Below are 285471 nucleotides of genomic sequence, written 5' to 3' on the forward strand. Positions count from 1 at the left end.
AACCAACTAACCAAAAAAAAAAAAACACAAGAAACACCTTTCACAAGCAAAACTCTAGGTCTAGATTATAAAATATTCCAGACAATAGAGGGAGGAAGGAAGGAAAGGTTCAGATTCCAGATTAGACTGAGCACAAATCTAATATAGATTTTACTCACACTGAATACAGTACAAAGATGATTCTATTCCACACAGGACCTCTGAAGCCATCTTTCCACTATACTACCCAATAAATTGAACCTAGAGAAGAATAGGGGAAAAAAGCACAACACATTAAATATTTTTAATGCAGTGAAGAAACTGAGGTTATCTAAAGTGAAGAGGAAAATGCTAATAGGTGACAATTACCACCTTCAGTGTATGAGAAAGTCCACAGAAGGCTAAATTTAAAAAGTGGATTTAAAGTGAAAATTATTTTAACTAAACATGAAGAAAACTTTTATTATATAGTAAAGTAAAATATCAGGAAATCAACCAATCAATAAAAAACAATTACTGCATGTCATTGATTAGAGATATTAATAAGCAACAGAACTAGCTTCTGGAGGTTGTGGAGTCTTTGTCCTTGGAAACTTCTCAGAAACAAACATTAAGCCATTTGTCCTGGATAGACTTTAGACATTCTCCTGCCAGGGGTCAAGGACCATCCATGTTTCTTCCGTAATTTTAATCTGCTAAAGTAAATGAGAGAAGGCATGGTGAAGTCAATATGAGTGTGCTCCGGGGGGTTCCTGAGACGAGTGGTGGAGAAATAGTAAACACACCAGGGATGGTGTAGGGTTCCAAGAAGCAGAGCAATAAATGCACCTAAAGGGCCTGGGACATATTAGGTGCTTGGTAAATAATCATTGTTGTCACTAATAATTCATTTCCAATAGTTTTGGTAAAAGAAAGTTGGCTATTCTGTCAAAAAAAAAAAAACCTTACTCAAAAATATCTTAATCGACTGAGGATTCAGTACTCCCAGCTGGCTTGCTTTTTAACATTCTTTCCTAGCTGGGTAGGGGTTGAGGGAAATGAGCTGGGCAACTCTCAGGAGAGTCACAAGCTTGAACTCAGAGCCCTTTAGCCCCTGGACATTCAGAGGCCTCTAGATCCAAACGCCCTCACATTCAACGTGTGGGTGAATCTTGATTATGATTTTGATAGCTTTGGTTGTCTGCTCAAGCAAAGCATCCTTGGAAATCTAGGGTTTCTATGCCAGTGGTTCTCAACGTGTGGCTGGTCAGCAGTATCACCTGGGAACTGGTTAGAGATGTAAATTCTGGGGCCCACCCCATCCTACTGGATCATAAACTCTGGGACGGGCTCAGCATTCTGTGTTGTAGTGGACCTCCACGCAGTTCTAATGCATGCTGGGGTTTGAGAATCACTGCCTTAGGAGAAGCCAGTCTTAGGTACAAAGGAGGGTTTAGCAAGTATTCCTCTTTCATGAGGGCTTCTCCTGAGCCCTGTGGCCAAAGGAAGGATTCTCCTTTATAGCCACAGGAAGAACTATCGGCTCAAACTCCAGGGAGCCTTCTTCAGGAATTGTTCCTACATGATCAAGAGCTCTTAAATTTGGATTCAAAAAAGTATAAAAAATTGGTTCACTGTTCAAGAAATTCTCCTGCTTCAGAGTGAGGGTGGAGAAGTAGCTGAAACAGAGAAATTTTTCCCAGAACACTGATCTATCGTTTCTTGGTGGTAACCACTGAGTTCTTTCAGTGGAACTAATGACCAGGAAGGCTATGGTTATGTCTAATGTGTTAGAGGAGAAAGAAGTACAAAGATAAAGACAAAAAAAATAACAACAGGAGAGCGGGAGTGTAAGGAAGGGAGATAGAAACAGCAACCATCAGTAAGAGGTAGCGAGAGGTGGGAAAGGAATAGAACATGCAGGGGGAGAGAAGCAGGTGCCCCCCAGTAGGAAACGTACCTTTTGCTACCATGCACATGTGGCTTTCATAGGAAAGCATAAGATTTCTAAAAAGCAAACAAGATAAAAATGAATCCATCCAATTTAGCAATTTGTACTAAATATTAATCGATCAGGTCTGATCTCTCTGTCTTCCTTCTGCTTTATTTCATTCATACGTCTCAAATTCTACGTCCTGCCTTGTCTAAGTCTTCAGAAACACACAATTCAAACTTTCTCAACTGTTTAAATCATTTCAACTTCTTTCCTTGCCCTTCTGCCCATAACAGATGCCCTGCAGCATTAGATTACCTTTTAGTGCCTTTTTAAAAAAAAACTTGAAAAATAAGACTTTACTTTTTAAAAGTGATTTACAGAATAATTGGGAGATAGTACATAGAGCTCCACCCACCCACCCCACTGCCCGCTCCTCACTCTCCCCCATCCCCATTTCCCCTATTACTAACACCTTGGATTACTGTGATCCATTTGTTATAATGAATGAATACTGATACGCTATTAGGAACTACAGTCCCTAGTCTAAGGGTCACTCTTTGTATTGTACAGTTCCATGGCTTTTGACACATGTATAGTGACATGTATCCACCATTAAGTACAGAACAGTCTCACCACCCTAAAAATCATGAGCATCAGATTAGCTCATAATGGCTTTTTAAAATATTAACAATTGTAAGAATAACTTGAATTTTTACAATGAAAAATGTTCCGCAGGAACTAAGTTTTGTTACTCTCACTATTATGATCACTATTAGAAATAATGGAAAAACGAACTCCTATATAAATAGCAAAAATCACAAAATTTTAAAGATAAAAAGTATCTTGAAGATCAGCAAATCCAACATTCTTCAAGACCCTACCTTCCTCCAGTGTCTCAGCTTTCTGTCATTTATCTGCTGACTCCACTAAGGAGAAAGAAAGAAATAGATAAAGAAAAACAAAGCAAAAAACAAATTTTGGTTGTAAGTAGTGCTCTGAAGCCCAATTTAATCAAGCATGGATTCTTTCATTGCCTATTTGCATCAGGAACATAATCACTAGCTAGAGCCTAACTTGAGAATGTTCATTATGAAAGAAAGATGTCATAACTAAGAACAGAATGGAATTCACTGGTGCTTTATTCCTGGGACAGTTGTAGGATTAAGTCAGGACACACTGTGAGCGTGACAAACAAGTTCTATATGTTTTTCTTCTCCAAGACTATGGACTTCAGCAACAATTTATAACCATGTACTTTGGAACAATGAAAAACAATTAAACAATTACCTTGAATATTTTGCCCTCAGATTCATTAGTCTTTAAAATATAAATTGTGCAATTTAGATGAGTGAAAGACTATGGAGGCTTCTAGAATGTCACTTTAGGTCCTCTGGAAGTGAAGAATTGAGTTTATAAAGCATTTATATTCCTTCTCATTCCTTGACAATAGTGCTACTGTGACTGTTTTAAAGAGGATAACAGCAGGCTTCAATTTGCACCTACTTTTTTAAAGTACACTTACTTCATATTTCCCAGTCTCTTGAAAACTTTTATCATTAAGCTCAACCTTCATTTAAACCACCAGACCTGTTCAGTGAAGGAGACATGAACAGTTACTTGCAAATTCCTCAGAAAATTACTAATTTAACCTTTACTTTGGAAGATGCATTGTAGAACTCAAACTGGATGCATTCGTGAGGCCCCTTCAAATGGCTCTTAATTATGTCTTTGTAAATGTATCTGGAAAGACATTATCCAAGGGTAATTATTTTCCCGAAACGCTTTTATCTCAAACAGCAATACTTCCAAAATTTTTATTGAAAACGTGGCCAAGAAACAAAGATTTGGTGAGAAACAAGTGACTGAAGTTTACGTTTTAGAATGCCAATGAGGTTAAGAAAATAAATATTTTAATTGTTGTTGATTTTAAAAATCAGAAATGAAGAAAAACTTTTGTCCAAAGACATTTCTGTAAGTTAAATCGTCTGAAAAACTGTCAGCTAGCCTCCTGTTTTAACCACCAAGCCGTAAGAAATGTAATAACGTGGGCAAACGCTTGAGTGTTGTCACCTGCAGGAGGCCCCACATCGTGGGGAAGGGGCCGGAGGAGGGGAGACAGCTGCGCCCTCAGTGTCCTTCTTTCCTGTCTAGTCTTTTCGGGAAGCAGAGAATTCTTCTGGGGACACCACATATCGAGTGTCAAGGATGTCATAGTCTTTTAAGAACAAATGTTAGACGCTGTGATGTGCTCCTCAGGACAGGAGTGGCTCAAGGGAAAGCAGATTTTCTCCAGGAGCTGAGGGTCCTCCGGGGAGAGCAAAGTCAAGGGCTGCAGAGCGTCAGGCCGCCCCCGCTCCCGTCTCAGGGACACTCGCTCCCTGCTGCACCGCAGAGCCCCGCGTCCCCGTCGTGCACCGGAGGCCGCGAGCGCGCAGGCCCGGCGCTGGGAGCTGCGGAGGGACCGCTGAGCGGGGGTCCCGGGCGCGCGCGGGCTCGAGGCGGAGTCCCGGCCGCTAAGGTGTGCGAGGGGGGACTGAAAGTGTCCGGCGTCTCTCTCGGGTCCTGTAAGCGCCGCCGGTGAGCGCTCCTCTCCGCAGCGGGAGGGGCGCCGGGCAGGAGGCGGGCTCGGCGCGAGGGCGGGGAGTCGCGGGTCCTCTGCGCCCGCCCTGGAGCTCGCGACCCCGGGCGTCCCCTCCAGGCCGGGTCCGGACAGCGCCAGGCCAGCGTTTTCCAGAAGATGACCGTGGTCAGCGCTCCTGTGTCTGACTCCGCTCCTGCGTTCTCTAAACAAACGGTTCCGCCCTCCCGGGACCGCTTTTAAAGAAAAGCCTAATCCCATTAATGGTTTCTGATAATTTAGTCTAAATTTGCAAGGCGAACTTGGAAGCTTGTGAATTGTAAACTGCACTTAATGAAAAGAGCTTTAAACACTCTTTGGTGCAAATTATGCAACTTCCTAATAAGACTCACCTTCTCTTTAGTTGATTGACACACAGTAATGTGTACGGAATTTAGGTTTCAGTCGAAAGGTTTTTCTTGGCAGTTGGCGCTAAAATTAAAATCAGATAACTAGGAGGATTTTAGAAGTAGTATGTAGAGTGTGTTTTGTCTCCGTACTCATTTAGAATCGTTAAGAATTTAGGTTTGGAAAGCCCGTAGAACAAGAATTTTGGAATTTTGATTTTACTGATAAGGTGAAAGGTGTTAATATTTCTGATTAAAAAAATGTTTTAATGATAACATCCTAAATATGCTTTCGGATTATACCAGAAGTTAACCTATAAGATTCTGCAGTAGGAACAAATGACATGTTGGTTATTGGTGTTTTTGAAGTATAAGTATGGTGGTAGTGAAGTTTTTAAATAAGCTTTTTTGGATTATGAACTACTGATTTTTTTTTCTGTTTTTTCTCCCCAAATCCCCCACTACATAGTTGCATATTCTAGTTGTGTGTCCCTCTAGTTGTAGCATGTGGGACAGCGCCTCAACATGGCCTGATGAGCGGTGCCATGTCTGTGCCCGGCATCAGAACCGGTGAAACCCTAGGCCACAAAAGCAGAGGACGAACTTAACCATGGGGCCACCGGCGGGCCCCTGATCCCTGTGCACATGGCATAATACAAGTTTTAAAAGGCTCTTTAAACTATTGTAGCAGGCTGAAGCTATTAAGTTATAATGTGAGATCTTTATAGATGAAACAGGCAAAAATATGAAAAGCAATTCATCATTTTATCTTTGTGAAAAAAAATCAAGTAAATCTTACCATATACGTGAATGACTTTTGGATAGACAGACCTGAACTTGACAAGTAAAGATGGACTCATTAGTAAGATGAACTTGTTTTGGAATGTTAAAATGGGAGAGCATATGTAAGTTTTACCTGAGGGTGGCCCAAGTCAACACAGTGGGTTTAGCTGTTTATACACTCTTTCTGAGCTATGATCCGTATTAAAAACCTCATCACAGACATACGAAGAAATTTCGGCTATTTTATGTATCAATATATTAAGATGTCCTGTTTCTCTGATAGTTTCTGATTTCAGGGTGTCTGGGAAAAACAGTCTCTCAACATAGGTACTTTGGAATATAATTTTTGATTATGGAGTTATTGAATCATAGAATTGAGTTGGAAATAATCTTAGCAATTGTAGGGCCTAAGCTCTTCATCTTGCAGGAAATGGAAAGTGAGGTTTCTAGAGTTAAGTTGCCCATAGTCTGACTGCTAGTCAGTGGCAGAGCTGGAACTACATACTGAGATGCTTGTCTCCAGATTCCTACCACAGTGCTCTCTGTGCTGTGTACTGTTGTTAAGCAGACAAGTCAATAAGTTACCTTGTCAGTCATATGTGTAGCCAGCAGGGTTGATTCTTTCCCTTGTGCATTTTCTTCCTTTTTTTTTTTTTTTTTTATTAAGGTTATGAAAGTTAACATCCTTGTGAAATTACAGTTGTACATCATTATTAGTCATGTTGTAGGTACACCACTTCACCCCTAGTGCTCTCCCCCCACCCCCCTTTCCCCTGGCAACCACCGATCAGTTCTCTTTGTCCATATGGTAACTACCACCTATGAGTGGAGTCATACAGAGTTCGTCTTTCTCTGTCTGGCTTATTTCACTCAACATAATACCCTCAAGGTCTATCCATGTTGTTGTGAATGGGACGACTTTGTCCTTTTTTATGGCTGAGTAGTATTCCATTGTATATATATACCACATCTTCTTTATCCAATCATCAGTTGCTGGGCACTTAGGTTGGTTCCATGACTTGGCTATTGTGAATAATGCTGCGATGAACATAGGGGTGCATGGAACTTTTGGAATTGCTGATTTCAGGTTCTCAGGATAGATACCCAGTAGTGGGATGGCTGGGTCATAAGGTATTTCTATTCTTAACTTTTTGAGAAATCTCCATACTGTTTTCCATAGTGGCTGCACCAGTTTGCATTCCCACCAACAGTGTATGAGGGTTCCCTTTTCTCCACAGCCTCTCCAACATTTGTCACTCTTGGTTTTGGATATTTTTGCCATTCTGACAGGTGTAAGGTGATATCTTGGTGTAGTTTTGATTTGCATTTCCCTGATGATTAATGATGATGAGCATCTTTTCATGTGTCTATTGGCCACCCGTATATCTTCTTTGGAGAAATGTCTGTTCATGTCCCCTGCCCATTTTTTGATTGGGTTGTTTGATTTTTTGTTGTTGAGCTGTGTGAGTTCTTTATATATTATGGAGATTAACCTTTTGTCAGATAAATAACTTGTGAATATTTTTTCCCAATTAGTGGTCTATTTTTTTGTTTCAATCCTGTTTTCCCTTGCCTTGAAGAAGCTCTTTAGTCTGATGAAGTCCCATTTGTTTATTCTTTCTATTGTTCCCCTCGTCTGAGGGGTTATGGTGTCCAAAAAGATTCTTTTGAAACTGATGTCAAAGAGTGTACTTCCTATATTCTCTTCTAGAAGACTTATTGTTTCAGGCCTAATCTTTAGGTCTTTGATCCATTTTGAGTTTATTTTTGTGAATGGTGAAAAAGAATGGTCAATTTTCATTCCTTTACATGTGGCTGTCCAGTTTTCTCAGCACCATTTGTTGAAGAGACTTTCTTTTCTCCATTGTAGGCCCTCAGCTCCTTTGTCGAAGATAAGCTGTCCATAGATGTGTGGTTTTATTTCTGGGCTTTCAATTCTGTTCCATTGATCTGTGCATCTGTTTGTGTACCAGTACCATGCTGTTTTGATTACTGTAGTGTTGTAGTATGTTTTGGAGTCAGGGATTGTGATGCCTCCAGCTTTGTTCTTCTTTCTCAGGATTGCTTTAGCAATTCGGGGTCTTTTGTTGTCCCATATGAATTTTAGGATTCTTTGTTCAATTTCTGTAAAGAATGTCATTGGGATTCTGATTGGGATAGCGTTGAATCTGTAGATTGCTTTAGGTAGTATGGACATTTTAACTATGTTTATTCTTCCAATCCATGTGCATGGAATGTCTTTCCATCTCTTTATGTCATCATCGATTTCTTTCAAGAAAGTCTTGTAGTTTTTGTTGCATAGATCTTTCACTTACTTGGTTAAATTTATCCCAAGGTATTTTATTCTTTTCGTTGTGATCATGAATGGAATTGAGTTCTTGAGATCTTTTTCTGTTAGTTCATTGTTAGTGTATAGAAATGCTACTGATTTATGTATGTTGATTTTATACCCTGCAACTTTGCAGTAGCTGTTGATTGTTTCTAATAGTTTTCCTATGGATTCTTTGGGGTTTTCTTATATAAGATCATGTCGTCTGCAAACAGTGAGAGTTTTACTTCTTCGTTGCCTATTTGGATTCCTTTTATTTCTTTTTCCTGCCAAATTGCTCTGGCCAACACCTCCAGTACTATGTTGAATAAGAGTGGTGAGAGTGGGCATCCTTGTCTCGTTCCTGTTCTCAGGGGGATGGTGCTCAGTTTTTGCCCATTGAGTATGATGTTGGCTGTGGGTTTGTCATATATGGCCTTTATTATGTTGAGGTAATTTCCTTCTATCCCCATTTTGTTAAGAGTTCTTATCATAAATGGCTGTTGGATCTTGTCAAATGCTTTCTCTGCATCTATTGATATGATCATGTGGTTTTTATTCCTCAATTTGTTGATGTGGTGTATCACATTGATTGACTTGCAGATGTTGAACCATCCCTGTGTCTCTGGAATGAATCCCACTTGATCATGATGTATGATCCTTTTGATCTATGCTGAATTCAGGTTGCCAAAATTTTGTTGAGGATTTTTGCATCTATGTTCATCAACGATATTGGCCTGTAATTTTCCTTTTTTGTGCTGTCCTTGTCAGGCTTTGGTATCAGAGTGATGTTGGCCTTGTAGAATGTGTTAGGAAGTGTTTCATCTTCCCTAATTTTTTGGAATAGCTTGAGAAGGATAGGTATTAAATCCTCTCTGAATGTTTGGTAGAATTTCCCAAGGAAGCCATCTGGTCCTGGGGTTTTATTCTTTGGGATGCTTTTGATTGCAGTTTCAATCTCTTTCCTTGTGATTGGTCTATTGAGATTGTCTGTTTCTTCTTGACTCAGCTTTGGGAGGTTGTAAGAGTCTAAGAATTTATCCATTTCCTCTAGGTTATCCATTTTCGTGGCATATAGTCTTTTATAGTATTCTCTTAAAATCCATTGTATTTCTGTGGAGTCTGTTATTTCTCCTCTTTCATTTCTGATTTTGTTTATCTGAGCTTTCTCTTTTTTCCTTTGTGAGTCTGGCTAGGGGTTTGTCAATTTTATTTATCTTCTCAAAGAACCAGCTCTTTGTTTCATTGATCCTTTCTACTGCCTTTTTTGTTTCAATAGCATTTATTTCTGCTCTGATTTTTATTATTTCTCTCCTTCTGCTGACTTTGGGCTTTGTTTGTTCTTCTTTTATAATTCACTTAGGTGTAATTTGATATTGCTTATTTGGGATTTTTCTTGTTTGTTAAGGTGTGCCTGTATTGTAATGAACTTCCCTCTTTTTTTTTTTTTTCCGAGGAAGACTAGCCCTGGGCTAACATCTGCCAATCCTCCTCTTTTTGCTGAGGAAGACTGGCCCTGAGCTAACATCTGTGCCCATCTTCCTCTATTTTATATGTGGGACACCTACGACAGCATGGCTTGTCAAGCGTGCCATGTCCACACCCAGGATTCACACTGGCACACCCTGGGCCACCAAAGCAGAACTTGTGCACTTAACCACTGCGCCACCAGGCCAGTCCCTGAATTTCCCTCTTAATACAGCTTTTGCTGCATCCCATATGAGTTGGTATGGCAGGTTATAATTTTTATTTGTCTCCAGATATTTTTTTATTTCTCCTTTAATTTCATCAATGATCCCTTGCTTCTTCAATAGCATGTTGTTTAGTCTCCACATCTTTGTCCCTTCCTCACCTTTTTTCTTGTAATTAATTCCTAGCTTTATAGCATTATGATCAGAAAAGATGCTTGTTATTATTTCAATTTTATTAAATTTATTGAGGCTTGCCTTGTTTCCCAACATATGGTCTCTCCTTGAGAATGTTCCATGCGCATTTGAGAATAATGTGTATTCTGCTGTTTTTGGATGGTGTGTTCTACATATGTCTGTTAGTCCAACTGGTCTAGCTTTTCATTTAATTCCACTGTTTCCTTGTTGATTTTCTGTCTGGATGACCTATCCATTGATGTGAGTGGAGTGTTGAGGTCCTCTACTATTATTGTGTTATTTTTAATATCTTCTTTAGGTTTGTTAATAGTTGCTTTATGAACTTTGGTGCTCCTGTGTTGGGTGCATAGATATTTATAAGCATTATTTCTTCTTGGTGGAGTGTCCCTTTGATCATTATATACAGCCCCTCTTTGTCTCTCTTTACCTGACCTTATCTTGAAGACTACTTTGTCTGATATAAGTATTGTCACACCTGTTTTCTTTTGTTTGCCATTAGCTTGGAGTATCTTCCACCCCTTCATTGTGAGCCTGTGTTTGTCATTGGAGCTGAGATGTGTTTCCTGGAGGCAGCATATTGTTGGATCTTGTTCTTTAATCCATCTCACCACTCTGCATCTTTTCATTGGAGAATTCAATTCATTTATATTTAGTGTGATTATTGATGTATGAGGGCTTACTGTCATTCTGTCACTCGTTGTCCCATTTTCCTGCATTTCCTTTGTTTCTAGGTCAAGTCACCTGTGGCTCCCTGAGTGCCACTCGTTGGCCTGGAAAGCCCTTCTTTCACCCCATCCACTGTGTGAACTCCTCCTTATCCTTCAAGACTTGACTCCAGTGGCACCTCCTCAGGATGCCCTCCCTGACTGTCCATCTTCCCACTCCTCCTCTGGGCCACCACTCTGCCTCCTGCCCATGCCCATCACTGCCTGGAACTCTTTCCTGCACTTGTCTCTTCATGACTCTTCCCCCTTACACAGTCTGTTTCTGGAGGGTGTGGCAGGGTCTATTCTGTGGGTGTCCCTAGAGCCCCACATTGGCCTGGCACGAACAGGGCAGGCGTCAGTGTTGGTTGCATGACTGAACAAGTGAGAAAGGGATGGCTAGGTCCTCCTGTCTGGTCTCCAGGTCCAGCCCAGCCCCTCAGGAGGAGAGGAAATGCTTAGGCTCAGGGCAGTGGAGCCAATTCCTGGACTGTGGGGACACTGCCCATCCCAGGAGAGGTCATTCTTTGGGCCACTTCCATCTTTGGCCCAGTGTAGCTCAGGAGGAGCCAGGAGGCAGGTAGGCAGGCTCTGGGCTGAGCAGGTCATAGGATGGGCCTCAGGAAAGGGCATGGGGGCCACATACATGCTGGGAACAAAACTCCAAGTCCACAATAGACTTGCTAAGGTCAGCAGGGGCCAAAGGCAGCTGCGCAGACAGCAGGAGGTGCTGGTGAGCTTTGCATCTGCCCAGAGAGTCCCAGGGCTGCACAGAAGGAACTCAGAAGGTCCATAGGAGGCAGAGGTCACTTCGAGGGCATGAAAGCAGAAGCTGCGGCTCCCACAGAATGTGGATTCTGAAAAGGTGACCTTCCAGTGCATCACAGCTCTAATGTGTCTGAGTTGGAAGTCAGTCCCTGAGCCACAGAGAGCCTCTAGCTGCCCCTCTCACAGGGCTGTGCCACTCAAACGCTGCTCCCAAGGTGAGCGGAGGCTGAGGGTGGAGGAAACCTTCTCCTGGTGAGAACACTGTGATCATGGCCTCCCACAACAGGCCAAGGATGATGAGCAAGGGACAGAGGGACTGACCCCAACCGACTTCCCCTCGGACACTGAAAATGCTTGTGATTCATGGGGCCAATCAGTGTCTGTCCTCACCCTCCACCCAACTTTCTCCCAAAAGGATATGTCAATGTTTACTATGACTTATAAGAAACACACCAAGGGCATCTGCAAAGGATCATGTTTACATTAGAGAGAAACCAGTAACATCTGCATCCATGTATGTAGATTCCGACACCTACATCTCGCCATCACATTCCTCCAGCAGCCCCAGAATACTCCACAATCACACTGGCAGCCCAACCAACTGGTGGTGTCCCTGAGTGCCACCACTGCTGGGGCCTACCTTGAGGTTGGGAGGAGGATGGGTGCCAAACCCGGTCTCACAAAAGTCTGGCTGGTGTCCAGGAGATCTCACAGCCTTCGACAATCATGTGCCTTTGCTTTCCCAGGTGTTCTCTGTCTCCTCTACGTCATTGTGCATTATCCTGTAGGGAGATAAATCAGACAGGCTCCTGCCTCTCAAGGAGGAGGGAATGCTGGCCTCTGGCCAGACCCAGGAAGAAAGGCTGTGCCCAGAACTCTCAGGTGAGCCTGTGGTCACAAGCTGGAGAGAACACACATACTGAATGCCCACTGTGTGCCAGGCACTCTGTGGGGGTGACTTCATGTCACCCTTCTGACAGCCCAAGGAGGCAGGTGTTCCTATTTCAAAGAGAAGGAAATGGAGGTTAACAGCTAGAAAGCAGGTCTGATTTAAAAGTCTAAACCACACGGAACAGAGATGGCAAAATTGGGAGGAGGATGGGAGGACAGGAAACAAGTTTTCTTCATTACTCTGCCCCCCACACAATTACTGGCCTTATCTCCATCCATAGAACTCCACCCATCCATCTTGCCTTAGGGCCTTTGCACTTGCTATCTCCACCCCCCACCCCCAATGCACTTTATATAGTTGTTTTCTTAATGTTTGGGCCCTGGAATGGCTTAGTTTTGGAGCGCCTGGCAATCCAGCTGGCTCACGGAAAGACTGACTTCAGTTTACTTCTGCAGGCTCCAGCACGTCTCATGGGGAGCAGGACACAGCTTGCCCTTGAATCTGAGAATAAGGACAACTCTCCTGTTTGTCCCTGTCCTGACTGCCACAACACCCTCCTCTCCAGGAGGTGGCGCCATTTAACTGCTTTTTTAAAGTAGCATTGGTGGGAAAAAGGGGATATGAGTCGCCCACTTTGCTAAGAGCCTTGCTGAGTTTTCAGGAGTCTTATGAAGTTAGTAATTTTGGCGGGAGGAGCATCTGGAAAAAGTACCCCACCTACTCCAAGAAAACACAAAACCTCTTATTTGTCTGCTGATGCCTCAAATTCTACAATTAAGACCAGACCACCAAGAGGGCTGGTTACAAAGTTACGTGTAGCTTACAAAGTTCTCTCATAGACATTGTACAATTTAAACCTCACAACAGCGAGAGATGACACTGGTCGAGCTGGATCCGTGATTAACGAAATCAGCTTGATGTTGAGCAAGTTATTCAACCCCTCTGAGCCTCAGTTCCTCATTGTAGAATGTCTGAGCACGGATGAAAGACAATGTAGTTCACATGCCGACCTCGTGCCCAGCACATGACAGGTGCTTGAATAAAGGGTAGTGATCGCTGTTGCTATTATCACTGGTCGCAAAGGTGTTATCATAAAAATATTGTCCGTGGGAGATCCAAGATGGTGCCATGAGTAGTCCTCTTTGTCTCTCCCCCTTCGAGTCTACAATTATTTGGACACTTATCACTTGACAAAGGATATCCAGACAGCATCTCAGGACGTCTGAGAGACCCACGCGACTATACATCGGAAGGCGGATGGACTTTCCTCCGGGAGGATGTGGAAATAGGTGAAAACTCTCCGACCCCGACGAGCAGCCTAGTACCCGCAAGCGGCTTTCTTCCAACGGATGCCCCCAGAGGATCTACACACATCTAGGGCAGGAGCGAGCACACAACAGAGGAGTGACGGTGGAAACAGGTGACCAGAACCCTACCTAAACCCCCTGCAATTACTCCTAAACGCAGAGGGAAACTTTGGAGTTGCACACCTGAGCCCGCGGGGAGAGTCTCTCCCCGCCATTGGCGGGGAGACACCGACTGGTGTTCGCGGCACCCAGAGGGTCCCAGAGAGAGTCGCTGAGGGTACGGAGATCTCCCAGCTGCCGTTGCCCGCCCCGTGGGACTAGGGATTGCCGGAGATCTCGGAGAGGACCAGGGCTGGGGGAAGTTTCAAAGGCCGGCTCTGCGACCTGGACAGGAAGCGCCAAAGTTCCGCCCGGGCAGCAGACAAAACTCTCTGTCTGCCATTAGCAGAGGGGCCACGCCGAGCATTCATGGCTCCGGGAGAGGCCCGGAGAGAATCCCAGAGGGCGGGGCGACCCCCAGCTGCCGTTGCCCGCCCCGTGGGTCTAGGGATAGCCGGAGATCTCGGAGAGGACTGGGGCTGGGGGCAGTTCCAGAGACCCAGCTTCGTAGCCTAGGGGGAAACCCTACAGGCTCACAGCAGCCTTAGGGAAAGCCTCTGCACAGCACCAGTAGAAGGCACCCAGCAACCAGCCACAAGGCTGGAAGACCCCAGGGCAAAAGCAGCATAGCTAGGTGAACTAACCACAGACTGTAGAAGATGCCAATAGCTCTCCTACGACCCATAGAGGACAAGTGAGATTTTGTGGGTGCCGACAGCAACGGAGCGACAAATATAAGTGATCCCACCCCTGGCTGCTGGAAAAGCCCATAACACCGTTGCAGACCCCAAGGAGAGAGCACATCTAGGTGGGCTGCAACAGTAGGCACCAGCAGCCTGAAGCCCCCCGGTGACGGCCCCCACAGCAGAGGAGGGAATCCAAAGGGCCACTGTGGCTACGAGGAGGGGCCCAGGCCCAGTTAGCAACTGCGGACAGGGTTCCTGGTTGGTGCAGTATAAACAGCTGCTCCCCCACCACAGCAGCTGAAACAAGTGAAAGGAGCAACTAAACTCTATCTCCATGCGGAGGCACAAATCAACAACATCAAGCAATATGAAAAAATACATTAAATCTCCAGAACAGAAAGAAAGTAACAAATACACAGAAAACAATCCCAAAGAAAATGAGATATATAACCTAAATGATGATGACTTCAAAACAGCCATCATTAAAATTCTCAATGAGTTAAGAGAGAGTTCTGACCATCAACTCAACGAGTTCAGGAGCTATGTCACAAAAGAGTTTGATACAATAAAGAAGAACCAAACAGAAATATTGGAAATGAAGAACACAATAGAGGAGATTAAGAAAAATCTAGATGCTCTGAACAGTAGGGCCGATAATATGGAGGAAAGAATTACCAATTTGGAAGATGGCAATATAGAATTGCTGCAGGCAGAGGAGGAGAGAGAAGCAAGACTAAAAAGAAATGAAGAAACTCTCCGAGAATTATCAGACACAATTAGGAGATGCAACGTAAGGATTATAGGTATACCAGAGGGAGAAGAGAAGGAGAAAGGGGCAGAAAGCCTATTCAAAGAAATAATGGCTGAGAACTTCCCAAATCTGGTGAGGGAGATGGATCTTCAGGTGACAGAAGCCAATAGATCTCCAAACTTTATCAATGCAAGAAGACCAACTCCACGCCATATAGTAGTGAAGCTAGCAAAAGTCAATGACAAGGAGAAAATACTAAGGACAGCCAGGCAAAAGAAACTAACCTACAAAGGAACCCCCATCAGGCTATCAGCAGATTTCTCAGCAGAAACTTTACAGGCTAGAAGAGAGTGGAATGATATATTCAAAAATCTGAAGGACAAAAATCTACAGCCGAGAATTCTCTACCCAGCGAAAATATCCTTCAAATACGATGGAGAAATAAAAACTTTCGCAGATAGATAAAAATTAAGGGAGTTCATTGCCACAAAACCTCCTCTTCAGGAAATCCTCAGGAAAACCCTCATTCCTGAAAAATCCAAAAAAGGAAAGGGGCTACAAAACCAAGAGCAGAGGAGATAAGTAGAAGGACAACAACAGAGAGTAGCAGCTCTACATCAGAACAGATTAAACCATGGGACGAGAAACAAAGGAAACTGAAGAAAACCGGAAAACAAGACACAAAATGGCAGTGGTAGGCCCCCACGTCTCAATAATCACTCTAAATGTAAATGGATTGAACTCCCCAATCAAAAGACACAGAGTGGCAGGATGGATCAAAGAACAAGATCCAACAATATGCTGCCTCCAGGAAACACACCTCAGCCCCAAAGACAAACACAGACTCAGAGTGAAGGGATGGAGAACAATACTCCAAGCTAATAATGAACAAAAGAAAGCAGGTGTCGCTATACTAATATCAGACAAGGTAGATTTCAAAGCAAAACAGATAAAGAAAGATAAAGAGGGACAGTATATAATGATAAAAGGGACTCTCCAACAAGAAGACATAACACTTATAAATATATACGCACCCAACACAGGAGCACCAAAATTTGTAAAGCAACTCTTAATAGAACTAAAAGAAGACATCAACAACAATACAATAATAGTAGGGGACCTCAACACACCATTAACACCAATGGACAGAACATCCAGACAGAAAATCAACAAGGAAATAATAGAATTAAATGAAAAATTAGACCAGATGGACTTAATAGATATATATAGAACACTTCATCCAAAAACAGCAGGTTACACATTCTTCTCAAGTGCACATGGAACATTCTCAAGGATTGACCATATTTTGGGAACCAAAGCAAACATCAATAAATACAAGAGAGTTGAAATAATATCAAGCATCTTTTCTGATCATCATGCTATTAAACTAGAAATCAACTACAAGAAAAAAGCAGAGAAAGGTGCAAAAATGTGGAGACTAAACAACACGGTTCTCAACAAACAATGGATCATTGAAGAAATTAAAGAAGAAATCAAATTTTATCTGGAGACTAATGAAAATGAGAACACGACATACCAAAACATTTGGGATGCAGCAAAAGCAGTCCTAAGAGGGAAATTCATCGCAATACAGGCCCACCTCACTAAACAAGAAAAAGCTCACATAAGCAACCTCAAATGACACCTAACAGAACTAGAAAAAGAAGAACAAACAAAGCCCAGAGTCAGTAGAAGGAGGGAAATAATAAAAATAAGAGCAGAAATAAACGATATTGAAACAAAAAAGACAACAGAAAGGATCAATGAAACAAAGAGTTGGTTCTTCAAAAGAATTAACAAAATTGACAAACCCCTAGCCAGACTCACCAAGAAAAGAAGAGAGAAATCGCAAATTAATAACATTAGGAATGACAGAGGAGAAATCACAACAGATACCAATGAAATACAAGAGATCATAAGAGAATACTATGAAAAACTATATGCCAACAAATTGAACAACCTGGAAGAAATGGACAAATTCCTAGACTCCTACAATCTCCCCAAACTGAATCAGGAAGAAATGGAGAATCTGAATAGGCCAATCACAAGTAAGGAAATAGAAATGGTAATCAAAAACCTCCCCAAAAATAAGAGTCCAGGACCAGACGGCGTCTCTGGAGAATTCTACCAAACAGTCAAAGAAGACTTAATACCTATTCTCCTCAAACTGTTCCAGAAAATTGAGAAAGATGGAGAACTCCCTAACACATTCTATGAAGCCAACATCACCCTGATCCCCAAACCTGACAAGGACAACACAAAGAAGGAGAACTACAGGCCGATATCACTGATGAACATAGATGCAAAAATCCTCAACAAAATTTTGGCAAACCGATTACAGCAATACATCAAAAAGATTATACACCATGATCAAGTGGGATTTATACCAGGGACACAGGGATGGTTCAACATCCGCAAGTCAATCAACGTGATACACTACATCAACAAAATGAAAAACAAAAACCACATGATCATCTCAATAGATGCAGAGAAAGCATTCGACAAGATCCAACACCCATTTATGATAAAAACCCTCAGTAAAATGGGTATAGAAGGAAAGTACCTCAACATAATAAAGGCCATATATGATAGACCCACAGCCAACATCATACTCAATGGACAAAAACTGAAAGCCATCCCTCTGAGGACAGGAACAAGACAAGGGTGCCCACTTTCACCACTCCTATTCAACATAGTACTGGAGGTGCTGGCCAGAGCAATTTGGCAGGAAAAAGAAATAAAAGGAATCCAAATAGGTAACGAAGAAGTAAAACTCTCGTTGTTTGCAGACAACATGATCTTATATATAGAAAACCCCAAAGAATCCACAGAAAAACTATTAGAAATAATCAACAACTACAGCAAAGTAGCAGGGTATAAAATTAACGTGCATAAATCAGTAGCATTTCTATACACTAACAATGAACTAACAGAAAAAGAACTCAAGAACTCTATCCCATTCACAATCACAACGAAAAGAATAAAATACCTTGGGATAAACTTAACCAAGGAAGTGAAGGATCTATACAATGAAAACTACAAGACTTTCTTGAAAGAAATTGACGATGACATAAAGAGATGGAAAGACATTCCTTCCACATGGATTGGAAGAATAAACATAGTTAAAATGTCCATACTACCTAAAGCAATATACAGATTCAATGCTATCCCAATCAGAATCCCAAGAACATTCTTCACAGATATTGAACAAACAATCCTAAAATTCATATGGGGCAACAAAAGACCGCGAATTGCTAAAGCAATCCTGAGCAAGAAAAACAAAGCCGGCGGAATCACAATCCCCGATTTCAAAACATACTACAAAGCTACAGTGATCAAAACAGCATGGTACTGGTACAAAAACAGGTCCACAGATCAATGGAACAGAATTGAAAGCCCAGAGATAAAACCACACATCTATGGACAGCTAATCTTCGACAAAGGAGCAGAGGGCCTACAATGGAGAAAAGAAAGTCTCTTCAACAAATGGTGCTGGGAAAACTGGACAGCCACATGCAAAAGATTGAAAATTGACCAGTCTTTTTCACCACACACCAAAATAAACTCAAAATGGATCAAAGACCTAAAGATTAGGCCTGAGACAATAAGTCTTTTGGAAGAGAATATAGGCAGTACACTCTTTGACATCAGTTTCAAAAGAATCTTTTCGGACACTGTTAACTCCTCAGTTGAGGGAAACAATAGAAAGAATAAACAAATGGGACTTCATCAGACTAAAGAGCTTCTTCAAGGCAAGGGAAAACAGGATTGAAACAAAAAAAGAGACCACTAATTGGGAAAAAATATTCACAAGCCACTTATCCGACAAAGGGTTAATCTCCATAATATACAAAGAACTCACACGGCTTAACAGCAAAAAAACAAACAACCCGATCAAAAAATGGGCAGAGGACATGAACAGACATTTCTCAAAAGAAGATATGAATATGGCCAATAGACACATGAAAAGATGTTCATCATCGCTAATCATCAGGGAAATGCAAATCAAAACTACACTGAGATATCACCTTACACCCGTTAGATTGGCAAAAACATCCAAAACCAAGAGTGACAAATGTTGGAGAGGTTGTGGAGAAAAAGGAACCCTCATACACTGTTGGTGGGAATGCAAACTGGTACAACCACTATGGAAAACAGTATGGAGATTTCTCAAAAAGTTAAAAATAGAAATACCCTATGACCCAGCCATCCCATTACTGGGTATCTATCCTAAGAACCTGATATCAGAAATCTCAAGAGTCCGTTGCACCCCTATGTTCATCGCAGCATTATTTACAATAGCCAAGACATGGAACCAGCCTACATGCCCAGAAACTGATGATTGGATAAAGAAGATGTGGTATATATACACAATGGAATACTACTCAGCCATAAAAAAAGACAAAATTGGCCCATTCACAACAACGTGGATGGACCTCGAGGGTATTATGTTAAGCGAAATAAGCCAGTCAGACAAAGACGAACTCTATATGACTCCACTCATAGGTGGAATTTAGTATATTGATATGGAGATCTGATCGGTGGTTACCAGGGAAAAGGGGGGGTGGGGGGAGGGCACAGAGGGGGAAGTGGTGTACCCACAACATGACTAACAAAAATGTACAACTGAAATCTCACAAGGTTGTAATCTATCATAACATTAATTTAAAAAAAAAATATATTGTCCGTTATTTTTTCTGGTTATCAGACTGGGGCATTGAGTGGGGTCTCTTCCTTAGGAGCCTCAGTCCCCCCTCCCAGCAATGCTCTTCTCAGAAGCCCAGGCCCTAGCGTTCTTCTGGAAGGAACATGGGACAGGGAGGCACCTTTGAAGGATATGCTAGTTCCCTGGGTAGGGATTCATTCTGGGAAGGAAGCAAAAGTAAGCAGAAGCATTTCCTTTGGTGAGGGTGGGGATTTTGCTGAGGAGGACTGTATGTGCTAAAAATCAAAGGGGAGATTCCACAGTAGCAAAACCAGTTTCGCTGTTAGACACGTGTAAACTGCAGCTGCTCAGGATGAGTGCCAGCCCCAGGCTGGGGTTCGTGTCGATGGACCCACATGCACATGCAGCTGGGGAGGCTCCGGGAAGGCAGCAGGGGTTTCCAGGGCCACAGGCTCCTGGGGGAACTGGAAGCGATGACCTGGGTTATCAGTGAACCCAGGAGATAAGGTTCAGGAGAAAAAGCGGGACAAAGGCCAGAGGTAGGAGAGAGCCAGCCCAGGGGAGGAGCGTTTCTGAGCACAGCCAGGGAAGGTTGGTTACCTGATGGCTTCCTGCTGGGCTGGGAGCTTTCCTCAGTCCCCATGGGAGGGAGAGAGGAGATGAAAGGGCTGTTGTCATGGCAATAGGAAATCCTCTTCTGTGCCACTAGGGCTGGGTTCAGGCCAGGTACAGGTGGTCAGGTGGGACAAACACTGGGGGAAAGCAGTTTGGGGTCTTATGCCAAATACTTTGGCACCCATGTGCCTTCCTCACCCCTGCCTGCACCGGGGCAGGGCATCCCAGTGATGAGGAGCCTCACTGGAGCCCCCAGTCTTCTCCTTGGGGAAATGCACAGGATTTGGCTCCTTGGGGCATGAGAGGCTGGAGTCTCCACCCTGCAATGATTTTTGTTAGTCTGCAATGACACTCTGACTATATCCTCTCTCTGAATGGACCTCTACTCTAGGCCTGTGTCCTGCCCTGGTCCAGCCTGGTCCTCCCTCTGCCCAGCTGGGAGCCGTGGCCTCAATGGCTGCTCTCACTGGACTTGGGAAGCCATTTAGGGCACTGAGTGGTTGGCAGGTCTGGGGACATGACACCACGTGCTGTAGAACGACCCTCCTTTGCAGCTTCTGGCAGCCCATCTCTGAGTACAAGGCTGCTTGTCATCTCTTGGCCTCCATATGGTGGAGGCCCCAGGGCTCAGCTCTTGGTTCGTATCTCGTTCCTGCCTAAACTCACTCCCCTGGTGATCTCACCAGGCTTGTGACTTTAAATACCATCTCCCAGCTGATGACTTGAATGTCTGGCTCCCTTAAACTCCAGACTCAAACACCCTACTCCCTACTTGTCATCTCCACCACTGTTGTCCATCTCAGGTTCCACATCCCCCAGTAAAGCTCCAATGCAGCAAGAAAGACTTCTGCCCCTCCTGCAGGTTTCTCCATCTCGGTTAGCAGCAACTCCAACCTTCTGGTTGCTCAGCCAAAAGCTCTGGAATCACCCTTGACTCCAATCTTCTCCCTCCCCACATCTAATGCATCAGAAACTCCTGTCGGTTCCATCTGCAAAACACATCCAGAATCTGACCCTCCTCCTCGCCTCCACTGCCACCACCTGGTGCAGGCCACTGTCAGCTGCTGCCTGAACTGTTGTCGGCGCCTCCTCCCTGGTCCCTCTGCTTCTGCCCAGCACAGGAAGGTCCCCCTAGGCTTCAGGGACTGAAAAAGGGGCAGCTGAGGGGCCTCAACTAGAGGTCTGGGGCCTCCGACACTGGACAAGCCACAGGCTTGTCCACCCATGACACTGCCTGCTGTTGACTGGAGCCTTGGGCACATGAAGGCCCGTCACCCAGGACCCCCTGTGGGGCTCCTATACCACAGGTTTTGACACCTTGACACTGGAGAACAAAGGATTTGGCAGAGAGTATCTGTGAGTCCTGGGGCAGATCCCTGTCCTGGCAGATGGGCCCACGTGAGTGCCAAGGGTCCTTCCTTGAACCCCCTCTGTGCCAGGGACAGCACACCACCCACCACACCCCACCAGGTGCCCACTTGGGCTTGAGCTGTAAACTCCTCAGACTGCTCCAGGTGGGGTAGGCTGGGGGTCCCCCAACCCTCACCCCTTAGAATCCTAGCCTGAACAGGAGCTTTTACCATCTGGGGCTCAGCAAACTCCCACTGAGGAGCATCCTAAGCCCTGGCCTGTGCACTGGTGGGGGCGCAGGGCCGGGCTCACCCGCGCAGCTCCTACAGCTTAGCCTCGGCATCATTCAGGCTGTCGGCTCAATGTGCTCATGAAAAGTGGGCCAGGAGCTCATGCAGTGTCAGGATGTGCCTGGGATCTGCGGCAGGGAAAGGTAGGGGGACAGAGGCAAGAATGGGGAAGGATAGAGGGACAGGGAGACAGAGGCAAGGAGAGACAGTGATGATACAAGAAAGAGACAGAGCAGCGATGTAGAGGCATAGAGAGAGAGAAAAAGGGGGAAGAGACTGGTTCTCTCAGCTCCCAGCACTCCTAGAGCAGGGCTGAGGACGGATACCCACAGCACTTCTGATCCCAGACTCTAACTTGGAGGATCCTCAGGGTCTTGTCTGGGACAGGAGCCCAGAGCTTGAGGCTCTACCCCGGCAGGAGACAGGGCCTGGAGGTGAGCTCAGGACCAGGAGCTCCCCTCATCTTCCCACACTGCCTGCTCTGTGGAGCTGGACAGCCCTGCGGTCAGCCGGGTCAGGGGCTGGCTCCAACCACATTCTCCAGGCAGCCCAGGGCTGGGGGCTGTTAGGGCTGTGGCTTCCTCCCAGTTGCGGCCTTCATTGCCATGGGCCCCCAGCAGGCTCCCCAGGCATGCACCCTCAAGAACAGCGCTGGGCACCACCTGGAACATGGGGTCAGTGAGGAAGGTCTCCAGCATCCTCTCCTCACAGTTGGTTTGGCCTCCTGGTGCTTCAGCAGATTGTCACAGTCGCTGTTCACTTGTAGTGGGCCAGGATCTTCAGGCTGTACTGGTGGCTGGGGAGCAACTCCTGATAGATGTTGAGCATGGGCAGCAGGATATGGAACAAGTCTGCTGGAAGAAGGGGAGGTGAGAGGGCAGCCAGGGGCACCCTCGGGGAGACAGAAGCCCCACAGGCCCTTGGCTCACCCAGCCCCACCCAGGGAGGTCAGGCCCAGGTTCAGACCTCCCGCCCCAGAGACACCCAGGCCTTTGGGGACAACTCTGGCACCACTGCCCTCTCCAGGGTCAGCTAGGTGGCCCCAGGCATTGGGACCACATCAGAATCATAGACTTTTAGAGATGAGGCCCTCTCTAGTATGACACCTGTGTATTGGAGGGTCAGAGAGAGCTGTCATGGGCGCTGCGGTGTGCCCCACCACCTGAAGGGTCTGAAGGGCCACCCCAGCTCCAGAGCTTTGGTGGGGTCGGCTGAGGTCCCTGTGGTAACTGCATGGCAGCTCCACATTCCCTTTGGCCCTGGCTTCCCCAAGAGGCCTCCCACCCAGAGTGTCCTGCCTGTGACAGAAGTGACCCATCCAAGGTCATGAGGTGAGTCATTAGCTGGCCTAAGTCCCCCATTCCAGGGCTTCCCCCCAACATGACATGTCTTCCTGAGTCACTGTCCCTTCATCTGTATGTCCCTTTGTCCACACATCCCTATCCTTCCAGCCTCCCCAGGTCCAGCAAGGTGGGTCTTCTGTTGGCCTGCTCTATCTCAACCTCCTGCCTTCCAGCCCCCAAAAGCCCAACCAATCTCCCCAAACCTACCCTGCGATACTTGATTGGCAGGGATGGACCCACTGAACCCTCTGCTTATAAACCCCATTAAAAAAGAAAACACTAAACTCTAAGTGGGAGCTCTTACACAGGGCATTCAACTAACCGATGGACAGCACCATCAACCATGCAACTACAGAGAGCGCAGACCTCGCCTCTCTAGGGCTGCTTCTTATTGTGACCTTGGAGAAAAGCAGGGCTCCTTGACTTCAAGAAAACAAAACAAGTGTCCAGCTCACCCTAGAAGCCTCCGTGGCTGGAGGGCAGGGGAGCTCTGGAGAGTCCGTGTCTGGCCTCAGTCGTCCCTTCACCTCCCTGAGCCTGTTGCCTCATCTCTATAGTGGAGGTGACACTAACATCCACCTTTACCTCCTGAATTAAGAAAGTGAAAAACAAAAAGGTAAACTCAGTGTGAGAGAGGTGTGATGCAGGAGGTCCTGCCATGCATCCCTGGGGCAGTCAGGGTGGTGCAGCCAGCTGAGAGCAATGACGCAAGGTGTACGGAGTGGGAGCCTTGACCGTGTTTATACCCTTTGTGTCAGTCATTTTGCTTTTGGAAACCTGTCCCAAGGAGACGCACTCTCATATGGAGAACACTTCACATGCAGAGATGAGTGTTTCTAGTAACAAAAAGCTGGAACAAACAGCTTTAAGAGCCAATGATGGGAGATGGCTGTGTGGATGATGGCATGTTCACAGGTACTGGAGCATTATACAGCCATCAAAAAGCACAATTTCAGCATAAGAAAACACTTGTGCTATAATGTTAAGTTAAAAAAAAAACCCACAGCAAGATTCAAATTCTATAAGCAGTATGTTTGCCATTATGTAAATAAAATGGTAAGGAAAAACCCAAGATCTATGCATAGAAAAAAATTGGAATAAAACACACCAAAGTGTTTACAGTGGTTATCTTTGGGAAGCAGAACTATGGTTGATATAGTTTTTAGCATTTTGTACATTTCTGGATTGTCAAATTTTCTCAAATTGGTACATATATATGATTTTTAAAAGGGAAAAGTAGGAGCTGACCCAGTGGCATAGCAGTTAAGTTTCCGTGCTCAGCTTTGGCAGCCCAGGGTTCGCAGGTTCAGATCAAGGGCACGGACATACACACTGCTCATCAAGCCATGTGGTGGCAGTGTCCCACATACAAAATAGAGGAAGAGTGGCACAGACATTAGCTCAGGGGCCAATCTTCCTTCCCAACAAAAAAGGGAGGGGAGTAGATAAGAAACTAAAAATATATTGCTTCCTCCTAGAAATACAACTTTTGCCAACTTGTCTTTCCTCTTCTGCTCCCTCTAAGGGATTCTGTGGGTTTGTACGGAGCCACTCTATTATACTCTGGGAGCATGAAAGCGCTGCCCGCCTGGAGGAGGGACTTCTCAGGTTGCAGGGCAGGGACAGTGGGCAGGAGGGGCTGGCTGCTCACCCAGGCCCAGCATGGGCCAGCAGGAGACAGGGCCTTCGGTCCTTGGTACAGATCTGGTGCAAATGCATGATGGGCTCACCGACAGGGAAGGCACAGGGCAGGCTCCAGCCATGGAGTTCCTGCCCCTCCAAGGGGCCCTCACCTCCAAGTCCAGCAGAGCTGAGGGGCCCAGGGAGAGGGCAGGGGCTGCCACTGCCTGTGGGACTCTAGCAGGAAACCCCTTTCTCAAGTGAGACCTTATGTGAAAACCCCATCAGCAGGATGGACTATGTAATCTGTGGGGCCCAGTGCAGAACAAATATGCAAGACCCCTTGTTAAAAAATGACAAAATTTCAAGATGGTGATGGCAGAGCATTAAACCAAACACAGGCTTTTCTAAACACGGGAGTCGCACGCCCAGGAAGCTAGCAGAGGATAGGAACTGCTCTGGCTGCCAGCCTTCCTTGCACCCCCAGTTCCCACCTGCTGGGAGTGCCCCAGGGCTGGCCTTGAACCACATAGAGGAAGCTAGAAGGACTCTGGGGGTCACCCATTTATGGACAGGAAAACTGAGGCCCAGAGAGGAAGGGTGATTCCTCCCAGGAGTCAGGGGCAGCCCCAGCCTGGCAGCCTGTCTCCCCTCTCCCTGGATGGTCTGTCTCTCAGCCACACCAGAGGCCCCTCTCTGGTTACATTCTCCAGGGGTGCTCTCTGCTCCCTCCCTCTGTGATGACCCAGCACTTTGTCTGTTGGAGGCCCCCCGACCCCCCGGTGTTTTCCACCTAGGGGGGCTGTCATGGGGCCCTCCCCTCTCCCAGCAGTTTGTGCCCTGAAAGCAAACCCCTACCCTGGGGGCTCAGTCTCTCAGTACAACGAGAGCAGGGAGTGGAAGGTGCTGAGTGGGCACAGAGACACCCCTGAGCTGTTTGGACACACGTCTAAAGAGAGCAGCTCAGGAAATCACAAGCATGCCACAGAGCCAACTCCGCTCCCTGCTCCCTTTTCAGAGCAAGTGGATTTGTCCCCTCAAGGCCACTTGCTGAACCACAGAATGAACAGCTCTGACAATGGAGCGAATGGAGCACTTTGAAAGCAAAATGGGACCATTACCCACTCTCCACTTCCAGTTTGCTAAAATTACCCCGGGCTTGTGCTTGAAGAGCGGCTGGAAATATCTAACGAACAAATATTCAGTGTTAATACAGGCTTTTTTTTTTTTATTCTGAGAACCTTTGCACACTGAAATAAAAGCTGATTCTTTGATCTGAACTCCAAAGGGCAAAGGGAAAAATAAACACACGCACACACACACACACACGCAGGCTTGCAGGCTCCGGGAGAGCTCAGAGACACAAGGATGCCAGGTCAGCATCCTCACTGCCCTGATGTTACCACCTCCATGCCAGTCTGCTTCCTCTGCCAGTTCTGGGATTTGCGTGTGGTATCCTTTTCTCTTTAGGATGGCGATGTGTGTGTGTATAAGTAGTCTGTATGTAAAACCGGTGGCACTCTTCTCAGAGAGAGGCATTCCGGGACATCTACTGACAAGGGACCAGGCAAAAAACAGGTACAGTCAAGTCAGGTGCTCTGCTCCGTGCACAAGCAACACCGCCAGTCCTGGAGTCTTTATTTAAGGATTAGGCCGGGTGGACAAAGCTCTGGAGAGCTGTGAGCCTGGGGACCCCACAGAAGTTGGGCCATGGTCCATCCCTACTACAAGCCAGCATCAGGACGGCGGCAGGAGCCCCAGCCCCCGTGAGCTTGCAGAGGCAGCCTTTCTCCAATGCTGCAGGTCCCTTCTGGGGATGCACTTGCTTTGGATCCTGGCTGGCTTAGCTGATGCCCAGGGCCTGCTCAGTTGATCCTTGTCAGTGATGGACATCGAAAGTTGGCACTTTGGCTCACACCCCCACTTGCCAGCTAAAGTCTGGATCTGGCTGCCCACCCAGCTCAATGCCTGGCATCTCAGCTGGGCCCTGCCCACTCGCCACCCCAGTCACTTTCTTGGCCCATCAGAGGCAAACCCTTGTTTGCCACACCCCTTAGGGGCACCACTCATTGGCTTCTGCCCAACCCCACTCCCCTCTCTGGAGATAGTGTCTTTAATCCAGAATGTGTTTAGTCAGTGCAGTAATTGATGGAGGAATTAATCCAGGTTTTGTTCTTTTTTGTCAGCAGCCAGATTTTGTTAAAGATCTCTGTATTTCTTACTTTTCAAACAGCTGCCACATAGCTCAGTTCTCTCCCCTTCCTTCTTGATTTCCTCTGACCTCTTCCAAGCCCGACAGGTGCCCATCTCTATCTTCCCTTGCACCAACCCTGATGACGTCCTGATGGGGCCTCTGTGGTGGGCACCCCGCTGGGCACAGGTGAGACACAGCTGGAGGTGGGTAAGTCAGCACCTTTCCCTGGAGGAGCTTCCAGCCTCTGAAGGGGTCAGATACCCCACAGGTAACTTACACTCCAACGAGGCAAGGCCAGAACAGAGGTGTGCACCTACTGCAGTGGGAGGGTCTCACCATGGAAGCAACAAGGGCTACCCAGAAGTAGTTTCAAAGGATAGGAGTCCAACGGGTGGGCTACGGGATGGAGGGAATTGGCGCAGAGGGGATGGTGTGAACAAAGGCACAGGGTAGGACAGGGTGTTGAGTGCAGGGCAGCAGGGGTGGGTGTGGCAGGAGGAGACATGGGAAGCAGGACTCAAGGCGTCGAGGCTGGGCCATGAGGAGGCGCTGCATGGGGAGGGGTCAAGGCTGCCCTCTCCTACTTCCCCCAGAGCAGTCTCCTCGCTGACCTATTCTATAGAGTGGGGTTCCATGTCAAAGCTGGTTTGCAAAGCTGATTCCATGGCTAGTTTTACTTTACACCCTGAACTAAAGATCTCTGCAGGTTCTTGCAGTCAGCCTTCCAGGGTTCTGAGTGCTCCCAGCCAGTGAAACCTCTCGACCACTTCTAAACTCCTACCCCGCCCTTTAGGGCTGCCTGAGCTCTCCCAACTCACTTCCAGTCATAAATGGGAGAAAAATGGCTACTGAAACATTCAAATGGTGCCAAACTGATCATTCTACAAGAGGCGAGGCGTATTCTCAGAGGTAGATGCTCCCTTTAGATGGTCCTTGGAGCTTTTTGGTTATGAAAGATGAGGTCAGATAGGGTTGTTAAGATGGGAAAGAAGAGACTAAGGCAGAGCTGGATAGTATTGCTTAATAAATTCTGTGCAGACTTTTGTTTGGGTGTGACCTCCCATTATTTCTAGGGAGAGATGGCTGGAGATGAGGGCTCCAGGGGTAGAGTACAGAGGGAGTAGAGACAGGGCTGGCGTCCTGGATATGCGACATGTGCACAGCCCCACGCTTAGCAGGGCCTAATGCTTGGTTTAAAGCTCTGCTGTTGCTGCCTTGAAATTCTTAAGGGCCCTGCCTTTTCATTTTTCACGGGGCCCAGCAAAGTATGTTGCTGGTCCTAAAAAAAAGGTGTAGACAACAGTATATTGGTAAAGGATAAACGACCAGCTCTCTCAAAGAAAAACTCTGACTGGTAGCACTGGCCCATTTCCATAGTGTAAACTTTCCTACCATAGCCCATTTTAAGCTGCCAAACGGTGAATAACGAGCTTGCAAAATTCTTGAAAATTTAACTGGCTCTTGCAATCTGGTATGAGCTGGCCCCACCACATCACTGGGTGCAGGGCAAGGGTCTTGGTAGACAGAGATTATGAATGACACTACCACCACCAAGATGGCACTAGGGAGTGTGCAGAGAGACGTCAGTGTGAGGAGAGGAGGTCAGTGAGAAATCCTTGTGGCAGGAAAGGCTGAGCGACCTGAGAGCAGGGATGTCTTCTATTCATTGTTAAGCTGTTTTCTGTTTCAGTAGTGGAAACCTCCTCTATTATATCCAAACCTTTCGGAAAGCCTGGTCCATCCAACAGCCTATGTCGGGGGCTTGGGGACTGGAGGAGCCACAGCTGGGTGTCATTAGGGCTTTCTCAGATACTCTGGTTCTCCTCCTCCTGGGACATGGCAGGGCTGTACTTATCAGTCCCCTGAAGTCAGGTGTGGCCATGTGACTTGCTTTGTCCAAAGAAATGTGAGTAGAGGTGTCACACATCATTCGCCACATTCCCTCCCCTGCCATGGGACTGGAAAATTTCCTGATGGTGGGAGCCCTGTCAGCCTGTGCGTCCCTGACTCTGCATGAGAACGCTGTGGAGCAGAACCCAGAAGGGACACACCGTGTAAGTGAGAAAGCAATCTTTGTTGTTTTAAGTCACTAAGACTTGGGGGCTGTTTTTAACTGCAGCATAATCTAGCTCGTCCTGACAGATACATGCAGTGACCACCAGGGGGAAAAGTGCAGTAAAGACTGAGTAAAGGGGCCAGCCTGGTGGGGCAGCAGTTAAGTTTGCACTTTCACTTCTCGGTGGCCCAGGGTTCACTGGTTCGGATCCTGGCTGTGGACATGGCACCGCTTGGCAAAAGCCATGCTGTGGTAGGCGTCCCACATATAAAGTAGAGGAAGATGGGCATGGATGTTAGCTCAGGGCCAGTCTTCCTCAGCAAAAAGAGGAGGATTGGCAGTAGTTAGCTCAGGGCTAATCTTCCTCAAAAAAAAAAAAGACTGAGTAAAGACAGCTGCTGTGGGAAGCAATACAGGAAGTCAGGAGAGCAGAATTTGGAAGCCAGAGGTGGCCAGGAGAATGTAAGACCCTGGAAATCCTCAGGAATATGGGGGACGGGGCCTGAGGGCTATCGGAGGAAAGATGGACCATGAGAGCTTCAGGCCATCCAGGCAATGCAGTGGTTCCCTAACATGCCCCTTTTATCAGGCCCATCTCCTCGGCAGGAAGGAGTAAGTTGTAGGGCAGGCACAGGCCCAGGATCTGGAGCCAGGAGATCCCTGGTTAAGCCTGGACCCTAGTGCTGGAAGTAACCTTGGATCAGTCCCTTCCTCGTCTATGGACCTCAGTCTTCAGATCCCTCCCAGCTCTGATGATCTAAGACGCTCTGTCTTTGTCATGGGGGTCACTCATCACTTACTCCGCTCCTCAGTGCCTCCTGCCTACTGGATGACCTACTTTCTGGGAAACAGGCTCTGTTTCACCTTCCTGGAGCCCACCCAGAGCAAACAGGTGCCTTCTACCCTGCAGGATATGTAGGTGTGAGAGACAGAAAGGGACTGCAGCCAGAAAGCCTCACCAAGCTGATTTTCTTTCAAAGTCTTCTTTAAAGAAGTCTTTTTTTTTTTTTTTTTTGAGGAAGATTAGCCCTGAGCTAACATCCGCTGCCAATCCTCCTCTTTTCGCTGAGGAAGGCTGGCCCTGAGCTAACATCCGTGCCCATCTTCCTCTACTTTATATGTGGGATGCCTGCCACAGCATGGCTTGCCAAGTGGTGCCATGTCCGCACCTGGGATCCAAACCAGCAAACCCTGTGCTGCCAAAGTGGAACATGCACACTTAACCGCTGCACCACCAGGCTGGCCCCTCAAAGTCTTCTTTAAAAAAAAATTGTTTGCCCTGGAGAGTAATGCACTCAATTGGAACCACTGCTCCAAATTCCTACCAAACTGGCCTCTGCTGCCACTCTTTCTCTCTCTCTCACACACACACACTTTCACTCACAAGTGACCAGTTTTGTGCTCCCCAGCACTAACGGGGCTCTGCCCTTTGCACCCACCCCTTCTCTGGCCTACCAACCCCTGAAACCTTTTAAGGCCACATGCAACATGAACCCACACCTTCTCTGGCCGAAAATGACTCATTTTCTACCTGGGTTCACACCACAAGCTATTATAGCACCGATCAATCGCACTCTACCACAATCTGACCCTAAGGGTGGAAAGGTCCGTGACTTTACTGCCTACCAGAGCCTGATGTCCATTCATTCATGAAGCCCTACTGAGTACCCACCATGTGCAAGGCAGAAGGGACAGAGTGATAAAGGACAGTGCTGCCTTGAAGGAGTCCCCAACAGGCTTGGTGGGGCAACAGACACCCATGGAGCAGGCTCTGATGTGGCATGCCGAGGGTGGGAAAGCCGTGGGAGCAGGGGGCAGGGAGCACACTCTGGGCTGAGAGTCCCTGAGAGCAGGCATTTGCGCTCGGTAGGATTCCAGCAGGCAAAGAAGTGTAGGGGTGACAGGAGCATTCCAAACAGGAGCACCAGCATGTGCAAGGGCCAAGAAGTGCACAGTTCATGGCCATGGGGCACTGGCTGGAGTCCCAAGTGATGGGAGAAGAGGAGCCTGGAGGAGAGGATGAGGCAGTGGTCAGCTGATCTCACGCAGTGAGTGAACAAGTGAGTGAATGAATGAATGACACCTGGACACCCTTGATCATGAAGCCACTAACCTGGAACTGGGGCCAGGCCTCTTCCCTGGTCTCTAACAGGGGCTCAGCTTGGTTTCAGGGATGTGTGCAGGGCTAGGATAGATCCCAGAATGAACCAGATAGTTTAGACACTGGAAAAGCCCCCATCCCGGGAGCCACATGGGAAGAGGCTACAAGTAGAGTGGAAGGACTGGCAAGCAGACAAGCAGACCTGGGTTCCAGTCCTGGCTCTGTTGCCTCCCAGCTGGATGAGCAGGGGAGGTGACTTGAGCTCTCTGAGCCTGCTTTCTCATTCAATCCTATGAGGATGGTTATGAAGACTAAGGAATCAATCCTGAAGGCACCTGGTGAGGGGTTAGAGGAGGTGTGTGGAATCCGAAATTTTTTTGAACTTCAAGTTCCAAGTTGATGTGACTGTTACCTCAGAGCTTCAGCGGCATGACAAGGTAGAAGTGGCAACTTCAGATCTTTGAACATTCCAGGCAGAGCTGGCTTCATGGGCGTGCGATAGGGTCCTATGCTCAGAAAGCCCCGTGCTTGGGGCTTCAAGTTCTGCAGTTGCCATCTTGAAATTCTTCATCATTTTCTCTTTGAATTTGTGTTTCCTAAGTGATATCTGATAGGACAATGGAGTATACCCCAGGGGCTTGGAACCCCAGCTCATGCCTGTTCCTGCCTCCTACTGCCTCCCTGGATGGGTTCTCAGCTGCTCACTCCCCACACCCTGGGACCCTCGATCTTTGCTACCCTCTGTCTGAGCAGAAATTGAGTTGAGTCAGCCAGAAAGACTTTCATCCCACCATAACCCTCCACCCCCTGCAGGGTCCTTGGTGTAGGTGCAGAGAGGGTAGGTCCAGTGCGCACCCCATACTGTCTCAGGGCAGGGTGAGGAGGCAGTGCCTAAAAATTAGGTGGGTGACACAGCAGGGCCTTGTGCCCACCCCTAATCTAGGCACTGAGTGCATCATGGCACAGAGGTTAGGGGAGACTGGAGGTTGAAGTTGGGGGACTCCTGTCTGCCATAGGTTGGGGTCGTGGGCTGTGGAAAGGGGAGATTGACTTCCCCACTCCAGCCAGGGCCTTGCATTTTCCCCTTGCATCAGGCCCTACAAATTATGTAGCCAACCCTGACTGCAGGAATCTGTGTTCCCATTTTCTCCTCCTCAGATCAGAGTCCATGGTCCTTGTGTGATGTGGCTAGATGGTTCTAAGCACACTGGTGAGGTGAGGGGGTGAAAGGCAATCAGATCATTCGGTAGTGGGGTGGACAGCTGCTGAAGGGCATCTAAAGGACTGATAGCCAGTGCCTCCCAAGCTTTAACGTAAATGGAATCACCTGGGATATTGTGAAAATGCAGATTCTGATTCCGGAGGTCTGGGTGGGGCCTGAGATCCTGCATTTATAGTGAGCTGCTGCTTCATGGACCACACTTTGAGTACTGAAGTTCCAGAAGGCTCAACCTAGCAACAGCGTGGCCTCCAGATCACTGCCTGGTGAGCCTCTGTAGGAGCTCTTACGACAGGCAGGAGGAGGGGACTGCTTGGAGCTGAGCCAGAAGCCCACACTCTAATGACCTACCAGGGACCCTGTGTCCCCAGAGTCTTGGGCTGATACCGTGGGAAGGCTCAGTCAATGTTATCTTAAGCAGAGTAAATAGGTACTTGCCCATAAATAACGTGACTGAATCCTCACAATCTTGTCAGGCAAGTATAAAAAGGCTGTTTTATAGATGAAGGAATGGAGGCACAGAGAAGTTGGGGGGACTTGCTCCAGGTTGCAACTGTTAAGTTGCAGAGAAAGGATCTGAACCCATCTGACTCAGGACCTTCCCATTCTGCCAGCATCACTGAATTTAAGTTTGGAGGCTGGCACACCTGTGGCTGGGAGCTGGTCCTCCCTGCCCATCATGTGCCTCCCTGATCCCGCAGGAGCCCAGGGTGTGAGGTATTGATCCTGGGCCCAGGGTCCCCCGACCAACTTCCTCTGCACCCCTTGCCAGCAGTCACCTCTGCCTTCAGCCACTGGATATCGATCTCCCCATCCTTGACCTGCTGCCGTAGCTGCTTGGCCACTATCTTCTCCACCTCCACCATCTGTAGCAGGTGCAGGTACTTCTGCACCAGCCCTTCACGCTCCATGGCCAGGGTCTGGTAGCTGTGGATAGATGAACATGGTGGGTAAGACACTGCCTGCTTGCCCCCGAGAGATCCAACCAGAAGTGGGGTCCCCCACTGACTGCACTTAGGAGAAGGTCCTGACTCCCAGACACAGTGCATGGAGCCTTGACTTGGCTGCTGTACTGATGCTGATTGCTCTGGCCCCTGGAACCAACTCCTGTCTCACACTCCAACCTCTGCTTCCTCTAACTGGTCATGTTCTCCAACGCGCGCCTCCCTCCTCCCCCGGCCAACTGCAACAGGCTTTATACAGACTTACTCTCTTAATTATGGGGCTCATGCAGCTGACGACTTTAAATTAAGTCAATGCTCATTTACCATTCTGAAAATCCTAGGGCCCTTAAGAATTATGCTAAATCTACTCCACCTGTGCTCTATAAATGACAAAACAAAGCCTGGATGGCAGCACATCTGTTTCCAACATGGCTTACTGAGTATTTTAAGCCCACTGTTGAGACTTACTGCTCAGAAAGATTTCTTTCAAAATATTACTGCTCACTAATAAGTGGTGGGGTTCCCCTGTTGAGAATGATGCTGTTGTCCCCTCCCTGCCCCACCCCCCCACCACCACACACACACTCACACAGAATAGGAAAAGTCTTATGGCTCACAATGCCAGAGCAGGGAGCCTCAGGACTTTCTCCTCAGCGGGTACAGGTGTGGGCACGAGGGAACAAAGAGGAGGGAGGCGCAAGCTGTCAGCACACATCAAAAAGCGCGGAGTCTGCTCCTTACAAGGACAAACGGGGGTAAGAAAAACATGCATTCACAATGGCTTGCCTTTATATAAAAAAAAAACACCAACAGGAAGCTCAGGAATGATGAAAACTGTACTGGGGGTGGCTGGAGTAACGGCGCTGGAGGGGACCCAGAAATGTCCGCAGTGAGTCTTTTCCGACTTTTCTTACAGATTTAAGATAAACAGAGAAATTTATATACATCATATTTTACTATTTGATAGTCTTTAATTTTAACTTTTGTACACAGGAAAGCATTCTAAGATGTTAATTCCTTTAAACCACTAACAGTTACAGAAGAGTAAGCCGTACAAAATGAAAATTTCAAATCTCCTGCTAACTGAAAGGACAAGCAGCATCCTAGTTTTTCCTTCCACTCTCTCTCACACGGGGGTATTTTCAGGAATGAGGAGCAAATTATAATGCAATAGGGGTTTGGGCTCACCTCCTTAAGTGTAATAGGATTTTCAAAGATTTACATAAGCTTTGATTAGTCTTCCTCACATCAATTAAAACAGGAATTCTTTTGTTTATCCTTTAAATTTCAATGTTCTCTAGAGACACGCACATACACTGACGTAAAAATGAAAAATGTGCCTGAAGACTTAGTCATCTCACATCTTGAGATTCTCTTGCCCAAAAGGAACAAAAATTCCATTTAGATCCACAACTTTCTTGCCTTACTGACATTATCTCTTTCAATCAATTTACATTTTTAAGCCCCAGAAACTCAAAATGCTATTTCTCACACAGGGAATAAAATGACAAGTGCTAAGGGAAACCGGAGCCGCAGGGCTGCCCTGTTCAGTCGATACACGAATCCAACAGAAAGAAACACAAACACTGAGTCGGCAGACGCGCCGCCTGCCGCCCCCGGGACCTCAGGGCGGGCACACTCCGAGTCGGACACACCCCGGGCTCTCGCGGTGGGACGGAAGCCTGGAGCGACGCAGTCCCCGGCGCAGGAGGGCTGGGGGCAGCTGGCAGCCTCAGGAAGGAACTCGGGGCGCTCCCACCGCGTCCCCTGCCCGGGGAGGAAGAGCGGGGCTCCCCCTCACCAGTGAGGAAGCTCTCAGCAGGAGGCAGGTTAAGGCTGTGACCCAAATGAACCCCAAATGCATAAACCTTAACCCAGACCCAGAAGTGGCCTTCGCCGACCTCCTCACGGCGGACGAATTACGCTCCGAGGGCCCTGAGATGCGCCCGCCTGCAGAGGGCGCCCCGGAGGGCTTCCAGCGGAGGGCTTCCCGCGGAGGTTCCACACGGCGCACCGCGGCCGCGTCCTTGCGGGCCTCTCGCGGAAAACGGCCACAGACAAACGTAAACCTTTGAAAAAGCCGTCCCTGACTGCGGACAACGGCGAACCAGAGAAACGCGGGGCGTCCGCCGCCCGCAGGACGCACGGCTGATGGCGGCGGGGCCGTGGGTTTGAGACCCTGCTCCCGAAACCCCTGGACACTCAAGAGGGCCGGGCGCCCCAGCCAACGGCCCTGCCCGCACGCCCGCGGTCGCCGGCGAGAGGACGGGCCGCGCGGCCACAAACGGACGCCGTCCTCGGCCCCACCCCACGCTGCGGCCGACGACAGACGCGCACACTCCCGCCCCGCCGCCGGCGTCCGGCAGGCATGCTTGCCTGAGGCGCGCACGCCGGCTGCGGAGTGCCGCCCCGCCCACCTGCCCACGCTGCGGCCCTGATCTGACAGAGCGGTGCCCCGTTTCCTGAGCGACAGCGGGGCAGGTCACATGGCTGAGCAAAGCGAGCTTCCGCTGGGAGCGGGAACCTGTCCCCGTTGGGGACGTTTGCTTTTTATTTTTTCTTTCTACTTCTTCGTGTGTTTTTGGTGTGGAAGGCTGTCGCTGAGCTAACGTCCGTGCCCATCTTCCTCTGTTTTGTAGGTGGGTCTCCGCCACAGCGTGGCTCAGTGAGCGGCGCTAGCTCCGCTGACCGGAACCGCGAACCGGCCGAGGTAAAGTGCGCGGACTTCGCCACTCGGCCGCCGCCCGGAGGACCCTCCTTTTTATTTTTTAACTTTTTAAAAATGTATTTGTGCAGGAAGATCGCCCTGAGCTCAGAGCCGTGCGAGGGCCCCTCTGGGCCGGGGCCTCTGGGCCGGGGCCGCCGGGCGAGGCCGCTGCTCTCGCGAGGCTGGCTCGTGGCGGCGCCTAGAGCGGGAGCGCCGGGCCCGCGGGTCGCTTGCCGTCAGGTTGTGGAGGGCGGGGCGCCCGGATCAGGCCGACCGCGGCGAGCGGGTCTGCGGCCTGCCCTGCGGGCTGGGCCGGCGCCCTTGTTTGCAGACGCGCGAGCGGCGACCTGGCCGCCGGCGACAGAGCCCAGCTCCGGTGTGATCCTGGGCGGCGGCGCGGAGGCTCCCGCCTCGTCCCCTCGGCCGCTGCGGCGCTGCGCCGGGGCACCTGCCGGGGCACCTGCCGGGACAGACCGGACGGCGGCCCCTCGCCCCGCCCCGAGCTGGGAGCCGCGCTCGGGAAGACTCCCAGGGAGACGTGCTGCGCCAGAAGGAGCTTTATTCTAGGTAGCCTTCTCGTGTGTGCCCAGAGATTTTGACATGTAAACGACTGTGATAGCCCTAAGGCAATTGGATTCCTATTTTCATCAATATAAGAAAAAACAAGAAAACGTTTTGGAAATGTGGAATATATCTGAAAACGCTTAATATGCTTAACACATTGGTTCAAAATTCCTAGTGCATTTACTTATTTGAATAGCTTTATTAATATAATGCACGCCAGGCAATGCATCCTTTTAATGTGTACAATTCTGTAGTTTTCAGTATGTTCACAGATATATACAATTGGCGCCACAATTTTTGCACATTTTTGCCACCTCAAAAGGAAACTCCTGCACCCTTTAGATATCACTTCCCCATCTTCCCGTCCTCCTCCCAGACACGCTCTTGGGCGACCTCTGCTCTTCCGGTCTCTATTTCCCTACTCTGGATTTACATATGAATGAAATCATATAATACGTTGTCTTTGTAGTTGACTTCAGTCGGTTAGCATAGTTTTTTCCAGGAACACCCATGTTGTAGTATGTATGAATACTTCATTTCTTTCTATGTCCAAAAAATATTCCATTGTATGGATAACACATGTGTTGTTTAGCTCTTCATCCTTTAATGGACATTTGGTTTGTTTCTACCTTTTGGCTGTTATGAATAACTTTGCAGTAAACTTTTGTGTCTAAGTTTTTATTTGAACATATTGACAAATAGAAATGGCAAGCAATAGGATATATTGGAGTATATGAGGAAGCCATTTGGTGTAAACCTAATTCGGCCTGACTTTGTTTTTTCCAAAAGGGGCTGACATGGCAATCAACCATGCATTGTATATCTGCTTTAAACATTTCCTATGGCAAGAGGAAATGGCCTTAAGATAAAGGTGCAACTTCTCCCCACATTGGCATTTCCTTAAGGATTAAGCAGCTTTCCTTAGGCTAGGAACTGATTGCTGTGCTCACCTTTGACCACCCAGCTCACCTGTGACCACCCAGCTGGAGAGAACAGACCTGCCACCCTTCTGTGTTCACCGAGACAGCAGACCTACCTGCTGTTTCCATCAATCGCTGTGCCAACAGAGCAGTCTCTCGACTATTGTAAAAGGGACATTTCAATCATATGTGAAACATCCTCTCTGGGGGTATATAACCACTCTGTGCACCCCACTTCTTCGGTGCCCTTTCTTCCTTCAGGAAGAAAGGCCCCAGGCCATGGTCCTCAGATTTTAGCTCAGAATAAACTCTCCTAAATTTTCATTTATAGATTTGTTATGGATTATTTTCGTTGACAATATGTTTTCATTTCTCTTGGGCATATACCCAGGAATGAGTTGATGGGCCCCACAGTAATTCTAGGTTTAATTCTTGAGGAACTGACAGACTGTGTTCCAAAGTAGCTACAGCATTTTGTATTCCTACCAGCAGTGAATGAGGGTTACAATTTCTCTGTATCCTCCACAAAGGTTATCTCAGTTTTTGATTCTAGCCATCCTAGTGGTTGTGAAGTGGTATCTCATTGAGGTTTTAATTTGAATTTCCTTGATTACTAATGATGTCTAGCATCTTTTCATGTGCTTTTGCCCCATTTGTACATCTTCTTTGGAAAAAATGTCTATTTACATCCTTTGACGTTTTAAAATTGGGTTATTTGACTTTTTTTATTATTGAGTTGTAAGGTTTTTTTATGTATTTTTGATACAAATCCCTTCTCAGATATATGAGTTGCAAAATTTTCTTCCATTCTGTGGTTTTATTGTCCCTCTCTTGCTTTAGAATTTTCGCTTTTAATTGTGGTAGTATGCACATGCTATAAAATTTACATCTTAAGTGTACAGTTCAATAGTGAGAAGTACATTGACATTGGGAAACCAATCTCAGAACTGTTTGCATCTTTCAGAATTGAAAATCTATACACATTAAACATCATCTCCCCATTCCCCCACCCGTGGCCCCGGCAGCCAGTGTGACTAGGAACAAGACAAGGGAATGGTTACTGAGAATCTGATCAATAAGTAACATTGTCAAATGTTTTCCAGACAAGGAGAAATTAAATGTGCTGTTTTTCAGAAGTTGACGGTCGTTTTTGCAGATGTTGCCATCCTGCAGTGAAACTTAGACAGCTGCAGCAAGACCCCCGCACATTGCTCCAGCTCCAAGTGTCCGCAAGTTACCGTGGAGCTCTTGTGCAATGCCACGTTCCTTGAACTCCTTATGTAATGGCCTGACCGTGTGCCCTGATTGAGTCCCGTTTTTACACAGTTGTAACATACCCTCTGCACTCTGGTGCATAAAGTCTCTATGAGCACTAAGCTCGGTGGGGGAAACACTGCTTTGGGAGCTATCCCCGGTGCTCTCCATGGCTTGTGCAATCCTTTCTTCACCTACTTCAGCCTGGATTGTGCTCTGTGGCTCTGCACTTACCAAGAGACAAACCCACTGATTTTGGTTACACCACCATTCTACTTTCTGTCTCTATGAGTTTCACTATTCTAGGTACTTCATACAAGTGGATTCATATGGTTGTCCTTTTCTGACGGGCTTATTTCATTTAGCATAATGTCCTCAAGGTTCACCCATGTTGCAGCATATGTCACAATTTCCTTTCTTTCTAAATCTGAATAATATTTTATTGTATGTATATACTAAATTTTGTTATCCATTCATTCTCTGATGGACTCGTGGGTTGCTACCACCTTTTGGCTCTCACGAATAATGCTCCTATAAACATGGGCATAGAAATATCTGTTTGACTCCCTGCATTGATTTCTTTTGGTTGTATACCCAGAAGTAGTATTGCTGGATCACATGCTAACTCTGTATTTAATTTCTGAGGAACTACCATACTGTTTTCTATATTGGCTGTATCATTTTACATTCCCACAACAGTACACCTGGGTCCCAATGTGTGTTTTCACTGTTTTAATGGTATTCTTTTTTTTTGCCAAATCCGAGGGCAGGAATATTTTCCCTTACTTTTTTTCTGAGAGCATTAAAGTTTTACCTGTAATGTTTAGGTCTTTGATCCATTTTAGTAAATTATTCTATGCGGTGCGATATAAATGTTCAACTTCATTTTTTTGAATGTGACTGTCCACCCATCTCAGGACCAACTTTTGAAACAAATATTTTTTCCCCATTCTTGGCACCGTTTTCAGAAATCAGTTGACCACAGAAGTATGGATTTATTTATGAAATCTCAATTCTATACCAATGATCTATATGTCTATCCTTGTGTCAGTACCACACTACTTTCATTACCATTGTTCGTAGAAAGTTTTGAAATAAGGAAATATATGTCCCCTTACTTACTTTGTTCTTAAGATTGTTTTAGCTATTCTGGATGACTTGCAATTCTATATGAATTTTTGAAACAGCTTGCCAATTTCTATACAGAAGTCAGCTGGGATTCTGATAAGGATAGCGTGGAATCTGTAGATATTTTGGGGAGTACTGTCATCTCAAAAATATTGTCTTCTGGTCTATGTACATGGGAGGTTATGCCATGTATTTAGACCTTTATTCATTTTACTCAACAATGTTTTGTAGGTTTTAGAGTTTCTGTTTGGTTTCCCTTTTCTCAGATTTATTCCTAACTATTTTATTCTTTTGATGCTGTTGTACATAGATTTATCTTGTTAATTTCATTTTTAGATTGGTTGTTGCAAGTGTATAGAAATACAGTTGATCTTTTTTTCTTTTGAGGAAGATTAGCCCTGAGATTACTGCTGCCAATCCTCCTCTTTTTGCTGAGGAAGACTGGCCCTGAGCTAACATCCGTGCCCATCTTCCTCCACTTTATGTGTCGGACGCCTACCACAGCATGGTGTGCCGAGCGGTGCCATGTCCACACCCAGGATCCAAACCGGCGAACCCCAGGCTGCCGAAGCGGAATGTGTGCACATAACCACTGAGCCCCCGGGCCGCCCCGAAATACAGTTGATTTTTATGTATTGATCTTGTATCCTACAACCTCGCCAAACTCAATGATCAGTTCTAAGGTGTTTTTTTTAGCGAATTCCTTAGAGTTGTCTATATACAAGATATGCAATCTACAGATAGAGATAGCCTTACTTTTTCCTATCCAATCTGGATTCATTTTATTTCCTTTTATTGTGTAATTGTTCTAGCTAAAACTTCTAGGATATTGTCAAATAAAAGTGGTAAAAGCAGACATCTTTGTTTTCTTCCTGATATCCAGGGGAAAGCATTCAGTCTTTCACCATTGAATATAATATCAGCTGTGATTTTTTTCACAGATGCTCATTTTCATGTTAAGGACATTTCCATCAATACCTGGTTTGTGGAGGGTTTTTATCATGAAAGGGTGTTGGGTTTTGTCTTATACTTTCTATGAGTCTACTGAGATGATTATGCCATTTTTGTGTATTACTCTACTAATGCTTTGTATTGCATTAATTGATTTTGAGACATTAACTCGACCTACTATCCCTGGAATAAATCCAACTAAGTCATGTCGTATATTTGTTTTCAGAGGTTGCTGGATTAGGTTTTCTAGTACTGTTTTTTTTTTTTTTTTTTTTTTTATCCATTTTCACAACAGAAATTGGTCTCCTGATTTTCTGTGATGCTTTTGTCTGGCTTTGGAATCAGAGTAATACGTGTCCCAAAGAATGAGTTTGAAGTGTTGTGTTGATTCTGTTTTAGGGGAGGGTTTGTGAAGAGTCATGTTAAATTTTTGAATGTTGTAGAATTCCATGATGAAGCCATCTGGGCCTGGGCTTTTCTTTTGGGGTAGGTTTTTGGTTAGTAATTCAACCGTGTCACTTGTTCTAGTCAGATTTTCTGTTTTGTCTTGACTTAAATTGGGTAGTTTGTGTATTTCTAGAGATTTGTCCATTTTGTCTAAGTATCTAATTTGTTGGCATACTGTTGTTCGTTGAATTCCTATATTATCCACTTTATTGCTGAAAGGTTCATGGTAATAGTCCCTCTTTCCGTTTGATTTTAGGAATTTGAGTCTTCCCTCTTTTTCTCTAGGTCAATCTAGCTAAAGATTTGTCAATTTTGTTGATCTTTTCATAGAACCCACTTGATTTCATTGATTTTCTGTATGATGTTTGTATTCTCTCATTAATTTCTGCTCTCATCTTTATCATTTCCTTCATTTCGTTGTTTAGGTTTGGTTGCTCATCCTTTCACATGTGTTAAGGTGGAAGATTAGGTTATTGATTTGAGATCTCTCTTCTTTGTTAGTATAGGCAGTTATAGCTATAAATGTTTCTCTAAGTACTATTTCAGAAGCAGCCCATAAACTTTTGTGTATTGTGCTTATTTCCGTTCAACACAAACTATTATTCTCATTTTGGTATTGATTTCTTCTTTGACACATTGGTTGTTTAGGAGTATGTTGTTTAATTTCCTCATGTTTCTGAATTTCTCCAATTTTTTCTAAGTTGATGTCCAACTTCATTCCATTGTTGTCACAAACCATGTTGTATTTATTCGTAGTGTTTTAAATTTAATGAAGTTTGTTTTATGTCCTAGCATTTGTTCTACCCTGAAGAAAGTTCCATGAGCATTTGCGAAGAACATATATTTTGTTGTTGGGTAGTATTCTGTAGCTATCTTAGGTATACTTGGTTTATAGTGTTTTACAAGTCTTTTATTTCCTTGTTGATCTTTTGCCTAGTTGTTGTGTATAATATTCAAAGTGGGATATTGGAGTCTCTGATTGTTATTATTATTTGTTTTCCCTTCATTTCTGTCACTTTTGCTTCATTTATTTTGGTACTCTGTTATTAGGTGCATATATGTTTATAATTATTATAGCTTCCTGATGAATTACCCTTTTTCGTGATATATCCCTGTTTCTCAGGTAATGTTTTTTGTTTTAAAGTCTGTTTTTTTCCTGATGTTAAGATAGTGCCTCCAGTTTTCTGGTAGGTAGTGTTTACATATGTATCTTTTCCCCATCCTTTTATTTTCAGTCTTTTGCATCTTTGAGTCTAAAAGCATTTCCTGTAGGGGGCATATAGTGGGATCTTTTTGTTGTTGTTAAATCTATGGTGATAATCTCCAACTCTTGATTGGATTATGTGACCTATCACATTGGGTATTTTAGATATAATTCCAATTACATCCACATTTTCCTTTTTGTTTTCAACAGCTCTCATGTCTTTTTAAGTCCTACTTCTTCTTTATTGATTTCTTTTCCATTAAGTTGAAGGTTTTCTAATGTAACATTTTACCTTTTTAAGTGAATTTTTCCTAAACAGACAATAGGGCAGGGTTAGTGTAGTTCTTGGGCCTTAGACTGGTGAGTGGGGTCTTCCCCCTGTGTGTCCCTTAGATAAGACCCTGGTGAAACTCACCAGAATAAACCAATCCAACCTTAGCTCAGGAACACAAAAGCACTCCACTGTGAACCCAAATAAAGGCATGTGTCCCAGAGAATGCTGCTGTCTGCCTACACCCTGGCTTGAGCTTCCTGTGTGGCTCCTGAAGGGGTGTTGTGTACCTCCTCCAGGACCTGTGGGTAATAAACTTCATCATTTCAATTTCCTTGTGGTCCTTTGTTGAACTGTGGCTCACCATCCGAAACCCCAGGGCTCTACTCAATAAATGTTAATTTAACAAAGACACAACAGTGCTATAAGTTTCTCCCTAAGCACTGCCTTTGCTGCATTCCACAAATTTGATAAGCTATGTTATCATTTTCATTTAGTTAGTTCCAAATATTTTTAAATTCCTCTTGAGGTTTCTTTTTTGACCCATGGTTATTTAGAAGTATGTTGTTTAATCTCAGTATATTTTGCATTTTTCCAGTTCTTTGTATTATTGATTTCTAGTTTAATTCTGTGGTGATCTGAGAGCAGACATTGTATGATTTCTATACTTTTAAATTTGTTCAGGTGTGTTTTATGTCCCAGAATGTGGTCTATCTTGTGAATGTTCCATATGAGCTTAAGAAGCATGTGTATTCTGCTGGTTTTGGATGAAATAGACTATAGATTTCTTTTGTTTTTTTTTTTTTAGGAAGATTAGCCCTGAGCTAACATCTGCTGCCAATCCTCCTCTTTTTGCTGAGGAAGACTGGCCCTGAGCTAACATCCATGCCCATCTTCCTCTACTTTATATGTGGGACACCTGCCATAGCATGACTCGCCAAGTGGTGCCATGTCTGCACCAGGGATCTGAAGCAGCGAACCTCAGGCTGCCAAAGTGGAACATGCGAACTTAACCACGGTGCCACCAGGCTAGCCCCAATACAGATTTCTATTACATCCAGTTGATTGATGCTGTTGTTGAGTTCAACTATGTCATTATATAACCATATTTTACTACAACAAAAATTCTCCACTAATGTGAAATGTTAGGTCAAGTTTCTGTACAAAAGTGAGTGTGGTAGGCAGAATTCTACAACAGCCCCTTGATCTCTGCTTGCTTTTGTTACACCCTTCATCATCCTCTCCCCTTGACATTGGCCAGATTGTGACTTGTTCTAGACAATTGAATATGGTAAAGGTGATGCGATGGCACTCCAGTGATGAGATTTCCTTATATAAGAAATGAATTAAATATATCTTTTCTCTTTTCTTGTATTTCCTTTTGCAAGGAAGTGGTTTAGAATATCCGACCATTCATATGAAATTTTCCCCACCAACCTATAGGCCAAGAGTCTATGGCCTATTATCCATCATCAAATATAATCATTTATTGTTGTTTTGTGTCTCCAGGTGAAATATTATACTTAAAATGCTATAATATTTTATGTGAAATCTTCAGTGGTTGTAGAAACCTAGCATTTTGAGCATAAAATATTCTATATTTGCTTATTATGGTATTAAGAAATTATTTGTATTTTATTACATATGATAATGGTATTTTCATTATTTTTTCTGTTCATCTGTTAGATATAGGTAGTAAAACTTCTACTAACTTAATTATATAATATCTTATCTTTAATTTAAAATACCACAAGAGGATATTTGGAGTTGATAATGATATCAAACCTGAAGTGAGTTTGCTCACCCCTTGCACAGCAAGCCAATCTCTGACACTGGGTGTAGTGGAAGAAAGTGGGAATTTTATTATTGTACAGCACTGAGCGAGGAGAGAGGGCAGGTAACGCTGAAATCCTAAACTCCTCGAGAAGCTGAAAGGAAGGGTTTTTATTTGGGGGTTTACTTAGGGGAGGAGGAGCACATGGCCTTGCTGGTCTTGGCTTTCCCACCAGCCTGTCTTTGGCCTTGAGACACTTGCAGAGAGGAGAGAGCCTGTGACCTTGCTGGTCAGCAGCTTTCCCACCAGCCTGTATCTCTTTGCGAGGAGGAGATAATGAATCCAGGTGCTTGTCCTTGGTGGTGTCTGTCTCCGTGGAGGATGGTGGATTCTGGAGCCAGGAAGCCAGGGAGTAAGCAGGGAATTAGTGTTTTGGTTTTAACCCCATATATGCTGGATTTAATGTAGGGAAACTGGTATCAGGGTCAGTATCAATGTCATCTGCAATAAAATACAGATCTGCTTCTTCTTTTCCAGTTTGGAGGATTTTCTTTGTTTTTCTTGTGTGATTTCTGTAGCTAATACCTCCAGTACAATGTTGAATAGAGTGGTACAACTGGAAATTCTTGTCTTGTTCCCAAACTTACAGGTAAGGTATCCTGTCTTTCACTATTAAGTATAATGTTGACTGTAAGGTTTTCAAAGATGTCTTTTAGCAGGTCTCAGAAGTTTCCTTCTATCAGTACTTTTTAGGTGGTTTATCGTGAATGGGTTTTGGATCAGTCAAATGTTTTTCTGTGTCTACTAAATTGATAATTTCTTATACTTTATTCAAATAATACTGTGTATTACCTTGATTGGTTTTTGGCTATTAAGCCAAAATTGCTTTTGTGAGAAAAACCCACTTGGTCATGTATGTAATCATTTTTATATGTTGCTGTATTCAATCAGCTAGTATTTTATGACAAGTTCTGTGCCTATATTAATATGGGATATTGGTTCATAATCTTCTTTATTTTCATGCTTTTGTCTTGCTTTGCTCTCATGTTAAAACTGGCCTCGCAGAATGAATTGGGAAGTGTTAACTCTTCTTCTATTTTTGGAAGATTTTGTGAAGAATTGGTATTAAATCTTCATTAAATGTTGGTAGAATTTACCATTTAAGCTATTGAGTGTGGGCTTTCTTTTGTGTAACTATTTCTAGTTAACATTTCATCTTTACATGTTATATGACTATTCATATATTCTATTTCTTTAGAATATATACACAGGTATACCTTGGAGATATTGCAGGTTTGGTTCCAGACCACCACAATAAAGCAAATATCACAATAAAAGTGAGTCGCATGAATTTTTTGGTTTCCCAGTGCATATAAAAGTTATGTTTACACTATATTATAGTCTATTCAGTCTGCAATAGCATATGTCTAAAAAAACAATGTACACATGTTACTTAACAATACTTTGTTGTTAAAAAATGCTAACCATCATCTGAGCCTTCAGCAAGTCATAATCTTTTTGCTGGTGGAAGGTCTTATAAAAAATGCAGTATCTTCAAGGCACAATAAAGCAAAGCACAATAAAAATGAGATATACTTGTGTATATAAATTCTGTTTCTTGAGTTTACTTTTAATTTGTGACTATCAATATATTTATGTGTAATTTGTAGTAGTCTCTGGTAATATATTTTCTAGGCAATTTACGTGGAATAATCTAGAATAATAATATAGAACGAAGCTTTAGCCCAATGAATGAATGAACCACAGGTTCCTCTGTTGCAGGATTGAGAATATGACTATAACTATTTTAATGAATACTCATATTTATTGTGTGAAACAAATGAGTTACTGAATATAAGAGAAATTAGTGAACCTGCCATTTGACTTTGGATTTTATGAAGAAGGCACACTGAGACTACCTCCTACTTTTATTAGTTTTTATATAATACAGGAAATAATTTTTAATAAGAATAAATACAAAATATTATAATTGGAACATGGGATGGACAAAAGAAAATTTGATTAATCAGAGTGGCTAGTACTTAGCACATACAATGTGTTAGGCACTATTCTAAGCCATTACTCATTTATGGACATAATATCTAAGAGTTTAACAATGAATAACCCAAAGATCATGGGAAATGACAAATTGGCACATTATCAATCATATTAGGTACATTGAAGCCATGATAGAAATCAACTGTTTTTGTATACAACAAATACATGAACATACATAAAGAATATTAAATAACTTAAAATTATAGTTTCACTAATTAGTCATAGACATAAATAGGCAGAATTTTGAAGAGCAAAGAGAGGATGCACATTATTTTCAAATACCAAACAAAAGTATTTTAAAACTAAGTTCTTTGTCCTTCAATAATGAGTTAATTATGTTCTATTTAAGGTAGATAAAAGTAAACCCACCAATAATTAAAAGTGGTTACCCAGGGGAAGTAGGGCTTAGATGGGGTGAGAGGATTTTACATTTAGTTTCATAGTTGCCTATGTTCTTGTGGTTCACCACTGCACACTTGTGTTATTCTTTCAACATTCATTATATCCTCTTTTTATGCAAGGAGCTAGACACACGGATTCATCAGCTCTACAAAGATACATCAGGGCTAGTCTCCAACTTTCAGAAACTCTGCTACTTTGGGAGATGGGTGTGAACCCCAGAGCCCATGACTCTCACTGGGATCCACAGGCTCTGGTACAGACATCATAGCCTGGTCATGTCTCTGGGTGGCCTGGAGAGAATCCCACCCTCCTCTTCCTTAGGGAACTGCTCACACCCCACTGTCTCTCATCCACTCACCCTCTCACAACCAACGGTTCCTCTGTTTTGACTTGTCCTTGTTTTCCTCCTTCTTCTTTTAAAAATAGAGCCTCCAGCTGGATAACTCCATGAGGCCTGAACTAAATGAAATCACCTGTGAGATGTGGTAGAAGCTGGTGCTTTTGCAGAAAGCAAGGCCAAGAAGAGAAGGACTGTGATTGGGGAGGATGCTGTTCCTTCACGCTGTATCCATTCAAGAGTGTCGCAAAGGGAAGAGGTCCCTAACAACTGCCATGTCTGTAAAGAGCTTCTTGACTGTATTAGTTATCTATTGCTGTTGTTAAGAAGAAACAACAGGTCCAAGATGGAGTCACTTGTCCTAAGCCCCATCAAGACTTAATACCTAACCTAACCACAGTTTCAGGCTCTCCCAGGAGTGGAGTTTGAAAGCAATCAGTCTGGAATTTCTTGGCCAGCACTAGTGAGGGAATCTGCCTGATAGGACCCCCTGCCTCCTCCTAAGGGAAGATGGCCTTGCCTGAAATAATCCACTCTTTTAACTTCCTTGTCCCACCTTCTTTCTGCCTATAAAAACCTTCCATTTTGTACACTCCTTGGTGCTCCCTTCTGTTTGCTACATGGGATGCTGCGTGACTCATGAATCACTTAATAAAGCCAATTAGATCTTCAAATTTATTCAGTTGAATTTTTGTTCTTCAACACCGTGTAACAAATTACCCTAAAACTTAGTGGCTCAAAACAAGGGTTTATTATCTCCTAGTTTCTGAGGGTCAGAAATCTAGGATCCATTCAGCTAGGTGGTTCTCCATCAAGGTCTTTCATGAGGTTATAGTCAAGCAGTCAGCTGGGCTGCATCTTCCAAAGCCTTGCCTGGGGCTGGAGGGTTTGCTCCCAAGATGGTGCACTCACATGGCTGGCAGTTGGTGCTGACTGCCTCAGTTCTCCTGCACATGGCCTCTGATTCTTTAGGTCCTCTCCAGCAGGTTAGTCTAAATTTCTTTCTATGGTTACTAGGCAGAGAGAGAGCGTGCGCGAGCCATTGAACAGAAAGTACTATAAAGACAGAAGCTGCAGACTTTTCAGAATCTAATTTTGAAGGTGACTGCTGCCATATTCTATTAGTCACTCAAGGGGAAGGGGTTAAACAAAGCCATGAAGATGGGAGATAATGTTGGAGGCCATCTTAGAGGTACCTACTACTGACCTAGGAGCAGGTCAAGGTTTTGTGTTCCATTCCTGCTTGGGAAATGCGGAGCCCCATCCCTGCTGGGATTCCATGTGGTACTGAGGAGGAAGCACTCTATCAGAGGTCCTGCTCATTTTGTCTTCTGGTTTGTCTCATTTGATCATCTCTCCTGTTTTGTCTCTTAATGCTTTTATATTTTGGCTTTCTATGTGGTAAACTAAGTGGTCCCAAACCCCCAGTAGGCCCACCCTGGGGGTCAGGCTTCCTGGGGTTTAGTTAACCTGGTTTTCTTCTTGGCTGAGCTATGGGAGGCTCCAGTGGGTGTGGACTCTTCTCCACCCTCATCATGAGCAGCCAGGAGAGGCTGGTTAGGGTTGGGTTTACTGTAAGAACCCTGCACCTAGGGCCATTCTGACCTCCAAAACCCTTTGACCACTAGTCTCAATTCCCTTCTCTTCCCTCCTTCTCTGGGGTTCTCAGTAAACTGTTCTCAGGATGCAGGAAGAGTGCTCTGCATGGGACTGTCCTCTCCTTCTTAAACTTTCCAAAGGGGAAATTTGACAAGCTGAGATGGGAATAAGGATGAGATGCACCTATGCCTTCAGGGCTTCCAAGTCTCTCCCCCCAGACTCTTCCTCATTCCACTGCATGGACAATTTGACCAAGACACTCACTTTTGGGTAGCATTGCCTTTCCAGATGACTTCATGTTGTTCCTTCTTAGCCATGAAGAGCAGTGATGATAATATTTACAGAATTACATGCTGGACCCTATTCTAGGTGCTTTATGTGCTTTAACACATTGAATCCGCACAACACTACCTGGATCTGGGTGGACATCCTATGTAGGATGTAATATTATTATCCCCATTTTACCTATTGAGAAACTGAGACACTGGGAGGTTAACTGACTTGCCCAAGGTCATATGGCAAGGCATGTTGGAGCCAGGATTTAACCTTAGGATTCTTAACCTCTCCACTAGGTCTCTTTCGGTTCACCTCCATTCAATATTAACTTCACTCTCTATCTCAGTGAATGTTTATAATAACCTCTGATAAACGCTCCCCTAGGAGCAGAAGCCTGAAGATGGGCCAAAACTTCTACACCTTGGTCTAGTTGAGATACAGCTACCAAGTTCAGACTGCACTGTTTACCTGGGTGAAATCTCCCCAGGTAAATGGGGCGAAGGAAGGGGATGATGCAGGGCAGGAGGGCTGGTACTGTGAGGACCGAAGCCTTCCCACAGCGGTGAGAGCCACGTTGTGATACTTCCAGTTGTGGAGAGTGGGATTTCAAATTTTACTTGAAAAAAATCTGTCATAAAAAACAATTTTTATGCTACATGTATCTAACAATGAGAAAATCTAGATCTATGGCCTGAAATGGTGTCTGATTAGGAGACTTTGCATGGTGTCTATACAGGCTGGGTTAACTATATACCAGTGAGGTCATAGACAGTGAGTTAGTTTCCTCAATGCTGAAAATTGAATTAAATTTCCTATGACAAACATAAGAAATAACTTTAGCAGATAATATAACGTAGGTGAACAAACACTTTAAGTGAATTTTAAACACACCTTTCTAGAGCAAACATAATCTAACAGGTACTGCTGCTTCCTATAAGTGTGATTAATATACCTGAAGATTACAGGTATTAATTTGAGTGATAGCTTGGAAGGAAACATCTTTCCAAGATAAACTGAAAGCAGAGCTCTGCTCACCTCCTGCCGCACCCTCCCCTTGGTTGATAATCCTTAGTCCACTGTGTTCTTGCAGCCAGCATAAGTATTTCCTAATTTAATCTTCATTGCCTCATTAATTAATCTTTCTTTATTACCTGCGCTTTGAATTCTTAAAGTACTTGTGGCAGCAATGTTGATTCAGTCTGCCATGTTTTTCTCAACATGTACCATTTGACTTGTAATCTCTCTGTCGTTATTAACCAATGTAAGTCCACGAGGAAACTCCAATAAGCATTCTCCCTAACCTGCAGTACCTCTGGCAAGGTTGTCCTTTTAAATTTCTTACCAAATGTAGAGGCGGAGATGCTGCCATTTGGCTTGTGTCCTGTCCTCCCCATTGCAGGCAGAGGGTGCGCCTAGGAAATATTTATCCAGAGCTTATGCTGTGCTGGGTGCTGGGGATATACTGATGAGCAAGGGGGAAGAGTCGGAGCAAGGACTAAGTAGCATAAATAGTCTGACATCCTTGAGGATGCTGCAAATGGTTTGCTATTGCTGGAAATAATAGCATGACACCAGGAGTGGTGGGAGATGACGATGAGGGTGGGTAGTGTCAGGGACTGGAATTGGCCACCCCAAGATAGGTGTCTTTGGCATGAGGATTATTTTGGGCTAGTTACTTGTAAAAACTACAGACATGAGAGAAACTCTGAGAAGTAGAAGTTACACTTTGTAAGAGACATTTACATTTGTAAGAGAAATCTCCATCTGTAAAGGTGTCTCCCTCTCTGTACCAGGAAGAAGGGGGGATGACCTTATCTCTAGAAACTCTTATCAATGCGGAAGGCAAGGACTTAAATCTGCATAATAACCGTATTCATGTTTACTGTACTTTTCTGGTTATTTCCCATAACTGACTCCCCCACCCCCAACATCCTCCTTTGTCTTTAGCTATTTAAGGTGAGAGCTTCAACCGTTTGGTGAGTTATTCAGTTTTTCTGGGTCTCTCCCATGTGTACATGTTATAAAGCTTTGTTTAATTTTCTCCTGTTATTCTGTCTCATGTGAATTTAGTTTGTAGTCCAGCCAGAAGGACCCAGAGTGGGTAGAGGAAATGTCTTCCTCTCCTACACAGCCATGCAAGAAAGTGAGAGCATGAGTCTCAAATCCACTTCCCTGAAAATAGGGACTCAGGGATATTTATGGGGCAGGGGGCAAGGTGGTCTGAAATGTGGAGATAGGTGATTGGAGGTGAGGAGAGGTGAGGTAGTTGATGATCTGCACAAGCGTAGTCAGACCCCATGGCTCTTCATAGGACCCATGTTCACAAAATGGTGGCATGGGCATGATCTGAGGGTAGAGTTTTTAGCCTCTTGACATCAAAATGTTGCCTATCAGACATCTGCATGGGCCCAGTTGATGAGTTGGTGGTCTCAATCAGCCTGGAATGGACAAAGGGGTCCTAATTCCTGAAAAACAGTTCAAACACCCATTACCATAGTGACCCAGGCTCCAGGGAGATGTTATCTGTGGGAGCCTAGTGGGAGTCAGATAGCATGTTGCCTAAACAGCACAGTTAACAATGGGGGGCGGGGGGGGGGGGGGGCGGTTAAACAGCCAAAAGCTATAATCAGTAATTGCAAAAAGGAAAAAAACCTTTAGCTCCTAGCTACTTAATCAGCAACAGCTAACTCTTTGCTGGTTTCACCATCAAATCTCTAGTCTCGAGGACACCTCTGGCTATCCCAGAATAGAGTACTCCAATACCAAGCTATGCTGCTAGGTTCCCCTCATATTTCTTTAAAACCCTGTCATACCTTAAACCCAGCTACCCTGCTCCCTGATTCCAATGGGCCTATTTCCCATGCTTGCCCAGCAGTGATTGATCAGGTTTACTCTAGCCCCAGAGATCTCCAGAGTGAACCATCACCTAATGCAGAGGAAGTGTGGCTTGTAGATGGGAGCACCTTCATGAGTAACAGACAAGGAAGAGCAGGTTATGCAGTAGTGTCTCTGCATGAGACCACAGAAGCCAAGGGGCTGACGCCAGGCACCTCGTCCCAAAAGGCAGAAATAATTGCATCAACCAGAGCTTTAGAATTGGGAAAAAAGTAATAATAATAACAACAATATACACAGACTCTAAACATACTTTCTCTGTAATTCACGCTCATCGAGCCATTTGGAAAGAAAGAGGACTTCCTTTTTTTCCTCCCTCCCTCGCAAGCCCCCCAGTACATAGCTATATATTCTAGTCGTGGGTCCTTCTAGCTCTGCTATGTGGACGCCACCTCAGCATGGCTTGATGAGCGGTGCTAAGTCCACGTGAGGATTTCAACCGGCAAAAGCCCGGACCACCAAAGAGGAGCGCACAAACTTAACCACTCAGCCACAGGGCCAGCCCCAAAAGAGGGCCTCTTCAGAGCAGCAGTAAAGAAATCAAACATGGGCCAGAGACCCTTAAACTGCTAGAAGTGGTACAGAGCCCCAGGGAAGCAGCTGGGGTCCATTGTAAAGGCCACCACAGTGGGGGAATCAGAGGCCACAAAAGGAAATAACTTGGCAGCTGGAGAGCTTCTCCAGTTACGATTAATTCCCACTCTACCCTTCTAAGAATTTACACCAGTCTATCCCCCGGATGAAGTAAGGGAAGCCACTACACAAGGTTACCAGTGGTCCCCGATAGTCAAGGGCTGGATGATAAATCCACAAGGAAAGATCTGGGTCCCCAAACAAACAGCTTGAAGTCTCCTTAAGAGTGTTCATGCTGTCTTAAAACTTGGAAAAGCACTGTGTTCCAAGAACAGCTAAATCCTATTTGCGTAGGGCCTCATTTGGTGTCACTAACCACACACTCTTCCCTAAAATTAGAAGGATTCACTCCTTGGATCCACCACGCAAGGGCGAAAAAGGTGCCCATGCCTGAAAATAAGAGAGATCATCACAGGTTCCCAGGTAGGGCTTGACACCCAAAGACTGAATCCTGGGCCCCTGGAATCAGACGGGACTGAGAGGAGGAGGGGCCCAGAGCTGGTCTTCTCAGGGGCTCTCCCGCTGTTTCTCAAGCACACAACCTCCCTGCTCTTCCTTGCCCGTGTAGCAGGGGAGAGGGCACAGGGGGAACTATCCTGGCTGCCCCGTGCTCTGGCCCCATCCCGAGAAGAGGCATCCAGCACTCTACATCTTCAACTCCAAAGGGTTGAGGGAGGAGGCAGGAAGAAGAGAAAGCCCCTTGATAGCAACACGTCAGGCAACAGGCCAAGCTAGAGGTCTCCCCAAAAGTCACTGATGATCAGAACACCCTGCTCCTGAGCTCCCCAAGTTTGTGTGCTGCCCGAGGCTGGCCTGGCCTGCATTCCAGCCTCCGCACTTATAGCCTCTCACTCTCAGCATCAGTGTACAGGCCAGCCCTGCCCCAGTGAAAAGACCAAAGTGCAGGGGGATCTTAATTTCAAGGTTTAAATCACAAGTGATATGTACTAAAAATTAAATATATGCATCCCTCTGACCCAGCAACTCCACTCCTAAATCTTATGCCCAAGAAAGAAATGCATACTTACGTTCACCAAACAACAAATTCAAGTATTCAAAGCACTGTTCATAATAGCCCAAAACTGGGAACAAGCCAAATGCCCATCAACAGAAGAACAGACAAATAAACTTGCTCTACTTACACAACAGAATATTGACACCAAATTGGAATGAGCAATCTATTACTATATACAATGGCATGGAGGAATCTCCTGGACATGAAGTGAAATGAAAAGAGCCCAGCATAAAAGTGCGCACTGTATGGTATGAAGCATCCATTTCTGTGAAGTTCAGGAAGAGAAAAAACAAATCCATGGTTAAAGAAGGCGGGAGAGAGAGTCCCTGGGGGTGGGGAACACATGGAAGTGTATCTGGGGTTTCTGGGGGTGCTCTTGTTTTGAATGTCCACTTTGAAAATTTATTGGAGCTGTAAATTTATGATTTGTCCTTTCTGTGTACATGTTACATTTGAAGAGGAGCAGAGAGACAGAACCACCAATATTCCCAGAGTCTGTAACAGTAAGACCAGCCGCAAACCCACAACTAGACCCGAGGCAGGACTGCCAGAGGGTGAGGGAGAACCTGAGTCCCACACCCAGAAGGAAGGAGCAAGCCAGAAGCGCAGCATCAGAAGGCACTCTGGATGCCTGCGCTCCGGCCTCTCAGCCCCGGGGTCAGCAAACTGCTTCTGTAAAGTGCCAGGTAGTAAATGCTTTAGACTTTTCTGGCCACATACAGGCTCTGTCCACATATTCATCTTTGTTTTCTTTTTTGACAACCCTTTTAAAATTTCAAAACCATTCTTGCTCTTGGGCCTTACTAAAGAAACTGAGGGCCAGGGGCTGGCCTGGTGGCACAGTGGTTAAGTTTGCACGTTCCGCTTCAGAGGCCTGTGGTTCCCCGGTTGAGATCCTGGTGCCGACATGGCACAGCTTGGCAAGCCATGCTGTGGTAGGCAGGCATCCCACATATAAAGTAGAGGAAGATGGGCATGGATGTTAGCTCCGGGCCAGTCTTCCTCAGCAAAAAGAGGAGGATTGGCAGCAGATGTTAGCTCAGGGCTAATCTTCCTCAAAAAAAAAAACAAAGAAAAGAAAAGAAAAGAAACTGAGGGCCAGATGTGCCAACCCCTGTGCAACTCAGCCCATGCTAGACCACTTTTCTGGTAACTCTGACAGGTGGTCCCCAGCGTCTCTGTGACAAGGGCTTGCCTCCTCTCCATGAACTGGAAGTTAATCACTTGCAGTTGAACTCTAGTGCTGCGTTGAGGACAACCGTGGGTCACCCGCGTAGCTCGGAGGCGGACCTGTGGGCGCTGCCCTGCTCCTAGGCGCCCAGCTAACGCTTCCCCTGTTGGCAGCGCATTAAGATAGCCGGCTGGACCACCCCCCACAACCTGGTGCAGACCCTTCAGGAGGAGGCGGTGTGCGCCATCTGCCTGGAGTACTTCACGGACCCCATGTCCATCGGCTGTGAGCACAACTTCTGCCGAGGGTGTGTGACCCAGCTGTGGGGAGGGGAGGATGAGGAGGACAGGGACAAGGAAGAAGATGAATGGGAGCAGGAGGAGGAGAATGACGAGGCGGAGGGGGCCGTCGGTGGATCGGACAACTCCACTGGAGAGGTTTTGTACCAGGGGAATGTTGACAAGGAGTTGTTCCAGAAGCAAGAGGATGATGAAGTCTGGGTCGGTGGTGGTGGCATAAGGAATTGGGGCAACATGGATTATGTGTGGGACCAGGAGGAAGAAGAGGAGGAGGAAGATCGGAACTATTACCTGGGAGGCCTGAGACAGGACCTGAGAATTGATGTCTACCCGGAAGAAGAGGAGGAGATACTGGAAGAATACGATGAGTACGATGAAGAGCTGTATCCTGACACCCACCTGCCTCCTCCCCCGGCCCCTCCACGGCAGTTCACCTGCCCCCAGTGCCGAAAGAGTTTTCACGTCACTGCTTTCGTCCCAACCTGCAGCTGGCCAGCATGGTCCAGGTGATTCACCAATGTGCTCCACTCCTTATCGAGGGAGCCAGGGGACCCAGCAGGGCATTTGCCCCAAACACCAGGAAGCCCTGAAGCTCTTCTGCGAGGTGGATGAAGAGGCCATCTGTGTGGTGTGCCGAGAATCCAGGAGCCACAAACAGCACAGCGTGGTGCCTCTGGAGGAGGTGGTGCAGGAGTACAAGGTGAGAGGCAGAAGGAGGGAGTACGGGGGTTGGAAGCGGGTGGAGAGGAAACGGGGAGCTGGGAGAGGTGGTACTTACTAGTTGAATGTCTTTTTTGTAAAGGATGGGGGACATGGTGGAGAGCAATGGGCATATGTAGACAGAGGAGACATCGGCTGAGGCCAGTGTCCTTCCCCAGAGGAAGCTGAGCAAAGACATATGACAGTCACCAGAAGCTGACCACTGTTGTTATTCCCTTTCAGTCTACCTAAGTTTGACGGGTATAGGTGACAGATCCCTAGTATTTAATTACCGTCTAATGTGAGTCCTGAGTCTATACCGGACCAAGACTCCAAGACCTCAGATAATAGACATTTGGGACCTCAGAGCACAAGGAGTGTCCAACAGATCGCTGGTATCAGCAGACTGAAACTCCAAGTGAGCCCTGGACTAATAAGAGCAACCGGGCACGCCTCCCTCCCAGAGTCTGGAGTTGCTTCCCGACTTCAGTAAGGTCCATTTTGCCTGTAGAGAAAGGCAGAAGACATGCACTTTTGATGGATTAGAATAAACCTCATGTCCTGATCACTTTCCTGTCCTGGTATTTTATCTTAGTGGAGAGTGAGGGATTTAGGATCAGATGCCCTGGCTCTGCCACTGTCTAATCTTGGGCAGGTCTCAACCTCTTAGACTTGTTCAGATTAAAAGGGATCATGTATGTGAAAGTATTTTATAAACCATAAAGCACTACACAGATGTTTGGTTTTTCATTTGACTTTCATCTAATTTGTCTTCCCTTCCTTGGGAATTGATTTGGTTAATGCCTTGCTTTCTAGTCCTAACCTGAGCATTAGAGAATTGTCTCAATGATAGTCAGCGTGAATACTGTCTTCCTCACCAAAAGCCTAGGTGGGTGTGCTGCTAGCAGTACCCAAAGAAGGTTTTCTTTAGGCCCACAAAAGTCTTAACCTGGATATTCAGGGGCAGCTGCTCACATCTCAGTAGTGCTTTACAGTTTATAAAATGTTTTTCCTCATGTTCTCCTACAGAAAACTATGGTTTTCAAACTATGGATTTTGACCAATTAATGTGTCTTAAAATACATGGGTCATCCCTAGCATTATTTTAAAATGAAACAGAAGAGAAAATATCAGAGTGCAAGGAGCGTAGTAAGGGTAATTAGTGTTTTATGAAACTTTTAACTTATGTGTGCGTGTGTATATTTTGTCTCAACGTAAAATGTACTCCTTACTCTGGGTTGCAGTCAAAATACAGACAGAACACTGTCCTACAGGCATCATATATTAGATATTATCGTCACCCCTCGCCCCCCATTTTACAGTAACTATTGGTAAATGCATAAGGCAAGTCTTAACTTAAATCACTGCTAATTCCATCATACTAATCTGACTTTAAGGACAAACTCTAGCAGTGTGCTTTCCTCCAAGGTGGTAATTCAGTTTGCCTACAGAAGAAACTGTCCTATGTTTCTGGTTTTTAGTACACTAAAGCTGAGGAAAGGAGGTAACTTTTCGTTCTTCTGCTAGAATTTTCTGGAAAGGACTTTGAAACCAAAATTTTAATTGAAAGGCAATTTAGACAAGAGAAAAGAGATGGTCTCTTCAATTGGGGAGGCCAGATAACACTCACTTAAAACCTGAGAGATTACTTATAAAGCCCATCAGTGTAAAGGGCAAAACCAAGTTAAACAAATTGGGGATAATCCCTTTCTGAAATACAGAATGTTTAAAAGAAATTAAAACTTGTTTTCAAGCATACCAGAACTTAGGTAGATGCTATTGTCAAGTACAGTGAAGGGAAAATGGAGGCGCTGTGGACAATTAGATTGGAGCAGTTTCCGGGCAGAAGTGACTCAGCATGTCGGCTGCAGGCAGCGCATGCACTGAACCTTGTATATAAACATACCTTATGTAACCTATATACTGGCTCTGTGTCACTTCTGTGTGGAAGTCATATAAAAGCGGCCAAAGAAGAAGCCACGGGGCTCCCTCCCCCTGTTGGCTGAAGAGAATAAAGCATGTCTACACTGCCATCAGCTCCGCGCATCTTTTCTTAGGTCCCCGAGCCCCGTGGTCCAGTCCTCAGCCGTTCCCCTCCTGAATATACTTGGTGTAGTCTGCAGGATTCTGAGGCGCGTGGACCTACAGCTCCTGAGGCTGACGGGACAGACACTAGTGGCCACCCACTAGTATGTGGTTCCCGGTGGCGGAAGTCCTGTTGAATTGGGCCCCTGCGGAAGGGTGGGAGTCCGTGGATGGTATCCCTGTCAGCATCAAGACGGCTCTGTGTAGCCTGGGGGAACAGGTGCCAGAGAAGGCCCAGCCCACCATGGGGCGGGCAGGTTGGCTTTTTTTGACAGCCCTGCACTGCAACATGGATTCTGCCATGTGGGATGCAGCCCGCATACAAGAACTGCAAGCCAAGGAGGATGCCCTGGAGGTGTGGGTGCCGCAGTTGGAACAGGAGTTGGAATGGTGCCTTGCAGCAAGACTTTGGAGGACGCTGAGGATCAGGACCTGAAGGAAGCTCGCCCTCTCCATGGGTGGCCAGTAATCCAGCACAAGGTAGAGCATGAGCAGCCTTTGGGCCCAGGAGGTGTCGCACAAGGAGCCCCGGTGGTGACAAAGTTCACAGCACTTACACCAACAGAACTGCGGGACCTGTGTAAGCAGTGCAGGCACTGGCCAGGTGAGCCCATACTGGCCTGGCTCCTGCGGCTATGGAATGAGGGGGCAGATAGTATAATCTGTACCCCTGACGAGATGGAGAAGCTGGCCTCCATCACGTTGCATCCTTCCCTTTCGGCAGCAGCTACAGAATAGTTGCCAGCTGGGCCAAGACCAGGGGAATCACTCCATGATTGAGTGGGTGACAGCTGCCACCCGGACAGTGTGGGGTAATGTCGGGGAGCTTCCGGAGACTGTAAGCCGGTGGCAGACCTATGTGGAACTGATCCAAGTTATCCATGAATTGGGAACGCAACAAGCCATTTTTAACCTTCATCCCCAGGGGCCCAATGATGAGTGCTTTACGTCCAGGATGAAGGACCTGGTTCTTAACACAGCCCCGTCTAATTCTTTTGGGCCCTTGGCCATTTTGGCACCCTATGTGGGCACCAGATACGTGAGGTAACTACTGCCATGGCCACTTTGGGGGACGTAGAAGGCCGAGGAGGGAGAGAACCATGCGTGTCACACGGCAGGTGGTGCCCAAGCCTAGAACAGGCTCCGCGGAGAAAGGGCCCAAGCGAGTCACCCGCATGCAGATGTGAATAGACGTGCTAGCTACAGGCATTGATCAGGCAAAAATAGACCAGCAACTGGGGCTGGCCCCGTGGCCGAGTGGTTAAGTTCGCGCGCTCCGCTGCAGGCGGCCCAGTGTTTCGTTGGTTCGAATCCTGGGCGCGGACATGGCACTGCTCGTCAGACCATGCTGAGGCAGCGTCCCACATGCCACAACTAGAAGAACCCACAACGAAGAATACACAACTATGTACCGGGGGGCTTTGGGGAGAAAAAGGAAAAAATAAAAATTAAAAAAAAAAAAATAGACCAGCAACTGAACGCTGTCTTGGTGGCACTGTGGCACCAGTTGAAGCCTGAGCAACAGTTCCAAAAGACAGCAGGAGCAGGGAAGAACCCTGGTAAGAGCCGACAGCCTTACCTGAAGAAGAGCCTGAAGGTAAGCCTTCAGGACTTCGTGCAGCCCTCAGGAGGAGAGCCCGCGTACCTCTTTGACTAGGCAGAAGGCTGAGGTGCCCAGCTTGGGGGATCCCCGGAGGACCGGAGGCCACATGTGGAACTTGTGATTTACTGATCCCCAAACAATGTGCAGCGTGTGCTGGCATTGGTAGATACTGGAGCCGATTGCAGTTTGATTTGCAGCAACCTGGATAAGTTTCCAGGGAAGCCGGCATATGTTGATGGATATGGGGGCCATACGGTGAAGGTGAAACCGGTGTCCCTGTCTCTTGGTGTTGGTTGCTTGCTGTCCCGGGTGTATGCAGTTTATGTGTCCCCTATCCCAGAGTATGTTCTAGGGGTGGACGTTTTGCAAGGATTGCGCTTACAGACCACCATAGGCAAATTCTGCCTATGGGTGCACGTGGTTAGACTGTCATCTGGGGGCATACGCACCACCCGCCGCAGGTGTTGCAGATGCCGCGGCATGTGGTGGCCACCCAACAGTATTGCCTTCCAGGTGGACATTAGGAGATCACACAGACCATTGCAAAACTAGAAGAGGCTGGGATCATGTGACCCACCCACAGTCCCTATAACTCCCCGGTTTGGCCCGTGAGGAACCCTGACGGCATGTGACGTATGACTGTGGACTACCAGGAACTGAACAAAGTGATTCTTCCATTGCATGCTTCTGTGCCCTCGGTACATGATATAATGGATCAACTGACAGTCCAGCTGGGACAGTACCACTATGTTGTGGACCTTGCTAATGCCTGCTTTTCATCGACATTGCCACCCAGAGCCAAGACCAGTTTGCTGTCACCTGGGATGGCAGACAATGGACTTTTTGCGTGTTGCCGCAAGGATACCTGCACAGCCCCACAATTTGTCATGGGCTTATTGCTTAGGACTTGGCCGCCTGGGCTCACAGTGATGCAGTGCTTGTATTTCACTACATCGATGATATGTTAACCTCTGACTCTCTTGCAGATCAAGAGCAGGCTGCTGACTCCCTGCAGAGACATCTGGCAACATGTGGTTGGGCCGTCAATGACACCAAAGTCCAGGGACCTGGCTTATCTGTCAAATTCTTGGGGATTATTTGGTCGGGTAAGACAAGGGTGACACCTGAAGCGATCATTGACAAAATACAGGCATATCCCCGCCAACGCCTGTAACCCAACTGCAAATGTTACTGGGCCGGCTGGGGTATTGTCAGGTGTTTGTCTCTCATTTAGTCCAGGTGGCGAGCCCCTTGGGACTGGACAGATGCTGCGGATCAAGCATTTAAGACCGCCAAGCGTGCTGTGCAGCAGGCACAAGCCTTACAGGTGGCTGACCCAGGACGACCACATGAATTGGACGTCCATGTTACCCAAGAGGGTTTTGGCTGGGGCCTATGGCAGCAGCATGACAGGGTACCAACCCCTGTCGGGTTCTGGTCCCAACTCTGGAAAGGGCCAGAAATACAATGTTCTCTACTGGAGAAACAGTTGGCACCTGCCCTAATAGTGTGTGATGCCATCACACGAACGGCTCCTGTTCAGCTTAGAACCCTATTCAGGGATGGCTTTGGTCATGGTCTACCCGTCCATGGTCTGGTACAGCCCAGACCCCTACCTTGTCAAAGTAGGGGGCCTATCTGGAACAAAGGAGCTTGGTGAGCTCCAGCCCCCTGAGTATGGAGTTGCAGCAAGTATTAGGGCCAGTTGAGTTCCTTGCTGTCGGGGAAAAGGCCCGGATGGCTCCTCTAGAGATAGAGCCCACGCCCTGTACTGAGGGGAAGGCCCCTATCCCAGAGAATGTTTGGTATACTGATGGTTCTAATAGAGGGCCAGCTGCTACATGGACAGCCATAGGTGTGCAGCCAAGCGCTGATACTGTTTAGTTTGATACTGGCACCAGCCAAAGCAGCCAGTGGGCAGAATTACAGGCTGTCTGGATGGTTATCGCCTGTGAACCAGGGCCCTTAGCTGTTTGTACAGACAGCTAGGTGGTGTACCGGGGATTGACCCTGTGGTTATCCGTGTGGTGGCCTCAGCATTGGTTGGCCAGAAACCACCCCATGTAGGGGCAGGCCATGTGGCAGGAACTGTGGGCTTTGGGCCACAGAAACGAGGTGACAGTGTATCACGTTCCCGGTCATACACCTCTCACTGCTCCTGGGAATGATGAGGCTGATGCTCTGGTCCGTGTGAGACGGCTAGAAAGGGCCCTGTCTGCAGATGTGGCACATTGGCTACATTGACGCCTAAATCATGCAGGGAGCAAGACCATGAGAAGGGTGAGTAAGCACTGGGGGCTACCCCTCACATGGCAACAAATAATGACAGCATGTCAAGAATGTGCAGTATGTGCCCAGGCTTTCCCTAATACAAGGAAACTGGTGTTCACACAGCAGCAAATAACTAGGGAGCATGTGTCCCTGGTCCAGTGGCAAGTGGACTATATTGGGCCTTTACCGAAGACCAAGGGTACTGTACATGCCTTCACGGCTGTTGAGACGGCCACGGGTTTGCTCTTTGTATGGCCCTGTGCAGCCGTGGATCAGAGGCGGATGGTTCAAGCCCTGCAGGTTCTCTGTGCCTTTTATGGCTCACCCTTGGTCGTAGAAAGTGACAAGGGGACACATTTTACAGGACAAGAAGTCCAACAGTAGACCAGCACCATGGGCATCCAATGGACCTTCCATACTCCCTACAACCCAGCTGCTGCAGGGATGATAGAGAGGTATGATGGACTTTTGAAGCAGGGCTTATGCACAGCCGTACGGCCCCCCTTGTTGCGAGGATGGGCAACCTGGTTGTGGCAGGTGCTGATGGTGTTAAAGGAAAGGCCTCGAAAGGGAGGGTCAGCCCCCACAGAGGCTTTGCTACACTGCAGTGTGGCTCCCATACAGCTGCAAGTAGTAACCATGGATGAGTTACTAAAGCTTGGTTATGGCCAAAATGGAAACATTCTTTTGCTGGCCCCAACATGCCTCAACATGGGAAAGGTACGAGAATGGGAATGGCCTGGGAAAATAAAAGCCCCCCACTGTAGATGGTTGGCACTTTTAGTGCCATGGGGACTTGGGGAGCAATGGGACTTACATGTCACCCCATGGGTGACTAGCACTTGGGCCCTTGGGTAACTGTCAGGCTGCCACGGACCGATGTTGGTTCTGTCCTAAAGGAATGTATGTGACTTCTTTGTGGCCGATAATGAGTTCCCCTATACTGCTGCATGTGGAGCCAGCGCTTGCAGCACCCCCACAGGCAGAAAGGGTATGGTATCAATGGCCAGGAAGGCCCCCGTTGGCAGCCACGCTCCTGTCCCAAGATAAGCGACTAGCCTGCATTTTCCCTGAAGGACGTGATTTACCTCTCCTTCCTCTCACTGCTTTATCCTTTCACCCATGGATGGAGTGTGGCGAACAGTGTTGTGGACTGGCACACACCTGTGCTGAGCTGGCTAACTGCTGGGTGTGCACGGAGCTACCCACCAGTGCAGCAAAAGGCTTGCCGTGGTATATCCACCCTGCTTCGGAAGGGAACTGGACCTGGCTGTATTCCTGGGGACCATCTGATGCTCGGTGGAGCTGAATGAGGCACCAGGCGGATCAACAAATGCACCAACAACATGGGCATAAACTGCCCTGGGCAACCCCGAGCCTTTGGGACGGCTATGGATGGGTACCTGGGGAAGCTGTTGTGCTCTGCACACCTGTTCCCCTGTGCATACAGCAACAGAAGGGGGGTATAACAGCAGGGTGGGTACCCAAGGGGCTATGTCAGAAGATTACACGAATGAGCTGGTCCAAATATGGGTGGAACGGCTGCCCCTATATGGGGATGGCCTCCATGAACATAGGACTCGCAGACAGCCTCTGGGTCTGTTGACAGGAGACCCCGTGCAGGAATGGTGGTCTAACCTGTCATCCCCATGGCAGTGGGTTCTCGCCACATTCAGGGGTGTAGCCTGTCTCTTGGTGGCTGTTTGCTATTCTCTGTATTGTTGTTGTGGTATGTGGGTCCAAGGCTTGCACCATGTGCATGTGCTTCCTGCAAGCCCCCTGCTACTGCAGTCTAATGGGGGTGGAGTGAAGGGAAAATAGAGGCATTATGGACAATTGGACTGGAGCAGTTTCCGGGCAGATGTGACTCAGCATGTCTGCTGCAGGCAGCACATGCACCGAACCTTGTATGTAAACATATCTCAGGTAACATGCACTGGCTGTGTGCCACTTTTATGTGGAAGTCATATGAAAGCGGCCAAAGGAGAAGCTACTGGGGCTCCCTACCCCTGTTAGCCAAAGAGAATAAAGCATGTCTACACTGCCATTGGCTCCACGCATCTTTTCTCAGCTCCCCAAGCCCCATGGTCCAGTCCTCGGCCATTCTCCTCCTGAATACATACAGGAATTACATTGATGAGGTAAAAACTTTTATGTAAGTTATGTGTAAATTGATTGTAATTGACATATATTCTCTTTCACTCTATGTAGTTCATAGTTTTGTCGCTTTCATTGGTAAATATGCACATTACAGTAGCATGATTTAGAATTTTAATGAACAAAACTCTCATAATAGTTAACATTATAAGGGACTATTTTTGTATAATGATTTAATATGTTGTACACTATCCATCACACAGTTCTAGTTACAGCGAATACTCTCGTCAGCTACTAATTCAACACATTTCTTATCTACTTTGGAGATGATCAAACTTTTTAGTTTTAGGGGCTCTGAGTAGGGAGTTGTTACTCCTAGACTCAAGGAATAGGTCAGTGATTTTCAGGAATAAAAGAGAAATGCATTCTCTCCCCCTCCCTCTACAAATTATATCAGCATTTCAGGGTATATAGGAGTTATAGTTTATAAATTCATGTTTAGTGTTGTAACATTAAAAAGCAAAAATACATAATTGTTCATAATATAAGAAATAAAGTTGGAAAGAACTCCTTGGCTGGTGGGAATATGAAGATAGAACAAGAAGCATTCAGAGTAAGGCCTATAATTAATGAGGTGTATACAGGCTGGGTAGCCACAGGAGGTGTTCACTGTGGATCTGATGCCATTTACACTGCTATTTCTGTCATATATCCAGAACAGTTATATTGTTTTGAGGTCAATCTTCTTTTAAAGTTTAATTTTGTATAAGAAGAGGCTTTTTAGCTCTGAAAAGCTTACTTATTTATTACGGCTTCTATTTTGTCCATCCCATGAGTTAGAGTTTGCCTTGACTCTTCAAGCTAGAATCAGGGGATTATGAAAGTAAAATCATTTAGATTTGGCCAAGGGCACCATTAAATGATGTCAGGTTTTATGTGGCAGATGGAAGTATGAAAAGAAAATGAACAAAGATTTCACTTACTGAGGCTCAGGCATAACTGGATGCCTGTATTGCCCTACTACCCAGCTGCCACCAATAAAATCATTCATCGCTCTGCAAGAAGGACCAGATGCTTCCATCATCAGTACTCCTTGTTTTTCTGTTTTCTCTGAGGTAGCTAAAGATGGCAGCCAAAATATTTTTGAGGCTTTTATGAAGTATATATTCACGTTATGATGCAGAAGATAGGGTTAACTTCTTCAGTTGTTATCTGTAAGTGTTGGGCATGCCATACACTGTTAAATTTATGCCAGTAAAAACAGTGGAGTATTCTGCAAAGCACAAGTGGAATATTCTCTGCAGCTTTAAGATTGTACAGTGTTGGAATATTAACCATAATCTTTGAAGGCCATGAAAGCTTAATATTAAATAGCCATTTTAATTGCAAAGGAGAAAAAACTGGAGAAACTTGTGAAAACTTGCATTCCAAGTGCTGCCAAAACTTTGAGAGGAAACTGAGGAATTCCAGAATTTCTTCATTATCTTCTGCAGTCTTAACTCTGAATTGATGATTGAACATATCAAACTTCAGGTTTTAAAAAATATCAGCTTAGGGAGTGACATCAGCGTAATGGCAGAGTGAGCTTACCCAGGACTCTCTCCCCTCCCACATACAACAAAAAGGAGCAACCATATTCCAACAAAAACTATCCTAATAGCACAGGAATCCTCGGAGACGCAAAGCAGCCAAACGACAGAGGGCGGAGAGGCTGGAGATCCTCTCGGAGGAGCTGTAACAGGGTAAGAGAGAACTTCGCTCCCTCCCCTGGAGACTGGGATCACTGCCACAGGAGGCTCCGGGAGGGAGGGAGAGGGGGAGGGGCCATGCATCAGCAGGATCACCTAGGACTCCCATGGCCCTGCAGCCCACACGGCAGCCCTCTAATGCGGGAAAGCTTTCGTGGGGTGACTTCATCAAGCCAAGACCCCAGGAGAGCAGATGGTGAGAGCTGATCAGGAAACCCAGGTCTGCAGGCAAGAGAAAGTGCCCTCCCTGCCCCAACCCGTGCTCTGCCGGCCATCTGGGCTGAAGGTAGAGGGCTCAGAATACCCAGCTCTTGACCCCCATCTAGTGGCGACAGGCTATAACTGCAACCAAATAATATCACAATGGGGAAGACCCGTCCATCTTCCAGCATCCATCCATCTTCCAGCATCTGTCAATTCATCAAATCTCCAGACCAGAGGGGAAGCAAACACCCAGAATTATGTCCTGAGGACTCAGAAATAAGTAAACTAAGTGAAAATGAATTCAGAATAGCTATCATCAAAAAACTCAATGGGGTAAAGGAAAATATAGAGAAACAAGTCAACGAGTTCTGAAGTTACTTCACAAAAGAGATTGAAACTATAAAGAAGACTCAATCAGAAATACTAGGGATGAAAACTACAATGGATCAGATAAAACAGAATACGGATTCCCTGAATGCCCATGTGGACGCCATAGAGGAGCAAATCAGCACAATTGGAGATAGACAGGTTGAATGGCTCCAGACAGAGGAAGAGAGAGAACTAAGACTAAAAAGGAATGAAGAAAATCTCTGAGAAATAGCTGACTCAATGAGGAAATGCAACATAAGAATAATTGGTATCCCCGAGGGTGAAGAAAAGGAGAATGGAGCAGAAAGCGTGCTCAAAGAAACAATAGCAGAGAACTTCCCAAATCTAGGGAATGAGAGAGAAATATGTGTGGAGGAAGCTTTCAGGTCTCCTAGATTTGTCAATGTAAAAAGACCTACTGCAAGGCATATAGTAGTAAAACTGGCAAAAGTGAATGACAAAGAAAGAATACTCAGGGAAGCAAGGCAGAAGAAAATAACCTACAAAGGAACCCCTATCAGACTTTCAGCAGATTTGTCTGCAGAAACCTTACCAGCTAGGAGAGATTGGAATGACATATTCAAAACTTTAAAAGATGACAATCTTCAGCCAAGAATACTCTATCCAGCAAAAATATCCTTCAGATATGAGGGAGAAATTAAATCTTTTCCAGACAAACAAAAGCTAAGGAACATCGTAGCCACAAGACCTCCCCTACAAGAAATCCTCAAGAAGGCCCTTATACCTGAAGAAAGAAAAAAAGGGAGTGGGGCCGGCGCCGTGGCCAAGTGGTTAGGTTTGCATGCTCTGCTGCAGCGGCCCAGTGTTTTGTTGGTTTGAATCCTGGACGCAGACACCCCACCGCTCATCAAGCCATGCTGAGGCAGCGTCCCACATGCCACAACTAGAAGGACCCACAACGAAGAATATACAACTATGTACCGGGGGGCTTTGGGGAGAAAAAGGAAAAAAAAAAAACACATCAACTTATTCTTCTTTGCTATTAGTTGAATCTAGTGATGAAGAAAATTGTGCTTTGCTTATGTTCAAAATAAGGCTTTAAAAACTGAATGTCCTATTTTCATGAACCTAGTACTTGACCACTAAGACTATGTTTTTGAAGCTGTATCAAATGAACTAAATTGGGGGAAAAATTACAGGAGTATATGTTGGTGGTGCTACAGCAATGGCATGTTTTAGATCTGGGTTTTTGGCAAAAACTCAAGAAAACTGGCACTCAAGATGTACTGCAGCAGTCACCACCAAGCATTGGCTTCCACCTATCTGCTAGAAATCTACTGGAAATCTTCAGCCCTGCTGTCAGCATAGACCACTGTGAAAAACAGTACATTTGATTCCAGTTTGCCTTGGCTTTTGAAGATCTGAATGCCATTCAGAGAGTTTTTTGTTACATACTGAGGTTCCTTAGTTGTCAAAGAACTGTACTCAGCTGAATTTATGGACAGAACAACTCTGATTTTGGAACACCAACGAAAAAGAAACTACTTTAAAATTTCAAATATTAAAACTTTCAGCAGACTTTAATACATTGAAGCTTAAAATACATGGACTCTGAAATGTGAAAGGGCAAACACTAACATCACTGCTCATTATGAAATACTTTAAGCAAAACTTGCCCAAAATCCAGCTACAGATAGCAAACTCATGCCAAAAATGTCTAATTTTCTTGGCTAGTCTTTCAAGGACCAGATTCATGGATGTTATTTCAAGAAAAAAAGTGACATATCCAGAACCATTTGGGGGTGATATGTTCTTGACTTTGTTCTTAAAACGAGCTGTGGTAGCTTTGGGGAAGAGTGTGTTTCACGCTGATGTTCTGTCCTCACTGGAAGAACTTTGAGAGGAGTTTATGGAACTCAAAGTCTGATTGTTTTTATTAGAAACTTCCAGATAAATACTCTACAGAAATTTGGATATAAAACGTCTATACAGATGAGAAGGCTTTTCATTTGTTATTCCCTTTTCTTCTTACATCTTAACTAATTTATTTTTCGTTGTTTGTATATCTAGCTGTGGGGAGAAAACAGTGGGAGAGTGTTGTTAAAGCTGCCTGTGTTCTGTTGCTTCTTCTATACTACCCAGAAAACAAAAGTTAAAGCTTAATAATGACATGGTTATCACATCACCTGAATAAATTTTTGCCTTCCAAAATTACCATTGCTTTGATTAATTTTGGTCATGATACTTAATTTTGAAATTTTAAATAACACTAAAAGAGAGAGAACATAAGATTTTTAGCTATATGAAAAGAAGAGGTGTGGGTTACAAAAACGTTGAAAAAAACTGGTATATCCATACCCTCCAGATGCTCATGTTTATTGAATGTCTTTCCTACTAGGTTCAGCTATTGACTGCTGTATCACAAGTCAGACTGTTTAAACTTGCTCCTCTCTCCTCCTATGGCTATACCCTGGACCTCATCTTCACACAGACTTGCTACACATCTGATGTCCTCAACTGCAACTGCACTAGGACCTAAGCACTTAGCCTTCTAGTGCAGTTAAACACACTCCAGTTATACCTGTCCTTCAGCTTTGTGGAGACCACTGTTCCATTGACTCCTAATTTTTTTTGCTTCCCAATTCATCAGATACTTGCTAGCCTTACTTACTATCCTACTAAGCCTGGACCTCAAGATTAGTCTTGGCATGAAGAACTGATCCATACTGTGGTCTAGACCAGGCTTTCTCCACCTCAGCACTATTGACATTTTGAGTGGGATAATTCTTTGTTGGGGGCGGGTGTCCTGTTCATCGTAGGATGCCTAGCAGCATCCAGGGACTGTACCCACTAGATGTAAGTAGCACCCCTCCACCAGTTGTGACAACTACAAATGTCTCCACTCTTTGCCAAATGTCAGGAGAGGGAGGGGTGCAAAATCATCCCAGGTTGAGAACCGCTAAGCTAGACTCAGGAAAAATGGTCATATACACAAACATGCCATTACCAGCCTCACTTAAGCTGTAGCCAGTGGCATACATGTTGAGTGGAAGAATAGCCTCACTTAGCTGGAACTTTATTAAATGTAGCCTTAGCATCAGTAGATTAATTGACATGACCCCCCCCCACCCCCCCAGTGTGCAGGTGGCAGGGTCAGCAAGCCTTTTTTAAACAGTAGAGCTGCCTACATCACTGCCATTTGGCCAAACAAGGACTATGACAGACAAAGCAGTATATGAAATCAAGATGCAGAAACGATGAGTAATAAAAGGCATTCATTTCAGTTACTCCTCAGTTTCAGCAGGGCCATAGGGCAGTTGTTTTTTGTTTTGTTTTTTAAGTATTATGCAGAACTTATACATAAGACCAGAGCCTGTCTGCTCCTGTCAGAATGGGGGTGGCCCTGGGCTGATACATGTAACATCAGCTCCTAAAGCACTTCCTTAAAACCTAAGGCGCCTCTGCCATGCTTCCTGAAACCTTCATAGGACCTATAGATTCTATGCTATTTCCCACCTTCAGCCCCTGACCCCCTCTGAGTTATCTTATAACTGAAGTTATTACAAATATTTATTGACTGTTAAAATGGAATTACAAAAAGGGGGAGACAGGGACACTAATCTTCTAGACCAGGCCTGAAAGGACTTTGTGAAACAACGGAAGTGTTCTAAGTCTGTGCTGTCCAATACGGTAGGTGCCACTAGCTACATCTGACTTTTGAGCTCTTGAGATGTGGCTAGCGCAACTCAGAAACCAAATTTTTAATTGTATTTAATTTTCATTCATTTAAAATAGTCATATATGGCTAGTGGTTAGCAAATCATACTGAACCATACAGTTCTATACAAAGAAGGCAGGTTGCATTCTGGTCTTCCCTAGGAGCCTCAGTCCAAAGCTAGTCCAAAGGGAAGATGACAAAGGAGAAGTTAGATAACTTTCTTTTCCCAATCAGGAGAGGTAGGCCGTGAGGTGATATTTTTAGGCATAAAAGGAGAAAATATTTAAAAGGCTTTCTTGTATTTTTAAAAATCTGACTAAAATGGCCTTGAGCCAGTTTCACTTGTGATCCGCGAGGATCACAGGTGGGAGATGTGACAGGGGAGAACTCTAATGGAAAGTACCTGAAAGCAAATTGTATTATACCCTTTCCAAAAAGAACTAGGGCTGGGGCCTCAAAATACGAGAGAGATAAGTATAAATAAGGTTTTATTTGGCACTTGACTTTTTTTTTTTTAGGAAGATTAGCCCTGAGCTAACATCTACTGCCAATCCTCATCCTTTTGCTGAGGAAGACTGGCCCTGAGCTGACATCTGTGCCCATCTTCCTCTTGGGACACCTGCCACAGCATGGCTTGATGAGCAGTGCCATGTCTGCACCCAGGATCCAAACCGGTGAACCCTGGGCCGCCGAAGGGGAACATGCACGCTTAACCGCTGCGCCACTGGGCCAGCCCCAGCACTTGACTTTGAAAATGGGATGTGGGGCAAAAGCTACTATTAAAGCAGGTAAGTGGGTTCTTCCCTTTCTCCTTTCACACTAAATCCTGACAGGGAGGTAAAGAGGCCTTGGAGTCCTAGAAGGGAAAGCAGTTTGTGCTGTCAGTGTTAATAAGAGAAGAGGAAGAGAGAAGTTCTAGAAATAACAGGGCTGAAGAGGAGATTGTGAGAGCTAAAGGTAATAAATTTAACTTTTAATTATAGTCTCTGTCCACAAACCAGAATCGTCAGGGGTACAGCATGAGAACCCTGGGCTTGGAGAAATAGCTCATCTCTGCTTGTGAGAAGTGTAGGGGGAGAGGCAGCAAGACTCCTGTTATCAGGAGACTGCAAAGAACGAAGGAAACGGTCCTCCGACTTACTGCTTTTCTGTCCCCCTCTCCCTGTCCCAAAGAAAGGCAGAAATGGATACCTCAGGGCTTTGAATTAGAACTAGCCTTAAAGAACAGGAAGGCTCGCTCCTCCATAGCTAGCCCACCTACTGAGGTTCACGCTTAAGCCTTTCTAGCCTTTTCCCCCATCCTAAAGGACTCAGATCCAGAGTTGGTCAGAGCCTGGTTGACAAAATTCCACTTGACACCAAGCAGGACCCCACCAAAGAAAAAAGGGGATCCAGGTGGCCTGGAAGAGGATCCCTGGAAGTCACACTCCCTCTTTTGTCTGCCATTTCCTAGGCACATAGAATCCCCTCTTTCCCCCTACAGCAAAGGATAGAATTTCTCAGCAGACTCTGGCTATTTAACGCCAAGTGTGAGCGGGGAGGACTGCCCTCTCTTCAGCCCTCGTATCTTGTGGTGAGTTAGCCAACCTCACGTTTCCATTTCAACATATTCTCCCAACCCTAGTTCGTATGAAATTCTCTTCCCAGTATAAAGCTGGGAAAAGGCACCCTGAGTCACCTTTTGTTTCTCCCTACCACCTAATGCTGCTTTAAATTTTTTAACAAGAGTGCCAGAAGCTCGCCTTCTCCCGGCACTTCTTACAGGCCTTCCTGGACCTTGCGCATTTCCACAGCCTCTGCACATCTGCCGAAGCACCCAGGGCCTGGGGAATCCCACAGTCAGCCAAGGAAGACCTGACAGAATGCCTCAGCAGCTTTCTGGGGAACTGTTAGACTTCAGATTTCTGCCTAAGATGGACACTGAATCTTTATCAAGAGATTAAAACAAAAAGGCATGTGATTTCTTTGTAGGATCTGTTCCCAGCATTGATTGAATGCCACACACCCACCTGTCACTAGGAAGAATGGAACAGAACCTACAAGTATACTCCCACGTTTCCAACTTTTTTTAGCATAATTCTTTAGGCCTCAATCATTAGAGAGCTTCTATACACAGAGCTCAATTCTAGACCCTGGAGTGAAGAAGGTGGGAGTAGCGGTCAGCGAGATGGGTTGGAATGTGTTCAACCCCTCACTCAAGGACATTGGTAAGTCCTCAGTCCCTCTCTTCACAGCACTTTCATGACCCTCCTAGAGAACCTCCTGTCCAGCTTCTGCTTTTCCTGTTTCTAGTCTTACTCCTCCAACCTAGCTTCCACTCTGACAATAAATGCCTTTTGGCAAAATCAAGTGTAGGCAGGAGAGGGATGAGATAATCCTAAAGAGACCGCCCTAGGCTTCAGGACAAAATCCAGATTCCTTAGCAGTCAACTCCTTCCGACTAGGCCTCCCTGCCCACCTTGGGTTTCATTCTTACCTTCCTTCTTGAAACCATCCCTCCCAAACCTGTGCATGCACACCATTTGTACGCCTCCTCCCATGCTGACCCCTGCCTGGAATGCCCTCCCTTACTACTTGCCCTTAACTACCTAGCCTGTGAGGCTGGCCACCAAGATTAGAATCTTCAACATGCCAAACCCTCTACCAGGTGCTGGGAATGCAACCTGTGAGCAGAAACAGACTAGTTCTTGTCCTTAGGGCACTCAGAGGAGAGCCCTGAGGGGACCAGTTGTGCTAGGAGAGCTTGAGAGCTTGAAACGAAGGAGCGTGGCCTACCCCTGAGGGTCACAGAGGGCTTCCCCATCTTGGCAACCTGAGCTGAGACCTGAAGGAAGCTTAGATTTAACTAAGAAAAGGAAGACAGGATGTGGTGGGCCTTCCAAGCAGAACAACAATGTGTGTGTTCTGTATGGGAGAGAACTGATGAATTGGAGGAGCAGGGGAGGGCCTGTGTAGCCGCAAAACACAGTACGGAGCACGCCAGAACCAACCACACTGAATCTGAATCAGGACAGTAAAACGAAGGGAAGTCACCCACCCCTGAGCTGGCAGTCAGCAGGCCCTCTGGTCCAGGCCACACACCTTTCCCTCAGCCCCTCCACTACCACCTACAATAGCCCTCACCCCTCCAGTCAAGGGAAGATCTGTCTCACCTCCTAAATGCTGGCAACAAGGGATGGAGCTTCTGCTCCTGGAGAAGAAGAGGTCATGAGGCTCTGGCAGGGAAACCCGAGGGGATCTTTCCAGCTGGGTGGGTCCTTGTGGGCTCCCTCCAGAAAGGGAATGGTGAGACAAACTTCCTTAGAAGAGCCTCTCCAATTTCTTCCTTGGGATTCTTACCTTGTGTGGAATGAGGGGGTGAGGGGAAAGGGGGCAGCTCAGGGGCTCAGAGGAAAAGTGGGTCAGACCCAGTTGAACTCTGGGTCAGGAGCGGAGGTCCCAGACCAGGGCGGGTTCTGCCTACAGGGTGCGAGAGGGCGGGAAGTTCGCTGGAAGAGCCTCTGCGGGGGCTGGCCCCGTGGCCGAGTGGTTAAGTTCGTGCGCTGGCTGCAGGCGGCCCAGCGTTTGGTTTGTTCCAATCCTGGGTGCTGACATGGCACTGCTCATCAAACCACGCTGAGGCAGCGTCCCACATGCCACAAGTAGAAGGACCCACAACGAAGAATATACAACTATGTACGGGGGTGGGGGGGGCGCCCCTTTGGGGAGAAAAAGAAGGGAAAAACAAAGTCTTTAAAGATTTTATTTTCCTTTTTTTCTCCCCAAAGCCCCCTGGTACATAGTTGTACATTCTTCGTTGTGGGTCCTTCTAGTTGTGGCATGTGGGATGCCGCCTCAGCGTGGTCTGATGAGCAGTGCCATGTCCGTGCCCAGGATTCGAACCAACGAAACACTGGGCCGCCTACAGCGGAGCGCGCGAACCCAACCACTCGGCCATGGGGCCAGCCCAGAAAAACAAAGTCTTTAAAAAAAAAAAAAAAAAGAAGAGGCTCTGCGGAGAGTCTCACCCTAAGGCTGGGTGGGGGCCGAGAGCAGGCTTCCACCTCTGTGAGGTCGGACGAGACCCCCTGGGTGAGAAGGAAGAGGCCAGAAGGCCCGACCCAGCCAGCACAGGTAGATTTCGTTGTGGGAGGCGCGCGGCTGACTCTCAGACGCATTCCACAGCTTAGGGATGTCACGCCGCTAGAAGGGGTCGGGCTCCCTTTGCTGACGGAGAGTCCTCCCCAGGAGGAGTGAGGAGTCCAGCTGGGACCCTGACCCGGGCCAGGTGGAGACCTGTATGCCTAGACGGAGCCGCCGGGGCCCTGAGGGAAGCAGGTGTGCATGGGGCTCAACGACAGCTGGGGCTGAGCGGGAAAGGCGGCCCCTTTCGGGGATGCATGCCCGTCCCAGCCCCTCTCTACACCCGAAGTGGTCCTCAGTGTCGGGGCGGCACCTCCCTCTGCTCAAGATTGTCCTTCAGTGGCATTGTGGCCCATCGGCATCACCTCCAGGACAGGGGAGACCGGGGGTGGTTGGAGGAAAACTGAGAAGTGGAAAGCCTGAATCCGGCAGGGTCTGGTGGCCGGGGCAGTCCACTGCATTCCATGTCTCCCTCCCCTCCGCTGGCATCGCCGTCGCGGTCCTGGTGGGCTCCAGAGCAAAACTCGAATTCTCACCCCAGAGGAGGGGGCACTGCTAGAACCGTCTTACAGAGTAAGAGACGGTCGCGGGGAAGGGCACCTTCCGCGGCCTCGGCCTCGGGAGGCGGGGCGGCCAGGGGCGTGGCTACCCGGGAACGCCAGCCTCTGGAACGGGCCGGCGGTCCAGAAGGTCCCATCCGGAGGGAGCCGGAGGCCCTACCTCACGGATGCTGATTCCACAGGGGCTCCCTGGGCAATGTTCAAGAAACAGAGCCGGGCGAGGTTTCCCGAGGGGGGGAAATGTAATAATGTGACTGAATGTCGATGTCTTTGGGGAGAGGACGTAGGGGGTGGAGGAAGGAGAGCTCTTAAGGGTAGAGAAGTGCTCTGCGCACCCAGGGCCAGCCAGGAAAGCCCTGGCGCGGCCGCTCCAGTCCACATCCTGACGCACGGAGTCGCTCAGCTTTCCATTTGTGCCAAGAGCCCAGGGGGGCGCAGGCACGACCAGAGTCGTGGGCAGCGAGCTTGATGCTGGGGTGGGTGAAGGTAGGGGTCCCCAAGACCACAGGAGAAACAAGACACGTGGGTCGAGTCGACTTCAGTGTTGGAAAAGCTAAAGGACAGCCAGTTGGTGTTGCCAAAGAGGCAAGCGGCGTCCACTGCTGGGACCCCTGAAGGAGGCGTCAGGCTGGGGAGGAGAGCCAGGACAGCGCCCTGAGGAGCCGAGGTCCTTCCCCGAGCCTACGAGGCCATCTGCCAACCGCCCCCACTTCCTTCTCACTGTCCGTCCTCAGCGCCTCCAACGCTCTAGCTCGGGACCTCTGCACTGCCTCCTCTCCGAGTGAAATCCCCCATCCCTGCCCTCTGACTAAAACATTCTCCATACCCACGGGGCGCTCTCCCGCATCTCTTTCGAGTCCTTGCTCCCCCCGCCAGCGAATGTACACTCCAAAAACGCAGGTGCCGACTGTCCTGTTCGCAGCAGGTGCTCCCGCAGCCGCGCGCGTTTACTGCCCGGCATTGCTCCGGGGCGCGCCCGAACTTCCCCGTAACTCGCTCAGTCTCCGCAGCGCCACGCGCGAAGGCGTCGTTCCACAGACGAGAGCCTAGGGCCAACACGGCCTGCAAGCGGAGGACTGAGCGGTACGAGGGCTCGCCCTTTATTCCGCGCGGCCGCCAACGGCGCCTGTCACCCTGATCTGGCCGCTCCCTCTCAGACACCCGCGGGCGCTGCCGGCCCAGCCTCTCGGGCGGGGAGCTCGCGCGCTCCCGGCCTCCCGGCCCGGGGCCCCGCACGCGGAGGCACGTCCTCCCGGGCCGCTCCGTCCCTGAGGGCGCTCCGCGCAGCCCACAGGCCGCCTTCTCTCCCGTCCCCCGCCGGCCTTCCGCTCCGGCACTCAGGCGCCTCCGTCCGGCCCGGCGAAGCCCCTCCGGGCACGGCGTGCCTCGGCCGGTGTCAGGCAGAAGCCTCGGGAGGGACGGCAGCGCTGCGCGGCGTCGGTCCTGGCTGAGGACTTCACCCGGGCGCTGTGTACTGGAAAAGCCGCAGGCCGTCTTTCCCGCCGCGGACCCAGCCACTCGCGGCTGCGGCTCGGAGCCACGCTCGCCCTCAGTGGCCGGAGCTCCGGCGGAAGGCGGGCGCGCGCTGCGCCGCGTAGGGCCGCGGCAGCCGGCCGAGCCTATGGGAGCGCGCCGGCACGGCCCCGCCTCCGCTTCGTGGACGTCGCGCTGCAATCAACGTTTGAGGGGCCGTTTCGAGCCCTCGGGCGTGTTGATTTCGGAATGTATTTGTACAGCGCTGCCCAGTTCTGTTGCGTGGCGGAGGGGACCCTGTGGTCGTGTTATTTCGCCTCGTCCTAGGCAAGACACGGCAGCGCCATCTTGAGCGGGAGTGACCCATAGGGGTCGCCATTTTGCTCGAGCGGGCGGCTATATCCGGTTCCGGTTGGAGGCGGTCTCTCTTTTTCTCGGCGGGGCCGCGGCGGCAGCGGCCGTGGTGCTGGTGTCTGACTATCCGGTTCCATCCTCGTCGCTGCGGCGACACCCGCACTCGCCGCCGCCATGACCGAACAGATGACCCTTCGTGGCACCCTCAAGGGCCACAACGGCTGGGTAACCCAGATCGCTACCACCCCGCAGTTCCCAGACATGATACTGTCGGCCTCGCGAGGTAGGGCTGAGGTGTGGGGCGGAGGATCGGGGAAGAAGGGAGTTGCGCGCGCCGCGGGCTGGGCTAGTGGCGCGCGAGTTGGCGACCCGGAAAACTCCGTCCGGGGCTGAGTGGGGCACGCGCACCCTTGCCTATCCCACAGCCCAGGCGAGCCCGTGGCTGCCGGGAGGGTGGCGGCGTGGGCCCCTTTGCTCTCTGCCCGTCTGCGTGCAGGTGGGGCTCGGCGTGGGCCAGAAGCCGGGCGGGCGCGGCGGTGATGCACCCAACATGCCATCTGAGCGCCCGTGCTGAGACCCAGAGGCTGTTTCTGAGCCGCCGCCCGCCGTCACGGCGGGGCCGTGGGGGCGCCGGTCTGCCTCAGCCCTCCTGCCCCGCTCTTCCTTCTCGGGCTGGTGCACCGACTGCGTCTGCGCCACAGCGTTCGGTGGCCAGAGGCTGGGATCGCCTGGGACTTAAGAGCTTGCTGAGTGGTGCACGTGTCAGTGACGGCGTCCGAGTGCGGCGTGTGGAGCGACTTTCTAAACTGAGCGCTCTGGCGGCCCTCGGCACTGGTCGCCACAGCTGCTGCTTGTGCAGCAGACCTCAGATGAGTCTCGAAATAGATGTCGAATTGGTCAGGATGTCAGAAAGGGGCATCCAAGAGCTTGGGTGAAGTTCTGTTCACCTTAAATTCTCATGGTACCGCTTAGGTCTACTCGCCTGTTTGTTCTTTTTTTTGTTTTTGTTTTGAGGAAGATTAGCCCTGAGCTAACATCCATGCCCATCTCACTCTACTTTGTATGTGGGATGCTGCCACAGCATGGCTTGAGCGGTGGGTAGGTCTACACCCAGGATCTGAACCTGCGAAGCAGAGTGTGCACCTTAACCGCTGGGCCATCTGGTCAGCCCTGCCTCTTATTCCTGAGCAGTGAGTCACGTGGCCTTGGCTAGTTACTGCTCACAAAGCCTGCATTTCCCCTTCCCACCTAAGTGTCCTTAACTTGTCTTGTAAATCCACTGGTGACTTGGAGGCATCCTGGATTAGCCCGTAGGTGAGCAAGTGGGCTGCAAGGTTCCTCACTGGCTTTCCTTTTCTGTTTTACCTTTCCTTAGACAAGACCATCATCATGTGGAAGCTGACCAGGGATGAGACCAACTACGGCATCCCACAGCGTGCTCTTCGAGGTCACTCCCACTTTGTTAGTGACGTGGTGATCTCTTCAGATGGCCAGTTTGCCCTCTCAGGCTCCTGGGATGGAACGCTTCGCCTCTGGGATCTCACAACGCAAGTAGCTGCTCACTTAGCTCTAGGGCCTTGGGGAAAACCGGGGCAGAAATGAGGTAGCTGTTGGGAAGTGGTTTTCTAGCGGTGACCAGGTCCGCTGAGGGCACTGTAAGGTGCAGAATACCTGGAGAAGTGGTTGGCGTGGTTTGGCCTCCCTCCTTGTTGCTCTTGAGGAGTGATGTAGCATTCTTGAGCAGTGGTCTGGTGAGCAGTTTTGTCAGATAACTGCACTTGGGAACAGGTGACAGTTTGAACCTTTTTTATCTTGGGAGTTCAGTCTTCGGATGATCGGGTATAATGGAGGATCCTGGTGATGATAGACCACATTGTCAGCCAATCCCCACGTGGGAATGAGGACATGTCCTGCAATTCTGAAGGGATTCTCTGTCATTGTTCTCAGCCAAACCCCTACTGTGATCAGAGCCATGACTAGGGTTTCGTGAGTAATGCAGCTCTGCTGGGACAGGAAAAAGGCCAGGGAAACAGTCTGACTGGAAGAATGTTTGCAAACTCTGGAGAGTGACCAAGTCCTCCTCCTCAGGGGCACCACCACACGCCGATTTGTGGGCCATACCAAGGATGTGCTGAGTGTGGCATTCTCCTCTGACAACCGGCAGATTGTCTCTGGCTCCCGAGATAAAACCATCAAGCTATGGAATACTCTGGGTGTATGCAAATACACTGTCCAGGTAAAGTGAAGGCACATGCAGAGAGCACGTTGAAGGTTCTCTTCCACTTTCCTTAACCTTGGCCTTATGTGGTGATTTCAAGCCTCATCTGGAATCTAAAGGGGTTGTGTTGATCTTCAAGGTTTGGGTTCTAGGGATATGAATGCAAGGCTGTCAACATGTATCCCATGTAACTTAGGGGAGGGGTGGGGGTCTAGAGTTTTATGAGACAAGACAGTTTTGCCTTGTGTCCTTTCTGTTCTCTGTAGGATGAGAGCCACTCGGAGTGGGTGTCTTGTGTCCGCTTCTCACCCAACAGTAGCAATCCCATCATTGTCTCCTGTGGCTGGGACAAGCTAGTCAAGGTGAGTTTGGAGCAGGGGTGTGGGCCTTTACCAGCCGGAATATGTTCCTGCTGCCTCCCAGGTGGTCAGAGGCCAGAGGCTCCAACTTTGAAAGCTTTGTCCCTCAGTTGACATTTTTCCTCTTGCTGTTTTCTCAATACAGGCCATTAGTGTTTGACATTTTGTTTGAAGTAGCTAATTGATGAACCCAGAGTCCCTTGTAAGGCAAAACACATAGCATTTGTTACCTGTTTTATTTCTAACGACTTTCAAGTGGCCAAGACAAATTCTTTAACCTTTTTGTTACTGATAGAATAAAAAAATGGCTACCCTATCCAGGAATGCTTTTAAAAAGTGTGCCATGCCTTTTCCATTAAGCTTGAGCTCTCCTGACCCTGGCTGATCCATTAGCTGGGTTCTTTACCTATGACCCCCTAAATTTAGGTGTGGAATTTGGCAAACTGCAAGCTGAAGACCAATCACATCGGCCACACAGGCTACCTGAACACTGTCACTGTCTCTCCGGATGGATCCCTCTGTGCTTCTGGAGGCAAGGTATTCAGAGGCCAGGAGCCTCCTGCTCAATGGGGGACAGTGTCTTAGAAAGGATACTTAACACAATAGCATTCCAATAAGTGTTTCTAAAGATCACTTTCTGAAAATGACGTAGATGAGGCATAGTGTTTCAGGGACAGGAGTTTCTTCTGTAAAGCTTGTTTCTTGAAGCTGGCGAGCTTATGATCCTGTTTTTTCAGAACTCAGTGGTATATTTAGAAGTTGTCAGAGACTTTTGGTGGGGTTGGTGAGGTCATGTATTGAAGGAAAGGTTAACAGAGATAAGTATTGGTACTTGAGTTGTCAGCTTTTGGCAAGTTCAGCATACGAGAGGGAAGTTAACAACTAAGACAGAATCTTGACACAGGTGGGGTTCACATCTGGAAGAGATCGCGTCACCCTGACCCACCTTCCCTGTTTGCTCAGGATGGCCAGGCCATGCTTTGGGATTTAAATGAAGGCAAGCACCTTTACACACTAGATGGTGGGGACATCATCAACGCCTTGTGCTTCAGTCCCAATCGCTACTGGCTCTGTGCTGCCACAGGCCCCAGCATCAAGATCTGGGTGAGTGTGGGCTACAGTTGGAACCAAGTACCTAGCTGCACTCTGCCAGACGTGGCATTGTGATTTCCCAAGTGTGTCATCTGACTCACTGCTGGGATTTGAGCTTCCTGAACAACTGCTAGCTGTCAGACTGTCCTTGGAGACTCAGGAGAAGCGGGTTAAAAGTTGCTGAGATTGGAATTTGCAATGATGGGAAAGCTTTGCCTTCTTGAAAGGGATGACCGATTGTAACAACTTAACCCACACTCGGCAAAATTGACATTTTGGTCTGGATAATTCTTTGTGGGGGTGAGGGGTGGGTAGGTGTATTTTAGAATGGATAGGAGCATCCCTGGCCTCTGCTCCCCACTAGATTCCTGTAGCAAACTCCCTTTCCCTTAGTGACAACCAAAAATGCCTCTAGGCATTGCCAGATGTCCTTGAGGGGATGAAAAATCGTTCTCTGTTGAGAATCACCGAGTGCAAAGCGGCTTTTGAAAGGGGAGATGCTTGTCTTGAGGTTTAAGTGTCAGTGGCATTAAAGTGTAAAGTGTTGCGTGTCCTTACTCACGTTTTGTCTTTCCCAGGACTTGGAGGGCAAGATCATTGTAGATGAACTGAAGCAAGAAGTTATCAGTACCAGCAGCAAGGCAGAGCCACCCCAGTGCACTTCTCTTGCCTGGTCTGCTGATGGCCAGGTAAGAGTGTCTGTCTTTGGGTGCCTCAGCTTCTACCTTCTGTCTCTCCTTTCTGTTCTTAGTGTGTCTTGTGTGCCAATGACAAGATGAGCCAAGTTGATTTGGGAGGACCTAGTTAGCTGTGCCAGTGAACATATAATATGTCTTCTTGCATCGGAAGGAAGATTGATCTGGAGGGCAGTGGTTATCTGTCTTCGATTAACACCCTGCCTGATTTGACCAGTTTATAAATGTATGAATCCTTACTACCAACTGTTGCTAGCATAATCGCCCACAATTGGGTAGAGCGAGGATCTTAAAAGTATCTTTGTTACATCAGTGGGACTGTAGAGTTTCATGGCTCTGACCTGACTTACGCTGTCGTTTGTCCCTTGCAGACTCTGTTTGCTGGCTACACGGACAACCTGGTGAGAGTGTGGCAGGTGACCATCGGCACCCGCTAGAAATACATGGCAAGCTTTAGAAATAAAAAACTGTGTTTTAACTTTGAGAAAGTGTCTTTCTGTGATGAGCCAAAAAAGCTACTTCCTGTGCTGTGCTGCTTATAGGTTAAAAAGTCTCTTCAGTTAAGATACTGACAAACTGGAAGCAAGGTGGTGAAAAAAATGGGCAGGTAAACAAGACTTAGGGGAGAAGAGATGTCATAGACTCCCTGTAGGGTTTGGGTGGCATCAGATGTGACATGGAACTTATACAGGGTAGGTTCCCCAACTTGCTTCATCACAATGTCCTATATTTCAGATACAGATTCTTAGGGCTTCCCTTAAATTGTTCTTGAGTGAATTCTTCCAGTTTTTGAGTGATTATTCCAAAGTGGTTGCAGTTGGTTTAGGTTCTTGGGTCCAACTCTTAACACAGAAGAAAGAACTGAAAAAACATGCATTTTGTAATGCCTTGAAAGGTAAGATTATAATTCAGACAACATTCTGAAACTCGCCAGGTTAGCATTGTCTACATCAAATTGGGGCTTTGGTTAAAAATGGAGAATTTTTTTTAAAACCCTTTAGGGCAAGGGAACTCTCACCAGAAGAATTGCTGCTTAATAACAGCAACTTTTGACTCCTTCCATAATGGGAAATTAAAAACTGTAGAATAGTCTGCAGGCATTCATAAATAGGATCACAGCTGGCTTTTTCTCACGGAGTGGCTAAATGACCAGCACAGTGTATTGGAGTGGCCTATACGTACCCTCCTTTTTCTCCTCCAACTCAACAGTGGTATTGAGGCCTCTCCCTGGCTTCAGCTTCAACTTTGTGGGACTTGAACTAGATAGAATCACACATAAAAAAGACTTTGGAAATGTAGTGTTCCTAGGTCCTGGACTTGAGAGCCATGAGTGTAGTGATTGTTGGGAAAACTGTCCTAAATCCTCACAGCAGTGATAGAAAGGAAGTGGAAAATGATTTTAAGTAGATTCTGAAGGGCATGGCAATAAAGAAAGTTGGTAGGATAGTCAAATAAGGGGAGAAGGGTAGGATTTGTACCTCAATCTGTTGAAACAGGATCATGCCTGCTAAGTGCTCACCAAGTGTGTGACAGGTACCAAGGACACATATTCGGGAAAGGTGCAATTAGCCAGTTTTCTGGCATCTCATTTACTGAAGGGACTGGCTTAGTGCAGAAGAAATCAGACGCCTTCTAAGTTACATCCTCAAGCAGGTTCTGCTCATCTAAAGGAATGGACTCCACAAAAGCAGCAAATAAACTTTTTATTTCCACAACACAGTCCGTCTTCCTTGTCCCTCTCCCTCAGGAACGTAAAACGACCTCAGCCATCAAAGCAGAGGACAAAAGCTGATAAGTGACAGAAGGCAAGGAGTTACTAGAAAAATAGATTATACCCAAGGCTGTCCTGGGGCATCCAAACCCCTGTGCCCAGGCCCCCAGTCAAGGCTTGCCACATGGAGGGAACTAAAACACATGGAGAGAAACTGAGAAACTCCACTGAGCATAAGGGCAAGGAGCTGGACAGTGAAAACACCTGGAGAGAGAGGATGGGTGAGCTTTGCTTCCGGATTGAGCATTGGAAAAAGGAAGGGGGAGAAAATAATTTATTGGGTGATGTAATGGTATGTAGTTTCAATGATGTCCACTGTTCTAGACCTCTCAACTGAGGCTAAATTCTGGCCAGTCTATGGAGGTAGAAATTGGGGATGGAAGGAAAGTTTAGAATCCCTTCTACTTCCCCCCGAGAGTAAGACATTTCCCAGCTGTACCCTTTGCCCAGCCTGCCTCCCCAAAAAAGCTTCCAAATCCCTTGGCTAAAATTTGCACCAGAAAATGGAACTGCAGTGGGGGCTGTCATGAGTATTGCTCAAATCCTCCAGTCTCAGAACTGATGTGAAGGTTGAGGAGCAGGGGTGGGGGAAGGGAAGTTAGTAATGAAACTACAGTCTCCCCTCAGCCCCTACTCAAACTCAGACCCCTAGGCCCACAGGAAGGGATGACCAGGCAGCTGTTCTCTTCAGGGACCCATGCAGACCTGTTTGACACATAGTACGTAAGAGAAGGCCAAGCTGGCGGCCAGGAAGGTTCTTTAGGCTCCTAGAGATGCAGGGTCCTGGGGTCAAAAGAGGGGGCAGGAAGCAATGCAGTAACAGTGGGAGGAGCCTTTGAGCCCGCAAGCTTATGGGCCACCTTGAACCACCACCTGCCCCCACCCCCCCAGTGCTGACTAGAGAGGCTCCTGCGGGTGGCAGGCTGATCAAGGGCAGAGCTTGATGCGGGTGCCCTTGGAGAGCACGCGGAAGAAAGGGAAGACACGCTCGCCCAGGAAAGCAGCAGAGAAGGTGTGCACGTGGGCCAGAGTCTCGGCGTTGTAGAAGCCCAGGCGCCCAGCCTCATAGTCCAGGTACACGCCAAAGCGTCTTGGTTTCTCACTTGGGCTCAGCAGTGTCTGCTCCGTTGAGCTCTGTGCCTGGTAGCGTTTACCGTTGGTGCCCACACACCACACTTCCCGCTGGAGCAGGGGCTGCTGGGGCAGGTGGAGCCGGCGGCGGCGATGATGATGGCGTGAGGAGGAGCTAGCATCCCCGCTGCCCACAGAGGACCCCCCAGAGCCCACCTTCTCCTTATGATGGGTCGATTCACGGGCAGCGCCCACCGCCCAGCCCCGCCGCCCGCCCACCTCTACCTCCCAGTAGTGCCGGCCAGAGCGGAAGCCCTGGGCCCCCAGTACACAGCAGTCGCCCGAGAAGCGCTTGGAATGGTCAGCAACCTCCTGCCGCCGCTCTGCCAGGCGGACCCCTCGGCAGTCAGGGGACAGCATCAGGGCCGGGTGAGCCGTGTCAGGGTCCAGTGTCAGGTCCACTTGGGAGAGGAGAGAACAGATATGCGAGGGCTGGAACGACTTAATTGATCAGCAGCGAATTCCAAGGTTCAGCCATTCCTGCTACCCTCCCTTTCACCTCCTTCCGCCCATCCAACCGTTCTCAGCTCCCTACCCCCTCCTAAAGGCCAGGCTCAAGTTCTTAACGGGCTCCACCTCTTTCTCCACTCTTGTTTCCAGGACACCAGACAGGTCTTCCCTCGGCCCTGGCTATTCTGGTCACCTCCCCACCCCCAGCACCTACCTGGGCTAGGACAAAAGCTACTCTTGCCTTGAAGCCCCAGGTGGCCTGCCTTTATCCTGCTCCATCTCAGCACCCACTTTTCCCCCAGGGGCAAATTCCCTCACAACCCAATCTCAGTTCTGTGAAGGGAAAGGCAAAGGAAGGTCTTACAGGTGACCTCCCTACCTCGGGCAGCCTGACAGAACATCCGGCTCATTTTCCTTACGATGGCGTCTGTCAGGAAGTCATGGCTATGAGGTTGACACGGGTCAGGGGACCAGATCTCGGGGGGCTGCAGCTGTACCTCTTCACACCTGGAGGAAGGGGACCGGGCAGGGGGTGGGACCATGATATTCCCAGAGGGCAGAGCAGAAACTGAGGGGAAGGAGAGGAGGATCCAGGAGGCAGAAACTTGGGTCCTGGGGAAGGAAGGAGAGGAGCGGGGTATCCAAGAGAGGCAGGGATGGGGAACCAAATGCCACTGGGTCACAACAGATAAAGGGTAGGAACACACCTATTGAAAGTCTCCTTGATGTCCTGGGAATAACAGAAACAAAAAAAGGGAGAGGGAAAAAGAGACAAAGAGAGAGTCAGCTGCACTGGGATGGCTCCTTTCTCCCAATCTGATTCCAGCCAGAGAAAGGAAGGACTGAACTTGAACAGGGAGGGAGAAAAAGCACCCTCAAGGGCTTCAACAAACGCGCATCCGTCTCAATCATTCCTATGCCTCAGCACGCCTAACTCCTCTCATCCTGTGAGCCCAGTAACAGAATTTTCAACCTCAGTGAAAGAATTTTCACAAGGGACTTGGTCATCTTTCGGGATGTCATTGTCAAAAATTCTTTCCTCAATTCTCATTTAAAACTTTCCTTCTCCAACTCAATCTTGTTTTTCTTCACTAGGTATAATCATTGCACACACACCACATTCTGTCTCCAGCCTCAAAAAACCTTTTGGTCTTCAGGTTAAGTCATTGTGGGTTCCTCCCAAGGAGAAGAGAGGCAGCTCTGGACAGGTGTCTGGTAAGCAGTGCCTGACAGAGCAAGCACAGGGTGCTGGGGGGCAAACAGACAAGGAGGTACTGCTCACCTGGAGCAGCCGCAGGCCCCCTTGCTGGCTCCGTTCCTGGGCCTCAGCCAGCAGGCGGCTCAGCTGGGTAGCCTGCTCCGCGAGTCGGTTGGCTGCTGCTCCTGCTCGCCCCAGCTGGGCTTCGTGCATCTCTCGGAGGCGCCGCTCCAGCCCTGCTTGTTCTTCAGCCAGAAACCGTGTCAGCCGCCCAAACTCTGAGGCCACAGCTGCCAGCTCTGACTTCATCTGGCTCTGGGATGATGCAAAGGGGATGGTGGATACCACCTCAACACACAGAAACATAAACCTCTAGTTTTGCAACTGCTGCCCCTCAATCCAAGGCAAAGAAGCCCTATATCCCAAATGGAAAGAGGCTCCTGTTCCCTTCTCCACCTCTCAGCTTTACCAGGTACCACTCCCACACTCCTGGCACGATGGTCCTAAACTCTGCCTGTAACACTCATCTCCACCTGGGCTACTTAAGTTGACTACCTGACTCATTCTTCAGGTCTAAGCTTAAATATTTCCTGAGAGAAGCCTGGCCTCCCTCTCCAGATCTAAATCAGGACTACTTGATCCTGATTTCATTGTACAAATAACACTGCATCTCCTCAAGGCAGCTATCTCAATCTGAAATGGTATGTTTATATTGGAGTACCTTTTAACCTTTCCCCCACTGCACCCTAAGCTATTTGCCAGAGGATCCTCCGACCCTGGCACAGCACCACCCAGAGTAGGTGATTGGTAAGAATTTTTTGAAACCAATGAATAAAAAATTCAGGAATCAAGATAGGAAGTTAGGGTCCTGACTACACCACTAGTAACCTTGGGAAAGTCAGTGAATCCTTTTAGATCAGGAGTTGGCAAACTTTTTCTATAAGGGCCAGATAATATTTCACACTTTAAGGGCCAAGAGGCAAAATCAAGGATATTATGTTGGTACTTCTGTATATAATGAGAGAGAACTTCTGCCCACTCCCACCCCATTTGCCTGGGCTGAGCAATCCTGGATGGTAGGCACAATTTTCACCCAGATATCAGCTAGAGACATTCTTGGGACAAAGTAACAGGCCAGAGTCTGGAGGGAAGTCCAGCTGGCCAAGAAGGTGAAGGAAACAGTCAGTTTTAGTCTCTGTCCCAGTAACACTCAGATCCTGACAACCTCTCTGCACACCAGAAGTGCAAAAGTCTCAACTTGGGCAGCTGGCTGGCAGCAAGATAACTCCCCAACTCCCAGACTCAGATTCTACCACTCAGTCCTGGCAGGTGCCAGCAGCAGAGTCCCTAAGGGGTAGGTGGCAATGAATGAGTACGGGCCCTAGGAAGTGGCAAGCCCCAGCCACTGCCCAGGGCAGGAGGCATGGGAGGGACAGCAGAAGAAGTTGGACAGGAGGGATGTCCTGGTCTCTGAAGCTCAGTGCCAGGCCATTCCAGTGCCTGCTGGCCTTACATAAACAGGCAGAGGGTGACGGATGGGAATTAGGGAAAAAATATCTAAAAATACTCCTTGGAGAGGGTTAAGCAATAATGAAAAAAGGCTGAGAAACACTAGAAGATATATGAAGTAGAAGATATTAGGCCTTTGCTATGCTAACATTTACTAATTGCTCCCCTCCACTAAACACCCTGGCTCCCTCTCTTGCCTAGGACTGCTCTGCCCACCACCAGCCATCTATTCTGGAACCTGGGGCTTCTCTGAGGGTTGCCATGTGGATCCTTCTTTGCCCATTTCTTCCCTCTGTGCTGTCTCGTGTGGTGGGCACAGCAGTGTGGGGCACCAGCTCTGGGGTTAGGTGTCCAGGGTGGTAAGCCTGCCTCTACAGCCTCGGGCCAAGCACCCAACCTCTCCAAGTCAGGCCTGTTTTCACTCCATTGTGAACAAAATAAACATACATACCCCCTGACCCACTAAGGTCCCTTTCTCTTCAAAACCCTAGGAAAGTAATGTCTCTCCCAGGCCTTGGCTGCCCCTCTCCCTTGGATTTAGTCACCATTTGCACAAGTGGGCAGCCCATCTTCCCTGCCCTGACCACAGAGCCAGTCAGCCCCTGCCAAGGACATTCACCCACCTTCAGCTCTGTCACCCGCCTCTCCTCCTTGGCCTTCATCTTCTGCACAGCCTCCAGGTGCTTCCTCAGTGGTTCTACATGTCCCTGCAGTTTGGCCTAAGGGAATGAAAAAAGGAAGGTTGGAGGCCTGGGCTGAGAGAGGGCCTTGCCCTCAGAGCTCCCTCCCCCATCCTCCCTGCAGTGGGTCAGGGCTCAAAGCCTGAGCCCCATCACAGGTATTAAATGAACATCACACTCCCTTCTTCCCCTTTCTTCTCTTCAGATGATGAGAAAGGCCTCCAACCCTCCACCTGCACTCAGGTACAGAAGCTCTGGGTGTGTTCTCTAAAGGTAGGAGCCTGATGACTACGGAGCCCCACACTTAGAGTTGGGGTGGACCTTGCTTGAGCCACTTACTACACAAAGTCCTTCCATATGGATATTCCTGCCTATGGTCCCTTCCCCCTCATAAACATTCTTCCTCATAACTTTCATCTCTAAATACTCTTTTGATGATTTTGTGCCTCTGCTAAAAATTCTTCAGTAGTTCTCCACCACCTACAAAATAGGAGGTTCTCATTGACCCTATATTTCGAGCCTCCTCTCCTACACCTACCCCTTCTACACAGACTTAGTTTTAGCCACATAAAATTACTTGTCTTTTCCTGAGTATAATTCCATACCTTTATCCACACTGTTCCTTCTGCCTGAAATAGCCCTTTTCCTGGCGCAAGGCATTTTTCCTTCAAAACCCAGCTACCTGACCATAGCCCTGATCCTTCCCATCCCCAACTTATTCTGTAATCCCAAGAAACATGAATACAACCTTTACAATACTTCCCAGGCACTGTAATAATTTTCAAGCGTGCCTCCTCCAAGACACAGGGGCTCCTGGGGGCAGGGGCCCCACTTTACTTTTTTTAATTTCTATGCCTCTCTCTGCCCATCTGCTTTCTCTCTCACTCAATTACTTGCTAAATGGAAAACAAAAACTGTCTCCTCCTAAGGTTTTAACCTTCACAGCAAATAAGCACTTGGCTGTGTGTTCCAATCATCTGTAGCAGAATATTTTTCTTTGAAGGGCAGAGAGACCAGTAAGGGTGAGGTAAGCCCGACCTATCTGCTCTTTCTCTTTTTATCTCCTCTACCACTTCTGCCCTCTCCTTCCTTTTCCTTGAGTGGTAACACAGTGCAGAAGAGCTGAAACCTGCACTCCGACCTGAACCTAAACAGAGACCTGAAGCAAGCCATGCTTCCAGTTTCCTATCTTAAAATGCGAATTGGGAATAAGAGAATCTACCTCATGGACAGTATGCATAGCACAGTGTCCAGCATGTAGCAAAAGATCAGCAAATGTAACCTAGTATTCCCTACTTAGGCCTAGGCTGTCAATGACAGCCTGATAATAACCCTTGACCTAAATAGGTTATTGACCCAAAGTACAAAAGGCAGTTGTTGCACAGGTAAGTGGCTGTAGAAAAAACTTACAGTAATAATAAGATTACAATCAACCCATAAGATGAAAATAGCAAAAACTAATTTTGCCTTTTGATATTACTTCCTACTTTTCTCCAGTAGTGTCAATAATTTCAACTCTATTAATTCAGAATTTATGATGCTTAAATTTCCCACTTAGTATTTTTCCTAAATTGTTGACACAAAGTTCATTAAGCACATATCCAAATAGAGTACTATTTAAAAGAAATTTTCAAAGACCTTCAACTTTTTAGGAGCTTCATTTATAGATCATTCGTGGGTTATTACCTATTCAATAAACAAATATTTCTACAAAACAACACTGTGCCAAGCTAGTGCTAGTTAGTGTACATACTTGAAAGGAATAAATTACCTGCCTGTAAAGTAGCCTATAAGTTGGAAAGGGAATCACTTACATTAGTTCTACATAATAAAATTTATGTATTTACATTTGCTGATCAGTTAATGTCAGATGATTTGTGTCCATACGGCCTCCCCAAATTGCAGAGCTCTACTGGGGTGGCATGCAATAGATGTGGCTAACATAAATTAAAATCCAACTTCAGAAGCCATTCGGAAGAGTCCTGCAGGGGAGGGTGGAGGAGTAGTAGAATGCCCACAAATAGTCCACCCAAGGATCCAGCTAACAAACTGACCGCACACTGATGTTAACTAGGAACTAAGTTAATTAGGAACTGGTGGAGATAAAAGGGGAGGACTAAAGGAGCTCACCACCTCTCCTAATAATGTAGGGCCTAAAAGACAGGCGATGTTACCAATGCAGTGATTCCCATGCGAGGCCAGGCTTTCTAAAGATACTCTCCCTGCCTCTGATTCAGAATCTCTAGTGTACTTTTGAAAACCTCCCCTAATTATTGGGATAATCAGCCAGTTTTGGCAGTCACTGTGTAGAAGAAATAGTTACTTGTTATGAGGGGATGTAGGTTTGTCTTAGCTGTAGCACTCATAGATCCAGACATGGTACTCTAAAATTTAGGTACTGATAATACCTAAATGAGGTTACCGTAGTAATCAAGAGAAGGTGTGGAAATACAAGTCATAAAACAAAAAAAGCTCTGTGCAGACCACATAGAAGAAGCTATCCTCTCCTCTTCCTGATCCCACTGCTTCAAACCCACCTGGGCCATCACTAAATTTTGTGCTGGCTGGTTATTTATGCTGGCTGTCTCACAGACAAATCTCCTTTACTTATGTCCAAAAAGAGTCAGGATCAGACGTAGGGCACAAGATATTAACCAAACTAGAATCAGACTCCAAGAAGAAAAGTCACATGTCAGAAAAGTCAAACTAACAACAGATATTCAAATGGTGGGGACACTGTTAACAGTATGGGCCAAAGGAGAAGGGGTCATAACCAAGTCCATCACTTACTAGTAGCTGTGTGGCCCTAAGTATATTACTTAAATCTTTCTGACTCTGTTTCCCAATCAGTAAAACGGGAACAGATACCATATCAAACTCACAGGGTTGTTTTGAGTTTTAAACGAGATAGTCCATAAAAAGTGCTTAGTAAAGTGCCTGGTGTACATAGTAAGTGTTTAGTAAATATTAACTTTTAATCCTGTAGAAATTAAAGTTCAAAGACTCTCAGAGACTTGCCTGAGTGAATTCAGAGCCAGGTGTTCTGACTTAAAAGCCTCTCCCATTTTTCTGAATTCCCAGGAAGAGTAAAAGTTCTGGTCATTATATCAGACAGATGCAGATCCAACAAAAATCCTTGGGGAGAACCAAGCCATATCTTGGGGTGGGTGGGAAACCCATTAGAAGGCAAGTGCAGAGCATTTGGGTCTGACGCTAGTAGTCATTTCTATGCTCTGGATACTCTAAGCCCTTTCTTGTTCTTTGAGGTCCCAAGTTCTCCCCATCTCCAGGGGTCTCAGTCAAGGACAGACTTAAGACTAACCCACTGGAAAATGAGACTGGTAGTAAAGCCCCAGGGGCATGTCACCTGCACGCCTCCACTTAGGGACAGTGGAAGTGTGAAACAGCAGTGGCTTTTCCCCAAAGATATGGCATCACCAGCTTTGCCCAATTTCCTTTGGGGAAGCCAGTCTTCCCTGGTCTTCTTCACTGTGTGTTTTGTCTGTGTACAGGATCCTTCTCACTCTAACCCACCTTAGTGCCAGCAAGTCCTTAGATAAGAAAAATCAGCTCATCAGTACACGAGGTTCTTTGGGAGGAAGACGTTTCCTTTCCCAGCTCCTCTTACTTCCTCTCCACCCCGACTCAACTCCCTTCTACTTCTCTCACCTTGTACTCCTGCACCACCTCCTCCAGAGGCACCACGCTGTGCTGTTTGTGGCTCCTGGATTCTCGGCACACCACACAGATGGCTTCTTCATCCACCTCGCAGAAGAGCTTCAGGGCTTCCTGGTGTTTGGGGCAAATGCCCTGCTCGGTCCCCCGGCTCCCTCGACCAGGAGTTGGGTGCATCTGGCGAATCACCTGGACCATGTTGGCCAGCTGCAGGTTGGGGCGGAAGCTCCGCCTCGGAAAGCTCTTCCGGCACTGGGGGCAGGTGAAGCACCTCCGAGGGACCGGAGGCGGGGGCAGTGGGGTGACGGGGTCTAGGTCGTCTTCCTCCTCCTCCTCCAGCACGTCCTCCTCGTCCTCCTCATCCTCCCCCCTCAGGTCCTCCTCCATGTCCCCCAAGTAGTAGTCCAGGTCTTCCTCCTCGTCCTCCTCCTCCCACACGTAGTCCATGTTGTCCCAGTTGGACCCGCCCATGCCACTGGTCCAGAACACACCCTCCTCTTCCTCCTCGCCGTCCTCCTCCATGTCACCCTCATAGTCTTCATCCCGCATAGGGGTGTCCCACCCCCCACCGGCCCCCACAGCCTCCACTTCCTCCTCCTCGCCGTCCTCCTCCTCCTCCTCCTCCCGGTCTAACTCATCCCTGTCCTCCTCATCCTCCCCTCCCCACAGCTGGGTCACACACACTCGGCAGAAGTTGTGCCCGCAGCCGATGGACACGGGGTCCGTGAAGTAATCCAGGCAGATGGCGCACACCGCCTCCTCCTGAAGGGTCTGCACGGGGTTGGGTGCCATGGCAACGGCAGCCATCTTAGTGTCCAGTCAGCCAGTGTAGATGGGCGGCGGGGGCGGGGGCGGGGGTCTCCCCCTCAGACGCCCTGACGACCCCGCCCCACCCCCAGCCCTGACTCTCCGCGCCTTGCCTCAAGCGCAGCCAGAGAGAGATCCTCTCGACAACCCACCCCTCCACACACAGTTCCCTACTCCCAGACGATAACCGTGCCTCTGCGAGGGGAGGGGAAAAGCAGAGTGCTACTGCCAAGTCCCTCAGGTGGCCCTGAGTGCAAATCTGCCTCAACGCTCCCTTGGCCTCCTCATAAACCCCCGCCCCTCCCCACTTCCTGGCTCCGCCCCCTCACTTCCGGCCTCCCTCCCAACACTTCCGGCGCTTGCAAGCCACCAAGGCTCGCGGGTTCCCTCCGCGGTCGCGCTACGCCCCCTTTTCCCCCTCTGCCCCCACCGGGACCGTGGGCGACAGGAAGCGGCGAGGAGACGCTCTAGCAGGCACTCGGGAACAGGGCCGGAGGGCTAGAACGATGGAGGCCCACGTCTCTGTGATGCGGGGGAGCGGGGAACGCAGGCGAAACAGAAGGACCGGCCTCCCCCATCCCCTGCCACTGGGGACAAACTTCGGGAGACGGTGGAAGCGCTTGGCGGCCGTCCGCTCTCGGTGCTATGACCGCATCGGCCCCGCGCCATCCTACCGACCGGACACGGAGACCTGCAACAGCGACTCCCCGCAGCCCATGCCGGAAGCGGAGGGGCGGGTCCCCGTGAGCTCCCTGAAGTACTTCCGGCCCTTCCAGGGGAGGACTTTGTTGTTCGAGGACTCAGAGCGTCCCCCGGAGACGGGTCAGGGGGCGGGGCCGAGAAACTTCCCTCCTTCCCGCTCTAGTGGGCGTTTCCACGCTCGTTTTAGAAACTGCGGTCCGGTGGTTGTTGCATCGTTTAGATGAACTTTCCCAAGTGCCCATCAGTAGAGGAAGGGTGGCAGATCGTTACATGCACATTCACACATGGAGCACTCGAGCTGTACAGAGGGACTCCTCTTCAAGATATGTTCTTAAGCGAAAAAGCAAGGTGCTGAACAGTGTGTAGAGGATACAACCATCTGTGGAAAAAGGGGAGGATGTTAAATGTATTTGATATGTCAACAATCCTGTTTTTACTCATGTAGAGTAAGGGTAATAGTTCCTGTCCAGAGGGTTTTGTGAAATTAGAGTTAATATCATGCAAAGCTATATAAGGTTTAGCGACTCTTTAATATTATCGTCATCTGTGTGGAAGAATACTAGTAGCCGAGTTTCTCTGGGAAGGCTGAGGGTGCGGGGTAGGAAGGACGCTTTTTCGTATATGTCGTTTTGTACCTTTTGAATTTTGAACCAAGTCAATGTATTATCTTAAAAAAAAAAACCCAAACTCTTTTTCCAAGTGTCATCGATTCATTCGACACTTTCTGAGGTGCGCACCACGCGTGCTCTGCGCGCATAACCTGGAGTTCTGTCTTCGTGGACTCCCATCTAACAGCAGGGGCTCAAGTTGGATTTGTGGGGTTGATTTTCCTTGAGAGACTCTTACTCGGGATGTAGAACCCTATTAGGAAAGGTGCCGCTGTGGTATCCAGAGCATCTCTGCGACATAGATTATTTGTGCGATAGAAGTAATACTCGATGCTTTAAAAACGTGACTCGTTTAATTTAAAAAAAAAAAAAATGCGGGGGAAGTTACAGGACCGTGATTCATGTGCAGAACCCCCAGCGAGTGCCGGATGCTGCGCGATGGCGGGACTGGCTCGGGAACTCGGCCTGCTGCGGGGGGAAACTCCGAGTGGGCGCGTGCTCCTGAGGGGCTGGTCTGAACGCGCCAAGTCACGAGTGCTCATGGGTGGACAGCTGCACTAGGCCGTGCCAGGAGCTGTGGGCCGTGCTGTGTCGGAGAAGTGTGGCCCCAGGTCCTGACCACAGCTCAGCCGCCGTTGAGGGGGCGCCCCCGGGCCCCGGGAACCGCGGCTCTACTCAACCCCGCCATTCCTGGCCGGGTGTGACTTCAGGTGGGAATCAGTAAGGCCCACTGTCGCGGTGGTTTCCGTAGTGTAGTGGTTATCACGTTCGCCTCACACGCGAAAGGTCCCCGGTTCGAAACCGGGCGGGAACAGCACTTTTCTCTTTTTTTTGGTCTGGCTTCAGTTTCTGTAGTCACCTGTTCACCTCGCGTCGCGGGGAGAGGGGCTATCACCTGAAGAGAAGGACAGGTGCATTTCTGTCTGTATTTCTATTTCCTGGGGGCCGGCAGTGGAGCGGGACCGCGAATGAGCGGCACCCACAGCATGCCCGCTGCAAGTGCTTGACTGTAAATTCAGGTCCCGCACGTGAGCTGATGTCCTGCTCTCCTCGGAAGGCCGCACGGTCACCTCTCCCACGTCGGAGGGCAGTCTTCGGATGCCCGGCTCTCGTCTCTAGGACAGAGCCAGGAGTACGGTAGGCACTCCATAATACTTGTACAGTTGCTTCCCTGCACGTGGCTCCTGGTCTCCTGCGACACAACACAGAAGATCGAGGAGGTGGTCAGGCTAGTTTAGCCTGTAGACCTTGAGACCCTTAATCTCAAATTTGTGAGCTCGACCCCCACGTTGCGTGGGACCCTTTTTGGAAATGAAGATGGCTAAGACCACAAGGTGCTCTACAGACCGAGACCCAGTGGACCTCCGCATGCGCAGCTGGGGGCGCCAGGAGCTGAGCCGGAGCCCTCGAATCGGAATGCGTCCGGCCCTGCGCCTTCCCCGGCCCGAGGGCGTGAGCGAGGGGCAGGCGCCGGCGGGGAGATTCCTGCGGGCCTGCTCCTCAGGCCACCCTTCCGCTTGCTGACGTCTGCCTACCCACGTTCAACGCATGTTAGGCCGTTCTGTTTGCCAAACGACAGGGTGTCCGGGCGACACCGGGGCAGCCCGATTTCGCGACGACCTTACTCGGTGATTTAGAGTTTAGGATTCCCCGCTCTCCCCGCCGCCGCCCGGTTTCGACTTCTGGTCGAGGAGGAGGCGCTCTGGTAATCTGCGACCCTCGTCTTCAATATAGTCTCTTTATTTCTCCATTTTAAGAGTCGATCTTTAGTAAAATGGTGCCCCACACAATCCAGCATCCACATTCCCCCCACACATAAAGGAATGTAGAAATGTCCTTTATTGTGGGACATCCTAACGTGAACATCCTCAGTTTACCCGTCTCCTCACGAAATTCTTCCTTAACTTCAATTGAAGTTCATTCCTTTTTGTTGACTGTTTCCTTAGTCCTGCAAATTCAGCGTGTTTTCTGTTTCCCGTCTGTGGAAGTCTCCCCCACATACACACCAGACCACAGGAGAAGGCTGTTGATCGTTTAGCTGGCTTATGAAACTCGCTAAGCAAAGGATAGCAAAGCCTCAGTCACGGAAGTGTATTGAGGGGCGGAATGAGGGAGAGTTTGGGTGACACCCTGTGAGGGCAGTGTGGCAGGAATCGGTCAGTTTGTCAAGCAGGCAGCGTCGCTAGTAGTCCAGTCCTGGCCGCTCAGGCCTCCCTGGGGAGTTACTGCTACTACCGTCTTATCTTGGAAATTGTGGAGTCTAAATAAGCTGGCGTTCCAAGAGTTTCGACTTTGACATTTCGTCTTGCACAAATGCTTGCGGATTCGTTTGCAGATTATGGCTTCAAGGTTGTTTTTTTACACCTTCACTGGGCCTGGAAAACATTCCTAAAGGATTCTGGCTGTCCACTAAGGGGAAGCGAAATGGCCCGGCTTCTCTTTCCCGTCTGCCAACAAGCCGAGGAACGCCGCCCGAGCCTTCTGCTACCGTTCTTGCTTTTCTCTCCTTCCCACCCCCTCCACCGTCCCTCCGGCCAGGCCGGGTTTGGAATCCCCCTCCGGGTGAGTGACCCACGCTACTCGTGGCACAAAGGAGTCAAGCGTTCATCAGTTCAGCAAACACATGGGACCCTGGTAGGATCTTTGGTCTTCTTCCTTCTTGGTGGTGGAGAGGCGGATGGTAGAGGCAGAAAGACTCGCTCAGGTTTACACTTTAGAGGGACTCCTTCTGGAATAATGAGCAGGAGGTGTGAGGAGAGTGAGACCGCGTCAGGGAGAGGGGCTGGAAGGACACAGCCATGGTCCAGACGCCAGGCGGATGGCGGGGCAGCAGCCAGACGGAGAAGCGGATGAAGGAGCTAGACACATGGTATCTCCCCAGGCAGGAGAGGGGGTTTGCGAGTTTCTGCTTTAAATGGTTTAATAACCAAGAGCAGAGACTGAGGATTGAGGGTGAGGGGTTGAGAGAGGAGCGAGAAGTAATGAGTTCTGTCTTGAACAGGTTGGGAGACGTCCAAAAGGACGTGGCCAAGACGTGTGAATCTGAAGCTCGGGGGGAGCGGTCCTTGCTGGAGCCATAGGTGCGGGGGGAGAGGGTGGGCCACGCTGACCTTGGGAAGATGGACTCCGTAGATGGAGAAGTCGGAATAGAAGGAAAGCCAGCAGCGAAGCTGCCACCGAGGCCAAAGGAGCCGAGATGTGCAAAAAGAGGGGAAAATCGGTAAAGTCAAATTATGGTCTAGCAAGGGAAAGTGGTAAAGCGTCCATGGATTCGGCCACCTGCAGGCTCCTGGTGACCTTGAACTAGACTGGACAAGAGGGCTTCCCTCCCTGCGCTCTGGCAGAGAGGCCTTTCGGGCCACAGACACGTCCAGGATCCCTACGCAATAGGACAGCCTCTGTCCCAATTCCTGGCTGCCCAGGGCTTCGGAAATCAGAGTCAGCGACGGGAAAACATTTTGCAATATTAAACCATCGAGCCTACTCTTAAATTTACGTATATGTACATCTACATATAACATTCGTTAAGCCTCATCCCAATTCTGGACATTAAATGCTAGGATTGATAAGTTTTATTTTTATAAAATGCTTAAAAGATTTCATTACCTTTTCAAAATTTAATAAAATTTTCAGTTTTATTTAAATAACATTAACTTAAATTTTGATATTAATTAATTTCTATTTCCCTTTTATTTTTAATAGATAATTTCCCATAATTTAGAACAAGTGTATAATTATTTTGAAAGCGTATGTAAAATTAATTTCATTTTTGCCTTATATATATATTTACGTTAATTTACATTTTGACGAAAATATACTTAAATCTCGTATACTTTGGGTAAACTTTGCATTTCTTTAATCTTTTAGATTTTTACTGTCAATAGAGCACAAATCATGTGAAAATTTAAGCCCTCCAGCTGTCTCCCTAGAAGAACGGCAAATAATGGAGAAGGATATCCAGTCGCAACCCTCCGAAGCCACATTTAGCTTCGCTCCTGCGAGGCCTATTGCTTTCATTCACCCCTTTTTTTTTCTTTAATTGCTGGAGGTGAACCATTTCATGACTCACTAACGGGTCGCGCTCCGTAGTTGGACAAACACCCAGGGACCAGTGTTCCAGGAGGAAATAGTTCCAAGCGCTGTGACCCGGCAGGCGGGGTGGGGAGACCTGGGCGGGGACCACGATCATAAGTCTTATAAAGGCTATGGAGGACAGCTTCCCCCGTGGGTTTCCGTAGTGTAGTGGTTATCACGTTCGCCTAACACGCGAAAGGTCCCCGGTTCGAAACCGGGCGGAAACAAGTGCCTCCTCGTTTTCCTTAAATGAAAGAGTTTCTTCTGATTAGTGAATTTGTCTCATTCTGTCATTTGTCATCGGAAAGTAGGAGCCTATACCCGTACTTTTATAGTTTTATCCCTACTCCTGCCTTTTCCAATCCATTACCAGTTCATTGCAACCAGTTTGTTCCAGATCTAGTCTAGGTCTATGGTACAAGGAAGGTGGTCTATGTCATTAGAGCCTGCCTTCAAAGAACTTGCAATCCTGGCCGATTAAAAGGCAACAAAAGGCGGAAATGCCACGCAACGACATATGAAATATTTAAAAATGCAAGAGGGAATGAGTTGAAATTCAGCCAGGAAAGCGGCGCTGGTTCTGCCCGCGCGCTGTTGGTGACCGCTGGGCGGAAAGCCAGCCGCTCCCTCAGGGCGCCGATGACAACCTCCTCGCTGCGAGCACCACCGCCAGCGAGTCCGAGCTTTTCCAGCCTGACAGGTTCCACTCCCAGCCCGCACCTCCCCCATCCGCCTGTCCTCAGTGGGGTCACCTCGGCTCCCCGCGTGCCCCTCAGTGCAGACCCACCCGGCGTCTACCCTGTGGCCCTCCCACCGCCCAGTATATCCTCAGTGGCGGTGCAGAGCAGTAAAAAGGACCATCAGTCTCGCCAAAGGTGTCTCGGCCAGCTACCCTCTTCACCTATCCTCATTTGCAGCCCATTGGCCTCGGGCCAGAGAGACGCGACAGGTGTGTTGGGAGACAGGCTCCAGAGGTCAAGGGGAAAAGGCAGCGAAAGCTCCAGAGAAGCTGGCCAGCAGCGCTCCGGGCACCTGATCCTGAGCTTTTGGGGGAGAGAGGCCAGTAGGACTGCACACGGCGCGGCCCCCTGCAGCACAGTCTGCTCCCACGCCTGGAAAAGGGGCTTCACGCTTTCGCACAACTGACGGGGCCGACTTGCACACGTGACAAACAACTTCTTTCCTGGCACTTCTGCCAAACTTGAAAGTCAAATAAAACATCAAAGTGGTAAATGAAATTCTCTTTATGGTTTCATACATCTTAAATGCAGGCAAAGCATAACCAAAAATAGCCCAGTGATGGCAAAACTCATTAGACCGCCTGCATCTGCATAATATACACAAAGTATATCAATATCGTGCCCATTTCTTTGTTCTCGCTCTTTCTTACCTTTCCAGAATTTACAGATGTGCTCACCCACGAGGAGGGCCAGGGCCCAGCATGGAACTCAGAGCCCCACCGCAGTGAAGCACTTGGGAGAATTCTCCCAGACTTCCCCTGCTGACCCAATTTCTTCTTTCCCCTCATGTTTTACTGCCTGATTTAAGGTGATTCCATAATGTGCCCTTCATCCCAGGCTCTGGACTGCCAGAGTGTTTCTGCACCTCCTCCAAGCTGACCTCCTCGATGGCCCCAGGACTTTGGGAGACCAGGAGTATCATTCAGTCCTGTCACTCTTCTCTGGGTTGATTTTGGTCTGTGCCTTAGCTGACCTGAGAGTTCTCACCCATCCTCCTTGTGGAGACAGAACACAAATCTAAAGCAACACAAGTAACAGCAAGGAACTGGCGGGGCTGGGCAACAAGCTCCACAGGAAGACGTCTCCTGTGAGTCATACTTCTTTTGGGTTACATTTAATGCTAACTTGTCATTATGGCTACACAGCTTTCCTACACTCAGCTTGTTTCAATTAACACTATTATTCTCTTCTTGATGCTTAAATTGTAGCTGCTTGTCAGTGGGAGCCCCTTTACACTGGCCCTTTGTCCTTTCAGCTTTGCCCTGACAATTTGAAAGCATCCTTGTTTCCTGGCAGCAATTCACACTTCAGGCCTATCTGTAATTTTTCCCACCCTATAGGGGGGATGCAGGGGAATGTTCAGGGAGCTAGAAACTTTTCCAGTGAAGAGTAAAAGAAAAGAGCCAAATCTGGGTGCCAGGGCAGTGCATGGGACTGAGGATCCCTGGCTCCCCTACTTCCAAGTTACCTTAGGGAAATTGTTTAAAGGACATGAGTTCACACTGAGGGTTCTATTTAATTGTAGCTTTGCTACATCTTGACATTTTTTTCAACTAAATCTCAACATTATTACTCTACACAATTATCTACCTAAATGTCTAACCTCTCACTCAAAGTAATTATATTCCCTTTTGCTTTATTTTTTAAACTTTTTATTTGGAAATTTAAGGTAGAGAGAATGGTATTATGAAACCCCAGTACCCATCAGCCTGCTTCCCCAATTCTCTCTCTCCCATCATTCCTGTTTAATCTCTACCTTCACCTCTTCCCACTACACTTGCTCTTTTCTTCACAATCCTCATAGATCTCATATATCTTCCTTCTATAATCACTTTATTGGCCATCTCCCCTTGACTCTGGTTGGTCTCTGTAAAACTTCAGGGTTTAGGAAACAATATTAATAGCTACAAATCCCATGAATTACTGTGGACTAGGCACTGTTCTAGGTGCTGGGCATACACTAGCTAATTGCATCCTTGCAACAAACCTATGGTGTACCACTATTAAAAGGAAACTTCATTTATTCATTCATTTTTCATTGCAGTGCAAAAGACAGGCCAGGTCCCTGCCCTCCTGCAGGTTAGCTTCTGATAGGCAATTAAAATAGCAAACAAGTAAACAGAGAAATAATCTCAGAGACTGATAAGGACAGTGAAAAAAATTAATACAGGCGGTCTAATAGAGTGGCAGGCGGAGGACAGCATTAGAGAGAGGGACCAGGAAACATGCATTAGAAGAGGTGACAATGGGCTGAGTCAGGAAGGCAAGAAAGAGCCAGCCTTCCAAAGATCTTGGGGAAGAGACCTTCTCGAGAGGGAGCAGAGGGTTCAAAGACCCTGAAGTAGGAGCTTGCTTGGTGGGTTCAAGGACGAAAGGAAGACCAGGGGCCGGAGAGTAAGAAGCCACTGCTGGACCTCCGTGGCTCTGCATTCTGATGATTCCATCCATACCGTTTGCTGTTTTTGTTTGCCAGTGGATAGAAAAATGAGTGGAAGACACTGGATCTGCAGTCCTAGAAGACCCCTAGGCTAATGAGGGACACAGTAGGACCTGAATGCAGAGTTTTTAAGGACAGACAAATGAACACATGGGTTCATTCAGAAGATTGCAATTAAACAATACATCAGAGGTTTCTGAGTGCTGTGGATTGGTGGTGAAAGCAGGGCGTCTCCAGCAGCACCAAGGTTCAGATACTAGCTCTGCGCTCCAGCTGTGCGCCCTACGCAGTGATTGCCTCCCTCCTCCTCATTGAAGGTTCAGATAGGTGTCTGTAAACATCATTTGAAATGTCTAAGAGAATATCACCAATGGCTTACATGTTCAGTATGACAGCTTTTGGTAACTGTAATTGATGAAGTGAAAGGGATTGTTCTTGTTTCAAAAATGTCTAGCTTCATAAGAAAAACAACTATATTTGTAAGTTGAATTTAAAAGCTTGAAAAGAACTAGATTTTACCATTTACAACTATGATAAATTGAATATTAATCACAAAACAAGTATGTAATCTTTTCCATATTCAAAAACCTTCTCCTTGCCCTTAGAGACTAAACATCTCAAGTGACAGCAGAGAGGGTTTCCCAAAATATCCAGTGATTTTAATCCAGTTGGTCCTGACACAGAATAGAGGAGCAGGTCATGCCCGGTCATCCTTTTGGCTGCTCTTCCTCTTGCAGGCAGTCCTCCAGAATTGGCTTGCTCTGGTTGACATTTGGTCATCCTACTTACCCAAAATTTACATTCCTCAAGACACAAGCATGTGACTGAGACTTTTATTTGGGAGACTCGCACACTTAAACCAATGTCATACGATTATAAAAGGGGTGAACCATCTCCCCTGATGCTACACAGACCTGGGAGAATGACTTTGTCAAGTCTAGTAAAGGGAAACCTGTGACTGTTAAAGAAATAAATGATACTGTAGTATTTTTAGATTAATTAGAAAATATCCATAAATATGTTAAACCTGGAGATAATTTTCTGTTTCAAATAAGGTGTTTAAATGAAAATATTCAAGTGGATGGTTGATTAATAATTTATGTATAAATTATATATAATCATTGTAGACTACAAACTATCCGTATGGTTTATATATGCCCCATATGACACCAAGACCAAATAAAAAAATCATACAAATTTAATTTCTTATATCTGGTTGGATTCTTCCTGTCTGAGGGAGAAAATTGGCAGAGTAACTGAGTAGGCCTTTCCAATGAGGCCATGGCTTTGTAAGTAATGAAAACATGGTAGTTCTACAGAAACAGGTCTGAAAAGAGAAAAAATAATGTCCTGTGGAATTGAAATGGAAACCATAAATGAGAGTGACATTGTCATCTTCAGATTCCTTTCTCTGAGTATGCTCCTGAGAGGGGGCCCTGTAGGCCCTGCAGTGGGTATTATCTTGTAGGACAGCTTAAGGGGGAAGAGAGGTCAGGTGTTTAGATGTATTGCTAAAGCAGCCCATTGCCACCAAAGTGGTGGAGAAGCATGAAATCTCATTTATGGCTGGTGGGAGGAAACAGCCTTTAAGATCCACAACCAATGATTTGCCTTGACCCAGCCATCTCACATCTAGGATTTTGCCCTGCAGATATGAGTGCAAAAGTCCAAAATGACAATGCTACATGCTTATTAACTGCAGCGTTGGTTGTAATAACAAGAGATTGGAAACAATATAAATATCCCTCAGTAGGTGAATAAATAAACTATGTTAAATAAACTATGATTCATCTACAGTGGAATATTGTGCAGCTGCAAAAGAAGATCGAGGAAATTTTCTGTCTTGGGGTAGAAAGATCTTCAAAATATAACAGAGCTGTAATTATCTTTTTGTGTAAAATAGAAGAAATAAAAATACATTTGCATCAAAAAACTCTGGAATAATATGTACGCAGACACAAACAATGTTACCTAAGGAAGGAGGATGAACGCTAGATGCTTTTCACTGAATATTTTTCTAGATTATTCAATTTTTGAACCGTACAGTATATTATTTACTCAAAATATTTTAAAAATTCATTTTGTGTTGCAACCTCTGTGGAAAATGGCATGGCGATTCTTCAAAAAATTAAACATAGAAATATGACACACTCAGCAATTCCACTTCTGGATATATACCCAAAAGAAGTGAAAGCAGGAACTCAAATAGACATTTGTACACCCATGTTTGTAGCAGCATTATTCACAATAGCCAAAAGGTGGAAGGAACTCAAGTGTCTATTGACAGATGACTAGATTAACAGAATGTGGTATATACATACAATGCAATATTATTCACTCTTAAAATCAAGGGAACTTTGACACATGCCACAACACGCGTGAACCTTGAAGACGATATTGTAAGTGAAATACACCAGTCACAAAATGACAGATACTGTATGATTCGTCTTATATGAAGTACCTAGAGTAGCCAAATTCAGAGACAGAAAGTAGAAGGGCTATTACCAGGGCCTGGGACGAGGAGAGACAGGGGAGTTAACGTTTATAGGTACAGAGTTTCAGTTGGGGAAGAGAAAAAAGTTCTGGAGATGGATTACGGTTATGACTGCACAACCATGTGAATGTGTTTAAAACCTCAGAACTGTACACTTAAAAATGGTTAAAATGGTAAATTTTATTGCGCATATTTTACACAATTAAGAAAAACTCATTGTTAGCCGATGAAGGATAGATCAATCAATGAAAGAGGGCATAGTCACGAAAAGCCCAAACTAACAACTATCGCACATAGGAAATTTCCAGCATAGAGTTTCTTCATTTTTCCAAGAGCGGGCGAAGCCGTGTCTTGCTTGATGCGGTTAATTTTCGTTCTTTTAGGAGCAAAAATATGTCAGCCGCCCAACGTGGGGCTCGAACCCACGACCCTGAGATTAAGAGTCTCATGCTCTACCGACTGAGCTAGCCGGGCACCTGCCCCAGCCGTTTGAACAATTCTAACTTCAAGGGGAGGTTCGGGCTGCATCCGGCTCCACGCGCGACGTTGCATTCAGTTGGAGTACGACGGGACGCGGTGGAGCTTTTGGCCGCCCGGAAAATTCAAACCCTGGCGCTCGTGCCTCACGGTCCCTCCTAACTGCCGTCCGCCTTCTGTTTGCTCTGTTCTGCCAGCAGACCCTGGCTTTTTCCAACCCCGGGAACCTGGCGCTGAGGGAAAACACGAGCATCTTGATGCCACTGTCGCGCTCATCCTTGATTTTTAAACCGGAGCTTAAAGGCAGCGCCAGGGGCTCGGAGTGCATGGGGGCCGCCGCCGACTCCTTTAACCCGCGCAAACTTCAAGATCTGGGGGTTCCCCAGGGCTCTGCAAATACGCAGCGTTCGAAACTTGGAAGAAGAGAAAAATGAAGAAAAAAACGGGCACCCGCGCTTTCGCTGGAGATGCCGGGGATCGAACCCGGGGCCTCATACATGCAAAGCATGCGCTCTACCACTGAGCTACATCCCCCGCGGCCTCATCAGCTCTCATATACTTCCTTATCCAATTTCTGGGACCGGGCATTGGTAGGCGGCTGGCATCTATCGGGCGCGACAACCCAGAGGCTGTAAAGCCTGATGGGCAGCGTCCCGAGCTATTCCAGGGTCCTCTACTGATTCCATGAGAGGGGACCTCGACCAAGGGAGAAACAGGAGAAACACTTGCAGGCAGCAGTGGAAAAAGAAGGGGAAGTCATTGGGCACGATCCCCAAAATGAATTGTATGCAAGATGCTAGGTTTGTTAAAAAGAGGGAAGATTGTAGTAAAATACATAATATTTGTATAAAATAATTCAGAATTGCAAAGTTGATTGCTTGGGATTAGGAAGGGACTGGGGAGTAGGCGATAGGTAGACTTTTCACTGTGAACTACTCTATATCTGAATTTTGAACCAGGTTTAAATGAACTTAATCCAAGAAAAGTTGACCGATCGCCTAGTATGTACCAAGAACTGCTCTAGAAAGCTGGGAGTCCGGCAGTGAACAAAACTGACAGTCCATCCCTGCTAAAAGCTTGCATCCCAGAGGAGTTAGAGTGCTAGAAAGGAAATGGAGCCATCGTTGAGGGACAAAGTGTGGTAAGGTGTGATTTTAAACAGTGTAGTCGGGGCAGGCTTCACTGAGAAAGGCCACATTTGAAATAAGACGTCAAGGAGGTGGGAGGTTAGCCATGCAGGTATCTGGGAAAACAGAGGTCCGAATAAAGGAAACAGCCAGTTCAAAGGCCTGGAGGTAGGATCTCTCAGCCATGTTGCAGGAATAGCAAGAAGGTCCACGTGGCGGGAGAGGAGTCAACAGGGGAGAGTGATAGGAGATGTGGGTAGAGAGCCAGGGTGCAGGGAATGGGGAGCAAGAATGGGGTAGGTAAGGCCTTTAGACCCTTGCAAAGACTTTTTTACTCCGAGAGGGGTGGGAGCTACTGGAGGGTCTTGAGCAGAGGAGGGCCATGATCTGACAACATTTTAAAAGGATTGTTCTTGGTGGAGAACATAGGGCAGGGAAACAGGGCAGAAGGGGAGAGGACTGTTGGGAACATTGGAGATGCCACAGTGAAGGAGGCTAGAGAGTAAGGAGATGCTGAGGACAGGTGGTGTGGAGTGTGAGCAAGTTTTTCCTTTTGGAGTCACAGAGGACTCCCTGGTTTTGGCCTGAGTACCCCAGGGATGGAGTTACTGTTAAATGAGGAGGCCGTGGGGAAGGCTGTGGGAGTAGCTGATGGAGAGGCAGATCAGAAGTACACTTGTGGACACAGTAAGCGGGTGACGCCCTTAAAAAACGCAGGTGGAGATGCTGCGCAGGATTCGGATGTGGGAGCAAAGCATCCTAGGGGTTCTAGGCTGGGGATATGTATTGTGGCGTCAGCAGGGAGACGGTCTTTTCAACCAAGTGGAAGAGACCACAAGAGAGTGAGTATAGGCAGAGGTCCAAAGGCTGAGCAGGGGTAGGGAGAGGAGGAGGAAACTACAACGGAGCCCACGGAGGTGGGAGGCGAGCCGGGAAAGCCCTGAGAAGGGGTGTTAGGAAGGAAGAAGCACCAGAAGAGAGGGCAGGGGAAGTAAGGCCTCAGAAGGGGCCTTTGCGTTTGGGTTAGGATAGCTGTCACTGGTGACCTTCACAAGAGCGGTTCCTGAGGAGGGTGGGGGCAAGAGCCTGACCGAAGTGGCCTCCAGAGGGAATGAAGAGAGAGAGGGTGGAAGCAAACAACACTGGCAGCTCTGGAGTGGGGCTGTGGCGAGGAAATGGAGGGACAATACAAGGTTGGATTTTGGGGGGGCCGAGGGGAATAACACCGGGTAAAGCGGGAAATTTTAGTGTAAAAAACAGAAGTTAAAGAATAAACGAGGGAGGACAATCGCGGGAAAGGTAGCTACAGAAGTGGATACAAGGCCACTCTTGGGGGGGTGGGGGCGGGGGCCGGCAAGAGCCGCGTTCCAGACGCTAAATTTAGCGCAGCACGGCGCCAGGACAAACCTGCACGCCGGGAACCTGACACTGCGGCCCGGGCGCCGGGCTCTTGCCGCAGGCGTGCTGGTCGGCCTCGGCGGCGACAGGGAGTGGCGGGTCGGGCTGGGGTGGCCTAGAGAGGCTCGCGGCGGGGCCGGGCGAGGGAGACGACGGAGAGAAGGCCCGCGGGACCGAGAAGGCCAAGGCAGGGGACTGAGGGGCCCAGAGCGGGGGCGCAGGGCGCTGGCCCGCACTGCGATCCCCTCGCGCTGGGCCGCCCGGCCCGCCATCGCGCGCGCCCGGGCCTCGCCTCCTCCGGCCGCCGCGCGCTTAGCTCCGGGCCCGCCGCGCGGCGTCGGCCCCGCCCTTCCTCTCTCTGCCGGCGCCCCGAGCCGCCCACTGTCGGGTCCCGGAGCCTCCCCGGCGCCGCCCGACTTGGGTGCGCTGAGGGCGCACATGGCGGCGGTGGGGCCGCGGACCGGGCCGGGCGCCGGGGCCGAAGCGCTGGCGCTGGCGGCAGAGCTGCAGGGCGAGGCGACGTGCTCCATCTGCCTGGAGCTCTTCCGCGAGCCCGTGTCTGTCGAGTGCGGTCACAGCTTCTGCCGCGCCTGCATCGCGCGCTGCTGGGAGCGCCCCGGCGCGGGGGCCACCGCCGCACCCCGCGCGCTGCCCGGCCCGCTGCCTTGCCCGCAGTGCCGGGAGCCTGCACGCCCCGGGCAGCTGCGGCCCAACCGGCAGCTGGCCGCCGTCGCCGCGCTGCTGCGGCGCTTCAGCCTGCCCGCGGCGGCGGCCGGGGAGCGCAGGCCCCAGGAGGCGGCGGCTGCTGGGTGCGCGCAGCACGGCGAGCCGCTCAAGCTCTACTGCCAGGACGACGGACGCGCCATCTGCGTGGTCTGCGACCGCGCCCGCGAGCACCGCGCGCACGCCGTGTTGCCGCTCGACGAGGCGGTGCAGGAAGCCAAGGTGAGCGCCGGCCCCACCCTGCTGGTCCCCGGAAGCCCCCGTCCGTCCTGCCTTTCCGCACACGCAGTGCAGACGACAGGCAGGCGGGCAGGCAGGAGGCCCAGGTGAGCCCCTGCCTCTTTTCTTCTATCCCAGGCTGCCCAGCACTGACGCCAAGGCTGAGCGGGGCTCTCCCTCTGTCACCCCTACACCAAAAGCACTATCCTCTCCCACCCACTTCCGGTTTCCCTCTGGGCCCCCGCTGGTCCAGCTGTGCGATGCCCCACAGACAAGGCGATTTTCAGTCTGTCAGTCCCTGGTCTCTAGCTGCGTCTCGGTCACGCCCACACGTCCACTGCCCCCACTCTCAGCCCTTTCCCTGGGCGTGGCTTTCTTGACGTTCCCACCTTGGGGGGTTGAGTGGGACGACCTTCGCAAAAGGTCGGGGTAAGGGGGTGGCTCCTGGGTCGAGTGGAGAGCCCACAGCCATCTGGGTTGTGTCAAAGCTGTGGGTTCTGGGCGCCCCCTTTCCTGCCTCCTGGGGTGTGCGCGGAGGCCTCGGGGACACAGCCCCTGGTCGTTCTTTCCTCCTTACTCGGCTCCACCCCTCCACCCAGAGGGCTTTCTGATGACCAGGAGGAGAGCAGAGGAGAGGAGAAGGCAGGTTGGGCTGCTGGGGGCTTGCGTTTCATCTTGGATTGTGCACAGACGGTCTGGGGGAAGTGAGACCCTGAGGACTTTGGAGTCACACTGCAGTTTCCCTGTACCCCTCTGTGCAGTCTGCGCCGGCTGTATCCATCCCGACGTCCAGAGATGGCTTGAACTCAACCTCTTCCTCAACCTGCTCCGATGAGCAGGGCCTTCCCTTTCTTCTGGACGGCTCCCGGAAGGCACATGTGAGGGTTTCCAGAGCCCTCTCCTGGCAATGCCTCGCTTCTTATCCTCCTGCAGGAGCTGCTGGAGTCCAGGCTGAAGGTCTTGAAGAAGGATCTGGAGGACTATGAGGCCTTTAGTTCCAATGAAGAGAAGGAGAGCAAGGAGCTCCTGGTGAGCTGAGCAACCCCCAGGTGGACCCTCTGGGTGACCACAGAGGGCCACCCACCCCTGGCTCTGTGAGTGTGCTGTTGGAGTGTGTGCCTGTGGGACAGCAGAGGTGGATTTGAGAAAGATAATAGGATGCACATTGTATTTTATTATATAACCAGAGCTTTGAGAGTGAAAGGGAGTGCTAAAATAACCATTCTGGAACAGCTGGCTTAAACGGGAAATGTCCTAATGAATCTAGATGTATAGTCACCCTAATGTTACATAACACCCCAATTAGAGCCTATGGAACATCTCTTAATTGAATGTATTAATGTTTCTTCAGAGAAACATTTGAATATTCCTACTGAGTGGCAGCATAAATACAGTAAATAGCCTCGTGTCAGTACAGGGCATGTTTATCCACCAAAGGGTTATGAAAAAACTTTTTTTTCATTTTTAGACTTTTTTAGATTTTGAAATTGGGGCTAAGGGAGAAGGGGCTCAAGAGGTGTCAGAGCTGCTGCCCACCTGCTAGAGGGCAAGGAGGTACTGAGAACTTGGTTTCCAGCAGCCCATGCTGCACAGCGGAGTATGCCTGGAGCCTGCTGGCCGGTTGGAATGGTACTGTGTCTTTCTCACAGTGACAGGAAAGTGAAATGGGGCTCCTTTTGGTTAAGGTGGGCAAACGAGACCCTTAACTGCACCTGGCACACCTGCATCCGATGCGCATGTCAGGCCTTCCCATTGGATCGTTCACTTCCCTCCACAAGGGGGAGCTCACCCCTGGCTCCTCGGGACTCCATCCTTCTCTGCTAGAGAGAGGAGTCAGCCTGCGGCTCTTCAGCTGCTGTACATCCATGCCCCAGAGGGCCTTCTGCAGCAGGAGCAGCTTCCTGGTCTCAGACTGCATGCCCCATGACACTGCTTAGCACCTTCCACTCTGTCCTCACCCATCACCACCCCCGACCTGGCCCACATACTCTTTGTAATTACAAAACACCTGCTTAATAAAACAGCAGAGGCAGATGACAGCTATTGCTACATGTCAACAGGGAGATGAATCCCTTTATCTAGAAATGCTCTTACCAGTTAGAAGAGTGCTTCTCACCTGGGGGCCATTTTGGCCCCCAGCAGACTTTGGCAATATCTGGAGATATTTTTGGTTGTTAACACGGGGCAGGTAGATTGCTGCTGGCGCATCCTACAAGCACAGGACAGCCCACAACAAAGAATCACCTCGCCCCAAATGTCAATAGTGCCGAGGCTGGGAAACCCTTACTTAGAATATTTTGGCACATGTTCCACTTGTATTATTTCCTTGGGAGGTCATATGATATAGCTGCAAGAAGTTCAGACTCTGGGGTCAGACTCCTTGGGTTAGAACCTGTCCTCCCACTTACTGGTGACATGCCTCTCTGTCTCCTCATTTGTAAAATGGAATGAGAGTGTACCCATGTCATTGGGTTGTCAGCGTTGATGGAGTTAACACCTGTGAAGTGCCCCATGCTGCTGCAGTTGCTTGCCTGACATCCGGTGCTGAAGGTCCCAGGGAGCTGTGGCCTGAACCCAGGTCTCCTTACTTCAAGACCCACTCACAGTCTCCTCCTCCAGCCATCCCTTTCTCCCCTAGAGTTTTCAGGGAAGAGGAACTTTGACAGTCGAGCTTGTCCTGGAGGGACACAATCCTTCTCACTTGTCACTGGCCTTGAGAGGCTTCGCTCCTTATATCACATGGAGGCCCTCCCGCGTGTTCACGTAATGTGAAGAGGATCAGGAACGCCAGTCTGTGTCTGAAAACAGGGGTGAAGCTCTGTGGATAGTGGTGATGGAAAGAATAGAATATGAAGCTTGCACACAGAATATTCTCACCCAGGTTGTGCTGTTACCTCTGGTCACTGGCATTGATTTTCTTTTCTTCTTTCTACTTTTCTACATTTCCTAGATTTTGTATTATGAGCATGTGTTACCTTTATAATTGCTAAACGGAAAAGGTGCTCTTTAAAAAGAAGTAAAGTGAAGAGTGAAAGTTGGAGGGGTGAGGAATGTTAAAAAACAAAATTCAACTGAGTAAATTTTAAAGACCTTACTGGTTTTTTCCATTAATGAACCAGGCAGCATCCCAGCTAGCAGAGAGAAAGGAGCCCGGAAGAGCTGTACAAGACCAGAGAGTTCCTAGGCAGAAGGGAGCAGGAACAAGGAAGTTATACTGGGCAAAAAAGCGGATTGGCTGTTGCAAGGTTCCTTTCCCTGTAGGCGATGGCAGGGTTTATCTGGCAGATTACCTCACTAATGCTGAGCAGGCGATTCCTAACTGGCTGGTTTAAGATTCTATTTCTGCGGGAGTCGAAACTGTAATTCTCAAGGGTTGATGATGTAGGGGTTAGCATGAGTGACTCCATTTTGGGCCTGTTGTCTTGTTTTTACTGCGAAATAAATGTGTTTGAGGAAGAAAAGTGAGCTCAGTTTAATCCTTACAGTGGCCACAGGAGGCGCTGACTTACCCCTCCCACTTTTCCAGTGGAGGAAATGCAGCCCCAGCTGGTTCTGGGGTGCGTTGGAAGTTGCTTTAGGTTCGAGGGAGAGCCCAGGTCCACAGAGACACACGGGCTCATCTGTGACAGGGGAGGCGAGAGCACATGTTGAGGCTGCTTTGTGCTCAGAATCGGGATATTTAAATCAGAGCATATGCATGGCAGGCACATGTGGGTGACCCTCTGACCCCTGAGCAGTGAAGGGAATGGGACCCTGCCCCATGGGACAGCTCAGAGCCTCCTGTCCAAATGCTACATCTCAATGCCCACATCCCTTCACCTCTTCAACTTCTCCTTTCCTGGGACAGAAGCAGATGGCAGCTGAGCGAGAGAAGGTGGGAGCAGAGTTTCAGGCGCTGAGGGCCTTCTTGGTGGAGCAGGAGGGCCATCTCCTGGGCCGCCTGGAGGAGCTGTCCCGGGAGGTGACACAGAAGCAGAATGAGAACCTGGCCCTCCTCGGGGGTGAGATCGCCCAGCTCTCCAAGCTCAGCAGCCAGATCCAGGAGACAGCTCGCAGGCCTGACCTTGACTTTCTCCAAGTGAGTCTGGCTCAGCCAGGTGTTTGAGTCATTTATCCTATGGCACTGTGAATGGCAGTGCGAACACAGTCAGATCCTGTGAATTTAGTAGAATCACACCATCTGGGGCAAAGGGGACTGAACAGAGGTGCCCTGATTCTCCTGGGGTTAGAGGTCGAAAGGGGATGTGATTTTTAAAACTTGACCATGAGCCACTATAATCTACCTTACATTGTGTTCCACTGTATGCTCACTTGAGACAAAAGTCTCAGAAAATAACACTTACCTTTACTACATGTGATGCACTTTGACGTTTTCCATTCCATTTTATTTCCTTTTAAAATAGTCACAGTCTAGTAAATAAACTTCACAAGTCACAAATGGATCAAGAACAGCCATTGAAAAGACACTCGTCTGAGTGACCAGTCGTTGCATAACGGCTGTGACTTGTCTTGAGTGGTGTCAAGAGCAGAGGCATTGGTGGGTCCCAGCGTATGGCTCCAGTGACAATTCTGTAATGAAGAGAGCATTTGCAGGGTTGAGAGGTCCAACACGTTGATGAGACACCCAGTGGCCAGCCACAGCGGGAAGCCACTGCCCCCTGGGACCCATGTGGGAGGTGGGGGTGGTCCCCCTGCTATTGCTTATTCCTCTGGAAGCAGGGCAAGGGCCAGATTTTTTTTCTCAAAGGTGAATGGAGCTTTCCTGATGCTGATTCGGTTTCTTTCATCTTTCTTTCCAGGAATTCAAAAACACACTAAGCAGGTGAGTAGACCTAACAGTTCCCTGGGCCTCTCTAAGCTGGCTCTTCTCCTTTTCCACCAAGCTCTCTCTCTCCATTCCCCACCCCGACTCTCACCTCCCAAGCCCCCCGCTGCCTTACCTGGGTACCTTCTGAGGCAAACATCTGCCTGCTTTGTCATGGGTATTCCAGCAGGAGGTCACCCTCTCCTTTTTCCACTTCTCTCCACCAAAAGGACCTCACCATCCTATCTGTCACAGCCTGGTGGGAGTGGGACAGTGTGGGCTTTCCTCAGGGCCCTTGTTCTGCAGGTGTAGCAACGTGCCTGGCCCCAAGCCAACCACAGTCTCGTCTGAGATGAAGAATAAAGTCTGGAATGTTTCCCTGAAGACCTTTGTCTTAAAGGGCCTGCTCAAGAAGTTCAAAGGTGTGTGGGGGCTGGGCCAGGCGGTGCAGGTGGCGGGGGTATGTTTCTGGTATTTGAGGGTCTGGAAAGGATGTGCCTTTCTAGAAACTGTGTGAGAAGACAGGAGCTGGTGTGCATCAAGGCCAGACCGGTGTGGAGAGGGGGCAAATCTCTCCAGGCCCCCTCAGGGCATGAAACTTCCCCCAGGAGCAGGAGGGGTAGAGGGATGTTGGGGACAGAAAGAGGGATGAGGAGGGAGAGCTCAGCTCAGCCCAGCTCCAGGCAAAGAGGGGGAACTGGGAGAGGTAGAGCTGGAATACTGCCCCCTCTCTGCCCCAACGCTTGACCCAGGTCTGCACATCATCTCAGTGTCTGGGGAGTGAGGGGCCAGTGGGGCTATAGATGTCAGAGGAGGTGGTGTCACTGTCATTGCCAGATAGATGATCTCCTGTGTCATTCATGAACATCCTGCTTTGTTTTCCTCCTCAGAGGATCTTCGGGGAGAGCTGGAGAAAGAGGAGAGAGGTACGATGGTTGTTGTGATCATGAGTACCCATTATCTGGCCACTTGGAGAATCTACTCCCTGCCGGTGACTGTCTGGCTTTGTGCATGGTTGCTTCCTTCTGCCTGCCTGCCTCAGCAACTCTCTGTCTGCTCTCATTTCCTTGTCATCCTTATCTCCCAGTTCTGGCTCCCGCAGGCCTCAGGGGGGCTGGAGGCCTATAAACTGTGGGTCAGTCACCTGGATGAGCCTCTTTCCCCTGTCCCTCCTCCCAAACAGACTGAGCCCTGTCCTGGGCATGGGATGTGTGCAGGGGTCAGGGGAAGCAAGAGGAGAGAGACTGAAGATGGGGAGGGAGGTGGCTCTTATTCCTGCAGAGCTCTGGGGTGAGTGGGCCCCAACCCCAGGAAGTGGAGGTGGGGCACATATTCTTGATGCTGATGCCAACCCAACTAAGTCAGAGTTTACCTGAGTCAGACCATGCCTCTCCTCTGCTCAGACAAGACAGCCCCTCTCACTCAGTAAAGTCCTCACTGTGGCCTGCCAGGCCCCATGGGATCTGGCCTCACTGCACACTCTCTCCCTGGCTCACTCTGTGAAGCCACACACCCTCCTTGCTGCTCCTGGAATGCACCAAGCACACACCTACCTCAGGGCCTTGGCATTGCACAGTCTGTGCCTTGGCCTGGAATCCAGCTTCCCCAGACAGCCGCATATCTTGCTTCCTCACCTCCTTTATGTCTGCTCAAATGCAACTTTTCAGTGAGTTATTCCCTCGATACTCTAGTTGGAACTACAGCCTGTTTCCCTGGCCGCTCTTATCTTCCATCTTTATCATTTATTGTCTCTCCTCCCCCACCCCCCAGAAAGGAGGCTACAGAAGGGCAGGGACACTGGACTGTGTGACTCCCAGGGCCTCGAGCAGGCCTAGAGCACAGCCGTACTTAGAAGACACATGCATATTCTAACGTTTTATTACAGAAAATTTAAAAATACACTAGAGAGAAGAGCATAACAAATACGATGTTCTCATCATATACCATCAGCAGTTATTGACTTGTGACTCAGATTTTTCATAAACAACCCTACCCACTTCTTCCCACTGGATTATTTTGAAGCAAATCACAAATAAGTATTGTTTCCATAAATATCTCCGTATGTTATCTCTACAGAGGTAGACTTCTTAAAAAAGATAACCACAAAAGCATCACCATAACTAGAAAAATTAACAATTCTTTCCAACCTCTAGTGTTAGAAATTCCCCAATTGTCTTTTAAATTGAATTTGTCAATCTGTTTGAATTGGGATCCAAATCAGGTCCACACATTGAATTTGTTTGATTTCCATACCTACTTGTTGAGCGGGCGGTGGGGCATAAGTACAGGGCGCAAGCTGTGCAAGGCGCTTGCCTGGGACATCTCCGCTTGTCTCGGCCCGCAGTGGAGCTGACCCTGGACCCCGACACGGCCAACCCCCGCCTCATCCTCTCTCTGGATCTTAAGAGCGTGCGCCTGGGACAGCGGACCCAAGACCTGCCCAGCCACCCGCGCCGCTTCGACACCAACACGCGAGTCCTGGCGTCCTGCGGCTTCTCCTCGGGTCGGCACCACTGGGAGGTGGAGGTGGGCTCCAAGGACGGCTGGGCCTTCGGCGTGGCCCGCGAGAGCGTGCGCCGCAAGGGCCTCACCCCCTTCACCCCCGAGGAGGGCGTCTGGGCCTTGCAGCTCAACGGTGGGCAGTACTGGGCGGTGACCAGCCCCGACCGCACGCCCCTCAGCTGTGGGCACCTGTCCCGCGTGCGGGTGGCCCTGGACCTGGAGGTGGGGGCCGTGTCCTTCTACGCTGCGGAGGACATGCGCCACCTCTACACCTTCCGCGTCAACTTCCACGAGCGCGTGTTCCCCCTTTTCTCTGTCTGCTCCACTGGCACGTATTTGCGAATCTGGCCTTGAGGGGCCTCGCCGGGCCTCCCAGAGGCCATGAGTAAGTCAAGGGTGAACTCCACCATGTCCTGGCTGCTCATGGGAAGGGATGTTGCTCTCCACGGGAGCCTCTTGGTCACTTTGGGTCTGCCTTCCACTCTCCTGCCCCAGGAGGGGCTTATGCAGACCACAATATCCGAAGCTTGAAATTGGGCAACTAGGGAAGAGGGCTCAGGGATCAGCTGAGCAGAAGAGATGCCTTGGACCCTTGGGGCCTGTCCTCTGCCTGTTGTCCAGCGATATGTGCATTTGGCTAGAGCTGTGAGGAGCTGGAGGCACATGAGGACAGGAGCCCAGCTCCTGACAGGTGCTTCCTATCCCTGGGGCTTGCTGCCCAGACTCAGCAGGGCCTCCTCTGCACAACACTACCCCAGGTCCTGTGCTGTCCTCATTTGCAAGGGGGCAGGTTCAGGAACGGCCAGCCAGGTTCACTTCTGCTTTGCCTTCTTGTCAGCTGCCAGCTCTGCCTTCAGAGACCTGACTCCAGCTGGCCTGACGAAGTCATCTACTCAGGGAGGAGCACTGCACTCCCATCTCAGAGGACAGTCTGGGACAGAACTGGAAGGAGACCCTTGAGGGAAAAGTCCAGGACAACAGCATGTAGGCGTTGTTGCCCTCCAACACTCCTTAACCTGACAATGCAGAGGGCGGTGTGCATCCTCAGCCACAGTGACAGCCAACAGGCATTCTCACAGATGCCTGAACCCCTCTCAGGTGCCAAAGTACAGTCTCCCTTGGGTAAGGAGACCAGAAGCTCTGGAATTTTGAAACACAAGAGAGCACTTATAATTTTATAGATGCAGCTACCACCAGAATGGAAATGCACAGAGCACAAACATGCCCCTCACAGACTCTTTCTGGAACTCGCCAAATGTATGCCAAGAGCAGAGGACTCTGGTGCCAAGGCCTGCTCAGCCTGTGCCCTGGAGGGTGTGATCCCTTTGGCTAATTGTTCCCCACCTTCAGTGTGGCTGGGCTTCTGGGGGGTGAGGTCGGGCTGTCTCTTGCTTAGTGCTCCCCAGGGAGGAGGGGGTGGGGAGATGGAAATACAGACTGTTAAGTTCATTTCTAGGGTGGTTTGGCTCATTCTCCACTCCCCCAGTCTGAATGCAAGAGCACAGGTATGGGCAAGGGTTTCTTGGAGAGGGTGTTTATGAGCACATGCATAGGGTTTAGGTGTGGCAAACAGACTGGTTTCCTCCCCTACTACCTGGCTAGATGAAAGCCAGTCTCAGACATAATTCTGTCCTACACAGGTGATTTAGATAGATGTGTTGGCTTGCAGGAACAGTGACAGTCCAGTAGTCTGCAAGTGTCATGGAGCTTCCATGCTGTCCCTGGAGAAGCATCTTTGCATACACTTTTCATACAAGGTCCTTGTAGGACAGACAGGACACTGTTCTAGAGGCAGACCCAATGCACATAGCACTAGGCAATCAGAATCCAGTGTCCAACAGGTTGGGGACAGACCATTTAAGAGTCCAGCCTACAACAGAATCCAGGGGTCAGTCCTGTCTGTTCATATGGAGAGTAGCTCTAGAACATCATAGCCAATCCATGTATTTGAATGCCACTGATTCCCACAAGGAAAACCCATTTGCTAAGTAAATTGCCTAGTGTTATCATTAAACCCTGATGTTATCTGGGCTCATGCGGCTTCGGATTGAGTATCACAGCTACCCCTCAGATCATTTAGCAACTGTGAAGTACTGCAACACATATTACAGGTCACAGAAGGTAGGGTGTCTTGTGGAGGTGCCTGGAGGGCTAGCACTGGGGACTGCAGGGGTGGCGGTGTGCATATTTTCAACTGTTGTGTTTGTGAATGTGGCTGTGTGTCCATCAGAGAATGTGTGTTTGCAGAGTAACTACATAGCTATCTGTATATCCGAAGAGATATAATAACAGCTACAGTAACAGCCATGCGTGGAGGGTAAAAGATGTTCTCTTGGCCATCAGGGCAGTGTGGTGACTCTGGATGTCACAATGTTGGTGTGAGAGTATGCATGTGTGTGCGTTTTCCTCTCCCATTCTTTGGGCATCATAAGGCTCTGAGAGCAATGACTGGCCTAACTTGGGCCCTTCTGACCCCACCCATTAGTCCCAGATCCTTGTGAACTGCGGATCCTTCCACTAGCCCTGCACACGGCTCCTCAGCATCCAGGCTGGATGGCATCCATGGCCTGCTTCTGGCCTGCCACCCAGCGACCTAAGTCCCCTGGCCTCGCAGGAATCACAGGGCAAACTGGGCCACCAGGCCAAAGTCATCATCTACAGCCACCACTTTCTGATCATCACCGGGCTAGGGCGCCTGTCCCTCACCTGGGCACTCACCCTCCGTGTCTGACGTCTACTCGGTAGGCCCTTTTGGGGGCCCTGACTGAAGGAGGTCCCTAAAAGTGCAAGTCGGATCCTAATGGTTGCCTTTTCGTAATTTGCCTAAAGGAGCGGTAGGGGCTGGGGGTCCCCAGCGCTGACACAATCCTTCTCCGCCCGGCACCTCCTCACACGCCGACCGCCTGATTTCCCCACCGCTCTCTCTCTGTCAGCCTCTCCCTCCTGACCCCCCACTGCTTCCTTGCTGTCCTGCCGACTTCACCAGCCCAGACCCAGATTCCCCTCCCGACAGGTCTCGTGACACCCTTCCCTAACTCCTCCCTCCAACCCTAGGCTCAACTCCCATCCATTCATCAATGTGCCGTAGATCGGCCTCCCCACCAGGTCCTCGCCCCCCCCCCGCCCCCAGGACCCCGGCCCTCCTCGCACCCCGCCCACCCGAGGCCCCGCCCCGCCCGCGGCGCGCCCGCCCTCGCCCCCTCCCTCCCGGCGCCTTCCAGCGCGCTCTCCGCTGCACTCACTCCCGCAATTCCAGGCTCGGCCCATGTCACCGACGCTTATTGGTGCCGTCCGGGGGTTCTCACGGGCCGAGAGACGCCGGCTCACCTCTTGTCATTTAGCTTCTCCGCGCGGTTGTCTGCGGCTGCGCGGTCACAATGGCGGAATCAATTACTGAAGCGCAGGAAAAAAGCTCGCGGCTGGCTCCATAGCTCAGGGGTTAGAGCACTGGTCTTGTAAACCAGGGGTCGCGAGTTCAAATCTCGCTGGGGCCTGTGTCACATTTTACCACTTTTTCCAGTTTTCTGAAAGGTGGAAAAGCGGAAGATGCGCAGGCCAACACGAATTTCCACGATCCTGGGAGGCCAGACCCTGGCAGAGCTTCCTGTTCCTTGCCCGTCAGGTGCCCGTCAGGTGCCCGCCGCCCAACGGCCCCTCCCCCCCGTTGCCTTATTTCTCAAAGAGCCAGACCCTCCGCGTCCTCGGCCTTGCGGGCACAGGCTCCGGCTGCCCCTCTGCGCCTTCTCTCCGGTGATCCCTTGCTCACTTCTGCGCGCTCTCTAGGCAAGTTAGTGGAGGTTCTGTCCGTTCGCCTCCTGTCTCCCGACTTGGGCCAGGGGTTCGCCCTCCTCTCGTTCTTTCTTCTTCGTTGCGTGGGGACTACTTGTGCACCCCCTCCCCCCAAGCACCCTGCGAATCTACCGTTTTAGGCGGGACGGGGCTATGTTTAAGTCCCCGCGTACTCGCCGTTGATGCCACAATCTGGCCTTGCGGGAGGGCCGGCACAGAGGTCCACGAGCTCCTGGCCGACGGGGACGAGCGCGCTCCGGTCGGTCTTGATACGAAGTCCTGGCTCTTTGGACGGGAGCAGGCCTGTGCGAGGGAGGGCAGCGGTTCCCCTCCGCCGCGCTCCCCACCCACGCCGTTCTCCCCTTCGCCGGCGCCTCCGCAGGTGCCCAGAGCGCGTGTCTCCCCTCGCTCTATTTTCGAGCCCCGAGCGGGGCTGGAGCACTGCCAGCAGTCAGCGCGTCCCCACTTGGCGCGGCGACGGGCTCGGGCTTCTCCGAGGAGAGGCTGGAGAGAGGGCTCCTGCGGTCTGGCAGGGTCCGGGGGGCACCGGCAGCCTCTGCCGCGGCCGCAGCCACCCGGGCCGGTCGTGCCTGCCAAGGCTGCGGCCGGAGGGCGCCCCGAGACCCTCGCGGGGCAGCGCCTCCATTGTTCGTGAGCATTTAGGCTCCTTTGGTCCACTTGCCTTCCGTTAGCAGCAAAATAAATCAAAGTCAGAAGGTCGGCATAATTTTTTTTTTAAAGAAAAACTAAATGGTTGTTAAAAAAAAAGACTGGAAGAGAATGTGACAAAGTTACAGTCTTTAGGCCAGAGTCACAGACGTGGACGTCTGTCTGTATTTTTCTCTATATAATTCCATAGAGAAGCGATAGTGACGGGAGCCGAGGACACACGGGCGCCGAGCGCAGAGGAGAGCCCACCTAAAGCTCAGCGCGCGCGCAGCGAGCCCGGACAACGCTGGCGGGCGGCGGGCGCGCCGGCACCGTGGTCTCCGAGGAAGAGCCGAGAGGAGGAGCCGCCAGTGGAGCGGTCGGCGCAGAGAGCTGAGCAAGCGAGCGGAGGCCGGCAGTGGGCAATCAGCACTTTTCCCTCGGACTAGGTTAACCACCACCCGTCTCTCACGCTGTTTTGTAACGGCCATCCGGGTAGGGAATTTCTCTGCTGGTGGCACAAAAACAAACCTTCAGGCCAGCTCTGAGTGGATCTTCCTGCATTTTACAGCAAGGAATCAGAATCACTGTTTTACTTTTAAATGACCCAGTGCAACTAAAGCCCTTCGGGAGACGGCAGGTCCGAGACGAGGCGGGAGGAGAGCGCTCGCACAGCCCGGGCCTCCGGGGCGCCGGCTGCGGGGCCGCTCGGGGCAGGCCCGGGAGCGCGCGGCGCGGGCGGAGAGCCGGGCACGGGCTGGGCGCGCGCACTGCTGCCAACCTGGGGGCTGCGTACCCGCCGCCGCGGCCGTCACTCTCGAGGGAGCGGGGTTCCTGGTCATCTCATTTCCGCCTTTCATTTCCCTACATTTTCTGAACATTTCCAAATAAGTATATGTTGTTTTCAGTATTTTCATAAAACAATAAAGAAAAGTCCCCACCCCTCACCAGAGGCCCCACATGAAGGGATTCCCTGGGGTTCGTCTCGCCTGTCGCGGTTCACGACCCAGTCCGTCCCACGTCCCCTCCAAGCCCGGCGTCCGGCGTCTCCAGGAGCCCTCCGGTTCTCCGGGACTCTGCCCCCCCTGCCCCTGGATCTCCAGGCTTACATCTTATTTGGACTTCTTTGGGAGGGGGTTCCCGGTCCCCAAAGAGGAAGGATGCCCCTGCCTGCTGCCCCAGTAGCCCCAGCAATGAGGCCCTCATTCGCACGCCAGATCGCAGAGGGGCCAAGGGATGCGGAGCGTTTACGCTGAGAGTTCACCGCAGACGTGGAGATGGGTAGGGCGAGCTGGGAGGCTTGTGGTCCCAGCATACCAGAAAGCAGGATGACTTTCTCGATGATGAAACGACGCCATATAGAATCAGATCACGGAGTAAACGAGGCTGGGATTTAGCAGCTGGCTCGTTGGTCTAGGGGTATGATTCTCGCTTTGGGTGCGAGAGGTCCCGGGTTCAAATCCCGGACGAGCCCGTCTTCTTCCTTTACCGTGGAACAAAGTTTTGTTTCATGGACAGTTTTGGTCCTGGGCAGGCAGTGGACACCACCAAGAGTCCCAGGAGGGCAGGGGATCGCGAAGAAAAGCAGGTGGGAAAGTGAGTGAGCCGCCAGGAACCAAGGGTCACGGGTGAGATGTCGGGCGCAGAGCCTCCGCGGGCTCTGCTCCGATAGGGCCGTCCTCGTCCGCTGTGACACTGCGCGTCCGTGCGGGCGGCGGCTTCCTCGACGGCCAGCAGCGCGCGTCGCGCGCGCGATCGGTGGGCAGCGGGGCGCGCGTTCGCCTCGCGAGCGGAAGGGTCCCTGGCGGAGACCGGCGCGGCTTCCTTTGTTTCTTACAGTTTGAAATTTATTACGTTGGGGTAAATCTGGAACTCCATGAGACAAACTCGGTCCCAGTCCAGGTTACAGAGACGCGCTGACTCCAGGGAGGAGAGAACGGCGTCTACACCGCTGGTTTCTCCGCCTCAGCCACGGGCACCGGTGAAGACCTGAGACCACCCCCCTGCCCTCAAGGACACAGGCGAAAGGAGGCCACACACCTCGGGGCCGCCGCCAAACTGCGTCCCATTCCCCCTGGTTTACGGGGTGAAAAAAACGCAGAGCGCGCCAACAGGTTGGCAGCGGTGGGATTCGAACCCACGCCCCCGAAGAGACTGGAGCCTTAATCCAGCGCCTTAGACCGCTCGGCCACGCTACCCACGTACTGCGCAATTTCAGATATCGCCTTTCAGTTAGATAGTGTCCCCAAAGTTCTCAGGAAAACCAAGTGTTGGGGCGAGTCTATAGGTCGTGCAGAACCGCACCCCGGCCCCCAAGGTCAGCTGAGCCAGAGCCGCGCGCGTGGAAGCTGGGCTCCACCAGCGCCCTGGCAGGAGGATTTGCGAAGCGCAGACCCCATGCCCTGGTTTTCAGAAGGAGACTCAAGAAGTCACTTCGCCGTTCGCCTTTGGGGAGTGCGCGTGGACGCAGGGGAAGCCTTCTACACTCTCACTTTTTTTTTTTTTTAAACTGTGAGCGTGTATTGTTTTCACAAATTAAAAAAGGAGGGGGAAACCCTGCACTCTTTCCCAATTCTTTTCTTTTAAACCCATAATATTTTCTTGGCAATAATACCGACACATTCAGAAGTGGTTCTTTACTGAGCCGGTTGGCCGCGGTCTCAGAGGCCTGCGTCCGTGCAGCTTCGCTGCCTGAGCTTCCATCCTTTAAACAAGTGTTCTAACCAGGTGTATGGGGTCTTGACAAAACATGCTTGATTGCACCCTATACAGAGAAGCCCCCCCCCATTATAAAAATCCATTAAAAAAATAGGAAAATCCAGGAAAAAACATTATATCGAAAAAAAATTCATCCTGGAGCCCCAAACTCCGAGGTAACCATCAACGTTTGGTGAACTAATCTCCAGTTTGTTTTTCTTCTGATTTTCCCTTGCACCAGTATGTCTATATTTTTAGTTGGGATCTTGCTGTGGATACAGATTTGAATCATGCTTTTTAAACTTAGATTTTATGTCATTAAATCTTCCCAAACCTCATTTGAATGTCTGGCTCAAATTCTAGGAGAGAAAGTAGCCTGATTTTTGTTCCTGAGGCCCTGACTCTGAACGGGAGATTCCAAGAGGGGAAGGTAACCAGGCTGGACTAGAACACGCTGGGATCACAGCTGTCTCCTGGGAGATTCAGGCAGGTGCTTGGTTTCTTCTGTAAAGACTGCCGCGTGGTTCTTATAACTGTATGTAGCCGTCTCTTTTTAAGACAATGTGTGTGTCTTTCAGGCCTCATGGGCCTGCAGAGATGGCCTCAGCTGAGTGCTTGTTTTAATAATGTCACCTTCCACTCAATCGTTTTAATAACAGGAACTTCCACTCAGTTATCTCTGCCCCACGGTGAGGTCCTTAGTGTGGATTGGCATATGTGTGTGTAAAACCACAAGGAAGCATGAACTGACCGCAGCTCCTGCAGTTGGCAGAGCTCTTACAGTCTACACATCTCGCCAACTTAGAACATTAACTTCTCACAAGAGAATGCTGATTTAGAATCTGAGATCTTAAAAAAAAACAAAACAATATTTTGAAATAAGTATAGATTCACAGAGTTTCAAAGAAATGTACAGAAAGGTCTCATGCACCCTTCACCCACCCTCCCCAATGAAGGCATCTTGCATGACTATATGTAGTACAGTGACAAAACTGGAAACCGACACTGGTACAACCCACAGAGTTTATTCAGATTTCTCCACTTCTCCAGAAAGCTATTTTATCACCTGCCCAGCTTCCCGTAACGGTCACCACAATTAAGATACAGAACTGTGCCATTACCACATGCCTCCCTTGGGCTACTCTTTTATAGCCATACCATCCCTCTAATTTCCCCTGTCCCCGTCGCCAACCCCTGGCAACCACGAATCTGTTGTCTGTCCCGAGTCTTGTTACTTCAAGAACGCTATATAAATGGAATAATACAGTACGCAGCCTCTAGAGATTGGCTTTTTTACTCAGCATAATTCCTTTAGGATCCATTCCACCTGTATCAAAAGTTATTTCTTTTTATTGCTGAGTAATATTGCATGGTACAAATGAACCAAGGTTTGTTTAACCATTCACGTGTTTCCTTTTATTCCTACTTTGTAGAGTGTTTTTATCATGAAAAGGTATTAAATTTTGACAAATCCTTTTTCTGCAGCAATTGAGATGATTATGTGGTCCCCCCCCCCGCACTTTATGCTGTTAGTATTGAGGATTTTTTAAATGTTGAATTTCTGTAGTTCTTTATATGCTCCAGCTACAAGTCTTTTGTTGAATATGTGGTTTTCAAATATTTTCTCCCCAATTAATTTTTGACAAGGGTGCAATAGCAATTCAGTTCCTCTGAATTGAAAGGATAGCCTTTTCAACAGTTGTTGCTGGAGCATCCATAGACAAAAGAATGAACCTCAACCAAAATCTCCCAGTTTATACAAAAGTTAATTCAAAAGAGATCACAGACTTAAATGTAAAATTAAAACTATAAAACTTGTAGAAAAAATAGGAGAACTTTTTAGTTCCTAGAGCTGGGTGAAGAGTTCTTAGACTTGATGCCAAAAAGGAAAAATGGATAAATTGGACCTCAGCACAATTGAAAACTTCTCTTCTGTGAAAGACTCTGTTAAGAGAATGAAAAGATTTTAAGGTAAAAACAAAAGACCTAGATAATCAAGGACAGTCTTGCAAAAACAACAATCTTCGACCTGGCCTTCCTGATGCCTGAAAGAACCACCCATTTATCTGTGTGTCAGAGCTTAGAATCTACTGAAGAATGCGTCTCAAACTGCCTCTCTCCCTGTCATTTGCACCCTCAACACTCATGTTTATACAAGGGTTTATATAAGAGTTTATGTTAGGAGTGCCAAATCTTAGACTTACTGAAAGTACATCCCACCCTGGGACAGAGCGATTTCATCCATACAAGTGCAGCCATGACAAGACTTATGTGCAGAAATGTTTCTAGCAGCTTTACTTGTAACTCAGATCTGGAAAAAGTCCAAATTTCCACCATCTTTATACTGGATAAATAAAACTTTTTTTTTTAAGATTGGCGCCTGAGCTAACATCTGTTGCTGATCTTCTTTTTTATGTTTCTTCTTCTCCTCAAAGTCCACAGTACATAGTTGTGTATTCTAGCTGTGGGTCCTTCTGCTCTGCTGTGTGGGACACCGCCTCAGCATGGCTTGACGAGCGGGGGCTAGGTCTGCCCACGATCCAAACCGGCGAAGCCCAGGGCCACTGAAGTGGAGTGGGTAAACTTAACCCCTCACTATGGGGCCAGCCCCTATACTGGATAAATAAAATCTCATATAGTCATATATGGAATAGTTACAATAATGATAATTGTATGGTCTGAATTTTTGTGTCCCCTCCAAAATTCCCATTTTGGAATCCTAACACCCAATGTGATGGTCATGAATGGGATTAGTGCCCTTTGAAAGAGGTCCAAGAAAGCTCCCTTGCCCCTTCCACCACATGAGGACATAGAGAGAAGTTGGCAGTCCGCAACCTGAAAGAGGGCCCTCACCAGAACCTGGCTACACAGGCACCCTGATCTCAGACTTCCAGCCTCCAGGACTGTGAGAAATAAATTTCTGTTGTTTATAAACCAACCAGTCTGCGGTACTTTGTTACAGCAGCCAGAACAGACTAAGATAAGCTTACTGCTACAAGCAACAAATGGACGGATTTCATTGACACTTACATGAAAAGAAGCCAGACATAAAAGAGTCTGTATTCTGCTGGTTTCATACATGTGATATTCAAGCATGAGCAAAACTAATCTGTTACCTGGGGAAGGAAGTGCAGACACTGACTGCAAAGGGACGTGAGAAAACTCTTCTGGGTGCTGGAAATATTCCATCTTGATCTGGGTGACGGGCACATACACTTGTGTGTGTGTACTTAGTTGTGTGCTTAAGATCTTTGCACATATAAACATCACTACACAATAAAGATATCTTTGCAAAATAAAATTTAAAAAATGAGTTCATTAATTGGAAAGGCTGTGTATTCGTTTTTATTGCTGCATAACAAATTAGCATAAATTTACTGGTTTAAAACAACACACATTTATTATTGTACAGTTTTTGTGGTTCAGGAGTCTGGGGACAGGTTAGCAAGGTCCTCCCCCCATGTCTCACCAGGTGAAATCGCAGTGTTGGTCATTGCTGCTGTGTCATCTGAGGCTCAGGATTCTCTCCTAACCTCATCAGCTGTGGGCAGAATCCTGTTCCTTGTGGTTGTAGGGCTGAAATACCCATTTTCTGGCTGGCTATTGGCTGGAGGCTGCTCTCAGAGCCCCTTGCTGGCTCATCAGCCCTCTCTCAACAGGCCAGTTCACTTCTCCTGTGAGGCCAGCAGTATAGCCTCTCTCTGGCACTTCACCTTCTTCTAGAGGGACCACCTGATTAAGTCAGGCCCACCCAGGATGATTTCCCTTTTGATTAACTCAAAGTCAACTGACCAGTGACCTTAACTATATCTGCAAAATTGCCTTTTCCATAACATGTAACATGTCCATGGGAATGCTATCCCACCATATTCACTCAAGGGGAGGTGATTATAGAGGGCATGTACACCAGATGGGGTGCATCTTTGAATTCTGCCTACCACAATTATAGACAAGAGAAACAGAAACGGGAGTGTCTTCCAGCAGAACAGCCTTTCCAAGTTCCTTAAACCTTTTTGTTTTTGTAACTTGTTAAAAACAAGATCCTGAATGAGGTGAGAGGGAGTCCCGGCTTTCCTGCCCTCCTGTGTGGCAACCCTAGCTTTCTGTCTTCACTTGGTAACACCAGACTAAGCGGGCACCAGGATGGGTGGGAAATAGCAGCAACCTCTGCCGAAGCACACCTTGGTTTTCTCCCTGCTGTGCACGTGTGTGCTGCACACACATGCGTGTGTGTGCTGTGTGCATGTGCACCTGTGTGCTGTGCGCATGTGTGCATGTGCACGTGTGTGCTGTGCGTGTATGTGTGTGTGTGCTGTGTGTGCGTGTGCTGTGTACGTAGTCTGCTTTCTCCAGCCTGCTCTTTCAGTTCCTTAGGACTTCCACTTTGTATTTTTAGACACTTAAAAATTATTCCATTAATATATGCTCACTACAGGAAAATTAGACAGGCATAAGAAGAAAAATTAGCACAAATAAGCATACAGAAAATGAAAATTGCCCTTGGCCATGCTACACCTATTGTTTGTGTTTTGTTCTAGAGCTTTTCAGATTCTTCTCATGCAAACTTGCACATAGGTATGGTTTTAACAAAAATGCTTTGCATTGTGTTTGTTTTGTAAAAATATCAACAATACAATTATTATAATTTCATGCCAATAAGTTCCTTCTTCATAATTTTTCCCTTCTTTTTTGGAATTTTAAACAAAAAGCAATAGGCCATGGGGGTGGGCAGGAGAAGCCTTTAAATAACTAAACCAAAGAAGCTTGTTTAAACACATTTTTTGGGAGCTGTCTACAGCTCCTAAGAAACTTCGGACAGCTTTACAAGAGCCTTTTACCCGTGGACGGCCAGTCTAAGGAATTGCTGCAGCCATTTAAAGTGAGGGGCTTCGTCAAGAGTCAGGGAAGGGCTCCCAGACTGACTTGTGGAGATTATTGAGATTCACACGTACGTGAGCATGACAGACTGGCTGATTTTCCTGAGTAAAAGCAAATGCAGGATTTATAAATGGAAAAGAAGAGGAAGGAGAGAAATTTCACAGCCAGTCTCGAAACAATGAGTCTTTTTTCTCACGGGTAAGCTGTTGGCTGGAGGCTGTCACAAGGGTAAGGCTGGCATCTGCCCTGGGTGGGCTAGCTGAGCTCATCAGGAAATGATTCTGTTATTTCTGGTTTCTACCAAAAGATGCTGAACACCCAGCTGAGGCATATCATGACTCTGTAATGCCTGCAAAATGCAGGTTGTGACCGCACTGTTTTCCTCATAATAATTCTTCAGAAATTACACGTAACTTTTTGTTTTTCATTCAAGTCTACAGCCAAAGCAACAGAACAGAATTCAAGTTTCTTTTATTTCTTAAAAACAAAGCTATTTCCAATTGTTCATGGTTAGTATATAGAAATACAATTTATTTTAGCATATTGATCTTGTATCTTACAACCTTGCTAAACTCACTTATCAGTTCTAGTAGGGTTTTTTTTTTGTTTTTGGTACATTCCATTGCATTTTCCTCACAGAAATCATGTCATTGTAAATAATGAAAGTTTTACTTCTTCCTTTCCAGTACAGATGTGTTTAATTATTTTCCTCACCTTGCTGCGCTGGCTAGAAACTCTAATACAATGTTGAATAGAAGTAGTGAGAATGGACGTCCTTGTTCCTCATCTTTTGGGGAAAGCTTTCAGTTTCTCAACATTGAGTGTGATGTTACCCTTTCTAGGGTGTAGAGATTCACACTGAGAGTTTTATTAAGAATTAGACAAAAGAAAAAGAGTAAAAAAAGTTTTTGTAACTATATGTGATGACGGATGTTAACTAGATTTACTGAGGTGATCATTTTGCAACACATATGAATATATATGTCAATTATACTTCAATAAAAAGTTACAAATCCAGGAAATGTTTTGTATAATCTTTATATCTTGCTGTTTAACTATAAACATTATGTAAATTTCTATTGGGGAATAAATAAAACCTGTTATTAGCTGTCCCGAAAAAAAAGAATGGATATTAGATTTTGTCAAATGATTCTTCTGCATCTACTGGAACGATCGATGCTTTTTCTTTTTTAGTTTGTTATTACACAAATTACGTTGATTGACTTTTCAAATGCTGACCTGGCCTTGATCAGTAGCTGAAATCGTCTGGGTCACTTATTTGTTTCCTTTTTTATTGTGTGGCTCTCCCCTGGGTGTAAGCTCCTGTGTCCCCAGACCCTGCAGAGGACGCTGCTCTGTCACCCAGGTTTTCCCCCGGCTTTACTGAGGAACGGTTTACAAATAAAAATGGTACATGCTCAAGGTTTATCACACGATGTTTTGATATACATATATACTGTGAAATAATCACCACAATCAAGCTAATTAACACCTTCGTCACCTCACACAATTACCTTTTCGTTGTTGCTGTGGTGAGAGCACTTAAGATCTACTCTCAGCAAATTTCAAGTATACAATACGTTATTATTAACTATAATCACCAGGCTGTACATAGGTCTCAGGAACTTATTTGTCTTATAACTGAAAGTTTGTACCCTTTGATCCACAGATTCTGTTTCCCCACCGCCCAGCCCCTGGTAACCACCATTCTGCTTTGTCTCTATGAGTTTAACGTTTTTAGATTCCACATGTAAGTAAGATCATACATTACTTGTCTTTCTGTGTCTGGCTTATTTCATTTAGCACAATTTCCTCCAGGTTCATCCATGTTTTCACAAATGGCAGAATTTCCTTATTTATTTTTTAAGGCTGAATAATATTCCATTATAAATATGTCAATCACATTTTTTTTACCCATTCATCCATCAATAGACACTTAGGTTATTTCCATGTCTTGGCTATTGTGCCTAATGCTGCAATGAACTTAGGGGTGCAGATATCTCTCAAGATACTTATTATATTTCCTTTGGATATATACCGGGACATGGGAGTGCTGAATCGTACAGTAACCTAGCTTCAGGCAATGTGGAAGAAGCAGCATCCCGTTGGATGGTGAGTAATCACCCAACACAGCTCTCACTGTGGTTACCAGCAACCTCCTGCTGTGGCTAAAGCCTTGAGAACTTTTCAGCCCCATCTTTCTCAGTTCTCTGAAGCATCAACACACTGGATTTGAAATATGATGCCACATCCAGTCTCTTCCCACCTCCTGAGCCTCAGGGTCTGACTCTCCTTCTCTTCCTCCACCTGCTGTAAATGTTTCTGAAGGACCTGAACCAGAGGCCCTTCTCATGCCCACTCTCTTCATCCACTGCCGTGGTTGCCAATATGATCAACACCTCTTGGTTTTGTCTCTAGCCCACATCTCTCACCTAGTTTTCTCTTTCATTTTCTTTTTAGGAAGATCAGCCCTGAGCTAACATCTGCTGCCAATCCTCCTCTTTTTGCTGAGGAAGACTGGCCCTTAGTATCCATGCCCATCTTCCGCTACTTTATATGTGGGACACGTGCCACAGCATGGCTTGCCAAGCGGTGCCATGTCCGCACCGGGACCTGAACCGGTGATTCTAACTGGCAAACCCCGGGCCTACGAAGCAGAATGTGCGCACTTAACTGCTGTGCCACTGGGCCGGCCCCACCTCTTTCATTCCAAGTCTTTCTAGGCACACAAGCTCCAGCTCCACCCCCCCCAAACGAACCGATGCCCTCCCTATTCCCCAACCAGCTACTCCTGTGTGTCCCCCTCTCTCAGGAAATGGTGCCTGCGTGCTCCTGGCACATGCCCACATGCCCACTGAGCAGTTCCAGACAACTCCACTGCTGCCATCACCTCTCTCCAGGATTGCTGCCACACCCTCTAGTCACACCTCCTTCCGCCAGTACATCAGAAAGGTGTCCATTTCTTATGTGCTCACTTCATTAACCAAGCTCAAAGGGATGCATGAACAAAGCCCAGATTTGCAGTGAGATATAAGCCAGAATAGACATTTGTGCTAGGCAACAAGGGGAAACCAGAAGGAAATAGGTGAGCAGGGACCAGGCACTTAGCACCCTCTTACCTGGACAGAGCCTGGGGCAGGTGGGTGGACAGACTAAACCTTCCAAACCCTGTGGATAATTTCCTATCTCAATGCACATCTTTTGTAAAATACAACCATTCATTTAGATAAAAGCATTCTTAGTTGTATTTGTGACCTTAAACAAATAGACATCCAGTTATTTCTCCAGCAAAAACGGGCTTATTGGGGATTAGTGAAGAATTGCTATTTGGGGTCTGCAACCCTGGTGAGCCACGTGTGAGTCCCCAAGCACCAAGGGAAGTGAAACTCTTATAGAAGGGAAGAGGAAGTTGGGAGGGCTCTTGTAAACAAAGAGTCCCCTGGAGGAGACTGGGAGCCCCAGGTGTGGTGGCTTTTCGTTGGCTGAGCTGTGACAGTCTCTCAGTGGTTGGGCTTCCTGGCAGTCAAGAAGAGGAAGCATTTCTCCTCCTGTTGGGCTCTGCTGTTGACGTAGGGCTTGAAAGTTACTCCTTTTGGCCTTCCAACTCCAATGTAATGAGCTTTCTGTTTATTAATTTCCACATTTCCCCTTTTGATCAAGATCTTTATCTGAAGGCATTGCTGATCAAGAGCCAGGTTTTTCCAATTTCATCAGCCTTTTGCCCCTCAACGTGAGGAAGGACCTTTCCTGGGTGTCGTGTCCCAGGTCAGAGTGAAAGTGCACAGATTGGAAACCTACTGAGGTCACATTTGAGTAACAAGGAGAGGTAGGAGGGAGAACTCTCAGGCATTTCTCTTTTCTAAAGTCCACATGTTGTCAAGATCGTAAGCATCAGAGGTCATCTGAAGCATTATGTCATCATCAAAAGTTTGCAGACAAACCTCCAACAGGCCTGGTCTGGACATCTTGGGGAAGCTGTCTCATCAGAAGTCCTCTGCTTCAATTCTGGGAAATCTTTGGTTTTAAGTTACCAGACGGTGTGCAGGTCCACTCAGGGATTGGTGCTTTCTGTAGGTGTGTCACGTGAATTAAGAGTCTGGTCCTTGGAGTTTTGTTGCACATGAATTAGTTAATAGTACCTGATAGAGGTCTTTCCAGTGAGGTTGAAGAAGGTCCCTCCTAATTAAATTTCCACCCTTGTTTTTCCTTTTCTCAGGCCAGTTGTTGGGCTTCTCCAGCCAGTTTTTCTAAGTCATCATTTGGGGAAATATCCCTTTGGACATGCAGAGGTTTGGCTGTTGTTGGTTCTCTTAAGGGCTGCATTCCTTGCGGAAATGTCAGCAAGGTGATTTCCTTTAGTTTCCAGAGAGTCAAGTTTAGAATGTCCCTAGATCTTAATAATAGCTAAAGCAGCAGGTAAGTGTGTACCATCCAATAATTCGTGAATATAGGGATCATTTTTAATTTTATTTTGCTGGAAGTAAGGAAGCCATGTTTTTTCCACAACCTTCAGAAATCATGAGCTACTCTGAAAGTGTATCTCCATCAGTATAAATGTTGGTGGTTCTGCCCTTGGCTGAAGTATAAGCACCTGTAAGAGCATATAATTCATCCCATTAGGCTGAAGTAGCCATAGGTAAAGGTGCTGCCTCAAAGATATCAAAAGTAGTGGCAATAGCACACCCAGCAAACACTTGCCATTGTCACCCTTACATAAGAGCCATCAGTGAGCCATGAGAAGTCAGCGTTACCCAAAGAAGCTTCCTGCAGATTATCAGGAGGAGTCAGGTGATCAGTAAGCATTAAGCAGTCATGAGGGGCTTTGTTGGAAATGGAGGGGAGAAGAGTAGTAGGATTAAGGTTAGTACAACATTACGAAGTTATGTGAGGAGCAGTTAACACAAGGATTTCATAGGAGGTGAGGGGACTGACTGACTGGCTGAAAAATGTTGAGTGTGATGAAAATTCAGGAGGGCTTCTACTGCATGAGGTACAAAAATGGTTAAGAGTATCCCATAATGATTTTCTTGGTGGCCTTAACCAAAGGGTGGTGGCAGTAATGGCTCTGATGTCGGCCCCGATATCAGTTCCCCTACGTTAAACCCAGCATATGTGGGGTTAAAACCAAAGCACTCTTTCCCTGCTTACTCCCTGGCTCCAGAATCCGCTGTCCTCCATGGAGACAGACACAGCCAAGGACAGCCACCTGGATTCCTTATCCGCTTGTTTTCCTCCCAAGGCCGACCGCAGGCTGGTGGGAAAGCTCCAACCACCGAGGCCACTGACTCCCCCACCTCTCTACAAGCAGCCACGTTCCTCAAAAACCTTTAAAACCCCTCGCCTCCCCTCTTTCGGGGAGACGAGATGAAACAAGACAAATTTGAGGGCTCACTCTCATCTCCTGGCTGACGTCATCCTAAATAAAAGCCCTTTCCTTGCCATTAGCCTGGTGTCCCAGTTTTTATTTGGCCCTTCTTGTGTGGTGGGTAAAGAACCTATGTTTGTAGACACTAACAGATCGAAGGCAAGGGGGGACATTCCTGTGCCACAGGGGCCACTTGCTGGCTGTAATACTCTATAGGTCCACTGTGGTTCCCATGTTTTTGGGTGAGTATTCCAAGGGCGTTCCCTTCCTTTTCATATACAATAAGAAAAACGGGAATCTGGTAACTGGGATGTCCAAGGGCAGGTGGGTTCATCAAACTCTCCTTTAAGGCCTTAAAGGTATGTTGTCCTGTTCCACCCAGAAAACTGTGTTGAGGTTGTAGTTCTTTCTAAATAAACATAAGAGAGTTTGGCCATAAGAGAGAAATTTGGAATCCAATTTTGGCAATAACCGAGTAGCCCAAGAAAAATCTCCCATTGGCACTTAGTTTTGGGTTTGGGGAAACTTAGGACCCCATGAAGCCTATCTGGATCTTGTGTAGCCCTTGTTCTATCAGATGCACTAAATATCGAACCTGGGTTTGGGCAAACTGAAACTTCTCCTTGGTGACCATTTGTCCCTTTAAGGCTAAAAGCTTTAGCAGGTGGAGGCTGTCTTCCTGGGTGAAGGCTTGGGAATAAGAGCAAAGAAGAGAGTGGTCCACATATTGCAACGAAGGAGAACCTCTAGGCAGCTTTATATCATCCAGATCAGCCTTCAGGGCTTGTGAGAAATGAGAAGGGCTCTCAGTAAAACCCAGAGGCATTGCTGTCCAGGTGAATTGTCTTCCTTTCCAAGTAAAGGCAAAAAGGTACTGACTAGCTGCATCAACTGGAATACTAACGGATGCACGGCATAAATCAGTTGCCATAAAGGATTTGCTTCCAGTGGGAATGGATGTTGGCAGCCTATGAGGGTTAGGAACAAGAAGGTGTCAAGGGATAGCAATGTTGTTTATTGCTCTGAGGTCCTGGACAAACCTCCACACTCAGCGCTTGGTTTTTCTCATGGGTAGAAAAGGAGTGTTCCAAGGGCTAGGACAAGGGACAATGAGCCCTTGAGCCTCGTAATCTTCTATTATGGCCTTTATACCTTAAAGAGCTTCTTTACTTATAGGATATTGATTAATTCTGGGGAGAGGTTTTGAGGGATCTATTTGAATCTTCATGGGAGGTGTGCTGTGAATTTTACCCATATCAATTGGAGATGTTGCCCATAAGGAGGATGGTAGCTGATTCAGTAGCGACAAAGGATCAGAGTTTCCAGAATAAGCTCTAGTACCACCAGAGATGGAGCAAATAAAGGATGTCAAAGGGCCATTTAATTCATCTGGTTGGCTGTTTTGATGACTACTGTCACAGTCTAGAATTATTTCCCCCTTTTGGGAGAAGGAAAATCCAGTGTGATACTTTTCCAAGAAGTCTTAGCATAATAAATGAATAGGGGTGGAGGAACTAAGGAGAAAAAGTGGACAGGGAACGAGGCAAAGACAGGGTAACTGAGGATCTGGTTAAACAACTAACATCATCTGTCAAGTGTTTTTCAGACAAAAAGAAACTATGTGTTCTGTTTTGCAGAGGTTGCTGTCCCTGTTTTGCAGATGTTGCTGTTTTGCAGAGAAATCACACATTTGCAGAAAGATCCCTGCAAATTGTTCCAGCATCTGATGTCCTAAAGTTACCTTAACTCATTAGCATCTTAAATTCTCCTCCTTTGGGAGTGTCTGAACAGCCATTTTTAGATCATTTGATGTATGTAATAACATGTATATGTGCTATGCATGCGCCTAAAAGAGCAGTTGTTACACTGTGAATACAGTGTTACATCGTGAAAATAGTGAACAGGTTCATCAGTTGTTAAAATAAACCCCAAACTTCTGCTCTGTCTGTATGTCTGTACAGGGCACTGAGCTCAGGGAGGCACTGCTTTGGGAGTTCTCTCTGGTGTTCTCCATTGCTTGTGCAAGCCATATGCCTTTCTTCACCTTTATCTGCTGTGGTTGTGCTTTTCAGCTCTGCATTCACCAAGAGGCAAACCCATTGAGTTCAGTTACGAAAACGGTGTGTGTCTCTCAATGGACCTAAACAAAAGGGAGTAGGTTCAGAGACAGAAATCTGTTGAGGTTTATTAGACATCTCCACTCTCTGAACTGGTTTAGTCCTCTGAGGCGGGGCTGCTTTATCGTAGCGGGGTTAAGCACCAAGAGTGTTGCTCCGGTGTCAATTAGGACGGCAAGAGCTTCAGCTCTAATTTGGAGACATGTTTCTCCAAGTAGATTAAGAGGGAAGATTGCGAAGAGCCCCTGAAGTCCCTCAGAGACTTGTCATTGGTAATTTGGAGGACATTGCAAAGGCTGGTTAAAGGGCTGAGGGTGTCTGACACCCTTAAATTTGTAGCAGTCTCTTTTTCAATGTCCTGGCTGTTTGCAATAATAATTTAAACTAGGAGAATTTTGGTTTCATTTAGGGACCTTCATTTGCTGGACTTGAAGACTCAGAATTGTAGTGGTCTTTCTTTTGGGTGACTCATCAAGGGTGCTGGTTTGCTAGATTAGATTAGATTAGGCTAAATCTGGAATGGATATAGTTCTCCATTTTATCCTGGTCCTTTTTACTAAAATGAAAATGTCCCAGTTCAGCCCATTAGTAAACATAGAGGTAAAAGCTACCCAGTCAACTCAACGTCAAGGAAGACTAAAATTTTCTTTAAAAACAATCTCAAGTCAGTCGTAATAGCCATGAACAGGTTCATCAGGTTTTTGTGCGCAAGCTTGCACTTTGTTCTAAGCAACAGGCTTTAATTGCCTGATGACATCATCTAGCGATTGCCGGAGCCTGGACAGCAGGTCAGCGGGTTGGTCTCCTGGTTGTAATTCTAGAGATCTTTCAGGATTTTCCCAATTAGCAGTTTTCATCCAAAGCTGAGCCTGGTCTTCACTGACGTGCATATGAATTAGCTGATATAAGTGAGAGAAACCAAGCTGCTAAGTTTGAATGACTATATTAAGTTCCTCAGCAAATCTGTGAGGATCTTCGGTTACTGTGGGAAAATCTTTAAGTGAGTGGAAGGTCAGGTCCAGCCAATTCTGGCTCACAGTTCAGCTTTAGTCCAGGGAATATAAGAAATTAAGGGTTTACTTTTGGTTCCTCAGAAGGATATGAAGGGACAGGTTCTGATGGGTTCAGAGGAAGAGGGAGTGGGGAGAGGATCAGGGAAAGGGGGAAGTTCAGCTAGAGAGGTGGCGTGAGTGACTACCCCCGATTCAGTACAGGAGGGAAGGAGGAGGATGGTGCTGGAGGCGGCGATACCAAGAAGCCAGGGAGGAGCACCATGAAGCTTCAGAAGCCATTTTATCTCTCTTTAGTCGTCTGTTTGCCTCAGTTAATCTTAAAATTTATTTTACAAAGAGGCAATTTTAGGCTCCTGATAATGTTTGGAAGCCTCCAAATACCAAGTGAAGTAGTTGTTCCACTCAGTTTCGGAAATTTCAGAGTTATGGCTGTCCAATGTGGTTTTGAGAAAAGTATGTTTGGGGAGTTCAAAAGTTCCCCATAATGGCCATTGATATTCTAAATTACTTTTGGTTAATTTGGTTTATTTAGTTAGAAATAAAGGATTTTTTCCATTAGGAAGGATTGAGGTTTTTAAACATAAAATCGGCCAGGTCCCTGTGGTGGGGGTTCTCAAAATATTTAGATAACTGGGATCCCATTTATTAGAGGTTTTTCTCTAGAACAAAGGAATTATTCTCAAACAGCTCAAACAGCCTGCAGGCTTAATACCAACAAGTCCCAATAGAAAGTCTGATTTTATTAAGGTGGACTTGAAACCGGCTCAACACAAGACTGATATAAGGGAAGCCATATTGTAGAAAAGAGACCATGTCTTAATTTTGAATGACCTCTGACTAACTAGCCGGGTTGGATTTGCACCCTCCAGGAGATCGACCTGCTCTGTAGACAAGACGTTTGCGATAAGACAATGATTTCATTTTTTGAGTTCTTTAGGAATGTGATGACCCCCAAACAGAGAGTCTGTGCTGACAACCATCATCAATGACAACTGAAAGAGCTGGTGTGGTGACTCCCGGGTCAACATTCCTAACCCCTTCCCTGTAACCCACTGGCCTATGTAAGTGCTTCCAGATTCTGTGCCCCCTTAAGATGGCTCTTTTGGACATTAGTTGGCCATCTTCCCTCTTGCTAGCAAGCTGTAATAAAATGCCCTTTCTCTGCCACCATCTTGCCTCTTGACGACAGGCTTTTGTCTCCCAGCGAGCGGTCGAATCAACGCAGTTCCAAAGAACAGTTTGGTTGCAAATGAAATCAGACTGAGGTTGATCAATACAGTCCCAAGGAACAGTCTGCTCCCAAGGGATCAGATCGAAGCTGGACCAGCACAGGTCCAATGAACGGTCTGAATGTTAGACTGAAGCCTAGCACAGTTTCAGGAGAAATGGTCTAGCTCCGAAAGGAATCAGACGAAAGGCTAGAGCAGTTCGAAGCAACTACCTGATTCAGAATCAGGCTGAAGTGCCACCTGAGTACTCACAGACAAATTAGACCTTAACCAGAAAAGGAGGAAGCCTTAAAATAGACCTTGAATGAAGCCCGGAGGGCCTGAAATGCAAAGAGGGTGGAAGCTCAGGTCCTGGAGACAGACTCACCCTCCAACTCCAGGGTCGTGAGAAAAGCAGCGTGCTCAATGGGCTCCATTGTGGGGCCACACCTGTTTGCTCGCCAGCCTCAGAGGCATCAGGGGTATTCTCTGGATCCCTAAATGGACCACCAAAATGTAGACCTTAAACAAATGGAAAGCCAGTTGTTTTCCACCAAAAATAGGTTTAATTGGGATCAGGAAAGAATTGCAATTCAGAGTCTGCAACCATGGCATACCACATGCAAATCCTGGAGCAGCAAAAGGAGGAGAACCTCTTTCATAGAGGAGAAGAGGAAGTTGGGAGGGCTATTGCGAACAAAGAGTTTGTTGAACAAGGTGCAGTGGCTTTTCATTGGCTGAGTTTCTTGCCGGTCAAGAAGAGGAAGTCTTTCTGCTTCCTGTTGGGTTCTGCTTTGCTATGATGTGGAGCACCAGAGTTCCCCTTTCTGGCCTCCTGACTCTGTTTAATGAGGTTTCTGTTTATTAATTGTCACAGGTGTATCCAGGTGTCCATCCAGATATGGCCTGATTTAAGGGGGCAGTTTGCCTTTCTGAGGCCCTCCAGGTCCAGGGAGACACCTTAGGCCCTGATAAAGGCCACCCTTTACCGAGGACTCAATAGGCCCACCTGATTTCCTCACATTTTTTTTTAAGATCCGCCCTGAGCTAACATCTATTGCCAGTCTTCCTCTTCTTTTCTTTTTCTTTTTTTTCCTTTCCCCCAAAGACCCCGTACATAGTTGTATATCCCAGTTGTAAGTTGTTCTAGCTCTGCTACGTGTGATGCCACCTCTGTGTGGCCTGATGAGCGGTGTGCAGGTCCTCGCCCAGGATCTGAACCTGTGAACCCTTGGCCACTGAAGTGGAGCATGTGAACTTAACCACTCGGCCACGGGGCCAGCCCCCTCCTCACACTTCTTTACCATCTCCATTTACTTGGGTCATCCCACTTACCCCTCACCAGTCTTAGAAAGTAAATCCTATTATTAGCTCCAGTTTACAGATGAGGAAACTGGGACAGGAAAGGGCTAAAGTCAAGTAGGAAGTGGTGAGAGGATCTGACCCATGTGCACTCTGGATGGTGCAGTCAACTGTTTCACACAGCAATCAGGACTGCTGGTCAACAGGCATCAACTGCTGGGATCGTCAGTCATTGCTGGCGAGCTTCTGTTCTGTTTCACTGTGAAGATACAGAGGCTTACAACAGTCGAGAGACTCTGCTCAGGCCGCAGGTGTGTTGGGGCCAACCTGGGACTCAGGCCTGGCTCTACCTCTGCCACAGCGGCTACTAGAGATGGCCTCATGCAGACGTGGCACCCCATGCCACCCCTGGCATGTGCCTGATGGAAATCTACACTTGACTTTTCGGTTGGGCTCCCAGCAAATAGACCATGATGTAGAGATTTGTGGCAGGAAGTTGACTGAGGACTGCTCCTGGGATCAACACTCACAAGGGAGGCAGGCAGGATTGGGCAGAGGGAGAAACTGAGCTGTGAGGCAGTTACTCCTGAGGCCTCAGCAGTTCCATGGAGAGCTGTGGAGCTGAGAGGTAGCTGCAGAAATGTCCAAGTTGAGGTGAGGCTGGAGTGGAGGGGTTGGGTCTTTCTGCCCCAGCGTCTGGCGTGGGATTCCCGAGAACTGTGGGTGAGGCAGCTCCTTTCCCCCAGGGCAGTCCCTGCAGAAGTCCTCAGCGGCAGGCTGTCTACAGAGAAGAATATTGTCTGTTCAGTGGCTTGATCGTGTCGTCTGCTCAACCCCCTTCCCACATGCAGTCCTTTCTAGCCTTCTTTACTTCTCCGCATGAGAGGAACTTCCTTCTGCCTCATCTTTGAGACACAGATCTCACAGTCTCACTCTTCCTCTACTGCAGTATCCACCTCCCCTTATTACGATGGTCCTTTTGAAGAAAACCTCTCCTTATCTAAAACAGAATTTGTTTTTTATTTGACAGTAAATTTATACAATGCAGTATGACACAACATTGAGAATGAAAAACTTCTGCAAACTACACGCAAGGACATAGATAGGACTCACGGGCATAATGTTGAGGGAGAGGCATCAGACACACGAAAACACCATGTATTGCCTGAGTCCATTCACCTAGAGCTCAAAAACAGGTGAAACTCATCCGCAGTGTGAGAAGTGAGGCTTAGGGTTGCATTTGGGAGATGTAGCCTGCGGCAGCTGCCCTGTTCCAGCCCCTTCCTCTCCAGTGGATCCTGGCCAGACTCCTTCCTGAGTCTGGTTCTCGGGGTCCCTACAATGGTGACCTGCCTCTGGGCCCGCCTGCGTTTCCCACTACCCTCCAAAGTGCCCTTCCACCTAGTCCTCCGAGGCCTGTCCTTGTAGTGTGCCTTTGCTGAGATTAATAACAAGAAGCTATAAAATATAACAGACTGTAACTATAGTTTAGATATAAGAACTGAGACCTTATCTTGCCACAGGCCCAGCCTGTGCTTGCCTTCAAGACTACTCGTTCACAGCCACAGCAGCCTTCTGGAGTGGGTACTACTATCCTTGTCTTACAGATGAGGGCATCGAGGAACAGAGGGGCCAGGACGCTTGTCAAAGGCAGCAGATAGGAAGGAGGGAAGAGTCTGGATTCCTTTCTCCTCTCTGTCCCAGCAAACATTAGTCCTGCCTTCCAGGCCCAGCTCAAATGGCTGTGAAACCTTCCCTGGCTAGTTCAGACCCGTGTGATACCACTTGTAGCATTTTAATAATAACAGTTTAAAAAAAATCCACAACTCTATTACTTGTGTCTAATATTTCCTTCACCTTTTAAAGGAAAAGGCCCATGCCTTGCATTTCTTCAGGAAAAAAACAAAAACAAACACACAGAGTCCATCCCTTATGGGGGACATCCCGGTGTGGTCAGGCTCTTGACACTCTCTGCTGCCCTCCTGTGGCTGTTTGTTTTCCTGGGCAGGGGAGGGTGATCTCTGATGTCACCTCATGCACAATGGCAGCTGCTGGCTTTAGGAGGGTCACACTACAGGACACTGAATACAACAGATACGGTCCCACTGTTTAACAAACTACACAAACACATACACAGTTTTTGCAGCTGCAAGTGTAAAGCCATTTTTCTTATTCATTAAAAAAGATTGACCTACTGGATTACAATGGAGATTTGCCACATGCACAAAAATCCCGAATGAACTTAACTGAAAATTTGGCAGGAAAGGATTTAGTAATGTATTCAGCCAAACCCAGTGGCTTGTGGGCATTTTTAGTTGTTTATTATGGAAAATTTCAAGCATACACAAAAGTTAAACAAGTATCGCCAACTCCCATTGTTACCGAACCTGAAGTGAGTTCACTTACCCGTTGCGCAGCAAGCCAATCTCTGACACCGGGGGTGGTGGAAGAAAGTAGGAATTTTATTTTTGCACAGCCCTGAGCAAGTAGAGAGGGCAGCTAATGCTGAAATTCCAAACTCCCCGAAAAGCTAAAAGGAAGGGTTTTTATTTGGGGTTTTAGGTAGGGGAGGGGGAGCATATGGCCTTGCTGGTCGGAGCTTTCCCACCAGCCTGTCTTCGGCCTTGAGACACTTGGAGAGAGGAGGGAGCTCATGACCTTGCTGGTCAGCAGCTTTCCCACCAGCCCTTATCTCTTTGCGGGAGGAGATAGTTCAGGTGCTTGTCCTTGACGGTGTCTGTCTCCATGGAGGATAGTGGATTCTGGAGCCAGGAAGCCAGAGAGTAAGCAGGGAATGAGTGCTTTGGTTTTAACCCCATATATGCTGGGTTTAATGTGGGGAAACTGATATCAGGGTCGGTATCACCATGTCTGTCCTCCTTGGCCAGACTCCTGTTTCTTCTATTGCCCTCCTCTCTCATGCACATTCTCTCTCTCCCTCGTTTCCTTATTTTAGTAAATTTCTAAGTTTGGAGCTGTGCACAGTGAGACTAGGTATGAGATGATTACAACTCTTGTTTCACAAAGAGGATCGTGTGCCTGGACATGAGGGCAACACTGTGGGGATCTTTTGTGACCCAGCACCCACCACATTTCTGGGTACTAGTAGGTGTTCAGTAGATATTTGTCAATTGAAAACCTGGTCCTTGTCCAAGGAAATGCATTAAGGACACAAAGTCTATGCCAAAAAAATGCAAATGAAATGAAATAGGAATTCCCCAGTCACTAGGCTAATGAAGGCAAAGACTGGTAAAATGTGTTTGGGTGATTGTAGCACAACTCCTGCCTCCCTGGATTTGGCTGGATTAAGTTTCCTCTGAATTTTCTTCCAGTCCAGCAATTCAGTGGTTATAGATAAAGAGTTCTGGTTGAAGCACTCAAGATATTTATGGGTTGAGGGGAGTAAAATCCTGGAGAGATCTGAGTGGGCAAGGATTTAATCACAGAATGCTTCCTGGAAGAGGCGAATTTGGACCAAACTGAAATTTGGACAAGGCAAAAAGAGGGGGTAAGAATGAGAATAGAGGCCGGCCAGTGGCGTAGTGGTTAAGTTCCCATACTCTGCCCCAGTGACCCAGGGTCCACGGTTCAAATCCTGAGCGTGGACTTTCAACACGGCTCATCAAGTCATGTGGCGGCATCCCACATGGAAGAAGTAGAAATCCTTACAACTAGGATATACAACTACATATTGGGGCTTTGGGGAGACAAAAAAAGGAGGAAGATTGACAACGGATGTTAGCTTAGGGCCAATCTTCCTCACCAAAAAAAAAGCATACCTTTAAAAAATATAGTTTGAAATTATTTAAAAAAATGAAAATAACCAGAAAGAGATTTAATATTTTGGAGCTTAAAATTAATTTGGTAGATTGGGCAATATGTAAAGTGACTATTGGGGGGATCAGTGAAATAGACTGCGGTCTATCCACACAATGGAGAATACTGCAGCCTTTGAAAGGATGAGGGAAATTCGTAATAAGGGTTGCTTTGAACTCGAACTAGGTGGCAAGAAGAGGAGGTGACAAGGAGACATACTTTTCACTATGTATCCCTTTCTATGTTTTGCGTTTATTACCTTTTAAACTTTTGCATTAATAGTTAATTTGGAGAAAAGTCGGCAAAGAATGGTGGGTTTCATAGACAAAGCAAAGACTCTTCTGTCTCCGAAACTGTCCTCTAGGTGGTTGTCAAAGACGAGTTGCCCAGACAGTTAAGGAGATGGTTTCATTCAGGCTTTTGTAGCAGGAAGAACATTGGGTAATGAGGAAAGTTTCAAAGAAGAGGAGGAAAGTAGGGGATTTATAAAGTAAGGGAATCATTGAGCAAGGGCAGAGGCAGGTCTCAGACCGTGTGAGAGCAGGGTGGTCTTTCTTGGTTCTCCTGTTGGCCCTTTCTGGGAACACAAAAGGGTGGGGAGATTTCTTAACCATTCCTGTTTCCAGGCAACTCGAGGCTCATACGCTGTCTCATCCAGTCTCAGGGCTTTAAATTTCAACTGGACACTGAGTTAAGAAAAGTTGTCCAAAATTTGGAAATAAAGCTGAAGGATGAATGCATATCCTTTCCATGTCGTTGTTTTGCAGGCTCATCCAAAGATCATAAATGCTCCAGGATAACACACCTGTGTTTGACTCTGCTGTTTACTGTTTGATTAGAGCTCAGAGGCTGAGATTACACCATTAACTTGTAAATTTCTGTCCGATGGAAAAAATAATCCCACATATTTAATGTATTATCCTGTAGGTCATTAACCAGCTTTGTACCAAACCTAGACTTTTATCCTATCATTCCTTATTAGATTGCCTCTGAACCCTCATTCTTCAAGTGCTCTTTGAACTGGTTTAACCATCTTACTGGTTGCTTCATTAATTACTATAAATTGAATAAGATCTTTGACACGTTTATTTTATATTTATATGAATATCAGTTTTTTACCTTTCAGAAAATTATATTTTGATGGCTTTGGATGTCCTTCCCAGTTGCTTGGGTGGACTCGCCTGAGGGAGCAAGTCGACCTTGCTGAAGAAGCGTACATCATGGCTGCTCAAAACCAAGCTCATGTTCTCCTGGCCCCCAGAATGATTCTCAAAGGGCCAAGAACTTCATTTCATCGAGTCTTCATTTTGTTTTTTGGTGTTCTGAGCTTGTGCCTTTGTTTGTGTTCCTAGTTCTTGGCCAAGTATGGTTCTGGCTCTGTGCTGTGCTCAGCAGAGAATTAATCCCCGTTGGTGGCAGCAGCGATTGAGAACCATGGTCTGACTGTTTAATGATGCTTGTCAGCTGGATAGTGGGGAAAAGTTATCCTTTATGTTTGAGTTTGCAATTTACTGTTTGGTTTGAGCCCAGGCACTGCGAAGTTCCATGTCCACCTGCGGATTTCTGTCCAGTAGAACACATGACTTTTGTATCATAGAAATCTTATTCTAACATTGTTTGATTTCTAAAATAAATTTTCTGGAGCTGGCCCTGATGCCCTAGTGGTTAACTTTTGGTGTTCTCACCACTTTGGTGGCCTGGGTTAGTTTCCCAGTCGTGGAACCACACCATCTGTCTGTCAGTAGTCATGCTGTGGTGGCAGCTCACATAGAAGAACTAGGACTTCAGCTAAGATATACATCCATGCAGTGGAGCTTTAGGGAGGAAAAAAAATAGGAAGATTGGCAACAGATGTTAGCTCTGGGTGAATCTCCCCTGGAAAACAAAAAAGATAAAAATTAATTTTCTGATGGCCTATATAAAAACTATCACTCTAAGAACTAGCTTTACTGTCTGATTTCTTCATCAATGAATGAGCCATATTGAATGAGAGCTTTTTTTTATGAGAAGAAGATTCGCCCTGAGCTAACATCTGCTGCCAATCCTCCTGTTTTTGCTGAGGAAGACTGGCCCTGAGCTAACATCCGTGCCCGTCTTCCTCTACTTTATATGTAGGATGCCTACCACAGCATGGCTTGCCAAGTGGTGCCATGTCTGCACCTGGGATCTGAAGCAGGGAACCCCGGGCCACCTAAGTGGAACGTGCGCACTTTACTGCTACACAACGGGGCGGACACCGTCCTCTCTTTTTTGTGTGTGGGATGCCTCCACAGCATGGCTGACGAGTGGAATAGGTCTGCACCGGAATCCGAACCTGCAAACCTGGACAGCCAAAGCAACACTTGTGGAACTTTAAGCACTCGGCCATGGGGCTGCCCTAAGAGTTGTGTTTTCAACAGTAAAAAATGAAACTTTGACAAGCTTATACAGAAAAGTGATGTATGATCACTCCGTCCTGTTATTTACCAGTTTTTCATGATAATGAATTATGAATAAAGATTTTTAAATGTCTGATGACAGAGATGGTAAATGATCATATTCAGAAAGGAAGAATGTTAACAGAAACATCCTAATCAATGACACCAGGAAGGGCTGGAAAGTCAGAGGGCGCATCCCAAACTGGAGCCACGTGTCCTTGGTGAACAGACTCCACCTTCTGGGGAGGGCTGCTCTGATCAGGCAGTGGGGTCAGCAGTGGGGTCTCTCTCAGTGCAGGGAAGCCAGTGCACCTTCATCTCCTTGAAGGAAATGGGCCTGAAACGGGAGCAGGAAGGACCTCGGAAAGGTAGGGAAGAGAAAGAAAGGCTTGTGTGGTCAGAACTATTCTAGAATCTCCTCCTATCCTGTGAAAACAGGAGTTGACTGAGGTGCTTGGGGCATCCCCATCCACAGGCAGGGGGTGCCCAGTGCTTTCCACAAGGGCTGTGGGAAAGTTTTCAAGAACTGCATGAGAATATGTTAAAATGGAAAGAAAATGTGATCTGAAGGAAAAAGCAAAGAAAGACCTGGAAGAGAAAGCTTTATGTTAAAAGCCTGGCAAAATCTTAGAGGTTTAGGAAAAGCCTTCCAGAAATGGTAATTATGGCACAGGGAGACCATACATCTCTCCTCAAAAAAGAAGGCAAGGTGGGGGTGCGGGTGGGCTAGCCCAGGAGGGGAGGGGCTTCTTGCTGGGCTCCAGCACAGGGCCTTTTTCCCATGGAAGAGACCCCTCGCTGGGCCAGGGCTAGTGCTCTTTGCTGACAGGTTTTATTCTCTGCCACTCCTCACCGCCACCCCCTGCTCTCCCCTCTGATAGGGAAGCAACTAGGGAAAGTTGCTTCTGTTTTCACAAACCCTTGGAGAGCCCTCCTCTGCCACACCTCTGTCCCCAGTCTCTGGTAATTAGACCTCCCAGGAAAGAAAGCCTCCTGCAAAGTTCTCTGCTCATCTCAGCTGCACCAACAAACAAACTCTCTCCTAGGGGGAATGAAGAGGGAAACTAAGGAAGGTTTCTTTGGGCCAATCTGGGAAGAATGGCTCTCCCTCCAATCCAAAACAGAAGGGGAAATGTTGGCTTTTGTGTTATGTTGTGGTCTGCCTTGGAAATGGGCACTAAATAATGTATGTAGGCAAAGCTAACAGGGCACCTTCCAGAGTCTTCCAGACCATTACCCCCCTCTGCATTCTTCTGCCACCTCCCACTACCCGAGCTAAATGCAGAGGCTCCTATCCGAGATCACACGGACTTTTCTGACCTCAGAACTCAGTTCAAACTGGAAGTGAATGCAGTCCCCAAGAGGTCAAGGATTCAACAAACACTACATGCTATGACCATCAGGTAATCTGTCCTTGACACTGACCACCTCTTGCCCACTCTCCTATCAGTTCTCACCTAGTTAAGTTACTCTCTAAGAAATTTACAAAAATAAATGTGGCATAGCACAGACACTCGGCCTTGAAGTCAGACAGAGCTGTGTGGGAATCTTGTTTAGACTTGACCTTGGGCAGGGACAAATCTGAACCCCAGGGTCCTCATCTGTAAAATGGAATAATGATGTTCACTAAAAAATATTTGTTGTGAGAATTAAATTGAATAGACAACCTAAAGTCATCTCCATGTTATAAGTTCTATGAATTGTAGTTACTAGTGTCACTGCCCTCCATTCTCTCTAAGAAGAAAAGCAAAAACAAAAATACAGACTTTACAAAAATAGTTTATAAAACTCACTAAACGAATAACTAAAGCCTATGGAGAGCAACTAAAACAAAGGCCAACGAGGGGGAAGAATCTCATTTACAGAGTTACCACGTTATAATATTCAAAATGTCCAATTTTCAATGAAAAATTACAATGCACAAAAATATAAGAAAGTATGATCCACTTACAGGAGAAACGAATAGAAACTGTCTCTGAGAAAGTACAGACATTAGACTTACTAGACAAAGACTAGAAGTCAACTGACTTAAATATTCTCAAAGAGCAGAAAGAAAACACAGACAAAGAGCTAGAGGAAACTAGAAGAACAATGTATGAATAAATAGAGAATATCAATAAATAGATAAAATTATAAAAAGGGACCAAACAGAAATTCAGGAGCTGAAAAGTACGATAACTGAAATGATAAACTCAGTAGAGGGTTTCAAGAGCAGATGTAAGAAGGCAGAGGGAAAATCTGCAAACTTGATGACAGATCAATTCACATGATCAGTTCTAAGGAGCAGAAAGAAAAAAGAGTGAAAAATAATAAACAGAGCCTAGGAGACCTGTGGGATATCATCAAGCACAGCAACATAGGCATTTGGAAATCCAAGAAAGAGAGGAGAAAAAGGTACAGTAATATTATTTAGAGAAATAATTGTTGAAAGCTGTTCAATTTGATAAAAGACAGAAAACAACACATTTAAGAAGTTCAATGAACTCCAAGGAGCAAAGAGAGTCATAGAGAGACACATTATAACCAAGCTGTTGGAAGCCAAGAACAAAGAGAGAATCTTGAAAGCAGCAAGAAAGAAACAAGTCATCATGTACATGGGCTCAATAAAATGAAGGGCATATTTTTCATTAGAAATCATGGAGATCAGAAGGGAGTGGGCTGACAATTTAAATCACTGAAAGAAAAAAAACCCATCAACTAAGAACTCTCTATCTGGCAAAACTATCCTTCAAAGTGAAGGTGAAAGTAAGACATTCCTAGCCACACAAAAGCTGGGGGAGTTCATTGCTGGTGGACTTTTGCTACGAGAAATGCTAAAGGGAGTCATTCAGGCTGAAATGAAAGAACACTAGACAGTAACTTGAAGCCATATGAAGAAAGAAAGAACTCTGGTAAAAGTAATATAAGTAAGTATAAAAGCCAGTATTATGTATTTTTTATTTGTATCTTTTTATTTCCTACATGATTTAAAGATAAATGCATTAAACAACATTTATAAAACTATATTAATTGGTACACAATGTATAAAGATGTAATATTTGTGACAGCAACAAATAAAGAAGGATAGAGCTATGTAGGAGCAGAGTTTTTGTATGCTATAGAATCTGTCTGTATTAATTCAAACGAGGTTGTTATGCATTTAGAATATGAATTGTAATCCCTATGACAAACAGCAAGAAAGTATCTTTAAAATATACACAAAGGAAATGAGAAGGAAATCAAAACAGTACGCTACCAAAAATAAAACCAGTTATACACAAAAGAAGGCAGTAATGGAAGAAATGAGAAACTAAAAAGGTGTAAGACACATAGAAAATAAATATAAAAATGGCAGAAGTCTGTCCTCGTCAGTAATTACTTAAATGTCAATGGATTAAACTCTCCAATTAAAAGGCAAAGATCGGAAGAATACAGTTTTAAAAATATGATTCAACTATACGTGTCCACAGAGATTTACTTTGATCCAAAGACACACAAAGGCTGAAAATATAAAGATGGAAAAAGGATGCTCCATGCAAATATAGCCAAAAAAGAGCTGAAGTAGCGATACTAATATCAGAAAAAATATAGTTTAAGAAAAGACTGTTACAAGAAACAAAGTTCACGATATATTGATAAAAGGGTGAATTCATTAAGATGATACAACAATTATACGTGCCTGAAATGAGCCCAAACATATATATGTGAAGCAAACTTTGACAGAATTGAAGATAAAACAGAGAGTTCTATCATAGTCGTGGGAGACTTAATACACCACTGTCATTAATGGGTAGAATGTCTAGACAGAAGAGCAATGAGGAAACAGAGGCTATGAACATCATTGTAATCCATTTAGACCCACCAGACATATACACAATATTCTACCCATCAAAAGCAGAATACACGTTCTTTTCAAGTACACATAGAACATTCTCCAGGATAGACCATATGTTAGGCCACAGAACAAGTCTCAATAAATTTAAAATATTGAAAAGAATACAGTGTCTTCTTTGACACAATGGAATAAAACTAGAAATCAATTATAGGAGGAAAGCTGGAAAATTCAAAAATATGTGGAAATTAAACAGCGCACTCTCAAACAATCAATGGGTCAAAGAAGAAATTACAAGGGAAATTAGAAAATATCTCAAGACAAATAAAAATGAAAGCACAATGTAACAAAATGTGGGATGCAGGAAAAGCAATGCTCAAAGGTAAATTTATAGCTATAAATTTATAGCCTCCATGAGAAAAGAAGAGAGAACTCAAAACAATAACCTAACTTTACACCTTAAGGAACTAGAAAAAGAGCAAACTAACTCAAAGCTATCAGAAGGAAGGAAGGAAAGATTATAGCGGAGATACATTCTATAGAGACTAGAAAAACACTAGAGAAAACTGACTAAACCAAAAGTTGTTTCTCTGAAGATCAACAAAATTGACAGAACTTTAGCTAGACTGACAAACAAAAACAGAGAGAAGATACAAATAACTAAAATCAGAAATGAAAGTAGACACATTACTATTGACCATACAGAAATAAAAAGGATTATAAGAGCACGAACCGTTTTACACCAAAAGTGGAAATAACTGAGAGGAAACAAACGAATTTCCAGAAACACACAAACTACCAAAACTGACTCAAGAAGAAATAAAAAATATGAACTGACATATAAAGAGAAGGAGAGTTGGTCAGAGGGCACAAAGTTTCAGTTAGGCAAGATGAATAAGTTCTGGAGATCTAATGTACAGCAATGGTGACTACAGTTAATAACAGTGTTGTAGATCTTATGTGATCTCACATAAGACATATCCAAAACATTAATTATGTGAGGCGATGGACATATTAATTGGTTTGATTGTGATGATCACTTCACAATGTATACATACATCAAAACATTAAGTTGTGCAGCTTAATTGTATACAGTTGTTGTCAATTATACCTCAATAAAGCTTAAAAGAAAAGAGAGAGAAATGAAATCAATAATGTTTTTTAAACCTCCCAACAAAGAAAAGTCCAGGTCCAGATGGCTTGACTGGTAAATTCTACCCAATATTTAAAGACTAATTAACATCAAGTCATCTGAAACTTTTTAGACGAGGAGAGAATACTTCCTAACTAATTCCGTGATGCCAGTATTATGCTGATAGCAAAACCAGACAAACACGCCACAAGAAAAGAGAGCTACAGACCAATATCCCTGATGAATGTAGACACAAAGGTCCTCAATAAAATATTAGCAAGCCAAATCTAACAGCACATTAGAAAGGTTATACACTTTGACCAACCGGAATTTATTTCAGAAATGCAAGTGTGGTTCATCATATTAACATGCCACATTAATAGAACAAAGGGGTAAAAAACCACATGATCATCTCAATGATGCAGGAAAAGTATTTGACAAAATCCAACACAATTTCATAATAAAAACCCTCAGCAAACTAGAAATAGAAGGGAATTTCCTCAAGTAATAAAGATCATCTAGAAAACACTCGCAGCTGATGTCATAATCAATGGTGAAAGACTGAAGGCTTTCTCTCTAAGATCAGAAACAAGACAAGGAAGGATCCCCACTTTCAACACTGTACTGAAAGTTCTAGCCAAAGAAATTAAGCAAGAACAATAAATAAAAAGCATCCAAATTGGAAGGGAAGAAGTAAAACTATTTGTATTTACAGATTTCATGATGGTATATAAAGAAAATCCCAAAGGATCCACAAAAAATTTCTCGAGCTAATGAACAAACTCATCAGAATTGCAGGGTGTAAGTTCAACACGCAAAAATTAGTTGTCTTCTGTTCATCAGCAGTGAACAATCAGAAAAAGATATTAAGAAAATTCCATTTACAAAATACATCCAAAAGAATAAAATACCTAAGAATAGATTTTAAAATGAGGTAAAAGACTTCCACACTGAAAGTTACACAACACTGCTGAAAGATTAAGGACCCCAAAAAATAGAAAGATATCCCATGTTCACGGATTGGGAGATTTAATATTGTTAAGATGTTTGCCATCTTAACGCTACACAAAGTGATGCACAGATTCAATGTAATTGCTATCAAAATTCCAGTTCCAGGTACACAGGTGAAAAAGCCAAACCTCAAATTCATGTGAATTTGGACCTGAATAGCCAAAATAATATTGAAAAAGAAAAACAAAATGGGAAGACTCACATTTCCCAATTTCAAAACTTAACACAAAGGTACAGTAATCAAAACAGTGTGGTACTAGCATAACAAGAGAGATACAGACCTATGGAATAGAATTTAGAGTCCAGAAATAAACCTACGTCAGTGGCCAGTTGATTTATGACAAGTGTACTAAAATCATTCAATGGAGGATGGACAATCTGTTCAACAAAAGATGCTAAGACAACAGGTTATCTATATGCAAAAGAATGAAGTTGAACTCCAACCTCACACCATATATAACAATTAATTCAACATGGGTCAATGACCTGAATATAAGAGTTAAAACCACAAAACTCTTAGAAGAAAACATAGGGGTCAATCTTTATGGCCTTGGATTTGACAGTGGATTCTTATTTATGACACCAAAAGCACAAGCAACAACAGAAAAAAACTGATAAATTGTGAAACTCAAAATCTTTTGTGCATCAAAGAACACTATCCAAAAATGTAAAAATATAACTCACAGAACGAGAAAGTGTTTGGATAAGGGCATAGAATCCAGAATATATAAAGAACTCGTAGAACTCATGAAGAAGACAAAAATCCAACTTAAAAAAATCGGCATAGAAATTGAATAGACATTTCTCCAAAAAAGATGCACATATGACCAACAAGCACATGAAAAGATGCTCAACATCATTAGTCACTAGGGAAATTCAAATCAAAACCACAATGAGATATCACTCCACACCCATTAGGATGGCTATAACCAAAAATGGAAACCAATAAGTGTTGGCAAAGATGTGGACAAGTTGGAACCCTCATACATTGCTGATGAGAATGCAAAATGGTGCTGCCACCATGGAAAAAGCTTGGCGGTTTTTCAAAAGTTAAACGTAGAATTATCATATGATCCAGCAATTCCACGTTCAAAAGAATTGAAAACAGGCAATGAAACAAATTTTTGTACATGAATGTTCATAGCAGCATTACTTACAACCACCAAAAGGTGAAAACAATCCAAATATCTATCAACAGATAAATGGAGAAACAAATTGTGCTATGTACATACAATGGGATATTATTCAGCCATCATAGCAATGAAGTACTGATACATGCTACTTTGTGGGTGAATCTTGAAAATGTTATGGTAGGAGAAAGAAGCCAGGCACTAAAGGTCACATATCGTATGATTCCATTTATACAAAATATGTAAAATAGGTAAATTCATAGGGACAGGAAGCAGGTTGTAGTTGCCATATGCTGAAGGGATTAGGGAATGGGAAGTCACTGCTTAATAGTTATGGGGTTTCCTTTTGGGGTCATAGAGATGTTTTGTGAGACCATAGAGGTGGTAGTTGCACATCATTGTGAATGCACCAAATGCCCTTGAATTATTCACTTTAATATACTTAATTTTACATTTATGAATTTCACCTCAGTGAGAAAGTAAGCGGCAAGACACCAGGGCAGAATTTATATGATGGATACAGGAAAGAATTGAAACTTTTGAGAAGACCCTGTAATGAGCTGATCTAGATCATTGTCCTTGCAAGCAGATGCCTATTCTTCTCCAGATCCACCCAAATCACTCCTTTGTTGCCTCTGGACTCTTAACTACTATTGAGTCTCAATGTGCTCCTAGGGAACAAGTCCAAAGTCTGGCCCAGGAGAAACAGTTTATACTTCAAAAGAATCATAAGATTTTGATAATTTATCCTTCAAAAAAAGGGAAATACCAGAAGTTCTGAACAGACATTTATTTTCAAAGAAGACATACAGATGGTCAAGTGGTACATGAAAAAGACGTTCAACATCACTAATCATCAGGAAAAGGCAAATCAAAGCCACAATGAGATATCATTTCACACCTCTTAGAATAGCTATTATCAAAAAGACAATCAATTACAAGCAAGGATGTGGAGTAAAGGGAACCCCTGCACACTGTTGGTGGGAATGTAAATTGGTGCAGCCAATTTAGAAAGCTGTATGAAAGTTCCCCAAAAAATTAAAAATAGAACTACCATATGATCTATCAATTTCATATCAGGGTATTTATCCAAAGAAAATGAAAACACTAACTTGAAATAATATCTGCACCCCGTGTTCATTGCCCCATTATATACAATAGCCAAGACACGGAAGCAACCTAAGTGTCCACCAGTGGATGAATGGATAAAGAAAATGTGGTATAGATGTACAATGGAATATTTTTCAGCCATGCAAAAAGGAAATCTTGCCATTTGCAACAACATGGATGGATCCTGTGAGCATAATGCTAAGTGCAATAAGACAGAGAAAGACAAATACCATACAATCTCACTTACATATAGAATCTAAAAAAAAAAAAAAAAAAACCAAACTCATGGATACAGAGAGTAGATTGGTGGTTGCCCGAGGCAGGGGGTTGCAGGATGGGCAAAATCAACATAACCCCTGACACCTGGTATGGAGCTTATTAACCTGAAAAATTCTTTTTTCTCTGTAACAAGTCAAAAGAAGTACTAAAAGCAGGTTGCTTACCTTCCAGGGCCAGCGGTAGGCCTTAACAATCTTGTCTCAGGGCCACATCAATTCCCTTGCTCCACAATATAGTCTACAAAGACCTCGATCATCTGAACATTCCGTAGAACATCACGTTATGTGCATAACCACTCTTGTGCCTGTTCATTGGGCTAGGTACAAAGTGGCTATGGTGGTAGGGACGGGGTTATGTGTCGGCTTACCAACATGGATTTAGTCTCTCCAAGCTGACCTGGTTACTACTACCACTGAGTGCCTAAACTTCCATCCACAGAAATGAATTCTGAGCCCCAAGATGGCACTTTTCCTTTGTGGAATCTGGCAGCCACCTAGTAGCAGCTCGATTATATTGGATCATCACGGACAGGGTAGCAAATTGACTTCACTAAATGGAAATCAATTCTAGGAAAGATTTTTCTTTCCTTGCCCGTAATGCTGTGACAGCACAACCACCTGTGTACTTACAGAATATCTCAGATTTTACTAAGGTATTCTTGTCACCCATGGCTTCTGATCAAGGAACTTGGTTCACAGCAGAAGAGGAGGACAATGGACTGTGTCCATGGAACCAACTGGTCTTACATATAATCCATCACCCAGAAGCAGTGGGCCTCAGTTATAATACCAACTCCTTTACAGTGTCAGTTCACAGGAAAGACCCTGAAAAGATGGGGATCTATCTGACAGAATGCAATATAGACTTAGATTCAGTGATCAGCATTTGGTGCTGTTTCTCCCATAGTCGGACAATGATGTTCTTGTCCAATTATAAGTTGACACTTCATCTGGTCATTTTGGATGACTCCTGCCAGTGAACCGATAGGCCAACAAGACAGCAGCTCTACTAGCATGGGGTGGGATGATTGATGTTGATTACAGAGTCACTACTGCATGTCCAACAGTAAAAGATAATGGAAAAGTAGAGAAACCAAAGGCAGTACCATTGAGGACTCAGACCCTTTGGCAGTGAAGATGTAGAATACACCACCAATTAAACTGTTCCAAACAGATGGGGTTCTAGCTGAGGACAAAGGAAATAGAGAATGAGAAATGAAAGACGAAAGTTACAAATACCAATTATGGCTTCATGATCAATTAGTGTGTTGGTATGTGTGCGTGTGCATGTATATATGCTCATTTGTTCTTCTCTCTCTCTCACCTCATTCTTCTTCTTATTTATAAGCCAGTTGGTGGTGGTGGCTGATGTTCAGATGTGATTGTGACCGAATATGAGCTATAAATAACCTTGCTCCCAGATGGATACTGTGACTGCTGAAGGATACTATATGTATAAAACATAGTTAAACACTGTTTAGGTCAAAAGCAAAATGCTGTTGTTGCCGTTTAATGGAAATTCAAATGCGGGAAAAATGGTCTGGATGCTGAGTAGCCTCAGGGATGGTCTGCCAGTTGTCAAGCTATTGCCTCGACTCCAAACCCACACTGTACACTTTGATTTGTGACGCTGGGGCTGCTTTGTCATCAAGGTTCACATCAGGATCCGCCAGTAGGGGCGCTAGAAGGAGACTGTAGGCCAGGCAGAGGGGAGAAGAAACACAGTCCTTCAGGATTTCCTGTCAAGATTATCCCAGCAATGTCACTTCCTCCTGGCAGTTGGCTCCACTTTGCTGATTTTATTTTCACATGCAGAACCAGTCACATCTTGCCCGTCAGAGGAACAAGCACCAGCTGACCAGCACTTTTCCTCAGCAGCCTGGGGCCAGAGATGACCCTGTGAACTCCTGGGATACCAGGACCCACCACACAGCACCCGCTTGTCGGAAGTCTGGGTCCCAGCTCAACAAGCCCCTCTTCTTGCTCTGGGCTCTGAGGAACTACCATAAGTCAGGGCAGAGCAGCCTTCCCAGAGGTCTGCGACACCTCCACAGGGCCCCTTCTGAGGTATAAGCACCACATGGTCCGTGCCCGCTCCTCAGATGCTTGGGTTCCAAGACTCCAGGCCTTAGTAACCCTAACTCTCCCTTTGCATCCCCAGGCTTAGGAACAGCAGCTTCTTTCTGTCAGTTTTTCCCCTGGCAATACCTAGCATTCTTGTTTTGCCATTTCAGTTCTCAAGTATCTGGTTAGCAACTGTTTCCATTTTCTCTGTTAAAATAACTAACGGGGATTTATTCCTGACTGGACCCTGACTGATATATAAGTTTTAAAATAATGGCTCAGAATCTGTCTTTCTTTCTTTCTTTTTTTTAAAGATTGGCACCTGAGCTGAAAACTGTTGTCAATCTTCTTCTTTTTTTTCTTTTTTCTTCTCCCCAAAGCCCCCCAGTACATCGCTGTATATTCTAGTTGTGAATGCTTCTGGTGGTGCTATGTGGGAGGCCACCTCAGCATGGCCTGATGAGTGGTGCCATGTCTGTGCCGGGGATCTGACCCGGCGAAACCCCAGGCCACCAAAGCAGAGCACGCAAACTTAACCACTCGGCCACGGGGTGGCCCCCCAGGTGCTCTTAATACACAAATAAAGAGGACATCACCCCTGCAAAGATAACTCCAAACAGCAAGGATACATTTTTCCTTCTTAAAGGCCGCTTTATAAAGCCTCTAAAGGAACATGGAGAAGACTAGGATGTACCCAGGAAGAATTGTAGAGGCTCTGCTTGTGCCATTAGAAAGTTTTCATGGAAATATCCATATTTATTAAGCTGAGTCATCAATTAAGTAACTTACAGAATATGTGAAGGCAACAGGACAATGCCCAACATTTAGTAAGCACTTCATAAAACACAGCTATAACAAAGAAGAATTAAGAAATAGAGTGAATTTACTTCCAGGACTTAATAAATGATCAATAATGACAATAATAGCAGTGCATTGCTTCTTTACACATAGCAATCCCTGTGAGCTAAGGCAGGTGTCATGATTCTCATTTATTGATGAGGAAACAGACACTCACAAAGAGTGAGTGACTTACCGACATTATGAAACCAGGAGGCGGCAGAGCCAAACACCAGATCCCCTGGTGTTTCAGGGTTGGCTGCCAAACCTACAATTTTCCAGCCTCTTCCTCAGGGCCCCCATCACATCCCGATTCCTCAAACTATAAATGAGGGGGTTAAGCATAGGAGTAAGGACCGTGTAGAAGATAGAGACCATCTTGTCATGGCTAGGGGTCCGGTAGCGCCTAGGCCTCAGGTAGATGAACATGGCTGCCCCGTAGAAAAGGGAAACAGCCATCAGGTGGGAGGAACAGGTGGCCAGAGCCTTTTTACGAGCCTGAGCAGAGCGCATCTGGAACACCACCCCCAAGAGACGAGCATAGGAGACCACAACAATAGAGAAGGGAAGGAACAGCATGAGGACACAGCAAGCAAAGAGCAGAGTGTCGAAAAGGGATGTGTCTGCACAGGCCAGTTTCAGTAAAGCCGACACCTCACAGAAGAAATGATCCACATTCCTGGAGCCACAGTAGGGTAAGCTCATGGCTGCCACCATCTGGATCATTCCATCTAGAATCCCAAAGGCCCAGGAACTTCCAGCAATCTGCAGACAGACCCTCTGACTCATGAGGATGGGATAGTGAAGTGGGTGGCTAATGGCCACATAACGATCATAAGCCATGAGTCCCAGCAAAAGCCCCTCTGACCCTACCAGGGAGACAAAAAAGCCAATTTGTATGCCACAACCCACAAAGGAAATGTACTTCCTGCCAGACAGGAAATTGACTGCCATCTTGGGCACAATGGTACACACCAGCATAAGATCCATGAGGGAGAGCTGCTTGAGGAAGAAGTACATGGGTGTACGAAGTTGAGGGTCTGTGCAGACGAGGAAGATGAGGAGAACATTCCCACAGAGAGCCACTGTGAAGACCACCGTAACCACAGAGAAGAGGACAAGGTCAGTCTGGCTACAGGAAAAGATGCCCAAGAGGATGAAGCCATCTATAGATGATCGGTTCGACAATATGCCCATGGCTCAGTTGTTCACAGTCACCTGAGAACATAAACAGAGAAATTCTGAGATTGAGTGATGTGTCTTTACTCATCTCTGAATTCTTCTTCATCAGAGCTTAACAACATATGCTTAGGGACATGCAAGAGGATGCTCGTTCATATTCCCACGACCAGGATGATCAGATCTTTGCTAGCTCATAGAAGAGGACCACATATCTACGTTTGTATGTATGCATGCCAAGGAAAATTGAAACTGAAGTATTTTTATGTGCTGCAGGACTATTGGAAAATTCTAATTCAGCAGACAGAATATTGACTTTCCCATACAACACTGACTCTTTTTAGTTTGGATTACACAGACTCGGTAAACTATCTCTGATGGGACCATTTCGTACTCAAGAGATAATTTATATGTGTTACAGTAAGGGAGAGCAATGGAGACTTGAAATGTTCTTTCTTTTGCTCAGGCCAAATATCTTGGAATCATTTTTAATTCCTCTTTTTCTTGCATTCCCTAGATCCAAACCATCAGGAGAAGCTCTTGGCTCTGCATTCAGAATGTCTCAGAATCCAGTTAATTCTCATCATCCCCACTGCAACGGCCCTGCTCCAAGCCACCCTCCTCCCTCGTACGGATTATTATACGTATCTACCCAGTTTCCTGGCTTCTGTCCTTGAACCCCTTGAGTCTATTCTCATTGTAGTTCAAATGATTCTGCTAAAATGTGAGTCATGTGATGTAACTCTCTTACTGAAAGTATTTCAATGACTTCACTAATTACTCCAGATAAAGCCCAAATCCTTGCAGTGGCACCACTTGATACAGACACACACACACACACACACACACATACATACATACACGCACAGACCCCGGTACCTCTGACCTCATCTCCTATCATGACCTCTTTGCTCACTGTGCTTCCTTGAATTTCCTCAGACAAACTGGACACACTCCCACCTTTGAGGCTTTGCATTTTCTTCTCTTTGGAATGCTTTTTCTTCAGAAATCTGAAGATCTTTGCTCAAATGCCAGCCTCTTTAGAGATGCCTTCTGTGGAAGTCATGGTAAAACTATAAATGTCTTGCACTCTCAAGGTCTTCCCTGCTCTTGTTTTCCCCGCAGCACTTACAGCGTTTAACAAACACACGCTTACATTTTTTCACTTTTGTTGTCCATCTGTCCCAGTGGAACAGGAGGACGATTTATTGTTCACCATGACATGGGGCAGACCCTAGAATGGTTGCCTGGCTCATAGTACAACCTCAATACTCATGTGTTGACTAAATAAAATAGTCATGAATAAGTAAGATAAGGCTGCAACTTCCATTTTCTGAGAGCAGAAAGTCCGCCCCGCTGTAATTGCAGGAGCCCTTTTTCTTGACCTGAATGTTCTAGTTCACTGCTGGATTCCTTTGTCTGGGGAACAGTGAGTGATATAGTAGTAAATATCTTCAGGTATTTTCAAAAGATAAAGATTTCTGCGCAATTAGATGATAGTGGCATCTAGGAAACGTTTGTGTGGGGAGTTTCATTTCTATCTTACCTCCCTGCAAAGAGGAAATGAAGTGACCCCACAGGACATGCTGTCTTTGTGAAGACACAGGGTACTTTTCTAAATTAGGATGAGCCTGTCCAGATCCAAGCCAGGGAGGTAGGTTGCATCAGCTGTTTCCCTAGAGGTAGGGGCATGTCTGAATCATGCACAAGACAACATGCCCAGGTGTCCTTGCCACCAATAACACCAAGGTGCGAGGTTGGAGAGATTTTCCACAGGAGCAAATCGCTGTTCCCACAGACTTCAAACCATCCAGGCCATATCGAGAGGCAACCAGCCAACTGAACAAGGCAGGTTCCCCCAGAACTCACAGCAGAAATTCCTTCCCCTGTGCTGAGGATGCTCAGCCCTCCCTACTGTGTGCAGAGGCATTCGTCTGTACGCATCTTCAAGGAGATGCACTCCATACCCCATCTCTCCCCGGCATCTTATTCTGCAAAACTATGTGATCTTTTAATGACATTTCTGTCCCTATTCTGGACGGTTCCCTTGAATGCTGATTCTTATCCCTTCTGTCTCCTCCACATCACCAACTGGATGCCCAATGGGCTTCTCCTGCCTAAGTGGCTGGACAGAGCCCTTGGTCTCTCCTGGAGAAACGCCTGTTCTCCTCTCTTCTCGGCTCAGTCAATGGCAGGTCTGTCCAGCTGTCCAAGACACCACACTGATATCCTTGACTCCTCTCCTCTCACACATCCCAACATCAGAAACCCCTGCTGACTCTTCCTCCAAAATAAATCCACCCCTGACCACTTCTACTCCCACCTGGCCACACCGTCATGACTATTCCCAGATGATAACAAGGGTCCCTCACTGGACTTACCTCCCCACTCTACCCTTGCCCCCAACACAGTCTGTTTGCACATAGCACTGAAGTGAACCCATCTCAGTAAGAATAAGAGACAAAATGCTTCAAGAATAAAGCCAGACTTCCATCTGACCAGCCCTCCATTATGACTCAGACCTCCTTTCCTTCTGCTCTCCCAGGAATTCCCTCAACTCGAGTCTCATCGGCCTCCAGCATTTCCTCCACACAGCAGGCAGGCAGACACAGCCCCCGGGGCCTTGGTGCTCGTCCTAATCTCCTCACAGAAGGCTCTTCCAGATACGCTTCCCCTTGTCCCCTCACCTGCTCCTCACCTTCTCAGCCAGGCCTTCTCTCAACACCTATCTGGAGCTGCAATCCTTCTTCCCTCCCCATTCCTTCCCTCCTGATGTTTCTCATAGCCCTCAGCACCATCAGGCATGCTACGTTTAATCTGTATGGATTTTTTGTTTCTGCTTTCCCAACTGAACCTATGTTCCCCCCGATGCCGCTTTTACTCATGCGGGGATCCCCAACTCCTAGAATAGTGTTGGCATATACTATGTTCTTAGTAACTACTGCCAGATGATTAATTGTAATATGCAAACAACTCAAGAACCCATTCTAGCATCTCACATGCTCATTTCCTGCTCTCTAAACTCATTCCTTTCTGCTGGATGTTCAGTGGCTTTCTTTCTCTTCCTAGAAACCACAGCATAAGAGAAGCTACCTTGTCACTACAATATGCTTTCTGAGGCAAAGTGACTCCATGTGCCCTGTCAGCCCCCTCCTTCCTGCTGCTTCACCTTCCCCTCTCCCCACTCGTCCTTTATCTTCCTGCTGGAGACCACTCTTCAACCCAGGAACCCATAGCTGAGCACCCCAATCCAGACAGAGGAAAAACAGAAAGGAAAAGGTTAATGAGACATTAAGGAAAGAAAAAGGGAGGAGGGGATCAAAGGAAGAGACTAGAAGAAAGAGAGAGGAGACACATAACACGAGAAGGTGTGTGCTCCAACCCCCACTGCCAAAAAACAAAGAAAAGAAAAATAAATCTTGATAGAGGCAGACAATAGGAAGAAGAGGAAGTGCTGGTGAACAAATAGAAATGAAGTCATGAACCAGCAGTCAGTAACAGGAGCGGCAAGGAAGGGGGAAGAGGATGACAGGAAAAAGACCCTCACTCGCCTTTGGGTGGGTTCTCTGGAGGAGAACAAATTCAGCGGATACCCTGTGGAGGAGTTTCCAGCGTCAAAATCCTTTCATCCTCCTTCTCCTGAGTTTGCCCTTGACGTGTCAGAGGGCACAAGGAGGAGCTCCCCAGCTCTGCCTTCTTTCCTCAGCCCACATCACCCGCAGCCTCCTGGTGACTCTCCCACTCAGACAGCGGGGTTTAGACAGAAAGCAGCCTCCTCTCAGCGAAAGGAGAGAGGGAGAAAAGGGGCTCAGTCAAGGAGATGGTGGTGGGAAGATGGGGGCAGAGCCGGGACCTGTGCATCCAAGCCCACTCGCTGATGCCCGTCCACCTTCCACGGGCTGCCTCTCAGCCTGGTTGCAGCTGACTCCCACTGTCCATGCAGGTCCTTAACACAGACTTGAAGGAGGAAGGTGAAGCTGTCGACTCCCAGGGGAGCCCACAAACTCCAGCCCTGGAACAGGAGCTCCCAAGATTACAATTAAAGAGATCCAAACAGGGAATCTGGGGACAGGACTGGGAGCAGGGCCAGTGGAGACAGTGTGAGGAAACCTGGTCAGGGGAGGGGCACAGGGAAGCCAGGGTACAGAAATGAGGGACAAGTTTCTTGGTGTTCTACCCAACCCCCCACTACGGACACATTCCATCACTTCCCTATGACCTGAGGGCCTTCATGAGGTCTCTACCCACGGCTACCCCAGTTGGCTCTCCTTGCACCCCGCAATCCTCACCTGTTTGCCTGCCGTGTGCAGTCAGCCTGCATGGACTGAGGGCCCATGACATGCAGAGCACTGGGTGAGATGTTGAGCTTGAATCAAAGGTGGAAACTGAACACAATTCCGACCCCAAGGAGTCTCCTACCTAGAGGGAGGGAAAGAAGAGCACCAATATTCATGGGAGTCAGATGGCGTCAGGGAGCTGGGTGTCATCCTAATCTTTGTCATCATTTCTGTAGATCAGTACCCTTCACAGTGGTATGTGGACACTCCCGTGGTCTAGTCATTTTGCCTACCTTGTCAGTGTAATAGTTAGAACTCACTCTCACTCTCAAGAGTGTCTCAGGTTGGATGATAAACTTTATGGTCATTCTATTTTTGGCTTTATGTTTCATAGAATTAAGTCAATTTTCTCACTGGGCAATATGGATGCGATACAGTTGTCAAATGGCCTAATCACCAAGCTTATTTGGTTCTTCTAAATCTTTTGTTTTTTTTAGATATCTTTGTGACAGCATCTTTTGGTGTGTACCCCTTTCTGGGCTCCTGCTTCCAGCTACCGCAGCTAGAGGCAAGGAACACACCTATGGGAATTCTGAGAGGGAGAGGCAGGAAGACCAGGGAGCAGAGAGAGGAAGTGAATGGCCACCTGGCATACTGATTTTAGGCATATAAGCTTTTGAGGACTTGACCACTTTTCTCCGTTTTCAGTCTTCTCCTCTTCTCTTCTCTATATACCTGATATTTCCCCATGTCCACACTTTCGCTCAAGTCATTTTTCCCCATTGAAAATTATTCCGCTTCCTCTGTTCTTCTTCAGTCATTACTAATTCTCCAAGATCCAGCTCTAGCCCATCTTCTCCTTTCAACGTGATACCGACCCTGATATCAGTTACATTAAACCCAGCATATATGGGGTTAAAACAAAAGCACTCATTCCCTGCTTACTCCCTGGCTTCCTTGCTCCAGAATCCACTACACTCCATGGAGACAGACACCGCCAAGGACAAGCACCTGGATTCATTATCTCCTCCTCACAAAGAGATACAGGCTGGTGGGAAAGCCGCTGACCAGCAAGGTCACAGGCTCCCTCCTCTCTGCAAGTCGTCTCAAGGCCAAAGACAGGCTTGTGGGAAAGGCCCAAGCAGTAAGGCCATATGCTCGCCCTCCCCTACCTAAAACCCCAAATAAAAACTCTTCTTTTTAGCTTTTCGGGGAGTTTGGGATTTCAGCGTTAGCTGCTCTCTCTCCTTGCTCAACGCTGTGCAATAATAAAGTTCCTACTCTCTTCCACTGCCCCTGGTATCAGAGACTGGCTTGCTGCGCAACGGGTGAGCGAACTCACTTCACGTTCGGTGTCAAAAGTTCCCCAAAACTCAATCTACAGTGACTTCAGCCTCCTGTGCAGGTTTTCTTTTTTCTTATACTGTGTTACCCCATGATATCTCCTATATTACCATTCATTGTACTGGACAGGCTGAAGTTGGTCATGTACACACAAGGAGACACCTCTATTTTTGCATAACCACTGCTTTTAAATATGGCATCTCAATTTTTTATTCCCCATCTTTTCATGACATCTCATGCAGATTCAAGAGTTGAGTGATAAGACTAAGGCCCATTTAGGTATTCCAAAGTCCAGTCCATTAAAAATAAAATCTTGAATCTCACATTCAATTCAATGTTTCTCTCCTTGACCCAGCCTAAATCAAGACTAGCTTGGGTCTTGGAGACCCCCAGTAGGGAAGGGAGAAGAATGTGTTAACAGCAATTATTGCTTATCTTTAAGATTCTAGAGGCTGCAGAGGTATCCTTCGAAATGTGTGTTTTTCCCAAATAAATAAGACTAGGAAGTCTGAACTGATAATATCTTTTTTATTTTGAAAACTATCTTGTATAATTAGAGGCATTCTCTTTAATGTTTAACTGTAAGTTTTTAAAAATAATTTTTTGAGTGGCTAAGGCACTCAAATTACTCCCCCAAATTTTAACACTGTAATGAAAGAAGTAACTGTCACATAAGTGTCCATGAGATGTCAATATTAATGTTTCTCTGTTATAAATTCTTTTTTGATGTTCATCTTCTTATTATTTTTTATCCCTTATAGAGAAACACATTAACGCATCTACTGGTGAAGTTATATGATCCCTGAAATTTGTATCTAAATAATCCAGGGATGAGGGGTTCAGGGAGAAGTGGACGGAAAAGTAGATGAAACAATATTGGCCGTGAGTTGCTAATTGTCAGAGCTAGGTGATGGGTGCATGAAGGTTTACTATACTGTTCTCTCTGATTTGTTATACGTCTCAAATTTTTTCATAATACCCAAAATCTAAAAGTTCACTCTAGACCATTTGAGAAAACTGTACTATATCCACGTAATGAAGTACTATACAACTGTAAGAAGTGCTTCTACCTGTTATACTGGAGTGATCTTCAACAGATAATGTTAAGGATATAAAGGTGAATGCAAAATAGTGTACATAGAATGCTCTCTTTTGTAAGAAAGGAAGATAAATATATACATAGTTGCTTATATTTTCAAAATCAAACCATGAATGGATAAACAAAAACTAATAAATATGTTACATATAGGAAGAGGAAAGAAACGTGGAGAGGGGACAGAGATAGAAACTAGGTGTTTTTTAATGTATTTTCTTTTATAGTTTGGACTTTGGCAAATGTTTCACACAATTAAAAATCAAAATTAAATAAAAAACAAAAACTTTATAGCCATCGTGGTCTAGTTTGTATCTGAACAACTTTCACAATGAGAGCAATTGTAGAAGTTGGATAAAATACAAGAGAACAAAATTTTTGAAGCCGTCATAACATTACCAAAACAGCCATGACTCAATGGGCTGAGATTCCAGAGAGAAAGGAAGTGTGTTGAGATGAGGTGGACGTTCTGTGGTGCTTTTCCTTTCAAGAAATTTGCTGATTTATAAATGGCACAGGGCCTAATAGCTAAAAATCTGAGCAGAGCTTTGGTAATTTCATAGATCTGGGAGACGAAAATTGGAGTTCAGAGCCCTCAAAAACACCCCAGATTTCCAGCTAAGACCTCAGAAAGACTACACCCTAGGAATAATGATTAATTGGAAATAGACAAATTCTTACAAAGACTGAACCCAGCTTCACACAGTTCAGTCACAGGCTGGGTTAATGTAATCTGCTGCCAATTTAGCTGCACAACATAAGGAAAAGTAAATCATTTCTGGAGGAAAAGAGTACCACCCAGAATTTCAGATTATCTCTATAATTTGTAATTCACAGTGTCTTCCATTCAAGAAAAAAAATCAACAGACATTCCAGGGACAAAATAAAATGACCAAAAATCAAGAGAGAAGAAAATGAAGCAAACTCAAAGGAGATTCAGATGCTGGCATTACCATTCACGGACTTAAAATAACTGTTATCACTGTGTTCAAGAGAAGAGAAAACAGGATGGGTAATTTCACCAAGCAGCTGTAATCTATGAAAGAAACCAAATGAAACTCCAGAATTGAAAAAAATCAACAACTAAATTAAGAACTTAATAGATGACTTTAGCAGTAGCTTAGACAAAGGTGAAGAGAAGATTAGCAAACTGAGTAATAGATCACTAGAAAAAAGTCAAGGCTGAAATACAGAGAAAAAAACAATGTAAAATACGGAAAAGAGAATAAGAAACATATGGACACAGTGAGATCTAACCTAAATGTAAATAGAGTCCAAAAAGCAGATGAGAGAAAGAGAATAGGGCAGAAACAACATTTGAAAAACATAGTGGTGGAGAAATTTTCAAAAGTGGTGAAAGATGTCATCACAGAAGTCCTATTAACTATAAGCAAGATGAATAAAAAGAAATTCACAGTGTAGTAAAGCTGCTAACAATGAAAACAACAAAAAATTTTAACAGCATCCAGAAAACGACAGATTACGTAAGAAGTGTGATAAGAAGACTAAGAGTTGCCTTTTCAAAAAAAGGATGGAAGCTAAAGGACAGTAAAATGACATCTTTGAAGTCCTGGAATAAAACTTCTGCCCACTTAGAATTATATTTCCAACAGAAATACCCTTTAAAAATGAAGGCAAAATAAAGATGATTTCATGCAAACAAAAACTGAGAGAATTTTCTGTCAGAAGACCTGTACCCAAACCAAAACCAAAACAAATCTTAAAAGGCATTCTACAAGTAGAAGGAGGAAAATGATCCCACATGGAAGCAAGGGAATGCAAAGAGGACTACAGAGCAATAGAAAGGGAACATGTGTCAATAAATCTAACTGAATATGGACTGTATGAAATAGTGTTAATTAAATTGTGTCGGGTTTAAAATATATGTATAATTTAACTATATGAAAACAATGAAAAAGAAGGCAAAAGTGTGGGGTTAATGGAAATAAAGTGTTCTAAGGTCCTCATATTAGGCAGGAAGTAGCAAAAATACCTAATTTATGTTAGGCACTAGTAAGTCAAGTATGCAGGTTGTAAGTTCTATGTTACCATTCAAAGAAGAATAAAAATAAAGTATAACTAACACAGTATTAGAGAAAAGGAAAAGAATGATGTGTTACCTAATTAGTAAAAAAAGGCAGAGAGAGAGAAGCACAAGTGGGACAAGTAAAAACCAAATCATAAGACTATGTGTTTAATCCTAAATATATCAAACATTGTTATAGGCTGAATGGTATCCCTCAATATTCAGACATTGAAGCCCTAACCCCCAGGACCTCAGAATATGACAGCAATTAGAGATAGCACATAATAGAGGTGATTAAGCTAAAATGAAGCTGTTAGGGTGGGCCCTAATCCAATTTGACTGGTGTCCTTACAGGACGAGGAAATTTGGACACACCAAAGAGACATAGGGGCATAAGTGCACAGAGGAAAGAACATAGTGAGAAGACCGGCATCTGCGGGCCAAGGAGAGAGGCCTCAGGAGAAACCAGACCTGCTGATATCTTGATCTTGGACTTCTACTTCCCAGAACTGTGAGAAAATAAATTTCTGTTGTTTAAGCTCCCAGACTGCGGTCCTCTGTTACAGCAGCCCCAGCAAACTCACGCAGACATTAAATGCAAGTGGGCTAAATATATCAAATAAAAGATGAAGATTGTCAGGCCCAATTTTTCAAACAGCATAGGCTGCATATGAAAAAATGTTCTTAAAATTAAGGATACTAGTGGGTGTAAAAAAAGTGTGTACAAGTACATGCCATGGCAACAATAATAAAAAACGATGATGAAGCTATGGTGCTATCAGACACTAAGGTAACAGGCAAAACTAGAGACAAAGAGGGATATTTCATAAAAGGGTCAATCCACCAAGAAGATATCATAATTTAAAACTTATATGTACTTAATAATGTGGCCTCAAATACATAAAAGAAAACTTGATAGAACTAAAAGTAGAAATAGGCAAATTCACAACACAATGTAAGATTTTGGCACACATCTTTTAGTAACTTTAGAAGAAGGTGACAAAAATATCAGTAAGGATAGAGGATTTGAACAACTAGAGGGGCAACTTGTGGGGGGGGGCACGTGTAGAAAATTCACCCAACTGCTTCAAAACACACATTCTCTTCAAGTGCACAAACAACAGTTGTCAAAATCAGTCACACGCTGGCTCACAAAGCAGCTCTCCATGTATTTCAGAGCACTGAAATCAGGCAGAGCATCTGGCCATGTTATAATTCAGCTAGAATTAGTTTTAAAAAAAACTAGAAAAAAACATGTACATACACACTTATATGGAAATTAAAGTGTGAACTTATAGATAACCCATGAGTTAAATAAGAAATCACAATGGAAGTTTTAAAATATTTTGAAAAGAGAGATAAGATCTAACGTCAAAACTCATGGAATACAGCTAAAGCCATGCTTTGAGGGAAATTTATAGACTATATTCAGTTTTGAACATATGTTCCAAAATGAAAAAGGCAGAAAATCAATTGTTTAATTTCCATCTCAGGGAATTAACAAAAGACCAGTACATATATAAACCTCTTGTATGCATTGGTATATCTTTCAAAATTAAATACTAAAAAGTATGTGTAGGATCATGTTTGTAGTGTATTAACTTTGATGTAAACATGGAAGAGGAATTTGTGTACATATTGGTTTTTAAATGAACAAAATATCCCTAGAAAGACACATCAGATACTTGTAATAATAACTGCCTCTGAGCAGGAAACCTGGGTGTCTGGGCATTAGATATAAGGGAGAGAATTTCACTGTATACCCCTTTTTAACCTAGGAATTTTGAAACACACGACTGCGTTATTCATTCAAAACAAATTAAAAATAAAAGAAAATAAATACGGATGCAGCTGGGCATTAAATGGCATTCTTTCTGCCTCAGAATTTTACCTGAAGCAAAAAAGTTGAGGACAAAGAGTGATACGTTTCTGACAACCAAACGTGAAGTATTGGGCTCTAGGTGCAGGACTTGCCCAGGGTGTGATTTCAAACTGGTCCCATCACATCTAACAAATTAGGAATAGCTCCTTCAGCCTGTATCTCACAGGGGCTAACTGATCAGGTGGAAAGATTGGATCATGGAAAGTTCCTGAATTGACGCATCAGGGAGAGCTGCAACCCCACAACCTCAGGTCTGTGTAGGGGCTTCAGGAATTAGGAGGGTCACAGGAACTGTTCCCTGACTCTTGCCCAGTGGAGTCTGAGTATGAGAGAGTGACCAGAGCTCCTTGTGATGGAGGAGCGAAGAAAGAACCTGTGAAGGGAAGTGGGTAATGTTTCCTGAGAGTTAACTGGTACGCCAGATGTGGGCTGGACTTGAGTCTTCTTCAAAGGGAGCCTGGCCCTAACATTTATTATAGCTGCAGAATTTATAATCCAGAAAATAATTTAGCGCGTGGTGAAACTGGCTTTTAAATTTTACAATTAATCATAGAATTTCTTGGTATATGATACAGGTATAATTGGTCAACTCTTTGGGAGTGGAGGCCCAAAAGTCCATGCTGGCCAGCCAGCAGTAGCCATCATAAAACTGGAAGGCCTTCACCTCCTGGGGATGGTGGATGGGAAGGGGCCAATGGTGGGGTGCTCAGGAGAGCTCACACACAGCCCTTGGGAGAGAGAGCCAGCATTTGGTTGAGCAACTCAGAAGATACTAGGGGTGCCAGTTCCATAACGCTTGGTCATTTCTCTCTACTCATTCTCCTCCCCGCTGTGCCAGACCTGAAGGGCTCTGAAACAGCAGCAGGGAGTAGGCAGGAGTCCATGGATGACCAATCCCCTCTTTCCCTAGACATATCTAAACTGTCACGTCTTCTCTTGCCATTGATCTCTCTCTCTGGGATGACTCCAGGTGCAGCTGTCCTCAGACCCACTGGGTGTTGATACTAACGCTTCACTCTTGGGGGTATTCTTATTTTACAGTTCTCCAGAGGTACCTATTACATTAACTACCTTGTCTTATCTTGTTCATTGCACTTGCCAGTATCTGAAACTTTCTATTCTCTTTCAACTATGTTAATCACTAGCTCTCGAAAGTCAGACCATCTGGATTTGAGTCATGGCTCCACCACTTACTTTCTGTGTGACTCTACGCAAGTTCCTTTAACTTACTTCTTTGTGCCTTCGTCCCACATCTGTGAAATGAGAATAGTAATAGCACCACCAAGATTGTCCTGAGGAGTAAATGGCATGGTGCTCAAAAAACTGTTGTCTAGAGTCATTATTATTTGTAACTTATTTGTGCTCACTCTAGATTTGCGTCTGGACTCTCTCCTCTATTCTATCAGTCTATTTCCTATCTTTGTGCCAATATCAACTGTCTTCATTACTATATATTTAAAAATAAATCTTAATCTCTGGTCACTTTTATTTTCTTCAAGATTGTCTTGACCGTACCTGGTTATTTACACTTTCACGTAATTTTTAGAATCAGCTTTCAATTTCCATACAATTTTGTGGAGATTTTGATGGAGATTGCATTGACTCTATGGACCACTTTAGTGAGAACTGACATCCTTACAATACGGGGCCTTCGAATCTATGAATATGGTATATCCCTCCATTTAGCTTTTTAAATTTTTCTTAGCATGTTTTGCAGCATAGACTCTTTGCACATCTTATATTAGGCTTATTCCTAGACATAGGATATATTTTAAACATTTTTAAGGGGAATTTCAAACATACATAAAAGTAAAAACAATAGTAAATAGAAGTTTCTTACTATCTCTAGCTTGCTATGAGTGATCATTAATGGGTATTGAATTTCATTAAATGACATTTCTGCACATCTTGAGATGATCATATTTCTCCCTTAATACTGTTTCTATTTTTATTTACCATATTAACCATGCCCCTTACTTTTTGTATTTCTGATGGACAAGATGCCCTAGAGCCCACTGAAATTATTCATACTAGCCAGTCCTAAACCTGCTTACTCTGCCTTGCCCATTCCTTCCTGCAAAAGCCACAATTAAAGCTCTTGTCCACGCTTCTCTCTCTGCCTCCTGACTGACTACAATGCTTCCCTTTCTAAATTTACAAATACCTGTGTACTGTTTCTCGGAGTATCCTTATTGTATTTTTAATGTTCTTAGTATCCGTTGCTTTTCAGAGTATCCTTATTATATTTTTAATGTTCTTAGTATCCATAGTGATATCCCATTTTTCATTCTAGATATTTATGAATTGTATCCTTTTCTTTGTTTCTTGATTGGTCTTGCCATGTATTTATGAATTTCATTAATATTCCCAAAGAACAAAGTGTTGGTTTGTTGACTTTTCTCTCTTATATGTTTGTTTTGTGTTCCACAAATTAATGCTTCCCCCCAGATTTATTGAAATATAATTGACAGGTAACATTATGTAAGTTCAAGGTGTACAGCATGATGATCTGATACATGTGTATATTGCTAAATGATTACCACAATAGGGTTATTAATGCCTCCATGATCTCACAAAATTACCATTTTTTCATGGTAAGAACACTTAAGGTCTACTCTTAAGCAACTTTCAAGTATATAATACAATATTCTTATCTATTGTCACCATGATGTACATTAGATCACTGGAAATCATTTTATCTTTGAACTGGAATTTTGTACCCTTTGACTAACATCTTCCCATTTCTCGCATCTCCAAGCCCCTTGGTAGCTACCATTCTACTCTCTGTTTCTATGAGTTTGTCTCTTTTAGATTCCACATGTAAGTACTATCATACAGTACTTGTCTTCTTCTGCCTGGCTTGTTTCACTTAGCATAATGCCCTCAAATTCCATCCATGTTGTTGCAAAAGGCAGGATTTCCTTTTTTCTCATGGCTGAATAATCTTTCATTACATCTATCTATTTATCTATCTATCTATCTATCTATCTAATTGATAGATATCAATAGATATAACTTATAGATAGATGTAATTTATATATATATAAATACACCTATCTATCTATATCTAATCTATATCTATCACATCTTCTTTATCCTCTAGTCCATTGAAGGATATTTATGTTATTTCCATATCTTAGCTACTGTGAATAATGCTGCATGAACATGGGAATGCAGATATCTCTTAGATATCCTGTTTTCATTTCCTTTGGATATATACCCAGAACTGTGAATGCTGAATCATCTGGTAGCTCTATTTTTAACTTTTTGAGGAACCTCTATACTGTTTTCCATAGTGTCTGCACCAATTTATATTTCCATCAACAGTGTACAAAGTTTCCCTTTTCTTCACGTGCTCACCAACACTCTTATCCCCCTTTTCTTAGGCATTCTAACAGGTGTGAGGTGATATTTCATTGTGGTTTTGATTTGCATTTTCCTGATGATTAATGATCTTGAGCATGTTTTCATGTATCTGTTGGTCATTTGGATGTCTTCTTCTGGAAAAATGTCTATTTAGTTCATCCGCCCATATTTTAAATGAATTGTTTGTTTGCGTTGTATGATTCCTCATATATTTTAGATATTAACCCCTTAGAAGATATACGGTTTGCAAATATTTTCTCCCATTCTATAAGCTGCTTTTTCATTTTGTTGATTGTTTCTTTTACTGTGCAGAAGCTTTTTAGTTGATGTGGTTTCAGTTGTTTATTTATGCTTTTGTTGCTTGTGCTTTGGTGTCATATCAAAAAAATCATTGCCAAGAATAACGTCAAGAAGTTTGCCACCTATATTTTCCTTTAGGAGTTTTACAGTTTCAGGACTTATGTTTAAGTCCTTAATCAAATTCAAGTTAATTTTGTGAGTAGTGTAAGATAGGAGTCCAATTTCATTCTTCTGCCTGAGATTATCCAGTTTTCCTAACACAATTTATTGAAGAGAACATTCTTTCCTTGTTGAGTATTCTTGGCTCCCATGTCAAACATTAGTTGACTGTACCTGCGAGGGTTTATTTATGGGGTCTTAATTCTGTTCCATTTGTCCATGTATCTGTTTTCATGCCAGTACTATACTATTTTGATTACTATAGCTTTGTAATATAGTTTGAAATCAGGAAGTGTGATGCCTTCAGCTTTGTTCTTCTTTCTCAAGATTGCTTTGGCTATTTGGCTTTGTGGTTTAGTACAAATTTTGGGATTGACTTTTTTTCACATCTGTGAGAAATGCCATTGGAATTTTGATAGGGATTGTGATGAATCTACAGATGACTTTAGGTAGTATGGATATTTTAACAGTATTAATTCTTCTGACCCATGAACACAGGATATCTGCCCATTTGTTTGCATCTTCTTCAATTTCTTTCATCAAAATACTGTAGTTTTTATTGTACAGAATTTTCACCTCCTTGACTAAATTTATTCCTAAGTATTTTTGGTTTTGATGCTATTATAAATGAAATTTTCTTTATTTCTTTTTCATATGTTTTTGTTAGCGTATATAAATGCTACTGATTTCTGTATGTTGATTTCGTATCTTGCACCTTAGTGAGTTCATTTGTTAATCCTAACAGGTTTTTTTGGTGGGATCTTTAGCATTTTCTTTATATATAAGATCATTTTATCTGCAGAGACAATTTTACTTCTTCCTTTCTGATTTGGATGCCTTTTGCTTCTTGCATAATTTCTCTGCCTAAGACTTCCAGTACTATTTTAAATAGGAGTGTTGAGAGTGGACACCCTTGTCTTGTTTCTGATCTTAGAGGAAAAGCTTTCAATGTTTCACCATTGGGTATGATGTTAGCTGTGGGCTTGTCAAATATGGCCTTTATTATGTTGAGGTACCTTCCTTCTATACCCAATTTGTTGAGAGTTTTTGTCATGAAAGGATGTAATATTTTGTCAAATACTTCTTCGGCATCTATTGAGATGACCACATTATTTCTATATTTTATCCTATTAATGTGTACCACACTTATGATTTTCATGTATTGAATCACCCTTGAATTCCAGGGATAAGTCCTACTTGATCATAGTGTATGATCTTTTCAATGTGCTGTTGAATTCTGTTTGGTAATATTTTGTTGAGGATTTTTGCACCTATGTTATCAGGGATATTGGCCTGTAGTTTTCTTTTCTTGTAGTGTTCTTATCTGGCTTTGGTGTGACGATAAACCTGACCTCATAAAATGAGTTTTGGAGTGTTCCTTCCTCTTCAGTTTATTGGAACAGTTTGAGAAGGACTGGCACTAATTCCTCTTTAAATGTTTGGTAGAATTCACCATGAAACCACCTGGTCCTGGGTTTCTCTTTGTTGGAAGGTTTTGATTACTGATTCAATCTCCCTACTCATTATTGTTCTTTTCAGATTTTCTATTTCTTCCCGAATCAGTCATGGTAGGTTGTATATTTTAGAAATTTATCCATTTCTTTTAGGATATTCAATTTTTTGGCATATAATTGTTCATAGTATTCTCTTATGATCATTTGCATTTCTGTGGTATTGGTTTGTAATTTCTCCTCTTTCATTTCTGATTCTATTCATTTGAGTGCTCTCTCTTGTTCTTGGTTAGTTTAGCTAAATGTTTGTCAGTTTTGTTTATCTTTTCAAAAAACCAATTGCTAGTTTCATTGGTCTTTTCTGTTGGTTTTCTACTTTCTATTTCATATATTTCTGCTCTAATATTTATTGTTTTATTCCTTCTGCTAACTTTGGGCTTAACTTTTTCTTCCTTTTCTAGTTCCTTGTGGTATAGAGTTATATTGTTTGAGATTTTAAAAATTAATGTAGGCATTTATTGCTATAAACTTTCCTCTTAGAACTGACTTGCTGCATCCCATAAATTTTGCTGTGGTGTGTTTTCATTTTTATTTATCTCAAGATATTTTTTGATTTCCCCTTTGACCTATGGTTGTGTTGAATAGTGTTTAATTTCCATATATTCGTGAATTTTCCAATATTCTTTTTGTTATTGATTTCTAGTTTCTTATGATTTTGGTTGGAAAAGATACTAGATGTTAATTCAGCCTTCTTGAATTTGCTAAGATTTGTTTTTAGCAAAACACATGATCTATCCCAGAGTATGTTCTGCATGTGCTTGAGAAGAGCGCGCACCCTGCTGCTGTTGGATGGATGTGACATATGTGTGTAGTGTTATGTGTGTGTGTGTGTCAAGGATGCTGATTCCTTACTGATTTTCTGTCTGGTTGATCTATCCATTGTTGAGAGTGAGATATTAAAGTTCCCAACTATTATTGCATTTCTGTTTATTTCTCTTTTCATTCTTGTTAATATTTGCTTTATGTATTTAGATACTCTAATGTTGAAGGCATAAACATTTACAATTGTTTTATCTTCTCAGTGAATTGACCATTGTATTATTATATAATGACCTTTGTCTCTTTTGACAGTTTTTGACTGAAAGTCTATTTTGTCTGATCTGAGAATAACCATCCCGCTCACTTTTGGTTACCATTTGCATGGAATAGGAGTTGGGCCTGGGAAGCTTCGTTTCTTGATATTCTCTGTACCTTAGTTTCTCTGTGAAAGAACTTCAAGGTCCTGTGATTAGCCACAACTTTAGTGGGAGCCCAGCATGAGGTCATATGGACTTTAACAGCTTGTAACTTCTATTTGGTTGTAAATCTCAGGGAGTCAGAAGTTAAAAAAACAACCATTTACATGTGAGTGTAACTAAAGACCCAGGGAACTGGGAATGTGTGAAAAGTTACAGCGAGCCTTTTGTAAGCAGCATATAGTTGGGTCCTGTTGTTGTTTTTGTTTTTTATTCCTTCAGCCACTCTCTGTCTTTTGATAAAATTTAATCTATTTATGTAAGAGTTTACTACGGCCATTTGTTAATTATTTTCTGACTATTTTGTAGTTCCTTTGCGTCTTTCTTCTTTTCTTGCTGTCTTTTAAAATAATTTGATGACTTTCGTGGTGACATGCTTTGATTCCTTTCTCTTTCTCTTTTATTTATTATAGGTTTTATCTTTGTGATTACTATATTGTTACTGGCTCTTAGTTAATATCAGCCCTGATATTCGGTGCCCTACAGTGAACCCAACATACATGAGGTTAAAACCAAAATCACGCATTCCCAGTTCCCTGGGTCTTTAGTTACACTCACATGTAAATGGTTGTTTTTTTAACTTCTGACTTTTTTGTACATGTATTGTTTTTCTAATTTTGTTTAATTATCTGTGCTTTCTTGTATTTCACTGAACTTCTTTAGGAGGATTATTCTGAATTCTTTGTCAGTCAGTAAATAGAGTTCTTTAGGGTTGGTTATTGGAGTTTTATCAGTTTCCTTTAGTGTTGTCATGTTTCCTTAGTTCTTTGCAATCTTTGTATCCTTGCATGGTTGTCTACACATTTGAAGAAGTGGTCACCTCTTTTAGACTTTACAGGTACACTTCAGCAGGGAAAGTCTTTCATAAGTCAGCCCATCCTGGGGTTCTGGATGAGCCACCTAGTGGTGTCCATGCATGGACAGCGCTTGTTGCTGAGTTTTCTCTTTGGACATGGCCAATGCCTTTGCTTTGAGGTTGAGTGCAGTTACTGGATGGGTTCTGTATCTGGGTGTGGTCGTTGGGTGAGATCCTTGGCTTGGCAGTGTTCTGTCTGGATCTTACAGTCAGATAGGCAGCAGCACTGGCTACATGATCAGGTGGGGATGTTGGCTTGACTCTGGGGTTGGTTGGGGTTTCAGGCTGTACCTCACAGTGACCTCCGGTTGGTTGGGATCCCAGGCTGTATACTCTGACCAGGTGGAGTTGCTGGCAGAGATCCATGTTCAGGTAGGGCCACAAGTTGGTCTCTGTGATCAGACAGGCCCACAGGCCGTGCTCTGCAGTTGGGCAGAGTAGCAGGGTGGGGTCTGTGATTGGGTGGGGCTGCAGGCTGTGCTCTTCAGTTGGGTGAGGTCATTGGTAGAGTTCCCCACCTGGGTGGGGCCACTGGCTGTGCTCTGCGGTAGGGCGGGGTCACTGACTATGCTCTGTGATCAGGCAGAGTTGCAGGCTGAGCTCTGTGGCTAGACCAGATCACTGACTGGAATCTCACCATGCAGAACTGCTGACTATGCTCTTTGGCCAAATAGAGCCAATGATTTGGCCTCACAGGTGGGTGGAGCTGATGGCCAAGCTGTTTGGATGAGGTCCTAGCAGGGATGTGGTGAGAATGCCAAGATCCATGTGCTGGTCTCTGTGAGTCCCACTCCCTTATTTGTTCCTAGCTGACTCCAGGCAGGCTAGCCTTAAAAGAAAATTTCCCCAGTGTTCCCTGTGTGGTGAGACAGAATTAGGTCTCCCTGGGAGTGCCTCAGAATGCAGAAGAACCTGGATGTCTGCCTTGGGCTCTTTTCCTCACTGGAGAAACCTGGGGATCTCTCTTGATGTGGCACCGTACTGACCTGAGGGAGGGGCAACATGGTCATAGTGAAAGTGCTTCTCTTACCCTTCTAATGTGGCTGTTCTAGTGTTTTATGCTCCAATAAGGTGCTTCAGCCTAACCTCCAGGTTCTGGAATTTTCACAAAGGCATTTTTGTCTACAGATAGTTGCTAATCTGCGTTTTTCTTTTGAGAAAGATTGGCCCTGAGCTAACATCCATGCCCATCTTCCTCTACTTTATATGTGGGACATGTACCACAGCATGGCTTGATAAGCGGTGCGTAGGTCTGCACCCAGGATCCAGGCTGGCGAAGCAGAGTGCGTGAACTTAACCACTGAGCCACTGGGCTGGCCCTGCTAATCTGCATTTTTGAGAGGAATATTAGAGCCAAGGACCTCCTAGTCTGCCATTTTGCTGATGTCAGTCACTACTGGCAGTTATTTTCTTTCAGTATTTTAAATATGTCCTTTCATTATCTTCTAGTTTCCACCATTTATAATGAGAAGTCTGCCATCATTCTTCCATTCTTGTAGTTTTTCTCCCTGAAAGGAACAGGTCTTTTACCTTTAGCTGATTTTAAGATTTTTTTTTCTTTTTTACTTTCGTCCTCCACAATTTTGCTATGGTGCACCTAGGTGTAGATTTCTTTCTACTTGCTTGGTGTTCTTAGATTCTTGAATCTGTGAGTGATGTATGTACTTCATTAGTTTTGGAAAATTCCTGGTTGTTTCTTCTTCAAACATTGTTTCTGTCCTATTTGTTGTCTCCTTTCCTCATAAAGTTCAAAATACATATTAAATATACATATATATACAATTTTATGGAGTCACATATTTTTATACTCTTTTCTGTACTACCCATGCTTTTTACATTTATTCTCCAGTCTGAATATTTTCTACTCGTACTACTCCCGTCTTCAGTAGAGCCAATTCTGCAGGTAAATTCATGTATTGAGTTTGCAAGTTTAGTTAATGAATTTTTCAGTTGTAAAATTTCTATTTTACATTTCTTATTTGTTCCAAGTCTCTAGAAAAATTCTCCATTGTGTCATTTTTTCCTTAAACCTAAAAATAACAGTTATTTCCAAGTCCATTTATGACAACTCAAAAGCCTAGTTTTTTGTTATTTGGTCCTGTCTCTTGGGATGCTTGGTAATTTGAAAAACTAGAAATAACTTGAAAGATGTTACATTCCTCAAAAGAGGATTTGCTTTTGCTTTTGCTTTTGTATATAGGGAAGTGAGCCAATCACCTTAATCTAGACTAAGATTGAACTGGTTAGAAGCTACCTTTCAGTCTTTCTAGGAGTTGGTCCAATTCCAGCTCACCATTTCTTCTAGGGTGTGTCCTTTTTAGCACTCTACTGAAAGTCTGGGGGGTTTGGAGAGGAGGAGAACTTCTCATTGCTGAGTTCTTACACCAGTTTGTGGGTCCTCAGCACAGCAGACTACCAAAAACTGCACAACCCCCATGCATTTTATTCTCTGCTTTATGCTCAGTTTCTCACACTCCGAGCCCCATGCTACTTATTAATCCACAGACACCTCAAGGGGAAAAGCTCACACAAAGTTAAATTCACCTTAGCATACTTGCCTTTTCTCCATGATTACGGCCCCTCAGTCCTGGCTGTCTTGATATCTTTCTGATGTCTTCAAAATTTTATCCAGATTTTCTAGGTTTTTTTCAAAACTAGAAAATTTCATGACAGAAAAATTTTCTTTTTGATTCAATTTTACTTAATTATGTAAAATATTTATTTAACACCAAAGACAAAAGTGTCATTGGTGTTCTTTATGGAATGAATGCTTATATTACCCCAAAATTCATGTGTTGAAACCCCAATTCCCAGTGTGACTGTGTCTGGAGTAAGTGAGAAATAAAGGTTAAACAAACTCATAAGGGTAGGACCCTTACCTGATAGGATTGTTGTCTTTACAAGAAAAGCTTGCTCTTTCTCTCTCTCCACATGCTCAGAGGAAAGACCATGTGTGGACAAAGTGGCCATCTGCAAGCCAGGAAGAGAACCCGCATTGGAAATCAAACTCTGCCAAAAACTTGATCTTGAATTTCCCAGCCTCCAAAACTATGAGAAAATAAATTTCTATTGTTTAAGCCATTCAGTCTATTGTATTTTGTTATGGCAGCCCAAGTAGACTAATACAATGTCCATCACTCAAAGACCACCAGGAACACATCTGTTGTCAAACAGAGTTGGAGGTTGTGTTTCTGATTAAGGATTGATGTGTTCACTAGGATTCAGTGTGCCTCAAGTTAACACAAAACCCTGCAGTAACAAGATAGAAGTTACCTTGTACCACAAGTTCATTAACAATTCTATGACAAGTTCCTCTTATACCCTCCTACTCAACACCCTTTGTTCTCCATGCAGCAGCAAGCGCTAATAAATCCAACTCTGTTTGACTACAGTGGCATTTCCCTTCTCTACTCCAAGAATGAAAGGGGATTCAAAAGTTCCCTTTCCTTTTTTTTTTCTAGGTTCTTTTAAATTTTTTTTTGCTGAGGAAGATTTGCCCTGAGTGAACATCCATGCTAACTTTCCTCGATTTTGTATGTCAGTCGCTGCCATAACATGGCCACCGACGAGTGGTGTAGGTCCACGCCTGGGAACTGAACCCGGGTGGCCAAAGTGGAGCGTGCTGAACTTACCCATTAGGCTGGCCCCCTAAAAGTTCTCCTTCTTGAGTACACCTCTAGAAGGGGGACTGGCATCTCAAGTCTTAGATGGAGGATCACTGACTATAGACACTCATGATCCTGATTCCATGGAGTTGAACCAGGGACAGGGTGGCATGTGTTTTCCAGGGAGACTACAGGTGTAGGCAAATGTAGAACTGGTGCTTGGAGAATTCTGACATTGAGAGATTAACTGGAGCAGCTCATATTGGCAAGGGAAGATCAAAGTGCAGCAATAGTCCAGGGCCAAGATGACTTGATTGCATGGTTGTCAAGTAGATGCTTTGTAAAGTCACCTTCTCGAGCCTTCTCAGAAAACCCTCTCTTGAGAGTGGTCTGTGTGAAGGGCTGAAAGTAAAATTCTAGGGACAGGAAACAAAGCGGATAACAAGAGGTCAACTAGAGAGTGTCCATCCATGTCAGGGAAATGTCACTGCAGAGTTCTCAGAGGGTGGGGAGGGCATTCAACATCTATCAACATGAAGAGATGATAGATAGATAGATAAATAGATAGATGATAGATCACACGCTGGACTTTGGACATCTCAGTAATGAGGACACTGACATGTAATTCTCAACAGATTGCCCCAATGCCCCACATTCATGATCCTTCCTCCAACCTCAGCAAACCAAAGAAGAGATCTATAAGTATCAGAATAAGAGCAGGAGAAAGGCTGACAGGAGAGACTCTCCCCCTCTTCCTTATGCTGCGTCCCCAAGGCCTCAATCATGTCTGAGCTAGGTGGAGACAGTAGGCAAGGTTTTGAATTGGATGGGAGATTTAAGTCATTACTTGGATGAGGCTGGATCATAGAGTACCTGAAAGCCAATTTATTAGTTAAGTGGGAATAGACTTATACCCGAAGCTGACCAGACAGCTCTGGAATCAGCCTGATCTCCATCAAGAGGTAGGAAAGCAGATTCTAAGTGTGAAAGTGATCCTTGCTAAAAGTAAAGCTATTTCTTTGTTGTGTGCAGCCAAGTTTTACCCAATCAGTATGTAGGCTAGCTAAATAGTAATACAACAAATTTCACATGGCAGAACATAATGAATTGCAAATTGTATGGACAATAGTTTGAAGGAGCTCACGGAGGCTGAAGGGTAGTGGATTGAATCTTTGGAAAGTGAGAATAGTAACAATGACCTTTAGATTTGTCTCTATAAATAAATTGTTTCAGTAGTAAAAGAGAAAGCAGGCAGTGTAAGTTCCAATGGGAGATTAACTTGAACAAGAACATGTAAGAAAGAAAACTTCAGGTACCTATGAGAGATGAGAGCAGATCAGAGGGTTGTGGAGGGTGAGCAGAGAACGAGGCTGGAACAGAGACTGTGAGAAGCCTCCAGCAAATTTCTTCAAAAGCCAATTTGGTGTGCATAGAATCAGTTTGACAGATGGCCTGTTTTCCTATGTCCCTCTAAATCTACCTCACTGCGTCTTCCCACCTCTCCATTTGACCCCCCATCTCTCAGCCCTCTGATCTACTCTCTCCTCTCTGTGCGTCAGTACTCAACTGAAGCCCCCAAGAGCTTTGTATGGCAGGTAAAATACTTCATTGCTGTCTTGAAAATAAAATGAAAAGGAGTCAGATAAAACTAAAGAGTTAAAAGGAAAAGATAAATTGGGGATTTGGCCAACTGATTTCCAATGAATTGGCCGTGTGTAAATTGACCTGCTTCCATGGTAATAAGGCCAGAAATGGAGTGATGATAAAATTATCAACCAACTGGGAACACTCTTGAGAGTGAAAGGGAGTGCTATCCATGATTATACTGGGATGATGGGAATAATAACTGTAGACCACAGATGGTCTTCAGCAAACTGTGAAGGGCACTAAGCTTATGGAAATTTCTGAGAGTGTTTCGGATGACACCCAGCTCCCTGCCGCCATCTGACTCCCAGGAATGTTGGTGCTCTTCTTTCCCTCCCTTTAGGTAGGAAACTCCTTGGGGTCGGAATTGTGTTCAGTTTCCACCTTTGATTTAAGCTCAACATCTCACCCAGTGCTCTGCATGTCATGGGCCCTCAGTCCATGCAGGCTGACTGCACACGGCAGGCAAACAAACAGGTGAGGATTGCGGGGTGCAAGGAGAGCCAACTGGGGTAGCCGTGGGTAGAGACCTCATGAAGGCCCTCAGGTCATAGGGAAGTGATGGAATGTGTCCGTAGTGGGGGGTTGGGTAGAACACCAAGAAACTTGTCCCTCATTTCTGTACCCTGGCTGCCCTGTGCCCCTCCCCTGACCAGGTTTCCTCACACTGTCTCCACTGGCCCTGCTCCCAGTCCTGTCCCCAGATTCCCTGTTTGGATCTCTTTAATTGTAATCTTGGGAGCTCCTGTTCCAGGGCTGGAGTTTGTGGGCTCCCCTGGGAGTCGACAGCTTCACCTTCCTCCTTCAAGTCTGTGTTAAGGATCTGCATGGGCAGTGGGAGACAGCTGCAACCAGGCTGAGAGGCAGCCCGTGGAAGGTGGACGGGCATCAGCGAGTGGGCTTGGATGCACAGGTCCCGGCTCTGCCCCCAACTTCCCACCACCATCTCCTTGACTGAGTCCCTTTTCTCCCTCTCTCCTTTCGCTGAGAGGAGGTTGCTTTCTGTCTGAACCCCGCTGTCTGAGGGGGAGAGTCACCAGGAGGCTGCGGGTGATGTGAGCATCCGCAGCCTCCCTGAGAGGTGGTGGGGGCTGAGGAAAGAAGGCAGAGCTGGGGGAGCTCCTCCTTGTGCCCTCTGACACATCAAGGGCAAACTCAGGAGAAGGAGGATGAAAGGATTTTTTTTTTTATTGAGTTAAGGATAGGTTACAATCTTGTGAAATTTCAGTTGTACATTAATGTTTGTCATTAGTGTTGTAGGTGCACCACTTCACCCTTGTGCCCACCCTCCACCCCACCTTGAGGATGAAAGGATTTTGACGCTGGAAACTCCTCCACAGGGTATCCGCTGAATTTGTTCTCCTCCAGAGAACCCACCCAAAGGCGAGTGAGGGTCTTTTTCCTGTCATCCTCTTCCCCGTTCCTTGCCGTTCCTGTTGCTGACTGCTGGTTCATGACTTCATTTCTGTTTGTTCACCAGCACTTCCTCTTCTTCCTATTGTCTGCCTCTATCAAGATTTGTTTTTTCTTTTCTTTGTTTTTTGGCAGTGGGGGTTGGAGCACACACCTTCTCGTGTTATGTGTCTCCTCTCTCTTTCTTCTAGTCTCTTCCTTTGATCCCCTCCTCCCTTTTTCTTTCCTTAATGTCTCATTAACCTTTTCCTTTTCTTTTCTCCTCTGTCTGGATTGGGGGGCTCAGCTATGGCTTCCTGGGTTGAAGAGTGGCCTCCAGCAGGAAGATAAAGGACGAGTGGGGAGAGGGGAAGGTGAAGTGGCAGGAAGGAGGGGGCACATGGAGTCACTTTGCCTCAGAAAGCATATTGTAGTGACAAGGCGGCTTCTCTCATACTGTGGTTTCTAGGAAGAGAAACAAAGCCACTGAACATCCAGCAGAAAGGAATGAGTTTAGAGAGCAGGAAATGAGCATGTGAGATGCTAGAATGGGTTCTTGAGTTGTTTGCATATTACAATTAATCATCTGGCAGTAGTTACTAAGAACATAGAATATGCCAACACTATTCTAGGAGTTGGGGATCCCCCATGAGCAAAAGCGGCATCAGGGGTAACATAGGTTCAGTTGGGAAAGCAGAAACTAAAAATCCATACGGATTAAACGTAGCATGCCTGATGGTGGTGAGGGCTATGAGAAACATCAGGAGGAAAGGAATGGGGAGGGAAGAAGGATTGCAGCTCCAGATAGGTGTTGAGAGAAGGCCTGGCTGAGAAGGTGAGAAGCAGGTGAGGGGACAAGGGGGAGCGTATCTGGAAGAGCCTTCTGTGAGGAGATTAGGACGATCACCAAGGCCCCGGGGGCTGTGTCTGCCTGCTGTGTGGAGGAAATGCTGGAGGTCTATGAGACTCGAGTTGAGGGAATTCCTGGGAGAGCAGAAGGAAAGGAGGTCTGGGTGGTGATGGAGGGCTGTTCAGATGGAAGTCTGGCTTTATTCTTGAAGCATTTTGTCTCTTATTCTTACTGAGATGGGTTCACTTCAGTGCTATGTGCAAACAGACTGTGTTGGGGGCAAGGGTAGAGTGGGGAGGTAAGTCCAGTGAGGGGCAATTGTTATCATCCGGGGACAGTCATGACGGTGTGGCCAGGTGGGAGTAGAAGTGGTCAGGGGTGGATTTATTTTGGAGGAAGAGTCAGCAGGGGTTTCTGATGTTGGGATGTGTGAGAGGAGAGGAGTCAAGGATATCAGTGTGGTGTCTTGGACAGCTGGACAGACCTGCCACTGACTGAGCTGAGAAGAGAGGAGAACAGGCGTTTCTCCAGGAGAGACCAAGGGCTCTGTCCAGCCACTTAGGCAGGAGAAGCCCATTGGGCATCCAGTTGGTGATGTGGAGGAGACAGAAGGGATAAGAATCAGCATTCAAGGGAACCGTCCAGAATAGGGACAGAAATGCCATTAAAAGATCACATAGTTTTGCAGAATAAGATGCAGGGGAGAGATGGGGTATGGAGTGCATCTCCTTGAAGATGCGTACAGCCGAATGCCTCTGCACACAGTAGAGAGGGCTGAGCATCCTCAGCACAGAGGAAGGAATTTCTGCTGTGAGTTCTGGGGGAACCTGCCTTGTTCAGTTGGCTGGTTGCCTCTCGATATGGCCTGGATGGTTTGAAGTCTGTGGGAACAGCGATTTGCTCCTGTGGAAAATCTCTCCAAACTCGCACCTTGGTGTTATTGGTGGCAAGGACACCTGGGCATGTTGTCTTGTGCATGATTCAGACATGCCCCTACCTCTAGGGAAACAGCTGATGCAACCTACCTCCCTGGCTTGGATCTGGGCAGGCTCATCCTAATTTAGGAAAGTACCCTGTGTCTTCACAAAGACAGCATGTCCTGTGGGGTCGCTTCATTTCCTCTTTGCAGGGAGGTAAGATAGAAATGAAACTCCCCACACAAACGTTTCCTAGATGCCACTATCATCTAATTGCGCAGAAATCTTTATCTTTTGAAAATACCTGAAGATATTTCCTACTATATCACTCACTGTTCCCCAGACAAAGGAATCCAGCAGTGAACTAGAACATTCAGGTCAAGAAAAAGGGCTCCTGCAATTACAGCGGGGCGGACTTTCTGCTCTCAGAAAATGGAAGTTGCAGCCTTATCTTACTTATTCATGACTATTTTATTTAGTCAACACATGAGTATTGAGGTTGTACTATGAGCCAGGCAACCATTCTAGGGTCTGCCCCACGTCATGGTGAACAATAAATCGTCCTCCTGTTCCACTGGGACAGACGGACAACAAAAGTGAAAAAATGTAAGCGTGTGTTTGTTAAATGCTGTAAGTGCTGTGGGGAAAACAAGAGCAGGGAAGACCTTGAGAGTGCAAGACATTTATAGTTTTACCATGACTTCCACAGAAGGCATCTCTAAAGAGGCTGGCATTTGAGCAAAGATCTTCAGATTTCTGAAGAAAAAGCATTCCAAAGAGAAGAAAATGCAAAGCCTCAAAGGTGGGAGTGTGTCCAGTTTGTCTGAGGAAATTCAAGGAAGCACAGTGAGCAAAGAGGTCATGATAGGAGATGAAGTCAGAGGTACCGAGGTCTGTGTGTGTATGGATGTGTGTGTGTGTGTGTGTGTGTATCAAGTGGTGCCACTGCAAGGATTTGGGCTTTATCTGGAGTAATTAGTGAAGTCATTGAAATACTTTCAGTAAGAGACTTACATGACATGACTCACATTTTAGCAGAATCATTTGGACTACAATGAGAGTAGACTCAAGGGGTTCAAGGACAGAAGCCAGGAAACTGGGTAGATACGTATAATAATCTGTATGAGGGAGGAGGGTGGCTTGGAGCAGGGCCGTTGCAGTGGGGATGATGAGAATTAACTGGATTCTGAGACATTCTGAATGCAGAGCCAAGAGCTTTTCCTGATAGTTTGGATCTAGGGAATGCAAGAAAAAGAGGAATTAAAAATGATTCCAAGATATTTGGCCTGAGCAAAAGAAAGAACATTTCAAGTCTCCATTGCTCTCCCTTACTGTAACACATATAAATTATCTCTTGAGTACGAAATGGTCCCATCAGAGATAGTTTACCGAGTCTGTGTAATCCAAACTAAAAAGAGTCAGTGTTGTATGGGAAAGTCAATATTCTGTCTGCTGAATTAGAATTGTCCAATAGTCCTGTGGCACATAAAAATACTTCAGTTTCTATTTTTCTTGGCATGCATACATGCAAACATAGATATGTGGTCTTCTTCTATGAGCTAGCAAAGATCTGATCATCCTGGTCGTGGGAATATGAATGAGCATCCTCTTGCATGTCCCTAAGCATATGTTGTTAAGCTCTGATGAAGAAGAATTCAGAGATGAGTAAAGACACATCACTCAATCTCAGAATTTCTCTGTTTATGTTCTCAGGTGACTGTGAACAACTGAGCCATGGGCATATTGTCGAACCGATCATCTATAGATGGCTTCATCCTCTTGGGCATCTTTTCCTGTAGCCAGACTGACCTTGTCCTCTTCTCTGTGGTTATGGTGGTCTTCACAGTGGCTCTCTGTGGGAATGTTCTCCTCATCTTCCTCGTCTGCACAGACCCTCAACTTCGTACACCCATGTACTTCTTCCTCAAGCAGCTCTCCCTCATGGATCTTATGCTGGTGTGTACCATTGTGCCCAAGATGGCAGTCAATTTCCTGTCTGGCAGGAAGTACATTTCCTTTGTGGGTTGTGGCATACAAATTGGCTTTTTTGTCTCCCTGGTAGGGTCAGAGGGGCTTTTGCTGGGACTCATGGCTTATGATCGTTATGTGGCCATTAGCCACCCACTTCACTATCCCATCCTCATGAGTCAGAGGGTCTGTCTGCAGATTGCTGGAAGTTCCTGGGCCTTTGGGATTCTAGATGGAATGATCCAGATGGTGGCAGCCATGAGCTTACCCTACTGTGGCTCCAGGAATGTGGATCATTTCTTCTGTGAGGTGTCGGCTTTACTGAAACTGGCCTGTGCAGACACATCCCTTTTCGACACTCTGCTCTTTGCTTGCTGTGTCCTCATGCTGTTCCTTCCCTTCTCTATTGTTGTGGTCTCCTATGCTCGTCTCTTGGGGGTGGTGTTCCAGATGCGCTCTGCTCAGGCTCGTAAAAAGGCTCTGGCCACCTGTTCCTCCCACCTGATGGCTGTTTCCCTTTTCTACGGGGCAGCCATGTTCATCTACCTGAGGCCTAGGCGCTACCGGACCCCTAGCCATGACAAGATGGTCTCTATCTTCTACACGGTCCTTACTCCTATGCTTAACCCCCTCATTTATAGTTTGAGGAATCGGGATGTGATGGGGGCCCTGAGGAAGGGGCTGGAAAATTGTAAGTTTGGCAGCCAACCCTGAAACACCAGGGGATCTGGTGTTTGGCTCTGCCACCTCCTGGTTTCATAATGTTGGTAAGTCACTCACTCTTTGTGAGTGTCTGTTTCCTCATCAATAAATGAGAATCATGACACCTGCCTTAGCTCACAGGGATTGCTATGTGTAAAGAAGCGATGCACTGCTATTATTGTCATTATTGATCATTTATAAACTCTTGGAAGTAAATTCACTCTATTTCTTTTTTTTTTTTTTAAGATTTTATTTTATTTCCTTTTTCTCCCCAACACCCCCCCGTACATGGTTGTATATTCTTCGTTGTGGGTCCTTCTAGTTGTGGCATGTGGGACGCTGCCTCAGCGTGGTTTGACGAGCAGTGCCATGTCCGCGCCCAGGATTCGAACCAACGAAACACTGGGCCGCCTGCAGCGGAGCATGCGAACTTAACCACTCGGCCACGGGGCCAGCCCCCACTCTATTTCTTAATTCTTCTTCGTTATAGCTGTGTTTTATTGAGTGCTTACTAAATGTTGGGCATTGTCCTATTGCCTTCACATATTTTGTAAGTTACTTAATTGATGACTCAGCTTAATAAATATGGATATTTCCATGAAAACTTTCTAACGGCACAAGCAGAGCCTCTACAATTCTTCCTGGGTAGATCCTAGTCTTCTCCATGTTCCTTTAGAGGCTTTATAAAGCGGCCTTTAAGAAGGAAAAATGTATCCTTGCTGTTTGGAGTTATCTTTGCAGGGGTGATGTCCTCTTTATTTGTGTATTAAGAGCACCTGGGGGGCCACCCCGTGGCCGAGTGGTTAAGTTTGCATGCTCTGCTTTGGTGGCCTGGGGTTTCGCCGGGTCAGATCCCCGGCACAGACATGGCACCACTCATCAGGCCATGCTGAGGTGGCTTCCCACATAGCACCACCAGAAGCATTCACAACTAGAATATACAGCGATGTACTGGGGGGCTTTGGGGAGAAGAAAAAAGAAAAAAAAGAAGAAGATTGACAACAGTTTTCAGCTCAGGTGCCAATCTTTAAAAAGAAAGAAAGAAAGAAAGACAGACAGATTCTGAGCCATTATTTTAAAACTTATATATCAGTCAGGGTCCAGTCAGGAATAAATCCCCGTTAGTTATTTTAACAGAGAAAATGGAAACAGTTGCTAACCAGATACTTGAGAACTGAAATGGCAAAACAAGAATGCTAGGTATTGCCAGGGGAACAACTGACAGAAAGAAGCTGCTGTCCCTAAGCCTGGGGATGCAAAGGGAGAGTTAGGGTTACTAAGGCCTGGAGTCTTGGAACCCAAGCATCTGAGGAGCGGGCACGGACCATATGGTGCTTATACCTCAGAAGGGGCCCTGTGGAGGTGTCGCAGACCTCTGGGAAGGCTGCTCTGCCCCGACTTATGGTAGTTCCTCAGAGCCCAGAGCAAGAAGAGGGGCTTGTTGAGCTGGGACCCAGACTTCCGACAAGTGGGTGCTGTGTGGTGGGCCCTGGTATCCCAGGAGTTCACAGGGTCGTCTCTGGCCCCAGGCTGCTGAGGAACAGTGCTGGTCAGCTGGTGCTTGTTCCTCTGACGGGCAAGATGTGACTGGTTCTGCATGTGAAAATAAAATCAGCAAAGTGGAGCCAACTGCCAGGAGGAAGCGACATTGCTGGGATAATCTTGACAGGAAATCTTGAAGGACTGCGTTTCTTCTCCCCTCTGCCTGGCTTATAGTCTCCTTCTAGCGCCCCTACTGGCGGATCCTGATGTGAACCTTGATGACAAAGCAGCCCCAGCGTCACAAATCAAAGTGTATGGTGTGGGTTTGGAGTCGAGGCAATAGCTTGACAACTGGCAGACCATCCCTGAGGCTACTCAGCATCCAGACCATTTTTCCTGTATTTGAATTTCCATTAAACGGCAACAACAGCATTTTGTTTTTTACCTAAACAGTGTTTAACTATGTTTTATACATATGGTATCCTTCAGCAGTCACGGTATCCATCCGGTAACAAGGTTATTTATAGCTCATATTCGGTCACAATCACATCTGAACATCAGCCACCACAACCAACTGGCTTATAAATAAGAAGAAGAATGAGGTGAGAGAGAGAGAAGAACAAATGAGCATATATACATGCACACGCACACATACCAACACACTAATTGATCATGAAGCCGTAATTGGTATTTGTAACTTTCGTCTTTCATTTCTCATTCTCTATTTCCTTTGTCCTCAGCTAGAACCCCATCTGTTTGGAACAGTTTAATTGGTGGTGTATTCTACATCTTCACTGCCAAAGGGTCTGAGTCCTCAATGGTACTGCCTTTGGTTTCTCTACTTTTCCATTATCTTTTACTGTTGGACATGCAGTAGTGACTCTGTAATCAACATCAATCATCCCACCCCATGCTAGTAGAGCTGCTGTCTTGTTGGCCTATCGGTTCACTGGCAGGAGTCATCCAAAATGACCAGATGAAGTGTCAACTTATAATTGGACAAGAACATCATTGTCCGACTATGGGAGAAACAGCACCAAATACTGATCACTGAATCTAAGTCTATATTGCATTCTGTCAGATAGATCCCCATCTTTTCAGGGTCTTTCCTGTGAACTGACACTGTAAAGGAGTTGGTATTATAACTGAGGCCCACTGCTTCTGGGTGATGGATTATATGTAAGACCAGTTGGTTCCATGGACACAGTCCATTGTCCTCCTCTTCTGCTGTGAACCAAGTTCCTTGATCAGAAGCCATGGGTGACAAGAATACCTTAGTAAAATCTGAGATATTCTGTAAGTACACAGGTGGTTGTGCTGTCACAGCATTACGGGCAAGGAAAGAAAAATCTTTCCTAGAATTGATTTCCATTTAGTGAAGTCAATTTGCTACCCTGTCCGTGATGATCCAATATAATCGAGCTGCTACTAGGTGGCTGCCAGATTCCACAAAGGAAAAGTGCCATCTTGGGGCTCAGAATTCATTTCTGTGGATGGAAGTTTAGGCACTCAGTGGTAGTAGTAACCAGGTCAGCTTGGAGAGACTAAATCCATGTTGGTAAGCCGACACATAACCCCGTCCCTACCACCATAGCCACTTTGTACCTAGCCCAGTGAACAAGCACAAGAGTGGTTATGCACATAACGTGATGTTCTACGGAACGTTCAGGTGATCAAGGTCTTTGTAGACTATATTATGGAGCAAGGGAATTGATGTGGTCCTGAGACAAGATTGTTAAGGCCTACCGCTGGCCCTGGAAGGTAAGCAACCTGCTTTTAGTACTTCTTTTGACTTGTTACAGAGAAAAAAGAATTTTTCAGGTTAATAAGCTCCATACCAGGTGTCAGGGGTTATGTCAATTTTGCCCATCTTGCACTGCAACCCCCTGCCTCGGGCAACCACCAATCTACTCTCTGTATCCATGAGTTCGGTTTTTTTTTTTTTTTTCAGATTCTATATGTAAGTGAGATTGTATGGTATTTGTCTTTCTCTGTCTTATTGCACTTAGCATTATGCTCTCAGGGTCCATCCATGTTGTTGCAAATGGCAAGATTTCCTTTTTGCATGGCTGAAAAATATTCCATTGTACATCTATACCACATTTTCTTTATCCATTCATCCACTGGTGGACACTTAGGTTGCTTCCGTGTCTTGGCTATTGTATATAATGGGGCAATGAACACGGGGTGCAGATATTATTTCAAGTTAGTGTTTTCATTTTCTTTGGATAAATACCCTGATATGAAATTGCTAGATCATATGGTAGTTCTATTTTTAATTTTTCTGGGAAATTTCATACAGCTTTCTAAATTGGCTGCACCAATTTACATTCCCACCAACAGTGTGCAGGGGTTCCCTTTACTCCACATCCTTGCTTGTAATTGGTTCTCTTTTTGATAATAGCTATTCTAAGAGGTGTGAGATGATATCTCATTGTGGCTTTGATTTGCCTTTTCCTGATGATTAGTGATGTTGAACGTCTTTTTCATGTACCACTTGACCATCTGTATGTCTTCTTTGAAAATAAATGTCTGTTCAGAACTTCTGGTATTTCCCTTTTTTTGAAGGATAAATTATCAAAATCTTATGATTCTTTTGAAGTATAAACTGTTTCTCCTGGGTCAGACTTTGGACTTGTTCCCTAGGAGCACGTTGAGACCCGATACTAGTTAAGAGTCCAGAGGCAACAAAGGAGTGGTTTGGGTGGATCTGGAGAAGAATAGGCATCTGCTTGCAAGGACAATGATCTAGATCAGCTCATTACAGGGTCTTCTCAAAAGTTTCAATTCTTTCCTGTATCCATCACATAAATTCCACCCTGGTCTCTTGCCGCTTACTTTCTCACTGAGGTGAAATTCATAAATGTAAAATTAAGTATATTAAAGTGAATAATTCAAGGGCATTTGGTGCATTCACAGTGATGTGCGACTACCACCTCTATGTTCTTACAAAACATCTCTATGACCCCAAAAGGAAACCCCATAACTATTAAGCAGTGACTTCCCATTCCCTAATCCCTTCAGCATATGGCAACTACAACCTGCTTCCTGTCCCTGTGAATTTACCTATTTTACATATTTTGTATAAATGGAATCATACGATGTGTGACCTTTAGTGCCTGTCTTCTTTCTCCTACCATAACGTTTTCAAGATTCACCCACAAAGTAGCATGTATCAGTACTTCATTCCTATGATGGCTGAATAATATCCCATTGTATGTACATAGCACAATTTGTTTCTCCATTTATCTGTTGATAGATATTTGGATTGTTTTCACCTTTTGGTGGTTGTAAGTAATGCTGCTATGAACATTCATGTACAAAAATTTGTTTCATTGCCTGTTTTCAGTTCTTTTGAGCGTGGAATTGCTGGATCATATGATAATTCTACGTTTAACTTTTGAAAAACCCCCAAGCCTTTTCCATGGTGGCAGCACCATTTTGCATTCTCATCAGCAATGTATGAGGGTTCCAACTTGTCCACAGCTTTGTCAACACTTATTGGTTTCCATTTTTGGTTATAGCCATCCTAATGGGTGTGGAGTGATATCTCATTGTGGTTTTGATTTGAATTTCCCTAGTGACTAATGATGTTGAGCATCTTTTCATGCGCTTGTTGGTCATATGTGCATCTTTTTTGGAGAAATGTCTATTCAAGTTCTATACTGAGTTTTGTAAGTTGGATTTTTGCCTTCTTCATGAGTTCTAAGAGTTCTTTATATATTCTGGATACTATGCCCTTATCAAATATGTGATATGCAAACACTTTCTTGTTCTGTGAGTTATATTTTACATTTTTGGATAGTGTTCTTTGATGCACAAAAGATTTTGAGTTTCACAATTTATCAGTTTTTTTCTGTTGTTGCTTGTGCTTTTGGTGTCATAAATAAGAATCCACTGTCAAACCCAAGGCCATAAAGATTGACCCCTATGTTTTCTTCTAAGAGTTTTGTGGTTTTAACTCTTATATTCAGGTCGTTGACCCATGTTGAATTAATTGTTATATATGGTGTGAGGTTGGAGTTCAACTTCATTCTTTTGCATATAGATAACCTGTTGTCTTAGCATCATTTGTTGAAAAGATTGTCCTTCCTCCATTGAATGAATTTAGTACACTTGTCATAAATCAACTGGCCACTGACGTAGGTTTATTTCTGGACTCTAAATTCTATTCCATAGGTCTGTATCTCTCTTGTTATGCTACTACCACACTGTTTTGATTACTGTACCTTTGTGTTAAGTTTTGAAATTGGGAAATGTGAGTCTTCCCATTTTGTTTTTCTTTTTCAATATTATTTTGGCTATTCAGGTCCAAATTCACATGAATTTGAGGTTTGGCTTTTTCACCTGTGTACCTGGAACTGGAATTTTGATAGCAATTACATTGAATCTGTGCATCACTTTGTGTAGCGTTAAGATGGCAAACATCTTAACAATATTAAATCTCCCAATCCGTGAACATGGGATATCTTTCTATTTTTTGGGGTCCTTAATCTTTCAGCAATGTTGTGTAACTTTCAGTGTGCAAGTCTTCTACCTCATTTTAAAATCTATTCTTAGGTATTTTATTCTTTTGGATGTATTTTGTAAATGGAATTTTCTTAATATCTTTCTCTGATTGTTCACTGCTGATGAACAGAAGACAACTAATTTTTGCGTGTTGAACTTATACCCTGCAATTCTGATGAATTTGTTCATTAGCTCGAGAAATTTTTCATGGATCCTTTGGGATTTTCTTTATATACCATCATGAAATCTGTAAATACAAATAGTTTTACTTCTTCCCTTCCAATTTGGATGCTTTTTATTTATTGTTCTTGCTTAATTTCTTTGGCTAGAACTTTCAGTACAGTGTTGAAAGTGGGGATCCTTCCTTGTCTTGTTTCTGATCTTAGAGAGAAAGCCTTCAGTCTTTCACCATTGATTATGACATCAGCTGCGAGTGTTTTCTAGATGATCTTTATTACTTGAGGAAATTCCCTTCTATTCCTAGTTTGCTGAGGGTTTTTATTATGAAATTGTGTTGGATTTTGTCAAATGCTTTTCCTGCATCATTGAGATGATCATGTGGTTTTTTACCCCTTTGTTCTATTAATGTGGCATGTTAATATGATGAACCACACTTGCATTTCTGAAATAAATTCCGGTTGGTCAAAGTGTATAACCTTTCTAATGTGCTGTTAGATTTGGCTTGCTAATATTTTATTGAGGACCTTTGTGTCTACATTCATCAGGGATATTGGTCTGTAGCTCTCTTTTCTTGTGGCGTGTTTGTCTGGTTTTGCTATCAGCATAATACTGGCATCACGGAATTAGTTAGGAAGTATTCTCTCCTCGTCTAAAAAGTTTCAGATGACTTGATGTTAATTAGTCTTTAAATATTGGGTAGAATTTACCAGTCAAGCCATCTGGACCTGGACTTTTCTTTGTTGGGAGGTTTAAAAAACATTATTGATTTCATTTCTCTCTCTTTTCTTTTAAGCTTTATTGAGGTATAATTGACAACAACTGTATACAATTAAGCTGCACAACTTAATGTTTTGATGTATGTATACATTGTGAAGTGATCATCACAATCAAACCAATTAATATGTCCATCGCCTCACATAATTAATGTTTTGGATATGTCTTATGTGAGATCACATAAGATCTACAACACTGTTATTAACTGTAGTCACCATTGCTGTACATTAGATCTCCAGAACTTATTCATCTTGCCTAACTGAAACTTTGTGCCCTCTGACCAACTCTCCTTCTCTTTATATGTCAGTTCATATTTTTTATTTCTTCTTGAGTCAGTTTTGGTAGTTTGTGTGTTTCTAGAAACTTGTTTGTTTCATCTCAGTTATTTCCTCTTTTGGTGTAAAATGGTTCGTGCTCTTATAATCCTTTTTATTTCTGTATGGTCAATAGTAATGTGTCTACTTTCATTTCTGATTTTAGTTATTTGTATCTTCTCTCTGTTTTTGTTTGTCAGTCTAGCTAAAGTTCTGTCAATTTTGTTGATCTTCAGAGAAACAACTTTTGGTTTAGTCAGTTTTCTCTAGTGTTTTTCTAGTCTCTATAGAATGTATCTCCGCTATAATCTTTCCTTCCTTCCTTCTGATAGCTTTGAGTTAGTTTGCTCTTTTTCTAGTTCCTTAAGGTGTAAAGTTAGGTTATTGTTTTGAGTTCTCTCTTCTTTTCTCATGGAGGCTATAAATTTATAGCTATAAATTTACCTTTGAGCATTGCTTTTCCTGCATCCCATATTTTGTTACATTGTGCTTTAATTTTATTTGTCTTGAGATATTTTCTAATTTCCCTTGTAATTTCTTCTTTGACCCATTGATTGTTTGAGAGTGTGTTGTTTAATTTCCACATATTTTTGAATTTTCCAGCTTTCCTCCTATAATTGATTTCTAGTTTTATTCCATTGTGTCAAAGAAGACACTGTATTTTTTTCAATATTTTAAATTTATTGAGACTCGTTCTGTGGCCTAATGTATGGTCTATCCTGGAGAATGTTCTATGTGCACTTGAAAAGAATGTGTATTCTGCTTTTGACGGGTAGAATATTATGTATATGTCTGGTAGGTCTAAATGGATTATAATGATGTTCATAGCCTCTATTTCCTTATTCATCTTCTGTCTAGACATTCTATCCATTAATGACAGTGGTGTATTAAGTCTCCCACGACTACTATAGAACTCTCTGTTTTATCGTCAATTCTGTCAAAGTTTGCTTCACATATATATGTTCGGGCTCATTTCAGGCATGTATAATTGTTGCATCATCTTAATGAATTCACCCTTTTATCAATATATCCTGAACTTTGTTTCTTGTAACAGTTTTTTCTTAAACTATATTTTTTCTGATATTAGTATCGCTACTTCAGCTCTTTTTTGGCTATATTTGCATGGAGCATCCTTTTTCCATCTTTATATTTTCAGCCTTTGTGTGTCTTTGGATCAAAGTAAATCTCTGTGGACACGTATAGTTGAATCATATTTTTAAAACTGTATTCTTCCGATCTTTGCCTTTTAATTGGAGAGTTTAATCCATTGACATTTAAGTAATTACTGACGAGGACAGACTTCTGCCATTTTTATATTTATTTTCTATGTGTCTTACACCTTTTTAGTTTCTCATTTCTTCCATTACTGCCTTCTTTTGTGTATAACTGGTTTTATTTTTGGTAGCGTACTGTTTTGATTTCCTTCTCATTTCCTTTGTGTATATTTTAAAGATACTTTCTTGCTGTTTGTCATAGGGATTACAATTCATATTCTAAATGCATAACAACCTCGTTTGAATTAATACAGACAGATTCTATAGCATACAAAAACTCTGCTCCTACATAGCTCTATCCTTCTTTATTTGTTGCTGTCACAAATATTACATCTTTATACATTGTGTACCAATTAATATAGTTTTATAAATGTTGTTTAATGCATTTATCTTTAAATCATGTAGGAAATAAAAAGATACAAATAAAAAATACATAATACTGGCTTTTATACTTACTTATATTACTTTTACCAGAGTTCTTTCTTTCTCCATATGGCTTCAAGTTACTGTCTAGCGTTCTTTCATTTCAAGCTGAATGACTCCCTTTAGCGTTTCTTGTGGCGAAAGTCCGCTAGCAATGAACTCCCCCAGCTTTTGTGTGGCTAGGAATGTCTTACTTTCACCTTCACTTTGAAGGATAGTTTTGCCAGATAGAGAATTCTTAGTTGATGGGTGTTTTTTCTTTCAGTGGTTTAAATTGTCAGCCCACTCCCTTCTGATCTCCATGATTTCTAATGAAAAATATGCCCTTCATTTTATTGAGCCCATGTACGTGATGACTTGTTTCTTTCTTGTTGCTTTCAAGATTCTCTCTTTGTTCTTGGCTTCCAACAGCTTGGTTATAATGTGTGTCTCTATGACTCTCTTTGCTCCTTGGAGTTCACTGAACTTCTTAAATGTGTTGATTTCTGTCTTTTATCAAATTGAACAGCTTTCAACAATTATTTCTTTAAATAATATTACTGTACCTTTTTCTCCTCTCTTTCTTGGATTTCCAAAAGCCTATGTTGCTGTGCTTGATGATATCCCACAGGTCTCCTAGGCTCTGTTTATTATTTTTCACTCTTTTTTCTTTCTGCTCCTTAGAACTGATAATCTGAATTGATCTATCATCAAGTTTGCAGATTTTTTCCCTCTGCCTTCTTATATCTGCTCTTGAAACCCTCTAGTGAGTTTATCATTTCAGTTATCGTACTTTTCAGCTCCAGAATTTCTGTTTGGTTCCTTTTTATAATTTTATCTATTTATTGATATTCTCTATTTATTCATACATTGTTCTTCTAGTTTCCTCTAGCTCTTTGTCTGTGTTTTCTTTCTGCTCTTTGAGAATATTTAAGTCAGTTGACTTCTAGTCTTTGTCTAGTAAGTCTAATGTCTGTACTTTCTCAAAGACGGTTTCCATTCGTTTCTCCTGTAAATGGATCATACTTTCTTATATTTTTGTGCATTGTAATTTTTCATTGAAAATTGGACATTTTGAATATTATAACGTGGTAACTCTGTAAATGAGATTCTTTCCCCTCATTGGCATTTGTTTTAGTTGCTCTCCATAGGCTTTAGTTATTCGTTTAGTGAGTTTTATAAACTATTTTTGTAAAGTCTGTATTTTTGCTTTTGCTTTTGGTCTTAGAGAGAATGGAGGTCAGTGACACTAGTAACTACAATTCTTAGAACTTATAACATGGAGATGACTTTAGGTTGTCTCTTCAATTTAATTCTCACAACAAATATTTTTTAGTGAACATCATTATTCCGTTTTACAGATGAGGACCCTAGGGTTCAGATTGGTCCCTGCCCAAGGTCAAGTCTAAACAAGATTCCCACCCAGCTCTGTCTGACTTCAAGACCGAGTGTCTGTGCTATGCCACATTTATTTTTGTAAATTTCTTAGAGAGTAACTTAACTAGGTGAGAACTGATAGGAGAGTGGGCAAGAGGTGGTCAGTGTCAAGGACAGATGACCTGATGGTCACAGCGTGGAGTGTTTGTTGAATCCTTGACCTCTTGGGGACTGCACTGATTTCCAGTTTGAATTGAGTTCTGAGGTCAGAAAAGTCCGTGTGATCTCGGATAGGAGCCTCTGCATTTAGCTCGGGTAGTGGGAGGTGGCAGAAGAATGCAGAGGGGGGTGATGGTCTGGAAGACTCTGGAAGGTGCCCTGTTAGCTTTGCCTACATACATTATTTAGTGCCCATTTCCAAGGCAGACCACAACGTAACACAAAAGCCAACATTTCCCCTTCTGTTTTGGATTGGAGGGAGAGCCATTCTTCTCAGATTGGCCCAAAGAAACCTTCCTTAGTTTCCCTCTTCATTCCCCCTAGGAGAGAGTTTGTTTGTTGGCGCAGCTGAGATGAGCAGAGAACTTTGCAGGAGGCTTTCTTTCCTGGGAGGCCTAATTACCAGAGACTGGGGACAGAGGTGTGGCAGAGGAGGGCTCTCCAAGGATTTGTGAAAACAGAAGCAACTTTCCCTAGTTGCTTCCCTATCAGAGGGGTGAGCAGGGGGAGGCGGTGAGGAGTGGCAGAGAATAAAACCTGTCAGCAAAGAGCACTAGCCCTGGCCCAGCGAGGGGTCTCTTCCATGGGAGAAAGGCCCTGTGCTGGCTCCCAGCAAGAAGCCTCTCCCCTCCTGGGCCAGCCCACCCCCACCTTGCCTTCCTTTTTGAGGACAGATATATGGTCTCCCTGTGCCATAATTACCATTTCTGGAAGGCTTTTCCTAAACCTCTAAGATTTTGCCAGGGTTTTAACATAAAGCTTTCTCTTCCAGGTCTTTCTTTGCTTTTTCCTTCAGAACACATTTTCTTTCCATTTTAACCTATCCTCATGCAGTTCTTGAAAACTTTCCCACAGCCCTTGTGGAAGGCACTGGGCACCCCCTGCCTGTGGATGGGGATGCCCCAAGCACCTCAGTCAACTCCTGTTTTCACAGGATAGGAGGAGATTCTAGAATAGTTCTGACCACACAAGCCTTTCTTTCTCTTCCCTACCTTTCCGAGGTCCTTCCTGCTCCCGTTTCAGGCCCGTTTCCTTCAAGGAGATGGAGGTGCACTGGCTTCCCTGCACTGAGAGAGACCCCACTGCTGACCCCACTGCCTGATCAGAGCAGCCCTCCCCAGAAGGTGGAGTCTGTTCACCAAGGACACGTGGCTCCAGGTTGGGATGCGCCCTCTGACTCTCCAGCCCTTCTTGGTGTCATTGATTACATGGTTTCAGGTAAGGTTTTTTCCTCTTTGTGTCCTGTATTCCCTGTCTCTGTTATCAAATCCTTAAAATCTTTGCTCACCCCGCAACTATCCCTGTCTTCTCCTGTTTACTATTTCTCTTGAGGTAGAGAACTCGTGTGGTTAGATTTGGTTTCTAAAATATGGTGTTTTTTCTCCTAATTCTTTTCTTGTGGGTAGAACTAGAGAAGATCTGAGGATTGCTTCATCCAACCTGACATTTTACAGCTCGGGAGACTGAGACCCAGAAACAGGAAGTGACTTCCTTAGGGTCTCATCCCAGGTTTTAGGAGGAGTGGGCACTATTTTGTCTTTTTAAGTCTGGGGAGGATGGGACAATGGTCAGACCCACTGAAACCAGCCCCCTCAAGGTCCTGGGAGAGTTGTCTGTTCCTGATGGTATCTGTCTGCTGGATTTTGAAAGACAGCGGCAAAGTCCTTCCTGCCCACACACGGCATGTGCCTAGATTTCCTTCTCTTGGAAACAAGTGTCTGCTTGCTGCTCCTCTAGGCCCCACGTATTTTTTTCTGTTTGGATATTCTCTCCTCTACTTCTCCTTCTTGAAGGACAGTCAGGGCTCTGCTCTTATTTGGAAATACATGCTTTGGTGTGTTTGCTCCCTTCTCTTCCCACCCTGCAGTTTTCTTTCTCTCAGAGAAAGCTGTCCCATGGGTCTGACTTCTCCCCTTTCTGCTGCAGGGCTCTCTGAGAGAATTCCCACCTCTCCTCTGCAGGAGTCTCTTGTTCACAGCCTAGAGCTCTGGCAAGTCTGATCTGAGGGGCGCAGGAAGGCCTTGCTGCCCTAAACTATCTCCTGCTGTTGCCCAAATGAAACTGTAAGTGCTGTAGCCACCTGGTAAGGCTTCGTCGGGAGAAATTTCCATCCCAGTTGGTAGCAGGAGCTTATATTACATTGGAGTGGGGCCTCCTTCATTAGCAAAGATTAGTTTGCTTGATCAATTGATTAAAAAGCATTTATGAAAACCAGTTGATGCATCCCTAAGAGTCAGAACAAATAGTGTCCAACTTCCTTTTCAGTTTGAAAATTCTGATTGCCAATGCAATAAACTTTAAAAAATTTTTCTTCCTCTTTTACATTCCTCCTGCCTTTGTCTAGAGCATAACAAGTGATGGAGGTTGTAGACATCATAATAGCTGCCACTGTGTATTGGGAATTTACTGTACGTGAGGCACTAGAGTAAAGGCTTTTACATACATCATCCTATTTTATCCTCACAGCCAGCATAGATGATGAAATGGGGCTCAGAGCTGTTTCAGGAGTGGGAGCAGAGGGTCTTTTTGGAGTTTCAGCTCCCAGGAGGGAACTGCATCTTCTTGTTCCCTCTATTCCCAGCACCTAGCACAGTGCCTGGCACATGGTAGGTGCTCAGTAAAAATCTGTTGACTGAATGAAGGATTAGGGAAGGCATTCCAGGCAGATGGGATGGTGTGAGTACAAGCACAGAGTCTGGCCAGTAGAAACGTGGGTGGACTTTGGCATATTGCAATGGAGAGGAAGGCTGGGACTGAATGGACAGGGCTGGAATGCTGAGTTTGGCCTTGCAGCCTATGTGGACCACTGGTCACCTGGAGAAGGCTCTTGAACATGGGCATAGAATGTTCCAATGGTGGGGGAGGAAGCGGAGGAGGGTCAGGACATGACCACTGTCTCTGTCCAGATTGGAAGCAGCTGCCTCTGGTGCCTGAGACGCCGGAAGTGACTATGAGAAGACCCTGAAAGGGGCAGGGTTACCCAAGACAGCCAGAGGGGTTGGAGGCAATGCAGCCTGCTCCACTGCCCTTCCCCACAGGGTGGGGAGAGTGGGAGGTGTGGACTCTCACAGCCCCCAGAGTCCTGGAAGTCAGAAGGCTCATGACGGCACTATAATGGGAGTGCTCTGTCTCTCTGCCCAGCTGTCCACTTCACTCCAGTGCCCCTTCTCTTCCTGTCCCTTGTCCCATCTGTGTTGTCTACCCCCTGATCCTTCTCTCTTAGCATCTGCGTTCCCCTTTCTCACCATGTCCCTGTTCTCTGCTCCCTATTGCATTGGGTCTTGGTTTTCTGACTTTCCATCTTTTCTGGGGAAAGATTTCTGGTATTCTAACATTTCCCTCCTTTGTTTTTCTACATTTTATCTCGTCTCTTTATCTTATCTCCTTTTCCTTGAAATTTCCCATTACTCCTTCATCTCTCCCTTCCTCTCTTGGTCTATGGTTAATGTTTCTCCTCATTCTTCTCCTTTCTAATCCCTCATCTCTTTCTCTGGTGCCTCACTCACACTCTGTGCTGTCACTTTATGAGGATCACCATCATTCCCCAGGATGGGAGTCTCGATCTGCTCCTATGTGCTATGACTGTGGTGTGTAGGGCCAGGTAGCTTTGACGACAAAGAGGTCCCTTACAACACCCCAGAGGTGACAATGAGAATAGTGTCTGACCAATGTTACTTTTTCTGTAAAAAACACGTGAAAAATATGAATTAATACTTTTAAAACTTTTCAAAACTATTTTGTTACTTCTTTTGTATATTTAAAGATGTTATGCTACAAAGCAAACTTAAAGAGAAAAGGTCTTCCAGATACATCAGTTACCTGCTGATGACAATCTTCATTTAAATTCAAAGAATACATGAACACATTCTTGTTGTCAAAAATTATGGATCAGGGGCTGGCCCTGTGGCCCAGTAGTTAAGTTTGCCCACTCTGCTTCGGAGGCCCAGCGTTTCACCGGTTCGGATCCTGGGCGCGGACATGGCACTGCTCATCAAGCCATGCTGAGGCGGCATCCCATGTACCACAACTAGAGGGACTCACAACTAAAAATACACAACTATGTACCAGGGGGCTTTGGGGAGGAAAAGGAAAAAATAAAATTTTTTTAAAAAAAATTACGGATCAAGCTAGAGTCCCTCTTTGACCATAATCGCCACCCAATCCTAACCCTTTCCAGAGGCAAATACTATTATCATACTCTGTGTCCTTCAGCAAGTTATGTGTACTTGTTTCTCACATTTTTGCCTGGCCACACTTAATATCACGAAACTTCATACCAACTTGATGAGTAAAAAGTTGTATCTCTGTCAAGTTGAATTTTTCTAGTTACTAGTGATAAAACAGTCTTAAAATGTTTACTTAGATTTTCTGAGAATTACTGCTCATTTTGTTTATCTTTTTTCTTATTGATTTGCGGGTATTCTTTATTTTGAATATGAAAGAATATGAATCCTTTTTTAGAATGTATTTTATAATATATTATATTGTAAATATTTATTATTCTATATAATATATATTTGGTCCATTCCTTATGCCTTATTTATTGAGATCATTTCTAGTCCACGGCAATAGACACATTCTTCTATATGTTCCTCTAATAATGTTATAAGTTTCTTCATTCGGTTCTTTAATTTGCCAAAAATTTATTTTTGTAAGTGGTATGAGGTAAGGATCTAATATTTTTTAAAACAGGTGAATAAATGTCCCAAGTCATTTATGAATAGCTTTTCCCATAAATTTAAATTTTTATCATTTAAATTGGATTGTAAGTTTCTATGCACATACAGCTCTGACTCTCGGCTTACTTGGTCTTGTTGGTCAATTTGCTTATTCTTTCACCTGTGCCAGACTTCGTACATTTTGATGACTGATGAGGCAGTTTTACTTTATACTCTAATCTGTTGGACATTGTTTTACTTTCTCAAAAACTGTTTTGGCTATTTGTTCAGCAAATATTTATCACCCACAACATGCTGTGCATGCATGTTAGTTCTCACTTTATCAACTTCCGTGACAAATCCTACTGGGCTACTTCAACGTTATGGTTACATATTTATTTAAAGTAAGTTCTTGTCTCACAAAGAGTAAAACTCGAGCCACAAAATCATATACCATAAAGATTCTCTTTTCTACCCTAGATCTTAGCAATCTGATTCTTCTGATTCATTCCTCTGAGGCAAGCAGTGTAACTAGTTTCTTATGTTTCATTCCAGAGATTTTATTTATAGATATACGAGTGTATGTGTATATATATACATTTCTTTTTTATACTAATACATGTAAAATGTAATATTACATAATATTATATGATATATCATATATGATATAGTATAATTATATGATTATATATGATTATATATTAACATATGATTATATGCATATGATTATAATACTAACATAATTTATATAATAATGTGTAACTTATAATTATGGCTTGTAATTATATAGTATGTAATATAACATGTTATGTGTATAATTACACTGTATTCACTGCTGTATACTATGCCTCTTCACTGAACAATATAATTTGGAGAGAATTCTATATCAACATATTAACAGCAGCCTCATTCTGTTTCTTATTGGCATATTATTCCATTATTTATTCAACCTTTCCTCTATTGATAGATATTTACTGTTTTCAATCTTTTTTCTACTGTGAACAAATCTACACTAAACCGTCGTGTCTATGTACCATTTCACATATGTGTAAATATATCTGTAGGATGAATTCCCATAAGTAGGCCTGCTTAGTTTTTTATTTTTTAAAAAACTCCATCTTCTGAATGCTCCTTTTCTATAGCATCTTATTCTTATTTATGTTTATAATATCTTATCTCATCCAATGTTGATTATAAAAATTTTTAAACTTTTTGTTTCTATGAAGACTCTCTTTCCATCCATTTTGCTTTGTTCCTTCATGCTGCATTTTCCTTCCCTTCTCTGAGGATGGAAACTTTTTTCAGATGTCTGCTTGTCCTCAGTTGTTTGCTCAGATTAAAATGTGGGTAATAAGAAACAAGTTGGGTGCTCTGGGCATGTGGGTGGGGCATGCCAATTTTGGCTTCACTTTGGGTGAAATGACTGGCTTTTTATTTATCATTTTTTTTAAACTTCCAACATCAGTATCTTTAGGTGTTTCCTGGGCCAGTCAGATTCCTGGATTGAGGGAGAGGCTCATGTGTTTTCCTGTCTGAAGGGAATAAATCTGAATGCTGGGAGCTCAGTGGGAGACCATGCCAGGCACCCCGCTTTCTTTGCATATCTCCTTGATTCACAGCACCCTCCCCTGGGCCTGGGATTCTCAGCTTCACCTTCCCTGGGGAATTAGTCTCCCATTTTATGCCAGAGTAAGGGGCCAGGGCCCACCTGTGTGGAGTAGGGAGGGATCTGTGCTCCTCAGCGGACTTTAAAGCTATCCCTATTTTCTGTCTGGCCCCCACCTTGGCTTAATCACTTCCTCAGCCTTCCTAGGTCTGCAAGTCCCTTACCACCCACGCATCTGGTTCCAGCTTCCAAATAACCTTGTTGTTTTCTTCTTTCCTGTTCTCATTTGACCTGCGGTTACTCCCTTTCTAGTGGGATTTTTGGAGGGCACAGTCATCGAGTATGTTCAATCAGGCATTTTAACCCAGAAGTCGAGTTCTTTGTACACCATAGTTCTCAGGACCTGGGTGTTGAGGATCGCCTGTAGTTATTCTCCGGCTACTGAGACGGAGAGCTGCAGGGCTATTCTTTTTTTTTACTTTCTGCTTTATCTCCCCAAATGCCCCCTGGTACATAGTTGTATATCTTAGCTGCAGATCGATCTAGTTGTGGCATGTGGGATGCTGCCTCAACGCGGCCTGACGAGCGGTGCCTTGTCCGCGCCGGGATGAGAACCAGTGAAACCCTGGGCTGCTGCAGCGGAGGGCGCGAACTCAACCACTAGGCCACGGGGCTGGCCCCTGCAGGGCTATTCTTAATGCGCATCCCCTCTTCTCTCCCTGCCTCCAAGACAGAATTCTTCCCGAGAATGAGGTTAGTCGGTGTGATTGTTCAGTTCCTTCTCTGCTCTTTCAAGTAAGGGGTCCCAAGAGCTTCCTTGCTTCCACTGGCACAAACTAGCAACTTTGGTTTCCCTTCTTCTTAGAGAGGGTACTTTGGCCTATGCTCACAGGTGCCCTTTTTCCACTTTCTCATTCACTCCTGCTCAGTTTCTCCTGCTGTCAGTGTCCCTCCCAGTTTTATCTTGAGGGTCCAGCTTCCAGGTCCCCTAACTTCATCCAGCATGGACTGTACTTCTGCTCTCAATCTCTCACTGCTTTTGGAAGACTTCTCGGAGAATTCTAACTCTACACTGCCATTTCCAAACTGCAAGTGTCCCATTGGGATTTTAATTGGGATCGTGTGGATTTTATAGATTAATTTTGGGGAGAACTTACATCCTTACAGTGTTAGGCCTATCTGTCCAAGAATACGCATAGCCTTTCTTAGGCCTTGTTGTGTGTCTTCAGTAACGTCTTTATAATTTTTAGCATTAGGAGTTCTTTCCTAGGTAATATACAGTTTTTGTTGTAATTGTGAATAAGATACATTTATTTTTTTTTACTACTTTTACTAATTAGTTAGTGGTATTGTATGAGAATATTGCTGATTTTTGAATGTTGATACTATATATAGTATAACTTTGACTTAAAAATTAAATTATATTTCCATGTTCCTCATAGAAAATCTGTAAAATACAAAGAAATTGGCAGAGATAACCCTAAATCCCACTATCTAGAAGGAATCACACTGTTGATATCTTGGCATATTTTCTCCTAGGCTTTAGAAATGTATCAGTAGATATATATATATATTTTGCTCAGTATCTACTAAAATGTCATAGATATCCCATTGACTACATATTTTTTATCATATGATTGTGCCATAATTTACTTAGGTTTCCTTTGTATTGGGCCCTTGGATTTCCTTTGGTTTCTTATTTACTAAACTTCTTAGGAAATACTTTAAGCTCTCATATTGGAAAAGAAAAAATTAATAAAATTCCCTCTGTTTCAGTTTCCCTGCTGGTGAAATGAGGATAACGACCAATCTTCAGGGCAGTTATGAGGATTAAATGCGAGGATGTGGCAGAGTGCTCCTTGGGTAGCTGGCACATGAGAAATGCTCAAGTCACGTCAGCTGTCATCACTTCTAAACTACTAAGCATTGCTTGTTATCACCTTCAATCTTTACGATCACCCTATAAGATAGTATTGTTATCTCAATTTAAGATAAGGAAACTAGGTTCAGAAAGGTTATGTAAGTGTCCCATTCACACAGCTGGTAAATGTCTTTGCCGCTTTAATACTTTTTTCTGAAAAATCAAATCCTTGGGTGAGGCTTGCCTAGAGCTTTGTGGGCCAGAGAAGAGACCAGTTCCCAGCAGAGGCAGAAGCAGAGCTCACTTTAGCAAGAAATAGCTTAAAATTTGCTTCTCATCTATGTGCAGAAAGTCCTAGAAGTTAAAACAACAACAACCTCCATCTTTGTTAGAGATCCTTTTTCTTAATGAGGGCTTGTCTATTATTCTAAACCACGTACCATTTAAAGAGGGCAACACATTGGGCAAAGTTGTAATGCTCTCAGTATTGTGTCCCTAAACTTAAGCCTTCTGCTTCCAGATCCCAGCCCTCCCTCCAGCACTCCATCTGCAGGATCAATGGCCTGGGTGGGAAACCAGACTCTCATCTCCCAGTTCATCCTCTTAGGCCTCTTCACCCACTCACCGCTCCACCTCTTCCTCTTTTCCGTCATCGTGATCATATTTCTGGTGGCCCTCTCTGGCAACGGGCTCATGATCCTCCTCATCAATGTCAACTCTCGCCTACACAGCCCCATGTACTTCTTCCTCAGCTGGCTGTCACTCATGGACCTCATGCTCATCTCCACTATTGTGCCACGGATGGCTGTTGACTTCCTTGTGGGCCATGGCTCCATCTCCTTCACAGGCTGTGGGCTCCAGATTCTCTTCTTCCTCACCCTCCTGGGGGATGAGTGCTTCCTGCTGGCCTTCATGGCCTATGACCGCTATGTGGCCATCAGCAAACCACTGAGGTACTCAATGGTCATGAGCCGCCGCGTCTGCTGGCTCATGGTATCTGGGTCCTGGCTCTTTGGCTTGGTAGATGGGCTCATCCAGGCCATCTTCACCCTCCGCTTCCCCTTCTGTGGCTCCCAGGAGATTGACCACTTCTTCTGTGAGGTTCCCGCCGTGCTCAAGCTGGCCTGTGCCGACACCTCCATCTATGAGACCATGATCTATGTCTGCTGCATCCTCATGCTGCTCCTGCCCTTTTCTGTCATCTCTGCTTCCTACCTGAGGATCCTGATGGTTGTGCTCCGCATGAGTTCTGCTGAAGGTCGTCAGAAGGCCTTTGCTACCTGCTCTTCCCACATGGTGGTGGTCTCCCTCTTCTATGGGGCTGCCATAATCACCTACATGCAGCCCCAGGCCTACCACTCCTCCAAGCAGGACAAAGTGGTCTCTGCCTTCTATACCATGATCACCCCTATGCTCAACCCACTCATCTACAGCTTGAGGAACAAGGAAGTGACTGGGGCACTCAGGAAACTCCTCGGTAGGTGTTCCTATGGTGGGTAGAAGGGCTAGGTTGTCACTGGCACCTGCAGATGTGGGTTCTGGGGCCCAGGAACCTGGACTAGGCAACCATAGTTTGATTGGAAGAGAAACAAATAGACCTACTGAAAATAAGGTCATTCTCTAACCAGAGTTAATCAGATTAACACATCAATTCAATCTCGCATGTCCATGCTGAGTGTTTGCAATGTGGAAGGATGGCTAGGCCTATAGGGTTCAAAAGACCAGAAGATACAGAGCCTATATCCCACAGAGTCAGGAGGTGCTAGCTCTCAGCTATGTCCCTCTCTAGGAATTGCCCATGGCTAAGGAGAGGTACCTTGTCCAAGGTCATGTTTCTCCTTGCGGGGCTGCTTAAATCCCATTACTGGTCAAAGAAAAGTATAAAAGCATGGCCTCATTGCCTCAGTTTGACCCTGAAGGGCCATCTCAGCTCCAGAGCTCCCTATAGGATCATCTTCGACATCACAGGCATCCCATTTTGCTTGCTTAACTTGCTTCAGTGCAAGGAAGCACAGTGCAAGGAAGTGTGGCAGGAAGCACTGGGAAAGGCAAAGGGGAGGAGACGGAGATGTGCACAGCAGGATGCCAGACAGAAGAAAGGCTTTTACACGTGCTCAATCTCTCCATGGTGTCATCTAAGATGCCTCTCAGATCTCCATCTCCATCCTGACCCTGGGGACAGCCCTCAGAAACCCCTTCTTGGAGTTCTCTGCCCCAAGAGCTTTGAGTTCTGAGAACTTTCTGCTTCTCTGAGGTTTGTTCTGTCCTACATCTCAACTCTGACCAGAGTGGGAAGTACTGAGAAGTGATGTAAGCTGAGCGGAAGGGTGTTCTCACAGTTGAAGGAGTGTTGTTCTTGAGCACTGGTGCAACCTCGCAGGAGTGAGGGTGTGAGTAGGTTCTTCAGAAGAGAAAGAGACATATGGGAAGAGTTAGGTGGAACCTAGCAGAAACCTTTTTACTCCTCCTGCCTTCCGTATATTTCCACTGAAGAAAGGAGATCACAAAATAACAAGATAAAACTTTGATAGAATCATTCATTCTCAAGACTTGATTTAAATCAAAAGACTTGAAGTGTGATGATAATCTGAATAGCCCGTGTTCAAGAGAAGCAAATGTTATGGAAATAAACTTCATATCTAACTTATAGACATTACTTACATCCTCCTAGTTTCCTTTTAGAGTGTTTACTGGTGCTTCTAAGGCCAGGACTAGGACATATGGGAACATGTAACACAGAGGTGAGTCTTGGCAACAGGAACCCTAAGCATGCCTGGAGTCGATTTCTAGAGCTTGGAGAAGACTGTGATTCAGACTAGCTAACGCTACACGAAGCATAGTTTCAGGTTCAGCCTGCACTTGAAAATCATGGAGATTCTTGCATGAGCCATTGTCCAAATGGGCTTGCATATGTTTGCATATCGCTCATGTCCTTTTCCTCATCTGATGTTGCATCTGGGATGATAATGTCCTAGTTAATCAGAAAGTTTTACTCCCTTTAAACACCTCACTAAAGTTATCACATCCCAAGCAGAAGAGAAATCACTCTTGATTTATCCTGAGTGGTGCTTTTGCAAGAATGTGACAATTAAGATTTGTGTTTCTCATGGAAAACTGTATTTAATTGTGAACTTGTTTAGATATTCATCAGCCTTTACACCAGAAGAGTTCCTCCTGTCGTGGCTTCTGTGACATGGTGTGAGAGTTGGGCTAAGTCTCTTCCCTTTGCCTCTCCTATCATCTTGAATCTCTCCAGGCCACAGCCCAACTCTGTGATGGGCCTAGGGTTGGTGGCATGGAGTGGGGATAAAGGGAATCAGGGAGGATTCCTGGGGAGTAGAGGCATCTAGTCTCATTGTTTGACCCTGGTAGAAAGGGGAGGGTAGAAATGCCCATGGTGGGGCTGGGGGAGTTGAGGGATGATTTTTTACAGATGAGGACATCTGAATTCTGAATCAAGATGGTGCAGTACATTCATGCATCATAAACCTCTCTACTCAAAACATTTAGCAATAATGGATAAAATATAAAAAGAGAAAACAAAGAAGATGCAACTGCTTTCAAATACAAGATAAGAAAATCTGTGGAATAGAAACAATAGAGAAATGCCAAATGGTGAGCAGGGCTGAAACTACAGGCTTTGAAACTCCCAGGGGGGCAACAGTTCAGTCATGCAGGGTGAAGGTCCCTACAAGAGTCGCTGAAAGATGAGGAACGGGAGCCAGAGGCTGAGGAAGGCCTCCATATCCTAACCCGAAAAGAAATTGAAAGACCTACTGCCAAGTGCCCCTGGGGCCCTGGTTCTGGTGAGCTGCAGGGCTGGGGAGGCTCATGGAGCCCAGTGCCCAGCCACTTAGCTCTGCCACAGTGTCGACATCAAGTGGGCAGCCACAGTGAATTCTCACTCTAAAACTGCTTCAAGATTTGGTGCCCAGAAACCTGGAAAGAAGCAATCACCAACCAGAGCAGAGCATGGAGGTGGGCACACGTTTTTGCACAGGGACATGCACAAGAGAAACAAAAAATGATAATAATAGAATGAGAAATCCAAATCTCCCCTTCAAAAGGAGCCTGAAAACAAACAAACAAGTAACTAAAACATAACCCAAGTCAACACTATAATTCACTCAAGACGAAATTCGTACTAGTGTAGAAGAATTAGACAAAGAATTTAAGATAGTATTTTGAACGTGTATGAAGAGGCAAGTGAAGCTGTAACTTTCACCAAAGTAGAATACCAAATAGTAAAGCAAAAATAGTCAGAATTAACCAGGAATGGTGACTGTGAAAAATAACCAATGAAAATTATGTGGGATAAAAATAGTGCATCAAAATTTAAAAGTGACATAGATTGGAGGTAGGTGAAGAGAAAACTGGTTAACTGAAAGCTGGTACCAAGGCACTCACTCAGAATTAAGCATAAAGAAGCACAGATTATCAACATTTGAAGAATCCGTTCAGAAACCCAGAATATAGACTGAGAGGTTTCAAATTAACCTAAGATGAGTTCTAGAAGAAGGCAATGGGGGGAATGAATGTTGGAGAAGTGACATTTGAAGAGGAAATTGCTGAGTATTGCAGAAAGACCTGAGTTCTCATGATGAAATGCTCTCTGAATTGTGAGCAAGATCAACAAAGAGAAACCCTCTCAGATATACTGTAGTGAGACTGCAGACCTCAAGATTAAAGAAAGAATCCTAAATGCAACCAGAAAAAGACAGAAGGGTCAATAGTAAGTGATTGACAGTCAGCTTCCTCACATTCCTCATCATGACAGTCAAGAGCAAAAGATAGTGGAGCGGTAGCTACAGAGAGCTACAGGGAAAACATTTACCTGGAAGTTGCATTTCGTCACGTTGTCATTTAAAAAAGAAAAAAAATGGACATTTTCAGGCTAATAAAAACAGAGGGGGTGTTTACTGCCCACAGACTCCCACTGAAACAGCTATTGAATGATGTTTTTCAGCGAGAAGGAAGTGGAACACTGAGGGAAGGTTACAAGATACTAGAGGGAGCTCAGTTATTGCTAAAATATATCTGAAAGTGTAATTAGTTACTGATTTTTAAAAACTCAACAACTAATTTTTTGTGTTTAAAGAAAGCATAAAACTAAATCCTCAAATAACAATAGCAACTTGTGGCATGATCAGGAAGAAGACAAAAGTGCTGATGTAAGTTGAGAGTCATAGGAGATGCTCCTGATGGCCCACCCGTGGGCTCTGGGCCTTCACTGTTCCACTGCACAACATCAGCTCTTACTGCAAACACCCGTGCCTCCGTGCCTGAGTGCTTTCTCTGGCTGAGTGTGGGTTCAGCTGCCCGCAGGAAGGGCCAGGGGTGCTGGGGAGTTGAGGCCCCTGAGAGCAGCCTTCAACTCATCCACCTGACAGTTGGTGGAGAAATGTCCCAGCTTCCTTGCCCCTGGTTTTGGGTCTGTGAACACCTTGCAGACATGCTGTGCACCCTCTCTGAGGTCCTCACAGGATTGGGCCTCAGCTGTCCAGAGTGGTAACCCTGGATTGTCCTCATTCCTTTCTGTCTAACGTCTCCAGGTGCCTTCTGGGATCACCTCCAAAATACATTACATGACTTGAATCCTAGTCCAAGGTAGGCCAACCTAAGACAAATGGTGATGGTTGGGATGCATAGGACTCTCTTATTTTCTATTGATCTCAATAACCTAGTAGATTATATGAAAAGAATTGGGAGAAAAATGTAGAAAGAAGAGAAAAACTGAAAATGAAAAATTTTAAATTAATTTTGAAAAGAAGGAGGCCTTTTTCACAGTCAAGGGAGAGAGAAAAGTTTGGAAAGAAGCATATTGTACATGAATCTGGGCACTTTCCTAGGATATACAAGTGATAATGAGGTTGAGGAGGAAGGAGAAGACTGATGAATTCTGGCATTTCATACCTTGACTCCCAGAGGCCAACCTCATCTTTGATAGGTCCCTGTCAAGTTCCCCAAACAACAGGATAAGGCTGCAGGCGTCAGGACCCCACTGCAGGCGAGACCGGCATTCGTCACCACTGTCTTTTTTAGATTCAGCTATGAATTGATTCATCAGATGAACTTGATGTTGAATGAGACAATCCCTTTTTAGCCGGATCTCATCCAATGGAAGTAGGAATGAACAGAACATGGCAGCACAACCCTGGTATCGTCTATGGCAACTTGAGACTTCAGAGCAAGGAGAGGTAGTCAAGAAGCTGTTTACTCATTTCCTAAGGAAAGTGGGCAAAGTGCAGGGCACAGCACATCAGCGTGATTCTTCTTGAGCAGGAGTCTTGAGCTCTTTCCTCATGTTGCTGTCTCACAAGACATAGATAAGAATTGTGAGACAGCCATGGGGACCCTCTAATTGAGATAATAGACAGCATCATCCCTTCCCCAGCTCAGTGCTTCTCAAACTTTTCCAGGGCAAAATAACCACCTGTCAGGTAGTCATCAATAATGCGGATTCCAGGTTCCTACTTCCAGGGATGAGAAGTCAGCAGGGCTGGGTGTATCAGTGTTGAAGATGAAGCTGTGAGAAACGTTTGCTGTGATTCTGAATCACAGACAGAATGACTCTTGTTCTGTCCTTCACCGTCTCTGGCTTCCTGCAGGTAGCTGGTGCCTCTCCATCCTTAGGGAGCTTTCCAACATCTGCAGGAATAACTCTCCTTACCCGAAAAGACCTCTCCCTTTCCCTCTGCTAAACTGGGTCCCTTCCCTTCATTCAAACCTAGGAATTCTAATGTGATTAATGTTCTTTTTTTTGCATTTCTCTTTACCAAATTTAACTCATTCTGGAACCCATTTTTAAAATTTTTAATGAGGTATAATTTACACATAAAACGAACATATCTTAAGCTGTAAACCTTTAACAAGTATTTTGTTAAAATAAGTTTTAAATAAATGCATACATCCACGTGACCACACCCAAATGAAGATAAAGAACATCACCATCACCTCCTTCCTATTTCCAGGCAACCCCCCACCCCAACCCCAGGGCACCCACTGTGTCATTGGAAATAGGAATGAACACAAGGTGAGTAGCACAACCCTGGCATCATCTGCTCCAACCTGCCACATATGTTGTCACCACTGCTGTTGTCATAACTAAATTTTGCCTATTCTTCAACTACCTATAACTGGAGTTATGCGGTATATACCGTTTTGTTCTGGTTTCTTTCACCAGCATGTTTTTGAGATTTATCCATGCTGTTGTGTGATTCCTTCTTGCTGTTGAACAATATCCCACTGTGTGTTATACCAAAACTTCTTTATTCATTTCCTTGTTACTGGATGTTGGAATGTTTACAGTTTTTAGCCACTATGACGAAGGCTGCTAGCATCATTCTTGCATATGACTTTTGGGAGCACATACATTCAATACTCTTTGATATATAACTGGGAATGGAATTACTGGGTCTTAGCATGTGTTTGTATTAGAAAATGCCAAACTTTTTTCCACAGTGGTTTCACTGTTTCACATTCCCGCCACTAATAAACGAGAGTTGCACTTGCTCCGTATTCTTGCAAACAGTTGATATAATTTAGCCTTTTAAATTTTAGCTGTTGTATTGAGTGTGTAGTAGTATTTCATCATGGTTTAAATTGCATTCTTCTGAACCTGTTTTCTAATGCTGTAGTGCACATTTTCATATGCCAGTCAGCCCTCTGGATATCTTCTTTTCTTTTAAAGCTGTATTGAGATATAATTGACATGAAATAAACTGCACATCTTTAAAGTGTACAATTTGATGGTTTAACATAAGCGTATATTTGCAAAACCTTCAAGACAATGGAAAACAACAATCAAGATAATGAACATATCCATCATGCCCTAGTTTTCTCATGCCCTTGGTAATTCTTCTCGCCTTCCCCTTGTCTATCCCCCAACAACCATAGGTAACCAGTCATCTGCTTTCTGTCATTATAAATTTGTTTGCATTTTCTAGAGCTTTATATAAATACAATCATACAATAGGAACTCTTTTTCTTGGGAGGAGTCATCTGGCTTCTTGCATAAATATTGACATCTGGCCATGAGGGTGTATGTACCAATAGTTCATTCCATTTGTTGCTGTGTAGTATACCACATATGGATACACCACAATTTGTTTATCCAGTCACCAAATGTTAGTGGACATTTGAGCTGTTTCCAGTCTGGGGCTATTAGAAATAAAGCTTCTATGAACATTTGTGTACAAGGTAGAATATATACTTTTGTTTCCTAAGGTAAATACCTAGGAGCTGAATGTCTGAGTCAGATGGTAGGTGTTTGTTTAACTTCTTAAGAAACTGCAAAACTATTTTCCAAAGTGGTTTTACCATATTACATTTCAATCAGCAATGAGTGAGATTTTTAGCTGACTCGCATCCTCTTCAACATGTGGCATGGCCAGTCTTTTTGGTATTACCCATGCTAAGTGTGTAGTATCATCTCATTGTTGTTTAAAATTGCATTTCTTAATGACTAATGATGTTGAACATGTTTTCATATGCTTACTTTACATCCATATATCTTCTTTGAAGAAGTGTCTGTTCAAATATTTTGTCTGTTTTTTTAATGCAAGTATAACTTTATTCTAGATAGGCAACAATTCTTTTTTTTTTCCGGTTATTTTATTGAGATCATAGTGATTTATAACATTGTGTAATTTCAAGTGTATTTTATTATTTATCAATTTCTGAGTACACTTCATCGTACTCACCCCCAGTAGTCTAACTTTTGTCCATCACCATACATATGTGCCCCTTTTGCCACTCCCCAACCCCCTTCCCCTCTGTTAACCACTAATCTGTTCTCTTTATCCTTGTATTTGTTATCTTCCATGTATCAGTGAAATCATGCAGTATTTGTCTTTCTCTGTCTGGCTTATTTCACTTACATCATACCCTCAAAGTCCATCCATGTTGTTGCAAATGGGACTATTTTGTCTTTTTTATGGCTCAGTAGTATTCCATTATACATATATACCACATCTTCTTTATCCATTCCTCTATAGAGGGGCACTTGGTTTGCTTCCGTATCTTGGGTATTGTGAATAATGCTGCAATGAACATAAGGGTGCACAAATCTCTTTGGATCATTGATTTCAAGTTCTTTGGATAAATACGCAGTAGTGGGATGGCTGAGTCATATGGTATTTCTACTTTTAATTTTTTGAGGAATCTCCATACTGTTTTCCATAGTGGCTGCACCAGTTTGCATTCCCACCAGCAGTGTATGAGGGTTCCCTTTTCTCCACACCCTCTCCAACATTTGTTGTTTTTTGTCTTGGTAATTATAGCCATTCTGAGTGGTGTAAGATGATATCTCATTATAGTTTTGATTTACATTTCTCTAATAATTAGTGATGTTGAACATTGACTCATGTGTCTGTTGGCCATCTGTATATCTTCTTTGGAAAAATGTCTGTTCATATTCTCTTCCCATTTTTTGATCAGGTTGTTTGTCTTTTTGTTGTTGAGTTGTGTGAGTTCTTTATATATTTTGGAGATCAACTGCTTGTCGGATATATGAACTGCAAATATTTTCTCCTAGTTCGTGGGCTGTCTTTTTGTTTTATTCATGGTTTCCTTTGCTTTACAGAAGGTTTTTAGTCTGATGTAGTCCCATTTGTTAACTTTTTCTTTTGTTTCCCTTACCCAAGTAGACATGGTATTTGAAAAGATGCTGCTAAGACCAATGTCAAATAATGTACTGCCTGTATTTTCTTCTAGGAGTTTTATGGTTTCAGGTCTTACATTCAAGTCTTTAATCCATTTTGAGTTATTTTTTGTGTATAGTGCAAGATAATGGTCTACTTTCATTCTTTTCATGTGACTGTTCAGTTTTCCCAACACCATTTTCTTTCTCCATTGTATGTTCTTGGCTCCCTTGTTGAAGATTAGCTGTCTATAGATGTGTGGTTTTATTTCTGAGCTTTCAATTCTGTCCCATTTTCCACACGTCTGCTTTTGTGCCAGTACCATGCTGTTTTGATTACTATAGCTTTGTAGTACATTTTGAAGTCAAGAATTGTGATGCCTCCAGCTTTGTTCTTTTTTCTCAGGATTGCTTTGGCTATTCAGGGTCTTTTGTTGTTTCATATCAATTTTAGGATTCTTTGTTCTATTTCTGTGAAGATGTCATTGGGATTCTGATTGGGATTGCATTAAATCTATAGATTGCTTTAGGTAGTGTGGACATTTTAACTATGTTTATCTTTCTGATCCATGAGCATGGAATATCTTTCCATTTCTTTATGTCCTCTTCAATTTCTTTCAATAATGTCTTATAGTTTTCAGTGTGCAGGTCTTTCACCTCTTTGGTTAAGTTTATTCCTGGATACTTTTATTCTTTTTGTTGTTATTGTAAATAGGATTATATTCTTGACTTCTCTTTCTGCTAGTTCCTTGTTAGTGTATAGAAAGACAAATGAGTTTTTAAAATTGATTTTGCACCCTGCAACTTTGCTGTAGTTGTCGATTATTTCTACTAGTTTTCTGATGGATTCTTTAGGGTTTTCTATATATAGAATCTTGTCATCAGCAAACAGCCAGAGTTTCATTTCTTAATTTCCAATTTGGATTCATTTTATTTCTTTTTCTTGCCCAATTGCTCTGGTCCAAAACCTCCAGTACTATGTTGATTTTTCTTGTTCATTAAGGTGGGCCTGTATTGCTAAGAATTTGCCTGTTAGGACTGCTTCTGCTGCATCTCATATGAGTTGGCATGATATATTTTCAATTTCATTTCTCTTCAGATATTTTTTCATTTCTCCTTTAATTTCCTCATTGATCCATTAGTTGTTCAGTAGCATGTTGTTCAGTCTCCACATATTTGACAATTTCTCAGCTTTTTTCTTGTAGTTGACTTCTAGTTTCACAGTGTTGTGGTTGGAAAAGATGGTTGATATGATTTCAATCTTCTTAAATTTATTGAGGCTTACCTTATTTCCCAACATATGGTCTGTCTTTGAGAATGCTCCATGAGCACTTGAGAAGAACGTGTATTATGTTGTTTTGGCATGGGATGTTCTATATATATCTAAGTCCATCTGATCAAGTGTTTCATTTAAATCTCCTCTTTTCTGGTTGACTTTTTATCTGGATTGTCTGTCCATTGATGTGAATGCAGTGTTGAGATCTCCTACTATTATTGTGTTGCTGTTAATTTCTCCCTTTAGGTCTATTAATAGTTGTTTTATGTACTTTGAGCCCCTGTGTTAGATGCATATACATTAATGTGTTATGTGGTCTTGGTGGAACACCCCTTTAATCATTATATACTGCCCCTCTTTGTCTCTCATTGTCTTTTTAAACTTGAAATCTGCTTTGCTTGATATAAGTATGGCAACACCTGCTTTCTTTTGTTTGCCATTAGCTTAGAGTATCATCTTCCATCCCTTCACTCTGATCCTGTGTTTGTCTTTAGAGCTGAGATGTGTTTCCTGGAGGCAGCATCTTGTTGGGTCTTGTTTTTGAATCATCCAGCTACTCTGTGTCTTTTGACTGGAGAATTCAACCCATTTATGTTATTATTAATAAATGAGGGCTTAATACTGCCATTTTGTCGCTTGTTTTCTGGTTGTTCTATGTTTCCATTGTTTCTCTTCCTTTGTATTTCTGACTGCCATTTCATTGCGGTGGTTTTCTCTCTTTTTGTGGATTGTGGCTTTGCTCTGATTTTCTTAGTGGTCACCATGAGGTTTGTATAAAAGATCTCATAGAGGAAATAGTCCATTTTCTCATAGTCTCTTATCTCCATTAACCTAACCAGTTTCCATCCCTTTCCTCTCCCCTTCTGTTCTTGCTGTTATAAATTGTTCTGTTTGTAATGTTGTGTATTTGTGACTAAATTGAAGTGTTTATCATTACTTTTGATGCTTTCTTTCCCTCTCTCTTTTAAGTTGTGATTGAGTATTTGTCTCCCTGATCTGGTAGAGACCTGAAGTTTTCTGATTATGTTTGTCTATTTATCTCCTTGCTCAAAGCTTTATAGACCTTTGCTTTTTTGTTTCCAGTATGAGGGTGTCTTTAATTATCTCTTGTAGGTGAGATCTAGTAGTGATGAACTCCCTGAGCTTTTGTTTGTGCAGAAAGATTTTATTTCTTCATTGTATCTGAAGGAAAGTTTTGCTGGATAAAGTATTCTTGGCTGAAAGTTTTTATCTTTCAGTATTTTGAATATATCATTCCACTCTCTCATAGCCTGTAGAGTTTCTGCTGAGAAATCTGCTGAAAGCCTCATAGGGTTTCCTTTTTTTTTTTATTGAGTTATTGATAGGTTACAATCTTGTGAAATTTCAATTGTACATTAATGTTTGTCAGTCATGTTGTAGGTGCACCACTTCACCCTTTGTGCCCACCCCCCACCCCACCTTTCCCCTGGTATCCACTAAACTGTTCTTAGTCCATAATTTTAAATTCCTCATATGAGTGGAGTCATACACAGATTATCTTTCTCTCGCTGGCTTATTTCACTTAACATAATTCTCTCAAGGTCCATCCATGTTATTGCAAATGGAATGATTTTGTTCTGTTTTGCAGCTGAGTAGTATTCCATTGTATATATGTACCACATCTTCTTTATCCATTTGTCTGTTGCTGGACACTTAGGTTGCTTCCACGTCTTGGCTATTGTAAACAGTGCTGCAATAAACATTGGGGTGCATAGGACTTTTGGGATTGCTGACTTCAAGCTCTTTGGATAAATACCCAGTAGTGGGATAGCTGGATCGTATGGTAGTTCTATTTTTAATTTTTTGAGGAATCTCCATACTGTTTTCCATAGTGGCTGCACCAGTTTGCATTCCCACCAGCAGTGTATGAGGGTTCCTTTTTCTCCACAACCTCTCCAACATTTGTTGCTATTAGTTTTAGATATTTTTGTCATTCTAACGGGTGTAAGGTGATATCTTAGTGTAGTTTTGATTTGCATTTCCCTGATGATCAGCGATGATGAGCATCTTTACATGTGCCTATTGGCCATCAGTATATCTTCTTTGGAGAAATGTCTGTTCATGTCTCCAGCCCATTTTTTGATTGGGTTGTTTGATGTTTTGCTGTTGAGTTGCAAGAGTTCTTTATATATTATGGATATTAAGCCTTTGTCAGATATATGACTTGCAAATATTTTTTCCCAGTTAGTGGGTTGTTTTTTTGTTTCAATCCTGTTTTCATTTGCCTTGAAGAAGCTCTTTAATCTGATGAAGTCCCATTTGTTTATTCTTTCTCTTGTTTCCCTTCTCTGAGAAGGCATGGTGTCCGAAAAGATCCTTTTAATACTGATGTCAAAGAGTGTACTGCCTACGTTTTCTTCCAGAAGCCTTATGGTTTCAGGTCTCACCTTTAGGTCTTTGATCCATTTTGAGTTTATTTTGGTGAACGGTGAAAAAGAATGGTCAATTTTCATTCTTTTACATGTGGCTTTCCAGTTTTCCCAGCACCATTTGTTGAAAAGACTTTCCTCATAGGGTTTCCTTTGTAGACTATTCTTTTCTGCCTTTCTGCCCTTAATATTTTTTCTTTTTCATTGACTTTTGCCAGTTTTACTATTATATGCCTTGGAGAAGATCTTTTAGCATTGATGTAATTAGGTGTTCTATTAGCTTTGTGTGTTTGTAAATCTGAGTCCTTCCCCAGGTTTGGGAATTCTCAGCTATTATTTCTTGGAACAAGCTCTCTGCTCCTTTCTCCTTCTCTTTGCCCTCTTGAATACCTATAATCCTAATGTTGCCTTTCCTAATTGAGTCAGATATTTCTTGAAGAATTCCCTTCATTTTTTAAAAATCTTAATATTGTCTCCTCCACCTGTAGAATTTCTATATTTTATCCTCCAAATCACTAATTTTTTTTCTCCATAAAATCAGCTCTGTTCCTTAAGGCTTCTAGATTATTTTTTATTTCATTGTGTTTTTCATATCCAGAATTTCTGCCTGATTTTTTTTATAGTTTCAACCTCTTTGGTAAAGAGTTTTGTTTTATTCCTGAGCTCATTGAATTTTCTGTGTTATCTTGTAAATTGTTGAATTTCTTTATGATAGCTATTTTGAATTCTCTGTCATTTAGGTTGTAAATTTCTGTGCCTACAGGATTGGTTTCTGGAGAATTGTCATTTTCCTGCTAGTCTGAATTGTTGCTGCAGTTTCTCATGGTGTTTGATGAACTAATATTTTATCTGAGAATTTGTGGTAGTATTAGGTTGCAGATTCCACCTGATACCTCTAGGGGGAAGCAGAAGCAGAGCTTCTGGCCCTACCCGCTCTGTGAGAAGCTGTGGGGTACTATGGGTGATTGTGCTGGCCTTGGGAGTGTTCAGGTTCCTGTGTGGGATGTGGTTGGTGGGTTGGGCTTCCTTGTCAGACTGAGCTAGGGCCACTCCTTTGGGCTACAGGGCATGGTGAGCTTCCTCTTGCTCCTGGGAAAGCAGCTGCTAGCAGGGCTAAGGGCTGCTGCTGCCTCCTCCTACAGTCACTCTGGGACACTTCCCCACTTTTGGTGCCCAGTGGCACTATAGGCACTTGCACAGGCCTGGAATGTGCCAGCCCCAGCCTGCAAATCGCTGTGGTCTCTGCTTGTGGTCCTGCTGGGCTGCTGTGCTTGTTGGGTGAGGCTTCTTCTCCAGGACCAAGCTAGGGCCACTCCCTTGGGTCATAGGGGCATGGTGGGCTTCCACTCACACCAGGAAAGTGATCACGAGTGGGCTAAGGGCTGCTGCCACCTCTTCGTACAGTCGCCCCAGTGCGTGTTCTCACTTTTGGGGTGCTTTTGCCAGGTGGGAAAGCACTTGTGTGCATGCACAGGGCTACCAGGGTGGAGCAGGGAGTGCTCACCTATCTCCACCAATTTCCAGAGGGCCAGTCTATCCACCTCAGGTGTACCACTACGTGTATTTCTCATTCATCCCGTTGTGCTGTGTGGGCTTCCTCTGTTGGCTAGTGAATGTCCATTGAGTTGCAGTTCAAAAGTGGGAGAGACAAAGAGAATAACTCACTCTTCCATGTTGCTGATATCACTCCTCTATTTTTACTTGGGTTCTTTGTCTTCTAATTATTGATGTATAAAAGTTGTTTGTATATTCTAGATACAAGTCCTTCACCAGATGTATGTTTTTGCAAATATATTCTCTCAGTCTTTGGTTTGCATTTTCATTTTCATAAGTTTCTTTTGAAGAGCGAAAGTTTTTAATTTAATGAAGTCCAACCTATTGATCATTTCTGTTTGTAGTTCATGCTTGTTGTGTTGTATTTAAGAATCCGCTATATCAAAGGTCAAAGAAACTTAATTTTTGCTTTCTTCTAGAAATTTTATAGTTTTGTCTCTTAAATTTAGGTTTAGTACCCATATGGAATTCATTTTTCTATGTGGTATGAGGTAAAGGATGAGATTAATTTTTTTCCTGAGAGTTCTTTCAGAAAATCATGAATGGGTGTTGAATTTTATCAAATGCTTTTTCTGCACCAGTTGATATGATCATATAATTTTTCTTCTTTAGCCTGTTGACATGGTGGGTTACATTGGTTGATTTTCAAATACTGAACCAGGCTTTCATCCTTCAAATATACCTTAGTTGATCATGGTCTTTTTATATATTGCTGAATTCTGTTTGTGAACATTATGTTAAGAATTTTTGGATGTATATTCATGAGGGATATTGGTCTTCAGTTTTCCTTTTTGTACTGTGATTGTCTGGGTTTAGTATTAAGGTAATAATGGCTTCATAGAATGAGTTGAAAAGTGTTCTCTATTCTGTTTTCTGAAAGTAGTTTTGTAGAATTGGTGTTATTCTTTAAACTTTGATGGATTTCTCCGGTGAAACCATCTAGGTCTGGAGATTTCTTTTTCGGGAGGTTTTTAAGTACAAATTTAATTTCCTTCATAGTTATAGTGTTCTTCAAGTTATTTCACATTGAGTGTGTTGTGGTAGCTTGTGCTTTTCAAAGAATTGGTCCATTTCATTAAAGTTTCAAACTTATGGATATAGAGTTATCTGTATCTGCTTTAGCTGTGTCCCACAAATTTTGATGCCATATTTTAATTTTCATTCATGGTAATATTTTTTTGAGGACAACTGAAAGGCATTTTTCTGGGCTCCTGATTCTAGATGGACATGTATTTAAATATATTTCATGTTTTAAAAAATTATTTTATTGACCTCATATTTGCTTATAGTATTGTGAAAATTTCTGGTGTACATTATTATATTTCAGTTTCTGTATAGACTGCAAATGTTCATACTGAAAAGTCTAGTTTTTATCTGTCATCATACATATGTGCCCCTTTACCTCTTTTGCCCTCCCCCAACTCCTTCCCCTCTGGTAATCACTAATCTGTTCTCCTTATCTATGTGTTTATCTTCCACAAATGAATGAAATCATATGGTATTTGTCTTTCTCTGTCTGACTTACTCTGCTTAGCATAGTATCCTCAAGGTACATCCATGTTGTGGCAAATGGCATCATTTTGCCTCTTTTTTTAATGGCTGAGCAATATTCCATTGTGTGTATATGTATATATACATATCTCTAAATCATATATCCAAATATATGTATACATACACCCCACGTCTTCTTTATCCGTTTATCCTTTGATGGGCACTTGGGTTGCTTCCATATCTTGGCTATTGTGAATAATGCTGTGATAAACATAGGGATGCATAAATCTCTTTGAATTGTTGATTTCATTTTCTTTGGATAAATACCCAGTAGTGGGATAGCTGGATCATTTGGTGTTTCTGTTTTTAATTTTTTTTTAAAGATTTTATTTTTTTCCTTTTTCTCCCCAAAGCTGCCCGGTACATAGTTGTGTATTTTTAGTTGTGGGTCCTTCTAGTTGTGGCATGTGGGATGCCGCCTCAGCGTGGCCATGTCCGCGCCCAGGATTCGAACTGATGAAACACTGGGCCACCTGCAGTGGAGTGCACAAACTTAACCACTCGGCCATGGGGCCGGCCCCTCTGTTTTTAATTTTTTAAGAAATCTCCAAACTGCTTTCCATAGTGGCTGCCCCAGTTTGCATTCCTACCACACCCTCTCCAACATTTATTTCTTGTCTTGGTGATTATAGCCATTCTATAATTGGGTGTAAGGAGATATCTCATTGTAGTTTTGATTTGCATTTCCCTAATAATTAGTGATGTTGAGCATCTTTTCCTGTGCCTGTTGGCCATCTGTATATCTTCTTTGGAAAATGTCTGTTTGTTCATTTCCTCTGCCCATTTTTTGACCAAGTTATTCATTTTGTAGTTGTTGAATTGTATGAGTTCTTTATATATTTTGGAAATTAACCTCTTTTTGGATATATGATTTGCAAATATATTTTTAATATCCTTGAGACTTCCTCTTAGATCCATAAATTATTTAGAAGTGTGTTGTTTAGTCAAAGCATTTAGAGATATTCCTCTTGTCTTTTTATTATTGTTTTCTACTTTAATTCCATTGTGGTTAGAGAACATATCCTGTGTGATTTCACTTATACATTATTTGAGCTTTGTTTTATGGCCTAGGATATGGTTCATCTTGGCATTTGTTCCATGGATATTTGAAAAGATTGTGAATTCTGCTGTTGTTTTAGGTGGAGTATTCTCTAAACGTCAATTAGATCCTGTTCATTGATAGTGTTGTTGAATTCTTTTATATCATTGCTGATTTTCGGTTTAATTGTTCTAGAACTTGTTGAAAGAGGGATGTTGAAGTCTCTTACTCTAGTTGAGGACTTGTCCATTTCTCCTTTTAGTTCTATCAGTTTTTACTTCACGTATTTTATAGCTTTCTTGTTTGGTGCATACACATTTAGGATTGCCATGCCTTCTTGGTGAATTGACTTTCTAATTATGTTTTAATGTTTCTCTCTGTCCTGGTAATTTTCTTCCCTGAAGTCTACTCTATCTGATATTAACATAGTACCTCCTGCTTTTCTTTGAATTAATGTTCTCATAATATGTATTTTTTCATCTGTGCCATAAAGGATTAACCTTGCCCAAAGAGAGGCTTTGTGTTTGCCCTGAGCTCCTGGGAGGTACTCTCTAAGACCTTGAAATATCCTGTCCGATAAGAGTGTCTTTGTTTACCTGGGGGCCTCGTGCCATGCCAGATAATCTATGCTAATAATGCGATTTATAGTGGAGGCTTTGGGCCACACTAGATAAGCCATGCTAACAATATGAGGGGCCTTGGGTCACAGGTATCAGCTCAACTTTTGAAGGTCTAGAGACTAAGGTCAGCCATTCAGGTGTTCAACCATGTCTACATGACCTGAGTCTCAGTGAAAACTCTGGACATAAGGGTTCAAGCGAGCTTCTGGTTGGCAATGTGCCATGTGCATTGTCACATATCATTGCTGAGGGAAGTAAACATTGTGTGCACAACTTCACTGGAGAAGACAACTAACAACTCCATGCTTGAAACTCTCTTGACTCTGCCCTATGTGCCTCTTCTCTCTGCTGATTTAATCTGTATCCTCCTGCTGTAATAAAACCATAACCAGAGTATAATGGCTTTACTGAGTGCTGTGACTTATTGCTGAAAATTATCGAACCTATGGATAGTGTTGGGGACTTCAAAACTTACAGTTGGTGTCAGAAGTAAGAGCAGTCTTGAGAACTCTCAAACTTTGTACCATCCTTTTAATTTCAGTCTACCTATGATATATTTACATTTGAAGTGAAGTTCTTATAGACAGCAATAGTTGGGTCATGGTTTCTAATCACCTCTACCAATCTCTGTCTTTTATTTGGTGCATTTAGACCATTTATATCTAATACAATTATTTATATTTTAAAACTTAATTCTGATATTTTATTTTTAATTTTGTTTGTTCCCTATTTTTAATTTCTGGTTCCTTTTCCATGCTTCCTGTGGATTACGTGAACATTTTCAAAGAATTTTATTTTGATTTACCTATACTGTTTTTGAGTGTATTTCTTTGCATAGTTTTTTTAGCAGCTCTTCTAGATATTACATAATATAAATACATAGCTTATAAAATTCTACTGATGTTGACATTTTATCAGTTTTAGTAAGCATAGACAATTTACCTTCCTTTAGGTCCCTTTACTCACCTGATGTATAATATAATTGTCTTAAATATGTCCTATATTTATTGAGAACCACATTAGACAATATAATAACTTTTTCTCTATCTGTCGAACATAATTTAGAAAACTCAAGAGGACAAAGTCTACTATATTTGTCATATTTTCACTATTTCTGTATTCTTTTTCCATAAGATTTCTTATTTTATCATTTTCCTTCTGTTCAGAGAACTCCTTCTAGTTATTCTTTTAGAGCAGGTTTTCAAGGAACAAATACTTAATTTTCTTTCATCTGAGAATGTCTTTCTTTGCTGATTCTTCCCTGAAAGTTATTTTCACCCAGTATCAAATTCTGGGTTGACAGTTCTTTTATTTCAGCACTTGAATAATATTGTGACACTTCCTTCTGAGTTCTATGGTTTCTGGTGGAAAATCTGCTGTCATTTGTATTGTTTTTTCCCTATAGATAGTGTGTCATTACTCACTACTTTTGAGAAATTTTCTTTGTCATTAGTTTTCAGAAGACTGGCCACAGTGCTTTGCCACGGATGTTTTGGAGTTTATCCTTTTATCCTGCTGAGACTTCATACAGATCTTGAAGCTGTAGGTCTGTTTTCTGTGTGTGTGCCACATTTGGTGAGTTTTCAGCCATTATTTCTTTACATACTTTTTCAGCCCCACCTTTTTCACCTCTCTTTCTGGAACACTGATGACATCAGTGTTAGCCCTTTTGGTATACTTCTATATGTCAGTCTCAGAGCCATGAGGCTGTATTCATCTTTTTTTAATTCAATTTTTTGTTTTGTTCAAATTAGGTAATTCCTCTTATTCTATCTTCAAGTTCAGTAATGATTTCTTCTTTCCTCTCCATTTTCCGGAGTACAACCACTGAGTTTTTAAATTTCAGCTATTTTTAGTTCTAAAATTTACATTTGTTTCCTCATTATACCTTCTTTCTTTTTTTTTTTTGCTGAGGCATTCTATTTTTCATTTATTTCAAATGTATTTGTAATTGTGTATGAATCATTTTTATGATGGCTGCTTTAAGATCTTTGTTAAATAATTCTGATATTTCTGTCCTTTTGATGTAAGCATCTGTTGCTTTCTTCCTTTAGTTTGAGTTCTTCCTGGTTCTTCATATGATGAGTGATATTTGATCAAAGCTTGGAAATTTTGGGTATTGTAAGGCTGTGGCACTTATTTAAATCTTATGTTTTAGTAGGCATCCTCTGACACTGTTCCACTGGATAAAAGGGGGCACCACCTCATTAGTGCCAGGCGGGTGTGGAAGTCCAGGTTCTCCACTCACCCAGGTTTGCTGTTAAGATTTTATGTATGTCCTTTTGATGTATTGACACTTTTGTAATTGTGAGATGAATCTTTGTCTCTGGTAACACTTCTTTTTTAATACCTTTGTAATATTGGTATAGTTTCACCAGATTTCTTATGATTAGTGTTTGCAAGGTATTTCTTTTTCTATATTTTTACCATCTTATCCATTCTTTGGTTTCTTTTTTTTTTAAAGATTGGCACCTGAGCTAGCAACTGTTGCCAATCTTTTTTTTTCCTGCTTTTTCTCCCCAAATTCCCCCAGTACATAGTTGTATATCTTAGTTGTGGATCCCTCTAGTTGTAGCATGTGGGACACTGCCTCAACGTGGTCTGATGAGTGGTGCCATGTCCACGCCCAGGATCTGAACCAGTGAAACTCTGGGCCGCTGCAGTAGAGCATGCAAATTTAACTGCTCTGCCAGGGGGCCAGCCCTATTCTTTAGTTTTAAAGTGAGTTGTTTATAAAAAGTAGCATATCATAGGCTCATTTTATTTTTTAAACCTTTCTGGCAATCTCTTCTGTTTAATTGAAGCATTTAGTCTATTTATATTTTCCTTGTTGCTAGTGTTCTGGTTGGATTTAAATCTACCATTTTGCTCTTTGCTTTCTAAGAAGAACTTTTTATAAATTGTTTCTTCTATTTACATTCTTTTGGATTAATCAAAATTGGTATTCCATTTTATCTCCTCTACTGTTTTTTTTAAATACCACCTTGTCTCACTTTTATTTTTTTGTGGCTGTTTTAGGATTTATGCTATGCATCCTCTACTTACAACAGCCCACTTTGATTTAGTATTGTAACAATTCATGTATAACATAGAAAATTTACAACATTAAAAATCCACTTATGGTGCTTTTTGGGTATTGTGCTATTGTCGTATACTAATTTCTACATTTGTTTAAATTCCCAATACATTTTTAGTATTTTTGTTTTAAGCAGGCAGTGGTATTTTAACCTATTTAAGGAAGAATAGTCTTTTACATTTATTTACATATTTACAGTTTTGGGTGTTTTTCATTCCTTGTGCTTTCATCTTGTATCATTTCCCTGAAATTAGCCTGAAAAACTTCCTTTAACAAGTCTTGTTGTTAAAGTCTGCTGGAAATTAATTCTCTAGCTTTTGTTTTTCTGAAAGTGTTCTTATTTTGCCTTCTTTCTTGAATAATAACTTGTTGTTTATAATATTCTAGATTGACAGCTTTTTACTTTCAGTACTTTAAATATCTTTCCATTTGTTTCTTATGTCTGTTGTTTCTGATGTGAAGTCAGCTGAATATTGCAATGGAGATCTTTAATTGTAATGCATCTTGTTTCCTTTGGCTACTTTTAAGATTTTCTCTATCTTTTTTCCCCAGAAACTTGATAATGATGTACATAAGTGTGGTTTTCTTTTTAATCATTTAGCTTTAATCATTTGTTGATCTTTTTAATCAATCATTTAATCACTCAGGTTCCCTGAGATTGTTTGATCTATGGGTTGGGGTATATCTACAACTTTGGAAACATTTAGACCAATACCTTATCAAGGATTTCTTTTCTATCCTTTCTTTTTCTTTTTGAAAATCCTCCTTTTCTCTTTCTAGACTCCTTAGACACATTTGTTAGATGGTTTCATATTTTCCCACAGTCTCTGATATGGTTATGTTTTTCATTCATTTGTTTTTGTGTGCCTTAGTTTAAGACTTTCTATTGACCAGTCTTATAGTTCAGGGGTCAGCAAAGTATGGCCCAGTGGAGAAGTATCTGCTTCACTGACTGTCTTTTATAAATAAAAATCTTACTGGAACAAAGCCACACTCATTCATTTACACATTGCCTTAGGCTGCTTTGTGCTAAAGCGACAGAACTGAGTAATTGTGACAGAGATCATATGGCTCGCAAAGCCTAAAACACTTACTATCTGGTCCTTTACAGTATGAGTTTGCCAACTACCATTCTAATTCACTGATTTTTTTCCTTCTGCTATGTCCAAGATTCTCTGAATCTTGTCTAATGATTTCTCCATTTCAGATGTTATATTTTTCATGTCTAGAATTTCAATTTCACGCCTTCTTAGGGCTTCCATTTCTATGTCAGTTCACCCATTCTAATATTCTTACCTATATAAATAGCAATTTATATTAAGTTGATGATCTCTTGAGTTTGACCTCATACTAAAAGCCCTACAATTTTACTCCCCCTCCATGTTTTATGTTTTTGATATATTTTTTAATTTGCTTACCCCTTGATATCACATCAGACTTATAGATGATTTTAGGACTTCTGTCTTTTGACCTTCATACTAGCTGTATGGATAGTTGATCCACTACATTTTCTCTATATTTGCCTTTACTAGTGGTATTTTCTTCTTTGATAATTTTCTTACTCCTATATGTGACATTTTATTTTCCACTTAAAGAAGTCTCTTTAACATTTCTTGTAGGGCTGGCTTAGTGGTGATGAACTCTTTTAATTTTTGCATGTCTGGGCCAATTTTTAACTCTTGTTCTGCTTGAATCCAGTTTTTTTCATTCATTTTGCAAATTATTACGCAGTTCAGTTTTATAATCTTAAAGTTATTTAGAAACCTGTACTCGTCAAATATCCTTTCTATGAATCTCCTTGAAGATCAAGTGTTTTTGCAGGAACACTTTCGAAAAGCATCAGAGTAAAACATAACCATAAATGACAAAAGATTTAAAGTGCCATGTATTAGAGATGTGATAACAGCTCGTTATAATGGAATTGACAAGGAAATTTTATTATTTCTCTAACATATAAAATTTTAAGATAATAACTGGAATTATGGTTTATAACATTGTACCAGGTCCTATCAGATATCCAGGAATTTTACACAATTTCTGGAGTACTTATGACATGTATGTATAAAGACACAATATAACAAAGGCTTGATACTGCTTCTTATTTGACAATGCTTCCCATGTAACTCAACTCATCAAATAAGCCTGATTAGTTTAGCATATCCCTTTTTATAGGGAGAGAGAACACATTCTTTGAGATGTTCCAGGGACCATCTGGAAAATTTCAAAGTTAGTTCAAGGCCAAAAAGACTCCATTTTAAATTTGATTTTTGGGAGGTTTGTCAAAAATATCAAAAAAGTTTAAAACACTTGGTCAAATAGGATCATGGGTCACTGTGAAAAAATACTTAGTTATCCATTTAATCATTGTGACAATTAAAGATTTCTCTGACAGACATAGAATGTTGCATAGTTCTGAGCTAAACTTAGCTCTTTCAATAGAGAGGACTCAGTTTTCTTAAGTAATCAAAGACTTGATTTAAAAAACCCATGGAACGTAAGTGATTATTTTGACAAGACACAAATTCTTAGGTTTTTAGGTGGATTTTTTAAAAGGTAAAGAAAAATCTTCTACTATCTCTTAGCAAAAGGAGACCAATAGTCCAAGAAAACTTTATTCTTCTAACAGGAAGAAAACCAAATTATAATTTGTACCAACTTACTTTTGATATTAAAACTCACTTACTTAATTAAATTTATTCCAGTCTTAGCCAGTCCTACCCAGATGTAAAATTTCTTTCCCTTAACATTTCTAGTAGTTTTAATTACATACATTAGAATTTTAACCCTTAGAAACCTTTAATTTCTAGTGAAAATTAAGAAGTAAGCAATTATGAACTGTCTTTTACATTAGCAGTCTGTAGACTGGCAGACATAAATACTTTATATGAATTCTAGAAACATGCTTTTTCATAGAAAATTTTAAGCATAGCATTCAGATTCATTCAATGAATTTAACTTAGAAAAACTTTAAGGTTCCAGGTTACCAAAAGATTTGGGGAAACTATTTTAAAAGTTCTCCTAAAAACTTTCTATCTTACTTACATCTATGTAATTTACTTGTTCTTAACAACTACGTTTAGATTACCCATAAAAATGTCATGAGACATTACACAAAGTCAGCCACCATCCCCAGCTAATTTTTCTTGCTGACAAATTTTGTAAGACATAACATGAACCAATTTGACTAATAAATCCAAGTGAAGTGAGTTTTTTGCTTGCATTATATTCAATGTTGATAACTCTACAGACATGTCTATTTTAATTAAATCAACAAACATCAAGTAACTTTTATTTGCCAAAAATTATTCCAGATCACATGAACCTGAAGAACAGTTGGGTTAAGTTTCTATATTTCTGAGAGTATGCTTAATTTATATAGTGCTTGTTTGTTTTTAAGCCAGTTAAATAGAGGTCTTTCTAAATTAATTTTAGCAATACCATCAGACGTAGAAAATATCACACATCTGCAACAAATATATTTACACACATAAACATTACAGACAGACACAAACAGAGAACTTATAGCTATTGTTTTTAAAATAGAATCACCTCCCTGAAATTGATATTTTAACAGCTAGGTAAAAATTAACATTTACATCTCAGAGGCACAGAGAAAGAATACAAGTTCTTTCAAGGATGACTTTGGATTCCTAAGGCCAATAATTTACAAGCCTTTGAAATAAATAGGGGAGGTCTGGGGAATGGTGAAAGGAATGGGTGAATTTTGAATTGCCTCTAGAGCTGTATTTCTAGTTTTGCAAGGATTTGTGAGATAAGGGCAGTTGCTCTCAATTCCTCTAAAAATTGGGTTGTAGCCTAAAGGACATGTAGACCACCCATTGAATTACATTATCTTTAATTTGCTTGAAGGAGAAGGCCTGAAAACATAGTTCCTATCAGGCTCTGATTATCAGTTTCCAATTTGGCCAACTTTTGACTACAGATCTACTTAAACATTTCTTTTAAATATCTTGTCAGTTTTCAGCTGGGACAAACAGTAAATATTTCTGATAGTATTGCATTACCCCTTGGACTCAAGAGGTATCCCCAAAGACGATGTAAGCGATATTTTCTTTTCCTCTCTTTACTGAGTACTACAGAGATCTGGCAGCGCTGACTGGTAAGAATTCTCACTGTTAGCTGGCTTCTGCCAGTGTTTCCAGGACTCCATCTGGAGGTTCTGAGTGGGATTTAAAAGCGGAAAGTTTAGTGCTACTATTTAACAGAATTTGGCAAGGTTTTCCTTAAATTTAAATTTAGTTTTCCCTTGGCTTTTTAAGATAACAATGTAGCATTTTATCAGAAAAATCCCTCAGAGATTCGTCAACTTCTGGAGGGGCCCATCTGAGAGTGTCTGTAAGGTCATCAACTTGGTGGACTTCGTTTATAGTCTTGTAGTCTCTTTAGGGTGGAAAGACAATTTAGACAGGATTACTAGAATTATTCTCAAATAAAGGAAGATAGAGGGGAGCAGTAAGAGTCAGTCTCATAGCATTTGTTTTAGTTACCTCTTATGTCTTTACTTTTTCTTTAGCCTTCTGTAATGAATGTTTTAATGAAGCTATTTTGGAATCTTGAAGCCTGCTGGAAGGTTCTGCATACCAATTAAAATAAATATCCCATTCTGTTTGTTTAATTTGGGAACCCATACTTTCAAGTGCACTTCTTAAATAAATGATCTTGTCTAATTGGAGCATTCCTTGTAATGGCCATTATAATTCTATGTTATAATTTCCCTGAGTGCTGGCAGGAATTTGGTAGAACCTTAGCCATAAATGGAATTTAACCCACATTTCTGTCCAACCGTATCTAGTTGTGTATGGGGTGTAACTCATATTTCCATTTGGCCATATTTTGGGGCCCCCATCCTGACAGTTACCAAGCCAAATTCTCAGGATACTAAACAAGGTTAGTAAGAGTTTGTCATTTTTGTAGATATTTATAGCTTCTGGAATCATAGTTCTTAGATATAAAATAAGCAGATGTGCCAGAAGGTATTGAGTTTAACATTTTAGACTTTGAAGCTCTTGCTTCTTTTTGCTAAGGCTTTGGGTTTCTTGGAGCCGAATTAATAGCTAAGAGGGATGTGCCACGGGATTGGGCATTATGTGGTGTTTTACAGTGCATCTTGTTGTGAAGAAATTTTCTTGAGATTGGCAGGTGATCTAGTGTCAATATAATCCATTCTGTGACTGAATTATCACAGGAGTCTTCTTGAAGTGGCAAGTGCTCTAACAGCCTTTAAATGCTTCACCCATGCCAACTAATGTTTGTGGCTTTCTTTTTAACTTCCAAGATTCCCATTAGGAAATAGCCTTTACTTAAAACAAAAATTTTCTTCACCTGAGGCCCCCATAATAGGCCCAGTCCAGTCTAAATCAGACCCAGCCTGATTCCAGACGCAGCCCAGTTTAATGTTGGATCCAGTTCAACTCTAGACCCAGTCAGGTAACCACTAGCAGTTCCTAACGTTGAATCTGGGAAGAGTGGGGAGAGAATTTGGGGAAGGATTCCAATCAAATGGGGAACTGTGGAAAACCTATTAGATCTGTAAGTCAGCATAAACAGAGAAGAGCTAATAACTGACAGGAACTTACTCACAGCCCTCAGAAATGGTGAGAAAGACAGAGAACTAAAAAAAGGTTTGTGGATGTCACGCTTGTGTTTCCCCAAATGCTGTCAAGTTTGCTTTGGATCTTGACACTGCCACCAAATTGGTTAAATAACGAAAATTCAACCAAGCAAAATTTAAAGATCTAATTGACTTTATTGAATGATTCACGATTCGGGCAGCATCCCATCTAACAGATAGAAAGGAGCTCCAGAGCACTGTACAAAACATAAGCCTTTTATAAGCAGAAGGAGGAAAAGAGTTGTGGAAATCAATACAAGAAACCTTAATAAATTGGAGTTGGGAAGGGCTGTGGGGGAGCTCTCACACCCTATCGCACATCTTCAATTATACCAAACAGGAAGAGAGGAAGGCTTGCCTCTTGGACGGGAAGTAAAATTACCTTACTGCTGAAGGAAGATTTCTCTCCCTACCTGGAAATGGCCCAGCCAATTAGAAATGCCACAGGTCAGGCAATGAGAAGCCATCGCCACTCTGAACTGTTACTTTCCCCCAATGGACTTTCATTTAGAACAGTCCTCTCTACTCCCCCCTTTTTCTCTATAAAGTCAGCACCCCTTCTTTGTTGGATTTGTCTATGGTTTGCCATAGCATGGTCAACAGAAATATCTGAAATAGAAGAATTTAGTTAGGAAAGCTTTATTGCTCATACCGTTTGCAAATTGAGGAGTTGGGCCTTCAGTAGCAAACTAAAAGTATGCTCTGGGAGAACAAAGAAAGGGGTCCACTTTTATAGAAAAAGTTCCTGCCCAGGTTCTCACTCAGGTCTTCTTATGCAAATGAGGGATGCAAGTCAGGCTAGCCCTGATTGGTTGGTGCAGGTCACAGTTTTGTTGGTTAGGTCAGGTGGCTGTCAGGGGCTTTTGTAAAATCAATAACTTTGGCAGAGTTAAAGCTTAAGAGTGCATTCTGTGTTGTTTTGTTTTGTTTTGTTGAGTACAGAGAAAGTAACTGTATCCCAGGCCTGTCATGGCCACTTGACTCCATTTTGTTTTTAGGTCCTGGTTAGCCACACGGAGTCCATCTTGTTCTCAGGGGTATTTTTTCTTTCATTTTATTCCACAGCATGTATATCCCAAATTGCAATTGTTTTGGGTATTCCCAAAAACTCACGTTGAGGTTTTTCAAGTCAACATATTTGGTGTCAGAAAAATGAGATCCAAAGATATGGTGATGCGCAGAATAGAGTGAGATACCCACACCAAACCCCTTGTGCTCATTGCTTTTGTGAGTTGCTGCCTGCTTTCAGCTTGGTGAGTCCTCTCTTGGGTTTTGAGCTCCACTCCCTTTGTGTTCTGAGCTCTCAGACTTTATTTGGGATCTGAAGAGGCTTGCCCTCTCAGGGGAGGGATTTTGTCCTCTAGGTTCAAGGCTCTGTCCTTGGGTGCAAGGCATCATCCTTGGTGAGTACTCTATTGTTTTCTGAAGATAGCACAGTTCCTTTTAGAGGTCAGGCTTGCTTAAAATCCTGTTTTTCTTTGGTTTTCATATTACTTTTGGAATCAGGGCTGGGAATCCAGAAACTTCTCTTCTTTTTACATTCCTTGGGGGATCAGTGCTAGGACTGTAGCAACTTTCTTGGGTTTTCAGAGGAAATTTCAGAAATGGGATCCCAGTCATCTAAATGGTTTGAGGGAAACCCTCCTCCAGGGACCCCAGCTGGGTTTATATTTAAGAACTTTGGGTAGGCTAGTCCCACGGCCTAGTGGTTAAGTTTGGCATGCTGTTTCAGTGGCCTGGTTTGGTTCCTGGGCATGGACCTACACCACTTGTCAATGGCCTTGCTGTGGTGGTGAACCACATACAAAATAGAGGAAGATTGGCACAGATATTAGCTCAGTGTGAATCTTCCTTAAGCAAAAAGAGGAAGATTGGCAATAGATATTAGCTCAGAGTCAATCTTCCTCAGCAACAAATAAAAACTTTGGGCCTCCTACATGTGCATTTTTAATTAAATGGGCTCAATTGACCAAAAGCAGTCTGGAATTGCAATGGCCATTATGGGGAACTTTTTATCCCTCCAAACTAGCTTTTCTTAAAACCAAATTGGGAGATTCTGGCTCTAAAATTAAGAAAATGAATGGTATGTCTATTTTAAATGCTTTTCAGGTTCACATGACCTAGGACTAATAGTTAACAAATAAAAACTAGCTTAAGGTCATTGATGTAAATTAAAGCAGGCATATCTCCAGAGTTGTTAGTATGGGGTGTAATGGAAATGTGTAACCTTTCTCTGCCCAGGTTCACTAGGCAAGCAGGCCCACACTGCCTCTGTTACAAAATTTGTCAGCAAGAAAGTAACTTTGGATGATGGTGAATCTTCCTCACAAAAAACAATAAATAAATAAACACAAATAAGATCAAAGTTTATACCAACTTAAACTAAATAATAGATAGGCATTGAATACCTAAATCATTTTCCAAATAAGAGAAATTACTAAAACATTCATTGCTGCACATAGGTTTATCTACTTTTGGCTTCCTATTGCAGAGAAACTAAAAATAAATTTGGGTCTGTTGGTAACCATGTCTTGTGCCATACTGCAAGATTGCACTATTCAAAAGGGTGCATACTCCTAGAAATTGTGAAATGCATTTATAAATCTGCTAGTCCATGATTACTTACTTCTTAGTGTTTACTAGAAATGGGGGATTCTAAGAGTTAAGAATTCTAATATATGTAACTAAAGCTACTAGAAATAAAAGGAAAACATCTGTGAATGCAAGGAAAGCAGGATGTGTGTTTCAGTAAAAGAAATTATGAGGAATGGAAATGCATTCTGGTGTAGGGGAGGAAGACATTTCCTCTTCCCAAATGGGGGTTCGTCTGGCCGGAGAACGAATTAAATTCACATGAGACAGAATAGCAAGAGAAAATTAAACAAAGCTTTATGAGGAACCATGGCCCGGGGTCTTTCTTCCCAAAGGAAGAAAGGGCACTGAAGAAGTGGGGTGCACAGAGTGGTTATATACCCCCAAATAGGGTGTTTCACATGATTGAAATGTCCCTCCCACAATAGTCACGAGATTGCCCTGTTGGCACAGTGCTTGATGGACACAGCAGGTAGTGGTCTGCTATCTCAGAGGGCGTAGCAGGAGGCAAGTCTATCGTCTGGAGCTGGGTGGTCACAGGTGAGTGCAGCAATTAGTTCCTAGCCTAAGGAAAGATGCTTAATCCTGAAGAAATGCCAACGTTGGGAGGGGGAGGGAAGTCAGTTACAGGAGGTTACCAGACAAGCACAATAAAATGCAGATTTTAAGTCCTTGCCTTTGGTATTGATTAAGAGTTTCTAGAGAGAAGGTCATCTCCTTTCTTCTTCCTGGTACAGAGAGGGAGGCACCTTTTACAGATAGAGATTTACCTTACAAATGTAAATGTGTCCTAACAAAGGGCCAGTTCCATTCCTCAGAGCCTCCTTCCCTGTCCCAGTTTATCAAAAGCAATCAGCCTCAAATAATCCTGACGCCAAAGAAACGTATCTTGGGGTGGCTATTTCCAGACCCCCACAGTGGAGAGGGAAAAGAATTTTATGAGTGGTCAGGACTGGCTAAGATTAGAATGAACAAATTTTAATATCAAAATAAGCTGATGTAAAATTAAAATTTGGCTTTCTTTTATATTAAAAGGACAAGGTTTTCTTGCGCTATTGGTCTGCTGGTGAAACAGATTGTGAAAGCTTCTCTACCCTTAAGCAATACTCCTAGAAGACAGAGGTTTTGAGTTTTGTCAAAAGAATTTCCTGTGTTGTTTCTATCAAGTCTTTACTACTTAGGAAAACTGAGTCTCCTTTGTATTGAAGGAGTTAAGTTTAGTTTACAACTATGTAAGCTTTTGTATTTGCCATTGAAACTGTTATTGTTACTTTGGCTAAATAAACACTTAAGTATTATTTCATAATGATTATTATCCTATTTGGTCAAGTGTCCAAACCTTTTAATATTTTTGACAAGCTTCCCCAAATATTCAAATTCTAAATGCTGTCTTGTTGACCTGGATGAAACTTTGGAATTTTCCAGAGGGTACCTGGGACATCTCAAAAGATTTATTCCTTCTCCTTATAAAAAGAGAGATATTACACTAATTAGACTTATTTGGTATGTCAAATTACATAAGAAGCATGGTTTGAATAAGTGATAATAAATCTTTTTAGGTTATATTGTGTGGGTGAATGTTACTAAAAAGTGTTCTAGAAATAGTATAAGTTCCTAAACATCTGATATGTCCTAATACAATGTTATTATCTGTAATTCTGGTTACAGTCTAAAATGTGTGTCACAAAAATACCCAAATTTCCTTTAAATTACCCATTTAAATTCCCATTGTCTTTAAAAAAAACGTCTTTTGTCAGTTGAAGACAATTATTGTTTCACTCTGTTGCTTTAAAAAATGTTTCATTTTCAAAGAGATTCATGGAAAAGACTTTGACAAGTACTGTGGAATACAGGTTTTGATAACTTCAAGATCATAACACTGAACTGGGTGGGAATTTCTGGAATTCAAGTGGACAGCTGGTTGCTTTGATGTTTTGTTTTCCAGATGTAAAGGACCCCTTTTTCTTCTCTCCTTTAAGCTCTCTATAACTTATAACAACGTGGTAAAGTGTATCTTTGCAACAAGAGTTGAAAATTTCTCTTTCTCACTCTACTTGATCCCTCCAGAATTTGGACACCTTTAAGTATTCTTTTCATGACAATATTTTTGTATTCAAATATTTTTTAATGCAACTTCACTTTAAATTGAGTGGCTTCATGGATATGTCACTATTTTGCCTGTTTCGCAGAAGTCCAGAAAGCACCCCTGCTAGGTCAACTGCTAAGAGCATGCTTGGCCAGAAAACAACTTTCTGGTAAGGAACAACTTGAAGCAGTCAGACCAGTAAGGATGGTTCTATCAGATGCGGCCCAGTCCAGACTCATTCTCAGAAACTAAGGCTAATCGTGGCTGGCAGATAGGGCAACGTAGCAGCACAGAGCTACAATGATTTCTCCGCGAAGGTCTGTTCTCATTCTGATGGGACAATTAAAAATATTGGCTACATTACCAAAGCTTTGACTAGAAAGTTATATTCAAGAAAGATTTACTTGGACTCAGAGATGACCAGACAGCTTTAAGAAACTGCTTGCAAAATCCGCCTAATACCTTGCTTGCAAGGTCCCAGCAAAGCAATCTTCAAAAAAAGCTTATACGGTCAATGACTATTCTTGCTGCATTTATATAAATAATCAGACCATGTTTAATGCAAATTAGTTTTACTATGATTATCTTTAATAAAAATGGAGGTTATTGTGGAGAGAGAAATTATGTTTGTACCTTTGTAAATATTAAATTCTAGTCCTATTAATTGTGTTTAAGATTTTGTTATACCTGTAAACTGGACTGGATTTTAAATTTTCCTAGTTTTTTTAAATGTCTTGTTATGTTACTCCAAACTGATGTTTCCAATTTTACTGCCCTTGAAATCTCCTTGGAAGGGACTATGCTAGGCCCTCCTCACTACACAAATGCCAGCCAAACTTCAGGGACTAAAGTCTCGCAAATACATCTGGCAGCTAAAGAAGGCTCCACCTGACGTCTAGTCCTGCACAAACCCTGGATGCTTCCAAATCAAATGGACTAGGAAGAGACGCAGCTGACATCTGAGGCAGACAGCTTTCCAAGATGACTGGACCAGGCCTGTCTTATCTTATCAGAGTTTTTTCTTATTTTATTTTCTCCTTCTTACCTGGAAGGACAGTGATGCTGTCTGCATTTCCTAATCCCTTGCAAAAGGGAGAAACCTCTCTGATTGCTGGATTTGTGATCAGAAACCTCTGTCTGTCTGACAGCAATGACCCCTTAGTAATTAGTAAATGAACCCTATATGAGTAATTTCACTGGGATTCCATGTGCTGTGGTTTGTCTAAATTGCTCTGCTGGCCCATTTTACTGAGAATGGGTGCTAAGCCCACCTGAACTCATTCTTTGCTTTAATTTGACCCAGCCTTGGGAAGGGAAAACAAGATCTTTTAAACATTTGTATGAAAAGTTTTGTGGGACCATCAATGTAAGTTGAATCATTTGTATATATTTTTAAATGTCCATGTATTTAGGCAACTGTTGGTATGTAACAACAGTATCTGAGCTTTGGTTGTATAATGCTAATGCCTCTATGCTGATGAATGAGTTTATAGGTGATATTACTTATTCAGGAGCCTTATGTACACCCCTGGTTATGTCATCTGTGGAGGTTTCAGTAATGGCCTTTATGCTTGGACAACATGTTGCCTTGGCAGCTGGAGAATTCAAGGACAGCGTGCCCTTGCCATATTCACGGTCCTGTTCTCTCTGCATAACAAAACAGAGGTCTCTCATTGGTCTCTCCCATTGAATCGCCATTGTCACTCTAAAGGAGAACTTCTAGGAGGTTCCATGACTCTGGCTTTGCCTCTATGGGAAGAGCTTTCTTCCCAGGGATCAGAGTGAGTGCCAATGACCAATGATCAGGAATCTCTCTGTGACTCAGAGAGTTGGCCGACTCCACAGCCAAAGCAATTTCAGCTCAGTAATGGTCACTTAACTCACTGGCCAAGGTAGTTTTAGATAATTATATAGCCCTTGATTATCTACTTGCTGAGCAAGGAGGTATCTGTGCAGTGGCGAACACCTCCTGTTGCAATAAATATTCACCTCCTGTGGATAGATGCCTCTGGGGAAATAGAAACCCAATTACCTATGATTAGAGAGCAAGCACATTGGCTACAACAAGTTCCACCTGACAATTCACTGTCTTTGGACTTGTTCAGCTGGTTACCTTCTGGTCTGGGCTCCTGGTTTACAGCCATCCTGCAAACTGGGCTTATAGTATTGCTTTTGTTCTTACTCTGTACACTTATTATAAAGTTCTGTACTTATTGCCTGTTGAAACTTTGTAAAGATGATATACCTAATAAGGTGATATTAGCTCAACATTTTGAAATAATTCCAAAGTTTATGACCTCGGACAACTATAGACTTTAACTAAGAAATGCCTGAGAGTTCTCCCTCCTAACCTTCCTTGTTAGTCAAATGGGAACTAAATGGCTTCCAGCCACTATGCACCTTCCTTCCAATGTGGGACATGACAACCAGGAAAGGTCTCTCCTGGCACTGAGAGGCAAGACCACTACATGCAGAGAACCTGACTGTTGATCAGTGATGCTTTGGGAGAAAGATCTTGATCAGAAGGGAAAAAATGTGGAAATGAATCAAAGAAAGCTTAACTAAATTGGAGTCAGGAAGGCCTGTAGGGGGAGCTCACATGTCCTATCATACATCATCAATTACAGGAAACAGGAAGAAATGGATGCTTGCATCTTCCACAAGAAGTACCACTGCTTTTCTACCGAAGGAAGACTTCTCTCCCCACCTGGCAACAGCCCAGCCAATGAGAAACACAGCAGCTCAGCCAATGACAAGCCATTGCCACCCTGAACTGTGACTCTCCCCCACAGGACTCTCCCTTTAGAACAGCCCCTTCCTACTCCCCCTTTTTCTCTATAAAAGCAGCTCCCCTTCCTTGTTGGATTTGCCTGTGGTTCACCAGAGCGTGCACATCTCAAATTGCAATTCTTTTAGCTGTTCTCAAATAAATTTCTTTTGAGACTTTTCAAGTCAACAGAGTGTGTTGTATTAGGCTTAGGTAGTCTATCTACGGGGAGTGGAGGCTATGTGGCAAGTTACCTCATTGGTGTAGACTGGAAAATTCCAGAGTGATAGGTTAAAGCTACATTCCTGGGGTGGGTTGCAACTGCAATTAGATTGGGTATTAAGTCTTGGTTTGCTGATGTGGGGCTTGGCACAAGTGATGGCATTTTGGCCCATGGTGTCTTTTTTTTTTTAACATAACAAATACCCACAGCACTGTGATGTATAATGAAGAAATAAACATGGTCATGTAAGACGTACTTTTGAAGAACTTATAACAATGAAGGACTCTCCTTCACCCAATCCTGATTCCTCCTGTTCCTCCCTCCCATGCACACATACATGCTGATGTCTTGCCCTGACTGGAGCAGATTGGGTCCAGACTTGGAAAACAAAGGGAAAATGAAAAGGGGGAAATGGAGAAGTCAAATTCTTACCACTCCCATTGTCCTGACCACCAGTTCTCTTCTGCCAAGTCTGAATTGACAAGAGACAAGAAACATAGGAAGTTTCCCATGGCACTAGAGCCTGGAAGCCACTTGATAATTAATCTCTCCAAAATAAATATGTGAACCTCAGCCTGTGGGACCACCACCCTTTAGTAAAGCTGCAGTCTCAGCTCCAGTTGCAGAGACCGAAGCCCCCAGACTCTCATAGGCTGAGTGGAGCTTGGTGCCCCACAGAGTATGCATACATGTCCCCACCCTGAGTCCCTGCCTCTGGATGACCACAGGGTCAAGGCAGGAGGACACCTCCTATAGGAGAACTGCCTACCCCATGCCCGGCCCTGGTGCTGGAGATAAGGTTCTCTGCTTCAGGGATGCAGGCAGCTCCCACAGAAGCCGTGCGACCACTTCTGTTCTGCCGATGTGCTGGAGCTCTGGTCCCTGGCTGGGGTTGGATTCTCTGATGGTGGTCACCCACCAGTGCTCACCCACCAGAGGCCCCCTGGGGAGGAAGAGGCCCACGCTGTGCTGCATCCTGTCCTGGAGCAGGAACTAAGGATAGTGTTAATGTTTTTGTCAAATGAGTAAAATGCTACAATGGGAGCTGAATTGCTACTTTTATCGTATTCTTAGTTCCAGTATGCACTGGGTGAATTTCTGGGCATAACCCAACTGTAACCTTACCCGATTGATCAATCCAGCTCCCTGGTAGGGCGCCAAACAATTTAACTCACACAACTTTAATAGAACCTTGTAAGACCTGGTGTCACAGTCACCTCTTGACATTTTCTTTCTTTCTTTTTAAACAGCTGATTTGGTGTCTGCTGGCTGATATCCAAAAAATATAAAAATAAAGTCGGGAAATAAAAAGGGAAGAAAGTGAAATTTTTACCTCATGCCTTATTTCCAAAATTTGAGGTGGATCTAGGATCCAAAATCTGTGTCAACAATGAAATTGTACAAGAAAAACAAAGGGAGAATTTTCTTTTCTGCTTTATTTTGAAATAGTTTCAGACTTACAGAAAATATGCAGGAATAGTACAAAGAACTATCTATTCTTTACCCAGATTTACCATTTTGTAACCATTTGAGAGCATTTGCTCCATCGTCCTCTCTCTCTCTCTCATATGTCCATAGTTATGTAGATATGTACTCTTTTCCTGAAGTGTTGAAGAGTAGGTTGCAAAGACCATACCCCTACGTCCCTAAAGCCCTTAAGACTTTGTGCAAGGATAGTGCCTTACATAACCACCATTTGGTCATCAGACTCAGGAAATTTAACATCATCACAATACTATGTTTAATCTACAGTTCATATTCCAATTTCGTCAATTGTCCTAATGATGTCCCTTTCAGCAACCCAGAACAACTTCCAGTCCAGAATCAGTATAGCTCATTAAAGAAGATTCAAGCTGGGATACTTCCTCAGCCTTCCTTTCTTCTATTATGGTATTGATCTTTTTGAAAAATGTAGGCCTGTTATTTTACCAAATGGTCATCACTTGAATTTCTCTGAGTCCTCATGATTAGGTTCAAGGGCATCACTTTTCTTGGAATACTGTGTAAGCAGTGTGTCTTTCACTGAGAACTGCATTCCGAGCACATCTTTTGCCCATTTACTGTTGATGTTAACTTTGACCGCTCACTCTGTGCTTACTCTCCTTTTGCAATTCATAAGTAATTGTGAAGAGACATTTTGAGGCTATATAAATCTTTAGTTTTTTCTTAAGCCCTCCCCCACTGCCGGGGTCCCGCCCCGGCGGAGTCCAGGTTCCTGAGGGATGGACGGCGTCGGCGCGATGAGGGAGGGGGAAAATAAAGGGGATGTGAGACTTGGGTTGGTGTTAGCAAGTCCGACTTTACTGTGCACAAGTGTCGTTTATATATTTTTCAGGATTAGTACAGAAATAGTTTTACAAATATTCTCAGAGAGATAAGGAAGTAAGAAACGAGCACAAGAATATTTATTAGCATTCCATTCTATAGAGCATAAGGTTAATGATCGTCTTCTCTGCAATTAACTAGTGTTTGTTGTCTCTAAGCTAAAGGAGATAGGTATCTAGGCATCTGTTGTAATTCACGGTAAAGTTAAATGAAAAAGAGAAGGTCCAGGCCTCCGGACAGGGCAGCAGCCCGTCTGGTTACATCCTGGTGGAGCCATCCCTGCCTCCCTCAATCATTTACGCCATTAGTGTAGATGGTTAATGGGAACAAAAGGTGACTCCAGGGTGTCTTATCCCCAGGGCTATCTGCATTCTCAGCGGGCAGTTAAACATCTTTACTTTCTCGCGCCCTTTAGGGGGTGGAAGCATTCCTTTGTCTTTTAGATTGTAGAGCTAACGGTCCCTTAAGTACACTGCCGGAGAAAGTATCATATTGTTAGTAAAGTAAAGGGCTGAAAAGCTAAACTAAACTATATATCTTCAAGAATAAAAAAGAGAAATAAGTATACACATAACCTTGATAGAAAGCATGCATATAATTCAGAAAATATCGGGGGTGTTGGCCGGCCATCCTTCACCGAGGGGCATTCTTGCACCCCTCGGCCCTTCTACTCACCAATTATTTATTATTTATTGCTTTTAGGAGAAAACCTCTATAACATTTTAACAGAAAGCAGAAGGTCAAGAATAATATATAGCTACTTCTTGATCAACCAATTAACCAACAAACTTAGAAGGACGATGCATATGTATATTTAGACAAAGAACTGGAGGGAGAAGGAAACATTAACCAGATGGAGGCCATAAACCTAATTCGACATCTTATCTGGGCAGGATTCCTTTCTGATTGTCTCACATGGGACTGTGTGCTCCTCCATTAATTAACTGAAAAATATCTTGAAAGTTACCTGCAGGTGGTCACATTCTCTTACTATATCTAATTTTCCTGGGAGGTAGTGCCTCCCAAGCAGCCACCCAAAGGAGTGAAAACTGGAGGTTAAGATAGGAAGAGGAATGAAGGGCAATTAGAAGCAGCACAGGTTTCAGAACTGTATGAGGGGCTGGCCGGTTATTCTTCACCAAGGGGCGGCCCTGCACCCCTCGGCGTTAATCGGTTGGACCCTGTCAAACAGCCAATCAAATGATGTAGCCACGGCTCCCAGCACCCCACCATATTTAGCATCCGTTGATTCTTTCCTGAATCGGTTTTACTATAATGCTTGCAAAATAGTGATTTTTCTAAGCCCATTTATTTCTGCATTTATTAGTCAGTATTCTACTGTAAGGAAGCCTTTCCCTTCTTCCTCATTAACTCACTTACTTATGCGTTATTATTATCGGAGGATAGCAGAATATGTCACCCCAAAATGCGTCACGTTGGTATATTGATTATTTTGATATGAAGGCAAATAAAAAATGCAAACTCAGGGACCGTCCTTCTTTGGACTCTCCTTGTCTGTCTAAAGACGGATCCTCCAAAAGGAACATAATTGTCACTGATCCACTTCCTGGGAGTTTCATCACCAGGGAAGGTTGACTTCTCTCACAGGAGAGGAGACTAGAAGTTGACACCACACCCAGACAGCTTTGTCACAAACTATCACACCTCCCATCTATCCTTCTAAAGGCCTGGTCATCTTTCCAAAAATCATTTACTCTCCACTAGGAGGCCTACATCCTCCCTCCTCTTTCCTAATTAGGATAGTATTTAAGCCTGAATTCTAAGTCATCTCAGAGAGCTACTCATTTTTCCCTGGTATCTCCCACGTATGCATGAGGTATACATGCTAATAAATTTCTGTTTGTTTTTCTCGTATTAATCTATCTTTTATTACAGGGTCTCTGCTAAGAGCTCAGAAGGGTAGAGAGAGGATTATTTTTCCTCCCCTACAGTAGGGACTCAGAGTCGCATTTTATCCAATGAGCTAAAATCGGTTATTATTTGTGTTTTCTTTGATGTTCAAATTGCCCCAGATTTGCCCAGAGGGAGCTCTTTCAAGCTGTCCTCCGTCCTTTTGACATGCACCCGTCATTTTCTGAGCACTTCCTGAGTTTCCTGGTGCTACACGATGGCCAGGCTCATTTTCTACCTTTCCAGCCCCTGCTGGAGAATTAACTATTTCTCCAAGGAGCCTGGTTCTTTTAGTGGGGATGGTATTTGGGATAAAGGATTGGGGCACTAGGTGTGCTCCTTGTTACTGGGATGTCCTTCTTCTCTGCCCTTTCAGCAGAAGAGCCAGGAAAACCCCACATAGTTCTGCCTTGATTTCCCCCATTGAAATGTATATCTGTACAGGGACAAGTTTTAAAATTAGTCTTGGAATAGAGAAGACTTTTTCAAGAAGCTATAAAGAAATAACTTTGACTACATAAATATTAAAAGTTTATGTATAGCTAAAGAATAATACACAGCAAGTCAGAGGACATACAGGGAAACAAAATTGTTTGCAACATATGTAGAGACAGAACTCATTTCCTACTTTAAAAAGTTTTAAACATAGAAACAGGCATTCGAAGAAAGGGATATTCAAGCAAATAGGAAGGTACCAAACCTCATTTATAATTAAAAAGGATGAGATTCTATTTCTTACCTGTCATTAGAGAGACAAAGAAATCTGATGATACTGAAATTCATGAGGGATAAAGAAATAGGTACTTTCATAACCTTTAGAACAATTTGGCAGTATCTCCCCAAATGTGAAATACATTAAATTGGGCCCAGGAATTCCACTTCTGGAAATTTATTTTGTAGTTAGTGTCACCCTTGATGGTGGCTGAGAAGGCTGTGGCAGCCTCAGGGGCCGTGGGGGAAGAGGATGAGGAGAAGTGGGGATTTGTTCAGGAATGTTTGGGAGGGAAGAAAATTCCCAAATAGACTTCTTTCTTGAGTGACTCACAGCCTAAATGGAATTAAACAATGAAAAGTTAAACATAGTAAAGTTTACTTTGTTTAATGTTATAAACACTAATCTTATCTTTATTTTACTTCCTTTTACTTAAATATTTGTAAGCATTTGTGGGTAAAATATATAGAATGTTCTTCCAAGGGGTAAGTGGTTAATGACTCTTAATATTTTCTCTTACTACTCACATTAACTGTCCACCTATTCTCACTATTAACTATTTCAAAGTTCATGGTAATCGTTTTTTGCATATAAATTGACAGCCTCTAAAATCATCTTTGCAGCATTTTACATCTGCAATAGTAAATTTATACGTCAGTTAGCTGTGACGTATGAGGAAGGCTTACTGTGTCTTTGCTTCAGCTCCCTGCTGCTGCATTAGACACTGTGGGATAGTGGTGTGGCTGAAGGATAGAAGAATAGATTCACAGGAATGGATTATTGAATATAAAACATTTTTATGAACAATTTTTTTTTTAAAGATTGGCACCTGAGCTAACATCTGTTGCCAATCTTATTCGTTTTTTTTCTTCTTCTCCCCAGAGCCCCTCAGTACACAGTTGTATATTGTAGTTGTGGTCCTTCTGGTTGTGCTATGTGGGATGCCACCTCAGCATGGCCTGATGAGCAATGCCATGTCTGTGCCCAGGATCCAAACCAGCAAAACCCTTGGCAGCCAAAGCAGAGCACAGGAACAACCACTCAGCCATGGGGCCGGCCCCTGAACAAATTTTTTTTTAACGTTGACTTATACACTGGACATTCTTATGTGTCTATTCTACTTACGATTGCTGTATCCTCTTATAAGTATGTTCCTAGAAATAAAATCATGAAGAAGATATGTTGAAGTCCCCAATACCTGTGAATGTGACCTTATTGGGAAATAGGATCAAGATAAGACGAGAGCATTAGAGTGGGCTCTAATCCAATATGACTGATGTTCTTATCAAAAAGGGAAACGTGGACGTAAAGACAGAGATGCATAGGCGGGAGATGATGTGAAGAGACACAGTGAGAATGCTATCAAAAAACTAAGGATTGCCGGAAGCTATTGAAAGCTAGGGGAGAAGCGTGGAACAGATTCTCCCTCATGGCCCTCAGACACCTTAATTTTGGATTTCTAGTCTCCGGAACTGAGACAATGAATGTCTATCATTTAAGCCACCCACTGCATGGTACTTTGTTCCAGCAGTCCCAGAAAACTAATACATATGGCAAAGAGGACTTTGCACATGATGATTAAGATGAGGCTTTTGAGATGGGGTGATTATCCTGGGTTATCTGGCCCTAAATGGAATCATAAGAGGGAGGGAGGGGTAGATTTGACCATAGAAGAAGGAGATCAGACAATGGAAGCAGAGAGTGATTTGAAGATGCTATGCTGTTGGCTTTGAAGATGGAGGAAGGGGCCACAAACCAAAGAATACATGTGGCCACTAGAAGCTGAAAAGGCAAGGATTCTTCTCTCAGAGTCTCTGGAAAGAATCAGCCTGCTGATACCTTAACCTTAAACCGAGAAACTAATTTTGGACTTCTGACCTCCAAAACTGTAAGAGAATATTTTGTGTTTTTTTAAGTCACCAAGTTTGTGGCAATTTGTTACAGCAGCAATCAGAAACTAATACACCATGGAAGGCATAACAGGACCTGGTCTTCATTTTTAAAATATCAGCGTGGCTGCAGTGTAGCAACATGGATTGAGAAGGGGCAAACGCGGCATGGAGTAGGGAGAGCGGCCAAGTGGGAAGCTACTGAAATAGTACAGGTAAGTGAAGATGGTGGCTCAGCGAAGCTCGTGGCCGTGAGGGAGGCTTCATTGGAATTGAAAGGCAGTAAATACAGTCTTCATGACTCAGTCATTTGTATCCTTCCATGGAGCCACTGGAGGCATTAATTATCTTGGTGACAGCACAGGGTTTGGGGTCCCTATTAGCCTGGAGCACTAAGCTAATGTCTGTGCGGACATCCTTCTCAAAGGAGCTCTTATTAAGCATGAGAGATGTTGGCCGGATGGCCTCTGATACCTAGCATCTAGGGTAAGCATCTTTCTACTGACTCTTTCTGGCTTGTCCTGTCATATTCTCCTCCCCCACCCTCCCCATGTCTGACCTCCTCATACATTTGGTTATAGGAGCCATTATGTGGCTGCTTTGCCTCACCCAAGCTGACACACAAATGGAGGGACTTTGTGAGTTGGAGGCCTTCATCAATAATAATTAAACAACTAGAAAATACCCAGATTACTTCATTGGAAATTAAGGAATACAGTTTTAAATGACTCATGGTCAAAGAAGAAACTACAGCAGAAATTACAGCATATTTTTTAAGTGAATGAAAAAAAATTGACAACATCTAGATTGGTAAGGTGCAGCTATCATTGTACTTAGAAGAAATTTTATAGTGTTGAAAGTATGTACTAGAAAGACACAGATGGCTTCACTGGTGATTTTCCCAAACATTGATAACACCAATCTTCAACAAAATGTTTCAGAAAATAGAAAAAGAGAGAAAATTTCCCAACACATTTTATTAGATCAGCTTCACCTTGATATCATAACCTAACGAAGTTATTATGAGAAAGAAAAATGTCAGGCCAAGCTCCCACATGAATAGAAGCAGAAATCCTAAGCAAAAGGATCACAAATTGAATCCAGCAATATATAAGAAAGACAATTCATGCCAATTAGTGGGGTTTATTCCAGGAAAGCATGAGTTTTATACCATTCAAAAGTCAGTCATTGAGGACATAAGTGTCATGACAGAGTGAATTATTCCCTTGATCTTCCTCCTGTGACTTACAACCAATCAGACATCCATTGACCAACAAAGGACTCCCTACACAGCACAACAGAATGACTAAGAGTTCCATGCAGCTATAAATCTGAAGGTGGGTAGACTGGTCTTTCAGTGACAGTGGAACTGGGGATGGGATCCCACCCTCTCCCCTGGCAGTGGTGATCCAAAATGTGGATCCTACACTGGCACACATGCCTGAAAATGGAGGCTTCAGGAGCAGCAACCACCCTCAGAGTTTAGCCCCTGCCCTTTCCCCTCAGCTGTGGCCAATGGCCCACACATTTTGAGAATTTGGGACACAGAGCAGAGCCAGTGACCCAGTCACATCCCCCTCCCATAGCAGTGGCTCGGTCTTTTGTACAGTGGGGACAGTATTCAAATAGAATTTTTCTGGCTTCGAGAAGGCACCATGAGAGGAGTATTCAAGACACATCAACTTGTAACAGTGAGCAGTGGTAGCACGAGCAAGCAGCAATGACACTTGCTCTCTGCTTAACACCTGCTCACACCAGTGGTGTCAGGAGGAACCTGTAACTTGAGGCTTTGGGAAGCAGAGCAGAACCCATTGCCTAGCCTCCAGTGGTGGTACCCTTGGCATGGGCTGGATCAGCAGAGGGGGATGCATAAAAGTCACCTGGAATGTAGACCCCTAGCAGTGAGAGTGACACCCATGAAGCCAGCTGCCGCCAGCATCCTCATGCAATTCTGAGCAGCAATAGCATGTGGTACATGGGCCAGTAGCATACAATCCATGGAGAGGCTATGGAGAGCCACTGGGGGAAGACAAGATCCAGGGAACCCAAGAAGCAGCAGAAGTCCTTGCAGCTCAGTGACCCCAGTGGTGACACCCTTGACTGCAGTGACAGCATAAGCACCAAGGCACCAGCAACCTCAGAGGCACGAGCTGCACAGGAGGGGACTGATGACACCACTAGCAGAGGCAGTGGAGGCTGTAAAGTGCAGGCTCTCAAGTACAAGCAGAAGCAGCTCTGAATCAACAAAACGAAAGCCTTTGTCAGCTAAAAAAAAGGTGTTACTACCACAAATGCAGGGGCAGAGGACCAACTCATCAAGTACCATGAAGAACTACAGTGACATGGCAGAACAGAAAGAAAATGACAACTCTCCAGAAACCAAACGTGGTCGAAAAAGATTACAATCTAACTGACAGAGAACTCGAAGTAGCTGTCATGAAGAAACTCAGTGAGTTACAAGAAAACTCAGAAAGACAGCTCAATGAGCTCAGGAACAAAATTAATGAATGGAAGGAGTACTTCAACAAAGAGATTGAAACTCTAAAAAACAAATAGAAATTCTTTAAGTGAAGAACACAATCAATGAAATGAAAAATAAAGTAGAAAGCATCAAAAATAGAGTAGACTATATGGAAGAGAGAACTAGCGAGCTCAAAGAGAGAAATCTAGAAATGATTCAGGTGGAAGAAGACAAAGAACTAAGATTTAAAAAAAAATTCTACAAGAAATATCTGACTCAATTAGGAAAAGTGACATAAGGATAATAGGTATCTCAGAAGGAGAAGAGAGGCAGAAAGGAGCAGAGAACTTAGTCAAAGAAATAATAGCCGAGAACTTCTCAGACATGGAGGAGGCACTGGATGTATAAGTCCAGGAAACTAAACAACTACGAATTGACCAGTGCAGAAAGACCTTCTCCAAGGCATATTATATTAAAGCTGTCAAAAGTCAATGACAAAGAAAAAGTATTAAGGAGAACAAGAGAGAGGAAAGTAACTAACAAAGGAACCCCTATCAGGTTATCAGTGGATTTCTCAGCAGAAACTCTACAGGCGAGGAGAGAAAGGAATGATATACTCAACATATCAAAAGACAAAATCTTTCAGACAAGAAGACTCTACCCAGCAAAGTTATCCTTCAGATATGAAGAGAAATAAAGGCTTTCCCAGAAAAACAAAAGCTGAGGGAGTTCATCACTGCTAGACCTGCCTTACAAGCAACGTTGAAAGGAGCCCTCCAACCTGAAACAAAAAGGCAAAGGTTTACAAAGCTTTGAGCAAGGGGATAAGTAGACAGAATCAGAAAATTGCAACTCTATATCACAATAGGTTAGTAAACACGTAATTATAACATAAAGGCTAAAGGGAAAGAAAGCATCAAAGATAACTAAAATCACTTCAATTTGGTAAGAGATGCACAACACAAAAAAGATAATTTGTGACAACAAAAACATAGAAGGGGAAGAGGAAAAGGATGGAAGCTGCATAGGCTAACGGAGATAAGATGCTCTCAGCAGAAAAAGGACTATCTCGTCTATGAGATCTTTCATACAAACCTCATGGTAACCATGAAACAAAACGTCAGAGCAGAGTCACAAGTCATAAATAAAGAGGGGAAATTGAGAAAACCATCATGGAAAGCCACCGAACTGAAATGGCAGACAGAAAAACAAGGAAAAAGAAACAATGGAAATATAGAAGAACCAGAAAACAAAAGATAAAATGGCAGTATTAAGCCCTCACATATCAGTAGTCACTGTAGATGTAAATGGATTGAACTCACCAATCAAAAAACTCAGAGTGGCTGGATGGGTGAAAAAACAAGACCCAACAATATGCTGCCTCCAGGAGAGCCATTTCAGCTCTAAAGACAAACACAGACTCAGGGTGGAGGGATGGAAGATGATACTCCCAGCAAACGGAAACCAAAGGAAAGCGAGTGTAGCCACACTTATATCAGACAAAATAGGCTTATAGCCAAAAAGGATAACAAGAGACAAAGATGGACATTATATAATTATAAAAGGGACATTCCACTAAGAAGACATAAGACTTACTAAAAATGACACCTAACATAGGAGCACTGAAGTATATAAGGGAACTATTAACAGACGAAAAGGGAGAAAGTGACAGCAACATAATAATAGTAGGGGACTTGTATACCCCACTCACATCAATGGATGGATCATCCAGACAGAAAGTCAACAAGGAAACAGTGGCCTTAAGTGAAACACTAGAGCAGAGGGACTTAAATGATATATGTAGAACCTTCCATCAAAAGGCAACAGAATACATATTCCTCTCAAGTGCACATGGAGCATTCTCGAAAACCGTATGTTGGGAAACAAAAAAAAGCCTCAATGAATTTAAGAAGATTGAAACCATATCAAGTATCTTTTCTGACCACGATGGTATGAAACTAGAAATCAACTACAAGAAGAAACCTGGGAAAGTCACAAATACGTGGAGACTAAACAACATGCTTCTGAACTACTACTGGATCAATGAAGAAATCAAAACATGCCCGGAGACAAATGAAAATGAAACCACAACATACCAAAACTTAGGGGATGCAGCAAAATCAGTACTAAGAGGTAAGCTTATACCAATACAGGCCTACCTCAAGAAACAAGAAAATTCTCAAATAAACAAGCTAAACTACACCTAAAAGAATGAGAAAAAGAAGAACAAATGAAGCCCAATGTCAGTGGAGGGAAGGAAATCATAAAAATCAGAGCAGAAATAAACGAAATAGAGACTAAAAAAACAATAGAAAGGATCAATGAAACTAAGAGCTGGTTCTTTGTAAAGATAAACAAAATTGATGAACCCTTAGATTCACTAAGAAAAAAGAGGGAAAGGCTGAAATAAATAAAGTGAAAAACAAAAGAGGAGAAATTACAACAGACATCACAGAAATACACACAAGGATAAGAGAATACTGTGAAAAGCTATACACCAACAAATTGGATAACCTAGAAGAAATGGAAAAATTCTTAGACTCATACAACCTCCCAAAGCTGAATCAAGAAGAAATAGAGAATCTAAACACACCAATCACAAGTAAAAACAAAGAAACGGCAATCAAAAACCTCCCCCAAAAACACAAGTCCAGGGCCAGACAGCTTCTCTGGTGAATTCTACCAAACATTCAGAGATTTAATACCTATCCTTCTCAAACTCTTCCAAAAAACTGAAGAGGACAGGATGCTTGCTAACTCATTTTATGAGGTCAACATTTCCCTGCTACCAAAACCAGACAAGAACAACACAAAAAGGAAAATTATAGACCAATATCGCTGATGGATATAGATTCAAAAATCCTCAATGAAATGTTAGCAAATGGAATACAACACTACCTTAAAAGAATCATACACCATGATCAAGTGGGATTTACTCCAGGGAAGCACAGATAGTTCAACATCTGCAAGTCGATGAACGTGATAGACCACATCAACAAAAGGAGGGGAAAAATCACGTCATCTCAATTGACACAGAGAAAACATTTGACAAGATCCAACATCTACTTATGATCAAAAACTCTGAATAAAATGGGTATAGAAAGAAAGTACCTCAACATAATAAAGGCCATATATGACAAACCCACAGCCAACATCATACTCAACAGTAAAAAACTGAAAGCTATTCCTCTAAGAACAGGAACAAGACAAGGGTGTCCACTCTCACCACTGTTATTCAACACAGTAGTGGAAGTTTTAGCCAGAGCAATTAGGCTAGAAAAGGAGTAAAGTGGACCCAAATTGGGACGGAAGAAGTAAAACTGTCACTGTTTGCAGGTGGCGTGATTTTAAATATAGAAAACCCCTGAAGAATCCACCAAAAAAGTATTAGCAATAATAAACGAATACAGTAAAGTTGCAGGATACAAAATCAAGACACAAAAATCAGTTGCATTGCTATACACTATTAATGAACTATCAGAAAGAGAAACCAAGAATACAATCATATTTACAATGGCGATAAGAAGAATAAAATACCTAGTGATAAATTTAACCAAGGAGTTGAAAGGTATACACACTGAAAACTATAAGACAATAAATTATTGTAAGAAATTGAAGAAGATACATGGAAATGGAAAGATAGCCCACACTCATGGATTGGAAGAATAAACATAGTTAAAATGTCCGTATTCCCTAGAGCAATCTAAGGATTCAATGCAATCTCAAAGAGAATCCCGATGACATTCTTCATGGAAATAGAACAAAGAATCCTAAAATTTATATGGAAAAATGAAAGGCCTGGGATAGCCAGAGCAATCCTGAGAAAAAAGAACAAAGCTGGAAGAATCACACACCCTGAATTAAAAATATACCACAAAGTTCTGGTCATCAAAACAGCATGGTACTGGCACGAAACAGACACACAGATCACCAGAGCAGAATTGAGAGGCTGGAAATAAAACCACACATCGTTGGAAAGCTAATCTTCAACAAAGGAACCAAGAACATACAATGGAGAAAGGAAAGTCTCTTCAATAAGTGGTATTGAGAAAACTGGACAGCCGCTTGTGAAAGAATGGAAGTAGACCATTATCTTGCACCATACACAAAAATTAACTCAGAATGGATGAAGTCTGGAATGTAAGACTTGAAACCATAAAAGTCCTAGAAGAAAACATAGGCAGTATGCTTTTTGACACCAGTCTTAGCAGCATCTTTTTGAATGTGTCTCGCCAGGCAATGGAAACAAAAAATAAATAAATAAACAAATGGGACTACATCAAACTAAAAATCTTCTGCACAACAAAGGAAACCATCAACAAAATGAAAAGACAGACCACCCTCTGGGAGGAAATGATGGCAAATCATATGTCTGACAAGGGTTAATTTCCAAAATATATAAAGAACTCATACAACTTAACAACAAACAGTGAACAACCCAATCAGAAAATGGGCAGAAGGTATCAACAGACATTTTCCTGAAGAAGATTTACGGATAGCCAACACGTACGTGAAAGATGTTTAACATCACTAATTATTAGCAAAATGCAAATCAAAACTAAATTGAGATATCACTTCACATCCATGAATGGCTATTATTAAAAAGACAAAGAAATAACAAGTGTTGGCGAGGATGTGGAGAAAAGGGAACTCTCATACACTGCTGGTGGGAATGCAAACTGGTCCAACCCCTGTGGAAAACAGTATGGAGATTCCTCAAAAATTAAAAACGGAAATATCATATGATCCAGATTTTCCACTTCTGAGTATTTATCCAAGATCGTGTAAACACTAATTCGAAAAGATATATCCATTCCTTTGTTCACTGAAGCATTATTCACAATAGCCAAGACTTTGAAGCACCTCAGTGCCCATTAACAGATGAATAGATAAAGATGTGTTGGATAAAGATAAAGATGGAATAATACTCAGCCCCTCAAAAAGACAAAATTCTGCCATTTGCAACAACGTGAATGGACCTTGAGGGTATTAATCCTAACTTAAATAAGTCAGAAGGAGAAGACAATGACCGTATGACTCCACTCATATGTCGAAGATAAAAATACACATAGATACAGAGAACAGATTGGTTGTTTCCAGAGTGAGAGGGGGTAAGCGGAGGTGAAACGAGTAAAGGGGCACATGTGTATGCTGATGGGTGGAAGCTAGACCTTTGGTGGTGGTCACGATGCTGTCTATACAGAAGGTGAGATATAATGATGTACACCTGAAACTTACACAACCTTATAAACCAACGTGGCTTCAATCAAATAATTTTTAAAAAGAGGGAAAAGAATGCCCTCCTAATTCTAGCAAGGGGAGGTGAAAAACAGCAATTTTGAAATACACCTGAGCATTCTGTTCTTCATAAGGCGTGTCCTCAAGAGAAATTTTACCAGAGCCTAACCAACCTGAGAAAAGAGAAATACTCAGCTACAGCCCTCTCTAGCGTCCTGTCCCACCTAAGGGTAGGATAGTACTTAAAAGCCTTTGTGAAGTTCATAGCCCCAGGCACAGGCTCACTAAAAGACGGAGACCTAATCATAGGATTATAGAAGGCTTCTCCTCCCCTACATCTTAACACCACATCACTAAAGACCTATTTACAGCAGTTCCTTTTACCCAGTACCTCACATGTGGCTTTCAACAAAAAGTTACAGGCGTACCAAGATGTAAAATACAGTTTGAAGAGATAGAGCAAGTATTAGAACAAGACTCAGTTATGGCAGGGATGTTAGAATTATCAAACCAGGAATTTAAAACAACTATGATTAAGATGCTAAGCGCTCTAATGGAAAAAGGAGACAACATGCAACGACAGACAGGTAATGTAGGCAGAGAGATGGAAATTCTAGGAATCAAAAAGCAATGCTAGAGATGAAAAACACTGTAACAGAAAGAAAGAATGCCATGACTGGACACAGCTGAGAAAAGAGTCTCTGAACTTGAATATGAGCGTAGAATGGATATGAATATAGAGGATATGAAAACAGAAACTTTGAAAAATGAAAAACAAAGAGAAAAAAGACAAAGAAAAGGAAGAGAATGCCCAAGAACGGTGAAACAACTACAAAAGGTATAACATACGCCTAACGGGAATACCAGAAGAAAGAAAAGAACAGAAGAAATATTTGAAGCAATAATGACTGAGAATTTCCCCCAAATGAATGTCAGATACCTAAACAGGCAGGGAAGCTCAGAGAACACTAAGCAGGTCAAATGCCAAAAACAAAAGAAAACAGCACAAACCACGCCTCGGGATAGCTTAGTCAAAATGCAAAAAAGCAGAGAAAAAGAATGGGGTCCAGACTCCTACTTGGAAAACAAGTGACAAAAGATTTTCACGTATTGAGGTATATGGTGTAATTTTGGGTTCAAAACTGATTCGACTTGAACTAAAGAAGCCTGACCTATGGCCTATCAAACACACATTTATGTCTGCTTTAACCATTAAAGAATGGACTCTCTTAAGATAAGAATGCAGACTTCCCCGCCCTATTGGTAATGCCTCGGTTAGTCACTTCCTGAGTCCCAGTCACGTTGACCTGCAACTGAATATACCTCTTTGAAATTCTGATGAAAATGAATCCTGGGTGTGTTTAGGATTTGTTCTTTGTTCTAAAAAAGGTATAAGACTGTACTGAAACCCATGCTTCTCCAGAACACTTTCCAAGGCCTTCCCAGATTATGGTCCTCAGTCTGGCTCAGGTAAATTCACCTTATTGCTCTTATCTATAGGATGATTATTGGTTATTTTGAGGTGACACAAGAGAAGACAAAATGGGGAAAGTGGAGAACCTGAATTCTCACCACTCCTGCTGTCCTGACATCAGTTCTCTCCTGCTGCGACAGAGGTGACATCAAACAAGGAATATAGGGAGTTTCCCATGGTACTGGAGCCTGAAAGCCACTCAATATGTTAATCTCCACCTAATCTCACATAAATAAATACACAGACCTCTCAGCGTGAGAGACACCACACTTTAGCAAAGCCTAGCCTCAGTTCCAACCACAGAGGCCCAAGCCCCCAAGACCCCTCACCCTGGGTCGCTGCTTCCTGGTGACCATCCCAACCCCACAGGAGGGTGCCCCTGCTGGAGAACTGCCTGCCTTGCTCCTGGCCCTGATGCTGAGACATGGTTCCCATACTTCAGAGATGCCCGGCAGCCCCCACACCACCCACTGCCCACTGGCACTGTCTGTCCTGCAGGTGAACTGGAGCTCTTGTCCCGCCAACCATTGCAACCTCCAAGGCACCCGCACCTGCTGCCTCTCCTAGAGCCCTTGAGAGCACAGGAGGAGCTGCTGGGTGGGGCTGGCTTGCGCCCCACGGGAGACTCCTCACAGGAACAATGGAGAGGAGCGTGATGTCCACACTGCACCACCTCTGGCCCTGGGAGGTTGTGGCTTTCTCTCCCATGGAAATGGGAATGTGGAGTGAGGTCTGGTTGGACCTGAAGGGGCAGGCAGTACTCCCCGTGGAACTGGACCAAGACAGTCCCTGCCAGGACAGGACCCAGGAAAATTCTGGAATGAATGTTGGACAACACTTATGTTAGTCTAAAATACATCCACCCAAAAATGCATTGAAGTTGTAGAGAACCACTTGAAAATTTGCTTCCTTTAAATGGCATACAACTCTGTAACATTTTAAAAGAAATACATTGGTTACTGAAGTATATGTGCATTTAATGGAAAGAGCTATCAAAGAGCTCATGGTGTTGAGCAAGATAAACATAGTTTCTCATTTTATCCCTCCTAATCTTGTGAGCTAATAATATTAGCTTTGCTGTAAGGCAGAAAATCCTGTTGGTTTGACCTTCAAAATGCATCCAGAACCTATCCACTTCTGCCACCTCTTTTATCTCCACCCTGCTGCAAGTGCCATCATTTCACCTGAATTACTATAGGAACCTGGGAGCAGACCCTACATGGCAGCCAGGATGGTTCCATAAAAACTTAGGGTGGACCATATCTCCCCTCTGCTCAAAACTATAACTCCTCACACTGGCCAGCCAGGCCCTATGAAACGGGCCCCCATTCTCTCTGGCCAGCACTCCCTCACTCTCTGCCTGGCTCTCTGCTCTAGAGCACTTTGCTCAGCTGTGCCTTTTGCCTGGAATACTTTGTAAGGATGACCAGACTCCAAACTCACCCAGGGCTGGACCATGCTCTCTCCTTCACTATTGTGTGTGCACCCGCACATGGTGCCCCACACCCTACGAGCTCTCAGAAAATGAATGCTGATCTATGGGATCAGTGTAATTAATATCGAACTTGAAGTGAGTTCACTCACCCATTGTGCAGCAAGCCAATCTCTGACACTGGGTATAGTGTAAGAAAGTAGGAGTTTTATTGTTGCACAGAACTGAGCAAGGAGAAAGGGTAGCTAATGCTGAAGTCTCAAACTCCCTGAAAAGCTAAAAGCTAAAAGTTTTTATTTGGGGTTTTAGGTAGGGGAGGGGAAGCATATGGCCTTGTTGGTGGGAACCTTTCCACTAGCCCTTGTTTGGCCTTGAGACTACTTACAGAGAGGAGGAGGAGGAGATAACGAATCTAGTAGTTGTCCTTGGCCATTTGCCTCCACGGCAGATAGTGGGTTTTGGAGCCAGGAAGCCAGGGAGTAAGCAGAGAATGAATACTTTAATTTTAACCCTATATACGCTGAGTTTAATGTAGGGAAACCGATATCAGAGCCGGTATCAATTCCCCCCTATTTTATGCTCATCTTTCATTCTTGAGGGATTTGGGGCAGCAGCTGCTCTAGCTATTTCCTGTTGAATTGTGGGCACAGGTTGTTCCATCTCATTGAACTAGTCTTTTAATAAGGCTGTGATACAGGTAGACTGCCAAAGTTGGGCCTGTATTGTATAAGTAACCAGGTACTTAATAAGAAGTTTTTCTAGATAAACAAAAAGAGAAAAATAAGGTTAATGGTTGGAGCAAATTGTAAACTAGTTCTTGAGCCCAGGGGGCAGCCAATCAAGAAGATTCCTAGAAGTTAGGGTGGAAGCATCTTTTGCAGTTTGAAATGTCTCTGATGGTGTCATTGGGCACTCAGGTAGCTTTCTGAGTGGCTTACACAGCAGTGGACATGAATCTCGCTTAAGTTTATATTAAGTCCTCCAGCCTCAGTTTGCAAGGCTTCAGGAAAAAGGGCAGATTTAGTTTTCAATGACTCCAAATGAAAATGATGGGAAAACCCCTGAAAATGTTAATTTGGATGTTTTTAGCGAGATATTTCAGACTAGAAGAAGGGGCAGACCAAAAGAGGTGTGAGGGGAAATGGATTTTCACTGCAGGAAGAAAGGATAGGGCTGTGTCAGAGGGCTGGGCTCTGTCCTTCAGGAGGAACAGGAGATGGTGATTTTCCTTGCATGATGATGTCAGGTGGGCATTTTGTTTATTTGTTTATTCTCAGGGTTAGGGTCATGGAGCTCTGGAACCACACCTCCCTATCAGACTTCATCCTTTTGGGTCTGTTCAGCCATTCACCATATGACTTATTCCTTTTCTCCCTTGTCCTTCTGGTCTCCACTGTCCCTTGGCCAGTAACAACCTCTTCCTCCTGCTCATGCAGGCCAACAGGCACCTGCACACCCTGATGAAGCTTTTCCTTGGCCAGCTCTCCATCATGGAACTGACCATGATGGGCACGGTGGTGCCAAGATGGCAGCCAACTTTCTCTCTGGTTGTAAGTTCATCTCTCGGGGAGGCTGTGAAGCTCAGGTCTTCCTAGTGGTCAGAAGGCACCTCTCTTCGTCTTAGTTGGGAAACAGAGGTTTTCTGTGTTGGGAGGAGATTTTGCTTTTAATATATTTCTCAACACAGGCAGGCACTGCAACAGAGCTAAATGTTGTGTCAAATGCCTAAGAACCTCAGAAATGCCTCTGTGAATATATCCCAATCATCCACCCCACTCTGCTGCTTGGACTGCACAATGTATGAGGGCAGACACGGGGATTTTGGAACTCTGTCCAGAGACTGGAGAACAGATGAACAATGATAACAGTTTTGCCCTAGAAAACTATGATTACAATCTTCCTGGTCTCCAATGCTGACAACCTTTGTCACTTGACAGCAAGGAGTTATCTCTGTGTCCAGCCTGGCACTCTCTGGGCTGAAGCCTGAAGTCAGACTAACTTCTCCTGTGTCCCTCTCACCTTTTGTTCCTCATCTGTCAGGTCTTCCCTCACTTCTTTCAGCACCTACTATCCCCATTCAGCTCCCCACAGTTCACCTTCCACTCCATCCTGTGGTTCTTGGCAGAGATGGCTCAGAGCCAAGAAGCATGCAAAGATCTAATCCTCCTGGTAATGTGTGAGCAAGTGGTGGCCTGGAAAAGGCTCTTACATGCAGTCGCCTTGCAACCCCATGGATCCAAATAAAAATTCATAGAACCAACCACCCAGGACGTGCTTCTATTATGCAAAAAAAATTGGTGATGAGATCATGTCCCAGGACTATACCTCTAGTTGCAGAGCAGATGTCTCAGGAGATCCAATCCAGGTCATAATGAGCCCAGAGAATAGACAGAAGTTCCACACCAAAGAGGAAGCCAAAATTAATGAATTTGCTACAGGACAAAGTTCATTCCTCATAGCCCTGGCTCTCAAAAAGACTCCAGATTCCCACCTAAACAAAGGAAGGGACAAGAGCTCCAGTTCACCTGCAGGACAGACAGTGCCAGTGGGCAGTGGGTGGTGTGGGGGCTGCCGGGCATCTCTGAAGTATGGGAACCATGTCTCAGCATCAGGGCCAGGAGCAAGGCAGGCAGTTCTCCAGCAGGGGCACCCTCCTGTGGGGTTGGGATGGTCACCAGGAAGCAGCGACCCAGGGTGAGGGGTCTTGGGGGCTTGGGCCTCTGTGGTTGGAACTGAGGCTAGGCTTTGCTAAAGTGTGGTGTCTCTCACGCTGAGAGGTCTGTGTATTTATTTATGTGAGATTAGGTGGAGATTAACATATTGAGTGGCTTTCAGGCTCCAGTACCATGGGAAACTCCCTATATTCCTTGTTTGATGTCACCTCTGTCGCAGCAGGAGAGAACTGATGTCAGGACAGCAGGAGTGGTGAGAATTCAGGTTCTCCACTTTCCCCATTTTGTCTTCTCTTGTGTCACCTCAAAATAACCAATAATCATCCTATAGATAAGAGCAATAAGGTGAATTTACCTGAGCCAGACTGAGGACCATAATCTGGGAAGGCCTTGGAAAGTGTTCTGGAGAAGCATGGGTTTCAGTACAGTCTTATACCTTTTTTAGAACAAAGAACAAATCCTAAACACACCCAGGATTCATTTTCATCAGAATTTCAAAGAGGTATATTCAGTTGCAGGTCAACGTGACTGGGACTCAGGAAGTGACTAACCGAGGCATTACCAATAGGGCGGGGAAGTCTGCATTCTTATCTTAAGAGAGTCCATTCTTTAATGGTTAAAGCAGACATAAATGTGTGTTTGATAGGCCATAGGTCAGGCTTCTTTAGTTCAAGTCGAATCAGTTTTGAACCCAAAATTACACCATATACCTCAATACGTGAAAATCTTTTGTCACTTGTTTTCCAAGTAGGAGTCTGGACCCCATTCTTTTTCTCTGCTTTTTTGCATTTTGACTAAGCTATCCCGAGGCGTGGTTTGTGCTGTTTTCTTTTGTTTTTGGCATTTGACCTGCTTAGTGTTCTCTGAGCTTCCCTGCCTGTTTAGGTATCTGACATTCATTTGGGGGAAATTCTCAGTCATTATTGCTTCAAATATTTCTTCTGTTCTTTTCTTTCTTCTGGTATTCCCGTTAGGCGTATGTTATACCTTTTGTAGTTGTTTCACCGTTCTTGGGCATTCTCTTCCTTTTCTTTGTCTTTTTTCTCTTTGTTTTTCATTTTTCAAAGTTTCTGTTTTCATATCCTCTATATTCATATCCATTCTACGCTCATATTCAAGTTCAGAGACTCTTTTCTCAGCTGTGTCCAGTCATGGCATTCTTTCTTTCTGTTACAGTGTTTTTCATCTCTAGCATTGCTTTTTGATTCCTAGAATTTCCATCTCTCTGCCTACATTACCTGTCTGTCGTTGCATGTTGTCTCCTTTTTCCATTAGAGCGCTTAGCATCTTAATCATAGTTGTTTTAAATTCCTGGTTTGATAATTCTAACATCCCTGCCATAACTGAGTCTTGTTCTAATACTTGCTCTATCTCTTCAAACTGTATTTTACATCTTGGTACGCCTGTAACTTTTTGTTGAAAGCCACATGTGAGGTACTGGGTAAAAGGAACTGCTGTAAATAGGTCTTTAGTGATGTGGTGTTAAGATGTAGGGGAGGAGAAGCCTTCTATAATCCTATGATTAGGTCTCCGTCTTTTAGTGAGCCTGTGCCTGGGGCTATGAACTTCACAAAGGCTTTTAAGTACTATCCTACCCTTAGGTGGGACAGGACGCTAGAGAGGGCTGTAGCTGAGTATTTCTCTTTTCTCAGGTTGGTTAGGCTCTGGTAAAATTTCTCTTGAGGACACGCCTTATGAAGAACAGAATGCTCAGGTGTATTTCAAAATTGCTGTTTTTCACCTCCCCTTGCTAGAATTAGGAGGGCATTCTTTTCCCTCTTTTTAAAAATTATTTGATTGAAGCCACGTTGGTTTATAAGGTTGTGTAAGTTTCAGGTGTACATCATTATATCTCACCTTCTGTATAGACAGCATCGTGACCACCACCAAAGGTCTAGCTTCCACCCATCAGCATACACATGTGCCCCTTTACTCGTTTCACCTCCGCTTACCCCCTCTCACTCTGGAAACAACCAATCTGTTCTCTGTATCTATGTGTATTTTTATCTTCGACATATGAGTGGAGTCATACGGTCATTGTCTTCTCCTTCTGACTTATTTAAGTTAGGATTAATACCCTCAAGGTCCATTCACGTTGTTGCAAATGGCAGAATTTTGTCTTTTTGAGGGGCTGAGTATTATTCCATCTTTATCTTTATCCAACACATCTTTATCTATTCATCTGTTAATGGGCACTGAGGTGCTTCAAAGTCTTGGCTATTGTGAATAATGCTTCAGTGAACAAAGGAATGGATATATCTTTTCGAATTAGTGTTTACACGATCTTGGATAAATACTCAGAAGTGGAAAATCTGGATCATATGATATTTCCGTTTTTAATTTTTGAGGAATCTCCATACTGTTTTCCACAGGGGTTGGACCAGTTTGCATTCCCACCAGCAGTGTATGAGAGTTCCCTTTTCTCCACATCCTCGCCAACACTTGTTATTTCTTTGTCTTTTTAATAATAGCCATTCATGGATGTGAAGTGATATCTCAATTTAGTTTTGATTTGCATTTTGCTAATAATTAGTGATGTTAAACATCTTTCACGTACGTGTTGGCTATCCGTAAATCTTCTTCAGGAAAATGTCTGTTGATACCTTCTGCCCATTTTCTGATTGGGTTGTTCACTGTTTGTTGTTAAGTTGTATGAGTTCTTTATATATTTTGGAAATTAACCCTTGTCAGACATATGATTTGCCATCATTTCCTCCCAGAGGGTGGTCTGTCTTTTCATTTTGTTGATGGTTTCCTTTGTTGTGCAGAAGATTTTTAGTTTGATGTAGTCCCATTTGTTTATTTATTTATTTTTTGTTTCCATTGCCTGGCGAGACACATTCAAAAAGATGCTGCTAAGACTGGTGTCAAAAAGCATACTGCCTATGTTTTCTTCTAGGACTTTTATGGTTTCAAGTCTTACATTCCAGACTTCATCCATTCTGAGTTAATTTTTGTGTATGGTGCAAGATAATGGTCTACTTCCATTCTTTCACAAGCGGCTGTCCAGTTTTCTCAATACCACTTATTGAAGAGACTTTCCTTTCTCCATTGTATGTTCTTGGTTCCTTTGTTGAAGATTAGCTTTCCAACGATGTGTGGTTTTATTTCCAGCCTCTCAATTCTGCTCTGGTGATCTGTGTGTCTGTTTCGTGCCAGTACCATGCTGTTTTGATGACCAGAACTTTGTGGTATATTTTTAATTCAGGGTGTGTGATTCTTCCAGCTTTGTTCTTTTTTCTCAGGATTGCTCTGGCTATCCCAGGCCTTTCATTTTTCCATATAAATTTTAGGATTCTTTGTTCTATTTCCATGAAGAATGTCATCGGGATTCTCTTTGAGATTGCATTGAATCCTTAGATTGCTCTAGGGAATACGGACATTTTAACTATGTTTATTCTTCCAATCCATGAGTGTGGGCTATCTTTCCATTTCCATGTATCTTCTTCAATTTCTTACAATAATTTATTGTCTTATAGTTTTCAGTGTGTATACCTTTCAACTCCTTGGTTAAATTTATCACTAGGTATTTTATTCTTCTTATCGCCATTGTAAATATGATTGTATTCTTGGTTTCTCTTTCTGATAGTTCATTAATAGTGTATAGCAATGCAACTGATTTTTGTGTCTTGATTTTGTATCCTGCAACTTTACTGTATTCGTTTATTATTGCTAATACTTTTTTGGTGGATTCTTCAGGGGTTTTCTATATTTAAAATCACGCCACCTGCAAACAGTGACAGTTTTACTTCTTCCGTCCCAATTTGGGTCCACTTTACTCCTTTTCTAGCCTAATTGCTCTGGCTAAAACTTCCACTACTGTGTTGAATAACAGTGGTGAGAGTGGACACCCTTGTCTTGTTCCTGTTCTTAGAGGAATAGCTTTCAGTTTTTTACTGTTGAGTATGATGTTGGCTGTGGGTTTGTCATATATGGCCTTTATTATGTTGAGGTACTTTCTTTCTATACCCATTTTATTCAGAGTTTTTGATCATAAGTAGATGTTGGATCTTGTCAAATGTTTTCTCTGTGTCAATTGAGATGACGTGATTTTTCCCCTCCTTTTGTTGATGTGGTCTATCACGTTCATCGACTTGCAGATGTTGAACTATCTGTGCTTCCCTGGAGTAAATCCCACTTGATCATGGTGTATGATTCTTTTAAGGTAGTGTTGTATTCCATTTGCTAACATTTCATTGAGGATTTTTGAATCTATATCCATCAGCGATATTGGTCTATAATTTTCCTTTTTGTGTTGTTCTTGTCTGGTTTTGGTAGCAGGGAAATGTTGACCTCATAAAATGAGTTAGCAAGCATCCTGTCCTCTTCAGTTTTTTGGAAGAGTTTGAGAAGGATAGGTATTAAATCTCTGAATGTTTGGTAGAATTCACCAGAGAAGCTGTCTGGCCCTGGACTTGTGTTTTTGGGGGAGGTTTTTGATTGCCGTTTCTTTGTTTTTACTTGTGATTGGTGTGTTTAGATTCTCTATTTCTTCTTGATTCAGCTTTGGGAGGTTGTATGAGTCTAAGAATTTTTCCATTTCTTCTAGGTTATCCAATTTGTTGGTGTATAGCTTTTCACAGTATTCTCTTATCCTTGTGTGTATTTCTGTGATGTCTGTTGTAATTTCTCCTCTTTTGTTTTTCACTTTATTTATTTCAGCCTTTCCCTCTTTTTTCTTAGTGAATCTAAGGGTTCATCAATTTTGTTTATCTTTACAAAGAACCAGCTCTTAGTTTCATTGATCCTTTCTATTGTTTTTTTAGTCTCTATTTCGTTTATTTCTGCTCTGATTTTTATGATTTCCTTCCCTCCACTGACATTGGGCTTCATTTGTTCTTCTTTTTCTCATTCTTTTAGGTGTAGTTTAGCTTGTTTATTTGAGAATTTTCTTGTTTCTTGAGGTAGGCCTGTATTGGTATAAGCTTACCTCTTAGTACTGATTTTGCTGCATCCCCTAAGTTTTGGTATGTTGTGGTTTCATTTTCATTTGTCTCCGGGCATGTTTTGATTTCTTCATTGATCCAGTAGTAGTTCAGAAGCATGTTGTTTAGTCTCCACGTATTTGTGACTTTCCCAGGTTTCTTCTTGTAGTTGATTTCTAGTTTCATACCATCGTGGTCAGAAAAGATACTTGATATGGTTTCAATCTTCTTAAATTCATTGAGGCTTTTTTTTGTTTCCCAACATACGGTTTTCGAGAATGCTCCATGTGCACTTGAGAGGAATATGTATTCTGTTGCCTTTTGATGGAAGGTTCTACATATATCATTTAAGTCCCTCTGCTCTAGTGTTTCACTTAAGGCCACTGTTTCCTTGTTGACTTTCTGTCTGGATGATCCATCCATTGATGTGAGTGGGGTATACAAGTCCCCTACTATTATTATGTTGCTGTCACTTTCTCCCTTTTCGTCTGTTAATAGTTCCCTTATATACTTCAGTGCTCCTATGTTAGGTGTCATTTTTAGTAAGTCTTATGTCTTCTTAGTGGAATGTCCCTTTTATAATTATATAATGTCCATCTTTGTCTCTTGTTATCCTTTTTGGCTATAAGCCTATTTTGTCTGATATAAGTGTGGCTACACTCGCTTTCCTTTGGTTTCCGTTTGCTGGGAGTATCATCTTCCATCCCTCCACCCTGAGTCTGTGTTTGTCTTTAGAGCTGAAATGGCTCTCCTGGAGGCAGCATATTGTTGGGTCTTGTTTTTTCACCCATCCAGCCACTCTGAGTTTTTTGATTGGTGAGTTCAATCCATTTACATCTACAGTGACTACTGATATGTGAGGGCTTAATACTGCCATTTTATCTTTTGTTTTCTGGTTCTTCTATATTTCCATTGTTTCTTTTTCCTTGTTTTTCTGTCTGCCATTTCAGTTCGGTGGCTTTCCATGATGGTTTTCTCAATTTCCCCTCTTTATTTATGACTTGTGACTCTGCTCTGACGTTTTGTTTCATGGTTACCATGAGGTTTGTATGAAAGATCTCATAGACGAGATAGTCCTTTTTCTGCTGAGAGCATCTTATCTCCGTTAGCCTATGCAGCTTCCATCCTTTTCCTCTTCCCCTTCTATGTTTTTGTTGTCACAAATTATCTTTTTTGTGTTGTGCATCTCTTACCAAATTGAAGTGATTTTAGTTATCTTTGATGCTTTCTTTCCCTTTAGCCTTTATGTTATAATTACGTGTTTACTAACCTATTGTGATATAGAGTTGCAATTTTCTGATTCTGTCTACTTATCCCCTTGCTCAAAGCTTTGTAAACCTTTGCCTTTTTGTTTCAGGTTGGAGGGCTCCTTTCAACGTTGCTTGTAAGGCAGGTCTAGCAGTGATGAACTCCCTCAGCTTTTGTTTTTCTGGGAAAGCCTTTATTTCTCTTCATATCTGAAGGATAACTTTGCTGGGTAGAGTCTTCTTGTCTGAAAGATTTTGTCTTTTGATATGTTGAGTATATCATTCCTTTCTCTCCTCGCCTATAGAGTTTCTGCTGAGAAATCCACTGATAACCTGATAGGGGTTCCTTTGTTAGTTACTTTCCTCTCTCTTGTTCTCCTTAATACTTTTTCTTTGTCATTGACTTTTGACAGCTTTAATATAATATGCCTTGGAGAAGGTCTTTCTGCACTGGTCAATTCGTAGTTGTTTAGTTTCCTGGACTTATACATCCAGTGCCTCCTCCATGTCTGAGAAGTTCTCGGCTATTATTTCTTTGACTAAGTTCTCTGCTCCTTTCTGCCTCTCTTCTCCTTCTGAGATACCTATTATCCTTATGTCACTTTTCCTAATTGAGTCAGATATTTCTTGTAGAATTTTTTTTAAATCTTAGTTCTTTGTCTTCTTCCACCTGAATCATTTCTAGATTTCTCTCTTTGAGCTCGCTAGTTCTCTCTTCCATATAGTCTACTCTATTTTTGATGCTTTCTACTTTATTTTTCATTTCATTGATTGTGTTCTTCACTTAAAGAATTTCTATTTGTTTTTTAGAGTTTCAATCTCTTTGTTGAAGTACTCCTTCCATTCATTAATTTTGTTCCTGAGCTCATTGAGCTGTCTTTCTGAGTTTTCTTGTAACTCACTGAGTTTCTTCATGACAGCTACTTCGAGTTCTCTGTCAGTTAGATTGTAATCTTTTTCGACCACGTTTGGTTTCTGGAGAGTTGTCATTTTCTTTCTGTTCTGCCATGTCACTGTAGTTCTTCATGGTACTTGATGAGTTGGTCCTCTGCCCCTGCATTTGTGGTAGTAACACCTTTTTTTTAGCTGACAAAGGCTTTCGTTTTGTTGATTCAGAGCTGCTTCTGCTTGTACTTGAGAGCCTGCACTTTACAGCCTCCACTGCCTCTGCTAGTGGTGTCATCAGTCCCCTCCTGTGCAGCTCGTGCCTCTGAGGTTGCTGGTGCCTTGGTGCTTATGCTGTCACTGCAGTCAAGGGTGTCACCACTGGGGTCACTGGGCTGCGAGGACTTCTGCTGCTTCTGGGTCCTGAAGGCTCAGGTTATGTGTGCCACTCACTTCTGCTGGAGAGCCAAGGGCTAAGCCACCATTGCATGTCTGCTGCAGATGCCTGTGGCCACTGGCATGTGCTGGTTAGTTCCTTGAAACCTTGGTTCAGGGCACCACTGCCACTCTTAGGAGCATTCGTATTTTGGATTGCTGCCACTGGAGGAGGAGTGGTGGCTGCTTCCCTAGTTCCACTGCCTCCCAGACGTCCAGTCCACCCACCTCCAGATATACAGATGTGTGGATCTCTCAGGACTTCTGGTGTGCTGTGCAGAATCCTGTTTTCAATGGATGTCCCACTGGTTATAATTTAGAGGCAAGAGACAAAGGGAACAATTCACTCTCCTATGATGCTGACATCTCTCTCTCATGAGGGAATTTTCCTTGGATCTCCACTCTGAGGACCTGGTGGAGCTCCTGGAGTTAAAACTCACAAAATTGTGGGGCCACTCTTTGACTGGAGTCCCCTGGAGATTTTAACTCTTAGACTTGTCCACATGGAGCCATCAGCAATTTGTCAATTACCATTCAGATTTTCCAACTTTAGTGCTGGTTCCTGAGGTTTCTGCTTGTGAGTTTTTGCCCTAGTAAATTGTAATCTCTAAATCACCTGTCTCACTCCAATTTTGGAGCAGTGGTTTGCCCTGTGACCTCACTTCTCTAACAGATCTAAGAAGTGTTGTTGATTTTACAGTTTGTTCAGTTTTTCACTTGTTGTTCAGATGGAGTGATGATTTCCCAGCTTCTTACATGCTGGACTGGAAACCACAGTCTGACTCGTATCTCTTTAGTCGAGGGAAGACATCAGCACCACAGGCTGAGCCTCAGGAAGACCAGAAGGTGAGGCGAGCAGGGCCCGGGCAGTTGGAGCATCAGGCGAGCCTTGCCTCCTCCAGGCCAGGCTGTGACAGGTTTTGTGAACACATTTGTGTGTGTGTGTGTGGTGGCTGGATGGGGTATCCTGAGGAGTGTGTACAAGAGGGTTCTTTATTATTTCTTCAGGCAAGTTTTAAAAATTAGGCGTCATGTGCCCTTGTTATTTCCTTTTCACACCACAAACTTGAAGTAGTTTGCCACCAGGAGGGGGATTTTTGCTGCCCCTTTTGTAGTCACATCCCAGATACCCAGTCCAGAGCCTGACGTAGAGGAGGAGATCTGAATGTTGGTTGAACAGATGCTGAATCAAGTATGATGCCAACGTTAGGATAGATTGTAACTGAAAAATATGTTGAAAAATTAGAGATGGAACTAAGATTATGCAGGATCTTAGTGTATGCTAGGAAAGCGCTGTCAGAATCCCTCTGCCAGAGGCCTCAGTAATTCAACAAGTTCGGTGTGTTGCTCCTTGCAATGAGGAAGAACTCCCCTCCTGGGGGCTGTGGAACATCTCAGTAAGAGGGTGTTGGAGTGGACTTATCATGGGGTTGGGACTCTTGTTAGTGATTTTGAGGGGTGTTGAAGGAAGCAGGACTTTGCTGGCATTGCCTGCTGTTGGGAAGCAGAGTTGATTCTATGACCAGGTATCGTAAGACGTCCTCTCCAGAAAGAGGGCAAGGTTAAAGCTGTGACTGGTGAAGGGCAGCTGTCACTCACACGGGCCCAGAGAGCAGGGGGTGTGGTTTCGTGGTTTGCACAGGGACCTTGTTTCTGCTTGAGCTCAGACAATGTCACGGAGGATCTTGTTTCTCCTCACTTCATCCCCAGATCGGTGCCCTTGTCTGATATTGCTGGTCTGTGAAATTGTTAGCAGGCTGATTGTACCAGGCCAGTTTCAAGTTGTCAGCAGCTGTTTTTCTCTTTTCTAGTATTTCTCAGCATAATGAATGTTAAAATAATTTGTTTACTATTAGGAAGTAAACAAACCTCTTTAGTTAACATATTTCAAAATGAAGAATGAGTTAAAAGTAAGCAAGTAAACTGGGGTATATATTCACCTTCAAATGACAGGGGAAAGGTCTTTCTAACTTAATAAAAACAGAAATCACGGGGCCAGCCTGGTGGCACAGTGGTTAAGTTTGCACATTCTGCTTTGGTGGCCCAGGGTTCACCCCTTTGAATCCGAGTGTGGACATGGCACCGCTTGGCACACCATGCTGTGGTAGGCGTCCCACATACAAAGTAGAGGAAGATGGGCATGGATGTTAGCGCAGGGCCAGTCTTCCTCAGCAAAAAGAGGAGGATTGGCAGCAGATGTTAGCTCTGGGCTAACGTTCCTTAAAAGAAAAAAAAAAAAAAGAACGAAAAGAAATCACAAAGATTTATACTTGAATATATTATCTGTTTATCAGGATATTCACGTATAAGACAGATAAATGACAAATTGGTAAATATTGTCAATTTTTGACCAAAATAGAGAGATTGATTAACATCTCCAACATGTAAAGAGAGCAACCAAGTAGAGACATACACTTTCACAGAATCATGGACAAAACCTCTGAACAGCAATTCAGGCAAGAAATTGAAATGGTCCATAAAGATGAAAAACTAGTATGTTTATTGATTACTTTTTAATATAAGATAACTTTCCACTTAGCAAATTCTTTCAGATTGAAAAGCTAACTCTACCTGGAGATGGAGAGGAGATGGACTGGCTTTTCTGATGGGACAAAGGGAGGCAGCCCAGCTCCAGGGCCTGAGAGTTGGTATTCATAACAGGCTCCCTACAGACGCCGCTGCTCTCCAGAAGTGATGAATGGAAGCAATGAACCAGGTAGTGCTGTGACCATCACCAACAGAAATCACAGCTGTCTGCACATTCAATTGCTGTGGATGCAGACACCTTGAAATATTGTTTATGTTGATCACTTTGAAATTATGCCATTTATTCGACCTACTGCTATATCTTGTTATTTACTGTATAATAAGTATATGTTACTATTTGGTTGAAGCATATGAAATTACCATCGTTTGACCGTTTTTGGCATAGAAAAATGCCTCACATTATAAAATACATTTGTTTTAATTTTTGACAACCATATGTTAATATAGTGGTTTCCCTTTGTAATACTATGTATTTTGTGTTTTTACAAACATTCTGAGAAGGGATCTATGGTACAAAACGGGTTAAGACCTCAGCTTTGTGCAATGGCACTCCTCCTTGGCTGCCCATAGAGTCACGTACAAGCCTTAAATGCTTTTATCTGGGTGCCAACTGAGGGCTTTCAAAACAGCTGGTCTGGGGTAGGGCCAAGGCAACTTTTAAAAGATGCCCATGTGATTCTGAGAGGCAGCTAAAGTTTGGAAGCATTGCTTACAATAACCTCTTCCCACTCCGGCAAAGCCTGGGGCAGGGAGAGTAAATTGAGATGACCAGTGAGTTCAGCTGGGAAAGCAGCAGAGTGCCTACAGCCCTCTCCCCAGCACCCTGTCAGCAAACGCGAGGAAGGCCCACACACACTCTGGGCCTTGATCAGGGGGTCTCTGAGTTGACCGTGCTTAAAAGTCACCCAGGATGCTTGTTGATGGAACGGACTTGGGGGTCTACCTCCAGAGGTTCTGATTTAGTACATCAAGTGTGGGCTCAGGAAGTCACTTTCCCAAAAGCTGTGGGGAGCCAGTGATGCAGGCGAACCACCCACACTTGGAGACACACTACCTTAGGGGGGCTGTTCCTGCTGTTGTGCTGGGCTCAGGCCCCTCCTCTCCACAAAGCCTGCCCGAGTGCTTCCTGCCCACGTAGCACCTCACACCCTCTCACACCTGGAAGGCCGCTTCCTCCCGTCACCATACTGACTCAGCTGTCCCCCACCAGCTTTCTGCTGCCTTGGGGTTGTGAGCATGTGGAGAAAGGAAAGGTGCCAACTCCAGAGGGAGAAGCAGCATTCACCATCTGTTACTTCTAGTAAGAGCTGAGGAAGGTACAAAACCAAATTCTTCTGTCTTCTGTGCTCTCCTCAGCTCACCCGACTAGCCTCTTGTCCTTGGCCTCCAGCCCCTCCCATCTCCTTCTCCAGCCCTCTGCCCAGGGACCTCTACTCCACCCTCTTCCCTGAGTCCCTGTGTTCTGCCCTCTCCTGCGGTCCCTGTAACTGGCCCCTGTCTTTCTCCAGCAGCGCAGGTCATGTCCTGCATTCCCAGTCCACGTGCCCCTGACCTTAGTGTCTGCCGTCTTTATCTCGCCTCCCCCGTGCTGACCAGCAGGAACAGTGGACGTCTTCCCCAACTGTTTCTTGAGGCAGAAAAATCATCAGTGGGGGAAAGTTGGGTCCCATCCCTGGAGTTTGACACCCAGCAAGTTTCTGACCTCATTTGGCCTGGGGTCTCCTCTGAGATTTTTCTGGTCCTTGTTCTGCAACCCTCCATACAGGTTAAATCAATTTTTTTAAAGAAAGTCCTTAGCTCTAACGCCCAAGGGCCCTCCCCTGCATGAGTCCTTCTTGTAACTCAAAGAGCAGCAGCTGGTGGGGCCAAGGGCCAGGGAGGATTGAAGTTGGAAGTCAGCATCGCACTTATGTTGCAGCCTGGAAACTGGTGCAAAGAGAGAGCTGATGAGAACTGGGCACCGGACAGTTATGTCCCAAGAAAGGAGGTGTGACGGCAGAATTAATGTGCTGTAGAGAAGTGATCGACTGGGAGATCAGCTGCCACTCATTCACCTCTGGAAGGCACACAGGACCCTCACTGTCAGAGGACATCCAGGACAGGGGTCACCTTTTACAACCATCTTGGGACTCCTATCAGGCACGGCTGCCTTTTGGCCTTGCTTGTTCTTCCCCATCTACACTCCTTGCACACCCCATCCCCTGACCCCCCAGGACTGCTAGAAAATGTACTGAGGCTCCAGACCTTCCCAGCAGTGATGACCATCAACCCATCACTCCCCTCCCCACAGCAGTCTGATTCTCCTGGCTTCTAAAATAGGTCCAGCTGAGTCAGAATCCCCAGACCCTGTTACACCATGGGTTCCAGGGCTCCACTCCAGACCACCTGAGTCAGAGTGTCTGGGGGTAGGGCTCATGGATCTGCATCTATGACAAAGCCCTGGGTAGTTCTGAAGCACCCTAAAAGGGGAAGACCAGGCTCCAGCACTGCCTGCTGTGGGGGCCTCCCAAGCTCTGCTCATCCTGCCCATTCCCTCACTTCACCTGTCCTGGGCCTCGCCTACTGAACTGTGGTTGTTTCCAGCTCTCTCTGTAGCTTGGCACTCCTTGAGAGCAGCATTGATCGTTGGTCCCCAGTGCCTGGCACTTAGCGAGCTCTAAATCAATGCTCCCCTTTCTGCCCACACCAACAGCACATGCCTGATCAAGTCTCTGTGGAGGCTTGTGGAGGAGGTGGGGAAAGTGGGCTGAAGGAGGAACACAGGCAGCTGTGTTTGTAACCGGTTGATTCACACAGGGGCTCAGGGACCCTCTGGAGTTGGGATCTCCAGTAGCCTGATCGACTTGCACAGTCTGGAGGACATGCTGAGCCTGCAAATAAAACACATGAGTGACCACTGCTGAGATGGGGCAAAGCCCATCTCAGGAGGCAAAACAGAATTCCTAGTAGAAGTGGTCCAAATTGGAGACGAATGTGATAGGATTCAGTCTGAGAGGCCACATGGCCATAAAACCACCTGAACATCTCCAGGCAGGTGGGATAGTGGCAAAACGGTGGCCAGGGTAAGATCCGAGTACAAGCTCTAATTGAGCAAGGTGACGTGCTTTGCTGTTCCCCAAGCAAACGGCGAGGCTCCCCAGTGGAACTCTGGCTGCGTGGGCCACAGCACATTCTGAATGGTTTCAGAACCAAGTGATGGTGATCTTACTTCATCACAGAGGCTGCAGCGGAGGAGGGGCAGGCAGCAGGCTCAGCTGTGTTCCAGCGCCCTGAGGGATGGTTTGTCAAAATGGATTTAGCCTGAGGTGGGGAGGGAGACCAGGGGGAGCTAGTGCTGCCATACAGGTACAAATGATGGTGTCCGTGACCAGGTGATAAGTGGGTTTATTTGGAAAGTAAAGCTGACAGGATTTGCTGACAGTCTAGGTTGTGATGTGACAAAGAGGACGTAAGGCTGACACGAAGGCTGTGTCTTGAGTGACAGGAAAAATGAAGCGAGTTACCATTATCTGCCACGGGGAGGAGCAGGCTGACTGGGGGAGGGTAGGACGTCAGGGGCTCACTGTGTCCAGCTTACATTTGCAGTAGCTCTTACACATCCTAGTTAGCCTCACCACCTGTCCAAGACACCACTCCCTTTTGCCTAGATCTCAGAAATGGCCTGTCTCGCTACACTCACTTTTTACATCCAGACAGTTCATTTTCCAACTTCTGAATCCTGAAATAACACTTAAAAGTGAAAAATGTGACTTGAGGGGCTGGCCCCATGGACAAGTGGTTAAGTTCCGGCGCTCCGATTCGGCGGCTCAGGGCTTTACCAGCTGGGACCGTGGGCACGGACGTGGCACTGCTTGTCAGGCAGCGCTGAGGCGGCGTCCCACATAGCAGAGCCGGAAGGACCCAAAACTAGAATATACAACTATGTACTGGGGGGAAAAGGAGAAAATAAAAGATTGTCAACAGGGCTGGCCCCGTGGCCGAGTGGTTAAGTTCGCGCGCTCCGCTGCAGGCGGCCCAGTGTTTCGTTGGTTCGAATCCTGTCATCAGACCACGCTGAGGCAGCGTCCCACATGCCACAACTAGAAGAACCCACAACGAGGAATACACAACTATGTACCGGGGGGCTTTGGGGAGAAAAAGGAAGAAGTAAAGTCTTTAAAAAAAAAAAAAAAAAAAGATTGTCAACAGATGTTAGCTCAGGGCCAATCTTTAAAGAGAAAAAAACTGATTTGAATTGTGGGTGCGACTAATCCTTGATGGTCTCCTATTACTCTTTAGGGAACACCTGCTCCCTTCTTGTGGGTCCCAGCGCCTCCAGCTGTTCGTTTTATTCCAGTCCCGCTGTAATTTTCAGGTTCTGGGGCACTTCCTCGGCGCTGGAGTGTAGACTGCACCCTCTCCCTGGTGCTTCCTCTTGAGCACGGGGCCACCTCCTCCTCTTCCTCCCAGAGAACCTCTGTGTTCTTGTCCCGGTCTCTGCTCAGGTGGGAACTCACCATGCACTCCCTTCACGCCCCACTTCCCGTCCCAGCCCTAACGCTCCTGCTGCATGTGAATGGTGGGTGCCTTCACTCCTGCTGGCCCATAACACCCGCACTGGACCTCAGCCCCCAGCACAGGGCCTGACACCCTCTAGGCTTTGACCACATGGGTCAAATCCACCAGTGGATGGATTTACCAAGTACCTGCTGCAGGTGAAACTTCCTGTTCTCTGAAATAGCACCACAGTGACCCGAGTCCTGGTCCATCTGGGCCTCTGCTTTGTCTGAGTCTTGTATGGGGCCGGGGAGTTCCATGTCTCTCCTGCCTTATTTTGCAGAGGTCCTTGAGCTGCCACAGGAATCTCTCCTGTTCCTCATCCCTTTTCTTCTCAATTAGGATCACAGCCACATTTCCCTCGGATTCCTCTGTGGCTCCCTCCCCCCGAGATTCTGGAACTACCACCCTTTTATGAGTATGGTGCCAGGGGTCTTAGACCTTTGTCATTCTCTAAGCTTTTGGAAACCTGCTTTACTCAAATCTAGGCTACCTTTTTTTCTTATTAATAGACTTTATTTTCTAGAGCAGTTTTAGGTTTACAGAAAATTGAGCAGAAAGTCCAGAGGGTTCCTGTATGCTCCCTCTCCCCTCACAGTTTCCCTCTTGCCATCGTGCATTGGGGTGGTACATATGTTACAGCTCTTGAACCAGTAGCAATACATTATTAACTAAAGTCCATAGTTTACATTAGGGTTCACTCTTAGTGTGGTATATTCTACAGGTTTTGCCAAATGCATAATGTCACGTATCCACCATTACAGTATCATACAGAATAGTTTCCCTGGACATAATGCATTGGGCATTAGGAACCAAGGTAAACTGGCTTTTATGAAGTTTGATGGTTTATGTTGACCTGGCTAGGAGCTACACTGTGTTTGCTGTGGCTGTAGTTCTCTGAGATATCAGTCTCCTCTCATGTCCCTGCCTTTATCTCCCCTGGAAAGTCCCTCTTAAATAGAGTCTGAGCCTTGCAGTCTTTTCGACTGGACCCTCTGTTGCTGTGCAGGGGTCCTGTTGCTGTGTGGTGGGGTGTTGGGAGTGGGAGTGTCCACATTTCTATGATTAGGTCTCAGTCTCCTTGTGGGCCTGTGCCCCCGAAATATAAACTTTGCAAGGGATTCTCAGCTTTTTTCCTCCCTTATATGTGACAGGAAAGCTCAAGGGGGCTGGAGTTGGCCACTTGCCCTTCCCCAGGTCAGATGAAATGTTTCCCTTGAGTGCCGGCCTTTGTTCCAGAGAACTGGAGGAGAATAGGGGGTCCGGCACATTCCCAAACGGTGGCTTTTCCCCTGTCCCTGCTCAAAGCATGTGGGGATTTTCCTCCAGTCCTCACAGTGAGAACCTGGTGCGGCTCCTGGAGGTAAAACTCAAGAAAATGTGGGGGTCCCTAGACTTTGGAACTCTCCAGGTGGCCCACACTCCACCTCTGGCAGTTGGAGAACAGTCTGTGTTCCTGCGGGTACTGGCTCGCCGCAGGCTTCTTCTCTTGGGCTCTGGGCCTGGTAAACTGTGATTCTGCACCCACCTTCTCCAGTTTTCAGGGTAGCAGTCTGCCCTGTGACCTCAATTCTCTGAGGGACTAAGAAGAGATACAGTTTCTTTGCTTACTAAGTTGTTTTCTGTTTAAGGATGGGAGTGATTCTTCTAAGCTTTTTACGTTGCAGAGCCTGAAGTCTAGGTTACCTTTTTAATGTGAGGTTTCCTCTCATGCTGCCAACGCAGGGACTTTCTACTTAAATGACCCATTTCCTTGCATTGACCTTCATTTTTTTTCATGCTACTGATCCTTTCTCTTGCTTCTTTGACCTACTGAAAGCAACTTGTCCAGCAAGAAAGCGACAGTTAAAACTGTGGTCAGGACCTGGCCCTACAATGAGGTGATGAGCTCCCAGGTTACTAGAAGGCACAGGACAGCTGGGCCCCAGCTTGCGTGGAGTTTATCTTTCCAAAACCAGCTCCAGGCGAAGACTCCACCCAACGCCTCCTCCTGCCCAGCTCACTTGCTGCTTCCCTATTTCCCGGTCCAAGGGTTCTCGCTCACCAGTTCTCCTCTAAGTTCACCCTCCAAGGTTTGGAGAGCATCCCAAGGAGGCAGCAGCAGTGAGAGATACACGGAGCCCCAGCAACGACATGGTTTTGGACCTTGGTCTACAAAATCTCCAAATTGTTGCTAGGAAAGAGGAAGACTGTGAGAGTTCCTCCGCCTCATGTGGACTGTGGCAGCCAGTACACAGGGGTCCTCTGGCTGAAGGAGGAACCCCCCAAGTCTTATCAGTGTGGGGGTCCCTGAGCCTTGGCCCCCGTGGGACTGAGTTCCAGGCCAGGACTTGGGAAGCATCACCACCAGACACAACATTGCCTGAAGCCAGGATGGAGCTGCCAGCGGAAGGGCCCAGGAAGGAAGCAAGTGGTGGGAACGGGACAAAGGCTGGGCCCAGGGCCACGGATGCCAAACCAGAGACGCCCATGCTGGAGAAAGCCTGGGAGAACACCAGCATTATTAAGTTTGCAATAATTCTTTTAAATAATTTTTGAAAATACTTTTTTTAACCTTTAAGAGTCAAAATGGTTACATTTGGAACACATGTATCAGTCAGTTTTTTGACGTTAAAAACTGCTACTAAAGCCTGAGGGGAGGCTTATTTCTGGAAAATGTATCTTTTATAACAGTTTCAAGGTGAAAAAACACTTTTAGAAACAAATTTTGGCTCACATAAACACACACTGGTCAGCTGAGACATTCCAGTAGCTGATGTGGCCACCGTCTTTAAGAGGAAAAGCAAGCACTGCTGTCCTTTGCAACATTTGCTGGGTCTCCCGCTGCTGTGTGTGCATGAACGAACCTGCTTTTATGCTTGTATTTTTTCTGGCGAATATCTATTTTGAATTTGCATAATTATGCTTTGGTTCTTCCTGCTTTCTCATTTTATAGAATGGATTTGCATTGAACATAAGCTACAAATAAAAGAAATAAATGTATGAAATAAGTGGCTAAAAGAGGAGCAGCTTTCCTTTGGAGGGGGGTTTGGGAAGGAAACTGGAGATGGGGTGATGTGCGGGTTACTCTTGGGAGAGTAATGCTCGTGAGAGGCAATTTCCTGCCCTCCGTGGAGAGGAGGGTGACGGTATTGCCACTCCCCTAAGCCAACCCTAAAAGAACACAATGTAACTTTGGGGGATGCCTACAAGAAGAAGAGCTTGGCATCATGTTTGATAGGATTGTTGATCTGCCCAAAGGAAGACAAAACGGGGGTGTGTGGCCCTTTGAGAGAACCTGCCCAACCCCTACTCAACAAGGCACGCACACAAGGCGTGAGTTTTCTGTGGGGCAAAAGAACATCTGGGAAGCTGGCCACATTGAGACACTTTGTTGCATCTTTCCTAAGCATGCTGTTTGCTAGGTCATGGGTCCAGCATCAGGAGCACTGGGGTGTCCTGGCATGAACAGACAGAGCCGAGGTTAGGGGTTCAGCCAAACCTGTGGGAACTGAGGAATGGGGAGGACCCAGAGGAGGTCCTGGCGGTGCCGTGGTTTTCCTCATCTCTCTCTCTTGCCTCGGGTGCTGAGGGAACAGCAAGAGCCTGTCAGAGGGAGGAAGGGGAAGTTTCTGGAGCAGAACAATTCCCTCCCCACTGCAGGCCCCCAACCTGCTGGGGATCAGAATTGGATATGAGTTCAGAGTTTGAAAACTGGACAAATCATTTAATAATTAAAGTTACATGAACACTGTGGGCCCTGCCCAAGATGCTACTGAGGAACAAGAAAGAAGTGTTCCACAGAGGCAAGCAAGGGCAGTGATCTGAAAACCCTAAAAGACATGAAAACACGTCATGTCACTATCCAGTAGTAAGACTTAAATCAGAAGGTTTCAACTATAGATTTAAAAAAGATTTTCTTGTGATCGTTTCCCATTAACATGAGGCAGAAAGAAAAGAAGCCTTGACTTACGTTTTTAATTATAAAAGCAATACATGCTCCTTGTAAAAATTTATGTGCACCATAAAAATTTACAGTGCCATAGTATGAAGAGACCATGTTTTATTGATCTGGTCTCCTAATAGCAAGTAGGTGGTTTCCGACCTCTGCTTTCACAGCTTTGGTGAGCAGCGTCTGTAACTTTAGGTACTGGTGTGACTATTTCTGTAGAACAGATTCCTGGATGTGGAACTATTGGGTCAGGAATGTTCACATTTAGAAATTGGTTGACATTACCAAAATTGACCTCAAGATGGCCGCACCAATTTATAAGCCCACCAAAAATGGTGGGTGTGCCCAATTCATCAGAATACTTGTCTTCTCGTGTAAGATTCCTGTGGCCAATGATAACTCAGCTTGCACCTGCCAAAGGGATCCAGGTCCTCTCTCAGCCTTTGTGAGCCAGCTGTCCCCAGGCTGCCTCAAGCAGGAGAAGCCTCGCAGCACCCTCCTCACAGGCGTGTTTGTTCACCAGATGGGATCTACCCATAAGTGCTGGGCTCACCCTTTCCCACTTTTGAGGGATAGCTGTGTAGAAAACGTGAACAGTAGGGAGAACTAAATATATCATGCCCTGCTTTTAGAAACTTGCAAGAGGGTCATGGGGCATGGGCTGGAAGGCAATGGATGTCTACTCTGAGTGTCCTGGCCTCCTGAGTGGCCTCAAGCATGGGCTTTATGGCTCACAGAGCATGCAGCTGAATATCTAAGATCCCTTCCAACCTTAGGGCCAGGCTTCCCCTTATTTAAAATGTGCCAATGGAGCTACTGTTTATTTAAAAAATAATTTAATGCTTCCTTTTGTATCAGCTATATGTTTGCTTTTCTTATTTAACACATAAAAATGATCTCAAAGGAACAGATAATGGTTGCATACGGTCAAGGAATATATTTTTAATGTTATCACAAAAACATTTGTGAGTAGGATCCCAAAATATTTGCACACTAATGCAAATTACAGAAAATAAAACTTCCTTTTTCTGAATATCACACATGGTATGTTAATAAGGCTGTAATTTTATCATAAGAGGTAACTGAGCATATTTTCATAAGTTCAAAAATGCACTTAGTTGACTTGTTAGAGAAACAAATGACAATAGATGGCCAAATGCTCTATGTGGAATTGCGTAAAACCAATCCTGTGCCGGAGCTGGTGTCTCGCGAGAGCAGACCGTGCTTCTCTCTCCAGCTCCACCAGTGATGTCACATCGGCAGCCTGCACTCAGCCACAGCGGGACTACTTACACCATGGAAATCAGCAAATGCTACAGATTTTCTTTTATCCAGAAAGCCAGTTATTAAACATTTTCCAGACACCACTGCACTCCTTTATCATTCTCTTTGTACATTAGTATATTTTTGAATGAACCATTTGAAAATAAGGTACAAACATCAGGTCCCATTACTCCTTAATACCTAAGTGTATATTTTCTTAAAATAAGGATATTCTCCTACATCAAAACCAGGAAGTTAGCATTTATCCCATATTACTATCTGATCCACAGCCATTTTTCAAAATGTCTCTTCTTCTCCAAATAATGTCTTTTACAGGTCTAGGATACCATCCAGGGTCACCTATTGCATTTAGCTGTCATGTCCCTTTTGTCCCCTTCAATCTGAAACAATTCCTTAATCTTGCCTTATCTTCTATGACCTTGACATTTTTGAGGAGTATCAGCCAGTTTGATGTTTCCTAATGACGTATTAATTTTGTGGGGTAGGAATACCTCAAAAGTGATGCTCTTGTATTCTTTTCACTGCATTGTGTCAGGAGGCACGCAGTGTAAACTTAGGTCAAATATGGTAATGTTAACTTTTGTCACTTGGTTAATACAGTGTCTGCCAGGCTCCTCCACTGTAAAGTTGATTAAGTGTTTTGTACTTCTAAATCAATAAGTAAGTAATTAGTAGTGTGTGGGGAGATATTTGAGACTTCTGCTGTAGGCTGGAACTTTCTCTTCTCCCTCATTCATTCATTCATTTATTTATGTATATCAGTATAGATATAGATCCTCTTGGATTCCTATTTTATTTAATCCATAACTGCCATTGATTGCCTTGATGTTGATCTTTGGCCAGTGGGAGTCCTTTCAAGCTGATTTTCTGTGCAACTGACATCTCCCCATCATTCTTGGAACACTTCCTCACTTTCTGGTACAAGATGTTTGAGACTCATTCTGGCATGTTTTTTCCAACACCACCAAGCTATTAACTTAATTCTGACACTATCTATCTAGAGATCGTGTCAGCTCTCACAGGTTAAGGGCTGAATCCTACAAGAATGCCCTCCACTTCACACACCAATTGCAAGTCCAGGTTGTTACCTGTGCTTTTGACCGATGTGCTATAAAACGGAGGTTCCCACAACCCCCTCCTTGGGTTCAATTAATTTGCTAGAGCAGCTCACAGAACTCAGGAAAACAGTTGACTGACTAGATTACTGGTTTATTATAAAAGGATATAACTCAGGAACAGCCAGATGGAAGAGTTGCACAGGGCGAGGCCTGTGGGAATGGGCGCAGAGCTTCCTTGCTTTCTCTGAACACCTCTCTGTCTGCAAGTGGTCACAAGCCCGGAAGCTCTTTGAATCCAGTCCTTTTGGGTTTTACAGATGCTTCATTACATAGGCATGACTGATTAAATCGTTGGCCATCAGAGACTGCACTCAATCTCCAGCCCCTCTCCCCTCCCTGAGGTCAGGGGTAGGGGGTGGGGCTAAACTACAACCTTCTAATCACATAGTTGGTTCTCCTGGCAAGCAGCTCCATCCTTGGGACTTTTCAGAAGTTATGGGGTTGACTTAAACTCATTGTGATTGAAAGGGGCTTGTTATGAATATCAAAATACACTCTCATAACATTAGGAAATTCCAAAGGTTTTAGGAGCTCTGTTCCAGAATTTAGGTTGAAGACCAAATATATATTTCTTATTATAAATGAGAATATCACACCCATCTTGTATTTTCCCTGCCCCAGCCCTGGAGTCCGTCATTTCTCCAAAGAGCCTTGGTTCCTTTTAGTGGGAAACAGGACTAAAAACCACATTCTGGGTGCCGGGAGTGCTCACTAGTAGAGGGGCATTACTGCTTCTAAGCCCTCACAACAGACAGAGCTAGGAATCATATGGATGCACACATTGTCCATCTGTCTGTCTAGCCATCTATCTATCAGCTACCTACCTATCACATGTGTTCCATGTACCTATACAAAATAAAAAACCACGAGTTCACAGAGTTATTCTTTCATTCTCTCCTTCCCTCTTTCGTATTTTCTGTATTTCCTTTCTCTGACTGAGAAACTTAACTCTCAGCACACTTGGTAAATTTGCTTGTTGAGCAATTCTTGTCATTCTTACTTTAATGATCAAATTGCCCCACAAGCGGTCAGTGGAGCCTCTTCAGACCAGCATCTATGTCCTCTTGCTGTGTCCCCATCAGTTTTGCAGCATGTCTGTACTTTTTGGCAAAAGATGGTCCAGATTCACCCTGTGCTTTCTCTGCCCAGCCCTGGAATCAGCTTTATCTAAGTTCATTTTAGTGGGAACTGACGTTTAAAACTAGGATTGAGCCCTAGGTGAACTCATTGCCTATGACGTGACATTGCTTCTAGGCGTTTTTAGAGCTAGAAAATATATACGAATTAACTGATACCTCTAATCCAGTCCAATAATTTTCTCTCCCATTCCAGTTTCTTTCCTCTTCTTCCACACGGAACGCCCTGGCTCCCAACAACATCAACACATTTTTACTCATTTGTTCAGTCCTACTATACACACAAACGAGCTTTGGAACTCTTTTTCGTAAAGAAAAATCATATTTCCACGCGCGCGCGTCGACATAGCCAAAGGTTCCTCTCTCCGTCCCCTTCTGCTGCGCTGAGTCTTTAGCTTTTGCTGACATTTTGGGGTGGGCGCTCAGGCCGTGCACTGATTCACTCTAGAGAAAGAGGGAGAGCAAAGCGCTTGCCAGGTGTCCAGGAAGCTGCCCAGGACCCAGTCCTGCGCTTCACCACAGGCCCACGGCAGTGTCTGAGGGCTCAAAGGGCTGCAACCAGGTGTCACTGTCGTCCTTTCCGGGGACACATGTCCCTCTAACGGGCAATGGGCAGATGGTGAGCGGATCCGGATGTTCACTGCCATCATGGGCTCTGGGCCTGAAATAGGCGCAGAGCGACCCGGAGAAGGTGTCAGTGAAGGTGAAGATGTGGGAGCTGTCGGATACGTTGAAGAAGGACAGCCGTCCCGCCTCGCAGTCCAGGAAGACACCCACGCGCCGGGGCGGCACGCGCAGGGCGAGCGCGACGCGGTGCGGGTCCAGGACGAAGTACTCGCAGCCGTTCCACAGCCCCATCACCCAGTAGCCGCTGGCCGGACTCAGGCGCGCCGGCCCCGCGCGCGGCACCGAGGCCAGGCACGCCCCGAGGAACCAGCGGCTGCGCCGGCCCACGTGCACCTCCCAGTAGTGGCGGCCGGCGGCGAAGCGCTCGCGGCTCAGCACGCACGTCTGCTCCGAGAACCGCTGAGGATCGCCTGGCGCCAGGCCGCGGGCCGGTGCGCGGGAGGACACGCTCTTGCCATCCTCGGAGACCTCCAGGCTGGGGTGCGCGGAGGCCGGATCCAGAGTCACGTCCACTGCGCAGAAGCACTGGGTTAGCACCCGCAGAGGACGGTTCTGGGCCCGGCCTGTCCCCTCCCCTGACAAGCAAACCTCTGGTTCTCCCAGTGCAGCTATCCGTGGAATCATCACACACTCCCCTCCCCCCAAAACGCTCTGGCGCTGAAGCGTCATGCAAGTCACTCCTCAGCATTTGAAAGTGTGCAGAGGAATCCTGTTTCCTGCCCGGACTGGAAGGTTCCTGATTTCCATACTAGGTGCCATGCAGAGCAGAGATAGCAAACAAGTAGGTCCATGGGGGACGAGCGCGGGCTCACGTCGCCCAAGTTCTGCTCAAGAAGGAGCTCAGGGCTGCTTCGAGTCCTGGCTGCTGCCACCACCCTGTGTGACCTTGAGAGCATCACGTGAGCTCTGGGCCTCGATTTTACAGCAACATTAGGATTTTAAAATTGAAAGAGCCTGCTGAGATTATCTAGTCCGACGCCCTGTACTCCAACACCCCATTCCCCCAAACACATCCATTTGATGCCTGGGAACCCCAAGGATCCTTCAGTCAGATGAGAGGTTCCTCACAAACTGTATTCTCTCCCGCAAACAGGTTCTAGTAGCTGCCTTCTTGCCAGATGGAAACAAACCCAGTATACCAAAACCCAGAAAGCAAGGTGCGTGTGGGAGCACGTGCACCCAGACGTGTACGTGTGTGAGGGCAATCACATGGGTGCATGCAAGCATGTACGTGTGTACATGTGTGCACACACAGGCATGTGTCATGTTGTGTCCCTGCGTGTGCAGGCCCCATACTTGGCACCCAGACAGACCCTTCCTCTAAGCTCAGATCTTTCCACCTCCCTTCTGTTTAAGTCACAGCTCCTTGGTTTCAGTTACCTGCATATTGTTGGGCTGCTCTCCACTCTGAAACCAAAGAGAGAAGAAAAAGAAGTCAGAGATCTGCGTCACTAACTCTGGAACCTTGAGGGAGACTCAAGATGCATGAGGGATGCCTGCAAACTGAATAACCCCATTCCCACCGTGACCGTTGGTTTGGATCCAAACGGGTCTGGGTCCACCATAGAATTTTCCCAGGAATTTGGGGTTGGGTAGGGGCTTGTGTCAGTGCTGGGTTATACCAAAGCTGCACGGAGGCTGAAGTTGTGCCAGGAAAGGCAGGAGAATAGAGCATGTAGGCAAAGAGAACCCATACAAGTGGCTGGGATGCCCAGGATGATGGAAATGAAGCCTCAAGCTCTGACCAGGTCAGTCCCCCGGAGGCTCAGCTGAGCATGGCTCCTGTCCTAAGATGTCCTTTAGATACCCTGTCTTGCCTCCTTTCTTAATGTGAGCCATTCTGAGTGGATTTCTGTTTCATTTTATCTTGTTCTGTGTTCAATAGAGAGATCACCAAGTCGCAAAATATAGTCATGCACCACACAACAATGTTTCAGTCAGTGACAAACCACATAGATGATGGTGGTCCCAAAAGATTAGTACCAGTACCATAGAGCCTAGGTATGTTGTAGGCTATACCATCTAGGTTTGTGTAAATACACTCTACAATGTTCACAGAACTGCCTAATGATGCATTTCTCAGAATATATCTCTGGTCTTAAGCAACACGTGACTGTAGCAAAAGCAATAGCAGAAACAACAGCAGACGTTTCAGAGCTCCATCAATTTACAGCAGGGCCTTCCTACCCTGGTTTTGCAACAGAATAACCAGTAGAACTTTAAAAACATGTAACCCTTTCAAAGAATAACTCAATTCTATAAAGATGTTGATTCTCCCTAAATTTATCTATAAATTCAAAGTAATTCCATGCAAAACTACTTTTAGATTTTTTTAGGAACTTCATAAATTTATCCTAAAATTTCTATTTTAAGGAGGTCCATTAACTTTAAAAAGAAAGCAGAAATGGAGAACTTGTACTTTCAGGTACTATAAAAGCCACAGAAGTAAAAACAATGAAGTAATAGCTGGCCAACAGACAGACCCTCTAAATACGGGAACCGAATATGCACTAAAAGTGATACCCCCATCAATGGGGAAATGACAGATGGTGGAGTAGCTGGCACTGGGAAAACTGCCCCATCATATGGAGAAAAATCACTGGGTTCTCACCTAACAGCAAATAAAATGGCGCATCTCAGATGGATTAAAGACCTCCACATAACACACATAAAGTGGATAAAAGAAAGTGTAAGAGACTGTATGATTTCACTCATATGTGGAAGATAAACAAACACATGGACAAAGAGAACTATTTAGTGGTTACCAGGGGGAAGGAGGGTGGAGGATGGCTACAAAGGGTGAAGGGGCACACCTATATGGTGACTGACAAATAATAATGTACAACTGAAGTTTCACAATGTTTTCAACTATCATAACCTCAAAAAAAAAAAGTAAGAGATTATCTTTGTGACCTAAGAGTGAGGAAGGTCCTCTGCAAGAAAACTTCAAAAATACAAGGGACAAATTTGCTGAATTAGGTTTTGTAGAAATTAATGACTTCTTTTCAATAAGGAGCACCATGGACAAAACAAATAGCAGATGACAGAATAGAAGAAGGAATTCACAATGTTTAAGACCAATGAGGGATTAATAGCCTATATATACATATATATATAAAGAACTCCTGTGAATTAATAAGAAAAAGATAGCAATTCCATATGAAAAAAGGGCAAAGGTCACAAATGGCGATTTTCAGAAGATGTAGCCCCAAAACTAGCATATAAAGAGATGTCCAAACTTCTTAGTGTTCAGAGAAGTGCAGACTAAAAGCACAATGAGCCATCACTCATCCCCACTGACTGGCTCACCTAGAAAGCAGGCTCCTGTGTGATGTGGCATGTGGAGCCCCCATGCACTGCCAATGGCAGGATAATGGCGCTGCCTTAAGGGGGTCCCTCTATCTCACTTAGCATAGCCTCCATGGGCCAGCAATTCCCCTCCTGGGTGTACATGCCAGAGAAATCTCCACACAGGGCCAGAAGGCAATACAGTTGAGGCTACTCATTCAGCGTGGTTTGTGGTGGTGTGGAGGGAGAGGCAGGCTGGAGGTCTACTCCAGGAGGGTGGCTGGCTAAAATGGGGTGCTCTGCAGCAAGAAGGAGAACAGACCAGACGGACATGTGGTGACAGATAAAACACAGTAGTGAGTGAGAAAAGCAAGGAAGAGCACAACACTATAAATGTCATTTACAGAAACTAAAATGTATGTGCACAAAACTGTAATTCACATTTTGCAAGAATACAGTCATACATTGCTTAACCATGGGGACACATTCTGAGAAATGAGTAGTCAAATGATTTCATTGTTGTGTGAACATCATAGAGTGTACACAAACCTAGATGGTATAGCCTACTACACACCTAGGCTATATGGTACTAATCTTACGGGACCACCATCCAATATGGTACCACCATCCAATATGTGATCCATCGTTGACTGGAACATTGTTATGCAGCGCATGATTGTATATACAAAATAAAGATACATATTAGACTGTTTGCTTTATGGGGGCAATGGAGGAAAGTACAGGGAGAAATAGCTACATCTAGGGTAACTTGCCCACTCCCGAGCCATGAGTCAGAGTCTTTGAAAGTGGGCAGCAGGAATCTAGGTGATTCTGATGTGCAAATAGGATTGGCACCAATGATTTACAG

At 44.5% G+C, this 285471-nt stretch overlaps 9 protein-coding genes, 4 long non-coding RNA genes and 9 other non-coding genes across 35 annotated transcripts in view; 12 read left to right on the forward strand and 10 right to left on the reverse strand.

Annotated features, from left to right (window-relative positions):
* Positions 1 to 421: 421 nt before the first annotated feature.
* LOC138917235 (uncharacterized) lies at positions 422 to 3312 on the reverse strand. Of its 2 annotated transcripts, XR_011424964.1 has the most exons (4): positions 3182 to 3312; positions 2776 to 2820; positions 1919 to 1965; positions 422 to 674 (listed from the first exon to the last, which is right to left on the reverse strand). It is a non-coding gene; the product is annotated as an uncharacterized lncRNA (long non-coding RNA). The 2 variants fall into 2 exon arrangements; XR_011424963.1 differs by lacking the exon at positions 3182 to 3312 and having other exon boundaries at positions 2776 to 2916.
* Positions 3313 to 11765: 8453 nt separating this feature from the next.
* LOC111767703 (ras-specific guanine nucleotide-releasing factor 1-like) lies at positions 11766 to 35726 on the reverse strand. Of its 5 annotated transcripts, XR_011424965.1 has the most exons (6): positions 35342 to 35474; positions 34058 to 34170; positions 33276 to 33423; positions 23762 to 23894; positions 22626 to 22814; positions 11766 to 12089 (listed from the first exon to the last, which is right to left on the reverse strand). XR_011424965.1 is itself a non-coding variant. In XM_070232853.1 (5 exons), the coding sequence occupies exons 2-4, from the start codon at positions 34153 to 34155 to the stop codon at positions 23763 to 23765; spliced, it is 378 nt and encodes a 125-aa protein (XP_070088954.1). In that variant the 5' UTR covers positions 34156 to 34170; positions 35342 to 35699; the 3' UTR covers positions 19525 to 22814; position 23762. The 5 variants fall into 5 exon arrangements, 1 of the variants encoding a protein (XP_070088954.1); XM_070232853.1 differs by lacking the exon at positions 11766 to 12089 and having other exon boundaries at positions 19525 to 22814; positions 35342 to 35699; XR_011424966.1 differs by lacking the exons at positions 11766 to 12089; positions 34058 to 34170 and adding an exon at positions 34227 to 34349 and having other exon boundaries at positions 19528 to 22814; positions 35342 to 35483.
* Positions 35433 to 48135, forward strand: LOC111767704 (uncharacterized). The gene is made up of 3 exons (XR_002799481.2): positions 35433 to 36714; positions 43695 to 45997; positions 47547 to 48135. It is a non-coding gene; the product is annotated as an uncharacterized lncRNA (long non-coding RNA).
* A 2790-nt stretch (positions 48136 to 50925) lies between these two features.
* Positions 50926 to 76582, forward strand: TRIM52 (tripartite motif containing 52). Its single transcript, XM_070234703.1, is given in 6 exon segments — positions 50926 to 50931; positions 55220 to 55802; positions 55805 to 55858; positions 55861 to 56045; positions 65284 to 65314; positions 76077 to 76582. Coding segments are annotated over 6 exon segments (1365 nt in total).
* A 96-nt stretch (positions 76583 to 76678) lies between these two features.
* On the forward strand, positions 76679 to 81453 carry RACK1 (receptor for activated C kinase 1). Its single transcript, NM_001242446.1, has 8 exons — positions 76679 to 76892; positions 77985 to 78156; positions 78698 to 78845; positions 79094 to 79189; positions 79613 to 79723; positions 80150 to 80290; positions 80857 to 80967; positions 81345 to 81453. The coding sequence occupies exons 1-8, from the start codon at positions 76784 to 76786 to the stop codon at positions 81408 to 81410; spliced, it is 954 nt and encodes a 317-aa protein (NP_001229375.1). The 5' UTR covers positions 76679 to 76783; the 3' UTR covers positions 81411 to 81453.
* LOC111767987 (small nucleolar RNA SNORD95) lies at positions 77140 to 77207 on the forward strand. The gene has a single exon (XR_002799949.1). It is a non-coding gene; the product is annotated as a small nucleolar RNA SNORD95 (small nucleolar RNA).
* Positions 78460 to 78538, forward strand: LOC111767983 (small nucleolar RNA SNORD96 family). Its single transcript, XR_002799945.2, has one exon. It is a non-coding gene; the product is annotated as a small nucleolar RNA SNORD96 family (small nucleolar RNA).
* Positions 81454 to 82659: 1206 nt separating the features above from the next.
* On the reverse strand, positions 82660 to 92939 carry TRIM41 (tripartite motif containing 41). Of its 4 annotated transcripts, none has more exons than XM_001495215.5 (6): positions 91382 to 92939; positions 87656 to 87751; positions 85608 to 85838; positions 85033 to 85055; positions 84705 to 84832; positions 82660 to 84276 (listed from the first exon to the last, which is right to left on the reverse strand). In XM_001495215.5, exons 1-6 carry the CDS (start codon positions 92192 to 92194, stop codon positions 83672 to 83674), a joined length of 1896 nt encoding a protein of 631 aa, XP_001495265.1. In that variant the 5' UTR covers positions 92195 to 92939; the 3' UTR covers positions 82660 to 83671. The 4 variants fall into 4 exon arrangements, 2 of the variants coding, with proteins under 2 accessions (XP_001495265.1, XP_014585924.1); XM_014730438.3 differs by having other exon boundaries at positions 85608 to 85871; positions 91382 to 92924; XR_011425400.1 differs by lacking the exon at positions 85033 to 85055 and having other exon boundaries at positions 91382 to 92937.
* A 1306-nt stretch (positions 92940 to 94245) lies between these two features.
* On the forward strand, positions 94246 to 94318 carry TRNAV-CAC (transfer RNA valine (anticodon CAC)). Its single transcript has one exon. It is a non-coding gene; the product is annotated as a tRNA-Val (tRNA).
* Positions 94319 to 97732: 3414 nt separating this feature from the next.
* On the forward strand, positions 97733 to 97805 carry TRNAV-AAC (transfer RNA valine (anticodon AAC)). The gene has a single exon. It is a non-coding gene; the product is annotated as a tRNA-Val (tRNA).
* Positions 97806 to 103650: 5845 nt separating this feature from the next.
* On the reverse strand, positions 103651 to 103723 carry TRNAK-CUU (transfer RNA lysine (anticodon CUU)). The gene has a single exon. It is a non-coding gene; the product is annotated as a tRNA-Lys (tRNA).
* Positions 103724 to 104188: 465 nt separating this feature from the next.
* On the reverse strand, positions 104189 to 104260 carry TRNAA-UGC (transfer RNA alanine (anticodon UGC)). Its single transcript has one exon. It is a non-coding gene; the product is annotated as a tRNA-Ala (tRNA).
* Positions 104261 to 105693: 1433 nt separating this feature from the next.
* Positions 105694 to 115948, forward strand: TRIM7 (tripartite motif containing 7). Of its 2 annotated transcripts, none has more exons than XM_023616989.2 (7): positions 105694 to 106046; positions 108127 to 108222; positions 111041 to 111271; positions 111993 to 112015; positions 112304 to 112419; positions 112888 to 112923; positions 114342 to 115948. In XM_023616989.2, the coding sequence occupies exons 1-7, from the start codon at positions 106029 to 106031 to the stop codon at positions 114851 to 114853; spliced, it is 1032 nt and encodes a 343-aa protein (XP_023472757.1). In that variant the 5' UTR covers positions 105694 to 106028; the 3' UTR covers positions 114854 to 115948. The 2 variants fall into 2 exon arrangements, with proteins under 2 accessions (XP_023472757.1, XP_023472756.1); XM_023616988.2 differs by lacking the exon at positions 105694 to 106046 and adding an exon at positions 106207 to 107196.
* LOC106781629 (uncharacterized) lies at positions 108348 to 118713 on the reverse strand. Of its 3 annotated transcripts, none has more exons than XR_002799482.2 (4): positions 117742 to 118713; positions 112134 to 112904; positions 111537 to 111762; positions 108348 to 110011 (listed from the first exon to the last, which is right to left on the reverse strand). It is a non-coding gene; the product is annotated as an uncharacterized lncRNA (long non-coding RNA). The 3 variants fall into 3 exon arrangements; XR_002799483.2 differs by having other exon boundaries at positions 108348 to 109991; positions 117742 to 118688; XR_001378275.3 differs by lacking the exon at positions 108348 to 110011 and adding an exon at positions 110651 to 111316 and having other exon boundaries at positions 117742 to 118688.
* Positions 117921 to 117993, forward strand: TRNAT-UGU (transfer RNA threonine (anticodon UGU)). The gene has a single exon. It is a non-coding gene; the product is annotated as a tRNA-Thr (tRNA).
* A 1625-nt stretch (positions 118714 to 120338) lies between the features above and the next one.
* Positions 120339 to 120410, forward strand: TRNAP-UGG (transfer RNA proline (anticodon UGG)). Its single transcript has one exon. It is a non-coding gene; the product is annotated as a tRNA-Pro (tRNA).
* Positions 120411 to 121052: 642 nt separating this feature from the next.
* On the reverse strand, positions 121053 to 121134 carry TRNAL-AAG (transfer RNA leucine (anticodon AAG)). Its single transcript has one exon. It is a non-coding gene; the product is annotated as a tRNA-Leu (tRNA).
* A 15623-nt stretch (positions 121135 to 136757) lies between these two features.
* Positions 136758 to 140183, reverse strand: LOC138917426 (uncharacterized). Its single transcript, XR_011425401.1, has 2 exons — positions 139923 to 140183; positions 136758 to 138297 (listed from the first exon to the last, which is right to left on the reverse strand). It is a non-coding gene; the product is annotated as an uncharacterized lncRNA (long non-coding RNA).
* Positions 140184 to 155371: 15188 nt separating this feature from the next.
* Positions 155372 to 156319, reverse strand: OR2V1 (olfactory receptor family 2 subfamily V member 1). The gene is given in 1 exon segment (NM_001391247.1): positions 155372 to 156319. A coding segment is annotated over 1 exon segment (948 nt).
* A 28173-nt stretch (positions 156320 to 184492) lies between these two features.
* OR2V1C (olfactory receptor family 2 subfamily V member 1C) lies at positions 184493 to 185440 on the forward strand. The gene is given in 1 exon segment (NM_001391249.1): positions 184493 to 185440. A coding segment is annotated over 1 exon segment (948 nt).
* Positions 185441 to 204642: 19202 nt separating this feature from the next.
* On the forward strand, positions 204643 to 205584 carry OR2T68 (olfactory receptor family 2 subfamily T member 68). Its single transcript, NM_001391250.1, has one exon. It carries the CDS (start codon positions 204643 to 204645, stop codon positions 205582 to 205584), a length of 942 nt encoding a protein of 313 aa, NP_001378179.1.
* A 72488-nt stretch (positions 205585 to 278072) lies between these two features.
* Positions 278073 to 285471, reverse strand: part of BTNL9 (butyrophilin like 9) — a 19723-nt gene continuing 12324 nt past the window's right edge. For all 3 annotated transcript variants that reach the window (XM_070232854.1, XM_023616992.2, XM_001916724.5), the window contains 2 exons: positions 282696 to 282722; positions 278073 to 281827 (listed from right to left, as the gene is read on the reverse strand). In XM_070232854.1, coding sequence (XP_070088955.1) covers positions 281202 to 281827; positions 282696 to 282722 — 653 coding nt within the window. In that variant the 3' untranslated portion in view covers positions 278073 to 281201. The remainder of the gene's footprint in view (positions 281828 to 282695; positions 282723 to 285471) is intronic.

Source organism: Equus caballus, chromosome 14, assembly GCF_041296265.1.
Source record: "Equus caballus isolate H_3958 breed thoroughbred chromosome 14, TB-T2T, whole genome shotgun sequence".
Taxonomy (NCBI): Eukaryota; Metazoa; Chordata; class Mammalia; order Perissodactyla; family Equidae; genus Equus; species Equus caballus.

Coding starts and splice junctions, on each gene's coding strand:
- LOC111767703 (XM_070232853.1), bottom strand. CDS start 34,155: ATGTGTGCTGACAGCTTGCGCCTCCCTCCTCTTTGTTCCCTCGTGCCC. Junction 33,424..34,057: donor AGGCTCCCTGCTCTGGCATT/GTGAGCCATAAG, acceptor ATCTATCCACAG/CTACCAGACCCTGGCCATGG. Junction 23,895..33,275: donor TCCAGTGGCTGAAGGCAGAG/GTGACTGCTGGC, acceptor TTCTTAATTCAG/GAGGTAAAGGTGGATGTTAG.
- RACK1 (NM_001242446.1), top strand. CDS start 76,784: ATGACCGAACAGATGACCCTTCGTGGCACCCTCAAGGGCCACAACGGC. Junction 78,846..79,093: donor TATGCAAATACACTGTCCAG/GTAAAGTGAAGG, acceptor TGTTCTCTGTAG/GATGAGAGCCACTCGGAGTG. Junction 80,968..81,344: donor CCTGGTCTGCTGATGGCCAG/GTAAGAGTGTCT, acceptor TGTCCCTTGCAG/ACTCTGTTTGCTGGCTACAC.
- TRIM41 (XM_014730438.3), bottom strand. CDS start 92,194: ATGGCTGCCGTTGCCATGGCACCCAACCCCGTGCAGACCCTTCAGGAG. Junction 85,056..85,607: donor GGGGCCTGCGGCTGCTCCAG/GTGAGCAGTACC, acceptor TGTTATTCCCAG/GACATCAAGGAGACTTTCAA. Junction 84,833..85,032: donor ATCAAGGAGACTTTCAATAG/GTGTGTTCCTAC, acceptor CCCTTCCTCCAG/GTGTGAAGAGGTACAGCTGC.
- TRIM7 (XM_023616988.2), top strand. CDS start 106,690: ATGGCGGCGGTGGGGCCGCGGACCGGGCCGGGCGCCGGGGCCGAAGCG. Junction 108,223..111,040: donor AGGAGAGCAAGGAGCTCCTG/GTGAGCTGAGCA, acceptor TTCCTGGGACAG/AAGCAGATGGCAGCTGAGCG. Junction 112,420..112,887: donor CCTGCTCAAGAAGTTCAAAG/GTGTGTGGGGGC, acceptor TTTCCTCCTCAG/AGGATCTTCGGGGAGAGCTG.
- OR2T68 (NM_001391250.1), top strand. CDS start 204,643: ATGGCCTGGGTGGGAAACCAGACTCTCATCTCCCAGTTCATCCTCTTA.